Below are 238,502 nucleotides of genomic sequence, written 5' to 3'. Positions count from 1 at the left end.
GTGTGTGTGTGTGTGTTGGGGGGGCAATCAGGACACTAGAAAGAAGTCAGCCCAGTCACCATCTGGTTCATGTGCTTGTGGCTGAAGAGGCTCTTCAGAGAGGCCAGAGATACTATGAAGTCATGGTCACGGTCCTCCTGTTGTTCATCGATTTGCTCGAGCGGGCCCAGTAACGTCTCCATCATGAGACTTGTTGTTACTGTGTTTGGCATATCGAGTACGTCATGGGTAGCTTGCCAGGCTCTAAATTGTTTTATTTAGGAAATAGAATCGAGGACAGCCTCATCAGGCAAAAGAAAGGAATTACTCACCCCAAGTTGAGATATGAATATACCAGAGTGGGACTTGCTTTTTTTTTGGGGGGGGGGCTTTTGTGTCACACCTGGTATTGCACAGGGGTTACTCCTGGCTCATGCACTAAGGAATTACTCCTGGTGGTGCTCAGGGGACCATATAGGATGCTGGGAATCAAACCCAGGTCTGCCGTGTGCAAGGCAAATGCCCTTCCCACTGTGCTATCGCTCCAGCCCCAGGACTTGCTTTTTTGCAAAACTGAATTTATGGCCTTTTTTAGGCTGCCTCAGCCTGCACAGGTCTTTCTGAAGAATGTCACTAGACCATTGTTACAGGAAGAGACTGTCAGGTCTAGAGGACTCCAAGATGTTCATGATTAGCAGGGCCTTGGCCTCCAGAAAATTCCCCTGAGGAGTGTAGCCTTTGGGTGTGTGCTGGCTTCTTCGATTAGGGACTGGGGGCTCATGACAACAAACAAGATGTTTAGATGCTTCTTGGTTTGTGTCTTTCTGAGAGCCATTGCCAAAGGGCCTGTTACCTGCTGGACAGCTAGGCTATGTTGTTTTGTTGCTCAAATTGTTTCAGGATTGGTGACTAGGGATCCTTTGCACTTGGCTTCTGTGCCTCTATGGCATGCACCCGTTGTTGTATTTCTTGGGTATTACCTTGTTTTTGTGTATAGAATGTTTCAGGCACATCTTATCTAGTTTCTGCTTCTACCTTTTCTTCAAGGAGAATGATAATTAGAAACAGAGGGGGACACCGTGTGGCTTGTTCTGTTGGACGGCACAGCTCCTAACCAGATGAGCTTACTGTCCACCAAAAACCGGTCTTTGGATGGAAAAGGAATATTCCTTGGGCAGAGTACCTCGTCTGGGAAACTCGTGATTTTCCTCTTATACAAAGAACATAACCACTCAAACAAACCCACAAGTTGACATCAGGATTGAATAAGAGAACGTGCACCAATTCAGTATATCATCATCAGAAGCACTGTAGCACTGTCCTTCCATTGTTCGTTCATTTGCTCAAGTGGGCACCAGTAACATCTCCATTGTGAGACTTGTTGTTACTGTTTTTGGCATCTAGAATACTCCACGGAGAGCTTGCCAGGCTGTTAACTATTGTTTTTATTGTTACGTTTCCTCGACAACATGATCTTATTTCTCTTAGGAGTCTCATTTTGATTTTCATTATACCTCTTTCAAAATACATGTGACTCTCTGTCTGCAATCTGGTAGTTTGTAGTTGGTTGTGTGACTGTCTTATTTGCTTTTATGACCCTACGTTATCTAGGAACTAGGATCAAATCTGTTTTATCTTTGCTCGCTAAGCAATTCCTAACATTTCACAGTATCTTATCATGTTCTCCTTGGTGGTACTACTGAGATGAGAATGTTAAGTAGATAGGAATATTCAGGCAGTGAAAATTTGAATGGAGACAGAAATATTTATTACTTAATTTAGAAATAGTCAAACTAAGAGTTGGAGAGATCGCTTCATGGGGTGAACTCATGCTTTACTGGAATCCCAGGACTGATGCTGACTACATGGTCTGCTGGCACCATATGACAGAGCAGAGCCAGAATTAGCCCCTGAGATCTGACAGGGATGGCCCCCAAACAAAAACAATGAGTAAAACTGGTAAAAAAAAATGTTTAGAGGAGCCATCTGATCCTAAAAAGAAAAAAAATCAACTTTTCCAAGCCAGGGATGTATCTATTGGTAGAGCACTTGCCCTGTGTGTGTGAGGCTCTCAGTTTGAGCACCAACACTGAGAAAAAAAAAAGAAAAGAAAAAAATCAACTAAAACCCACCAAGTAAACAAACAAAATCCTTGTACCAGAACTTTTCTCTAAAATTATTGTAATTATAATTATTAGTAAATATAGTGGTTATTAAAATACATTATTTAGTGTTTTTGTCAATCTCAATAATTACAGTGTTGATTCCTATTTTTATTTTTTTATTTTTTTTGCTTTTTTTGGTCACACCCAGCAATGCTCAGGAGTTACTCCTGGCTCATGCACTCAGGAATTACTCCTGGCAGTGCTTGGGGGACCATATGGGATGCCGGGGATTGAACCTGGGTCGACCCTGTGCAAGGCAAACGCCCTACCTGCTGTACTACCACTCCAGTCCCTGATTTCTATTTTTAAAATGAATTTTTGATTTTTTTTGGGGGTCCATACCAGGTGGTGCTTGGGGGACCATGCAGTGCTGAGGATCAAACCCTGTGCTCCTGCATATGAAGAATGTACTCAGCCTACTTTTTTTCTTTTTTTCTTTTTGGGTCACACCCAGCGATGCACAGAGGTTACTCCTGGCTCTGCACTCAGGAATTACTCCCGGCAGTGCTCTGGGGACCATATGGGATGCTGGGGATCGAACCCAGGTCGGCCGTGTGCAAGGCAAACGTCCTACCTGCTGTGCTATTGCTCCAGCCCCTCGGCCTATTGAGATCTCTCCAGACCTCCTATTTTTTTTTAACCGTAGAAATTTAATTCTTGGACCCGAGCTATAGTACAGCGGGTAGGGCATTTGCCTTGCCTGTGGCCGACTTGGGTTCAATCCTCAGTCTCCCTTATGGTCTCTGGAGCACCACCAGGAGTAATTTCTCAGTGCAGATCCAGGAGTAATCTCTGAGCATTGCTGAGTGTGACCCAAAAATGCACCTTACCCCCCCCCCCCCAAATTTAGTTCTTTATGGTTTTGGAAACTAGATGCCAAAATAAAAATGTTGACAGGACATGCTCTTACTGAAAGCTATAGGGAGATTCTTTATTTTCTGCTTCTAGTTCTTGATGTTTGCTGGAAATCCTTAACATTCCTACATGATAAGATATATGTGATATATATATATATATATATATATATATATATATATATATATATATAGCACAGCGGGTAGGGCGTTCGCCTTACACGCGGCCAACATGGCCGACCCGAGTTCGATTCCTCTGCCCCTCTCAGAGAGCCCGGCAAGCTACCGAGAGTATTCGATATGCCAGACACAGTAACAACAAAGTCTCCAATGGAGACGTTACTGGGCCCGCTCGAGCAAATCGACGATCAACGGGAGGGCCTTTATATATATATATATATAAACTTATATATATATATATACTTATATATATAAGTAAAGTATATATATGCTGTATCTGGTGGTGCTCATGGGACCAAGAGGTACCGGGGCTCAAGCATGGGACTCCTACATGCAAAACCTGTGTTTCAGCCTCTGTACCTGAAATGTCTCATCTCCTGGTTCTCATCCCCTTTTTAGAATCACTTGCCACCTGCCCCCATTCTCTCAGGGAGAGTCTGTGGAAGCACTTCTAGCATTGACAACTTTTCCCCCTCATACTGGGCACCATGTCGGAGTTGAGTTCTTTGAATTCATTTCCAAACTCTTTGTCATGGCTTTGAATCTGTGGATTTTAGTAGCTACCTTCTTTGTATAGTATCACATCATTATGTTTGAAGAGGATGCTGCTGTTTGGAGATCTTCCCCTCAGAGTTCTCTGGGTTAAATGCCACTGATCATTTTATCCCTCCTAATGTCTTTGTAAATTATGCATGAGTCTATTATTCAAAAACAAAAAAAAAGTACCATACTGATCAGCCTACAAAAACAATAACCTCATGTCATTTTTAAAGGGATAGTGTTATTTTTTAAAATATATTCTAAATAAAATAAAATATTTTAAAATACATGATTAGTAGGGAAATTTCTCCTGAGTTTTCTGTCTACTCTAAGGTATTCTCTTTGCAGTTCTTCCCTTTATCATGCATGTCAATTTCTGATTTTAACTTTATTACAAAACCATAGTAATCAAAATGGCATGAATATTCCTTAAAAATGCACATAGAGGGGCACAGCAGGTAGGGCATTTGCCTTGCACGCGGCAGACCCAGGTCTGATCCCCAGCATCTCATATGGTCCCCCAGCACTACCAAGAGTAATTCCTGAGTGCAGAGCCAGGAGTAACCCCTGAGCATCGCTCGGTGTGACCCCAAACAAATGCACATAGATCATCATAATCGGCAAAAACTCCAAAGAAGCCCAAATATACATGGTCAACTAGTACTCTCTAGGGACCCAATACTATTCTGGGGAAAGGCAAGCCTCTTCAACAAATGGAAATGCTTGATTGCTACATGTGAAAGGATGATATTGGACCCCGATTTTATACAACAACAAGCTGGATTAAAGACTTAAATAGAAGGCCTGAAAATCTAAAATTGCATGAAGAAGACATGGGGAGTAAGCTTTTTGAGACATTGATCTTGGCAATGTTTTCTTGTGTCTGATACCAAAACCAAACAACAAACAAACAAACACTGTCCTCCTGTTGTTCATTGGAGCGGGCCAGTAACATCTCCATTTTGAGACTTGTTGTTACTGTGTTTGACAAATTGATACTCTTGGTAGCTTGCCGGGCTCTCTGTGGAGGAATCGAACCCCGGCTTGAGCTGGGCTGGCTGTGCACAAGGCAAACACCCTACCGCTATGCTATCACGAAAACCAGACAAATGGAACTGCATCAAACTTTAAAAGCTTCTTCACAGCAAAGTAAACAGAAAAATAAAAGGAAACATATGAAACGGGAGAAAACACTTGCCACCCATCAATCATATAAGAAATAAATACAGAAAAATATAAGGAATTCATGCAATTTAATTACTAAAAAAAAGGCAAAAGACCATAATAGAATCTTTTCAAAGAATATATACAAATGGCCAATATGCACATGAAAAGATGTTCAGCAACTCTCATCATGAGGGAAACCATAATGAGATATGACCAAGTGCCTGTTATAATGATGGTAATAATAAAAGATAAACTAAACAAGTACTGGTAAGACTGCGAAGGAAAGGGAGCATTGTACATAGGTGATGGGAATATAAACTGATACATCTGCTATAGAATTATTCTCTGACCTAATAATTCAACTTTTTTGGTTTATACACAGAGTAAGAGAAGATAATATCTTCACGCCAGGGATGTAGAATTGTGAGCACTTGTTTGCAAGTGTGAGGACCCAACTCCCTTACTACCTAGGTCTTGTACATTTTTTCCAGCTGGGGGTCTTGGTTGTTTTTTTGGACCATACCCAGCAGTGCCCAGGAGCTATTTTTTCTTTTTTTTTCTTTTTGGGTCACACCCGGCGATGCTCAGGGGTTACTCCTGGCTCTGTACTCAGGAATTACCCCTGGCAGTGCTCAGGGGACCATATGGGATGCTGGGAATCGAACCCGAGTCAGCTGTGTGCAAGGCAGACGTCCTACCCACTATGCTATTGCTCCAGCCCCAGATGTTCTGATTTTTTTCCTGAATCATTTTGCATATGTTCTTAGGTAACTGCACCTTACTTTATTTTTGGCATACACAGTAACAACAAAGTCTCCAATGGAGACATTACTGGGCCCGCTCGAGCAAATCGACGATCAACGGGAGGGCCTTTACCTTTACCTTTTACTTTATTTTTATTTTTAAAAATTTTTATTAGTGAAACACCATGAGGTACAGTTGTAGACTTACAAATTTTTGTGCTTGGCGTTATAAAGTTACACAATGATCGAGTACCCATCCCTCCACCAGTGCCCATTCTCTACCACCACTGATCCCAGTACCCCTCCCACCCCCCATTCCCCCCATCCCACCCCACCTCTGTGGCAGGGCATTCCCCTCTGTTCTCTCTCTCCTTTTGGGTGTTGTGGTTTGCAAAAGAGGCAAAGGGTGGCAATCATGTTTGGTCTATAGTCTACTTTCAGCATGCATCTCCCATCCTGGGAGGATCCTCCCAGCACCCTTAATTTGGTGCTCCCTTCTCTATCTGAGCTGCCTTTTCCCCTAGCTCCAAGTCATGGAGCAATTGTTACTTTATATTCCCCAGATGAACGCAGTCTTTCTATGTCTGTCCCTCTCATTTTTTAAAAAAACTTTTAATTTTTTATTTTTTTATTAGTGAAACACCATGAGGTACAGTTATAGACTTACAAATTTTTGTGCTTGGGTTTCAGTTATACAATGATCAACTACCCATCCCTCCACCAGTGCCCATCCTCCACCATCACGGGTCCCAGCATCCCTCCCACCCCCCATCCCCCCATGCCACCTTGCCTCTGTGGCAGGGTATTCCCTTTTGTTCTCTTTCTCTCTTTTGGGTCCTATGGTTTGCAAAAGAGGCATTGAATGGCAATCATGTTTGGTCTATAGTCTACTTTCAGCATGCTTCTCCCACCCTGGGAGGATCTTCCCAACACCCTTTTTTTGGTGCTCTCTTCTCTTCATTGATATTTTTAAATTTTTATTTTTTATCATCCTTTAAATCTATTGTGCTAGAGCTGGAGAGACAGTACTGGAGTTTAGGGACTTGCCTCTCTCATGGCCCACCCCATAAGACCACCCCACCACCACCACCACCACCAGCATATTGTGGCACTGCACGTGGTTGCCCTGGGGTCCCTCTCTTTCTGACTCATTTCACTTGGCATGATACTTTCCACGCAGTACCACTTATATGTAAATTTCATGACTTCATCTTTTCTAACAGCATAGTACTCCATTGTGTAGATGTACCAAAGTTTCTTTAACCAGTCATCTGTTCTCGGGCACTCAGGTTTCTTCCAGATTCTGGCTATTGTAAACAGTGCTGCAATGAACAAACAAGACTGCACCTTACTTTAGAACCCACTATTCCTAGGTTAGATGTTACTTCCTGATTTCTGAAAATAAATAAGGAAAATTTTTTTAATTCTGTTTAGGTAACATGGTTATAGTAGTGTTAATTTACATATTTTTGTTTTTGTTTTTGGGCCACACCACTCAGTGGTACTCATGGCTCTGTGCTCAGGGGATCGATCATATGTGGTGCCGGGATTGAATCTCAGTCATGTGCGTGTGTGCCCCAAAATAGAGAGTCAGGATACCTCCACCATTATCCTAAGGTTCCTTCCCTCAGCCCCCAGCACCTTCAAATCACAGTTCTATTGACCATGTTTCAGGGTTGATTCCATTGGGGAATCTCCAATTCTTTGTTTCTTTATGCTCTTCAAATGATTGGTTTAGTATGTTTGTATTTTTCTTTCTAATTTACTTCACTTAACAAAATTTCCTCCAAATCCCACCCAAGCAGCAATAAACTGCAAGATTTCACCTTTTCTCATCACTGTCTTCCGTCTTTATCCACTTTGACACTTGAGTTGTTTCATGGAGCCTAGCTTCTTAAATTGTGAATTGCGTAACTGAATCTGAAGTCTGGGAAAACTTTGGCACTGTGAAAGATTTTTGAACGCACTGTCTCCAAAAACGAAGTCAAAATCAAACTCGCCATGAAGCCAAGGTGTTTTTTTTTTTTGGAAACACTTGCCTGTGTTGCATTTCTGGGGTGGAAAGGAGTTATGAATAGAAAATGCTTAATAAGCCCTGATCTACAAGATATGAACATAAATCATGTGTCAGAGCCATAGTATAGCAGGGAAGGTGCTCGCCTTGCACACAGACAACAAGGTTGGGGTTGGAGCCCAGCACCCCATATGGGGAGCTTCATCAAAAGTCATACCTGAGTGCGGAGTGAGCTGGGAGGGGTCCCAAACACACACACACACACACACACACACACACACACACACACACACACACACCACAATTACAAATCCCAGGTTAGGGATGTGATTCTAGGTAAGGACTGTTGAGCACTTGTGTGTGTAAGACCCAGGGTTTGATCCCCTGTATGACACACCCCAAACCCCAAACTCCCACACTCAGGTTACCCCTTAGCACTGCCAGGTGTGCAGATCTCCCGGATCCCCCAGATCTCAGGTTATAGTTATGTTCTATTAGATACAGAACATAAGAAGACCCTTTCAAGGCAATGAGAGGTGCCCAGTCTCATAGTCTAGCACTTTCTGGGTCCTACTCTCTCTATGTTGGTAGACTCCCTGAGCCATATCGTAGGTTTCTCCTGGATAGGGAGAACACGGCTTTGTTCTTTGAGACCAACCAGTTACCAGAATGAAATATGTCTTGACCATCACTCCCTTGCTCCAGGCTCTTGTCTATTGTGCACATCTTATTACAGCAGAGTCTCCCCCCCCCCCCCCACCCCGTGCCTGGCTGTCCTCGCCAGGGCCCCTTGGAGGGGGGTGGGTTGAGTTTCCCTCCCCGCCCTGAGCACAGCCCCGGCAGCCGAAGACCTCCGGAAACAGACACAATCATGCTGAGACCACTCTCCACATATATGAAGGTACCCAACTCCCGGAAGCTTCAGGATTTTAGTATCTCATTCTTGCTTCAGTCAACCTGGCAGGCTACCGAATGTAACCTGCCCACCCTGCAGAGTCTGGCAAACTCCCCATGGTGTACCCAAGATGCCAAATACCAGTAACAATGAAGGGTCTCATTCTCCTAACCCTGAAAGAGCCTTGAATGTGGCACTTTTTAAAATCTCAGGGCTAGGATGAAGGGGACGTTACTGGGGCCTGCTCGAGGCAATCGACGAACAACAGGATGATCGTGATCGTGATCGTATTACCGCACGCAGTGGTTCAGCTTGATCCCATGTGTGAGTCATTTCTTGAGAGCAGAAACCCTGACTTACTTATTTTTCACTCCTTGCTCTCAGGAGAGACAGCAGCTCAAGAAATAGTTATGGAGTCTCATATTCTGTGCTTGCTACATCAATAGGTAGAATGCAGAGAACAGAGGAGAGGTGATTCTTACTTTTCTTCAGTGTCTTCCTGTGTCTGCCTCATTGCCCCTGCTCACATTAAATGATTCTCTCTCTCTTTTTTTTTTAAATCTTTTGTTAGGCTGTCCTGTCCAGGGCATAGGGGACCCCGCAGCAGGTCCCCCGAAATGTTTTAGTCACGACATGCATTTTGGCCTCTCAGACAGCACCTCCAGTATGGATTGCAATCAGAAAGTGCCCTACACCAGTGCTCCTTCAACAATCTTAGCTGTCATTTCCTTCCTCGGCCTGGTGGTTTCACATCACCAGCCACTTTGCTGATTCAGGACTTGAATGAAAAGAATAATGCTGTGTGCATATTATTTTGTCCTCTAGTGATGGGGATGGGCTGGAGCGATAGCATAGCGGGTAGGGCTTTTGCCTTGCACACGGTCAACCCGGCCAACCCGGGTTTGATTCCTCTGGGAGAGCCCGGCAAGCTACCGAGAGTATTTCACCCTCACGGCAAAGCCTGGCAAGCTACCTGTGACGTATTCGATATGCCAAACACAGTAACAATAAGTGTCACAATGGAGACGTTACGGGCCCGTTTGAGCAAATCGATGAACAACGGGAGGACCGTGATACAGTGCAGTGCTGCATGTTATGTTTAAGGCCTCTCTTGGTTGCCATTGGGGTGTACACATTATGGATAAACAAAGCGTTTGTACTCAGGCAGTGTGTAAGTGAAATGCTCCTCAGAGGAAGTACTTTATTCCCATCCAAGAGATAAATATTTCCCTAGCAATTATGAGAATTAGGGGTCATATTTTTTTTGTTTATATTTTCCAAAGCTGCTCGTATAAGATGAATATATTTCCGAGGAAGAGCAGTAACATTTTTAAAAAGGAATTTCAAAAATGAACAGTCCGGATACTTCTCCATATCCTGTTTCCTTTAAGCAGCTGTATGGTCAGGAGTTCTCAGACAGTAATCAAAGTGTAAACAAAACAGAATAGGTAAATGCACACAGCTTTCTGTTATGTTTAAATGATAGCGTGCACCCGATCATTTTCATAGCAGAATTCAAGTTTCCTTAGTGCTTTCCAAAAGAGTAATTCTCAAAACAAATCCATAGAGATTGAGTATTATTAGAACCATTTTAAAGAGGAAACTAATAAATACCAACTAAGTGCAATGAAGGGTCCAAGATCAGAGAGACCCACTGTTACAACTCAAATGTATTACTTTCCTGCTCTTTGAGTCAGAGGGCAATTTTTCCTCCACAATTCCCCGAACTTACTGCTTTTTATATATTACCCGTGTTTCTTAAAATTTTTTTTTATAATTTATTTCTTTATTGAATCACTGTGGGAAAAGTTACAGGGCTTTCGGGTTTAGGTTTCAGTCATGCAAATATCAAACACATTTCCCTTTACCAATACTTATTTTTAGCCGGGAACCCCAATAGAACCCCACCTCCCACCCCTCCCAATTCCTGTGAGGCAGATGAGTTCTAGTTAACACTCTATCTACTTTGACTAGATACATTGTTTCGATAGAAGATGCACCATTATTGTTTAGAGTTTACTACCCCCCCCCCCCCCATCAGACATGCTGAAAAAGCGTTGTGAAATGATTTGCTTTCTACAGCTGGGTTCAAGAATTAAATGTTGGTTTTGGATTTCTGCTATTTTACTTATTAACCCTGGAAGTATCTCTATTAAAAGTTAGATAGTTAAGAGATTGGTTTCTGTGCTCTGGAGTCGTGGCCGTGTCGGAGAACCGCTCGTGGGGGGCAGCTGGTGACCTCGGTAGGGCGTGAAGGACGGCCCAGAACGACCCCCTTCCCATGAGGTCCCTGCCGCCCCCACCCCCGGCTCAAACCTGCTGTCCACAAGGCTCCCGTGCGGCCGCCATCTTTCTTTCCAGAGAGGATTGGGATTTCTTAAAATTTTTAAGTACAATTTCACTTAGTCTTGAAAGTTGTTTCATTATTTCAATGACAAGGGTACCATAAATGAAGTCATCATTTGGTGATCACAAGTTAGATGGCATTTTCTTTGTCAAATTTCTTTTATTTACTTGCTGTAGGGGAACTGAAAACACAAATTAAAAAAAAAGTTATATATGCACTATTGCATCTGTGAAAAAACATGAGTTTCTTAAAAATAGACATAAGTAAAACTTAAGTACACTGAAAAAAATTAGAAAGCATGTAATAGTTGTAACTTGTCATCTCTCTGGAATTTAAAAATAAATAATATGTTTTGCAGATCTTGTGAAATACCGCAGAGCAGATAACAAATCAGCTGAGAAGAGCCACAAGAAACAGAAGGACCTTCAGAACTGAGCTAAAAGTGTCTGCAAAGCAACTGACTCAGGCAGATTCAAAGATTAAGGTTAAAAAAAATGTTCTAAGTAATATGGAAGGCCATACTGCTATTGTGCCAGTTCTTCCTGATAATTCTGTTTGGACAGATTTTTCTCTGTATGTATATTTATTATTTCAGACTAATGAAGAATATGCTGGCTAAAATAGTAACTTTTATTTTTTAAAAAGATGAGCAATAGAAAGTAAATTGTTTTCTGCCTGCTAAGGGGGTAAGTTTGGGGGTGAGTGGGAAACTGGGAAAATGGTGGAGGGAAGGTCACACCGGTGGAGTGACTGGCACTGAGACATTCAATGCCCGAAGCAATCGTATAAAGAAAGCATTGTAAACCGTAGTGTTTGAATAAAGTTAGAAAACAAAAGAACCCAAAAGACCACCTGAAATCAATGGAATTAACACCTTGTTTTTCCAGTGTACATATATGCATCTAAAATAAAAAATAAATTTAGTCATACATAGATAAAAATAATGGTGCTATATATAGATTTACCTTTTTTTGGTGGGTCACACCTGGAAGTACTTAAGAATTATTCGCAACAAGGTGGTTGGGGGCTGTTCCTGGTGGGACTTCAGGGGACCATACCAAGTGGGGATCGAGCTGAGTCCTCCTGCACATGCTTCAGTGGGGTATGGTGCCGCCAGCAGGTCAATCTGTATCTGTGAGGCGAGTGCATCAGCAGCCTCATGGCGCCTTCAGACTTCCAGATACCCCCAAATTGCTGCTGTGTCTTTGGCCAGACCCCAGAAACTTGGGGAAAAGTTTACCAAGAAAGTAAACGGCAAAAGTTGGGTGTGTGGGAGACACACCCACAAATCACCTCCAGCTCAGCTATATAATTGGAGGCATGGCCTCTCTGGTTCCTGATCATACTGCCTAACGGCCGTGATCCTAGAGACTCAGAAACAAATCTCGAAACCCTGTGGCTTTTGGCAGAAATACGTCCGGTCCCTGCAGTAGGTTACCAGTGCTGGGCCACCCCAGGTGGGAATAGGTTTTGTGCCTTGGCCTGTTCTCCCTGGTAGCCCCGTGGCTGTCATCCTCTAGAGGCCACTGGGCAATCAGGTTTGGGTCCGCAGTGACGAGACACTTGGAGCCTCATGGGATGGGGGTGGAAGTGGCCCTTTCCTCCCCATCCCAACAAGATCCTGAGTCGCCGGCCATGAATGGCCTCTCTGGCTCCTGATCAAGCTGCTTAATGACCATGATCCCAGAGACTCAGAAACAAATCTCGAAACCCAGCAGTTTTTGGCAGAAATGCGTCTGGACCACGCAGTAGGTTACACTCGCCGGGCCACCCCAGGGGGGCAAGGGTGTTGTCCCTCCGCCTGCTTCCCCCTGGCGGCTCAGTGGCTATCATCCTCCAGAGATCATTGGACAATCAGGTTTGGGCCCTCAGTGACAAGACACGCAGGGCTTCACAGGATGGGGGTGGAGCTGGCCCTTTCCTCCCTGTCCCAACAAGACCCCGAGTTGAGGCCCATGAAAGGCCTCTCTGGCTCCTGATCAAGCTGCTTAACAGCCATGATTCCAGAGACTCAGGAACAAATCTCGGAACCCAGCAGGTTTTGGCAGAAATCCCTCCAGATTCAATTGTTAAAATTTCGGAATTTCAAAATTGCGCAGCCACTACTGCAGCTGTGTGACATCATATGTTATTCATAACCAGAAATAGAAAACAAATTGCCTACTGTTGCCTTTTCGGCAGATCTGAGTGTTGGGGTAAAATCCCTAATAATAATAGTGGGTCTGGTGTCAAAATATTGAATGTGATTAAAGTAGAAAGAGAGTAATGTGAAATCATCTGCCCTACAGGTAGGGGGAGGGTGTGGATTGGGGGTATACTGGGGGTTTTGGTGGTGGAGAATGGGCACTGGTGAAGGTACGGGTGTTTCATTGTATGACCGAGACTTAAATCCGAAAGCTTTGTAACTGCTCTCATGGTGATCCAATAAACAAAATTATAAAAAATGAAATAAAAATAGTAAGGTGGAGTTCATGCCCAATTCAATCAGCCTAATCAGTGGCTGAATAAATAGCAGTACTCCTACATAAAAAAAAAAAAGCACATGCTTCAGTTCTTTGAACTACCTCTCTGGCATCAGCGGCAAATAATTAAAATAATGCTTTCATGGCCAGTGAGATAACTCCACGGCTAAGCATCTACTTTGCATGGGAGCAGCCCAGGTTCAAACTTTGGCACCATTTACGGTCTGAGTATGGCCAGGAGTGACTCTCACGCATAAAGTCAGCTAGGTATGGCCCAAGACAAAAAATAAATCATTTAATTTAGTGAAAAATAAAACATATAATATGTACAGTTAAAAATTACTGAAGTGGTTTTTGAATAGAAAACTTTTTAGAAGGATGTCTGTGAAATTATATTTCATTGCAGGTAAATCTGCTTGTGCTGTTTAGACATGTTCCTCCACATAAAACTTCTTGCAAATTCTTCATTCCATTGAAAACTATGAAAATATAGTATAAATTGAGGTTATTTGTGGTCTATGTCACTGACGTCTAAGCATGTGACATTAAGATAATATCTTGGGGCTGGAGTGATAGCACAGCGGGTAGGGCGTTTGCCTTGCATGAGGCCAACCCGGGTTCGATTCCCAGCATCCCATATGGTCCTCCGAACACCGCCAGGAGTCATTCCTGAGTGCAGAGCCAGGAGTAACCCCTGAGCATTGCCGGGTGTTACCCAAAAAGCAAAAAAAAAAAAAAAGATAATTATCTTATAAAAGACCAAACATGATGGTGTCTCATTTTCTGTATTGCAAACCATAATGCCCATAAGTAGAGAGAGAGAGAGTAAAAGGGAAATTTTCTGCCATAGGGGAAGGGGGAGTGATATGAGGCTAGGGGAGGGATACTGGGGACATTGGTGGTGGAAAATGTACATTGGTGGAGAAATGGGTGTTTGATCATTGTATGACTGAAACTCAAACATGAAAGTTTTTAACTGTAGCTTATGGTGATTCAATCCAAAAAAGTTATCTTCGTTAGATTCCTAATTGAGTAAGAATTATATTCACAGGGCTGGAGAGATGGGACAGTGGGTAAAGTGATTGCTTTGCATACAACTGACCCAGGATTAGAGTCCTAATGCCACATAGGGTCCCAGAGTTTTGCTAGGAATATTCACTGAGTAAAGAGCCAGGAGGAAGCCCTGAGAACTGCTGGTTGTGGCCCCCAAAACAGAACAAATAATCTTATTTAAATTTAAAAAGATCGGCTGGAGCGATAGCACAGCGGTAGGGCGTTTGCCTTACAAGCGGCCAAGATGGCCGACCCGAGTTCGATTCCTCCGCTCCTCTCGGAGAGCCCGGCAAGCTTCCGAGAGTATTCGATATGCCAGACACAGTAACAACAAAGTCTCCAATGGAGACGTTACTGGGCCCGCTCGAGCAAATTAAAAAAAATACATTTATTTATACTTGGAAACATATTTTCACAAAAATTTGTTTTTGTGGTGGTGGTGGTGGTGGTTTTGTTTTTGGGTCACACCTTGTGATGCTCAGGACTTATTCTTGGTCCTGTACTCAGAAATAATTCCTGGTAGTGCTTGGGGAATCATATGTGATGCTGGGAATTGGACCTGAGGCAAATGCCGTTCCCTTTGTACTACTGCTCCAGCCCCTTTCATAAGAATTTTTACCAATAACTATATTACCATGATCACAATGTAACAGAAATATCTCTTTTCTCCATTGGTTTTACCTACTATATCTTTGCACTGAAGTATAGAAGAGAGTAAGTCTTTCTCTGTGTTCACCTCTCTCTATATAACCACTTTTTCCCCTCCATCTATCTGTGTCTCGATCAATTATCTGTGATGTGATCAGTCCAGCAACATGTTGCATTAACTTCTACAACCAGTAGGTGGCAGGCCTATACAGAACAGCAGCACCTAAAAAAGGTGTGTGTATTTGGGCCCCTGGCATGATGCTAACAGTGTCAGACTTTTGCTGGATTTAAAATACAAACAACTGTTAACTGCATAGTCAGTCCAATTGCCCCCAAAAACCATTCTGTCTCATTTTTGCTTTTTAGACCATCAAAGACAAAGCAATTAAGAGTCCTGTTCTGCATAAAGTAACAAAATAGGAGACTAACACCCAAGAGTGGCCGAGAGTAGTACCAGGAATTTTGCTCCATGGCTTGGAGGCCAGCCACATGTGCTAGGGGAAAAGGAAGCTCAGGTAGAGAAGGGAGCACCAAATAAAGGGTGTTGGGAGGATCCTCCCAGGATGGGAGAAGCATGCCGAAAGTAGACTATAGACCAAACATGATTGCCACTCAATGCCTCTTTTGCAAACCACAGCACCCAAAAGGAGAGAGAGAACAAAAAGGAATGCCCTGCCACAGAGTCAGGGTGGCATGGGAGGATGGGGGAGGGGGGAGGGATACTTGGACCCGTGGTGGTGGAAAATGGGCACTGGTGGAGGAATGGATACTTAATCATTGTATAACTGAAACCCAAGCACAAAAATTTGTAAGTCTACAACTGTACCCCATGGTGTTTCACTAATAAAAATTAAAAAAATAAAAATAAAAACCAAGAGTCCTGTTCCTAATAAGAGAGTTATTTCCTCAAATTTATGAATTTGCATGGTTCCAGGATGCCCCTACGTCTAGAATTCAGAGGGCTGCTGTACAGAACACTGGGTTCTTTCTAAAAACTCTGTATGTTCTGCAACAGAGTGAAAACTTCTGAAATTGGTAAAGGAAATTGTAGGAGAAGTTTTTGGACCAGTCCCTAGAGAGACACGACTGGTCACTCAGGTGATTTCTTCCCAATCTTCAAAGGGAAGCAAGAGGTTTCATTGCAGACAACTCCCAGTGGTCCACCCTAGGCTGCAAACATACTTCTTTATTTTTTAGCATTTTATTTATTTATTTACTTGACCACTGTTAGCTACAGAGTTACAAAACTGTTTATGGTCGGGTTTTAATCACACAGTGTTCCAATACCAATCTCTCCACTGGTGTAAATTTCCTCCTATCAAAGTCCCCAGTTTCCCTGCTTCAGCCTGTCTCTATGGTGGATACTTTCCTTCTCTCTCTCTCTCTCTCTCTCGCTTAGCTCGCTCTCTCCTTTTTTTTTTTTTTTGCTTTTTGGGTCGATATGCCAGACACAGTAACAACAAAGTCTCCAATGGAGACGTTACTGGGCCCGCTCGAGCAAATCGATGATCAACGGAGGGCCTTTACTTTTACTTTACTTACTTTTTGGGTCTCACCTGGCAATGCTCAGGGGTTACTCCTGGCTTTGCACTCAGGAATCACTCCTAGCGGTGCTTGGGGGACCATATGGGATTCTGGGAATCGAACCCAGGTCGGCCGCGTGTAAGGCAAACGCCCTACCCGCTGTGCTATTGCTCCAGCCCTCGCTCTCTTCTTTTGGGCATTATCGAACACACTTTTTCCCCCAGTTTTATTTATTTATATGTTTTTAATTTTAGCACGGTAGCACTGTCCTCCCATTGTTCATCAATTTGCTTGAGCGGGCACCAGTAACGTCTCCATTGTAAGACTTGTTGTTACTGATTTTGGCATATCAAACTACGCTACGCCATGGGGAGCTTGCCAGGCTCTACCGTGGAGGCGGGATACTCTCGGTAGCTTGCTGGGTTCTCCAAGAGGGACAGAGGAATCGAATCCAGGTCAGTCGTGTGCCAGGCAAACGCCCTACCCGCTGTACTATCTCTCCAGCCCACCTAATTAATATCCATTTTTAATTTTAATTTTTAAAATTGAATCACTGTGAGATACATAGTTACAAAGCTGTTCATAATCAGGTTTCAGTCATACAATGATCCAACACCCACTCCTTCACCAGTGTCCATTTTCCACCACCAATGACCCCAGTTTCCCTCCGGCCACCCCCTGCCACTCTGCCTCAATGACTCTATTGTAGGCATGTTTCTTCTCTCCCTTTCTCTCTCTCCTTTTCTCTCTCTCTCTCCTTCCCCCCCCCCCCCCCCCAGCTCTTTCTCTCTCTTTCTGGGCACTGTGGTCTGCAACACAAATACTGAGAAGTTACTGTGTCAAACATACTTCCTTTTTCTTTTGCCAGACCCTTTCTGCTTTTCAGGGGTATCAGCTCCTATGGTAACATTCCATGTCTCAGCTAAAATAAAGCGATCTTTGCTTTCACCTTTCTTAATTTTTTTATTTTTATGTCTTTGTGTGTGTGTGTTTTTTTAATGTGGGCACATTTCAACACATTTTATTGCTCTCTCTGACTCCAGGGCTGGCATATCCCCTCATAGGTGCTAGGTGGCGTCTAATTGTGTGTGTGTGGGGGGGGTGGGGGATATTTTTCGGCAATTCTGAGAGCTGGGCAGATCTGGGCTCCCGGGACACTCCCTAAACTCAGCCTGGCAGTGTGGAACGATGGTTCAGTATTTGGGTCTTGGTGCTCAGGCCCAGAGGTGTTCATAGACCATCAGGGTGACGGCTGGTGGTGCCTGGGGATTCTTCAGTGCCAGGGATCAAACCTGGGGCCTGTGTGTTCCAGGCGCTAACCCTTTGAGTTATCTCCCCAGTCCTAGTTTATGTCCCTTTTCAAAATTTCTTTTTGTTTTTTTTGGTTTTTTTTTGGGGTCACACCGGCAATGCACAGGGGTTACTCCTGGCTCTGCACTCAGGAAATTACTCCTGGCGGTGCTTAGGGGATCATATGGGATGCTAGGAATTGAACCTGGGTCGGCCGCGTGCCAGGCAAATGCCCTACCTGCTGTGCTATTGCTCCAGCCCCACTTTTCAAAATTTCAACTTGCCCTATCAGTCCTCTTGCATGTTACCTACCCACTAGGCTCCTCTCTGAGCACCCACACTTATTTGTTTTGGGACACACCTTGCTCTGCTCAGGGCTTACACCCGGCTTGGCATTCAGGAAGTACTCCTGGCAGTGCTAGGGGACCATATGAGATGCTGGGGATCAACCCTCGGTCAGCCGTTGACAAGGTAAGTAGTGCACTACCCGCTGTCCTGTTGTTCTGCGCCTGCGCCTGTCTCCCCTTTCTGCCCCGTTCTGATTCTTTGGCTGGAAGCAAGCATTCTTCTGTTTGCATTTCTTGTTGCATTCACGATCACAATCACGACCATCCTGTTATTTGTCGATTATGAAAGTAGGAATGAGATAATAAGATGTCGCTCGGCCGCAAATGCGGCTGCGCACTTCTGGGAGCTGGGTTTTATAGTCTCTGAGTCTTGGCCGTTGATGGAATTACACAGCACCAGGGGTCCAGTTGGCGGGTGTGACCCCCGCCTATTGTTGCATTCATTCTGTTTCAAAGCTCCCAATGTTGCCCTCATCAAGACAGTTTTACTCTGCTTTCATCCTTTTCCCTCTGAGTGCTTGATGGAAAAGAATTAATAGAAAATTCAAGTGGCAAACTCCAAGAAGTATTAAGGAGTCAGCAAGTTTACAAATATAAGTTGTATATTGGATACAAAAATTAAGTGGTGGGGGTCAGAGAGATAGTACAATGGGGAAGGCACTTGCCTTGCAGTGGCTAACCCTGATTTTGATCTCTCACACTGTATATAGTGGTCTCCTATAGCACCACCAGATGTAATCCCCCACAAGAAGTAATCCCTTCACACAAATCACAAATCATCCTGTTAATCGTCGATTGCCTCGAGCAGGCCCCAGTAATGTCTCCTTCATCCTAGCCCTGAGATTATATTCAAGGCTCTTTAGGAGAATGAGACCCATCATTGTTACTGGTATTTGGCATATTTGGTACGCCACGGGGAGTTTGCCAGACTCTGCCCTGTGGGCAGGCTACATTCAATAGCCTGCAAGTTTGTCCAAAGTAGGAATGAGATAATAAGATGTCATAATAGGATGTCCGGGAGCTGGTTTTTATAGTCTCTGAGACTTGGCCGCTGATGGGATTACACGGAGCCAGGGGACCAGTTGGTGGGTGTGACCCCCGCCTACTGGAATTTGGAGGATCTGGGTGGAGGATGCTCGGCCCAAATCCGAGTAGGCTTGGAGATCTCGGCCCCGGAACCCGCGTGACTTTGTCCCTCTGCCAGTACCTTCATGTGTGCGGAGAGTGGTCTCAGCATGGTGGTGGCTGGTCCTGGAGGTCTTTGGCTGCTAAAGCCCTGGTCAGGGGGAGGGGAGGGAAGCTCAACCAGCTCCCCTCCAAGGGGCCCCAGCGGCGAGGACAGTCAGGCACGGGGGCAGGAGACTGCACGGTTCTTCTTCCGGGAGCTGGTTTTTATAGTCTCTGAGTCTTGGCCGTTGATGGGATTACACGGCGCCAGGGGGCCAGTTGGTGGGTGTGACCCCCCACCTACTGGAATTTGGAGGATCTGGGTGGAGGATGCTCAGCCCAAATCCGAGTAGGCTTGGAGATCCCCTCAGGGAGCACCAAATAAAGGGTGTTTGGAGGATCCTCCCAGGATGGGAGATGTATGTTGAAAGTAGACTATGGACCGAACATGATTGTCACTCAATGCCTCTTTTGCAGACCACAACACCCAAAAGGAGAGAGAAAACAAAAGGGAATGCTCTGCCACAGAGACAGGGTGGGATGGGGGGGATGGGGGGGTGGGAGGGATACTGGGACCCTTGGTGGTGGAGAATGGGCACTAGTGGAGGGATGGGTATTTGATCATTGTATAATCGAAACCCAAGCACAAAAATTTGTAAGTTTATAACTGTACCTCATGGTGTTTCACTATAAAAATAAAAAAAAAGTAATCTCCTCAGGAGTTAGCCCTGAGCCCAGATGTATTTCAACCTCCCAAACCAAGCTCAGATAAGACCCAATGCTACCTTTACGTCATCAGTAACCTATGAGGCACAATTAAAATTATGACTTACAATATCAACGATCACGATCATGATCATCCTGTTGTTCGTTGATTGCCTCGAGCAGGCCCCAGTAACGGCTCCTTCATCCTAGCCCAGAGAATTTTTCAAAAAGTGCCATATTCAAGGCTCTTTCAGGGTTAGGAGAATGAGCCCCATCATTGTTACTGGTATTTGGCATATTGGGTACGCCACGGGGAGTTTGCCAGACTCTGTCGTGTGGGCAGGCTACATTTGGTAGTCTGCCAGGTTGGACTATAAATCTGACAAAGAATAAACAGATCTTTATGGAGAAAAAAAGTGCAAAATGTTTTTGTAGAACCTAAAAAATATAAATGTCTGTAGCATGCTCATGTATGGAAGCATCCAAAATCATAAAGATGTTGGGGCTGGAGTGATAGTACAGAGGGCGGGTTGCTCACCGTACACTGATCCCTACGCTCACCAGGAGTGATCGCTGAGTACAGAGACAGGAATAAGCCCTGAGCACTGCAAGATGCAGCTCAATCTCTCCCTCCCCCCAACTCATAAAGATGCTTCCTAGGTTATACAGAGTAAGTTATAAATTCAAACAAACAAAAAAAAAAAAACCATCCGTTTGCCTTGCACATGGCCGACCCAGATTCGATTCTCAGCATCCCTTATGGTCCCCTGAGCACCGCCGGGAGTAATTCCTGAGTATAAAGCCAGGAGTAACCCCTGTGTATTGCCAGGTGTGACCCAAAAAGAAAAAAAATAAACTGTCATGGTGTAAAATCTTATCATGCCGAAGGTTGTGTGTTCACGGGCTCACTGGATGGCACTGTCTCACAAGGGTGTGTTCTTCCCTCAGTTAGTAATCTACTTAAATAGTTGTAATAAATCTACTTCTAATATTTCTAGCAATGTCATTCTGTATGAGCACAGTAAGAGATATAAACTTAGTTTGGTTCTTCTTGAGAACATCTCACTATACATTCCACAGTCCTCAGGCCAGGTTAATCTTCCTATCTCCAGCAGGGTCCTAGTCTCGTCGTTACTTACTTTGGATCATGACAGCATTTGTCCATGATCATGCCCTCAACTTATAGTTGAGTATCATGGCACTTTGGCCTGGCCCATTTCGATGCCAGGGTAGCTCACAGCTTGCCCTGGGTCCATTCAGTCCCTCGTCGGGACCCTGCTTTTGGGGTGCTAGGAACTAAGGGCAACTGAGTCAAGAAATCAGATGCCCAGGAGTAAATATTATTCGGAGTCAATCAACTCCCAAGTTACAAAGCATAATATTAACTGTCTTCCTGTGTCCACATAGAAAGGACATTGCTTACAATACAAATGCAGTGTCCTTAGATGGGTGTGACCTGACAAACCTAAGCTACCTGAGGAAGGACAAAAGAGTGTTATCCTACATCATGGGACCTGAGAAATAGCTCAGAGGGGTGGAGTTGCATGCGTAGTATTCCTGATGCCTTGAGTTGGATATGGAGGACTAAATGTTCTCCCCACCCAGCATTGCTGGATATGGCCTGGGTACTCCAGCCTTCATAGGACTTTAGCACTGCCTCATGGCCAGACTCCGGCATTCAAAACTTAGGCGTGCACTGTTAGTCTAAATCTAACTTGGAGCACCTCTAGGGAGGCCCCCAATTTTTTTTAAGCCATCATGCTGTTTTACTTATTTGTTGTTGTCAGGAATTGTACCCAGGACTGCACACACCCGGGCATGTGGTCTACCCGTGAGTCACCTCCCCCGGTCCATCATGCTTTGTCCTCTGGAACTGGATGGACTCTAACATCTCCAGGGAGGACTGTGGTGGGGTGGAGCTCCCTGGCAGAGTGCCTGCCTTGCAGACAGTGGCCCAGAGTTCATCCCAAAGCTCCATCCAGTCCCCATGCCCTGGCAGTCCCGTTACTTGTCATTCCTGTTGAACTCTCCAGCACACTGAAACCAGCGGTGTTTGAGCCCCCAAATTAAAGTGGGCCACCCCCAGAGAGCACTGCATGTGTGAGAATGGCATGTCAGTATGTGCTAACCGCAGGCACCATCATAGACAGGGTGTGTGTGACCAAGTGGTCAGAAGAGCAACCAAAAGAAAGGAAGAGGGAAAATAAACGAGAACAATCTTAAAGATGATCTACAGCAGTGATTAGCCCAGCAAATAACAAAGCTTGGTATAAAACTCTACCCATGAAACCAAGAGGCATCTGATCCAGAGACAGATCCAGAAGCCGATCTCAGAAATGAACTGAAGCTTTGATGACAGATCGACGTAAATGTGACCGATGACTGGAGTTTCCGTGAGCTCCTGACAATCCAAAATGTCAGTGACTTTCCCAAGGTAGGTGCTCTAGCCCACCGTATTCTTTCGTCGGGAGGAAGGTGGGGGCCGAGAGCTCTTGTATTTTCATTTTTGGGGGATAATGTTATTTTTATTTTAAGCACTGTGATTTATAAAATGTTGTGTCCCTGAGTTTCAGACCCACAATTGCGGAGAGATCAGGTTCACACACAACAATGCAAAAACAAAGAAACTTTAGTACTAGTCTGAGCCAACACTAGCCCGAACTAGGGTCCAAGTCTCATCCAGTGCAGTGGAGTCTTGACAAGGACCCCGACTTCAACTCACAGGCAGTTTATGTAGGGGTCAGTTAAGAAGAGATTTATATACTGGTCATTTTTAGCATTGCCCTCTTACAACAGTGGTCAGCAATTAGACAGCAGGTACTGGGAACAGTTTGGGGTTCTTTCCAAGAAGGGTGCGGTGACTCCTCATGACTGGCCAGATCTAACTCTCCCATTTCTTATCTAGGTGAATTACTCAATTGGGATTTTACCAGAAACTACATGTCCTGCTCTGGGGAAACAGAAACTGCCTAGCTGAGACTCAATGTTAGCTGCAGCTTGTCATGGTATTAATTTCGGCCTTCCACTGTATCTTGTAGGGTTTCATCACTTGATCACTTGACTTCCCGTTAAATGTCGATTTGCTCGAGCGGGCGCCAGTAACGTTCCCATATGTCTCTGTCTCGTGCTAGTGCAGCCCAATGGCGTCTGTTCACTCTAGAAACATGAAGAACCTCAAACCGATTGTTCATGATCTTGATGAAGAAGTCTGACCATTGGGTAGGTGGGCGGCCATGCGGTCTTTTGACATCCCGTGGAATCCAGTCGGTAACAGCTCTAGTCCAGCGGTCGTCTTTAAATCTCATTACGTGACCAGCCCATCTGATTTTTGACACCTTGGCAAACGAGACAGCGTCCCTGATTCTTGATCGTTGATGGAGGTCAGAACTCCGGATTCTTTCTTTCATTTGAGTGAAATGTGATACTCCAAGCATAGTTCTTTTAATTCCTCTTTCAATTCCTGTAGGGTTTCATACATACACCAAACACTCCAGCAACACACCCTTCACCCAAGTGTCCTCCTCCCTCCACCATTGTCCCAACGTCCCTCCCCAGCCTCTCCCGGTGGTAAGCTTCTTACTAAAGAAGAGCTGGACAGAAACCTGCTCAAAGAAGACAGGCAGGTCCTTGAAAAGTCTCTGAAACAATGCACTGCATCACTCACCCTTAGGGACCACTGTCCATGGACTGCTTTTCTGAAGTCACCCAGTATATGGCGCAGGAGGGCAGAATGGCAATGACGAAGAGAAAACACGCCTGATGTCGTTGAGGGGCTGTGTGGAAGGAACGTGTGCACGTGGCATTGATGTTGCTTCTGCGTTGACAGTACCAAACATCCAGTGAGACACTGGACTGGAGGTCACAGTGAATTGCAGCTTAGCTTACTGTATATAAGCCCAGCCTTTAAGTTGGCAGTTAGCAAAGTCAAATAAAAATAGCACTGTAGCACTGTCCTCCCGCTGTTCATCGATTTGCTTGAGCGGGCCCAGTAACATCTCCATTGTGAGACTTGTTGGTACTGTGTTTGGCATATGGAATACGCCACGGTAGTTTGCCAGGCTCTGCCGCGCTGGCAGGATACTCTCGGTAGCTTGCCGGGCTCTCTGAGAGGGACGAAGGAATTGAACCCAGGTCAAATAAAATAAATAAGGAAAAAATAAACAAACCAACCACAAAATCCTATTTTGGTGGGGTGGGGATTAGTGGCAGGAACCACATCTGCACAGTTTTCTGAGGGATGGAGAACAGGGTTGGAGAACAGGTTGTAGGGTTCAGTTAAGAAAAGATTTATATCTTTGGCTTGTGTACTTGGGGCCACCAGGGCTGTACCTCACTACCTAGGTCGTGCTGTGCCAAGGGTCAAAGCATGACCTTGTCACGAAGAGTAGGTGCTGTATCATATAAGACCCCCCCAAGTTCTCTCTCTGGCTTTAGTTTCAGGATATACCTGGTGGTGCTCAGGGCTACTCCAGGCTCAGTGCTGGGGCTCCTTGCATAAAGCATACTCTGTATGCTCTAGAACTAGAACTAGCTTCCTGCCCCCAGAACACACTTGCTTTAAGTTTCATCACCTTTATTGACATTCTCTTGGATGGGGTGTGCCTTATCTTCCAAAGAGAGAGGGGAGAGACAGACAGCTGTAGGGCTACCGCACTCTACCTCCTGGGTGGCTGCATTTGTTCTTGTTCTATTTTGAAGGGGAGTCCTATTGGCTGTGCTCAGGGCTTATTCCTGGCTCTGTGCTTCAGGACAGGAGCCTCCGGGACTGTGAACTATGTGTGGCATTGAGGATTGAGCCCTGGTTGGCTGCAGGCAAGGCAAGTGCCCTGCCCACAGTGCTGTCAGTCTAGCTCCTGTCCTTGTTCTTTTTCAGGCCATGCCTGATGAGGGCCAACCAACATTGGTGCAGATATCTATGGCCCTAGTTATCTTCCTGCCACCTCTTCACGATCACGATCATCCTGTTGTTCGTCGACTGCCTCGAGCAGGCCCCAGTAACGTCTCCTTCGTCCTAGCCCTGAGATTTTAAAAAGTGCCATATTCAAGGCTCTTTCAGGGTTAGGAGAATGAGACCCATCATTGTTACTGGTATTTGGCATATTGGATATGCCATGAGGAGTTTGCCAGACTCTGCCGTGTGGGCAGGTTACAATTTGGTAGCCTGCCAGGTTGTCCAAAGCAAGAATGAGATAATAAGATGTCCGCAGCTACGTGCTTCCAGGAGCTGGGTTTTATAGTCTCTGGGTCTTGGCCGTTGATGGAATTACATGGTGCCAGGGGGCAGTTGGTAGGTGTGACCCCTGCCTACTGGAAGATGGAGGATCTGGGTGGAGGATGCTCTTAATGAAGGGAAATTCAGGGCAATTCCTCCTTGATGTCTGTTTTTTACGTTTTGGCCACAACCAGTGGTGCTCAGGGGTTGTATTCCTCATTGTGTGCTCAAGAGTGACCATCAGAGATGTTTGGGAGATCATATGTGGTGCTGGGGATGGAACCCCTGTCAGCTGCGTGCAAGGCCTGCGCCCTATCAGCTGTACTATCACCCCGACCTGCATCCTTGACGTCTGAGAAAGGGCTCCCTCTCTCCCACTCATTTCTTATCTTTTTCCCTTCTGACTCAGTTTTTATGACAGCATCATACTTGACAGTAGTGTGGATATTATTGTTCTGTATTTGCAGTGTTGCCACACCATGTTCATCATGAATACTGTCACAACTCCTCCCAAGGACTTGTGCCTTAAGGACACCCTCCCCCCTCCACTCCCTTTCCCACCCACCTCGGTTCATAGATCTGTTCCATTCCTAATCTTCCCAAAACTGTGCAGACCTGGTTCCTCTGACACTTTTTTAAAAAATTTTTTATTAGTGAAACACCATGGGGTACAGTTATTGACTTGCAAATTTTTGTGCCTGGGTTTCAGTTATACAATGATCAAGTACCCACCCCTCCACCAGTGGCCATTTCCCACCACCACGGGTCACAGTATCCCTCCCACTCCCCAACCCCCCATCTCACCCTGCCTCTGTAGCAGGACATTCCCTTTTGTTCTCTCTCTCTCTCTCTCCTTTTGGGTGCTGTGGCTTGCAAAAGAGGCATTGAGTGGCAATCATGTTCGGTCTAGAGTCTACTTTCAGCATGCTTCTCCCGTCCTGGAAGGATCCGCCCAAGGCACCTCTGACACTTCCAATAAGTGTCTCTGCCCTTTGGCTCCTGGAGTCATACAGGTTACCCTAGTCCATTGGTTTTCTCTCAACTCTCTCAACTGACTGTCCTGGCTATAGCATGGTAATTCTTATTTTAAAAAAATAATTATTTTTTTCTTAAACACTGTGGCTTACAAAATTATTCATAATATAGGGTTTTTCTTTCCCCCCCTCTCCCGCCCCCCCCCCAAGGGTGCATTCAATGTTCCAACATCAGTGTGACCTCTACCATTTTCTCTAGTTTCCCACCTACCCCTGAAGTCTTTTCTGGCAGATTTTCTTTAGCCAGTCCTGATAATCCTTTTTCTTTCTTTTTTCTTTTTTTTCTTTTTGCGGGGGCGGTGGTCACACCCGGCAATGCTCAGGGGTTACTTTTGGCTTTGCTCTCAAGAATTAGTGATGACTGTGCTCGGGGGACCATATGGGATGCCGGGGATTGAACCCAGATGAGCCGCATGCAAGGCAAATGGCCTACCTGCTATACTATTGCTCTGGCCCCAATCCTGGTCACTCTTAATAAAGTAACTGATGGTTCCTTGAAACACCGGTTGTACCTGGAGAACTTAAACAAATAAAAGAGGTCTGATCCCAGCACTGCCTACTGTCGCCTGGTGGGCACCTACCACCCAGCGCCTAAGTAACATTGCATTGGTGGGACAATGTTGAACATCCAAAATTACACAGCCAGACTGAGCATTGCTGGGAGTAGTGCCCTAGGGCCCAGAGTACCATCTGGGAGTACTCCACTAATACTCTGGGAAAACCTTGGTAGAATGGAATTGTGAATTTTATTATTACTTTGTGATTGGTTTTTTTATTTTGGACCACACCTGACTGTGCTCAGGGTATCCTTCTGGCTTTGCACTCAATGGTCAGTCCTGGTGGGCTCCTGGGACCATATGTGGTGCTGAGCATCAAACTGGGGCTGGCTACATGCAAGGCAAGCACCTTACCTTATGTGTTCTCTCTCAGGCATAATAAATTACAGGTATTTACAAAAAAGTAATTAAAAAAGTAATAATGAAAAAGCATAAATATGATCATATAAATTGTTTCTAATATATATTTAGAATGTAAAGTATTAGTCACTGCACAATAATAAAAATCACTGAAGGCGGAGATCAGGATGAATTGCTCAACTGGTAGTGGACAAACTGACCTCTACTGGTGTGGCCCTGTGGCAGGGCTGAGCATTGAACCCTCTGTGTCGCCCCGCTGGGTGAAGAATCTTTGGGAGTAACTCCAAAGAGCCCAGCATTGCTGGAAAGGGCCCTATTGCAAATAATAACAATAACTGGAAGTGAAAATAGAGAAGAGGAAAGAATCATAAGCCCCCACATCCCTGAGAGTGTCCCCTTATTCGTTCCTTGAGTCCCAGCTTCCAGATCCGAGACCCAGTTCTGTAGCTCCACCAGAATCTGCGTTGTCACGCAAAAGCAATTGACCTTAAAACTCTCTCAACCAATGTCCATTCCCAAATGTTCCCTTCCTTCGGGCTTCTTTTCCCCTTTCAGACTCAGATCAGCCCAGAGTCACAGAGCTTCTGCTCTCAGCATCTCACTTTCTCTGGGACCACCTCTATACACAACTGCAGGGAGCTTGCGCCAGCCGCCCAGCTGCCTCTCACGGAAGATGCTGTTCACTGCCCTAATGATGAGGACTTTTTCAGAGGCTTCTCTCAACCCCTGGAGCCGTGGGCTGTCAGTTGCCTTTTCCTTTTCATAATTTACTTCTCTTTATTTTTTAAATACCCTACATTCCGTTTTCCTTTTGGAGCTGCTGTTGGCTTCAAAAAAGGGTGTCCTCTCTCTCTCTCTCTCTCTCTCTCTCTCTCTCTCTCTCTCTCTCTCTCACACACACACACACACACACACCACCACCACACATGTTTGGCTGGGGTGCTCTCCCAATCACCACTCAGCCACAGTGCTCTCCAGGTCCCAAACGTGAGGTTATTCATGGTGCTTGCATTCATTCTGATGTGATACTCACTGAGATTACTGGGATATTGTGATTTGATAGAAACACAAACCTTGATTGCATGATACTTAGGAGTGAACTATGACTGTGGATATTTCTGCCATATTCAACAGAAAGTATTTCAGGTTGAGTGGGAAATCTGCTCTCTCTGGCAAGAGAGTTAAACTATTGAGCTAAACCATTGTCTTCTTCTTTTTTTTTTAAATAATTTATTTATTTATTGAATCACTGTGGGAAAAGTTACAAAGCTTTCAGGTTTAGGTCTCGGTCATGCAAATATCAAACACATTTCCCTTTACCAATACTTATTTTTCACCACGAAGAACCCCAATAAACCCCCACCCCCCACCCCTCCCAATGCCCGCGAGGCAGATGAATTCTAGTTGACACTCTATCTGCTTTGATTAGATTCATTGTTGCAATAAAAGATGCACCACTATTATTTAGAGTTTACCCCCTCCCCCCAAATCAGACATGCTGAGAAAGCATTGTGAAGTGATTCGCTTTCTACAGCTGGGTTCAAGAATTAAATGTTGGTTTTGGATTTCCGCTATTTTGCTAATTAACCCTGGAAGTATTTCTACTGAGAGTCAGATAATTAAGAGACTGGTTTCTGTGCTCTGGAGTCGTGGCCGTGCTGGAGAGCCGCTCGTGGGGGGCAACTGGCGGCCTCGGAAGGGCATGAAGGACGGACCGGAACGCCCCCCTTCCCATGAGGTTTTAGTCGCCCCCACACCTCCGGCTCACACCTGCTCTCCACAAGGCGCCCATGTGGCCACCATCTTTCTTTCCAGAGAGGAGAGGGTGAATGGGGCAACACCCTTTCCCCTCCGGGCAGACATGATGGCCTGGATTAACACATAGTCCGTTCACTTTTCTGCTCCAAGCTGCTGGGTTCTGCATTAAGTCCTTGTGCTTCTGGGGCCGTGGCCATGCTGTAAACCATTGTCTTCTAAGGTCTCATGTTGGTGGAAGTCATTAACCTCAAAGATGTCTTTGGTTTGTTCAAGAACCACCTGCAATGTTCAGGGTTTTCATTGGCTCTGAGCTCAGGGATCACTCCTGATGCTGCTCAGAGGGGCTTATATGGGGTGCCAAGGATGAAACCCGGGTTGGACATATGCAAGTAGTAATACCTGCTGTACTGTTGCTCTGGCCTAAAGATTTATTTTAATGGGAACACAAACATACAACATGAAAAATTATCTTTCCTGTTCTAGACAGGCAGTGAGAGGGAAAAGAGTTTGGAGAGGCAATAATGCTTGCCTACAAGTTTGCCAAGATGGTCCAAACAGGAAAGGCCTGAATGTCTGTCACCTGTTGAAAGTCCCCCTTACAAAGGATAGGATGGGGGAAAGAGGCATTTGAAGACCCCAGGGTTCTATAGGCGCTTACTGCGCATTCGGGCCCTGGCCGCCTTCTGTCTCTTCCAGTTCTTTCTATTTGGCTGCCCTGAATAGTAGAGTTGCAAGGTCTGATGCCTGGGGTCAGGCAAGAGGGCAGAGGGAAATACTAGCATTTTTATTCAGGGAAAAAGTGCTTCCTTTGTCTTGTCTTCTTTTGGCATCTCATTGTTTGGAAGGCAGCTATGCTTACCACTATATCACCAATGCCACTAGGTTCCTCATTGTTTGGAATTGTGTGATGTGGCTGTGTCTAGCTGGGTTGCACCTGAAAAGACACATTTTTAGCTTCTCCCACCTCTGACATAGGAACACAGGGGCCACGGAGGCTGTGAGTTTTTCTGTGACCAATTCTCAGTGTGTACTGCTAAGGAGAAGTTAAAAAATCAGGTGAACAAAGAAAATGACAAGCAAGTGTGTTCAACAGATTAAATGTGTGAGGAAAGAGTGAAATAAAAGCATCAGATCAGTGTGACAATTAGTTTTTGGGGTGTATATAGTGGGTAACCAGTTCTCAAAATTTTCCACAGAAGCTCTGTCTCTTAAAAAACGTGCACACTTAAAAAATTCATATTCAGGGTCAAAAACTTATATATGTATATAGTTAAAGATTCAAAGAATTCTATAAGATTTAGTAGAAAAGCAGCGGAAAAACAGTCACTCACTCCTTTCACCTAACATTTTCTATTTCCAGAGAATTCCATTTTATTGATTTGTTATTATTATTATTATTATTATTATTATTTTGGTTTGGGTGCTACACACAGCAGTGTTCAGGGCTTACTCCTGACTCTGTACTTAGGGCCTGCTCCTGGCAGTGCTTGGGGGACCATTTGATCCTAGGGATTGAACCCAGTCGGCCATATGCAAGCATCTTACTACTGTGCTGTTTCCCTGACCCTGAGCATTTCATTTTAAGTATAAAAATTTATTGTGGGAATTTATAGTTATTTTCTATATTGGATCTTGATATCTTTCTCTAATTATGGTAATTTGGGATGCATTTCTGGTCATAAATTGGTCTTTCCTGTAATAATATTTTTGGTGAGTATTTTTATGCATTTTCTTTCTTTTAATGTAGGAGTACTGCTATTTGGGCTGGAGCGATAGCACAGCATTGGGTGTTTGCCTTGCACGCAGCCGGCCCAGCCGAGCCAGGTTCGATTCCTCCGCCCCTCTCGAAGAGCCCGACAAGCTACCGAGAGTATCTCGCCCGCATGGCAAAGCCTGGCAAGCTCCCTGTGACGTATTCAATATGCCAAACACAGTAACAAGTCTCACGATGGAGACGTTACTGGGTCCGCTCAAGCAAATCCATGAACAACGGGAGGACAGTGCAGTGCAGTGCTACTGCTTTTTATTCAGCTATTGATTAAGCTGATTGAATTTATTTTATGCATTTTCTCTTTTAGTTTTTTTTAAAGCTGATTTTTCTTATGTGTGTGAAAATATTATTTTGGAACAGTTTATATATTTTTTATTGTTGTGGGGGCCACACACTCTAGTACTGGAGGGATGATCATATGGGGCTGGGACTGAACAAGCAAGGCCTAGACTCTATCACTTCTTGGTCCCCAAACTTTTTTAAGGGGCTTTGGGCCTCAGCCAGCAGTGTTCAGGGACTATGCTCAGCTCTGTTTAGGAGTCACTTCTGATGGTGCTTTTGGTACCATATGTGGTGTTGGGGATTCAAACAGATGCAAGGCAACTGCCCTAACTCTGGTACTATCTCTCCAACCCTAACCCACCCGTCACTCTCTTTTACTGATTTCAGAAAATATTTTATTTCAGGGAAGGGGGTGGAAGGGAACAGAAAACAGGAAACTGCCACATAATGGGAAGGGTCTCTTGAAGGACTCCCTCTCTCTCTATCTTTTTTGCAGTGAATATGAATGTCACACATGCCAGGCAAGTTCTCTACTTCTGAGTCACATCTCAAGGCCCCGTCCCTTTTTTAATTATGGAAAACTAGAAATATACATAGAAGTAGAGAGACGAGGAAGATGAACACCCAAACATCCATCATCCAGATTTTTTTTTGTGTTTTTTTTTTTGCTTTTTGGGTCACACCCAGCAATGCCCAGGGGTTACTCCTGGCTCTGCACTCAGGAATCATCCCTGGCGGTGCTCAGGGGACCATATGGAACACTGGGAATTGAACCCGGGTTGGCTGCGTGCAAGGCAAACCTTCTACCCGCTGTGCTACTGCTCCAGTCCCCATCATCCAGTTTTAACAATCATCAGTTCACAGTCATAATTACACTCTATCCCACCTGCTTGTAAAAAAAAATATTATTTGAGGGACTGGAGAGATAGTACATCCTGTAGGACACTTGCCTTACAAGAAGCAGACTAGATTTCATCCCTGACTTCCTCATTGTCCACTGAGCCCCCCAGAAGTGATCCCTGACTTCAGAGGTAGGAGTAAACCCTGAGCCCCACTTGGTGTGCCGCTTTCAATGCTCAGTTCTCGTCCAGAGTGATCATTTCTAGCTATTAGTGTCATACTGTCCCTTCTCTATCCTAACTGCCATTTGTCCCCTCTCCCCCCCCACCCCCCCCCACTCACACTTGTGGCAAGCTTCCAACCATTAACCAGTCTTCCTGGGCCCCATTTTTCCTGTCCTTGGTTATTAGTCTCATACTGCTTTTTTTTTTGTTTGTTTTTTGGGTTACACCTGGTGATGCACAGGGGTTACTCCTGGCTCTGCGCTCAGGAACTACTCCTGGCGATGCTCAGGGGACCATATGGGATGCTGGGAATGGAATCCAGGTCGGCCGCATGCAAGGCAAACGCCCTACCCGCTGTGCTATCACTCCAGCCCCTGCTTTCTTTTTTTTTAATCCCACAAATGAGTGCAGTTATTCTATATCTGTCCCTCTCCTTCTGACTCATTTCACTCAGCATGATACTTTCCATCAGACTAAACTTTTTAGAAACTCTGCCCACACCCCTTTTCCTCTGCTGACGTTGCAGTGACTATGGCTGTGGTGCTCACAGCTTAGGTGGCGCTTGCTGGGGGCCTGCACTATTTTGTGGGGCACACAGGTGATGGTTGTGGTGCTCGGCCCGTATATGGGTGCTGCTCACACGCCCCTAGATTTAGTGTGGTCAGACATCTCTGGGGAAGATGGTGCTGCAGGAGCAGAGCTTCTAGGCTCATGCTTAGCGTGTGTGATGGGGGATTGGAATTTATGACACAGGCTTGCAAGCAGATGCTCTGAGTCCTGGTGCTTGCTCTCCAGGCCCCTGTTCGAACCATTTCAGAGCAGCTCTGTACATGATATCGCTGTGCCCCGTCAGGTCCAGCCATTTCTAGAATGCTTATTTATTTATTTATTTATTTATTTATTTATTTATTATTAGTGAAACACCATGAGGTACAGTTGTAGATTTACAAATTTTTGTGCTTGGGTTTCAGTTATACAATGATCAGGTACCCATCCCTCCACCAGCGCCCATCCTCCACCACCACGGGTCCCAGCATCCCTCCCACCCCCCATCCCCCCATCCCACTCTGTCTCTGTGGCAGAGCATTCCCCCTTGTTCTCTCTCTCTTCTTTTGGGTCCTGTGTTTTGCAAGAGAGGCATTGAGTGGCAGTCATGTTTGGTCTATAGTCTACTTTCAGCATGCTTCTCCCACCCTGGGAGGATCCTCCCAACACCCTTTATTTGGTGCTCCCTTCTCTATCTGAGCTGCCTTTTCCCCTAGCACGTGTAGGAATTTTGCTCCATGACTCGGAGGCCAGCCACACGTGCTAGGGGAAAAGGAAGCTCTAGAATGCTTTTTTATCTTTTCCAATGGGAACATCTCACTCTCTAGATGACAGTTCTGCTTTCCTCGTTTCTAGATAACAGCCCTGGAGTATTCTGAGTTGCCTGTCTCTATTAATTTGACTCCTCTGGTGACTTCCTGGAAAAAAAACTGTTCAATGATCCTCCGTGACTTCCTTATTTCATGTAGCATAATGTCTTCCAAGTTCAAATAAATTGTAGATGAAGAAAAGAATTCTCCCTCATTTTTAATTTTAATTTAATTTTATTTTATTTTGCTTTTTGGATCTCACCTGGCGATGTTCAGGGATTACTCCTGGCTCATGCACTCAGGAATTACTCCTGGCGGTGCTCAGGGGACCATATGGGATGTTGGGAATCGAACCTGGGTCAGCCATGTTGGCTGCATGCAAGGCAAACACCCTACCTGCTGTGCTATTGCTCCAGGCCCTTTTCCATTTTTTTAAAAGGCAGAATAATATCCCATGATTTGGTTTGTACCCCATTTTGCTTATTCTTTCATCTGTGAACAGAAACTTGGATTTCATCTTCTGCTATTGTCAACAGTGTCTTTAACCACAGATATATATAAAGAACTCCTCGAATCCCAATTCAGAAGTGGCCTTGTCCACTATGTAGTAATTTATGTTGAAAAATGTGAGGAACTGCCATTTTGGTAACATAGCTGCAAGGCCAGTTAGCATTCCTACCAGCAGTGTAAAGGATGTTAATTCCTCCAAATACTCAATAATATTATTTCTTATTTGTTGGATGGGGGATACTGGGATGCTCCTGGTTATGCTGGGGGGGAGGGTGGTGGTGGTGAAGGTGGTAGTGTTATGGGGACCATCCCTTGATACAAAAAAAAAAAAAACCTGGGGCTTTTCTCTGCAAAGCATATACTCCATTCCTTTGAGTCATCTCCTTAGTCAGGATTGCTAGTTTTTTATTGTATAAAATTATATATGATTTTCCCCTCCAATCCTCAGGTCAGTACTTTATTTTTAAAACTGAGGTAATGTTGGTTTATGATACTCTGTGTTTTGGGAGTATAATTTCATACCTCTTTAAAAGGTCTGTTACCTTGCCTGAGTCCACATGGCACAGTGGTGAGGACATGCTTTGCCTATGCAAGGTCCTGGGTTCCAGCACTGCAAAATGCCCGCTATCACCCTGCACCAACCACCAAAGTACCCCTCTTCCTCCACCCCTGCATGGTGCACCCACTCCCCCTGGCAGCTGCCCTCCCCCTTCGATAACTTCAACTCTGCTGTCAGGGTTCAAGAGTTTGTTTTCTTTGGGCTTGATCTATTCTCTGGCTTTGTTTATTTATATCCCATGTAGGAGTGAGGTCACCCAGGATGTCTTTCTCCTGAATTATTTTGCTTTGGGGCAGCTCTTAGATCCTGAACTCCCTGTGATTAAAATCAGTAGAAAAGAATAATTCAATACAAAGAGAATTGATTGCAATGGTCCAGATCCTTCTAGAATAGAGATTTGAATCACAGATCATACAATGAATGAAGCATGATCCAACTAGGTGCTCACTGAAGGGAGAGGAAGAGGGAATGGGAAAAGCTATAATAACTATAACTGAGTGAGAAGTAACAGAAATAAGTGTAGTTATTTTTGCCTTCCTTTATGTTTAGATATCAAGACATTTATGCATAAAAATCAATGTTTTATTTTCTTCCTTTCACTCTTCTGTCATATAACATGTTAGTAGCAGTTAGTCATAGATTGTAGTACAAAAATTACGAGATGTGATTCAGCCAGTAGAGGCATTGCTCACTGTGCCCCAAGAAGATTAGAGGGAATTGATACCATCTGTTGGGAATAAGGGTCAGGTTGGTGTGGGTTGTATAAGGGGTAGTTGCAGCATGTTAGGTAAAAGTATGATTTTTCTATTGTCTTAATGTTTTTGAAGTCAAGTAAGGTCAAGCTAGGTATATACAGATATCCAGTAGATGGGGCGAGGACGTGGGCAGTCTTATGTGGTGCCAACAACCTTTATCCCCCTGTGTGATTCTGGGTTGATGCTGGTCACAAGAGACACTTTGCTCATATTTGAAAGCCTGTGACTAAGTAGAATCCTCCAGTTTTATTCTGGGAAGTTGAGCTGCTGGCCAATAGTAGTACTGTGATCAGCTAACTTGCTTTGTGGGACTGCGGCGTCAGCGATGGGGCCTGCAGCTCCTGTTCTCAGAGGATTTGCTCCTGGAGCTTTTCTGAATTCTGTGTCAAGTGCATTTATGGCTCTGAATGAAAAAGAGAATTTTTGCCGCCCCTGCCCCCCACCCAGGGGGCCAGGGCATTGGAGAGAGAGAGAGAGAGGAGAGAGAGAGAAGAGAGAGAGAGAGAGAGAGAGAGAGAGAGAGAGAGAGAGAGAAAGAGAGATAGTAAGAGAGACTGAGATTCTCCTTCTCCATTTTATTTTCTTTTCCTAGTCCATAGGCAGCTTCTACCCCTGCTGACACCGAACAACTGTTTTTCTTTCAGTTTTAGAGCCAACGGGCATGCCTATCTATCTACCGGCTCCTGCCATGCAGACTGTGTCCGTCTGTCTGATTGCTGTTCTGTTTTTTTCCTGTGAACCACATCCTGAAGGAAGATCAGCAGAGATCCCAGGAAGGGTTTTTCTTATGCCAAATACTGTTTCATTTTCACACAGGAGAATCAGATAAAATGATTTATCAAAATTTATGAATTTTATTCTAGAGTTTCTATGCTGATACCTTAAAGGGGACATTTTGAAAACAATCTAATTTACCTTTTCTTAAAAAATTGTATGTGTTGATGGGGCTGGAACTATAGTACAGTGGATAGGGCGTTTGCCTTGTACGCAGCCAACCTGGGTTTGATTCCCAGCATCCCATATGGTCTCCCGAGCACCGCCAGGAGTAAGTCCTGAGTGCAGAGCCAGGAGGAACCCCTGTGCATCACTGGGTGTGACCCAAAAAGAAAAAAAAATATATGTGTTGAAAACTTGGCAGATACAGAATCTGCCAGAATATTGATAACTTGTCAGTGAATATTCTTAATATTTCTTCAATGCATATATTTACAATGGTATGTACACTTGGGCACATTTTTCTTTTTATAACATGGGTCACATTTGACCTTTTGCTTTAGAAAACAGACTTCTCACACTAATAACAAGGCGTGAATATTTATCTCTAGATAATTAGTCTTCAATTCAAGAACGTAATGTTAAAATTACTTCATCCCATTATCTTGCGTGGGGTTGGTATATCATAATTAACACAATCACTTGCACAAGTGCTCAGGTTAGTTTGGTTTTTCTTAATTTCTCTTAATTAGTTAAAAAACAAAACTAATGGTGGGTGGAGGGGGTGGGGGTGAGAGATGACCCAATTGGCTGGAGCACATGGTTTGAAAGCAGGAGCCCTCGGCTTGCTCCCTGATGCCACAGGGTCTGTTCAGCACTGAGCTGGGTGTGGTCCCAAAACCAAAACATCAAACAAAAACAGCTCTGTGATGAACATTTTCCATTATTATTATTATTATTATTTTATTTATTTTTATTTTTTTGCCCCACACGGTCATGCTCCTGGCAGTGTTAGGGGTCTGTGCAAAACCTCCATTGACCCTAAGCCTCCTGCATAGAGGCCCACACTGCAGCCTTTGAGCTAGCTCCCTAGTCCTCTTTAATCTTTTCTCCCCCTGTGGTTCTGAGTTCAAACTCAGGTTCATGCATGCAAGGCAAGCACTTAGACCCTTAACACTTTTTGTTTGTAAATTTTGGGCCACACCCCGCTGTGCTGCAGAAATCACTCTTGGTGGGACCTTGCACCTTGCTGAGTTCTTCTTCTTCTTCTTCTTCTTCTTCTTCTTCTTCTTCTTCTTCTTCCTCTTCCTCTTCCTCTTCCTCTTCCTCTTCCTCTTCCTCTTCTTCTTCTTCTTCTTCTTCTTCTTCTTCTTCTTCTTCTTCTTCTTCTTCTCACACACAATGATGCTCAGGTGTTACTACTGGCTCTACACTCAAGAATCACTCCTGAGAGAGAGAACAAAAGGGAATACCCTGCCACAGAGACAGGGTGGGATGGGGGGATTGGGAGTGGGAGGGATACTGGGACCCGTGGTGGTGGAAAATCGGAACTGGTGGAGGGATGGGTGTTTAATCATTGTATAAATGAAACTCAAGCACAAAAATTTGTAAATCTACAACTGTACCTCATGGTGTTTCACTAACAAAAATTAAAAAAAAAAGTAAATGATAGAGAATAGGCACTGGTGGAGGGATGGATACTCGATCATTGTATAACTGAAACCCAAGCACAAAAATTTGTAAGTCTACAACTGTACCTCATGGTGTTTCACTAATACAAATTAAAAAAATATATAATGTACTATTCCTCCCCAAAAAAGAATCACTCCTGGAAGTGTTCGGGGACCATATGGGATGCTGGGGATTGGACCCTGTTGGGCAAGGCAAACACCTACCCATTGTATTATCGTTCCAGCCACTTGCCGAGGATCAAACCAAACCGCGTCAGCCGTGTGCCTTGCTTTCTACACTCCCTGTGTACTATCTGGCCCTCTCAACACATTGCAACTTGTGCGAGGCCTGAACTAGATTCATCTCTATGCAAACTCACAGGATCAACTTTCTGCATAGTTAAGCTGTTCAACAAATGTGAATTGTGAGAAGGAGGGCGTACAAAGTAACGTTGCATCGATTTAAAACCTGTAATTTAAATTTTTTTTTTTTTTGCTTTTTGGGTCACACCTGGCGATGCACAGGGCTTACTCCTGGCTCATGCACTCAGGAATTACTCCTGGCATTGCTCAGGGGACCAAATGGGATGCTGGGAATCGAGCCCGGGTCGACCGCGTGCAAGGCAAACGCCCTACCTGCTGTGCTATTGCTCCAGCCCCTGTAATTTAATTTTAAAAGCAACTAGGTGACTCTAAGCCTTTGAAGACATCTTGGAACGGGACACAATCAAGTAATCTCTTGGAGTCCCTTGGGCATGTGCTTGCTTCTATAATAAACTTGAATTTATTGATCCATTTTTGAAGTCTGGAGTTTTTTTTTTCTTTTTTCATGTTTCCCACTTCTTTTTCTCCGCATATCCCCAGACTGCCTTTATCTATAGACTCTGTGTGGTCCACTGTGTATGAAACAAAGCGGCATCTCAGCCTACATCCCAGACCTGCTAAATCAGTGCCTGGTTGTTTTTTTTTTTTTTTTTAGTTAATTTATTTTTTTTATTAGTGAGACACCATGAGGTACAGTTGTGGACTTACACATTTTTGCACTTGGGTTTCAGTTATACAATGATCAAATACCCATCCCTCCACCAGTGCCCATTTCCCACCACCACGGATCCCAGTATCCCTCCCACCCCCCATCCCCCCCATCCCACCCTGCCTCTGTGGCAGGGCATTCCCTTTTGTTCTCTCTCTCTCTTCTTGGTTTTCATGTGCTCCTCATTCACTTACATGAGAGCTGGAGAAGCCACATTTCCATCTCACGCTTGGCTCCTCTCTGACCTGGGTGGTCCTCCTTAGAACCACCAAGTGAAGGCGAGCAAATGACAGTCCCCTTTGTGGCGACGGTCACCTCCTGTCCTCCGTCACTTTTCTCCGGACCCACGTCCCACCTGTCCAGGAAGGCAGCTGCTAAAGATAGGCTGCCGGTCGCGGGAAGAAGACTTGGGGACCCCGCTCGCTCGCTGGCGGCTCAGCAGGATAAAGCAGGGTGGAACAGGAAAGGGAGGAAGGCGAGTTCCTGGACTCCAGCAACCACAGTTTATCCAGGGGCCTCTTTTTAGCACGTGGCTTGGCCCTGAGACGTGCCTTTGCTGACCTCTTTTCCGTTTGCATGCTGCCCCCGGATGAAATGTCACCGCCTCCGACTTTGGGTCGTGAATTAGAAATTAGACTTGGGTCGCCAGCACAGAAAATGTGCTGTTTTCCAACGGTGTCTGTTTTTATGGTGTTGTCATGGCGAAACCTGAGTCATCTCAAGTTGGTGGCCGGTGCCAAAAAACGTTGGGAAAGGAACCGCAGACCTGCCAGGAAAGCGGGGGCATTAAGGTGGCTCTGAAGTCTGGACTCCACTGGCCACTGGCCTTGGAGGGGACAGCAGTGTTGTGTCTGCACCCATTTCCCAGGCGCTGGAGCTCAAAGGAAAGTGCTCAGAGCCCACCCGGAGCAAGAAACATCTCCCTAGACAAGCCTTTCTCTTGGTGCCAAGGCGTAAGAGCTAACTTTGGCATCTGCCAGAATCTTTTCCTTTTCTTTTCAAAGCCGATTTCAAAAAAAAAAAAAAAAAACAACAAGAAAACAACACCCATATTTTTCCTCAATTCGTGTTTGAAGGGAAAGAAAACGGTCTTGCCACTGGTGCGCGTTCAGATACTTAAAGCAGTTTCCGAGAAAATACACAGGGGTGCGTGCCTGCGTGGGTGAGCACGTGCGTGCGTGTGTGTGTGCGTGCTTGTGTGTGTGTGTGTGTGTGTGTGTGTGTGTGTGTGTGTGTAATTGTGACTCAGGGTCTGCAAGGCAATGATTTATTGACTCCCCCCCCCCCCCCCCACGTCACATTGCTGCTATGAAATTCTCCTACAAGGATCGGCCTGTTTGTTCACTCTTGGGCATCCGCCGGGAGCGAGCGAGTGTAAACAGTCCCCAGGAATCCGGTGGGCTGGGGTGGGCGCCCCGGGTCTCCTCCGGGAAGCCAAGCAGGGTTGCACGGACCGCGATGGGTGGGGTGGGCGGGGGAGGGTGGGTTGTTGGCTTTGGGATCCCGCCCCCCCCCCCCACAATCTTTGGATTTCCCTCCTCCCCCCCCCCCCGCCCCCCCCACCCGTTTGCAGGAGGAGCAAGAAGCGCCCTGGTGATGCGAGTCGGGAGGGTGGAGCCAGCCCGTCCCGTCTCAATTTCGATCTCCCACTGGGCGGCGAGGCGCGCCCATTTCGGATTGCTAAACTCGAGGAGGCAGGGAGGAGGGGACAAAAAAAAAAAAAAAAAAAGTTTGGGAGGCGGTGGAGAGCCCCACCCCGCCGTGCCCGCGTTTCTCCTGCACCGGACGGGCTCGCCAGGCAGACGCCGCCGAGATGCAGAGCCCACTGCAGCAGCCGCTGCTGCCCCTGCTGCTGCCCGCCGCCCACCTCCTCTGCCTGTGCAGTGCAGCGCTGGCCGCGGCCCCGGGGTAGGAGTGCGGGCGCGCGCGTGGCGGGCGCGCGCGTGGTGAGGGCGCGCGTGGCGGGCGCGCGCGCGGGGTTGGAGCGCGCGCGTCGGGCCACCTGGTCGCGCCGGGCCCGGGCGGGGATTGTGGGGAGGGGATGTGGCGCCCAGGGCTGGAGGGTCCCTACGAGGCCGGGAGCCTCGGCCAGAGGTGTCCTCGAGTTGGTTTTTTCTGCGTGGCCACTTACTGTCACGGCCCAGCGCAATCTTCAGGGCGCGCCTCCGACCGTGTCTTTTTTTTTTTTTCCAGATTAGCTGTGGTTTTCAACTTTCTTTTCTTTTTCTTTTTTTTTTATTTGCTTTTTGGGTCACACCCGGCGATGCACAGGGGTTATTCCTGGCTCATGCGTTCATGAATCACTCCTGGCGGTGCTCGGGGGACCCTATGGGATGCTGGGAATCGAACCCGGGTCAGCTGCGTGCAAGGCAAACGCTCTACCCGCTGTGCTATCACTCCAGCCCCAGGTTTTCAACTTTCAGTCCACGTTGCCTGCGCTCTTTTCTCAACTGTTTTGCTCCCGCCTAACGTGCTCCTTCCTTCTCATAGACGTGTGATTAAAAAAAAAAAAGTGTTCACCTCGACTTTGGCCTTGGAGCGTGAATCCCAGCCTGCCCTCTAAGTGGTTCAGGTGCAGGCAGCCTAGGGAGGAGGAGAAATCGGGCACAGCCAAGGCAGACAAAAGTGCCGCCCTCGCTCCTAGAGGATTCTGCAGCTGAACCCCGAGCTCTCCTGGGGGGGGGGGGGGCAGAGGACACGCACTATTAGGGCTCTGCCTGACTGGGACCCGTTACCACTAGGAGATGAATTGCAGAGGTTGTGTTTCCAACAGTGATGCTGATTTGATAACGCTTTGTTGGACGAATGCTCAGATGGGAACGTTTGAATAAGAAACAGGAAGCATGCGGGCTTTTGTGTGTGTGTGTGTATTTTAAGAAGATCACCACGTTATGATAAAGACCTCTGAGTAGAGAGGCTCGTGCCTTATATTTTGCTGATAACTTCTGCTTGCTCCACTATAAACCACTTACACCCTTTCTGGACCCCGTGGTTTATAAAATGGACATAATGACACGGCCCTTCACTAGGGGTACAGGAAGGATATTCAACTCGGTTCATGTGCATTGTTGTTCCAATGGCATTTCCATGCCACTGCTTTAGGGGGTGAGATTAATGAGAACAATTGCCGTTGTCACAGTATGTTGACTGTCCATGAAATCTGCGCATCGCAAGAGAATGGAGATGGGAGGAGAAGAAATCTGTTTTAAGGAAAAGAAAAAAATGAGAAATCTGCTTTTTCTCTTGTTGGAAACTCCACAGGCCCCAGTTTCTGGTGACAGCACCTGGGATCATCCGGCCTGGAGGAAATGTGACAGTCGGGGTAGAGCTTCTGGAACACAGCCCCCCACAGGTCACTGTGAAGGCGGAGGTGCTCAGGAAAGCCAACAACCTCTCAGTCTCCGTGCTGGAAGCAGAAGGGGTCTTTGAAAAAGGTATGAGAAACAGCATGATGTCGTGCCCTGTACTTGGAGCATGCAAATTAAACCAGGGGACAGGTAGAATGAGAGAGAAACTTTAGTTTTGCAGTAGTTTATTTAGTACACTTTTATTCTTTATTAATCTTTCGGTTCACTTTTGGGCCACACCCAGCTGCGTTCAGGGCTTACCCCTGGCCGAGCTCAGGCATCATCATTCCATCATCGTGCTGGGGATTGAACCTGAGCCAATTGTCTGCAAGGCAAGTGCCTTAATGCAGTGTACTATCTCTCGGGCCCAAGTACACTTTATTTTGTTATGTATTTTTTGGGTTACACCAGGCAATGCTCTGGTGCTTGGGTGACCTATGGGATGCCCAGGTCAGCCTCGTGCAAGGCAAGCCGTCCAGTTCGGCCCCCCACCCCGGGCCCCCCTCTCACCCCCCCCATGCCAATATATTTTTTATTTTTTATTTTTTTTTTGCTTTTTTGGGTATTCGTTATGCCAGACACAGTAACAACAAAGTCTCCAATGGAGACGTTACTGGGCCCGCTCGAGCAAATTGACGATCAACGGGAGGGCCTTTACCTTTACCTTTACCTTTACCTTTACCTTTACCTTTACCTTTGGGTAGACCCGGGTTTGATTCCTTTGCCTCTCTCAGAGAGCCTGGCAAGCTACTGAGAGTATCTTGCCCGCATGGCAAAGCCTATCAAGCTACCCTTGATGTATTCGGTATGCCAAAAGCAGTAACAACACATCTCACAATGGAGACGTTACTGGGCCCACTCGAGCAAATTGATAAACAACGGGAGGACTGTGCTGCAGAGCTACAGTGCTTTTTGGGTCACACCCAGTGATGCACAGGGGTTACTCCTGGCTCATGCACTCAGGAATTACTCCTGGCAGTGCTCGGGGGACCATATGAGATGCTGGGAATAGAACCCTGGTCGGCCACGTGCAAGGCAAACGCCCTACCCGCTGTGCTATCACTCCAGCCCCTACATTTTAAATTCTTGTATGTGAAGTTCAAAACAGTCTTTCTGGGTGCTTTTTCGTGTGCAGATTTAGAGATCTGGACACTTTCTAATTTGTGACAATATGGTCAAGTGTTTTCTAAGTCTGCAGGGAAGAGCCTGGAATTTCTCACATAGGCTAAGTCTACAAGTGGCTCATCATTTCTGCTCATTCTTCTGGGGCCTCAGTTGACTGCGAAAAAGGCTGAGAAGTGGAGGCTAGTGTGTGCCCCAAGAGAGAAATGGGAAGAGATAGAAGTCTGACACCAGTTGTATTTATTAGTTGTGATGATTTTACTAAATAAACTCAGGGGAAAGAAAAAGAAAAGCTACATAATTGTCAAGACCCGGTTTTGTGAAATATTTCATGATTTTTGGAGACCACACCTGGAAGTGCTTGGGGCTTACTCTTGGGTCTACCATACTCAGACATCACTCCTGCAGTTCTCAGAACCATTTCTGGTGTTGGGGATCGAACCTGGGTCTGTTGCATGCAAGGCAAGTGCCCTAATTCCTATACTAAGTATCTCTCCAGTCTCTATTTCTTAATTTTTAAATTAACAGATAGCAAGAGAAAAAGAAAGAAAGAAAAAGAAAGAAGAAAAAAAATTAGTGTAAAAACAAGAGCCATTTGTAAAAGAATCCAGGTATCTGGTTTCAAGTTTGGGACCTGTCCTGCTCCAGAATTAAACAGGCCAATGAATGCCTTTGTTTTTGATGCTAAGGAAAAAAATAATTTGGGGGATAGATGTTGATTTATTTTTGGGGGATATATGTTATTTATTTTGCCGAAACCGAGGGCCGCACACATGCAAGTAGAGGACTCTGCTGCTTTTCTATGTGCTTGGCCTTGGGCAAGAGGTAAATATAAGTACTTCAATGCTTTTGATTATAATAAAAAATTTATTATTTTATTTACTAATTAATTTCTTTACTTAGCAGAGAACTTGCTTACTTAGCGGAGAGATAGCACAGCGGGTAGGGCGTTTGCCTTGCATGTGGCCGACCCGGGTTCGATTCCTCCGTCCGTCTGGGAGAGCCAGGCAAGCTACTGAGAATATCCTGACCTCATGGCAAAGCCTGGCAAGCTTCCCGTGGCATATTCGATATGCCAAAAACATTAACAACAATTCTCACAGTGAAGACTTACTGGTGCCCGCTCGAGCAAATCGATGAACAACGGGAGGACAGTGAAATTTGCTTACTTATTTAGGGATTTTTGGTCATCTTGGCAGTGCTCAGGGGCTAGTCCCAGCTCTCTGCTTAGAAGTTGCTCCTGGGATGCTCGGGGCCATTCACCTGGTGCTGGCATCTGGGCCTCCCAAGGAAACAGCTTCCCTAGGTCCTGGGAGCTCTCTCCCTGGCCTCTTATTTTGGGTGTGTGTGTGTTGGGGGTGTAGGGTGAGGGGGTGGGGTGGGGTTCACTCAGCAGTGCCCAGGGGCTACTCCTGACTCATTGCTTAAGATCCCACATAGACTTTGTTATAAAAGATAAAAATGTGGGAAATACGTCTCTAACTCCTATTAGGCAATCAGTAAACAACAGTAATAGTGAGAAAGAGTATCTGAGTTTCAGTATGTGTATTGCTAACCACAGTGCCCCCAAAATAGGCATTGTGCTTTTTGATGCAGATGGGGGGAGGGGGGAGATGGAGAGGGAGAGAGGAGGGAGAGAGAGAGAAAGTGCCATAAAGGTAGGTTGGGGGAGGTGGGGTGGGAGGGAAACTGAGGCTATTGGTGCTAGGAAATGTCCACTGGTGGAGGGATGGGTGTTGGAACACCGTATGACTGAAACCTAATCATGGACATCTTTGTAAGGGTCTAGCTCAGTGATCTGATTTAAAAAAGTTAAAAAAAAGAAGGAGGTAGGAGGGAAAAAAAAGAAAAAATAGATTGTAGGTCTTCCTTCCTTCCTCCCTTCCTCCCTCACTTCCTTCCTTCCTCTGTGCTGGGAGTTGAATCCTGTTCTCTTGCATGCACTTTTTTGGTGGTGGTGGTGGTGGGGTGACCACCCTTGGCTGCCTGGGTCTTACTCCTGGCTCTGAGCTCTAATGGGGTCCTGGGGACCATTATGGGGTGCCGAGATTCAACCCAATTTGCATATATATAAACAAGCTCCCTACCCATCATGCTATTGCTTTGACCTCAAGGTATGAGCTTTTGACTCTGTGCCACACCCCTGCCCAGATTTCTACTTTCATTATTGAACTACTATTTGTGAAAAGGAAAGCAATTTGGTTTTCTGACAGTGGCTAAAGGGAATATTGAAATAGTAAATCACAGCAGGTAATACTGAGGCAGGTTATTTGCTAGTGTTACCGTTTTGGTTCCGCTACTCTGGTAGTTTTATTGTAGCACAGAGCTGCAAATAACATGGGTGGTATTGATAAATATTTGGGTTTTGCTTAGAGGTTTACGTACTCTTACTCAAGAATATCTTCTGTGTTGTCTTTTCTGCAGCCTTCTTTTTCTTTCCTGTACATAATACTAACACTGCAGGTGTGTGTGTGTGTGCATAGTGTGTTACTGTGGCCTCTCTCTTTCTCTTAAATTTCATTCTTAGATTTTCTTCTGGAGGAGAATGTCTTAATCCCCTGGGAAGGCTAAAAAGTTTGAGCCTGGTTTGGACACTGATCTGGGAATAGAATGGGTCTTTGAAAAAGAAAAAAACAGCCTACTTTTTCAGGGATTGTTTTGGACTGTTCAGTACAGTTAGTTTCGTTGAAGTGGACTTTGTTGAGAGCACTCTCCCTTCTTCAAACGAGAATGTTCCTCTCTTTCAGAGCCCGAGAGTTATTGTTCTCAGAGCAGATGCTTCCTGTAATGTTAGGACTGAAGCAATCAAGACATTTTCCCTCCTTGTCTTCACATCCTTTGCTTTATCGGACTCCTCCAGTTGTAAGCATCTGTAGATAAAGAAGGACTTGTAGATAAATCAGGGAGGTCTGGATCTTCCTGGGATTCACCTCTTTCCTTGTACAGTGACACAAATCACACGATTTTAGGTTAGATTAATTCACGACTTTTATATGAGAGGCTGCAAGAAATTGTGGGTTTTTTTTTCTTTTGGGTCACACCTAGTAGGAGGACTCAGAAATCACTCCTGGTGCTGCTCAGGGGATCATTGGGGTGCCCAGGTTGATTGTATGCAAGGCAAATCACTCTGGTGCTGAAAATGTTGGTTTTATTTATATTTTTATTTTTTTGGGTCACACCTGGCGATGCACAGAAGTTACTCCTGGTTCATACACTCAGGAATCACTCCTGGCGGTGCTTGGGGGACCATGTGGGATGCTGGGAATCGAATCTGGGTCAGCCGCGTGCAAGGCAAACGCCCTACCCGCTGTGCTATCGCTCCAGGCCCTGAAAATGTTGGTTTTAATGGAAGTTTATGCTCTAGCACAGTTGGGAAGGAGAGGACTTTTACTGAACCCTGATAGTAACCCCCTGATCATAGAAATCCTAGGGAGAGGGCAAAGTTCACCATCACTAGAATGCATGCCCAGATTCACATGTCTTAGCAATGCTAACAGCTAAGGATATGAGTTCCAGATTATATTTTTTTGTGGGGGGCGGGTAGCGTGGAATTTAGGCTACACCTGGTGATTCTCAGAGGGTTCCACCTGGCTTGTGCTCAGGGATCACTCTCGGTGGGGGATAATGTGTGGTTCCAAAGATCAAACAGGGTCATCTGCGGGGCCAGAGCGATGGTATGATGGGTAGGTCATTTGTCTTGCACACAGCCTACCCAGGTTTGATCCCTGGAACCCCAAATGGTCCCCTGAGCACTTCCAGGAGTGATCCCAGAGAGCAGAGCCAGGAGTAAGTTCTTAGCACTGCTGAGTGTGCCTTTTTTCTCCCACCCCCCAACAAAACAAAACAAAACAAAACAAAACAAAACAAACAGGGATCAACTACATACAAAGCAAGTACCTCACCCTTAATATTTTCTCCCTGGTCCCTGAAGAATACACAGGAATGAATACAGGAAAAATTAAGGTTTGTCTTTATGGAAATGATATTTGACAGAAAAGGAAAAAAAATTCTTCGTATTTCTACCTTTTAGAATAGCAGCATTGCCTGTATTAGTTAGTTGAATTAACGATTCATTTTTTACCACTAGAAAACTCATTTTTTATTGACTTTAATCTTGTGTGTGAACTGAATAACATAGGCAGAGACAAGTTTTTTTTTTTCTTCTTCTTTTTTTTCCCTGTTCCTCTCCCCCCAGCATTATTTTCCTCCCCTTCTCCTCAGGTAACCTTAGTTCTAATACCCATGTTCACTGGTTTGTGTCTTGTATGTTCCTGATTTTATAACTTCGGATTTCACACAAGGGTGAAATTATCTGATATCTATCTTTTCCCGTCTTTTTTCACTTTGTGTAATTCCACAAAGCTTCTATTTATTTATTTATTGCTTTTTGGGTCACACCCAGCGATGCACAGGGGTTACTCCTGGCTCTGCACTCAGGAGTTACTCCTGGCGGTGCTTGGGGGACCATCTGGGATGCTGGGATTTGAACCCGGGTCAGCCATGTGAAAGGCAAATGCCCCACCTGCTGTGCTATTGCTCCAGCCCTCCACAGAGCTTTTATTTTGTTGCAAATTTGCAAATGGAAATTTTCTTTTCTCTCTCTCTCTCTCTCTCTCTCTCTCTTTCTCTCTCTCTCTCTCTCTCTCTCTCTCTCTCTCTCTCTCTCTCTCTCTCTCTCTCTCTCCCTTTCTATTCTTCCCTGTGGTCTGGGGATTAAAAGCAGACCTGTGCATGTTAACAGGCCAGTGCTCTACTGCTGACGTACTCCTAGTCCTTACTATCATTCCTATAAACAGTGGGTTTACGTAGAACACCCTTGCCTCGACCTACTGAAAGGGCAGTAGATAGTAATTGGATGGGAGAAGACTGAACAACCGTGGGCATTTGTAATCAAGTCAGATTATACCGTTGAGTGAAGTCTGTCTCCCTATCTCTTCTCTGCTCTTATCTTTCTTAACTGTGATAATGCCTTTGAGTTTGATGTTAAATCAAGGGAAAACACTGAAGAACGATTGAATTCAGGCCAGGATGTAGCTCAGTGGCGGAGTATGTGCCTTGTGTGTGTGCAGCTCTGTGTTCTGTCCCTGGTACTGTATGAAGCGAACAGTAAGCAAACAAAATAAAATTCCAACTCACCGATCATAAATGACAACTGTGTTTTTCATCTGTTAATCCCACAGAATAGGTGAATTCTTTTGGATATCTTAAATTTGTCCTTGATTGTTTTCCTCCCTCCCTCCCTCCCTCCCTCCCTCCTTCCCTCCCTCCTTCCCTCCCTCCCTCCCTCTTTCTCCCTCCCTCCCTCCCTCCCTCCCTCCCTCCCTTCCTTCCTTCCTTCCTGCTGGGTATCCAACTCAGGGTGTCATACAGGAAAAGTATACCCTCTACCACTGAGCTACCTTTGTAACTGTGTACATCTTGAACCAGTAAGTATGGGCAGTCAATAATTAAGTTTCTTCAATAGCTGGGGGAAGAAAGGATCCAATTCAGTTTGGATAGGTTTTCAGAGGAAACACAACTCCTGAACATATATTTCATGACCTAGAGATCAAAATCAGTCCTGTAGCTTTTTTTGAAGGCAGATTAATTAGTTAGTGTGTGGGCAGATCTCCTGGGCAGGTTTTCACAGGCAGCTCTGCCAGTGGAACTTAGTCTGAACTTGTAGGTCCGTGAGAATGGTCTTTAAAGGGCGTGGGCTCTAAACTCATGTGTCTTTGCAGTTGTGTGTCGTATAGCTGAATAGGCAGGTGGTCTCAACTGTAAAGAACTAGAATGTAATGACAAAGTGTGTGTGTGTGCTTAGAGGTCAGATATTCGTTGTCCTTCTCTTCCATGGTTCTGTGACTGTGAACAGTCACCATCTCCACAGGCTTCAGTGTTATTATCTGATGAATAGTGGTTCCTGCCTTATATGATTATATGTTATTGTTATTAAGTGAGGTAATCTGCTTACCGCACTTACCACGTATGAATTATTCACGAACATGATGTCTCATTATTAAAAGAGAATAGCAGCAATCATGTCAGTGGTCATTGCCAACCATCCCTTTGGGATTCAGTGAAAGGTTCTGTGAACTCACGACTAGGCAGGAATGGGAAGGGATTTACTATGCGAAATATTGTTTCCTCATGGACTAGATGCACAGTATTTAACGGCGATGACCCTGCGAGGAAGCTGTGATTATCTTCATGTTAGAGACGAGGAAAACTGAAGCCGAGAGAGAACCATGACTTTTCCTGAGTTAGCATAGTAAATGTTAAAACTGTTTGCACTTGGGTTGGTTGGCTCTAAACTGGAAGGTTTTCCTACTGCTCAGGAAAAGCGTGAACTATTTTATTACGTTGAGAGATTACTACAGTGTGAACTCAAAAGTCACGACCCTCTAAAATCTTTTTCACGTGTGCTTGTGGACGTTTAGTAGATTTTATTTTGTCCTAACTGAATTCACCCAGGCCATGGATTAGACAGTTCCCTGGGGAAACAACCCTGAGACATGGTCACTAGAACGTTTGTCTGAGATTGTGGGGGACCTTGGGATAATGCTGGAAGGATCCTGGCACTCTGGTGGTGGGCATGGGGGTTCTTTCTTTATACTTGCAAGTATAAAAAAGACTGCAAGTATAAAAAAAAGAACAGTGGTCAAGGGTTTTCGGCCCTTGGCTGAGGCTGAGGGGCAGTAACTGTGTACGTCAAAACTCAAATCTTAACCATGTTACCTGCACTACAAAAAGGATAGAAAACTTAAATTTTTTTCCAAGATCCTAAACAACAACAATAAAAAAAAAAAGAAATCTAGTCAGATGCAAAGCATGGCAAAAGCAATGCAAGCTCTCTTCTTCATTTACTCTGAGTTTCATGGAATTTTGAGCTGAAAGAGACTTTAGGGACAAGCCAGTTTTGTCCCCCCTCAGGGCACTGAGGGGTGGTGTGTGTTGATTTATCCCAGGTGAATCACTTGCTTGGTTGCACAGCAGGAAACATATTACAGTTCCCTAAATTTTCTTTTCTTTTTTTGATCCACATCTGGCGGTGGGTGCTCAGAGCTTTACACTCAATGATCACAGCTGGTGAGACCTGGGGGACCATATGTGGTACCAGGAATAGGAATTGACTTAGCTGTTACACTATCCCTCCAGTCTCACGGTCCCTGCATTTTCTCCCCAGGACTATTGCCATTTTACTCTGTTAAACTTTCCTGCTATGGAGAACTGTGTAAGACTTAGGCTATATTAGCACTTTAAAAAAATTTTATTCTGGGACTGGAGTGATAGCACAGTGGGTAGGGCATTTGCCTTGCATGCAGCCGACCCAGCTTTGATTTCCAGCATCCGTATGGTCCCCGAGCACCACCAGGAGTAATTTCTGAGTGCATGAGCCAGGAATAATCCCTGAGCATTGCCGGATGTAACCCAAAAAGAAAAAAAACAAAACAAAACCATATTCTGCTGTAAACAAAACACGACTTTCCTAAGGGCCTTTTTAAAAATTTTATTATTAGTGAAACACCATGAGGTACAGTTATAGACTTACAGATTTTTGTGCTTGGGTTTCAGTTATACAATGATCAAGTACCCATCCCTCTACCAGTGCCCATTTTCCACCACCACGGGTCCCAGTATCCCTCCCACCAACCATCCCCCCATCCCATCCTGCCTCTGTGGCAGGGCATTCCCTTTTGTTCTCTCTCTCCTATTGGATGTTGTGGTTTGCAAAAGAGGCAATGGGTGGCAATCATGTTTGGTCTATAGTCTACTTTCAGCATGCTTCTCCCATCCTGGGAGGATCCTCCTAACACCCTTTATTTGGTGCTCCCTTCTCTATCTGAGCTCTCTAAGGGCCTTTTAAAACCTGCATATGCATATTTGTGCAAGGTTTCCCCCCCCCACCCCCCAGGTTGAGGTAGGGTAGAGTTGCTTTTTATACACTTAGGGTTCTCCATCAGGGGCGGTGTGAGGACCATCACAGATTTTTGTCAAGCCAAATTATGTTGCTGTGTTTTTAAAATGGAAGTCAAACTGATTAGAAGTGCAAATTCATCCATACCCTCAAGACATACGTTAAGTATAGAAATTGCCATTTTATTTTTAGCCACTACCACCCATGATTCTTAGATTCATTAGAATGAAGAGCTCATTAGTATCTCACAGATGGATGGCCACGGAGTCCTGGAAAATCGGAGAGGGAGCGGCATGCCTTGGCAAGTCCAGCATGAGTCACGGCTGCTTCCAGAGAACTCCCCTCCCCGATGTCTCATTGGTCGCCCCAGCAACCCTTCAAACCCTTCAGCCCTGGGGATTGGTTTTCATTTTCAGCAGGGGAGAAACTTGTCTTGGGGTTTGATTATGAATCAGGGACGGAGTGAAGCTGAGCAGGAACGTACAGACTTTTCCAAGTGAGACATGTGCTTCTAACCCCTCTTCTAACTCTGAGTCACTGTCCCCGTGACTCACGGGAGGGCTGTGGTGGAAACAGAAATCAGATCCTGGAGGAATTTGGGCCGGCTCACTGTTTGAGCCCATGTGTTCTTAAGAGGGCCTTGCCATCAAAGTCCTCTGCAGGAGTTGTTTCCCTAACTACCATGGTGGGGAGGGGGAGTCCCCTCCCCCCATCACTATGTTACTTACTGGTTGTTATTTGCTGTGTATATGATCTGTCATTGAATGTGTGGGTACGGAATAAAGAAGAAAGGCCCTGGGGGGTGGGGGGTTGGGAGGGATGCTGGGATCATTGGTGGTGGAGAATGGGCACTGGGGAGAAGGATGGGTACTCGATCTTTGTATGACTGAAACATCAGCGCGAAAGTTTGTAAGTCTGTGACTGTACTTCACGGTGATTCATTTAAAGAACTTATTTAAAATTTATTTAGAATTTATTTAAAATGGATTCATTTTATTTTATTTTATTTTATTTTTTGCTTTATGGATTTATTTTAGAACAAAAATTTGCTTAAACATAAAATAGAATTTATTTAAAAAAAAAAGGCCCTGAAGAGGTTCAGAAATCTCACAAGAATAGTTGGTCATAGTCGAAATAAAGACAGACTGTAGGGGGTTCGTTACTTGTTTGTATATTCAAACGAACAGATACACAAATGTGGCTTCAAAGTTGTGCTGCTGGGTGTGACTGCCTGGTCATAATGTCTTTTGCTTCCAGAGTGAGACAACTGTCCATTTATAAAGGTTGCTCCTTTGCTGCCGTATTTGGCATTTAGAGGGAGCAGTTACTTCTTCAGGGACTGGAGGAGAGAAGGGTGTGAGCGGGCATGGCTGGGAGTGACTCCTGGGAGGAGAGAGGCTGTTTTCCTTCTGAGTGTGCTTGTAGAGGAGCTGTTACTTTCTGCCCTAGGTGTCAGTTTGGGGAGGCATTTAAGAAGAGAGGGCTCACACTGAGTTTTGAAATTGTGGCTAGGGAGAACATTTGAAGCATCATTTCCATTGAGTTATTTGGAGTCTCCGTGAAAAGATTGTAGATGCACAAGCTTGTGGAAGTTACAAGCTCCAGTACAGAAGCTTCGGGGTAGGAAATAAATTTGTGGGAGGAAGCATTAGCTAGCAGGGGCGGGGAAACTAGAAGATGGTGAGATAGTTCTGGGGACAAGGGAGAAAAGGGTTCTAGGAAGGAAGCTCTGGATAATACCGAGTGTCCCCGATGGCCAGAGTATGAAAGATGAGAGCAGATGGAAGAGTCTTGGTAACCCTCATGCTGATGGTTTTCAAGTTGGGAATTTGGGGCCAAAGTCAAGTGTTAAGTAATGAATGGATATTGAGGAAGGGAAAGGAGAAAGTGTAAAGCACTCTCTGTAGGCGTTTGTTGGTTAGAGGGAGAGAGGTGGCTGTTAAGGTTCTGTCGAGTGGCAGGCATGCTGGCTGCAGAAAGGCTGGAAGAGGGCTTTTTGGTGGGAGGAAAGGGTAGGGTCAGATGCAGTGCATCTCAGGTGGTTGTGTTGTGTTAGCTCTAAGAACCCATCTACACTTTTCTGTCACGATCATCCTGTTGTTCGTCATTGCCTCGAGCGGGCACCAGTAGTAACCTCAGGGCTCCTTCGCCCTAGCCCTGAGATTTTAAAAAGTGCCACATTCAAGGCTCTTTCAGGGTTAGGAGAATGAGACCCATCATTGTTACTGGTATTTGGCATATTGGGTATGCCACGGGGAGTTTGCCAGACTCTGCTGTGTGGGCAGGTTACATTCGGTAGCCTGCCAGGTTGTCCAAAGCAAGAATGAGATAATAAGATGTCCTGCGGCCGCAAATGCGGCCATATGCTTCTGGGAGCTGGGTTTTGTAGTCTCTGGGTCTTGGCCGTTGATGGGATTACACAGCGCTGAGGAGAGGGGGGACGGGGAGGGGGGCAGTTTGTGGGTGTGACCCCTGCCTACTGGAAGATGGAGGATCTGGGTGGAGGATGCTGAGCCCCAATCCAAGCAGGGTTGGAGATCTCAGCCCCGGGACCCGCATGCCTTTGTTCCTCTGCCAGTACCTTCATGTGTGTGGAGAGTGGTCTCAGCATGGTTGTGGCTGGTTCTGGAGGTCTTCGGCTGGCTGCTGGGGCTCTGCTCGGGGTGGAAAGGGAAACTCAACCCTCCCCCTCCAAGGGGCCCCGGTGAGGACAGTCAGGCATGGGGGCAGGAGACTCTTTTCCCTTCACTGTAAATAAAAAATAAAAATAAGGAATGAAAATGGAAAGAGATATTTTTGAGGTATAAAATTTAGGATGAAGAGTAACAACTAAATTTGGCATCAGGAAAGCTTAGGCATAGTTGTCTGCCTACTTGCTTCTGAAGTTTAGGGGTTGGTGAGATGGTTCAGAGAGCTGGAGTAGGCAATTTGGGTTCAATACTCAGCACCTGCTGTCTCCCACACCCTCCTCCCAGCATTGCTCAGTGTTCACCCCTATCCCCCAAATCTCTAAATTGTACAGATCTGGTGATCTCTTTAAAGGGAGGTAGTACATTATAAGGGAAAATGAAGATCTGGAGGAATTTTCCCTAGTCTGAGTCCCTTTTTGTGGGATCAAAAAGACTGATAATTGTGATAGAGTGTGGGAGAGGGAATACAGGAGAGCAGAGAGGAGAAAGGGGCTATTGATGGTGATTACAGGCTTCATACTTGAAGCGAGAGGGAATGAATAGATGAATAGGGTAGGTTCTGTGTTTTAGTCATGGTTGCCAAGACTCAGAAATGGAATTGGAATGCATCATCTCTTGATCTGAGCTAACAGGATCATCACTGCACCAGAAATGTCGTTGCAAAATTTGAAAAGGGAATGGTCATGATTCCTGGTCTTGTCGGATCTTTTTTAATAGTTGGATCTTACTTTTTTTTCCTTTTTCCTTTTTGGGTCATACCTGGAGATTCACAGGGGTTACTCCTGGCTCTGCACTCAGGAGTTACTCCTGGCGGTGCTCAGGGGACCATATGGGATGCAGGGAATCGATTCCGGGTTGGCCACATGCAAGGCAAACGCCCTACCCGCTGTGCTATCACTCCAGCCCCAGTAGGATCTTATTTTATAATAGGAAAATTCCATGGCTTGACTTCCCTCTTTTACAGTGGTTAGGGTGAAGTTAGTTAAAGATTTGGTGGAGGGAGTCAAGTAAGGAGGCAGTGTGCAGATCTGTGGTTCTTAGTTCTGAAAAAATGAATCATGAATCTAAGTCTGAAAAACGGACTAGAAGAGAACATGGATACAAACCAGGAGGCAAGTTTTGTAAGAGTTTTTGGTAGTTTCTTTTTGGGCAATGTTAAGGAAGTTACATTTATGAGAATGTAGGAGGCAGAAAATCCTTAAAATTATAAATTAAAAACTTACTGCAATATGTGTTATATCATCTCAGGTATCACGGTATCACGGTCCTTCCATTATTCATCGATTTGCTCGAGCGGGCCCAGTAACGTCTCTATCGTGAGACTTGTTACTGTGTTTGGCATATCGAATACGTCATGGGTAGCTTGCCAGGTTTTGCCGTGCGGGTGAGATACTCTTGGTAGTTTGCCGGGCTCTCTGAGAGGGAAGAGGAATGGAACCCGGCTCGGCTGGGCCGGCTGCACGCAAGGCAAACGCCCTACAGCTGTGCTATGGGCATTTGCTATTTTGAGAACTCCAGATATTTCCGGATTATATATGCCAGAATATTGGTACATGTCAGTTGCCACCGAAGTTCTTGTTCCTATGATCCTTGTATAGTTTCATTTTATGTGCCCACTTGAGTTGATGGCCGGGGCTGCTTTGAGTGCTCTATTGATGTTTTCGGGTCTAGTCAGTGTTTGCTGGAATACAGCAGACCAGTTATTTGGGCTTGAGTCATGGGAAGTGAGGTATGAATACTGCCAGTGAGCCTACTGGGTTGCAGAGGTATCTATGATTGCCACAACTCTACCGAACGGCTTGAGTTAATAACAACATGGATAAAAGGTAAAGGTAAAGGCCCTCCCGTTGATCGTCGATTTGCTCGAGCGGGCCCAGTAACGTTTCCATCGGAGACTTTGTTGTTACTGTGTCTGGCATATCGAATACTCTCGGTAGCTTGCCGGGCTCTCCGAGAGGGGCGGAGGAATCGAACTCGGGTCGGCCATGTTGGCCGCTTGTAAGGCGAACGCCCTACCGCTGTGCTATCGCTTCAGAAAGTGAAGTGTCTGAAAATAAATGGAAGAGTCGCTATGTCCAAATACACACATGAGGATAGACAGATTTTTTTGTGACTGATGCCAATTACGTTGGTACCTTCGACCTCTGTCCAGTAGTTGTCGGCAGGTGGAGAGGGAGAGGGAGGTCATCACAGGGGACATGACAGACAAACATATGAGGAGACAAAGACACAAGGACTGTCCAAATTTTAGGGTGAGCTGGGTAGCCATCAGTGAGCTGACAGGCAGGCCATTTATTCAGCACGATATCACTCTCCCATTCTTTCCTGGGTGCATTTTTGCCCGACCTGTAATCTATTCTATTCTTTCTTGGCAGCATTTTTGCTTGCTGCTTGCCCAGATTATATTCTAAAAGACCTAAACTGTTTTGTCCAGGGACTACCCCAACCTTGGCATTACAGTAAGGGGGATGATTTCTCACCTGTTTGGACAAATTACTTGGAAGAAGTAACTAGATTGCTCCTGTATATTTTTGGGAAACATAGAGGTTCTCAAAGAAAGCGCTGGGGCCAGAGAGCTAGTACAGAGGGTAAGGTCATTGCCTGAACACTTTTGAGGCCCCTAGGAACCCCCACTAGGTGTGATCCAGGAATAAGCACAGCAGGATGTGTCCCCAAAACAAAATATTTTTTTTTCTTCTTGCCCCATCCTCCCACCCAAATGTTTTCTAAGGCATTTAGAACATAGTTCACACTTGGAAATGGCTGCTCTGTTATAACAGCATCAGATATTAGTCCTGAGGCATCTTTCTCAGGCACGAGCTATGGCGTGAGGCCAGGTCTCCGTTCACAGCTGTTCCATTGGGATTTGAATGGGTCTTCAGCCAGGTCTCTATCCCTGCAGGAAGGAGGGAGTCTCCCTAAAAAGAGCCCCATACTGTTGGGGTCAGTAAGCTTTCTGTGAGGGTCAGATGGCCAACACTGGCTTTGTGACCTTCAGTCTCATTGCAGATGCTCAGCTTTGCCTCTGTGGAGGAAAGCATCCCTAGAATAAGCAAACAAGTAAGTGTGGTTGTGTCCTCACACAGTTGACCCTTGGGCTCTGAATTCGGAGCTCATGTAATTGTCGTGGGTAATGAAATATTCCTTTATTTTTTTCCCCAGCTATTTAAAATTGTAAGCCCATCTTTGTTTTTTATTGTGTTCTAACTTCAGGCACTGAGATTTACAATACTGTTAATGATCTAATGAAGCAGGGTTTCATGCATACAGCGTTCTAACATACCAACGTTCTTCCAACTCAGTGTTCCCTTTTCTCATCCTCTTCCTCCACCATGGTATGACCAGGTCTCAGGTTTTGTGCAAAACTGATTTTTGGTTCATGAACTGTACAAAAGCAGATGTGGGCGCAATTTGCTTGCTGACCTGCCATAGTAAGTACTGTGTGCATGGAGTGAGCAAGGGCCTTCCGTGACTCTTGGTTTTCCATTTATATTTCTTTTTTTGGAGGATCTGGGATGCTAGGGATTGAGCCCAATGCTTTACCATGCAACACATCTGCTAGACTACTGATCTACATTCCCAGTCTTCTATTCCATAAAACCTAATATTTAGTTTATACTATGCCATTTTATTTGTTTTATTTTTTGTTTTTTGGATCACACCCGGCAATACTCCTGGCTTTGCATCAGGAATTATTCCTGGCGGCACTCAGGGGACCATATGGGATGCTGGAAATTGAGCCCAGGTCAGCCGCGTGCAAGGCAAATGCCCTACCCGCTGTACTGTTGCTCCAGCCCCTATTTGTTTTAAATATTAAACTTTTGATTTAAAACTTTTCTTTTGGGTCACACCTGGTGGTGCTTGGTGGTCAGTGGTCAGGAGTTATTCCCAGTGGATCTAGGAGACCAGCCAATGTCATGACCAAACCTGAGGCTCCTCCAGCTTGTGAAGCCCATGCTCCAGACCATTTTAAAAAATTAAAAAAAATTTTAAATTTTATTTTTATAAAGCTGTTCACAATAATTTGTTACATTTAATATTCCAACACCAATTGTACAACCATTACATCTACCCACCACCATATATCAAATGTTTCTACCCTTACTCCAAAACCCTATCCCCAAAGCAGGACCTAAATAATTTATTTTGTATTGCTTGTTATGAATAATCCACTAAAAATAAAGTAAAGTAAAGTAAAGGCCCTCCCGTTGATCGTCGATTTGCTCAAGCGGGCCCAGTAACGTCTCCATTGGAGACTTTGTTGTTACTGTGTCTGGCATATTGAATACTCTTGGTAGCTTGCCGGGCTCTCCGAGAATAATCCACTAAAAACGATCCCAAAATTTTTCCTTTAGAGGAAAGTGTGTGAAGATTGTTGTGTTTCACCCTGGAGCCATTAAGCTCTTGTGTAAGAGATTACTAGCATGCTGTTAAAGCTTGAGCCTTGTGTGCTTACCTTTTTCTTCCTGAGATGGGTTACTTTCTACTTTATAACCTATCAAATGTGGTGTGTTACTCTTGGTACATTAGTGGTGTAGAGGAATGAGATGTCACTCCAGGAATTCTGTAGCACTGTAGCACTGTCCTCCCGTTGTTCATTGATTTGCTCGAGCGGGCCCTAGTAACGTCTAACAACAAGTTGTGAGACTTACTGTTACTGTTTTTGGCATATCGAATCCATTCTCGGGTAGCTTGCCAGGCTTTATCGTGCGGGCAAGATACTTTCACAGCTGAGGTTAATTTTATTAATTAATTAATTTTATTAATTAATTAATTTTATTAATTTATTTTTTTTTAAACTGGGTGGTGACTTTGGGGTCCGGGGCATCTTTATGGCGTGTTGTTCTGTGTTGCTCTGTTCCAAGCGAGTCTTTGGATCATGGCCGTTAATGAGCTTATGTGAGCTCCAGCCTTTGAACTCTCTCTCATCCCTGCCATTTTACTTATTTTGCTTTTAGTGGTTTTTTCTTGGACATATTTTGTGCTTAGTGGCAAAATAGAGACAAAAATTATTTAGGAATCTCATATGTATTGTGATGTCTGTATTGAGGGGAGACAGGAAAGGAAAAAATAAATGAGACAAAATTAAGAAGCCAAAGAAGATTTTGTTTTGTTTGAAATACTGCTTCTTCTATTTTTTAAAATAAATTCTATTTTTTATTATTATTTTTTAATTCTATTATTTTTTTCTTTTTGGGTCACACCGGGCAATGCACAGGGGTTACTCCTGGCTCTGCGCTCAGGAATTACTCCTGGCGGTGCTCAGGGGACCATATGGGATGCTGGGAATCGAACCTGGATGGACCGCGTGCAAGGCAAATGCCCTACCTGCTGTGCTATCGCTCCAGCCCCTTAAATTCTATTTTTTAAAAGAACAATTAATTATGAAGTTCTTCATTGTGGGGCTTTTGACGTAATAATGTTCCATTACTGATCCCACCACCAGTGTCAATTTCTCCCCTCCAATGTTGCGAGGTTTTCTCTCTACCTCTTACCCCAGCCCCAGCCTGTCCTCTTGACAGGCATCTTTTAAGTTTGGTTATTAAAGTTTGGGCCTTGTTATTTCAGCATTGTTGATGCCGTGGTTTGGATATTTAGCTCTGTTTTTCCTCCACACCACCAATGTACCTAATCCCCTTTACCCCCGTCCCTGTTTCCTCTCATCTATTTCTCCTTCTGCTTCATTTGTTTCTCTTTCTTTCCTCCTCCTTCCTATACTCTGGGACCAAAGGTGAGCAAGGCCCCCTCCCACTCCCCAGCCCCTTTAAACCATTGCGTTTCCTCATTCAGTTACTCTAAATACCACTTATTTTTTTTTTTGTGCTTTTTTTTTGGGGGTCATACCCGGCGATGCTCAGGGGTTACTCCTGGCTCTGCACTCAGGAATCACCCCTGGCGGTGCTCAGGGGACCATATGGGATGCTGGGAATCGAACCTGGGTTGGCTGAGTGTAAGGCAAACGCTCTACCTGCTGTGCTATTGCTCCGGCCCCGAAATACCACTTAATTTTTGATAAACGGAATTCACCAGAGTTTCTCACACTAGACGTGACATTTAACAGTAAGGTAGAAATATTCTTATAGTGTTTGTCTTCATAGATTTGTGGTGGAAAACTTCTCTTATTTCTTTGTTCATCGTTGATGAAAGGAGATGTTGAATAAGGAGAGTATTTAATACCTAGGTAACAAGGCAAATGTTTTAAGCTAAAGAAGTGATCTATTTAATTAATTTTTCTTACCGAACAGCAGAGAACTGACAATAAAGCAATAAATACTGAAGTGAGGCATATATAGTCGAGTCACTTTTTTTTCTCAGAGAATATTTCTGGATCCAATCGGTTCTCCTTGACACACTCTTCCTGCCTTCAGTGATTCTTTGCAGAGTGTTTGGTGAACAAATTTGTCAGGAGAGACAGCACATACCATTATAGAGTGAGTCAAAAAAGTTAAGGAAAGGTTAGTTTCTGTGTGTGCTTATTACACAATTTAAAAATAGCTTTGACTCTATTTGTAAATCAAACTGCAGACTTTAAGGCCGGTGCCAAACATGAAGGCTCAAAACAAGGTGTCTTTTGAGTTGCTTCTTTGGCCTTGGGAAAGAGAAAGAGAAAGCTTTTGAATGAGTCTTAAGAAGGATTTCCCCCCCCCCCCCCCCTCCTGATTATACACAACAACAATTTGAGTTTTACAAAGCTCTCTGCAATAAAGTTGAGAAGAACTTGACATAACAGAGGGCATTTTTTATAAAAGTGTGCTGGGCAGTCTTCCAGAGCTGGTGACTGTTTCCCATTTTTGGAGTTCACCAAAAGAGAGAAGCAGTGCTTACACTTATTAGTCAATACTATCTAGTTCTCTACAGCACCAGCCCTGAAAGAGATTCCTGCTCCTTATCTACATTCTCTTTCCCCTGCCCCTGGGTTTATGGTTTTTTTTTAATGTTGCTAGAATGCAGAGATTTTCAAATAAGACTTCATGAGTGCCTGGGAAATTCCAAGTTGCTTTGGTAAGTTTAGAGGGAAGACCAGTGCAAACCACAACACCCAATAGGAGAGAGAGAACAGAGGGGAATGCCCTGCCACAGAGGCAGGGTGGGATGGGGGGGTTGGGGGGTGGGAGGGATACTGGGATCCGTGGTGGTGGGAAATGGGCACTGGTGGAGGGATGGGTATTTGATCACTGTATAACTGAAACCCAAGCACAAAAATTTGTAAGTCTACTACTGTACCTCATGGTGTCTCACTAATAAAAATTAAAAAAAAAAAAGAAAATGTTGAGTGGTTAAGTCGACCTTCTGATAAGGACATGAGGGAGCACTGAGTGAGCTGGATCCTTCTGCAGATTCTGGAGTCCCTCCCAAATCCAGCAAACACGAGGGCAGGGTGGGACATCTCTGTCCCTCCTCTTCAGCTTTTGGGTGGGGTGTCTGTTCCTGGCTCTGATTCCGTTCTAGGTCTCTGAGTGATCCTGGAGCCATATCCCAGCAGGGGTTCGGGCACGCCTTAAACTTCCTCTTCCAGTTTCTCTCAAATGACAGAACCTCTCAAATATTTGACTCTTGCAAGATCTATGTATTTTTTAAGAGTTCGACTATGAAACAGGTTTTCCTGCACTTCAGTTTCTGGGCAGCTTGCTTTTATGCTTGCCATAAGTGAATCAACCTCTAAGATTTATTTGGAGTCTAGACCTTCTTCACTTTATGTCCCCTGGATAAAAATAGTCCCATTGCGGATACACTTGTGGTCTTTGTATACACAAGTGAGCGCGTGCGCGCACACACACACACACACACACACACACACACCCTTTGTAAACGCAGCCCTGATGGGAGGTAGACACATGTCAGGAAGCACATTGTTTCCCTCAGTCACTAGGCTGACAGAATAGTTAACCCCGATGATTGATTTATCACAGAGTGATGAAAAATCACGCTAAAACAATTCCAATAATTAAAGTAACTCAGCAATTGAGCGAACTCTTTGTTGGAGTTCGGTTTAGTGCCACATACTTTTTTGTATTTCGTCCAGCCTAGGATCTCCTGGTGGGTGCTGTGCAGTCTGGCCGGGATGTGGTCCTTCCCCCCAGCCTTCTGCACCTCCTTCTCCCTCTCCACTGCTGGGCTCAAGCCCAACTCCCTTACAGATCCTCTGGCCCTTGAATCCCGATCTCAGTGTCGGCTTCCCCCCAATAGATGTGGTTCTTGTTTGACTGTCAGTGAGGAGGAATTTTATCTATTTATTTATTTTTATTTTTTTCACATTAGGCAACACTTATTTTATTTTATTATTTATTTTTTTGTGCTGGGATGATTTATTTTTATTTTTATTTATTTTTTTATTAGTGAAACACCATGAGGTACAGTTACAGACTTATAAATTTTTGTGTTTGGGTTTCAGTTATACAATGATCAAGTACCCATTCCTCCACCAGTGCCCATCCTCCATCACCATGGGTCCCAGCGTCTCTCCTACCCTCCATCCCCCCATCCCACCCTGTCTCTGTGGCAGGGCATTCCCCTCTGTTATCTCTCTCTCTCTCCTTTTGGGTGCTGTGGTTTGCAAAAGAGGCATTGAGTGGCAATCATGTTCGGTCTATAGTCTATTTTCAGCATGCATCTCCCATCCTGGGAGGATCCTCCCAACACCCTTTATTTGGTGCTCCCTTCTCTACCTGAGCTGCCTTTTCTCCTAGCATGTGCGGCTGGCCTCCAAGCCATGGAGTAAACCTCCTGGTACTAATCTCCGCCATTCTTGGGTGTTAGTCTCCTATTTTGTTACTTTATGTTCCCCAGATGAATGCAATCTTTCTGTGTCTATCCCGCTCTTTTTGACTCATTTCCCTTAACATGATACTTTTCATGTAGTACCACTTGTATGTAAATTTCATGACTTCATCTTTTCTAACAGCTACATAGTACTCCATTGTGTAAATGTACCAAAGTTTCTTTAACCAGTCATCTGTTCTTGGGCACTCAGGTTTTTTCCAGATTCTAGCTATTGTAAAGAGTGCTGCAATTAACAAACAGGTGCAGATGTCACTTCGGCTATACTTTTTTGCCTCTCTGGGATATATTCCCAGGAGTGGTATTGCTGGGTCGAATGGGAGCTCAATTTCTAATTTTTGGAGAATTATCCATACTGTTTTCCAAAACGGTTGAACTAGTCGGCATTCCCACCAGCAGTGAAGGAGGGTCCCTTTCAGTGAGGAGGAATTTTAAAGACCTTAAAAATGAAATTCAAATGTATCATAGCTTTTATCAAGTGAAGAATTGATTGAAGAGCTGGGAATTTTTCTAGCTCTTGTATCCTTTTTGGAAGTTCTTGTATAGCATAACTTATTTAAAAGTTTTCTCTGAGGGGGCTGGGTGATAGTACAGCGGGTAGGGAGTTTGCCTTGCACGCGGCTGACCCAGGTTCGATTCCCAGCATACCATATGGTCCCCTGAGCACCGCCAGGAGTAACTCCTGAGTGCAGTCAGGAGTAACCCCTGTGCATTGCCAGGTGTGACCCAAAAAGAAAAAAAACGTTTTCTTTGAGATTGGAGAGAGGGTTCAATCCGACCTGGCTCATTGCTTGGAGCACCACTGGGAGCAATTACTGAGTACATAGAGCTGGGAGTAACTCCCTCACTCCCACCACCAGTTGTGGTCCCCCAAACAAAAAACAACCCCCCTCAACAAAACCCAGAGAACTGTGTTACTGTGTTCGTTCAGCGTGCTTGTAGTCTAATGCCAAGGATAAGGGAACAGTCTGGAAGAAGGATGCCTATATTCTGGTGGAGAGCAGCAGAATTGAAGAGATGCGGGATTTCACTGTGAGCTTCTATGCCTGAGTAGTGATACAACATATGAAAAAGAGGATCCTTGCCTGTGGAATTTTTTCTATAAATCCAAGGCAGGAAGAGCACTACTTTATTTATTTTTTTATTAAAAAAATTTTTTTTAATAGTGAAACACCATGAGGTACAATTGTAGACTTACACAAACTTTCATGCTTGGGTTTTAGTTATACAATGATCGAGTACCCATCCCTCCACCAATGCCCATTCTCCACCACCAATGATCCCTCCCACCCCCTCCCTCCACCCCCTCACCCGACCTTTGTGGCAGGACATTCCCTTTTGCTTTCTCTTTCCTTTAGGGTGTTGTGGTTTGCAATAGAGGTATTGAGTGCTCATCGTGTTCGGTCTATAGTCTACTTTCAGTGTGTATCTTGCATCCCAAGCGAATCCTCCAAACATCCTTTACTTGACGAACACTACTTTAAAGGAACAGTTGCCTTTCTAAGATGCACTACAAAGTAATGGTTTATACAAAATAATGGTTTAGAGCTGGACCCCGAGAGCTAAGAGCCTAGGTTAGCATACTGGCTCTTACTTCTTCTTCTTCTTCTTCTTCTTCTTCTTCTTCTTCTTCTTCTTCTTCTTCTTCTTCTTCTTCTTCTTCTTCCTCTTCTTTTATTTATTTATTTATTTTGCTTTTTGGGTCACACCTGGCAATGCACAGGGGTTATTCCTGGCTCACGCACTCAGGAATTACTCCTGGTGGTGCTCGGGGTACCACATGGGATGCTGGGAATCGAACTCCGGTCGGCCATGTGCAAGGCAAATGCCTTACCTGCTGTGCTATTGCTCCAGCCCCACAGACTCTTATTTCTTTGCTGTGTAACCCTGGGCTGCTTACTTAATGTCTGTGTTCTCACTTAGAAAGATAATAAGGGTTGGGGATATAGCTTAGTGGTAGCATGTTTGTCTTGCCTGTTCAAGCCCCTGAGACTGATACCAGGCACTGTCAAAAGTCTCTTCAAAATTATGCCAGTGTAATGCTCTTAGATAACTGAAAATAGTATTTATTATTTCTATCACTTTTGTCACAAAAATTAAAATAGCGTGCGCTGTTACATCTGTTGATGGTTTTAGTTCTGCTACGCAAGAAGCTAACCTCCCTACTTCAGACATGCGCTGTTCAATGGGTGTATATTCTTACCACATAGTACTTTAGTATTTGTTAGCAACCTCACACAAAAGGTAAAAATCAACCGATTAAATTAATTTTAATAATGTACTTATTCCAATTATATATACATATTACCAAACCATTGTATAAAAGCTATGAAATTATTGTTGAAGCATTATATGCTCAGTGCTTGGTCCCAGGACTTGGAACTAGGGGTTTGTTTCATACTTGTGGTATGTTTGGCTCCAGGGCTGCGGGTGGCCAGAGGCAGCTGTATGCTAGGAGCAGTTTTAGTGATCTGCTCATCCTTTTTTATTTCAAGCATACCAGTTTTCTATAGTGAAATAAACCACCCAAACAGAGTAGCTTAAAAATACAATGACTTTATTATTATTATTTTCAGGAGTCTCCAGCTCCATTTTTCATGATAGCACAGCGGGTAGGGCGTTTGCTTTGCACGCGGCCGACCCAGGTTCAGTTCCTCGGTCCCTTTCAGAGAGCCTGGCGGGCGACCGAGAGAATCCCCCCCACACGGCAGAGCCTGGCAAGCTCCCCGTGGTGTATTCGATATGCCAAAAAAATAGTAAGAAGTCTCACAATAGAGATGTTACTGGTGCCCGCTCGAGCAACTCGATGAACAATGGGAGGACAGTGCTACAGTGCTTCATGAGTCTCATTTATCTTGCTAGTATGGTTATTTTCCAAGTCAGTTGTTACCATGATCATAGTTACAAACTTTTTGGATTCCAGGAAGTCCTCTATAATTTTTATTTGCAGTTTTGTGGTAAAAAGAGCTTTTCCTTCCCTGTCATTTCATTATCTTTTTAGTTACTGGCAGTGCAAACTCACAAACTTGTTTTACTTAGCAGGTTATACAAAACAGTATTTATGAGAAAGTCCAAGATGTCCGATCATAACATATATGCTAATATATTTTGTTTTTATTATTTATTTATCCTTATTTTCTCCACTTTCCTCCATCAATGTTTCAGTGCTAGGGGTTGCAGACACACCTGACTGTGGTGTTCATCTCTTTCAGCTGTGGCACTGGTTGCGGGGAGGGGGGGTAGAATTTCTGTCTCTCTTTTTTTTAATGCAACAACTTTATTCAAGGAAAGTGCAGTGAAATTTGTTGAAAACTTAACGAAAAGGGGGTATTTAAAACCCCTGAGACGCAGGACCAAATTCAGAGTGGGTTCCTTCTGGATGTTCTTCCTTCCTTCCTTCCTTCCTTCCTTCCTTCCTTCCTTCCTTCCTTCCTTCCTTCCTTCCTCCCTTCCCTCCCTCCCTCCTTCCTTCCCCTCCTCCTTCTTTCTTTCACTCTTTCTTTCTCTTTCTCTTCCTCTCTCTTCTTTCTTTCTTTCCTTCTTTCTTGCTCTCTCTCTTTTTTCTTCCTTTCTTTTCTGTTCTTTTTATCATTTCTCAATGTACTCAGAGATCACTCCTGCAGGGATAAGGGGAACATACGGATTGCCAGGGAATCAAGTGTGGGTCACCTACATGCAAAGCAAGCTACTTCCTTCCTATACTTATCTTGGGCACCAGTATTTCAGTTTTTATATTTAAAATGCATATTTGAAATATATTTAGATATTATATGTTTATATGTGCCAAGTTTACTGTTTTGCATGCATTGCCCTTTTTGTTCCTAGACCCCTGCGTGCGTGGCTGTGCCTGCCGACACTGAAACCGCGTACCTCTTTTTCTTTTTCTTTTCTGATCAAGGGTCACTCTCTAGTGACACATCATTGTCACTCTGTTTCATTGTAAGGCTTACTCTTGGGTTTGTGTAAATAACTAATAACATTTATCCATCATTACATCATACAGAATTTTTTTTTCTTTTTGGGTCACACCCGCCGGTGCTCGGGGGCTCCTCCTGGCTTTGCACTCAGGAATCACTCCTGGCGGTGCTTGGAGAACCATATGGGATGCTGGGAATCGAACCCGGGTCAGACGCGTGCAAGGCAAACGCCCTACCCGCTGTGCTATCACTCCAGCCCCTAGAATATTTTCACTAGCTTAAAAACCATCCTTTCTCCACCTGTTTGTCTGGCCCCGCTGTCCTCTGAAACCATATTTTTATTTTCTCTGCAGTTTTAATTATTTCAGAATGTCAAATGGTGTTTTGCCGAATGCAACGTTCTTCAGCCTGCCCTTTCTACCTTAGTGTGGCACTCTTTTAAGATTCTTCCAGGTCTGAGATTTCATTTCTTTTTAATGTGAGCAAAACTGTCTTAGGGTCTGAGTTAAGAGTGAGCCACAGAGGAATTGGGGAAGTGCCACATTATTTTTATAAATTTAATACTGCTTCCAGTTCCATTAGTTTACCTATCCATTTACCAACTGAAGAACATCTTGGTTGTTTATAAATTTTGGCGACTACAATAAAACTGCTGTAAACACACTAATAAAAATATTTAATAAAAAAACCGAGACTATAAAAATCCAGATCCCGGAACCGCGCGACATCTTATCAGAACTTTTTTTTTATGACATCTTATTATCTCATTCCTACTTTGGACAAACTTGCAGGCTATCGAATGTAGCCTGCCCACAGGGCAGAGTCTAGCAAACTCCCCGTGGCGTACCAAATATGCCAAATACCAGTAACCATGATGGGTCTCATTCTCCTAAAGAGCCGTGAATATAATCTCAGGACTAGGATGAAAGAGACGTTACTGGGGCCTGCTCGAGGCAATTGACAAATAACAGGATGATGAAATGAAATGAAATGAAAATAAAAAAACCGCTGTAAACATCCGTGTGTGGAGCTTTTGTGGATATAAGTTTAAAACTCCTTTGATAAATGCCAAGGACTGTGATTGTTAGATAAGAGGAGGTGCAATTGGGGGGGCCCAGAGCCTTGCATATATTTGACCTTGAGGGCAAGGCCTCATGTCACGCATGCACACTAACCATGGTCCCAGTGGTCTGACATCTAAGACCCCTGACTCCGCAACAGAGCGTGTGATCTCTGGCACACGGCCAGTTGTGTGTATGCACCACAGCTAAAGTGTGCAACAGTTAGGGGCTGGAGCAATAGCACAGCGGGTAGGGTGTTAGCCTTGCACGCGGCCAACCCGGGTTCGATTCCCAGCATCCCATATGGTCCCTCGAGCACCGCCAGGAGTAATTCCTGAGTGCATAAACCAGGAGTAACTCCTGTGCATCGCTGGGTGTGACCCAAAAAGAAAAAGAAAAGTGTGCAACAGGTGCACCATGATTAAAGGTGTGTGAGCACTGTGGCCAAGAGTGTGGCCCCCCTGCGAGCATGTTTGTGAGCACCACAGGGACCAGAACTTGCAGAGCAATGGTTTCTTGTATGGACCACATCTTTGGGATTTTATCTTAAGAGACATGACCATGCTCAAGATCAGTAGTTTTCTTTAATTCACAGTAGAAAGTGTCAGTAAGAAGTTCATAAATGGAATTTTTTCTCTCCATGTTGAGATGCCCAAAGAATGATCATGGATTTTCTTCACTAAATCATGTGCAAATTAAACTCATCTCTTTGTAATATTTTGCTGAATGAAAAAATACGAGGTCAACAGTTAAAGCAGGGTGCTGGGCTAACAGCGGCATCTGGAAAACCCGGGTTCCTGCTGGCATGAAAGGTCTTTGGAAACGTGGTTCTCGTTCTTTTAGCTCTCACTCACGCAGCGCTTTGCTTTGGCAGAGTCATGTTTTCCTCCACAGCTTTGTATTTGTTGTTACTCTGCCTGGAAACTCTTTTCCTTCCTCCTCTGACTAATTCCTCCTTATCCGATAACCGCAGAATTTGGCATCATTTTATTTCGGTGCTTTCCCCTTTCTATGTATTCTCTGTTCTCCTTTGGACTTTTGCTCAGTCGCTTCTTCTTGACCGTTTCAAATCACGTTTTGTCCATTATTCCATTATTTAAGAGTCCGGCCTTTTCTTCCCTCTTGTGGCAGTTATTGGATAATGGGACATGCGCCAGGTGATAAGTGCTGTTGATGAATGCTTCTGAGAACATATTTGTGTTTTCCTGTGGCCCAGTGGTTGAGTCCTGGTTTTCAGAGACTGTGTGTGCAGGACTTTTATTAGTATTTTTATTATTATTATTATTTTTTCCTTCTTTTTTTGTAGGAGTACTGCTATTTATTCAGCCACTGATTAGCTGATTGAATTGTGCATGAACTCCACCTTACTTTTTTTTTTTCTTTTTCCATTTTTTGTAATTTTATTTATTGAATCACCGTGACAGCAGTTACAAAGCTTTTGGGTCTAAGTCTCAGTCATACAATGAAACACCCGTACCTTCACCAGTGCCCATTCTCCACTACCAAAAATCCCAGTATACCCCCATCCCACACCCTCCCCCTGCCTGTGGGGCAGGCGATTTCTACATTACTCTCTCTCTACTTTGATCACATTCACTATTTCGACACCAGACCCACCATTATTTAAGATTTTACCCCAACACTCAGATCTGCTGAAAAGGCAACAGTGTACAATTTGTGTTCTATTGCTGGTTATGAATAACATATGATGTCGTGTGGCTGCAGTAGGGCCATGCGGTTTTGAAGTTCTGAAATTTTAACACTTAAATCTGGAGGGATTTCTGGCAAAAGCCACTGGGTTTAGAGATCTGCTCCTGAGTCTCTGGGATCATGACCGTTGAGCAGCTTGATGAGGAGCCAAAGAGGCCATTCGCGGGCGATGACTTGGGGTCTCATTGGGGTGAGGAAGACAGGCCCGGCTCCACCTCCCCCCCATCCCGTGAGACACAACAAGTTTCGTCACTGCGGGCCCCAGCCTGACTGTCCAATGGCCTCTGGAGGATGACAGCCACCAAGTCGCCAAGAGGGAGCAGGCGGAGGGACAGCACCCATTCCCCCCTGGGGTGGCCCGGTGACAGTAACCTACTGCGGGGTCCGGACACATTTCTGACAAAAGCCGCTGGGTTTCGAGATCTGTTTCTGAGTCTCTGGGATCAAGGCCATTGAGCAGCTTGATGAGGAGCCAGAGAGGCCATTTGTGGGCGATGACTTGGGGTCTCGTTAGGGTGGGGAGGACAGGCCCGGCTCCACCTCCCCCCCATCCCGTGAGACACAACAAGTTTTGTCACTGCGGGCCCAAGCCTGACTGTCCAATGGCCTCTGGAGGATGACAGCCACCAAGTCGCCAAGAGGGAGCAGGCGGAGGGACAACACCCTTTCCTCCCTGGGGTGGCCCGGCGACAGTAACGTACTGTGGAGTCCGGATATATTGCTGCCAAAAGCCACTGGGTTTTGAGATTTGTTTCTGAGTCTCTGGGATCATGGCCGTTAAGCAGCTTGATCAGGAGCCAGAGAGGCCATTCGTGGGCGATGACTTGGGGTCTCGTTGGGGTGGAGAGGATAGGCCCGGCTCCACCCTCATCCCGTGAGGCCCTGTGTGTCTCGTCACTGGGGGCCCAAATGTGACAATCCAGTGGCCTCAGACGGATGGCGGCCACTGGGCCGCCAGGGGGAGTAGGCCAAGGCACGAAACCTATTCCCACCTGGGTTGGCCCAGCACCGGTAGCCTACTGCAGAGACCAGACGCATTTCTACCTAAAGCCACTGGGTCTGAGATTCGTTTCTGAGTCTCTGGGATCATGTCCATTAAGCAGTTCAATCAGGAACCAAAGAGGCCTTGCCTCCAATTATATAGCTGAGCCGGGGGTGGTTTGTGGGTGTGTTTCCCACATACCTAACTTTTGGCCGTTTACTTTCTTGGTAAACTTTGTCCCAAGTTTTTGGGGTCTGGCCAAAGGCACAGCAGCAATTTGGGGGTATCTGGAAGTCTGAAGGTGCCATGAGGCTGCTGATGCACTCGCCTCACAGATACAGATTGACCTGCTGGCGGCACCATACCCCCTTATTATTATTTTTTTGAACAGCCTTTGTGACATTCAGAGTTTACTCCTGGCTCTCTGCTCAGGGGTCACTCCTGATGGGTTTCAGGGGTCCCTAATGTGGTGTCAGGGACCGATCCAGGGTCTGGTACATGCAAGTCAAGTGCCTTACTTGCTGTACCATCTCCCTTGCCTCTGCAGGACTATTTTTAAAGGTGTAGACATAAAATACATTAACTTCTGTTTGTAATATTTTTAGACACACAAGAAGAAATTGTGATTTTTTTAGCATTTGATGTTTTGGTTGAGAAAGTACGTGTGTCTTAACATTATGAATCTAGGGGCTGGAGCAATAGCACAGCAGGTAGGGCATTTATTTGCCTTGCACATGGCCAACCGGGGTTCAATTCCCAACATCTCATATGGTGCTCGGGGGACCAGGAGTAACCCCTGTGCTTCGCCGGGTGTGAACCAAAAAGCCAAAAAAAATTTATAAATCTAAGTTGACATTCATAAAGTGCATGAAATATATGGGTTCATTGAATGCTCCATCATGGAAGTTTGAAGACTGTTGTCTAGGGCGTCACTAACAGCCTCTGGGAGCCTCTCTGCAGGCTTTCTGGCAATAGAATAACTGACTTTCATACAGGATTTCCTCTGTGCCAGACACTGTTCTATAGACCTCATAGGCATTCACACATTCAGTTATCACAGGTAACCTATGGCATGGTTTGATTATTAATAGGCTCTTATTCTGGGTGAGGAAAGTGAGCTGGGAGAACCAAGTCACTTGTTCAAGGATGGGGCTCGTATGTGACTGATTTGGGGTAGGGCTGTTTTGGTCTGATTTCTGAGGTCACTCATTGTACCTTGCTGTGTGTTGTGCCCTTATGCCTGTCTTCCCCTGGGAGACCCACATGATCTTCAGGAAGAAGGATGATGTTTGTCTGGTTTCTTGTGCCCTTAATAAATATTTCCTAAATGAATGGTAGAACTGATACCCTATCACCAGCTCTGAATTTATGTCTCTTAAATGGGAACTTTGGATAAGCTCTTTTTTTTACATTTAACTTGAGCCATTCTGTTTTTCTTGAAGTAACTGGTCTGCTAAGAAATGGGCATGAATTAAAGGCAGCCTATGTTTAGAAACTGCATGAAAAAAATCCTGCCACATTCTAATATTAATGAGTCATCTCTGAGTCGCTGCTCACTCCTGTCATGAGTAATGTCTTCCTTATCTTCCTTCATCATGAGGGTATGAGAACATAAGGAATAAATCTTAGATTCTTTCTGTAAACTATGTAAAGCGCCCTTCAAACGTGGATAACCTAGAAACAGCAGCAATAGCAGCAGCAACAATGACAGAAAATTTAACAGGAAACAGAAGCAGAATTCACTAAGTTTGGGGAGAATCACCCATTGATAGTTTTTTGAGTCTGGCTCAACTTTCATTAAATTTTTGGTCCAATGCTGTCCAATAGGCTCCCAGGTGTTTTGGTCATGAAAGCTGTTGTTTTGTTGAGGTTTGTTGTCAATTGGTATAAACCTCAGATACTAGAAAATAGACCTGAGAGTATCAGGTCGGTGGGGGGGGGGGGGAGGGATGAGGATGAAGTTGCTGGGAATTGACCCTAGAACATAGGTAGGGGGTCTCCAGTACGTGCTAAGGGAGGAAACCAACTGCATGAAAATAATTGTCAGTCAACAAGTAGTGAGGTGGGGTGGGGGGACATTGGACTGAAGGTGACGGGTGGGGGAGGGTCCTGGGCACTTTGGTGGCAGGGATGGGTAGTGTGGGTACATCAGTATCAGAAACTTGAATGCTTTTGTAACCCAGTTACCTAAACCATAATAATTAAAATGATTCACTTAGTTTGACAGTCATAAGTTTAATAGAAATTTAATCTAACAATCCTAGATTTATGATTCCTCTTCATGTAAGAGTATTAGGAAAGTCTTTATGAGTTCTGTATTGTATCATGAAATTCAAATTAAGACTGATTTCTTTTTTTCTTTTAGGGTCTTTCAAGACGCTTACTCTTCCATCTGTAAGTATCTAGTTAAAAAAAATCGGTTTCAGAAATAGACATTTTATCAGTAAATTAAATTAACTATTTTTGTTGTTGTTGTTGTTGTTTTGGGACCATACGTGGCAATGCTCAGGGGTCACTCCTGTTATGCACTTAGTAATCGCTCCTGGCAGTGCTCCAGGGAGCATATGGGATGCCCAGAATCAAACTCAGATTGACCTCATGCAAGGCAACGGTACAACCTTCTGTACTCTGTCTCTGACACCCAAATTAACTCTTTTCTAATTGACTTTTGTAGTTATTTCCTTGTGACTGTCTTGAAGTTAGTTCCTCCAGTCATATTTCTTCAAGGATTGATTATTAAACTCTTCAAGAGTATTGTGTAGAGACTTTCCTCTTGTTAGATAACTGACCAGGACTATGATTAGCCCAGAAGCCTGGGATGGTTCGGGCCTGCATCAGCCATAATGTGCCCTGCAGGCTCGGGTGTCAGAGCTGGCAACTGGTCCTCAGCTTTTTTGTCCTGGAAGTGGCAGTGCCACACTGGGCTCCTGTGGACCTGAGGCTAAAGGAGGTATCACTGATGCTGATCCTGTCTCTGTTTCACTTTTTTTTTATTGTTTTTGCCCGTTATTTGCTTTTTTGCATTGTTTTTGATATTTAAAAATATCACATATCCTTATTTCTTCTGAAAATGAAAATATTAAAAATATTTATTCGGATTTCTGAGTTTTGTGGTACCCTTCCCATTTTTTTGGCCACACTCAGCAGTGCTCTGGGCTTACTCCTGGTTATGCGTTCAGGGGTTCAGTGAGGGGTGCTGGGGATTGAACTTGGGTTGGCTACATGCAAGACAAGCACCTTAGTCTCTATACTATATCTCCAGCCAATCTCCTTAAATTCTGTACCACAGACTATTGCCTCACTTACCTCACTGTAGTACCCACTTTGGAAAACAGAATAAAGATGCTATTTCTTTATCCTTTTTTAAAAAAATTGAATCACTGTGAGAAACAGTTACAAAGCTTTCATGATTGAGTTTCAGTTATACAATGATATAACACCTATCTCTTCACCAGTGTAATTTTCCACCACCAATATCCCCAGTGTTGGTGGGGATCCACAACTCCTCACTTCACCCCCTGCCTCTATGGGTGAAGTGGGATTTGTGGAAGAGATACACACTAAGATACACAAACTTTCTCTCTCTCTCTCTCTCTCTCTCTCTCTCTCTCTCTCTCTCTCTGTCTCTCTCTCTTACTCTTACTCTCTTTCTACTTTTGGGCGTTAGGGTTTGTGATATAGATACTGAGAGGCTATCATGTTTGGTACTTTGTCGACTTTCAGCACACATCTCCCATCCCAAGCAATCCCTCCAACCATCATTGACTTAGTGGTCCCTTCTCTATCCCAACTGCCTTTCCCCCCAGCACAAGAGGCATCCTTCCAACTGTGGAGTGATCCTCCTCTCCCTTGTCTCTACTGCCCTTGGGTGTTAGCCTCATACTATGTTATTTTATATTCCACAAATGAGTGCAGTCCTTCTATGTCGGTTCCTCTCTTTCTGACTCATTTCACTTAGCATGATACTCTCCATGTCCATCCACTAAGATGTTGTTTTTATTTCATGGGAGATGCCCTGGAGGTGAGATGAGAGGTGAAAATTCTGTCCAGTTGCTGTCAGAGTGGAAAGGGGTCATTATTTTATTGAAAGAGACATCAAACCCGAGCACAAAATATTATTTATAAGCTCATCCCACTCACCATAGCTTCGATTGGGCAGTTTGTACGTTTACTTTAGTTCCCTCTTTGTTATTTATTTATTTTTAACAGAATCACCATGAGATGTACAGTTACAAAGTTGTTCATTGATTGGGTTTCAGTTATACAATGTTCCAAGATCCATCCTTTCACCAGTGAAGTTTGTACTTTTCTTAGGATACCCTATTCGGTATGCCGAAAACAGTAACAAGTCTCACAATGGAGACATTACTGGTGCCCTGTTAGAGCAAATCGATGAGCAATCTACAGTGCTACTTTGTTTTAAAGCGTTTGCATGTTGAGTGTGCAGTAGAGTAGACATAGCATCCAACTAGAGATACAATCTGTTCAACTTTGTGGTGAGAAGATGAGGAAAGACTGACCTGATGAGGCATGTATTTGTGTAAGATCAGATTTATCTGCTGAGCCAGGTCCTGGGTGACCTTTGAAGGTTATTTGTCACATTCAGACACCACATTCATTTGGGCAATGCCTAGAGAATACAGTGCTTCTAAACATTTGTGAGACTTGTTACTGTTTTTTGGGTATTGAATACGTCACAGGGAGCTTGCCAGGCTTTGTCATGAGGGCAATATACTCTCAGTAGCTTGCTGGGCTCTCTGAGAGGGGCAGAGGAATTAAACCGGCTGCGTGCAAATGCCTTATCCACTGTGCTATCGCTCCAGCCTATATACATATATATATATATATATATGCTGCTCGCCCGCACGGCAGAACCTGGCAAGCTCCCCATGACGTATTCGATATGCCAGACACAGTAACAACAAAGTCTCCAATGGAGACGTTACTGGGCCCGCTTGAGCAAATCGATGATCAACGGGAGGGCTGCTCTTCTGTTAATAGTGGGGAACAGAAGAATAGTAGGCTGAAGTTCGTGTATGTGTGTGTGTGTGCATGTGTATGAGAGAGAGAGAGAGAGAGAGAGAGAGAGAGAGAGAGAGAGAGAGAGAGAATGTGTATCTTAGTGAGCCAATCTCAGCAACTGTCACTGTCACTGTCACTATCCTCCCTTTGTTCATTGATTTGCTCGAGAGGGCCCAGTAACATCTCCATTGGAGATTTTGTTGTTACTGTGTTTAGCATATCGAATACATCACGGATAGCTTGCCAGGCTCTGCCATGCGGGCGAGATACTCTCGGTAGCTTGCCGGGCTCTCCGAGAGGGGCGGAGGAATTGGGTCGGCCATGTTGGCTGCGTGCAAGGCAAACGCCCTACCGCTGTGCTATCGCTCCAGCCCCTCAGCAACTGTAAAATATTTAATTACATTATTGTAACCTAAGAAGTTAGAAAACATTCAGTATGCACTCAGGCATATGCACCATTGCCTGGATGTGTAACTATCAATTGACTGCTCCAGTGAGCATATTAGGTCCTGTGCAATGTCATTACTCTATAAAAAAAGGATGTAGGATTTCAGTTCAAGCACGTACCTCAAAGCCCAGTAACGGTTTCCTTAAAGAACTCTGCAGTTGCAAGGAGGAAGTGTATACAGAAAGACTTAAAGTCTTAACTTGTGTTAATTCTGATAATGCAAGTGTAATATTAACATGTGCTCATTAAAAGTAACATTAGCTGAAAATTTGACAACTATTATTTCAAGTCTTAACTGTATGAAATCCAATCCCACCACATCTCTCTATCTACCTAATATTTCGCCTTTTCTACTGTGTACAGCAGTAGCAATGATTTGGTGAAAACTTTGCTAGAGACTGTACTTACAAATATATCCCTTTTTTAGTAAAACAAGATTTAAAGATAGCCATAACATATCTGGGGAATTTTGATAATGCTTAGCAAAAACAAAAGGTACTGCGCTGGAAAGATAATGCAGGGTTATGGCACTTGCTCTGCATATGCACTTGAACTTGGTTCTATCCCTGGCACCGCATAAGGACTCAAGCACCACAAGGAATGACACCCCTCTCCGTGCCCAATACAGACCTGGAGGTAGCTCCAGAGCACTGCCAAGTGTAGCCCAAAGACAAAGAAAGAGAGTAAATGACTCAGTGGCCGTTAAAAACAATATGAAAGAAAGTCTCGCATTTGCAAGCTACCAAGAGTATCCCGCCCGCACGGCAAAGCCTGGCAAGCTCCCTGTGATGTATTCGATATGCCAGACACAGTAACAGCAAGTCTCACAATGGAGACGTTATTGGGCCTGCTCGAGCAAATTGATGAACAATGGGAGGACAGTGCTATTGTCATGTTGGTCCTTTCTCTATCCTAACAGAAGGCGATTAAAAAAAATTGTTTTTTTTTTTTTTGTTCTTTGGGCCACACCTGGCTCTCCTCAGGCCTTACTCCTGGCTCTGTGCTCAGGGATCTCCTGGCCAGACTCACGGGACCATATGGGGTGCTAGGGATTGAACCCTAGAAAGCCGCATGCACGGCAAATGCTTTACCCACTGTACAATCCTAGAAGTTAAAAGCATAATTCATGTTTACTGGAAAGTTTTTTTTTTTTTGTATAAAATGTGTCATAACAATCTTAGTTTTCTGTAAATAAATGTAACTTATGTGAGGGAGTGTCTTTTTTTTAAGTTAGAAATTATTTTTTTTTCTTTGCTTTTGGCGCATACCTGGTACTCATGGTAGCTTCCAAGGAGACACTCACTCACCCCATTGAGATATTTTAATTAATTGATTAATTAATTAATTTCTGTGTCTCCCAAGGAGCTCTGAAGGCATAGGCACCGCTTCCTGAGACTCTCAGCGAACCGGCCTCCTTTCTGTGTGGGAGACTGAGGGGCAGTGCTGCCCAGACCCTGCTACTTAGTCACCTGGGAGGTGCTTAAAGCTTGCAGGGCTGTACCCAACAGTACTCAGGGACCATATGGTGCCAGGAATTGAATCGGGTCAGTTCCTTTCAAGACGTGCCCCTGAACCCTGTACTGTCTCTGGCTCCTAAATGTTTTTTTTTTTTTTTTAAATTTTTGGGCCACCCCTGGTGATGCTCAGGTGTTTCTCCCGGCTATGCACTCAGGAATTACTCCTGGCGGTGCTAGGGAACCAAAAATGGGTGCCAGGGATGGAATTGGAGTTGGCACTGTGCAAGGCAAATGACCTACCTGCAGTATTATATTGCTTTGGCCTCACCTAAATGGTTTTTAAGGATTAAGTATCATGGATTTTTTTTTTTTTTTTTATAGACTGTTTTTCAGGTGTTCCACTGAAAAACACAATTTTTTTTTTAATTTTTTTTTTTTATTTTTTTTTTTATAATTTATTTATTTATTGAATCACTGTGGGAAAAGTTACAGAACTTTCGGGTTTAGGTCTCAGTCATGTAGATACCAAACACATTTCCCTTTACCAATACTCATTTTTAACCCCGAACCCCAATAGACCCCCACCTCCCACCCCTCCCAATTCTTTTTGTGAGGCAGATGAGTTCTAGTTAATACTCTATCTACATTGACTAGATAGATTATTTCGATAGAAGATGCACAATTATTGTTTAGAGTTTACGACCCCCCCCCCCCGAATCAGACATGCTGAAACAGCGTTGTGAAATGATTTGCTTTCTACAACTTGGTTTAAGAATAAAATGATGTCTATCGCGGCCGCGCAGTTTTGAATTTCTGCTATTTTACTTATTGACCCTGGAAGAATTTCTATCAAAAGTTAGCTAGTTAAGAGATTGGTTTCTGTGCCCTGGAGTCGTGGCCGTGCCGGAGAGCCGCTCGTGGGGGGCAGCTGGCGACCTCGGTGGGGCGTGGGGGACGGCCCACAATGCCCCCCTTCCCATGAGGTCCCCGCCGCTCCCCCGAGCCCTGCTCAAACCCGCTTTCCACAAGGCTCCCGTGCGGCCGCCATCTTTCTTTCCAGAGAGGAGCGGGCGGGCCGGTCAACGCCCTTCCCCCTCCGGGCAGGCTTGGTGGCGTGGATCAACACAAGTCCATTTGCTTTTCTGCTCCAAGCGGCTGGTTCTCTGTGCTAAGTCCTTGTGCCTCCGGGGCCGTGGCCGTGCCGGAGAGCCGCTCGTGGGGGGCAGCTGGCGACCTCGGTGGGGCGTGGGGGACGGCCCACAAAGCCCCCCTTCCCATGAGGTCCCCGCCGCTCCCCTGAGCCCGGCTCAAACCCGCTTTCCACAAGGCTCCCGTGCGGCCGCCATCTTTCTTTCCAGAGAGGAGCGGGCGGGCGGATTTGTTTTTAATAGAAAATTTTATCTTACATTTGTTATTTTTTTTTGGGGGGGAAATTATTTGAGACCCCTATTACCATTAGTAACTGCAGTTGTTAAAGAGTGAACTGGTACCATGCTGCCTCAGTTTCTTTGATCAGTTGTGTTTTTCAGAGAAAGAGAAATGGCTCCAGAAAGCCCAGACTAGAATGAGAAATTCATTTGTCATTCAATAGACAGGAAGGACCGACGTGTCTGCGCGTGTCTTCCTTATGTACGTTGTACAGAGAGCCGTCATGTACACAGGCAGCCTGCATTTACGCATACCCAATGCAGAATTAGCGTAATTGAAAATCAACCCAACTCAGAGGCAATTTCATGTTTTGTTGGTCAAAGCCCCAGGAAATTGTACATTCCTAGGCTCTTGCCTGTTGCCTATTATCCAGCGGTGGGAATGCTTTGTGTTCTGTACTGTTGCCTCAGCTCAACTTGTAGGAGTGTGTGTGTGTGTGTGTGTGTGTGTGTGTGTGTGTGTGTGTATGAATCAGTTATTAAGTCTTCATATCAGGGAACCAATTCGGAGCACTCAGAAACAATACAGAATAACCGTGGCCTCGAGAGGGCTGAAGGCGATCACTGAGCATGTACTCAGGAGCCTTTATTATTGTCCGGTCTCCTCTTTACTGTGAGAAACCCATTTCTTGCAACTTATTTCAGTCCTGACTAAGAGAGGAAACTTTGAGAATGATTGCTTTGTTTGCTTTTGTTGTTTGGCTTTTTGATCACACCCGCTGGTTCTCAGGCTTACTATTGACTCTGAGCTCAGGAATCACTCCTGACTGGCTTTGGGAACCATGTGTGGTACTTGGGATCAAACCCAGGTCAGCGACCTGGAAGTGCCCTCTCTACTTTGGCCCCTCAGAGTGATTATTTCACATCCTCAATGTTTTCTCCAGACAGCTCAGACTGGTGTCACCCGTAGTGAATGGTGACAAGCTGAGGTGCGTAGGGGTGACCCTGGTCATAGATGGACCCTGGTCAACTCAGATACTAAGTGTATATTGTCAGCTCCGCCCTGAGATTAGCACTGAGACTGTGAGGATCCCAAATCATTTTTGGATCCTAAGTTTTCTTTTTGAGGGGCAGGGTTTCTCTCAGGGGAGAGTTGAAGTGTGCATATAAGGAATCTGCAGAGTCAGAGAGTTAGTGCCATCGCCCCCCTGGTAGTGTCTGCTACTTTCAAGAGGCAAAGTAAAAGGTAGAGTAAATGTTTGCACAAGTCGATCTTCATTCTAATTCTCTAACATGTAGACTTTCTTCTGGTTAATAAGCCTCTTTAGTTCAGGCCTCTGCATTTATTTGATGTGTTTGCAATCTACGATGTATTCTAGATTGTACATTGCATATATCTAGATAAATATAGACAGATATGATGTATTCTAGATATATATTGCATATATCTAGATAAATCTAGTTATATCTAGATTTTTGATCTAAAATGATCAAATTATACCCCATAATTGAGAGTAACACATCCAATATTGTGCTTATTAATCTTACTCAGATATACGCAGATGACTGGTTCCTAACAGTGCGTGTTTTCCTATTTATAGTACTAAGGAGAGAATAAAGTAGAACATAAATTCTTTCTCTAGACTCTTGGCCCCATGAAGGTACACATATTTTGTTTGTGTTGCACATAGAGACCGTGAGCTGGAAGGTACACTCTAACACTGATTTTTTATGTATTAATTTATTTTGCTTTTTGGGTCACACCCAGCGATGCCCAGGGGTTACTCCAGGCTCTGCACTCAGGGATCACCCCTGGCGGTGCTCAGGGGACCATATGGGACACTGGGAATCGAACCCAGGTCAGCCGCGTGCAAGGCAAATGCACTACCCGCTGTGCTATTGCTCCAGCCCCAACACTGATTTATTTGAGAAAAGCAAAAATGGGTACTAGAGGCCATTGTGGGTTTGGTTATTGATCTTTCCCCCTAACATTTTGGATTATGAAAATTTCAAATATACAATACACTTGACATTTCTAACATAAACTCCCATAGGTACACTCAGAATCGCCACCCATAACATTCTAGATCACTTCCTCTATCAATCTCCGTTCATGTCCCCATCTCTCTAGTCATTCTTGAATTCATCTCATTTTTGCATTTTCAAGTAAATTGCAGACATCAGTGTTTTTTTCTCCCTCTATACTTCCTACCGATCATTTTGTGTGGGTTTGCTTCACTTCCTTTTCATCCTTATTCATATTGAGCCTCATTTTTATTCATATATTGCTGGCATTATGTTGCCTGCTGTTACAGACATTTCCCCCCCCCCCCCCTTTCCGTTCCCCCCAGGATTCTGTAGATAAAACTGATTTATTGAAAGTCAGGATGTAATTTCAGAACCTCAAGCTCATTAGTATGGAAATCAACCCCAAGGCAGTCGTGCTAGTTATCTTGTGTAACTTATCTCAAGACTTTAGTGTAAAACAACAGATATCTGCTGCCTCCCACCGTTTCTCTGGGGCAGGGGTTTGGGAACCACAGAGTTGAGCAGTGCTGATTTTGGGTTCTCAGGAGGCTGCATCAAGGTGTCCATCAGCTGACACTGCAGTCATCTGAGACCTTTCCAGCTGGCTGGCTAGGGATTTGCTGAGAGGTGGTTTCTTCTCAGAGACCTCTGGAGCAGGACTTGCAGGTTGATCTGAGACTCCAGTCTCCCTCAAGGCCTCTCCACAGTTCTCTCAGGGTACCTCATTCTTTTTTTTTTTTTCTTTTTGCATCCAGCAGTTTCAATGTCATCCACAAAAGGCCAGGAAGGAGGTAAGGCAGTGTGGTATTGTGATTTTTTTTAAAAAAAAATTCTACCACTGAACCACCCATGCGAATGTAACCTGCCCACACGGCAGAGTCTGGCAAACTCCCTGTGGCGTACCCAATATGCCAAATACCAGTAACAATGAAGGGTCTCACTCTCCTAACTGACTATGGCACTTTTTTTTTAAAAGTCTCAGGGTTAGGACGAAGGAGACATTACTGGGGCCTGCTCGAGGCAATCGATGAATAACAGGATGGTTGTGATTGTGATTTAAAAAAATATTTATTTTTAATTTATTTTTATTTATTTCTTTGCTTTTTGGGTCACACCCGGCGATGCACAGGGATTACTCCTGGCTCTGCACTCAGCATTTGCTCCTGGCAGTGCTCAGGGGACCATATGGGATGCTGGGAATCGAATCCGGGTTGACTGCATACAAGGCAAACGCTCTACCCATTGTACTATTACTCCAGCTCCTAATTTTAATTTTTTAAATTTTTTTTATCAAATCACCGTGAGGTACAGTTACAGACTTAGAAACTTTCATGCTTATGTTTCAGTCATACAATGATCGAGTACCCATCCCTCTACCAGTGCCCATTCTCCACCACCAATGTTCCCAGTATCCCTCCCACTACCCCCTCCATCCCCCCCCCGCCCCCCCCCCAACATCTGTGGCAGGTGTATTCTCTTTTACTCTCTCTCCTTTTGGGTGTTGTGGTTTCCAATATAGGCATTAAGTGGCCATCATGTTTGGTCTATAGTCTACTTTCAGCACACATCTCCCATCCCGAGCGAGCCTTCAAGCATCCTTTACTTGGTGATCCCTTCTCTCTTTGAACTGCCTTTTCCTCCAGCACTTGAGGTGACCTTCCAAGCCGTGGAACAATCCTCCTGGTCCTTATCTCTACCATCCTTGGGTGTTGGTCTCCCATGCTGTCACTTTGTATTACAAGGAACCTCATTCCAAGGCGACTGTTTCCTAGAACCAGGGACCCAAGCACAGGAGACTCAGGCAGAAGCTCTGCTTTGGGACCCAGCCTCCCTCTTCCCTTGAGAAGCAAGTTACTTTGTGGGATTAAGCGCTACCTTGCAAAAGAACGACGCGAGAGAACTTGGGGCCGAATGTTATGTTCCAGCCACCCAGGAAGCTCGTCTTGGTTTTGCATCTCAGCTGGTGACCTGGAACAACTGCCCAGACACTGGGTTTCTTTGTTGATAAAAGGATGTCAGAGGCGCCCCCATCTGAAGGATTGTTGTGGGTGGAAGGCCACAGTGCGTGGAAAGTGCTGAGCGCGGCTTTGCTGAGTTAAGTAAGGCATGAGAGGCGGGATTTTCGTGACTAACAGGGTTGTGAGGTTGTGTTTGCTTAATCAGTCACACTGGAAACATCTTTAGGTGAGAAAGCCAGGGGAGGTCATTATTTAACATCAATGTGGATCGCAGCTAGGCAACTGCCTGAAATTTTGGCCCCATATAGGGGGTACAGAGCCCCCTTCATGGGAGTTTTTCTGACAGCAGTGGCGGAACAAAGTGAGGAAGGCCACAGGAAGGAATTGGTTCCTTCACCGCAATACACTGAGGTACATTGAGGCAGGAGGGCCACAACGTTGTACTTGGGGTGAGGGCCAGTGTTCCTGAGAATCTTCGGAGTGGGTTCATTTTGTTTTAGGTCCCATGGCACTGTCGCGCTGTCCTCCCGTTACCCATCGATTTGCTTGAGCGGGCACCAGTAACGTCTCCATTGTGAGACTTGTTGTTACTGTGTTTGGCATATTGAATACTCCACGGGGAACTTGCCAGGCTCTGCCGTGTGGGCGGGATACTCTTGGTAGCTTGCCGGAGCTCTCCAAGAGGGATGGACGGAGGAATCGAACCTGGGTCGGCCGCGTGCCAGGCAAATGCCCTACCCACTGTGCTGTCCTACCCGCTGGCCTCTATTAGGCCCCATAGAGACATTTATTAATATACTAATTGTTTTGGTGGCCTCACACCCCTTCCTGCCTACCATACAAGAAGGTTTGGGTCTTTCTGTTCTGTTCTGGTCAGCTTTAAGATTTATGACCGATTCATCCCTGCCCGGCTCTCAGAACAAGCCAGAGCACCGGCCACTGACTGCCTCCCTGGTTACCTGTGCTTAGTTACTTGTGTTTCTAACTTTCCCGTCACTCTAACAATACATCGAGATAAGGCGTTTTTTACTTCAAAGGAGGACAGGGGAAGTAGAGCAACACTGCAATTTAACCGTTACCCATCACAGAAGAAGCAGTGCCATTGTTCTTTTTTTTTTTTTTTAAATTTATTTATTGAGCTGGAGCGATAGCACAGCGGGTAGGGCGTTCGCCTTACAAGCGGCCAACATGGCCGACCCGAGTTCGATTCCTCCGCCCCTCTCGGAGAGCCCGGCAAGCTACCGAGAGTATTCGATATGCCAGACACAGTAACAACAAAGTCTCCAATGGAGACGTTACTGGGCCCGCTCGAGCAAATCGACGATCAACGGGAGGGCCTTTATTGAATCACTGTGGGAAAAGTTACTAAGCTTTCAGGTTCAAGTCTCGGTCATGCAATGATCAAACACATTTCCCTTCACCAGAACTTATTTTTCACCACCAAGAACCCCAACATAGCCCCCCTCCTACCCCTCCCAACGCCTGTGAGGCAGATGAATTCTAGTTAACACTCTATCTACTTTGATTAGATTCATTGTTTCGACAAAAGATGCACCATTAGTATTTAGAGTTTACACCCCAAAATCAAACCTGCCGAAAAGACATTGTGAAATAATTTGTTTTCTACAGCTGGTTACAAGAACCAAATGATTTTGGTTCTTATATTTTACTTATTAAGCCTGGAAGTATTTCTGTTGAGAGTCAGATAATTATGAGATTGGTTTCTGTGGCTCTGGAGCCATGGCCGTGCTGGAGAGCCGCTCGTGGGGGGCAACTCGTGACCTCGGTAGGGCTTGAAGGACACGCCCCCCCCCCTTCCCATGAGGTTTCAGTTGCCCTGTCAGGACCGGCTCATACCTGGCTTTCCCAAAAGCTCTGAGGCAGCCGCCACCTTGCTGTTCCAGTGCCATCGTTCTTACCGGGACTGTGACAGGAAATGAACAAAAGGCAGGAAGAGATACTGCACACAACAGAGATGGAGAGAAATGAATGAGAAAATGAGTGTGTGCACAGGTCGGTCACCCGTTGGCCATTGCAGTCCTGGCCAGGCACGAAAAAGCATCTGGAAGAATATCAGATGCTCAGACCACCAGAATAGAGAGTGAGCAAGGATTTTGGCTGGGAATTGGCAAGGACCAGGGCACTGAGCTGAGAGCGTGGTGGGATGTGGGTCTGCATTCCAGGGACACTGCACTGTAATTGGAGGGCAAACAGCAGGATATGAATGAGGGAAAACAAATTGTTTAACCTTGCTGCCTAGGAAGTGCACATTTTTTGAGCATTGCAATTACTTTTGATTCTACTATTTATTTAAACTTTCTATGCTAACATATAATTAGTGTTTTTTTTGGGGGGGGGAGGTAAAATAATGTGACCTTGATGTGTCTGATTTTTGCTTTCTTTTCTTTTTCTTTTTTTTTCCTTTTACCCCCAGATACCTCTAAATAGTAAAAATGAGATCTATGAGCTTCACGTCACTGGATATGTCCAGGATGAGATTTTGTTCTCGAATTTCACACGCTTAACATTCGAGACCAAGAGAATCTCTGTCTTCATTCAAACGGACAAGCCCCTGTACAAGCCAAAGCAAGAAGTGAAGTTTCGTGTTCTCACCCTCTTCCCAGATTTTAAGCCTTACAAAACTCCTTTAAACATTCTGATCAAGGTAAGTGCCATATAGGTGTGAAGCAAGAAATTCATGGTATCTTACTGAAACTCTCTGGGAAGTTCTGCTCATGTTACTGATAATGGAATATCTTGGATTTCACCACAGACAAGCTTTTCTTTTCTTCTTCTTTTTTAACTTTACTTGTATGAAGTTGTTCACAGTCGTTCATTACAGATAATATTCATACATTAATCCCACGACCGTGCACCTTCCCACTACCTTAAGAGGAAAGTGTGTGAAGCTTGTTGTATTTCATCCTGGAGCCATTGAAGCGCTTGTGTCAGAGATTATTACAAGTATGTATGTTAAACCCAAACAAATGTGTGCTATTTTGGTACATGAGCAGGCTAGAGTCTAAGAGGTGGGTTGGCCATGTGCTCCAGGATGTTCTGTGTCGCTCTCCTCTGGGAGCATTATTTCATAGTCCAGGAACTTGGCCATTGGTGAGATTATGTGGCACTGGGGAGGCAGTTTGTGGGTGTGACTGCCAAGCTACTGGAAACTGGGGAGCTGGGGGGAGGAGACCCAGCCCTGCGCCTGAGCAAGCTTGGAGATCTCAGACATGGGTCCCACATACATGGGTTTTTCTGCAAGTTCTCTCATAGTTGAGGCTCGTCTGAGTGTGTGGAGAACAACCTTGAGCATGACTGTGGCTGGGTTCTGGAGGTTTTCAGCTGCCAGGGTTCTGCTGAGGTGGGGAGGAAAGCTCAACCCACCCCCCCTCCGAATTGCCCTGGTGAAGACAGCCTGGCATGGGGTCAGGACGTTCTGTGATAGCTTTTTCTCCCACTATGGAATTCTCTCTCTCTCTCTCTCTCTCTCTCTCTCTCTCTCTCTTTTTTTTGATTTTTAGTTCATACCCAGCGATGCACAGGGGTTACTCCTGGTTCTACACTCAGGAATTACCCCTGGCGGTGCTCAGGGCATGGGGTCAGGATGTTCTGTTAGAGATAATAGATAAGCTTTTCCTCCCACTATGGAATTCTCTCTCTCTCTCTCTCTCTCTCTCTCTCTCTCTCTCTCTCTCTTTTTTTTTCTTTTTGGGTTATACCTGGCTATGCACAGGGCTTACTCCTGGTTCTGCACTCAGGAATTACCCCTGGTGGTGCTCAGGAGACCATCTAGGATGCTGGGAATCGAACCTGGGTTGGCCATGTGCATGGCAAATGCCCTACCCGCTGTGCTATTGCTCTAGCCCCCCTACTATGGAATTCTCTCTGAAGAAAAGGAGCTGATAGATTAGTAGGTAAAGTGTGAGTTCATAAAGTAATGGGGGGGGGGGACTGCTGCTGCAAAACGCCTGTTCCTGTGCGTTTGTGGCCTTGAGCCCCCTCCCCACCTCCCCATTTCCCCAGGGCTCCCCAGCAGAGACACAGACGGGGAGACGGGGAGGCTGGGGACCACAGTCTGATGGTGAAAATGGCCCCTTTAATGCAGAGTTGCTAGCAAACTTATAGAACATCTGAAGGGGGTTGAGGAAAGGCCAGGTGTGACTGGTCATTTACATAAATAAACATTTGGCAGAGGAAATTCTCTTGGGGAGATCAACACAAGAAGATACTCTATCTCCAGGGGACATCTACATTGCGTTTTATCTTTCCCTCTAGTGGTATAAGTTATCAATACTTGCAGTTGTTTGGCTAAACACAGTAAAGAGACAGATCCCAACACTTAGTTCTCTGGGCTCTGAGAGCCAGCAAGGCTCTTACTGTAAATCCCAGAGTCAGCCCGCAGGCCAGTTCAGCTTGTCCTTCCCCATGGGGGTCCTGTCTCTTAAGTTGTAACAGTTTGCATTAAGACCATGCATTTATGCTTTCTAGAATGTCCCATTTCGGTGCTGGGTAGCTTTGCCACTCGCCCCGGGTCCATCCTAGTCTCACGGCTGGACTCCCTTTTGGGGTGTTAGGAACTACAGCAACTGGAGACTGAGTCAAGTAATTATGACCAGGTAATTATGCCCAGGAGTAGATATATTTCAGAGTCAATCAACTTCCAAATATAGGATCTTCTCAGGATGGGAGAAGCATGCTGAAAGTAGACTATAGACCAAACATGATTGCCACTCAATGCCTCTTTTGCAAATCACAACACCCAATAGGAGAGAGAGAACAGAGGGGAATGCCCTGCCACAGAGGCAGGGTGGGATGGTGGGATGGGGGGATGAGGGGTGGAGGGATGCTGGGATCTGTGGTGGTGGGAAATGGGCACTGGTGGAGGGATGGGTATTTGATCATTGTATAATTGAAACCCAAGCACAAAAATGTGTAAGTCTACAACTGTACCTCATGGTGTCTCACTAATAAAAAATTAAAAAAAAATCTACTCCCAAATATAGGAGCATAGCATAGATGATATTTCTGTGTTTAACCAGAGAACATTGCTCTATGGTAAAATATAAAAAGGTTATAGGGGAGATAGAAAAGCAGGTACCAAGATACAGCTCTTCAAATACAAAGCAGTACAACTACAGGTTCAGAATTCCCAGAAAGTTTTGGCTTACAAGCAATCAAGACTGACTTGGGGAACTGTGATAATGAGAGGTAAAAATACAAGGGAAAGGTTAAAGATAAACTTTAACTAAGTTATGAAAATGAGCAAGGGCATGTTAAACTTCTCTGGGAGGAAGAAAGGGGGTGATTCACTGAAGCCTGAAGCACGTAGGGTTGATATCCAACAGTAAAGATTTCACTCCATGCTGGGTTCCAGTCCTGACTTTATTGATGAATTCATTTATCAAACGTTTATTGAATTTTTGGGTTCCCGGCCCTACACTAAGACAGTGAGCAGAACAGCGTAATAAACACTAAACACTCGGGGATAGGTAAAGGGAATGGTGTGGTATTTGTGTAAGGGAAAAAGATGGTGGAGTACGGAAAGAGAGGAAAAAGAGAAAGGACAGGGGAAGAGGGAGGAAGAGGGAAAGGAGTTAGTTTGTGTGGTCAGTTTTCTTTGAAAGAGCCCATATAGAGGTAATAGCATGTGCAGACATCCTGAGGTGGGAGCTTATTAAGTGCATTGTGGGAGCAACAATCTTGCAGTGCCCAGAGTCAAGGAAATGACAGGAAAAATATTAGAAGATGAGGTCAGATACGAATATTAGGAGTTATTTATTGGCCTACTATGGGACTATGGGCCTACCATAGGACTTTGAATTTCACCCTGAGTGAAGGGAGAGTTCCGTGGCGAATTCCGAGGGGAACTGTAATGTGATTTGGTAGTGAGCTTGAGAAAAATCAGTTACCTTCTCTGAACTTCAGTTTCCTTATTGATTAAGTGAAATAATCCAAGCAAAGCTTTTCAAACTGCTTTTGTCACCTGGTACTTGCTCGCTGAACATTAGCAGTTATGATTATGGAACATTCCATAGACCTAGGAGAACAAAGATACCTGACCAAGTGCTTCCCTGGGAGAACCCTGTTGGAGATAGTGCAAGGGGTCGAGCACGTGGTTTGAACATGCTGAGTTCAAATGCAGTACCACATAGGCCCCTCAGCACAGTCAGCTGCGGTCCTAGTGGCTCTCTAGTGATCCCTAAGCCACGGCAGGGTTCCAAGCATGTCTGGCTATGACCCTCATTACAAATAAAAATACTTGAGGTTGGAGCGATAGCACAGTGGGTAAGGTGTTTGCCTTGCATGCAGTCGACCTGGCCGACCCAGGTTCGATTTCTCCGCCCCTCTCGGAGAGCCTGGCAAGCTAACCGAGAGTATCTCGCCAGCACGGCAAAAGCTTGGCAAGCTACCCGTGATGTACTCGATATGCCAAACACAGTAACAAGGGTCACAATGGAGACGTTCCTGGGCTCACTCAAGCAAATCGATGAACACCGGGAGGACAGTGACAGTGACAGTGACAGCTGAACCTGATTTTCTGTTTAAACTAAGGAGAATTCTAAACATTTGACCTTTACCTGGAAATGGGTGACCAACTCTTCCCAATTTGAATAGGACTCTCTTCATTTGAGAATGGATGTTGGGGACCCTTTTCAATCTCAGGATATTTCATTCTTTGAAATGTTCTGATAAATAATATAGCAAATGTTCTGATGAATAATATAGTAAATCTGGGCTTTTTCATTCCATACTTTTCTATTTCTGCTTCTTTGTTGTTATACATTTAAATTAATTAATAATTTGAATTTTGGGCCACACTTGGCAATGCTCAGGAGTTACTTCTGGCTCTGTGCTCAGAAATTTCTCCTGGCTGTGATCATGTACCATATGGGATGCTGGGTATTGAACCTGGGTCGGCCGTGTGTACGGCAAAAGCCCTACCCAATGCTTTATAACTCCGGATCCTAGTTGTTACACATTTTAAAAAATCAAGCAAGCATGTAATACACACACACACACACACACATATACACGTGCATGTATATGTATCTGTATGTGTGTGTGTATATATACATAAATACACACACAATGTAAAGTCATGATGTGTTTGTAGAAAGTGTCATACTGACTGGCACATGCGCAATGCACATTTCTTGAGTTGAACTAGAATCATTTCAGAGTTTGCGGCTCTCTGATGATCTGACTCTGCCCTTTGAGGCAGGTTGACATAGTTAATAGCATTTCTAAATTCAAGTAACTCTGTGAGTAGGGTTTTATGGTCTCCATTTATGCCGTCTAACCAGTATTCTGAGGACTTTGCTGTCTGCCAGAAATGGAATGGAATGGAGGCTTTTGAAACAAGTGTCTGCCGGCATGTGGCTGTGTACATCAGGTCTGTCCTCTTAAATCCAGCACAGAGAGTCAGCACTGGGTTTCACCGCCTGTTCTAATAATCTAGACTCTCTTTCTGCTTTAGAATCTGCCTTAGAAACTTCATATTTATAGTTTTTTTTTTTACCTCTTCTCCCAAATTATGGGCTTAACTAGACACATTTGACTTTCTCTGAGGTACTTAGATACCCAGAGCATCCTCCACCCAGATCCTCCAAATTCCAGTAGGCGGGGGTCACACCCACCAACTGGCCCCCTGGCACCGTGTAATCCCATCAACGGTCAAGACCCAGAGACTATAAAACCCTGCTCCCGGAAGTGTGCGGCTGCATTTGCAGCCGCGCGACATCTTATCATCTCATTCTTACTTTGGACAAACTGGCAGGCTTCCGAAAGTACCCTGCCCACACAGCAGAGTCTGGCAAACTCCCCGTGGCATATCCAATATGCCAAATACCAGTAACAATGATGGGTCTCATTCCCCTAACCCTGAAAGAGCCTTGAATATGGCACTTTAAAAAAAAATTCGATTCCTCCGCCCCTCTCGGAGAGCCCGGCAAGCTACCGAGAGTATTCGATATGCCAGACACAGTAACAACAAAAGTCTCCAATGGAGACGTTACTGGGCCCGCTCGAGCAAATCGACGATCAACGGGAGGGCCTTTACCTTAGGGCTCGGACGAAGGAGACTGGTGCCTGCTTGAGGCAATCGCCGAACAACAGGATGGTCGTGATCGTGATCATGACTTAGACACCCTTGCTGCCTCTGGTCCTCAGGGAGACTGCTCTCCTGGTCAACTCAGGGTCCTTTTGAGCAGGAGAGGAATTTGCATGAAATTTCCTGCAGCCTCCAGTGACTGCAGTGGTGAGTGAGGGGTGGTCACAACCCAGAGTCTGCCTCTGGGCAGCGTTGTAAGGAATGTGTCGCTGCAGGAGGCTGGGCTGAGCAGTGATGTGACTACCCACTCTGCCATACGTCTCCAGTGACGTCAGGAGTCACAGACTGTGATCTCTTTTCTTCTACGTCTTTCACAGTAGTATAGGTTTCTTGGCAAAAATTCCCAGAAAAAAAAAAAGAAATTGGTGTTCACAAGAACCTCAGGTTTGGACAAAGTTGTAGTGGCGGGAGCAGCGCCACCTGCAGGCGAATATGCAGAATTGCACCGGAACGTGTCCAGGCGCCTCTTCTCAGCCCTCATCCTACCCAGCCCAAAGTGGCTGAAGATTGTGGCTAAAATATCGGACATTATAACATATTCAGTGGTTTTTTTTAATTTCGGTGGATCATTGGATAGTGTTCATTTTTTTCTCTCCCAGTAACTGGCATTATTGGGGAGGGAAGGGGCTTCACTGGCCTTTCAACCATAAAAAAAGAAAAACTTACCCTCTTTGTGGACCAGTGAGTTTTGGTTCCTCTGGTGGGTCTGACCCAACATAGTGGATGTAAGTAAGTGCCTCCAACATCGAGTGGATCAAATACTTCATGCATACCGCCTTTATTTATGGAACCAATTGTCATTTTTATTTCTTTAGTTTTTTTTTCGGAGGGGTGTGGGGTAACACCTGTCGTTGTTTTGGACTCTGGATCAATCCTGGCAGTGCTCAGGGTTGCTGGGGATTGAATGTAGGTTGGTTTCATGCAAGGGAACACCTTACCCACTGCACTGTCTCACCGGCCCCTCAATAGTTATCTTTAATTTTTGATAATCTAACCGAAAAAAATGCATTTGATTGTTTTTATTTGCATTCTCTTAGTCAATAGACAGCATGTATTTGGTAATGATTGTCCTTTATTCCTTCATTTTTTTTTTTTCTCTTTGGGTCACACCAGGCGATGCTCAGGGATTACTGAGCATTCAGGAATTACTTCTGGTGGTGCTCGGGGGACCATATGGGATGCTGGGGATTGAACCTGGGTCAGTTGTGTGCAAGGCAAACGCCCTACCTGCTGTGCTGTCACTCTGGCCTGGATCCTCGGATTTTGAAAGCACCATACTCTGTCAGGCCTATGAACACCAACTCCCAGTTATAATGCCTGCCCCAGGGATTACCAAGGACAGTTGACCAGCTTCTTCACATCTTGCTTAGGTCTTTGGTTTTCTCAGTTACTTTCTGGCTCATGAGATCATTCCCCACTCAGTTTTTGGCATTGTACTTTCGCCAGGTGTTTACATTGTCTCCTGCTTAGGGAAAGAGGTTTCTTCTAAATTCGGTGGCTGGGACAACCTGCTGCCTCTAGTCCAAGCGTGGAGAATCTGTCAGGAATGTACTTGCTCCCTGTTCTCAGGAGTTCACAGGTTACTTGGTAACAAACAAAACTCAGCCAAACCTCTCAGATGAGTGCTTCCAATTGTAATATGTTACCATGAAAAATAAACTCCAGGACCTATTCAGGACTCTCAAGGAAGTGACCATTTCCACGTGTTGGGTGAAGAAACAGAAAAGCAAGAAACTGAGCTTATTTTACTAGTCAGACATAGAAGGACCTCGTTCTGGATGCATGGGCTTTTGATGCAAATACATCCTTAGGTTTGGAAGAAGATAATCACAGCAGTGTAGACAGGGTCAGATTATTAAGCCTTGCAAACTATGCACAGCAATGTAAAATTTATTCTGTAGGTCAGCAAAAACTATTGTTGACTTGAGATCTACCAAAAGTAATTGCAGCTTATGTGTATTCACTGTTTGTTACTTTCCAGGAACTGCATTAAGCATGTATGTAGCCTTTGTCTTAAGTCTGTGTTTTAAATGGATAATATTGTTGGCCATGAGAAGAGATCTTGGAGAGTCAAGACTGGAGGAAGGAGAATATTGCAATAGTTATACAATAGCACATGGTGACTGGATTTAAGGACAGAAAGGAGACAAGAGATTAAAGAGACAGAACCAAAAAGATAGATATTGAATCACTGTATCACTGTATCACTGTCATCCCATTGTTCATCGATTTACTCGAGCGGGTACCAGTAACATTTCCATTCATCCCAGCCCTGAGATTTTAGCAGCCTTTCCTTACTCATCTTTCCCAATGCTGCCGTATTGGGGGCTCTTTCAGGGTCAGGGAATGAGACCCATTATTGTTAATGTTTTTGGCATATTGAATATGCCATGAGTAGCTTGCCAGGCTCTGCCATGCGGGAGATACTGAATAAGGGATTTTTTTCTGGGAGTCTACAGGAAGATGGATATGTTTTTTTCAGTTACCTGCTTGGCTAGACATCTCTCTCTACACCTTTGCAGAATTAAAAGACACAATTTGGAATCCTCAGTTCTCTCATGTGTTAGTGCTGTGTCATATTGGCCACGCCAACTGCTTAGTGTGAAGTGCTTACTTCTCTAGGAATCCCGTTTCTCAGTAAAATGTGAGGCAATTCTACACTGGAGGAGAAACAGTCATGATAGCATGTATAAGTTGTAATGGTAAGTTAGGTTCTTGACAACTGCTGTACCCTTGATGCATAGAACCTGTTTTCTTCACAGTGGGATTTTACTGACCAAAATAAGATCAAATTATCAAAGACACAACTTATTTTTGGTGCTGCTCATGTTTTAGCATCTTCATGTAGAAGGAAAATATGATACCAAGACATAAAAAGGTGAAGCAGAATGAAAGTGCCCTCAAGGGAATATTTGACTACTTTTGAAGTATAAAGTTAATATTTTCCCACAAGCGTCTTTGTGTCATATTTTTGATGTTGCCTGTATATAGGGCAAATAGGATACATCTACAAATGGGTGACATATTTAGTTAATGTGCCTGGTTTTCATTATAGGATCCAAAGTCAAACTTGATTCAACAGTGGTTGTCAGTACGAAATGATCTTGGAGTCGTTTCCAAAACTCTTCAATTATCTTCCCATCCAATACTTGGTGACTGGTCCATTCAAGTTCAAGTGAACGTAAGTATAATTATATATGTTTGAGAATATTACAGCGATTTAAATAAGTCATGTGGGAAAATATCTCCAAGGTTTATTCAGCAAATAGAAACATTAATCTGAACATCTTTGTGGTTTATTTTTAATTGACCTTGCTTATTGGACTAACCTTTAAAACATTAGAATTTATTTATTTTTTGCCTTTTTCTGTGATATAATGCTAAAAGTTAAAACATTTTTGGCTTTTAGTATAAAATGATTAAAATGTTTTTATTTATTGTAAATAATAAATATTTTAAAGTTAAATAAGGAATATTTAACTACATTGCAATTTTATGTATCAGAATAGCTACCGTAGTTATTGATAAGAAAGTGAATTATCCTACTTTATTTAAAAAATTTTTTTATTTTATAAAATAGTTCACAATATTTGATTACGTTTAATATTCAAACACCAATCCCATCACCATTCCACCTTCCCACCACCATATTTCAGATGTTTCCATTCCGAACCCCAAAGCAGAACCGAAATAAATATATTTGTGTATTGTTTGGTATGAAAAACTGCTGAAAATGCAATGAAAAAGTTTCCTTATAGGAAAGAATGTGAATATTGTTGTATTTCACTCAGGGATCATTGAACCCTTCTATAGAGATCACTAACATGTTGTTAAAGGTTGGGTCTTGAATGCTTTTATATATATATTTGTAAAAAAAATATTTCCCTCTAAGGTTGGTTGCTTCCTACTTTGAACCCCATCAAATGTGGTGCAGTACTCTTGGAGTATGGGTGATGTGTGGTATAAGGTGTTGCATGGCCGCAAATTTGTCTGCATGGTCCAGGAATGGGTTCACTTGTGGGTGTGGCATGGCTTGAGAGTGTGGAGAGCCACCGTGAGCATGTCTGCAATTGAGTTCTGTAGGTTTTCGGCTGCTGGAACTGGGTCTCGGGGTGTGGAGGACTCTCACCTGCCCCCCTCTGGGGAACCCAGAATGAAATAGCCTGGCATGGGGTCTGGCGGCATGGTTATGGCGAGTATCATGTTATGCTCCCTTCTGGGAGAGAAGGACATGTGACTCCCCTATTTTATTTTTGTTTTAAAAAGACCAGTGTCTTTTTATTTGGGAGGGGGAGTGCTAGGTCTCAATCAACTGTGCTCAGGGCTGACTCCTGGTTCTACACTGAGGAATCACTCCTGGGCTCAGGGAACCACATGGGATGCTGGGGATTGAACCCGGGTTGGCCTTGTTGAAGGCAAAGATCCTACCTGCTATGCCCCAAGACCAGTTCTTTAAATAGTCACATTAATCTGTTGACTCCTAATATTTTTTTCTCCCTATCTCTTTACTCATTTATTTGATATCAACTCATAGTTTTGAGCTCTTAGAGGGTGAGGGAAAGGCCCTTTATCTCTCCGCCTTAGTTTCTCCTCTGTTTCTCAGTGTGTTATACGGAAGATTTAGTATTTACTCGGTTTTCTTTGGAAAGCATAAAATGTAAGTCAATTCACAAATAAGAGTTTTTAAAACAACTTTATGAAAACAGGGGTCCTCACTGCTGACATTTTGGACAAAATTCTTTGTGGGGACCCCTGTACTTTCACAGAGGTTAAGGTGCTTGCCTAGAATGTGGATAACCCATAGGGGTTTTGATCCCCAGCACTGCATGTGGTCCCCTGAGCACAGAGCCAGGAGTAGTTCCAGAGCAATACCGGTGCAGCCCAACAGTTCAAAATACACACCTTGCTTTGGTCATTGAGGAATAAACAGGTCAAATGCCCGAGAAGAGAGAACGAGGGAATCCTGAAGGCAGAAAGGAAGGTGGGAAGACGTAGAGGATTTCTCCTGTGGTGGTTTGTGAACTTTATTTGTAATCGTGCTCTCCAAAGAAATAAACAACAACAACAACAAAAAGACAGCTCTAAGAAAAGTCAAGTGCTTAAAAAAATTGAAACATGAGCTAGATTTGGTCCTTCTCACCTCTTCAGCCCTGCAGGTGCCCTTTTTAAAGAAACTTTAAAGGTTTCTTCAATTCAACAGCCTGACTTAGCCTAGATGCCCCAGTGTTCCTTCTTCCTGGAATGTGTTTACATTTTTTTCTGAGGTAGGGGATGCAGGAGTTTTGTCACACCCAGAAAGTTCATGGTTGTGTTCCTAGCTAGCTCCTTGCTCAGGAGTGCTCAGGGGACCATATGTAATAGCAGAGGCTGAATTGGGGTCGGCTAAAACTTCTGTACTGTCTCTTGGCCTGGATATTTGTGTACTGTTAATTCTTGATGCTTGTTTTTATCCTCCAGACATCTTCTAAAGTGACCTAACCCCTGTAGATATTCCCATAATGCTCTTCTGTTCCTAATTTTTTCACTCTCCCGTGGTGGTGCCTAGCAAATTAGTTTTTGAAAGGTCTTTTGCTACTCTTTTGTCTTGCTTATCACAGTACTTGTATTTATACATATATAGAAATGATTATTATTTGTTTATTTTGGGGCCACATTGGCAATATTCAGGGATTGCTACTGACTCTTTGCTCAAGAATCACTCCTGAGGGGCTGGAGTGATAGCACAGCAGGTAGGGCGTTTGCCTTGCACGCGGCCGACCCAGGTTCAATTCCCAGCATCCCATATGGTCAGAGTGTGCTCAGAGGAATTGAACTGGGGTTGGCTGTCTGCAAGGATCAGAAAGGATTATTATTAAATTAAAACTTTAATGTTGTGTAATATTTATTTTTCTTGAACTTAATAAAACTCCTCCTTTCCACATTCTATATGGCATCTTTCACCTTTTAAATCAAAGTTTTAAATCAAGACCTTTTATTTTTTTTTAAAGAATGTTTTTTATTTTTATTTTATTTTTGCGTCACACCTGGCTCTACACTCAGGAGTTAATCCTGGCAGTGCTCAGGGGACCATATGGGATGCTGGGAATCGAACCCAGGTCAGCCGCATGCAAGGCAAACGCCCTACCCGCTGTGCTATCTCTCCAGCCCCAATCAAGACCTTTTAAATCAAGGCCTGTTCATCAAATACTTCATGATAGTATAAGTTCCCCACTCCCAAGAGTTATTGAGGTATAAATGATAAACAAAATTTCAAGATATTTGAAATGTACAACATAATAATTATTTCATAATGTGTACACTGTTAAAGGACTCACCCAAAATGATGTAACATTAGGCACAAAACTAAGAAAAATAAGTTCTGTTATATTAGACTAAAGAAAACAATGTTGATCAAGAGCCACCAGGGGTCAGCAAAATCAAAGAAAAGCTCCAACCTGCGTCTTTTACTTAATGAACTACATTCAAGAACTCCACGACTTTTTGTTGTTGAACTCATTTTTTTCTTTGGTAGTAAATAATGACTAGGGAGAGCATATTCGTTATTTAATAGTCTGTCAATAGTGAATATATTTTTCTTTTACTTTTATGTTTAAATGTTATGGAGGGGAAATATTTTCTTCCAGGAGATTGAATTTTTTTTTTTTTTAATTTTAGGCACCCCGGTTTAATGTAGGGTTTCAGGTAGCTAGTTATCTCTGAAAAATTAGGAATGCTCATATTATGACTACTGAAGAACAAGCTATTAAGGGAGCTTACATATGATTCTATGTTATATATAATTCTATATTCTATATTAAAATATAGAACTTGAAATTGGAGTGATAGTAAAGCAGGTAGGATATTTTTGCCTTGCATGTGGCTGACCTGGGTTCGATCCCCGGCATCCCATTTGGTCCCCTGAGCACTGCCAGAAGTATTTCCTGATTGAAGATCCAGGAGTAACCCCTGAGCATCATTGGGTGTGACCCAAAATGCTAAATAAATAAATAAAATATAGAACTTATTAGAGTTTAGGTACCCCTCTCGGAGAGCCTGGCAAGCTACCGAGAGTATCTCCCCCGCTCGGCAGAGCCTGGCAAGCTCCCCGTGACCTATTCGATATGCCAAACACAGTAACAACAAAGTCTCCAATGGAGACGTTACTAGGCCCGCTCGAGCAAATCGATGAACAATGGGAGGATAGTGACAGTGACAGAGTTTAGGTTTATAGTGAGGACATGGGTAACAGGCTAGCATTTTGGAGGGGACTCCCAAGTGTTTCTTGGAAGTTCAGCAGCATCGAGGTAGGCCCTGAGGATGCGGTGCTGTTCAGGCCCTGTGGTGTGGGGGGATTACTCAGGCCACCCAAGTGGTATGGTGGAGGGATTTGGAATGACTCCCAAGTCTGTATTCAGTGATGCTTGGGACTGAACTGGGGTACATGTCAGGCATGTGCCCGTATTACTCAGCAGCAGACTAAGTTTTTTTTTGTGTGTGTGGTGTGTGTGTGTGTGTGTGTGTGTGTGTGTGTGTGTGTGTGTGTGTATGTGGTAGTGGTTGGGAGTTGGGGTGGGGACTTGGAACATCTGGTGATGCTCAGGGATTACTCCTGCCTCTGTGCTCAGGAGTGAGCTTTGGAGGTGCTCAGGGGATATGTGGTGCCTGGGATCAAGTTGGGTTTGTGAGCACCTGCTCTCCTGTTATCTGGTCTCAGATTAGCATTTTGAAATTAATTCTTTGTGCTACGTCAGATAAAGACCTTATAAGTGCAGCACATATGTTGGGGTACTTGGCATTTTTGGTTATTTATAGAATTTTTAATAAAATTATGCTGCTAACCTTTCTGGAGTACTTAAATTGCTTTGGAGAGCTTTAAATGATGAAAAATTATTTTTTAATAGTTAAATTTCTAGGTATTTTTTTTCTTTTTGGGTCACACCCGGTGATGCTCAGGGGTTACTCCTGGCTGATGCACTCAGGAATCACTCCTGGCGGTGCTCGGGGGACCATATGGGATGCTGGGAATCGAACCTGTGTTGGCCATGTTGGCTGCGTGCAAGGCAAACGCCCTACCCACTGTGCTACTGCTCCAGCTCCAAATTTCTAGATTTTTATTCCTATTTCTTATCCTTGATTGTGTTGTATGTGGTGGGAGGATATAGTTAAGTATGTAGTTAGAGATTTTCTGTTTTTCTCTTTTGACCTTATGTATATTTTACAATGCTAATTAAATTATGAAGCATCTCTTGGTGATTATTATTTTTTATTTTTATTTTTTGTATTCTGTGTCACACCCGGTGATGCTCAGGGGTTACTCCTGGCTCTGCATTCAGGAATCACTCCTGGCAGTGGTTAGGGACCATATGGGATGCCGGGGATCAAACCTGGTCAGCCACGTGCAAGGCAAATGCCCTACATGCTGTACTATTGCTCTGGCCCGGGTGATTATTTTTTTAAGTTCTCTTAAAATCAATAAAATTCACTAAGAACTGAACTTAAGTAAGGCCTGCATTGAAAATGTACAGATATTCATTGCTTTGGGGATTAGTTATATTTCTTCTCTTGAGAAAAATCACACTCCCTCTCCCCTCTCTGGGCCCCTTTCCATTAATTCTCCCTTAAGTTTCCAGAAAACCAAGATGAAGATGATTATTTTAGTTGGAGCATCTCTGTCCGGAATGGTGTTTTACAGGGTGGTTATGTGCAGGTAAATTATAGGTTATAGGTGAAAAAGAGATGCACTCTGCAGTAAAAATAAACTTTCAAATGTCCCCTGAGAAATGACTTGTTTTAAAAGTTATACATTGTGGTGCCCAAGCACAGTGGTTAGAGCGCTTGCCTTGCATGCAGATGACCTGTGTTCAATTCCCGGCATCCCATACAGTCCCTGGAGCACCACCGGGAGTGATTCCTCAGTGCAGAGCTAGGAGAACCCCTGAGCACTGCTGGGTGTGGTCCCAAAACAAAAACAAAAGAGAACTGAAAATCACACATTGGTTGTGCTTCAATTTTTGAGTGGTACCTTTTTTTTTTCTTTTTGGGTCACACCCGGTGATGCACAGGGGTCACTCCCAGCTCAGCACTCAGGAGTCACTCCTGGCGGTGCTCAGGGGACCATATGGGATGCTGGAAATCGAATCCAGGTTGGCCGCGTGCAAGGCAAACGCCCTACCTGCTGTACTATCACTCCAGCCCCTGGTACCTTACCTCTTAGTACTATTTTTATTTGATTCTGAACCAACAGTTGCTCAGGTGAATGCAAGGGCTGGAGGACACAGTGCGGTTGGGCCCTGGGGTCCCGGGATTAGCTGGACCTCTGGAGCAGTGCTTTGGGGTCTGTAGGGCTACACCTGATGATGCTTGGGGAATCTTCTGGCTTTGGGCAATCTTACAGCCCCTTCTCCCTGTGCAAGGCACGGGTCCCTAACCCTTGAGCCATCTATCTCCTAAATGCACCAAATAGCTATTTTTTAAATAAGGGTCATCCCCAGGGATCCTTGGGAGCTGGCAGAACCACTCCTGGGAGTGCTGGGCTGCACATATATATGTATATATATATGTGTGTGTGTGTGTGTGTGTGTGTGTGTGTGTATTTTCTTTTTGGGTCACACCCAGCAATGCTCAGGGGTTACTCCTGGCTTTGCACTCAGGAATCACTCCTGGTGTTGCTCAGGGGACCATATGGGATGCTGGGATCGGATCGGCCGTGTGCAAAGCAAACGCCTTACCTGCTGTGCTATCGCTCCAGACCGTTTTTAACTGATATCCTTGGCTCTCCCAAATAGTTGAAGATATTTCTGCCTCACCCCCACCCCAGGCTTTAAGAAAATTGTGGTAAAATCTGCACAATGTGAAATGGGCTAGCATCACTCCCTTGAGCACTCACTGCAATAGATTTAGACCCATCCGCATTGCTGGGCTACCATCCATCACCTCCCACCATCGCTCTAAGTCTTCATTTTTCAAAACTAAAGTGGTGCACCCATTCAATAAGAAGTCCCCCCTCCCTCACGAACCCCTCCGACCTTGGCAACCACAGTTTGCTTTCTGTCTCCGTGGACTGGCTCTAAATACCTCTTGTAAGTGGGATCAGGAAGTATTTGTCTTTCATGACTGGCTTATTTCATTTCCTTGTGTCCCTGCGTCCGTCCCTGCTGTAGCATGGGTCAGACATTCCTGCCCTTTTAAGGACAAATAGTTTGTTACATGCATATACCAGATTTAGTTGCGAACATTTTTGTTTGCATTTATTATTTAAAACCTGCACTGCAGTTTTTTTTATGAGGCTGTTTACAGGTTCACTAAAAATAACATAAAAGTCTAATGTTTAGAGTCTTAGAAACCCAGGCTCCTCGGAGCTAGGAGGGGTCTGGCTATGCCAATCCTTTCCCCACAAGCCTCCCAAGACCCAGAGTCCTGGCATCTGGCATCTTGGTGACTCGAGCATAAATGCTCCTATTCCTCTGACTTCAGAAAGAACAAAGTCACCAAGAGTCCAGATTCCATGATAGATAATCTAAACCCTGTCGCCTCGTCCCCAGGGCAGGGGGACATGTGTCTTCCCTTTCTGAGTGACTTATCTGGCCAAGTTGCCCACCTCACTGTATTTGATCTTCATGGATTTGCATGAGCGGGCACCAGTAATGTCTTCATTGTGAGACTTATTGTTACTGTTTTTGGCATATTGAATATGCCCCGGGGAGCTTGCCAGGCTCGGCCGTGTGGGCGGGATACTCTCAGTAGCTTGCTGGGCTCCCCGAGAGGGACCGAGAAATTGAACCTGGGTCAGCTGCGTGCAAGACAAACGCCCTACCCACTGTGCTATTGCTCCAGACTGTTGGTAAGAAGCACTCTAGAAAATTCTCACTCTAGAAAATTCTCTGTGTTTTCTGGAGCACATTTGAAGAAGCACTGATGTAAACCGACAGCAAGGAGTAGTTTTATTTATCCCACTGAGAAGGCAGTGTTGTCTGGTGAAGGCAGGAACTGAGGCAGCAACAGGGCCTCCGACTTATTCTGGCAATTCCTTGATGGTGAGAGTTGATATTGTGCATTTGCCCTCTCGAGGTGACTTGCATAACTTGGCATCCTAGATTTACAATGTCAGGGAGTTAATCTGTGTTTTCACAAGAGCTGCTCTGGGAATTTAGATTCAAGTGGGAACCAGTCAACGAGATAGTATTGCGGGCTCGATAGCTCTGATCAACTCCAGATAACACAAAATATACCACTGGATTCAATTGTCAGCATCAAATTCAGTGCCATCAGCACATTCACAGTGTTGTTCTACTATTGCCACAGTTCATTTTGTCTCAGTGTCAAGCCCATGTTGGGGTATAGACAAGAAATAGCCCCAAGATCTGTTATTGTTGTGCCTGAGTTTTCGGGTCACAGTGTGAACGACACAGTCAGAGACACTAATGCAACTGCAAAGGAGTTTTATGCCAGTTAACTGGGATCAACTATCTCACCAACAAAGTGGTCTCTTGATAGCGACCCCGAGCTCCAAGAGAAAGCAGTTTATATAGGTTCCAAGGTTGAGCAAGCGCTATGATAACAGTGACCAAGTAACAGTTGTCAGTGACTGATTAGTCAACATTTAATAGTAGTTTCTGATTGTTCCAAAAAATGGACATAATGGGGCTGGAGCAATAGTACAGTGGATAGGGCGTTTGCTTTGCACTGGCTGACCTGAGTTCAATTCCCGGCATCCCATAGGTCTCCTAGCACTGCCAGGAGTAATTCCTGAGTGCAGAGCCAGGAGTAACCCCAGAGCATCGATGTGTGTGACTCAAAAAGCAATATATATACATATATATATATATATATATATATATATATTTGGACATAGCGACAGCCAGTCAGTTTGTGGTTGTTCCAAAAAAAAAATGGACATAGTAACCTAGTAACCCTTCATGACCAGTCAGATAATCTAGCAGTTCCTTACCAGAAATTCCAAGTTCGGTTCCTGGGAAACAGAAACTTAGGCCTAGTCAAAACTTAACATTAGCTGCGGTGAGGCCAACTGGGCATTCTAGGGGAAAGAGCAGCTCAGATAGAGAAGGGAGCACCAAATAAAGGGTGTTTGGAGGATCCTCCCAGGATGGAAGATGCATGTTGAAAGTAGACTATGGACCGAACATGATTGCCACTCAATGCCTCTTTTGCAGACCACAACACCCAAAAGGAGAGAGAGAACAAAATGGAATGCCCTGCCACAGAGGCAGGGTGGGATGAGGGGATGGGGGTGGGAGGGATACTGGGATTCATGGTGGTGGGAAATGGGCACTGGTGGAGGGATGGGAACTTGATCATTGTATAACTGAAACCCAAGCACAAACATTTGTAAGTCTACAACTGTACCTCATGGTGTTTCACTAATTAAAAAAACAAAAAACAAACAAAAAAAACCATTAGCTGTGGCCTGTCATGGCTGCAGTCTGACAGTAGGTCTGGCTTTTGGGTACCTAACACTATCCCTCTCTTGGAGCCCTGTTTTGTAGACATTGTGGGTGTCAAATTACTACGTAAATCAGAAGCTGTCCAAATTGAGTTGCTCCTTTTGTTAGATGGACATTCTTTGGAGTTAGTGGCTGTGGAAGGTTCCGGAAAAGTTGCCAGCATCACACTGCTGTTTACAGCCTTTCTGAAAGTCCTTATCTTTCTGGCCTTGCTGCACCGCAGCTGCCTGGGTCCGTTTGCTTCTGCTGTCAGGTTTGTCTGGAACCGCCTGTCCTTCTCAAGAGCCCACATCTTTGTTTGGACAGTTCTGTCCTTGAAGCACTCCACAAGTTGCATCTGGTAAGCGCCTGCTGGCGGGTGGTGGCAACTGAGCAGAAAGCGTGGAGCGAACAGTGACAGGTCAGAAAACAGTGGCATCCTGTCTGGAGGGTAGCTGTGGCTTCCAGAGTACATTGGCTCATGCTGGCCTTGAAGAAGACGGCTTATACCGGAACAGACTGACAGCCTTCCTTCCCTGTGCTGGAAAGACGAGGCAGGCAATGGGGGAGGCTGTTCTGATTTCTTGGGCGGCATCCAGCTCCTCCTTTACGGGTCTTCCACGCTCCCCTCTTCCATAACACCTGCTGCTCAGTGCAGGTCTTTCCTTTTATTGAAAGATGAAAGCTTTATAAATGAAAGGTACAATTTAATTTTTTCCCTCTCTTAGGGCTGGGGCGATAGCACAGCGGGTAAGGCATTTGCCTTGCATGCAGCCAACCCGGGTTCGATTCCCAGCATCCCCTATGGTACCCCGAGCTCCACCAGGAGTTATTCATGAGTGCATGAACCAGGAGTAACTGTGCATTGCCGGGCGTGACCCAAAAAGAAAAAAAATTGTTTCCCTTTCTTTTCCCCTCTTTTCATTAAATTCTTTTCCTATGGACCTAAGAGGGCAGTACAGCAGGCAGGGTGCTTGCCTTACTTGTGGCTGACCGGGGTTTGATCTCAGATACTAAATATAGTCTCGTGAGCCCCACCAAGAGTGACCCCTGAGCACAGTTGAAGAGTAAGTCATGAAGCCTGCTGAATGTGACCTCTAATCAGAAACTTCTTTTACCAATTAGTTATTTAGGGAGGAGGACCACTCCTAGCAATGCCTGACTTAGTGGATGCCCTGATGGTGTTAGGGGTCTCCAGAGCTACATTTGGTGATGCTGGGGCGGGGGGCAGGTTATATGTACTGAGGATTGATCTCAGAGCCTGGCTCTTTTTTTTTTTTTGGCTTTTTGGTTCACACCCGATGATACACAGGAGTTACTCCTGGCTCTGCACTCAGGAATTACTCGTGGCGGTGCTCAGGGGACCATTTGGGATGCTGGGAATCAAACCTGGGTCAGTCGAGTGCGAGGCAAATGCCCTACCCTCTGTGTTATCGCTCTAGTACACCTCCCCCTTTTTTGAGCTTGACTCTTGTACATGAGTCATCTCCCCTTTGTTGCTGTGTTTACAAGGACTAGGGTTGGCCCACAGTCAGGTGTATTTGCTGGGCACTGGCCCCTGGGTCCCAAATGCCAGTGCCACAGTTGAGATGGTGCCGGGGATCAGACCTGTGGCCTCATGCTTGCAAGGTGGGCTTGCTTTCAATGAATGGAGGTCTTCTCCAGCTCTTCCTTTTCTTTTTCAGAAGTCATGCTCAGACACAGGGAGCGTGAAGTCAGTCATTTGAACCAGGTTTTTCAGCTTATAGTTCAGTGTCTCAAGTACGTGGACATGGTGCAGTGTTGGCTATGGTCTGTCTCTAGGACTAGTTCTGTCTTTCCAAACTACCCTTTGTGAAGTTTAAAAAATATGACTCAAAAAAGAAAATGACCAGAGCGATAATAGGTAGATAGTAGGTAGCGATAGTAGGTAGGATGTTTACTTTGCATGTGGCTGACCTGGGTTTGATTCTTGGCATCCCATATGTTCCCCCCAGCTCCGCCAGGAGTAATACCTGACTGCAGACCCAGGAGTAACCCCTGTGCATCACCGGGTGTGACCCAAAAAAGCAAAAAAAAAAAAAGTAATATGACTCAAAGGAGTACAATGCCCATATGAGTCTCTAACTTTGATCCCTGGCAGTACTTCCCTCTCTCCCCACATGGGGCACCACTGCTGTGTGTGACTCTGGTGATCCCACAAATCCTGGATGAGTGTTGTGGAAGTCCCCGAAAATGACAGCTTTATTAAAGGTGAGATAGTGAGTCCTGTGAAATAGCAACTCTACTTTTCTTTTTATTAATTTTCATGTTGATTCTTTCTAATAGAGTCTTTGACCTGGTGTAGGAATTCACAGATGCTTGTGGATGAAAGATAGAGGGAATTAAGTGAGCAAATTACACTTTGTGATAGTCTTTGACTATTAGTCCCACTCTTTTTTTGGGGGGGTCACACCCAGCGATGCAGAGGGGTTATTCCTGGCTCTGCACTCAGGAATTACTCATGGCAGTGCTTGGGGAACCATATGGGATGCCGGGGATCGAACCCAGGTCAGCCATGTGCAAGGCAAATGCCCTACCCGCTGTGCTATCGCTCCAGCCCCAAGACCTACTCTTTTAATGCTATGTTATAGAAATGCGTCCTCTTGTTTTAGAGAATACATATATTGTTTTGCTCTATCCAGTTGAATCCAGGCCTTTTAGATGAATGTCCTGGACTCTCTGATAATGAAATTTAAAAGCTAAGATATTCCAGTTAAGGATGAACCATGGTCTATCCTGGGGTTACTGGATGCTGTGGTTTGTATACAGTGAATTGAAGGGGCCAGACCAGTTCTGTGATTGATGCATGGTGGCTGTTTTTCTTTAGCAGCCTCTGTATCCCAGCCACTGATACATGGAAAATAAAAAGAATTAACCACTGTAGTTATATCAAGTTCTCCCAAAGTTTTTGTGTTTGGGAAGGCTGAGGGGGCATGCCTGGCAGAGGTGGGAGCTGATCCCAGTGGTGATGTGTGGATATACGTGGATGGAATTGGACCATCTGGACCAGAGTTGCCATATGCACCTGCAAGGTGAGCACTGTAACCCCTGTGACGTCTCTCCAGCTCTCCTCCCCTCCCCGCCACCTACACAGGAAGGCTGAACAGTGTGGTGACTTTGTGAAAGAGATCTGACTCAGTTCTTGGATCTTTTGTCTCTGGAAAGTTTTCTGATTTTGGCAAGTTGCTTTTTTTGGGGTACCTGTTCTCTTACTTTAAGAATAGGGAAAAATAGGGCTGGAGAGATAGCACAGAGGATAGGGCGTTTGCCTTGCACGCGGCCGACCCGGGTTCAGTTTCCAGAATCCCATATGGTCCCCTGAGCACCACCAGGAGTAACTCCTGAGTGCAGAGCCAGGAGTAACCCCTGTGCATCGCCGGGTGTGACCCAAAAAGCAAAACAAAAAAAAATTGGGAAAAATAGCTGTAGTAGATTGATTATTTTCAAAAGAAGGACTTTTAATATAGTCGCAATTTCATTTAGGTAATACTGTACTCTATGAGCTTTTGTGTTTGCGGAATTAGGGGTAAATCTGTTTGGATTGAAAGTTATCATGGTAATCCTGTTCCTGTTCTGGTAGGAAATAAGTTATTGGGGGAAGTGTTGAGGGTTTTCTAGGTAAGAACTTTTTTTCCTCTTTAAAGAGATAGAAGGGAGGGTGATGATATGGCTCAGTGCTAAATTGAGGATTTGAGCCCAGGATTCTCAGGTCAGAACACATATGATGTTTTAGTAGATATGCTAATTACCATTAATATATTATTAAAGGTGAACTTTCTATCCCTAGTAGACTATAATTGTGATAGAAAACAGAAAATCATTTTTAAACTGTCACTGTCACTGTCCTCCCATTGTTCATCGATTTGCTCGAGCGGGCCCAGTAACGTCTCCATCATGAGACTTGTTACTGTGTTTGGCATATCGAATACGTCACGGGGAGCTTGCCAGGCTCTGTCGTGCGGGCGAGATACTCTCGGTAGCTTGCCGGGTTCTCCCAGAGGGGCGGAGGAATCGAACTCGGGTCGGCCATGTTGGCTGCGTGCAAGGCAAACGCCCTACCGCTGTGCTATCACTCCAGCGATAATTATAATATAATTTAATTTAATTATAATTTAAAAGGAAATTATAATTTAATTTAAATTATTGAGGTGTTTTATATTTTTAGGCCTCACCTGGTGGTGCTTGGGGTCTTTGTCCCTTGTGTGCCTTGTATGGCAAAATACACTAATTCTACAAAGAGTGAAAGCAGTAGAAGATAAATATCTGATGCCCTGCTCGTCAGACTGCAGCCTTGTTTGGGCTGCATCTTGGTTTTTGGCTGGATTCATTTTTCCCACATCTGATCACTGTGAGGAACTGTTGGGCCTAGAACAATGTCAGCTCTGCAGATGGTTAGTTCCGGTCTGGTTGAATACCAGACAACTTGTGTTTTTTTTTTTTTTTTTTTGGATGAGAGAAGGGGTTCAGGAAAATACCCATTCCTGGGGGAGATTATAATCCCCCCCTTCATTATCAGTAGAGTGTCTCTTTCCACCCTTTTCCCACAAATGAAAGTGTGAGTTAGGAAAACATTGTAAGTTTCTTTTTTCCCCCCCTTTTTTAGCTTTTTGGGTCACACCCGGTGATGCACAGGGGCTACTCCTGGCTCTGCACTCAGGAATTACTCCTGGCGGAGCTCAGGGGACCATATGGGATGCTGGGAATCGAACCTGGGTTGGCCGTGTGCAAGGCAAACACCCTACTCGCTGTGCTATCACTCCAGGCCCGCATTTTAAATTTCTTATGCCAGATTTTTTCACAGTATCTGCCTCTGCACCCAGTTTTTGCTTATTTTCTTCTTAAAAAAAAAAAAAGGCTGCAGTGTGTGTGTGTGTGTGTGTGTGTGTGTGTGTGTGTAAGGCCATGATGGGTTCTGCCTTTTCACTTCTTTTGACACTCTAGAAATCTTAACAATATTGACCATCTCTTTTTCCTGAATCTTCAGCTGGGTTCTTGTTTCTGGATCTTTTCATAGAGAGTTTACCTCACATTAAAAAAAAAAAAACAGATGGAGAAACACTATTTTTAGTTTATTAACTTAACTTTCTTTATCTTTCCCATTCTAAGTCTTTCCCATTTTTATTTTTATTTTATTTTATTTTATTTCTTTTGCTTTTTGGGTCACACCCAGCGATGTTCAGGGGTTATTCCTGGCTCTGCACTCAGGAATTACTCCTGGCGGTGCTTGGGGGACCATATGGGATCGAACCCAGGGATCGAACCCAGGTCGGCTGCGTGCAAAGCAAACGCCCTACCTGCTGTGCTCCAGTCCCCTTTCCCGTTTTTAATCTAAAAATAAAAGTTGTCTAATCTCTTTTTCTCTCCCACTTCTCTAGCTGTCTATTTATCTGCATTCTCTTCTTCAGCCTCTTTTGTCATTTATTCTCTTATGCGTTAACATATTGTAAGGTTTGGATTTAAGTACTTCCTTTTCTCCCTGTAGACAAGTTCATTCGTAGACATGGTTTTATAGACACGCTAATGAATCTAATGGTTTTATATACACACTAATGAATCTAAAATTTCTCTCTCTGAGAGAACCAAATTTCTCAGTTGCAGGCTTATATGTAACTATCCTTTCTTTATTTCTCTTCACTTCCTTTGTCTGAGGTACTATCACTCACACACACACACACACACACACACACACACACACACAAACACATTTTTTTTTTTAAAAAAAGATTTTTGCAGCATCTCTTTATGGCTGCCTGAGTTTATTTTCCTCCCCCACTTGCAATAGTTTCATACTCCCAGCAAAAGCAGTGTAAATTCTATTCTAGCATTCCTTAACTTATAAGTCTCCCAAAGCTTCCTATTACCTTCAGAATAAAATTCAGATGTTTTGCAGGGCTTACATAAAACTCTGCCTGATCAGCCTAATCTTTACTTCACATTGAATTCATAGCCTTTATCATCCTTTGCCATATGTTTGTGTGATTATTAGGTAAACATAATTTCACGAACTTGATTGACGTTTCTCTGGGTCTTGGCCTTTGATGGGATTACACGGGCGCTGGGGGTCAGATGGTGGGTGTGACCTAAGAGAGCCTTGAATATGGCATTTTTTAAAAATCTCAGGGCTAGGACGAATAGACGTTACTGGGGCCTCTTCGAGGCAATCGACGAACAACAGGATGATCGTGATCGTGATCATGATTGACGTTTCAGGCAGGGAAAGTACATCTCCACCTCCTAGCACAGTGCCAAGCTCTGAGGTGTCATAATTCTCTGTTGCAGGAACAGATGACTTGGTGCATTTGTTATGTTTGGGTTCAGCCCTATTCATTCTGACTCAGTGACTCTTGGCTGGGAACCGCTCTCTCTCTCACTCTCTCTCTCTTTTTCTTTGAAAGCCCTGCCCCCTTCCCGGTTTCTCTTTTTGGCCCACAGTTGATCCTAATGTTCTGGGTTACAAACTCTTAGAGAAATATGTTGTGATGGTCATTTGGATCACAAGTGTTTAGACTAAACAGGAAGGGAAAGACATGGAAATGTTAGTAAACATATTCAGTCATTTGGAAAATCTGTAGTTCTTATAAGTAGGTTTGTATATGTCAGTTAACACTTTCATAGCACAATTTATGTAGAGATTTCTTGTTTATTTTTATTTTATTTTATTTTTTTTTTTGCTATTTGGGTCACACCTGCAATGCACAGGGGTTCCTCCTGGCTCATGCACTCAGGGATCACTTCTGGTGGTGCTCAGGGGACCATATGGGATGCTGGGAATCGAACCCGGGTTGGCCGCGTGCAAGGCAAACGCCCTACCCACTGTGCTATCGCTCCAACCCCCTTCTTGTTTATTTTTAAGCTGTTCATTAATTTTAGGGTAAAAATCAGAAAGGGAAAAAAGATAAGGCATTATATGATTATTATTCTGTAGAATTAGGGTTAAGCAGAAAGACCTCTGTAGGGATCTGAATAAAGTTGAAAACATGGAGTTTTCCAATTGTAGGCAGGGAAGGTACAAAGAAACACCAGTAAGTAGCATGTGAAGATGACAAGACCATTGACAGAACAGTCTTCCTAGAGTCAAGGAGAAGAACATTAGGTTGGGAGTGACAAGATGTGGTTTTGCATGTTCTAACTGAAGTACTGGGGCTAAGTCATTCCAGGTCTGGACCTCAGTTTCCTCAGCTGTAAGATGCAGACTTGGATCTGATGGGATGCAGAGGCTAATCTCTTAGCCTCCATGTTCTTCCCTGGCTGCGTGAGTACTTGAACAGCATCAGTCGAGTTACCATAGGAAAAATCAGTCCAGTATTGGACACAGACAAACTTAAGTGATCAGGCAGGTTCCAATTTTGGTCAGTGAGGAAAATAATATAAGTGATGCGTTTGGGGGACTTGGGTGCCAAGGAGAAAGGAAAGAAAAACTCCACATGAAAAGATGTGGTGAGGGGCTGGAGCGATAGCACAGCAGGTAGGGCATTTGCCTTGCACGTGACCGACCTGGATTCAATCCCCAGCATCCCATATGGTCCCCTGAGCAACGCCAGGAGTAATTTCTGAGTGCAGAGTCAGGAGTAGGAGTAACCCCTGTGCATCACCGGTGTGACCCAAAATGCCAAAAAAAAAAAAAAGAAATGGTGATTTGATGTGAGAAAACCTTGCCTCTGAATATACTCTTCCTTAAGAGTGTTTCTATGATAAAAAGTTATTTCTAGCAATATGCTATAAACTAGGTAGTCTATATGATTTTTTTTACTTTATTAAAAAATTGGAATGCATCATGAATTTGTATGTCATGCTTGTGTAGGGGGAGCCATGCTAATCTCTGTTTTGTTCCAATTTTAGTTTGTGTTGCCAAAATGAGCACTAGATGACCTATATTCTTGATCTAACAGTTTCTCTCTGTAGCTCGCCAGTGACATGTGTTCTCCACACCAAGGAGACACTTATCAGAAAAATGCCTACAATGAACATGCTAGGAAAAGTCAATCTGGTCTTTTGTGGAGGCTCATCCCATAGATCAGATCGTTTGTGTTTTCGCTTGTTTTGGGTCACACTCGGCAGTGCTTAAGGCTTATTCCTGGCTCTGCGCTCAGGGATCCCTGTTGTCACTGCTTGGGGGAGATAAGCCAGCTGGGGATCAGTGATAGCCACATACAAGTCAAGTGTCTTAACACCTATGTACTATCTTTCTGGCCCCTCAAGAGACACTTGAAGGAAGGAATCCTTAGGTTTGGCGCCGGGGAGAAAATCTCAGAGTGCTGGAGTGCATGTCTGGCATGCACTGGGTACCAGGTTCAACTCCCAGGTTCAATCCCTGCTCCCCCAAGGGTCTGCCATCACCAAGGAACTGCTGGCCCTAGCTTCGTTAGGGAGCCTCCAAGCAAGTGGAATCATTTAGGCTTAGTGACTGGATTGTAACTGGGTCAAAGAGGAAGAATCAAAACAAGAGTTAATTAAAGTAGTGCTGATGTGGTTCTAATCCTGATGTAGTTCTAGTATATAAGACAACACAGATCAAAGCTTATCAGTGTCTAAAGATTATAAAATCAAAACACCAAGGATAACTAATTAGAAACAGTCCGCTATGCTTTAGGCGACAGCCAAACAGTAATTTCTTATTTTGCCTTTGCGGCTGTCTTTTTTTTTTTTTAAATGCAAATCTTTTCCGAGTTCCTATTCTTTTCATACTCTAATCACTGTCTGTTTGGTGGTGGATGATTTAAAGATTCTAGCCCCCCCCACCTCCCCACTTCCTAAACTCTTCAGAGTTGTTAATGGCAGGGGGAGGGAGTGACCAGGGCTTTCAAATTTTTGTTTGTTTTGATATTGTGGCCACAGGGGGTTGTGTTTAGGGCTTCCTCCCGGCTCTGTGCTCAGGGCTCATTCCTGATGGGGCTCAGGGGACCCGAAGGGGTGCTGGGAACAGACCCAGATCAGCTGTGTGCAAAGCAAATGCCTCAAACCCTGTACTATCTCTCTAGCCCTGGTCAAACATTTAATGTGCTACAGTTTGTTTGTTTGTTTATTTATTTATTGATTGATTTATTTGCTTTCTGGGTCACACCTGGAGATGCACAGGGGTTACTCCTGGCTCTTCACTCAGGAGTTACTCCTGGCGGTGCTCAGGGGACCGTATGGGATATTGGGAATTGAACCTGGGTCGGCAGCGTGCAAGGCAAACGCCCTACTCGCTGTGCTATTTCTCCAGCCCCTAACAGTTAATCTTTTAAAAAAAGTGACCCTGGGGGCTGGAGTGATAGTGCAGCCGGTAGGGCGTTTGCCTTCTAAGTGACTGACCCAGGTTCGATCCCTGGCATCCCCCACATGGTTCCCCAAGCACCACCAGGAGTAATTCCTGAGTGCAGAGCCGGAAGTAACCCTTGAGCATCACTGGGTGTGACACAAAAACCAAAAAACAAACCCCCCAAAACAAAAGTGATCCTGGGATTTCATGTGTGGTCTCTGGCACCGTCGCCCATTACAGACGCAAGAGAAGTCAGGGCTGGCCGGTCTGGTTTGGAGAGAGCCGAGTCGCACTTCAGCTTCTCCTAGAAATCGCTCTATCCAGCAGCTAAGAAATGGGGACACCCAAAGCAAGAAAGAGCAACTCGTTTTGGGAGGAGAGGAGCACGAGGAGCCACAGAGCAGAGGGAAGGGGATTTGGAGGGGGACCCCAGTGCCGGGGCTGTGATGGGGAGGCGGTAGGTAGCAGACTCTAGCTGCCATCTCTGCTGTCTTCTGAGCCAGTCTAATGGCAGAGGGGAAATGCAGATGGCCGGGGCAATAAAGGCTATAGAAACTTAAGAAACTTTGATTCCTAACGTACCACAAGCAAATTAAAAAATGGCCCTGTCAAGGAGGCAGGCTGGGAGGTGGGAGGGGCCTTGGGGACATTGGTGCAAGGAAGGTCACTCTGGTGGGGGGATTGGTGTGGGGATATTGTCTACCTAAAACTTAACTAGGAATAACTTTGTATAAGTCATCGTGCCTTAATAAAAAATTTAAAAGTATTGGGGCCAGAGCTGTGTAGTACAGTGGTTTGGGCATTTGCCTTTTACGCAGCTGACCTGGGTTTGGTCCCACGAGGTCCCCCAGGCTTCTCCAGGACTGATCCCTGAACATAGAGCCAGGAGAAGGCCCTGAGTACCACTGGATGTGGCCCCCCAAGTTAAAAAATAGAAAAATTAATGAAAAAAATTTAAAAGTAAAACAACAACAACAACAAAAACCCAGTTGGCTCCCCCAAAAGGAGGTAATCAGTGCAATATCTGGTGTGGATAGCAAAAAAACACCATTTGTTTTCATTTATAATATTATGCTTATGAGTCAGCTTTTGTGGATAGGTCTAGAACTCTAACCATACCAAGTTCAGTGGGAAATGTTTTTTGACTTAGAAGTGTGGATCACCACTTTAGTCTTTCTGAACATGACCGCTTGGTCAGCGTTGGAGTGCTCAGTTATTTATGTGTAACTTTGAGGTTTCAAACGCATAACTCAGCACTATGCAATACTCCTCCCCAGGCCCCTCCCCCACACCTGCCACCTCCACAATATTTTTATTTGATCATTCAGACTTGGGGTACCAATTCTTCGATTCCTTCTATGAAATGGAGGCAAATCCCACCATTTATTTACTGGCTATTCTTTGGTAAGAAAAGGCCACTTGGGGTCACATTCCACAATAATAGCTAATATATCTCCGTTCCAAACACTAACATGCCTTCTCTCTGATTTGTCTGGCTGTCTTGTCCCCATTGTACTACACTGTGTTAAATTCATCCAGGATTGAATCAGATGGAGAGAAGAAAAGACAGAGAGAGAGAGAGAGAGAGAGAGAGAGAGAGAGAGAGAGAGAGAGAGATTTGCTTGATGTACAAGGATCAGTCTTATGAATCTGTCACACGTTGTCCTACAAAGCAGCTCTTTAGTGTGGCTCAAGGTCGACCTGTTGTTATCTGGCACTAGAGCCTTCTCGGTGTGGCAGGCATTTCAGTTGAACACCTTTCCTGCTTACAAATTCTTTGAGCCCCTCTACCATTGCAAGGATGTCCCTCATCTGGAGTATCTTGGATGCTTTGGAGTATGTCTTCTGCCATTGGTGGGTCGGGGGGTCATGATCAGTTCTTGGGCCACCTGTTGGTACCCAAGCTTCCCTCTCCTAAGGTTTCCTTACTCGTCCTGGGGCTGATATTGCTCAATACAGAAGACAGTGCCATGCCGATACTCTTTGTTTCCAGACCTCAATGAAGAAAGTGCTCATGCTTCCTTTATTCTTTGGAACCTAGAAGGTGGAGAACATTCACAACACAGTGCACTCTCCTAGCTTGGCATCAGCACAGTTGGTTAGTAGTAGCGATATTTTGCTTTTTGGTTTGTTCTGATGTGTCAGACAACTTGAGATCATTCCTGGGGACACACTTTTGGATCATCATGTGGAAACTCCCTTAATAAATAATAATAATCCACTGTCCACGGTCCTCCCATTGTTCATCGATTTGCTTGAGCGGGCCCAGTAACATCTCCATTATGAGACTTATTGTTACTGTGTTTGGCATATTGAATATATCACAGGTAGTTTGCCAGGCTTTGCCGTGCGGGTGAGATACTCTCAGTAGCTTGCTGGACTCTCCAAAAGGGGCAGAGGAATCAAATCTGGGTCGCCTGGGTTGGCTGTGTGCAAGTCAGATGCCCTGCCATGTGCAAGTCAAACGCCATACCCGCTGTGCTATTGAATTACCATGAGATACAGATACAAAGCTTTTGTGATTGAGTTTCGGTCATACAGTGATTGAACACCCATTCCTCCACCAGTGTGCATTTCCAACAATGTCTCCAGTATCCCTCCTGCCACCCATTGCCTCTGTGGCATGCACCTTCTTTCTTACTCTCTCTCTACTTTTGGGCATCATGGTTTGCAATACAGATACTGAGAAGCCATCACGTTTGGTCCTTCATCTACTTTCAGCACACATCTCCCATCGTGGGTGATCCCTCCAACCATGTTTGACTGAGTGGTCCCTTCTCCATCCTAACTGGCTTCTCTTCCAGCACATAAGCCAGGCTTATGGAACCCCCCCTTTGAGGCTTGAAGTGAGTAGGAAGCAGTTCCTCTCTGATTCTTATGGAAAGGGTGTGTATTTGCTAGCCCATCAAAGTTTTTTCCTAATATTTCCTTTGAGTTTATTTTTTTATCTTGACCTTTTTTTTGGGAGTTGCAGGACCAGATTTTTAAACACTTTTTGTTGTTGTTGTTGTTGTTTTTGGCAAGACCTGCATTTTAGTTGTGTACCTGGTTTTGGAATGTGGAACCAGCTAGTATCTGTAGCTTTCATGTCATAGCTAGAACAGAATCGGAAATGATTCTATTTACATAGACTTTTATGTGTAGATTTAAAGAATTTAGTGTCCTTATTAATCTTGAAATTAAAATTAAGTTCAGACATTGGGGATCACCTTAGTGAACTTTTGGGAACTTGATCATAAATGAACTTAAATGTGCGAACATAATACCTCATCCAGCACTCTGATTATGTTCCTGCTCGTTCATTTTTACTCCAGAAACAACTGTACAGATGTTGACCTACATTTATAAGAGAAAAAAATTTTATTTTACCATGTAGCACTTTAGGTCTTTTTCAAGTTTTCTAAAAATAGAACTCCCCAGAGCTGAATGTTAGAGAAGGGAAATTTGTAGCTGAAATAGATGGTTTTACTAATTCACATTCTCCAATTTGCACTCGAGTCATGGCTTATTTCTTACACATGTAGTAAAAATTTATGTTTTTATGTTACACATGTAGTAAAAATTTATGTTTTTATTATGTCCTATTTTACTTAGTCTATTCCCATCATCACAATGAACAAAGAAATATAGCTCATGAAATTTCCTGTAGATGCTTCTTTTCAAACATTTCTGATTTAGAAGATTTTTAGAAAATTGAATTGAGACAGGTTTACAGCAAATAAAAAGAAATGAATGTATGTACTGAAGAGCTGGCTTTCTAAAAGAGAGCTTTTGCCATAGAGTGGTGACCATATGTGGAAAGAAGAGTGCAGAAGACGTAGGTACATTATGTCTTCTCTAGCCTGGGAAGGTGTTCGCTTGAAAGATACTCAGTCCAAGTATTAAAACCTGCAGGACAGTCTTCTCTTTCCTGTTGCTGGCAGAGTGAACGAGCACAAGTAGTATTTCTTTATAAAAATGTGGAGTAGCTGAGGGGATGGAGCGATAGCACAGCGGGTAGGGCGTTTGCCTAGCACGCAGCCAACATGGCTGACCCGGGTTCGATTCCCAGCATCCTGTATGGTCCCCCGAGCACCGCCAGGAGTAATTCCTGAGTGCATGAGCCAGGAGTAACCCCTGAGCATTGCTGGGTGTGACCCAAAAAGCAAAAAAAATATGTGGAGTAGCTGGGTCTTATGGTAACCCTCTTCTTAATTTTCTGAGAAATCTCCATACTGTTTTCCACACGTGTTGAACCCGGCAACATTCCCACCAGCAGTGGAAGAGAGTTCCTTTTCCTCCACATGCCTTCCAGCACAGCTTGTTCTCAGTGTTTTTGATATGAGCCATTCTCACCAGAGTAAGATGATATCTTGTTGTAGTCTTGATTGGTTCTCTGAAAATAGGTTGATGATGAGTGCTTTTTCATGCACCTGCTGATTAACTATTCATCTGTCTGTTTTGGAAAAGTGTTCAGTTTCCTCTCCCTGTTCATCGGGATTTTTTTGGGGGGGAACCACGTTAAGAGGTGCTGAGAACATAGTCCTGGCTCTGTGCTCAGGGATCACTCCTGGAGGATTTGAGAAACCATATGGGGTACCAGTGATTAATCCAGGTTGGCCTCATGCAAGGAAAGTGCTGTTCCTGTTGCACTGTTTCTCTGGCCCCTGGGAATTTTTTGGTTCATCTTTGTGAGTTCTTTATATATCTTGGATGTTAAACTTTTCACATGGCAGAGTCTGGCAAGATACCTGTGACGTATTCGATATGCCAAAAACAGTAACAACAAGTCTCTCAATTTGTTGTGAGACATTACTGGTGCCCACTCGAGCAAATCGATGAACAGTGGGAGGACAGTGCTACAGTGCTACAGTTAAACCTTTATCTGATGTGTTGAGGAGAAATATTTTCTTCCATTTAGCTGGCTATCCTTTAGTCTTAGTCAGTGTTTCTTTTGCCATGCAAAAACTCTTTAATTTGATGTAGTTCCATTTGTTTATTTTTATTTCTTCTGCCAATGGAATCACATTGTTGAAAATTCCTTTGAGGTCCAACTCTTGGAGAGGTCTGTTGATATTTTCCTCAGTGTGCTTTTTGGATTCTAGTCTGATCTCAAGGTGTTTGATCCAGTTTGAATTGCCTTTCAAGTATGGTGTGAGATACTGATCCAGCTTCATTTTTTTCCCCCACTTGTGGTTATCCAGTTTTTCCAACACTATTTTTTGAAGAGAATATCTTTACTCTGTTGCATGTACCCAAGCTCCTTGTCAAAATTTAGTTAACCATAGATCTGGGTCTTTGTCTTTAGGTACTTAATTCTAACATCTATTGGTCATAGAGTCTCCAGTAAAGTAAAGTAAAAGTAAAGGCCCTCCCGTTGATCATCGATTTGCTCGAGCGGGCCCAGTAACGTCTCCATTGGAGACTTTGTTGTTACTGTGTTTGGCATATCGAATACATCACGGGTAGCTTGCCAGGCTCTCCGAGAGGGGCGGAGGAATCGAACTAGGGTCGGCCATGTTGGCTGCGTGCAAGGCAGACGCCCTACCCGCTGTGCTATCGCTCCAGAGTCTCCAGTACTATGCTTTAAAAATTTTTTTATAGCTTTATTGTATCTCTATAGCTTTATAGTATAGTTTCAAATTAGGTAATAAGATACCTCCCAATCTCTTGTTTCTCAGTGAGTTTGTTGTAGAGACCATTACTATTTTGGAAAAAGTTACTGTAACCCCTATTTTGTTGAAGGTTTTTTTCATGCATGGTGTTATCTTGTTGAAAGTTCTCTCTCCATCAATTTACATGTAGCACTGTCCTCCCTTTGTTCATCGATTTGCTCGAGTGGGCACCATAACGTCTCATAATAAATTGTGAGACTTATAGTTACCTTTTTTGGCATAATGAAGATGTCACAGGTAGCTTGCCAGGCTTTGCCGTGGGAACGAGATACTCTGGGTAGTTTGCAGGGCACTCCAAGAGGGGCGGAGGAATTGAACTCGGGTTGGCCACATGCAAGGCAAATGCCCTACCCGAGGTGCTATCACTCCAGCCCAATTTATATGATCATATGATTTTTATATTTCCTTTTATTAGTGTGGTATATTACACTAATTGATTTGCATGTGTTAAATCACCCTTGCATGCATGGGATGAGTCTAACTTGATTGTAGTGTATGATCTTTCTAATATATTGTTGAATTTGATTCATAAGATTTTGTTGAGGATTTTTGCATTGATGTTCATCAGGGAAATTGATTTGAAAATCTCTTTTCTAGTAACGTCTCTTTCTGTTTTGTGTATTAGTGTAATGTGGGCTTCATAGGAACTATTCGGGAGAGTTTCTGTTTGATAAATTGGAAGAGCTTAGGGTAAAAGTAATAAATCTTCTTAGAAGTTTTAATAGAATTCACGAATGAATTTGTCTAGACCAGGACTTTTGCTCTTGGGGAGATTCTTAATTCCTGTTTAATTTCCTTGCTTGTGATTTGACTGTTAAGGTTCTCTCTCTTGCTTCTTCATTAAGTTTTGGAGATTATATAATTCTAAGAATCTGTCCAGCTTAACAGAGTAAAGTCGTTTATAGTAGTCTCTCTTGCTATCTTGAACTTCTGAGGGTTCTCTTGTAATTTCTCCTCTTTCATTTCTGATATGATTTATTCTCTCTCTCTCTCTTTCTCTCTTTTCTTGTGAATCTAGCCAAAGGTTTTTTTATATTTTGTTTATTCTTTCAAACAACCAGCTCCTGGTTTTGTTAACTCTTTATATTTTCTTAATTTCTATATCACTGATTTCTACTTTGGTTTTTATTATATTATTCCCTCTGCTGGTTTTGGTTTACATTTGTTGTTCCTTCTCCAGGTATTTTAGATGTGCATTTAAATTGTTGATTCAAGCTTTTCTTTCTCTCCTAGTGTGTGCCTATACTGCTGTGAATTTCTTCCTTAGTGCAGCTTTTTCTATGTCCCATAGATTTTGATAGTTTGAGAAGCAAACTTTATTTATTTTAAGATTTTTATCTACATCCAGCTGTGCTCAGGGCTTACTCCTGGCTCTGTGCTCAGGGCTTACTCCTGGCTCTGTGCTCAGGGGTCACTCCTGACAGTGGTTGGGGGATGATTATATGGTGCCAGGGATCAAATCTTGTTAGCCTTGTGTAAGACAGGCACCTTAACTCTTGTACTATCTCTCAACCTTCCAAATTTTATTTTTAAGACCAGGGCTAAGTGTATCCTAGCCCAAAGGCTCATTCCAGCCTAGTCCTACTTTTGAAAATAGACTCTATGAATTGATTTTAAAAAACAAGACTTATTCTTTTAAGCCCATGTTCTCCCTGAACTTTTTCTACTCTGGAAAAGTCCATGTTCTCTCTAAATTTCCCCAATATCTTTTTTTTGCTCTTTGGATCACACCTGGTGATGCACAGGGGTTACTCCTGGGTCATGCACTCAGGAATTACTCCTGGCGGTGCTTGGGGGACCATATGGGATGCTGGGAATTGAACCCGGGTTGGCCGTGTGCAAGGCAAATGCCCTACCTGCTGTGCTATCACTCCAGCCCTCATCCTCAACATATTTCTAAGTAAATTTTGTTCAATAAAAACTATTTTGCTTCAAAAAACAATTTGGGGCCACGCCCTGCAGTGTTAATGGTGGGAGTTGAACTGACTGTACCCGGTGTTGTTGGTTGGGAGGGCAAGAGTGGGCATGAAGTGCGAGGAACACACTCAGAACTCTACATGCTAGGCATGTGCACTGCCTCTCAAGCTTTCTTTCCCACCCAATAAATAAAGTTCTATTGAAACATAACCAGGTTTATATGTTTGTGTATTGCCGCTGGCTCTCTTTGCCCTGCAGTGGTGCATACTTGAATAGTGGCTTTCAGAGTTTAAAATACTTACTGTCCTACTCTTCACTGAAAAAGTGTGCAGAGTCCTGTTGTCAACTAAAGAAAGGACTCAGGGTCAGTGCTCGTGTGGTTCGATGAGGCATACGTTGCTGCTCTTTCTCTCAGTCAATTTTAAATACTCCAGTTTAGTCCACTGTTCTTTTTTTTTTCTTTTTGGGTCACACCCGGTGATGCTCAGGGGTTACTCCTGGCTTTGCACTCAGGAGTTACTCCTGGAGGTGCTCAGGGGACCATATGGGATGCTGGGAATCGAACCCGGGTTGGCCGCGTGCATGGCAAATGCCCTACCCACTGTGCTATTGCTCCAACCCCTAGTCCACTGTTCTTGATGCTCTGTTTTGTAGAAAATATTTTGACAAATCAAGTAACTTATGGGAAATTGGTGTGGTACAATTTCTGACTAGACAATATGCTGGAAATGACAGAACTCATTTCTGCTTTTCAAATTACTTGAGCAGGAAATAAGTTATTTCTTGATTTGCATTTCATTACTTATACACACCCTGGGAAGCTCTCATCTAGTTCAAAGCACACTGTCAACACTGTTACAAGATGATTTCTTGCTTTATTGGAACCAATTTTAAGCAACAGTGAGAAGTAGCATTTCCTTCTGTTTTTACTTCAGTTTTCGATGATGGTTGGATTCTTCTACTGTTTGTCATTTATATTCTTTCCAAATGTAGGGCAGAGAGTTACAGTTACTCTGTGGGTCGTTTGGCAGATGGTTGTGCTTCTTCAGGTTAGTTTGGTTGTGCTCATGAAAAGGTTATTTTAGTGCCTTGTAGGATACACTGTGATAACTAAGATTAACCTGATGTATGTATACGACAAGAATTGATTTGTTCATTCATTAGTACATACATTTGCTCAAGAAACTTTAAGATCCTGCTGAATTAGGTTCTGTTCCCAAGGATTTTATAGATTCTTGTAGGAGGTGGACACAAAGTGATAATTATAGTATACTGTGTTATGTTATATGTAGAAAATTATGGGAGACATAGGGCTCTAATACAACCTGGGAAAAGATGATCAAGAAATGGCTCCTGGAGGAGTGTAAAGCCAGACAGTTGAGACTAGGATGTTCTATAAGACATTAAAGTGGAAGGCTGGATTTGAGTCTGAATGGCCAGGTTTAGGTATGGGCTAAAGTGAGAAGGATTTAGGAGTCTGAATGTGGAGATGATTCAAGAATTGATCAGCTCACTTAAGAGTGGAGAATGGGTCCCAGGGGATGGCTCCAGTGGCAGAACACTTGTGTGGCATGTGTGAGGCACTGAGTTTGATCTTTGGCACTGCATAGCTCCCTGTGTACTAATGTGGTAGCTACTATAAAAGCAAGCAAGCAAACACCCCCAACCCCCCCACCCAAAGTCTGGAGAGTGGGAAGAGCTCTGGACTTAGGATGGTAAGAATCAACACTTCAGGATCAGAAAGAGATCCGGGAGGGGACAAGAACAGAGTTATAAAGAAAACGAAGAACAGATGACTTGAAAATGTTTACAGATTAAATGAAGAGGAAGAAGACAGTAAAAGGAGAGGTGGGAAATCCAGGGATCACTTGGCATGATCGGCAAATGTAGTAGGCAGGAAGAGAGAATTCATTTCAAATGTAATTGAATGTTGCCACTTATCATTTTTCTTTTTCTTTTTGGGTCACACTCAGCAATGCTCAGGTGTTACTCCTGGCTCTGCACTCAGGAATCACTCCTGGCGGTGCTTGGGGGACCATATGGGATACGGGGGGTATTGAACGCGGGTTGGCCACGTGGAAGGCAAACACCCTACCCACTGTATTATTGCGCTGACCCTTGAGTGTTGCTACTTACCTTTTAAACCCATCTGAGATTTGGTCTCAAGGGCATTATTTAGAGCAGTGTTTTTTGACTGTGGCTTCCTTCTGACCATGGTTCCTTTCTGTTGTTCCTTTGTCCTACTGGTTGGTCCCCTAGTTTTATGATGTGACTCACAGTATTTTCATATCCTGGTGGTCTTGAATATCCTGGGGGCATATAGGGAGACATTTGGCTCCCACTTGAGAAGTGCTGATTTAGAGTAGTAAAGCAAATTCGATTTTCTACATCTGCACTGAAGGGAAAAAAAATACATTATGAACCTCTCTTTCTAAAAAGTTGTCATGAGATAATGCATATGCCTAAATATTTTTGATTGGAAATTAGAAAAAATTTAAGTCATGAAATTTGCTGATAAATGAATGGACATGGAGAATATTATGCTTAGTGAAATGAGAAGGACATAATGACTGCATTCATTTGTGGGATAGAAGAAAATAATATATATTATGAGACTAATACCCAATGACCGTAGAAACAAGGGCCAGAACGAATGGTCCATTATTGGAAGCTTGCCTCAAGGGCTGGGTGAGAGGGCAGAGAGGGCAGTTGGAATAGAGAAGGGACCTTTTTGACAATGATTGTTGGAAGGGATCGTTCTGGATGGGAGATGTGTGCTGAAAGTGGGAAAATGACCATACATGGTGGCCTCAGTATCTGTATTGCAAATCATAATATCCAAAAGGAGAGAGAGCAAGTGAGAGAGCATGAAGGGGGGAGAGAGAGAGAAAAAAAGAGAATGAAAGTGAGAGAGAGAGACAGAGAGACAGAGAGAGAAAGGGAGAGAGATTCTTGACAATTTTAACTGACACAATACACAATTACTTTGGGATCAATTATTTTTATTAAAATAAAAAATTTGGGGGCTGAAGTGATAGCACAGCAGCTAGGGTGTTTGCCTTGCATGTGGCCAACCCGGGTTCCATTCCCAGCATCCCACATGGTCCCCTGAGCACCACTAGGAACGATTCCTGAGTGCATGAGCCAGGAGTAACCTCTGTGCATTGCTGGGTGTGACCCAAAAAGAAAAAAAAATAATAAAATAAAAAATTTTGTTGTAGTTTAGGTAACATGTTTATAATAGTGCTAAAGTTTGTGATAATGATGTAAAAAGCTTGTTATCTAATTGAAATGACAATATTGAAGTAAATTTTTGCACAATTGTTTTGTTTGCTTATAAATATTTACATTTGTTTTACACTTTGAAATCAACTATATACTTTCTTTAGGATTGAAAAAATCGGTACTAGAGTGAAAGTACAGGGTTAAGATGTTTGCCTTGCATGTGGCAATCCCTGGTTTGATACCTAGCACTATGGGTATGGCCCCAAAGTAAAAGTAAAACAAAATACCCCCTTCCCAATGTGTTGGACTGCTGTTTTAGATTAGGCTTTCGTAAAAGCTTATATTTAATAGCAGCTTCTGTGTATTTGCTTTTGAAACACATAGAGAATAGAGAATCAGATTTAGAATATACATTGTATTTATAGAATTTCGGCTATTTTGAGAAGGTTGCATTTAATATGTTACCAAATGTGTTAATAGGTCAGATTTTTGTTGATCTTTTTCAAGATCAAATTTCAAGAAATAATTATTTCAAGAAATAATTAAGATTCTGTTGAAAGCATTGAGACTTAGGAAAGTGAAGTGTCTTAAAATAAATTTAAGGTAATTTCTTATTTATATGTATTATCTTTGCATGATAAATTCTTAAGTAAGTTTATAGTTCTTTTCACAAATGATGGAAAACAGATCAAAAGGTTTTATTGAGGGTCTCTTAAGTAGTTCTCAGAGAGCCTGAGGACTTCTAGGCTATAACCGCCAGTATTGGATTTGGGTGGTGGTACTTGGGTATTTGCTACTGACTTTTTGTTTTGTTTTGGGGCAGTGCTCAGGACTTATTCCTGGCTCTGTGCTCTGGAATTACTTTTGGTAGGCTCAGGGTCCCATATGGGGTGTCAGGGGGTTGGACCTGGGTCAGCCAAAGGCGAATGCCCTACCCGCTGTACTGTCTCTTTGGCCTTTGTGGTGCAGACCACCAAACTGTCTCCCTGACTTCCTAGAAGTTTGTGTAAATTGTGTAAGTGGCAGTGAATTTATTGAGACAAGGGAAATGATTTGGTCATTATTGTAATTGTGATGAAGCCTGTTTTAAATCTTTTAAGAATATAGACATATAAGGAAGCAATATAATTTAATAAGAACTCATATATTTAATTATTTTTTTTTCTTCTCTCAATAGGACCAGACATATTATCAGGCATTTCAGGTTTCAGAATATGGTAAGAGATCTTCAATTTATCTGAAAAAAAAAATAGTTTTCTTACTTTATACAAAGACAGATTTTCGAGCGCTGCATTAAAGTAAAAATCCCAATGGAGATAAAGTGTTGACGTTTCTAAGAAGCTGAAACATTTATTCCTCTATAAAAGTGAAAGTCGTGAAAGCCTATCCTAAGGAATAAAGTAGGAATAAGACTCTATATAGTTCTATTTTGTTTCCACTCTGCTTATAGTGTTTTGGTTTTTAGCTTCATTGTGATCAAAAGATTTTTGTCTATTTTGGGAGAAAACTTAAGTTATTCCCCACAATTTTTTGGCTAGTACTGATAATGGCAGCTTATTTGATTCAGATAAATCCTCTTCTTGTAGGTGCTACCTACATAATATCATAGAAACACTGGCTAAACACTGCGACCCAATTATTCTTTTGGTGGATGGGGAGGAAGGAAAGATGAGAGTGAAAGATAAATCACTTAGAATTTGAATAGCTATTAAGAGGTTATAAGTGATTCAGTTTTTTCTGTTTAATTTTATTTTTATAAAGTTGTTTACAATAATTTATTGCATTTAATATTCAAATACCGATCCCACCACGCTGCACCTTCCCACCACCCTAAGAGGAAAGTGTATGAAAATTAAAGGTAAAAGGTAAAGGCCCTCCCGTTGTTCGTCGATTTGCTCGAGCGGGCCCAGTAACGTCTCCATTGGAGACTTTGTTGTTACTGTGTCTGGCATATCGAATACTCTCGGTAGCTTGCCGGGCTCTCCGAGAGGGGCGGAGGAATCGAACTCGGGTCGGCTATGTTGGCTGCGTGCAAGGCAAACGCCCTACCGCTGTGCTATTGCTCTCTTTTTTTTGAAAGGCAGATTTCTTTTTAATATTACATCTTTTCTGTTATTTTTTTCCACAATATTTGATTACATTTAGTATTCAAACACCAATCTCACCCCCATTACAACTTCCCACCACCATATTTCAGATGTTTCCATCCCGAACCCTAACCCCTGCCCCAAAGCAGAATCAAAATACTATATTTTGTATTCTTTGTTATGAAAAACCGCTGAAAATGCTACAAAAAAGTATCATTAGAGAAAAGAGTGTGCAGATTGTTGTATTTCACCCACGGGCCATTAAGCCCTTCTGTAAGAGATCACTAACATGTTGTTAAATGTTGAACCTTGTGTGCTTTTATATATATATATATATATATATATATTTGTAAAAATATTTTTCTCTAAGATTGGTTATCCCCTATTTTGAACCCCATCAAAGATGGTGCGGTACTCTTGGAGTATGGGTAGGGTGTGTGGTATGAAGTGTTGCAGAAGCACAGTCTAGGTATAAGAATAGGTTCACTCATGGGTGAGGCTCAGCCCCAGTTTGTGGAGAGTGGCTGTGAGTGTGGTGGTGGTTGAGTTCTGGAGGTTTTTGGCTGCCAGGGTTGGGTCCCTTGGGGCGGGGAGGGGTCTCACCCACCCCCTCCAGAGTACCCCAAGTGAAACAGACTAGATTATTGCATTTCATCCTGGGGCCATGACGCCCCTGTGTAAGAGTTTACAAGCATGTATGTTAAACCCAAACAAATGTGTGCTACTTTTGGTATATCAGTGGACTAGAGTATTCACATCCATGTGTTCCAGGAATTCTGAAATTTAGGATATGATTATAGAGCAGACTCACTCATGGGTAAGGCTTATGTTGCCTTCTTCTTGGCCGTTGATGAGATTATATGGCACTGGGGGAAGTTTGTGGGTGTGACTGCCAAGCTACTGAAAAACTTGGGAACTGGGGGGGAGGAGGCCCAGTCCCGCTCTGAGTGAGCATGGAGTTTTCAATCACAGGTCCAGCATACCTGTTTTTTTTTTTTCTGCAGCTTCTTTCATGGGTGAGGCTTGTCCATGCCTGTGGAGAGAGGCCTTGAGCATGGGTTGAGTCAGGGGTTAAACCTAGGGCAAAGCATATGCTCTGGCCCTTTGAGCTATTTCCCTGCCCCAGCAATAGAAATGCTGGAAGAGAATTTGCTTACAGATTTCTGTCTCAGACTCCACACTTCTTGTGCAGCTGGTCCATTAGAACAGGGATCGGCCAAATTTTTCCAATTAAAGGCCAGATATTCATATTTCAGACTCTGTGGGCCATATGTCTCTGTCAGAGCTATTGACAGAGGAACTTTGCCATTGTAGCAGGATGCAGTTACAGACAGATGTAACTGAATGTGGCTGTGATCTGCCAAAATGTTATTTTTGGACATGGGAATTTAAATTTCATTTTTTCCCCCTAACCAACAAAAAAATGTCCAAACCATGCTTAGCTCCTGCTGGCCCTCATTTACTCGATCTGGAACGCAATGTCTAGTATGAGGGTCACTTACCATATGTGACCAGTGAGTGCCTGAAATGTGGTTAGTTCAAGTGGAGATATCTTCTAGGTGTTAAACACCTGCAAGATGTAGTATGAAACAGGAAGGAGAGCTCTGGAGCAAAACTCAGCACTCACTTGGGCATGAGCTTTGCCAACACTGGTATTCCATGACCCATCCCCACAGCAGGTGTGGTCCTGGCATTCTGTGAGGACCACTAGGGTGGTCATTGTCATCGAAGTGCCTGAGCAGCTTCTGGGCCTTGGATTGAGCATGTGGTTGGTTGAGTATTGCCAGAAGACCAAAAAGAAATGGCTTATTATTAATTTTTATACTGATTACAGGGTAAAATGATATTTTGGATGTATGGGGTTAAACATTTCAAAAGTTAATTTTATTAGCTTCTTTTTACTTAAAACATTTGAAATTATTTACATAGTTGACATTTCGTTTCTTTTGGAGAACCCCAGTGTTGAAGAATTTGAAGAATAGATGAGATGGGACTAAGGTTTCTGTAGGTTCTTTGGTTGCATGCAGGGGTGGTGTTGGATGATTGTGTACTGTTGAGTGGGATACAGCGAAGGTGGAATGGAATGCCCATTTGGATGTTTGAAGAGGAAACATTTGGGTTTCCTCTAGAGAAACACAACCCCCAAGGGCCCTCACTGAGCTCATGGACATCTTGGAGAAGGGTGAGAGTTGACCCGTGGGCATTTTGTTCTCACCTTCCAGACTGGATTAGAGTCCAGTAGTGTTTTGACCTACCAAGAACCTTTACCCTGATTTGGAGCAAGAGCTTTAACTTATATAGGTGCCCTGCTTGATTCTTCTCTTATTAATTGAATGGTGAGATGCCGTATTAGGAGGCTAAACTTTATCTTTGATTAGTGAGGTTGTAGAAAACAACTACTTCTACAGAGTGGAAGGAAACAACATTTACATTTCGGTGGAGAGTTTTATATCAATGGTACTCATATATATTCATTTTAGATATTATATGTTAATATCTAAAACTGGCCAAAAAGGGCTTTCTAACTTTGAAATTGCCTTTACGATCCAGTACCTGCCACAAGAGGAAAAGCATCATTACTCTGTCACCATATTTTAGTTAACTAGAAATCTTACCACACAAGTTTTTCTTCTGAGCAGATTGTAACAATAGACTGTTTGCAGATTTGCCTTTGATTATCTCAAAGGACATTGTGTATGGAGTCACACATGAGTGGAGAGGCCCCCAGGATGTGAATTTTATAATGAATTTGAGAAAACTTCTAGGGGAGGGCCTGTTCTAGAAACAGCCACACACCTGGAAATAGCACTGTCTGTCCTCCCATTGTTCATCGATTTGTTTGAGTGGGCACCAGTAACGTCTCCCTTGTGAGACTTGTTGTTACTGTTTTTGGTATATCGAATATGCCACGGGGAGCTTGCCAGGCTCTGCTGTGCCGGTGGGATACTCTCAGTAGCTTGCTGGGCTCTCCGAGAGGAGCGGAGGAATCGAACCTGGGTCATCCGTGTGCAAGGCAAACGTTCTACCTGCTGTGCTATAGCTCCAGTCCTTTTCATGATAAATGGGAATAAACTTTTGAATACTAAGAAACTGGTGGGGGCCAGGAATATAACTCCGTGGTAGAGCACAATGCCAAGTATGTGCAAGGATGAGTTGCATGGCCCTGGTGACCTGAGCTCCACATCAAACTGACTGAACTGTCAGGATTGCACCACAGGGCCAGGTATGGCTGGGTGCTGCCTCTATGAAAATAGCTTGCAACATTGCAACTCAGTGTGTGTGAACACTACCACCAATACCACTCTAGACACCCAAGTAAAGGAAAGGGAATGGGAGAAGTACAAAAGAAAAAACAAGATTTAAGGAACTTGAAGTCAACTTGTTTGCTCTGAACAAAAGAGCATCTGGTGCTTTAAGGTATATGGAAGCACTTTCTTCTTGGACTGGGGGAGAATTTAGGAATACATGTCTTGTGTGTATCAAAGCCCCATAATCCCAGGCATCATATGGCCTCTAAATAGTACCACATCCGCAGATTCCAATACTCACTGTACAGCTCAGTTGGCACAAGAAAGGCTCCCAGACTACCCCCAACCCACCCCCATCAAAAAAAAGTTGCTTTCAACCACAACACCCAATAAGAGAGAGAGAACAAAAGGGAATGCCCTGCCACAGAGGCAGGGTGGGATGGGGGGGATGGGGAGTGGGAGGGATACTGGGATCCGTGGTGGTGGGAAATGGGCACTGGTGGAGGGATGGGTATTTGATCATTGTATAATTGAAACCCAAGCACAAAAATTTGTAAGTCTACAACTGTACCTCATGATGTCTCACTAATAAAAACAAACAAACAAACAAAACTAATCAGAATGAGAAAAAAAGTTGCTTTCTTCTTAAAGTTTATGAATCTGAATGTGTTGTGAAAGCATTTCAAGGGCCAGAGAGTTGATAACTGAGGTTAAGGCACTTGTCTTGCATGTGGCTGACTGGGTTTGATCCCCCAGCACCACATATGGACCCCTGAGCACCACCAGGAAGGATCCCTGAGCACCACCAGGATTAAGCCCACACAACACTGGGCGTTATTCTCCAAACCAAAACCAAAAAGGCATTCCAAACTCAAAGCAGAGTATACTCTTGTGTCTTTCCTAATTGGTGAACCCAACAATTCTGAGAGTAAGGTCACAATTTAAAGAAAGCAGCAATTCCTAGCACCAGGGCCAAGAATAAAGAGGCTCAGTCTAGGCCTGTCTATTCTAAACCAAAACCTCAAATCTAAACTCTATACTTCATTTGGTAAAGAAACAAGTTTTGGGATGGGGAATCTCATACATTTAAGTCAAAACACTAATTTTTTAATAGAGACGGCAGTTATCCAGTCCATAAAGAAATGTAGTAATGCTATAACTGTAGACTTAGTGAAAAGCTGTAATATTTTCCTAATATCAGACTCCCAATAAGATAACTAATTTTTAATGCTGATTTATAGTTATCCTTTGTATTATCAGCAAGTCTGTAAAAGCAGATTTCTACAGAGAACCTTAACCAGTCAGCCTCTCTTATCATCTCCACATGGGGTGATTGTAGGATAACAATGGGTTTGTCCTTTCAGCCTTACCGCAGGGAAATTAGTTTACTTAAAGCAATGTCCTTTCTGTATGGGCACAGGAAGACAGTTAATATTATGCTTTGTAACTTGGGAGTTGATGGACTCCAATAATATTTACTCCTGGGCATCTGCTCTTGACTCAGTTGCCCTTAGTTCTTAGTACCCCAAAAGCAGGGTCCCGGCAAGGGACTGAATGGACCCAGGGCAAACTGTGAGCTACCCTGGCATCAAAATGGGCCAGGCCAAAGCGCCACAATACTCAATTATAAGTTGAGGACATGATCATGGACAAATGCTGTCATGATCCAAAAGTAACGACACCTGGTAATATGGAAATCTTTCAGCATGCACCAAATCCACACTGATGGAGGACAGTGGAATACAAATCTGGTCTTCTAGCACTAAGTTTCCTTGCATGAGTAATTTGGATCCCGCTTCTGCGAGACAAGTGTCCCTTAAAATGATCCCAGTGTGGCTGTCCCAGTGTTCCAGCCTCATAGTGGTTTTCAGTTTGGGAGAAAGGAAGTGCTTTTCATATGTGTGTTAATGTATATTTGAATCCTAATCAATGTAAGTTTGTAACATCAAATATAAACTCCTTTAGTCTCTTCTTCAAATTGCTAAACTGAATATGATAGCAAAATAGATTCTTTAAAATATTTACCTTTCTCCCCCAGTATTGCCAACATTTGAAGTGACTTTGAAGACTCCATTATACTTTTCTATGAATTCTAAGGATTTACATGGTACTGTCACAGCAAAGTAAGTATCATTTTTCTCTTCCTTCCTTCCTTCCTTCCTTCCTTCCTTCCTTCCTTCCTTCTTTCTTTCTTTTTTTTCTTTTGAGGCCGGGAGGAGCACCCAACAGTGCTCAGGGGCTGCTCTCACCCCTGTGTTTGGGGTCACTCCTGGAGACCACGTGTGCTGGGATTTGAACCTGGGCAGCCTGCCTGTGAATTATGCAATCCAGCCCTTTGAGTCAGCTCTCAGACCCTCATTTTTCTTTAAATGACTATGAACTGCTATGAACCGGTATTACAGGCAGCTCATTATATGCTCTAAGATATTAGTTCAATATTATGCTCGTTAAACTACCACAGTGAAGGAAATCAAGTATCTGTCACAAATAAGTGTGGAGCATGTTTGCATAGGGCTTTACTTCTCAAAGGAATCATTCCGACATTATTTCTAATAGGCCAGTGTTTTTCCAGAATGAATCAAGGGGCTTATATTACAGACTGTGTCAGATTAACAAAATAGTTACAGCTTTGCTTATTCCCCATGCAACTGACCTGATTCAAGACAGTTTACTTTTTCTTAAATCTTACTCTCCACTCCCCCCCCCCCCCCACCTTCCTGATCCCCCTCCTCAATAATGGGGATTGAACCATAGGGAAGGATTCAGTTGCTTTATTGCAATTTTGAATGCTCATAAGTCACATCCATCCATTTCAGTCTATGTGCAGGGAGACTTCCATCCGGCCTTATTGACCTAAAAGTCATAATTACTAGGTTTTTGAGATTTTGACCCATTGCCTTGAGCAGCACAGTATTTTCTTAAAAAAATTGGATCACTGTGAGATACAGATATAAAGCTTTCATGATTGAGTTTCAGTCATAAAATGATCGAACACCCATTCGCTACCAGTGTACATTTTCCACCACCAATGTTCCCAGAATCCCTTGTACCCCCTGCCTCTATGGCAAGCACTTTCCTTTTATCTCTCTCTCTACTTTTGGGAATTATGGTGGAATAGCACAGTATTTTGATTTGTTGATGCAGAGACCAGCAGCTCTCAAAAGTAGAAGGGAATTCCCTGCCACAGAGGCAGGGTGGGGTGGGGGGTGGGGGGTGGGAGGGATACTGGGATCCGTGGTGGTGGAAAATGGGCACTGGAGGAGGGATGGGTGTTTGATCCTTGTATAACTGAAACCCAAGCACAAAAATTTGTAAATCTACAACTGTACCTCATGGTGTTTCACTAGTAAAAATTAAAAAAAAAAAAAGAAAAAGAAAAAATAAAAGTAGAGGCCAAGGTTGCTTCCAAGAAATTTAAGAGCCAGGGGACAGAGTGCAGCAGGCACTGTATCTAAAATTAAAAATTCAACTTTGTAAATCAATTTAATTGATAATTAAAATTAATCAAACAATTAGTTTAATAGCATGAAAGGAAGTATTTTAAATTTAACACTTCCCTATTATTATTATTCATTGGATAATTAAAATAAAGTGACTTTAAATTTTCACCTGCTTTAAATATGGTCCACCTCAGCTTTATTCCCGAGCCCTGCCAGGAGTGACTTTTGAGCACAGAGTCAGGGGTAAGTCCTGAGCAGTATGGGGTATGGTCACAAAACAAAACAAATTCAAGGCAAGACTTTTTGTAGGTTGTCTCACAATGGAGACGTTACTGGGCCCGCTCGAGCAAATTGATGAACAACGGGAGGACAGTGCTACAGTACTACAGTAGTTTAGATGTGTCCGTGTTCACTCTTTGGCTTCTGAAATCAAATTGTTTTATAATTCTATTTGTAATAAGTGATAAAAGCTGGACCTCACTTCCCGGCTTTGTCATCATGAGATTCCTCCGCCAGTGAGGCCTGTGGCAATGGCAGAAGCCAGGCAGTGAGTGTCCTGGCAGAAGCTGTCCCCAGACCAAGCTGGCCTGGGGCCTCCTAGATTTTCTGTAATTACTATCCTGCCCTTCTTCCAAGCCAGAGACACACTCTGTCTGGGATTTATTTATTTATTTATTTTTGGTTTTTTTTTTTGGTCACACCCGGTGATGCAAAGGGGTTACTCCTGGCTCTGCACTCAGGAGTTACTCCTGGCGGTGCTCAGGGGACCATATGGGATGCTGGGAATCGAACCCGGGTCGACCGCGTGCAAGCCCTACCCGCTGTGATATCTCTCCAGCCCCTCTGTCTGGGATTTAAAAAGAAAAATTAAGGTTTCCTTCCCTTTGCACTATTGCAGTGACTCAGAGCAGTATCCTTGTTATTTGGCTTGCTGGGTTCACTCATCTCATTATGATTTTTCTCTCGGGTTGCTGGTGGACTTGGACCAGTGATGTAAGGCTGCTCACGCCCAGCAAGGCTGGGAAAAGGCCACCAGAGCCACAGTAGTGATGCTCGTGGGAGGACAGTCATGCAGGGTTGAGGATTGAACTTGGGGCCTTGTGTGTGCAAGACATTTGCTCCAGCTCTGTGCGCTGTCCTGCTGGCTCTGGTATGTCTGTTTTGGATAGTCTCTCTGTGATTTAAAGTCCTCGGATCTGGCAGTTCAGGTAGCGGTCCAGTCTGAGTTCTTCCCATCAAATCTCTTTCTTTTCCGGATGATGCTTGAGATGGTCCAAGGGGAGGTCCTCCCCAGGGTGTGAAAATCTTCATGACTCACCGGGCCACGGCTTAGGCCCCTTCCTCCAGAGGCTACGAATGTTCTCCCTTTAGCCTGGCTGTCCTGTGCTCTGCGGCTGCCAGCATGTTCCAGTCCCCTCTGCTTTTACTCTGACTGAGAATACACTGTACAGCTTTGCAACTAAGTGAGGCATTCTTTGGACCAGCAAGATCTTTTTTTTTTTTTTTGATATTTTAAAACTTTAAAAAATTTTATAAAGTAGTTCACAATATTTGATTACTACGTAATATTGAAACACCAATCCCACCACCTTTACACCTTCCCACCACCATATTTCGAATGTTTCCATCCCGAACCCCACCCCTGCCCCAAAAGCAGAACCAAAATAATATATTTTGTATTGTCCAGCAAGATCTTTAACCAGTTCTTAAAAATTGTCATGACACTGCTCTGTAAATACCCAGAAAAGATGGACGCGATGCTCTGCTGATAATGGTGATTCTGTGTCTGTTATGATGAACGTTAGGTCTCTTTTCAGAGATTAATCTCTCTCCTGTCAGGAGAATCCCTACGCCATTTCCTCTCTCACCTGTATCTCAGCTTCCTCCCTTTGCTATCTTTGACCTTAGGTTCTTTAGTGACATCTTTCAGTGTTTGAACATTCCTGTCACTAAAGAGCAAAACCTCCTGACTTCTCAACTCCTTCCAAGTGCTTCTCTATCTATTTCCAGCTACTTCGATTGCTCTATCTCTTCTAACCTCTTCCTGGTCAAGCTAGGATTGCAGTTTCCACATTCCATTCATTCTTCATCCCCTTGGAATTTCATCTTCGTGCTATCCTCAGCAGGTCATTGAAACAGCTTCCTCCGGGGAAGACCCTTCTTCCCTGTTAATCTTGAGAATATTTCTTTTAGATTTTTTCCTGCATCTGTATATATGTATAAAGTTTTATTATGGCCTTTTGATCTTCTCTGTAAAAATCATTTGTGATGCTTATTTGATACAAACAGTTTAATTATAAGAAAGATCAGCGCTCAGACACATTTTTTTTAGTTACTATTTTACATGTCACTGAACTGGAATGACCCATGGTGCAACCTTTCAGCCCTTCTCCACTTAAAGCCATCATTGATGTATGTTTTCAGCACTCCGTCATTGACCAATTCTGCTGCACTCAGCCTCTTGTCAATATAAAAAGTCCCCCTTGGGTCTGTGCCCCCTTGGGTCTCTTTCTGAATATTTCTTGTTCAGTTTTGCTCACAGTTCACCAGTGGTCTCATCTACTATTTGTTGAGTTATTTACTTGGAACAATACAATTCAATTACTATTCTCTCCCTCTCTTTCATTGAATCTGTAGCTTAGGACAAGTTTAAACCTAGACCCACAGCCTAAGAGTCAGCTTTCCAGAGTCTAAGTTTCTGTTTAATTTTTTGGGGGGGCCACATCTGGTTGTGCTCAGGGTGCATTCTTGGCTCTGTGCTCAGGGATCACTTCTGGTGCTTCTCATGTGTGGTACTGGAGATGAAATCCAGGGCAAACATCCTACCTACTTTACTATTTCTCTGGCCCTTCTACAATTAATTTTTTTGTTCTTTGCTGCATTGAACATTTGTTTGTTCTTTCCCATTTCTTTTCTGATTTTCCTCAGTTCCTTTTACTTAGTCCTTTGAGGCTCTTTGAAGTCAATTTTCTCCTGTCCATCCTTTAAGAGTTTATGTTTCATGATGGAGGGTCATGGATATTTTGATGGTGATAAATATAGTGTATGGTAACTACAACAGTGTGATAAACATTAACCCAATTGAAACCATATTACCTAAACTATAAAATTTAGAACAAAAGTTTATATTTGACCTTAGGAACAGTTAAGGGGCCTAGAGCACCTGCCTTGCAAGCATCTGGTCACGAGTTCAAATCCCTGGTGTCCAGCTGTTCAATGTGAAGTCCTTCAATGGTTCTGTTTGATCCTAGAAGCCATGCTGTCTGTAATTGGTGGTACCGTGAGCCATTTTTGCTGTACCACAGCCGGGCATGTGTAAGCAGCCCATGAGGGAGGGATGCCACCCCTGGTGAGCACCACCTCTAGAAAGCTGTGCCATGATTGGGAAGTACAACACTTGGTAAGGATACATGTAAGAACTGTAGTAATCCTGGTGAGCACCACACCATACACATGACTCATGTACTCCAAACTAGAGGGTGATTGGCAGTGAGCCCTGTTCTAGCATCACAACTAAAGGAATATAAATGTTGTGGGTACCATGGCCACGTGTGCAAGCACTGCAACCTGGTGGAATCCCTGATGAGCACCTCAGCCAGATGTATGTGCAGTTCCTGCTTCATCACGATGACATTAACACCAGCGAAGGGAAGGTGGGAAGGAGTAAAGAAAGTGAGAAGTGAATGCTCTGTAGAACTTCGTCTTTGGTTTGGTTCTCTCTTTTCCTTTGTGGATTTCCCTTTATCCAGGAATTTCCTCTCTATGCTCAGGATTCCTTGCTACTCCTCCAACAACTCTATGGTTTGAGACACTTGCCTGCTCACACATCTGTCTCAAGATCCAGACCCTCCTGTCTCATGTCCCACTGAGTCCCTCCTACTGGGTATTCCACAGTCCTTCAAACCCATCCCCTTCCCCAGACCTGTTTCTTCTCTGCATCCTTGTTTTGCCGAATTGAACTTCTGTTTCACTGCCCAAGTCTTCTCATCTCCTCAGTTCCATGTTAAATGAACATTCGATGCTCTTCTTCCTCCAGATCTAAATTTTCTCCCCAATCCAGCCACTTTCCTCATTGTCATTTTCATTTTTCCTCTCACATTTTATGTAATCACCGTGGTTTACAAAGTTTTTGATAATGATGAGTTACAGTCATTAATATTCCAACGAATATTCTGATCCAAGAATATTCGAATCTTACCACCTCTGTCACCTTCCCTCCACCATATTGTCTCCATCTTTCCATCTCCCCCTGTCTCAGGCCTGCAATAATTTTATGGTGCTTGTTTACCATTAAATGGCTAATGAAATGATCAAAAAATATTTCCTTAGAGAAAAATTGGTGAAAACTGTACCTCATCATGGGACTCACTGTCATTTTCTTGATTAAACCAACATTTTCTTTTTTTCCGTCTGCTGTTTTAAATATCTCTCTTAACTCCAGTTTTAATATATTGGAATTGTTTCTTTGCTCAGAATCCAGAATGTTTTCTTTTCTTTGACCAAAACGAGATTGGTCATTTTATCATTTTATGATTCGTTTGCCTGAAAGTTTTCAGACCATTGTTCCGTAGGCCAAGTTCAAATTTCTTAGTATGTTGTAGAATTCTTTTCTACTTTCATGTCTTTTGCAATATCCCATTAAACCCCTTCTGAATACTCGCTAACTCTGTTTTCTCAGAAGCACAGAATTTTTCTTGTTTTCTGAGAGTGTGTATCTTTTCTGACCGTTAGACGTTAGTCTAGGCAATTTCCAGACTTTATTTTTCGTCTTGAGTTCTTTATGCTTTATACATAGCTCTCATCACACAATTCTTCCATTTTAGATCAGTTTTTTTCTTTTAATTTTTATTAAGACACTGTGATTTACAAAGTTGTTCATAATAAAGTTTTTTCAGGCATACAAGGTTTCAACACCAATCCCACCATCAATGTTCCTTTACCTCCACCAATATCACCAGGGTCCCTCCGACCCTCCAGCCTGTCTCCTTGGTAGGCATTGTTAGAACAAATTTATTTCATATTATTTTCTCCAACAAAACTTAAAGGAATGGCAAGTGGTATTATCAGAAAACAAATCAGTGAGTCATTTGTGATGATTTGTTGCAATATGATTTTAACCTATATAAATATAGCACTGTAGCACTGTGGTCCCATTGTTCATCGATTTGCTCGAGCGGGCACCAGTTATGTCTCCATTGTGAGACTTGTTGTACTGTTTTTGGCATATTGAATATGCCATGGGGAGCTTGTCAGGCTCTGCCGTGTGGGAACCTATATAAATATAGGCATCACGAATCACGACGAATCACGACCATCCTGTTATTCGTCGATTGCCTCGAGCAGGCCCCAGTAACGTCTCCTTCATCTTAGCCCTGAGATTTTTAAGAAAGTGCTATATTCAAGGCTCTTTAGGAGAATGAGACCCATCATTGTTACTGGTATTTGGCATATTGGGTACGCCAGGGGGAGTTTGCCAGACTCTGCTGTGTGGGCAGGTTACATGCGGTAGCCTGCCAGTTTGTCCAAAGTAGGAATGAGATAATAAGATGTCATAATAAGATGTCAGTTGTGCACCTGGCTTTGGAATGTGGACCCAGCTAGTACTGGAATTCGGAGGATCTGGGTGGAGGATGCTCAGCCCCGATCAGAGTAGGCTTGGAGATCTCAGCCCCGGGACCCGCTTGCCTTTGTTCCTCTGTGAACACATTTAGTATATGTGTTCGCTTCGGCAGCACATATACTAAAATTGGAACGATACAGAGAAGATTAGCATGGCCCCTGCGCAAGGATGACACGCAAATATAGACATTAATATCATTAATACAACATAATATATGTATAATATACGGCTATTTTCATTTACATTGCTAAGCTTTCAACTCTGGCATCTAAACTATTTTGCCAAAGTGATAGTGTGTTACATAGCGTGCTTGCCTTGCATGTAACTGACCTGAGTTTGATACATGTCATCTCATATGGTCCCAAGAGCCTGCCAGAGTGATTCCTAAGTTAGAGCCAGGAGTCAGTCCTGAGCACTACTGGATATGGTCCCAAAACAAAACAAAAGATCACATTAAAATTTATTTTGAACTTGGATCTTATTGTGGCAATTATCATGTCTTCCCTATCATAAATAAAGGTTTATGTTTTTTTAATAAAAACTCTGGCTAATACAGTTTAGGCTTTCCATAAAATAGGAAAAACCTACATATGTAAAATTTAGTAAGAGTGATCCAGCCCAAATCTTTGCATTGTGTATCTTGTCTTGTTTAATGTTGTACTTTGGTGCCTAGTACACTACTAGCCATGGGGTAGCATGTAACATTTACTGAAGAACAAAATAAGCCATGTGACTTCTAGATTTCAGTTCTGACTGGTAAGTACACAGCAAAAGTCTTTCTACCCAATCAAAAGTCTCTGATTTTGGAGTTGTGTGGGTAATGGGTTTGGTCTGGACACTGAATTAAGGGATATAGTGTAGGACTGGAAATTCATTAGTTTCATGCTGTACTTGAAAGATGAATTCTGTTGTATTACCACTTAGATGGATGTTAATAAATTATAGGGATGATTTAAAATATATATTTCATCATTGTTATTTTAATCCTATGTTTGACTAGAGGATAAAGAATGCAGGTTACTCTTTTTGCTATTAGCCATGTATCTTATTAAGGCATAGTTAATATTCTAAGTATTGCTGGAGATTTCCCAGAGAAGTTTGTATCTTTTTAGTTAAAATTGTTTTTAACTGAGATTAATAAATACCTGCAATTATTAGCATCCATGTGATTATCTTCTCACTATTCTCACATCATTAGACTAAATAATAGACTCTTCCACGAACACAGTGGGTTCCAGAGGTTGTAAAGAAACTAGCATAACATATATCTTATTACTTCCATAATTTCTGAGAAAGCCAGATTTAAAACTATTATTTAATTGGATAAATTTATTGTTTGATAAGCTGAGACATTTGTATCTTGGAAATGATATAAAAGTAAGGTAACGACAACATGGAGCTTACCCTGATTTGATTCGACATACGATTCCCTGAGTATTGCCAGGAGTGATTTCTGAGCACAGAGCAAGAGTAAGCTCTGAGCACTTCTGGGTGTGCCCCCACACCCCCAAATAAAAAATTTAAGAGGTAGCAATAAACTGAATTACAGTGAAGTACAATGAAGGTTCAAAAGATAATTGTTGGGTACAGCTAGAGCAATAGCACAGCGGGTAGGGCGTTTGCCTTGCACGTGGTCTACCCAGGCTCGATTCCCAGCATCCTATATGGTCCCCTGAGCACTGCCAGGAGTGATTCCTGAGTGCAGAGCCAGAAGTAACCCCTGAGCATCGCCAGGTGTGACCCCAAAAACAAAAAAAAATAAAGATAATTGTTGGGTCCAGAACAATAGAATAGTGGGTAGGGAATTTGCCCTGCACACGGCCGAGCATCCCATATGGTCCCTGGAGCACTACCAGGAATGATTCTTGAATACAGAGTCAGGAGTAACTCCTGAACATCACTGGGTGTGACTCCCTACCACCCCTCCAAAAAAAGAGAATTGTTTTTCTAATGATATTCCCCCAGAATATTTTGATTTGTTTTTCATTTTTATTTTTTGTATCTTGAGATGCCATTTAAAAAAATTTGTTTTTTTGGGGTCAAATTATTTAAAACATAGTTTATCCCAAGGGCTTTCCAAATTCTACCTTAAATCTTAGTATCTTTATTCTACAATTTTGATCAACTGGGTAGTTGGAAAGCTAAATCTACTTCTCATTGAAGTCAAAATGAAAAATATTTGTGTCCGAGAATATTTTAAATTGTGTCTGAGTATTTAAGATCTCTGTGCTATCATGTGGTATAACTTGAATTATCGTGTTTTGATATTTATGTTATGCATTTTTTAATGTATAGACATTAGCAAGACATTACTGTATTAGGTTTTGAGGATTGTTTTGAATGGATGAATTGGATGCTAAGCTTGCTAGCCAGGCTTTCCAGTAATTTTACTGTTTTCATTTAGAAGGGTGGTGGATATGGAGTTGGACTTGTTTTAGTCTTTTAAACTAGGAAAAACATTTAAAACAGGCTCTGACAGAGGATAGGGAGGAAAATGACAGAGAGGAAAAGAAATCGAGGGGGGAGAAAGAAGATGAGAAAGGGAAGTAGCAGGCGAACAGGAATCTGGGGCTTCAGGCATGCTGATGGTGTGGGAGAGTGATGTGGCTTTGTAACCAAAGCAGAGACTCATTAATACTGAAAATATAAGATCTAAACTGCAACCATCAAACTTTGAAGTGTGCCGGTTAAGGCTGTAGGTGGGAGGGGGCAGGAGGGAATGTGGGTACAGTGGTGGTGGAAAGTTGACACTGGTGGTGGGATTTGTATTGGAATATTGTATGCCTAAGACTCAATTATCAATAACTTCGGAAAACACGGTTCTTTAATTAAATAAAAAAATTTTAAGAAGGCCCTTGCAGTAAAACAGTTCGTGAAACGATCTTTCTCCTTCACCTGGAGACTTTTCTATCATGAGATGGACTAAAATTAAAGCATAGAATGGGAAGTTGACACTGGTGGTGGGATTTGTGTTGGAATATTTTATGCCTAAGACTCAATTATCAATAACTTTGTAAAACATGGTTCTTTAATTAAATAAAAAATTTTTAAGAAGGCCCTTGCAGTAAAACAGTTTATGAAACGATCTTTCTCCTTCACCCGGAGACTTTTCTATCATGAGATGGAATAAAATTAAAGCATAGAATGCAAAGCAGATGATGAGCTTGGGCTTAAGTAGAGAACGACATAAAAATGTACATAAAATTTAATTTATAAAAGTTTACTCTTTTAATAGCTGAGATCAGCACCAGGAGGATTACTCCATAGCTTAGTGGCCAGTCGGGCATTCTAGAGGAAAGGGGAGCTCAGATAGAGAAGGGAACACCAAATAAAGGGTGTTTGGAGGACCCTCCCAGGAGGGAGCGGAGATGCATGTCGAAAGTGGACTATGGACTGAACATGTTTGCCACTCAATGCCTCTTTTGCAGACCACAACACCCAAAAGGAGAGAGAGAACACAGGGGATTGCCCTGCCACAGAGGCAGGGGGGGGGGATGGGGGAATGGGGGTGGGGGGGATATTATCCATGGTGGTGGAAAATGGGCACTGGTGGAGGGATGGGTATCTGATCATTGTATAATTGAAACCCAAGCACAAAAAATTGTAAATCTACAACTGTACCTCATGGTGTTTCACTAATAAAAAAAAAGTTTACTCTTTTAAGTTGTCCTATTGAAAATAGTATTGAACAGTCATAAGCACTTGTGGTTTCCTAGAAGATGTGTTCTAGTAAGTTCCGTGATGAATACTGAAGCATCTCCTAATAGCACTGTAGCACTGTCCTCTCGTTGTTCATCAATTTGCTTGAGCGGGCCCAGTAACATCTCCATTGTGAGACTTATTGTTATTGTGTTTTGGCATATTGGATATCTCCTAATAAGCCCATAATAATAGCCCTATCATCAGCCCTAATAATCAGTTTTAGCAACATTTAAAATATTTCAAAGGTAAAAATTTTCCTGGGCATGTTCAAGTTCCTTAGGGAGAAATTATTTAATAATCTTCAAAACTTTTGTATAGAAAGCTGTCACTTTAATTCAGACCAGATTTTCTCTGGAATCTTCTAGGTTGTTTATAGTCAGGATAAACTGTGCGTTATGACTCTTTGGCAGTCTAGTGGTCAAAACTCTCCATTTTGGAAAGTTAATTTCAAAGATCACTATTCAGTGAGGAGAATCCTTGCTGTGTTCAATTAAAAAAAGTTTTAAGTAAGAGTATTTAAAAATTTTAAAAAACAATAAGTTAGGTAGCCAGTGCACGCCATTAGATGTGATATTTTTCTTATGCTATTTTGACAATATCATTGAAAATGTAAAAAAATATTATTTTTTAGGTATACATATGGGAAACCAGTGAAAGGAGATGTGACACTTAGGTTTTCACCTTTATCCTTCTGGGGTGAGAAGAAAAATATTCACAAAATTTTAAAGGTAACATACAGATTTTATAATTTTTTGTGGGTAAAATTTTTGTTTACATTTTTGAAAAAATGAAATTTTTGTACTGATTAACAAAAATTGAGTGTAAGGTTAATCAAGGGCTTTAGAGTCTTGGACCATTGAGAATTTACTCGTTTATAGTGATTAAAATGGGACAGAGAGAGTCATTGTATTATTTTGTCTTAATAATGAGTTTTATTTGTATTTTATTTATACTACTTGAGTTATTAAAATAAAAAAATGAAATCTTTCTTTCTCTTTTAAACAAAACAGATAGATGGGTCTGCAAACTTCTCTTTTAGTGATAAAGAAATCAAAGAAGTAATGGATTTCTTGGATGAACGTTTAGAGTACACGCATGCATCTCCTTTTGGTCCAGTAGAAATTTTAGCGATAGTGACAGAATCACTCACAGGTTTGTATGTGTGGAAGTGGAGATAAAGTGATTTATGTGGTGCTTCACTGGTCTTTCCATTCATTTTGGTAGTGTTATTCTCCTCCAAAAGGTGCTATTTAGTGCTGAGATTATTATGTCTACTAAATAACCTTCTGGAACATTTTCATAATGAAGAGGAGAAATACATTTTGTATGAAATTTCAAAATGTGATAGGTTTTTTTTTTTTAAAACCCGTTTATACCATTTACGTTTGGCCTGAAAATTACATGGAAAACTAATCTTTTCAGATGATGATTGTTTTGGGGAATCACTTAAATATTCAATAATCTGTCCCCCACCCCCAGGTTTTTTTTTTTTTTTTTTTTTTTTGCGATAACTGGCTGTACTCAGGGTTTCCTCCTAGCTCTTTTCTCAGGGATCACTTGTGGTGGGACTGGGGACCATATGGGGTGTTGGGGATTGAACCCCGGTCACACAAGACAAGGGTCCTACTTGCCTTACTATCTTTCCATCCCTGAATACTCAGAAATCTTCTTTCTCTTTGACAGTTTTCTCTTTAACAATGAAACTAAAGGTTAGTTATTTGTATCTTAGTATTAGTGTCTCAAGAGTGTTGTTTTTTTCAATTAATTTTTAACTAATTCCCAAAGGAGCAAAAGATTATTCTGTTAGTGACTTTAATCTGCTGGAGCAAATGTGACTGAGGGAGTAACAGTGCTTTAAAGGCATCTGTAGAAGATGTGATAGAACAGTGTGTTTCTGTCAGTGGCCAAGTCAATGTTGAATGAGGTTGTATCCTGATGGGGTATATAACCAGGTAGAGAGATTTGTTGGATAGAAGCTATTGTTGAAATAATACCTTTGCTTTCTAAATGGTGCAATGTCCACAACAGGTATCTCAAGAAATGCAAGCTCCAATGTCTTTATTAAGCAACATGATTACATCATTGAATTTTTTGACTATCATACTGCCTTGAAGCCATCTCTTAACTTCACTGCCAATGTAAGTTGGCACATTTATAACAGTCTAAAGCAATAAATTCAGTACAATGGGAATCATGTTTTTAGTGTTTTTAAAAAATTTGAGCTAAAGGTAGGTTAATTTTCCTCTTCACATATATGAGACATACAGAATTGTTTCCAAATAACATCTAAAAATTAGTTTCTAACAAAAATATTTTCAACATTCTTGGCTGTACAATTTTAGTTTGACTTGTATTATCAAATTGGGGCTTTATTATTAATTAAAGAAATTAGATACTTGTCAGCAATTTTAATTTGATTTTATAATATGTAATACACAATACATAAACAAAGTTATGTTTTATAATATAAACAATATATTAAAAATCTATAAGCAAAGAGAGGAATATAGTGCTTGGACATAGTGGGTTTAGAAAGTGAAAAGGAAGAACTATTCAGAGATATTTAGTCTAGTAGAATTATGGTAGGAGGTATGAGTAGTTTACTAAGGTGGAGAGATACACTGAATCTGTGGTTGTTGAGGATATAGCCGTTTCCTGCAGAGGGGGAGGTGATGATAGCAACATGAGGAGACTGGCAGGAGGGCTGAGACCTTTGAGGATGAGAGAATAGGTAATTGGCCTGGACAAATCCCCACAGTTAGGGAGAGGAAGAGGAACCCAACCCAAACCAAACCAGACCCCCAAAACAAAACAAAACAAAACAAAAAACCAAGATGAGAATGCAGAAGGTGGGATGAGAAAGGAGTCTAGTGTAGAGACATGAAGAGAAAAGAGGCAAACCAAGAGTGTGGTCAGTGATATGGGAGTCTTCTAGAGAGGGACTACACAATCTGGAAGTTTGGGCACAACCCGTAAGTCTTGAGAACTCCGTTTCATGGGAGTAGTGCAAATGGAAATTTGACTTCATGCAGTTCCTTTGTTTCTTTTGTTACCTGTTTTAAAATGTTGTGTTTTGAAATGTAGGTGAAAGTATTCCGCTCTGATGACAATCCACTGACTCTTGAAGAGAGAAAAAATGATGTAGTCATAACGGTGACACAGTCGAATCATTCCAGCTACTCGAGCAGAGAGCACAGTACTGATGAAAAGACAGTGGTCCAGACCATAAATTACACTGTGCCCCAGAGTGGAATCTTTAAGATTGAAATCCCAGTCCTGCCTGATAGCAATGAGCTACAGTTGAAGGTGCTGCCTGTTTGTCTTCATGCTACTGCACTGACCATGTTGAAATTTTGATCTGTGATAGGTGTTCTGTCCATAGGAAGTCAGTGCACAGAAAGTGGTTTGCAACATGGGGAAAACTGTAAAATGGGAGAAATTGTTAAAAGAAATTTTGTGACATTGATTGAGGACTAGACTGTCCTTGAAATTTTTTAAAGAGTACCTCCATATAGCATGCCCCAAATAGGTTGGAGAGACTCCCCAAAACTCTTCCCATTGTTGATTTTGTCATTGGACATTCTACATTGATTGAAACGGAAATGAAAGGAAATAAATGATTATGCTTATATTTCTTTTCTGGGCTTTTCCCTAGAGTGATTTCCCAGATTCCTCAAATACTCTTGCTTCCTTTCTAAATTATTCCAAATCTACCCTATTGGTGGGTTGATAGTGATGATAGAATTTATTGTTTGGAAATGACCTTTGCATTGTGGAAAGAAGGAAATGATTCCTTTTTCCATTTTGTTTTCTCTGGTTACAGTGTTTTCTGATAATGTACCTTTTGTTTCTGAAAAAAACATTTGAAATGAAGCCTTTTTTTCCACTTAGATTATGAGGATGTTTTCTTCGTGTTGAAAATACTAATTTCTTTATATTATAAACTATAAAGTGATAAGGAATATTTTTTCTGGGTGATAAAAAGTGAAAGTAATTTTGCCTTTTAGTAATTATTCTTCAGTCTGCTCGAGCAGTCACCAGTAACGTCTCAAAACAAATTGTGAGACTTGTTACTGTTTTTGGCATATCAAATACTTCATGGGTAGCATGCCAGGCTTTGCCGTGTGGGCGAGATACTCTTGGTAGCTTGCCAGGCTCTCTGAGAAGGGCGGAGGAATCGAACTCGGGTCGGCCACATGCCAGGCAAATGCCCTACCCTCTGTGCTATCTCTCGGAAAGCCCGGCAAGCTACCAAGAGTATCTCACACACATAGCCTGGCAAGCTACCCGTGACGTATTCGTTATGCCAAACACAGTAACAACAAGTCTCACAATGGAGATGTTACTGGGCCCGCTCAAGCAAATTGATGAACAATGGGAGGACAGTGCTATAGTGTTAGTAATATTCAGCAAGTACAATATTATCTGTTACTAAAATGAAAATTTATAGTTTCCTTTCCTTTTATTACAGGCCTCATTTCTTGATAGTGTAAACAAAATGAAAGTTAATGGCATGTTTAATTCTCCTAGTAAAACATACATCCAATTACAAACAAGAGAAGAAGACATAAAGGTAATGCTTACAATTTTTTTTTTGATAATCATAATACAATGGGTTATTTTGACCTTAAATATATATATTAATGATGTTTTATTTTTTCTAGGTGGGATCACCTTTTGAACTGGTGGTTATTGGTAACAAGCCATTGAAGGATTTAAGCTATATGGTAATTATAAAAATCCAATTTATGATTTACTATGGAATCTTCCTAAGCAGTGTCTATCTCTCTCTTTCTTCCAATTTCTACAACTTTCTTTAAATAAAACTATTTTGCTTCATTTAAAAAATATTCAACTCATAGCTTTTTTAGCCTGCCCTTCTAGGAATATAATTAAAGTAACCATCTTCCCCTCATATTCTAGTCTCCAATTTAAGATACATAATTTAATCTTGCATTATGTTTAAATGTTAAATTTCTGTGTACATTCATCGTAGAAAATTATGAAATGTAAGAGATGCTGAAAGAGAGGTAACAGTTACTCCCCATAGCTCTTATTTTGCTAACATGCTTTCCCCAGTGATGCCCCATGTACCTTCCACTTAAAAATATATTCCTGCATGTATGTTAGTGACTGTTGTCTCACCTTTATCGTATCCTTTCCTGTTTCTTAGCATGTTCTCTCTTTGGTGACCAGGAAAGTGTTTTTACATTCAAAAAGACTTCCAAGTTGGATTAAGATTTTCTATGTGTCTGTGGTCCAGTGTGTGATAAAACTGGCTGCTATTTAAGTCTTCACTGACTTTAGTCTATCATGAAAATTGCTTGTTCTTCTTTTTCAGGTAGTATCCAGGGGACAGTTGGTTGCTGCAGGCAAGCAAAATTCAACAACCTTCTCTTTAATTCCAGAAAACTCCTGGGCTCCTAAAGCCTGTGTGATTGTGTATTATGTTGAAAAGGATGGGGAGATTATAAGTGATGTTCTAAAAATTCCCGTTGAGCTTGTTTTTAAAAGTAAGGTAAGATATAAGGAAATGACATTAAAAAAAACCCGTGTTATTAAGCAAAGGGAGAGAAATATCATATTTCTTCACAGTAGTATCATTAAACCATTAACGTCACATCAAGTTGGTTAGAAATTTAACTGCGATAAAACCTCTTCAAATTTTGTGACTGGTTATGTAGTTTTGCGTGTGGATTGACTGGGCAGTGTGGCTTCTAGTTTGTAAGCTGTGACTTCACTTGAAGATGCAACTCAAATCCTTGAAGTTATTTCAGGAGTTCTCAGTATTTAAGTCATCATTATTCCAGTCTGGAATTCCAGTGGTAATTCTGGCTTTGTGTTGTGTTCATACTGGCATCAAGTGAATTGGAAGGAGGAAGAAAGAGGTAGAGTGCACTTCTGGGCGATCTGTGGAAACTGAACTGAGCTTTGGTTTATCCATTTTATCAGCCTGGAAACTAACCCAAGACAAGAAAGTGGCTACGTTGCTTATGGAGATGTGTGTGGATTCTCCAGATACACTAGTGACTTGTAAAGGTTCTCTTGGTCCATCTTATCTGAGTTTTCCAATTTTTATTGCGGTACCATGGTTTACAGTACCATTAGTGGCAGTTTCATGCCTCTATCTTTCCAACACCACACCTTGCACTTGTGTGTCAGTCTCCCTCCACTGGTGACCTGGGGGTTCCTTCCCCCCACAACCCTCTTGGTAAACTCAGGTCTTATCAGTTCGTTTATTCCCCACCTCTCCTATTCCCCCCCACCGCCCTTGGTTTTTGGACCACGCCCTTGGTGCTCTGGGATTACTTCTGGCGATTATGTTCAAGGGTGTTTTGTGCTGCTAGGGATAGAATCATGGTTGGCCTTGGCTTCAAGTACAGCAAGCACTTTAACCTTTGACCTATCTCTCCTGCCTGTATCAGTGATTTTTTAAAATTTTTTTAAAAATTTATTTATTTATTGAATCACTGTGGGAAAGGTTACAAAGCTTTCAGGTTTAGGTCTCAGTCATGCAAATATCAAACACATTTCCCTTTACCAATACTTATTTTTACCATGAAGAACCCCAATAAAACCCCACCCCCCACCTCTCCCAGTCCCTGTGAGGCAGATGAATTCTAGTTAACACTCTATCTGCTTTGATTGGATTCATTGTTTCAATAAAAGATTCACCACTATTATTTAGAGTTTACCCCCCCCCCCCCAACCACCAAATTAGACATGCTGAAAAAGCATTGTGAAGTGATTTGCTTTCTACAGCTGGGTTCAAGAATTAAATGTTGGTTTTGGATTTCTGCTATTTTACTTATTGACCCTGGAAGTATTTCTACTGAAAGTCAGATAGTTAAGAAATTGGTTTCTGTGCTCTGGAGTCGTGGCCGTGCTGGAGAGCCGCTAGTGGGGGGCAACTGGTGGCCTCGGTAGGGCGTGAAGGACGGACCGGAACGCCCCCCTTCCCATGAGGTTTTAGTCGCCCCCACACCCCCGGCTCATACCTGCTGTCCACAAGGCTCCCATGCAGCCACCATCTTTCCTTCCAGAGAGGAGAGGGCGACTGGGGCAATACCCTTTCCCCTCCGGACAGACATGATGGCCTGGATTAACGCATAGTTCGTTCACTTTTCTGCTCCAAGCTGCCGGGTTCTGCATTAAGTCCTTGTGCTTCTGGGGCCGTGGCCGTGCTGGAGAGCCGCTCGCAGGGGGCAACTGGTGACCTCGGTAGGGCGTGAAGGACGGACCGGAACGCCCCCCTTCCCATGAGGTTTTAGTCGCCCCCACACCCCCAGCTCATACCTGCTGTCCACAAGGCTCCCATGCGGCCGCCATCCTTCTTTCCAGAGAAGAGAGGGCAAATGGGGCAACACCCTTTCCCCTCCAGACAGACATGATGGCCTGGATTAACGCATAGTCCGTTCACTTTTCTGCTCCAAGCTGCTGGGTTCTGCATTAAGTCCTTGTGTTTCTGGGGCTGTGGCCGTGCTCCAAACTTAACTCTGATTTTCAGGGAGAAACGTTGGGTGGTTTACTTCCCATGGATCACTTTGTATATAGAGAGATGTCGCGCGGCCGCGTGGTTTTGAGGAAAAGTCCTAGTTCCCGCATACTCAAGCTGTGCTTGTAGAGGCTTCTGGTCACCGGGGTTCCATCTGGGAGAGTCGGGATGCGGTACCTACCCCATCTGGGACTTCCCGATGATCTCAGCTCTTTTTGGAACCTGTTTTTTTTTTTTTTCTTCGGGAGCTGTGGGTCCCGCCCTGCATGTGGCCCTTCTCTTCGGCTGAATGCTTTAAAGATGGCGCTGGGGGGCGGGCTGTGGGCGTGACTTCCGGAATCTGAGGTTACCTGGGAGTTGTAGTCCCGGCAGATTTGAGGAAAAGTCCTAGTTCCCGCATACTCGAGCTGTGCTTGTAGAGGTTTCTGGTCACCGGGGTTCCATCTGGGGGAGGCGGGATGTGGTACCTACCCCATCTGGGACTTCCCGATGATCTCGGCTCTTTTTGGAACCTGTTTTTTTTTTTTTCTTCGGGAGCTGTGGGTCCCGCCCTGCATGTATAGTGATTTTTAAAAAAATTTTTATCAGTGAGACATCATGAGGTACAGTTGTAGACTTACAAATTTTTGTGCTTGGGTTTCAATTTTACAATGATCAAATACCCATCCCTCTACCAGTGCCCATTTCCCACCACCACGGATCCCAGTATCCCTCCCACCCCCCAAACCCCCCATCCCACCATGCCTTTGTGGCAGGGCATTCCCTTTTGTTCTCTCTCTCCTATTGGGTGTTGTGGTTTGCAAAAGAGGCAATGGGTGACAGTCATGTTTGGTCTATAGTCTACTTTCAGCATGCTTCTCCCATCCTGGGAAGATCCTCCCAACACCATTTATTTGATGCTCCCTTCTCTATCTGAGCTGCCTTTTCCCCTAGCATGTGTGGTTGGCCTCCAACCCATGGAGTAAAATTCCTGGTACTAATCTCGGCCATTCTTGGGTGTTAGTCTCCTATTTTGTTACTTTATGTTCCCCAGATGAATGCAATCTTTCTATGTCTATCCCTTTCTTTCTGAGTCATTTCGCTTAACATGATACTTTCCATATAGTACCACTTGTATGTAAATTTCATGACTTCATCTTTTCTAACAGCTACATAGTACTCCATTGCATCAGTGATTTTTTTTTCTCTTTATATATTGGTCAGCTTGGTGGAACCCCTCTTGGAAACCAACTCTGAGAAAGACCCAGTCACAAAAGTGGCACATAGTCAAGAATTATGAATATTAAAATAAGTCATTGTTCTCACTAATATCTATTACCTTCTATGGCCCACTTAAGCAAAAACAATAATTTTTGAAAGTGATTCACAGAATGCAATTCGATTAGTAGAATTTCTTTTTCCCTAATTTGTTAAAATGATGAGTAGTAATAGGAACCATCCATGATGCTTTTTATTGAGAACTGTTACTTCTAACTTTGTCAAATATAATTGCAAACTTTTTTTTCATATGATGGGGGATTTTTAAAGACAAAACTATATCCATTAGTTTCAGAGCAAAATTTTTTATTTCTAGAAGTTCAAGTAATTCCCTGGAAGCTGTGAATTTTAAAAAATATCACTTTTTACTGAGGTGTCATGGTGTCCAAGAGTATTAATATTATTAATTTTTGATCATGATGCTACCACCATTGGAGTGCCTGTATCTCTCCATCACACTCCTAGGTGCTCACTCTCCATTCCCCAGCAGCTTAAGTTCTGGTGGAAGTATCTCAGAGAGACAAAGGTGAATTTGAAGATAGAAGTCAAGAAGACCTAAAAAAATATGGGGGGCATGGTGGCAGGTACGACATAGCAACAGTATATTATTGATTGAGTTTTAGTTTTTGGGTCACATCTTGTGGCTCAGAACTTACTCTTGGCTCTGCTTTTAGGGATAACTTCCTGGGGGATTTCAGATACCATACAGGGTGCTGGTGTTTGAGCCCAGGTGGGCTGTGTGCAAGGCAAGTCCCTACTCACTTGTACTATCGCTCCATCCCCAACATTATATTCTTTAAACATTTATAATAACAAGTAATGTCAGTTATGGTGCCTAAGTGAGGAAAAAAATGACAAAAATTTAAGAGGCAGGCTTAATAAAAGAGGTGTACATCAATAACAGTGAGACCAAGTTCTAAAAACTTAACAGCACAAAAGGGGAAGCAGAGTGTATAAGTAGCATATTTGCAAAAATGTCTTCAGTATGAGAGATAAGAAATCTGTTTCAATAGCTAGAATCTGGAAAAAACCTGAGTTCCTGAGAACAGATGACTGGTTAAAGAAACTTTGGTACATCTACACAATGGAGTACTATTGCAGCTGTTAGAAAAGATGAAGTCATGAAATTCATATACAAGTGGTACTACATGGAAAGTACCATGTTAAGCAAAATGAGTCAGAAAGAAAGGGACAGACATAGAAAGATTGCATTCATCTGGGGAACATAAAGTAACAAAATAAGAGACTAACACCCAAGAATAGCCGAGATAAGTACCAGGAGGTTCACTACATGGCTTTGAGGCCAGCCACACATGCTAGGGGAAAAGGCAGCTCAGATAGAGAAGGAAGCACCAAATAAAGGGTGTTGGGAGGTTCCTTTCAGGATGGGAAATGCATGATGAGAGTAGACTATAGACCGAACAAGATTGCCACTCAGTGTCTCTTTTGCAAACCACAGCATTCAAAAGGAGAGAGATAACAACAGGGAATGCCTTGCCACAGAGTTAGGATGGTATGGGGGGGTGGGGGATGGGAGGGATACTGCAACTGGTGATGGTGGAGAATGGGCATTGGTGGAGGGATGGGTTCTCGATTATTGTATAACTGAAACCCAAGCACAAAACTTTGTGTCTACAACTTTACCTCATGGTGTTTCACTAATAAAAATTTAAGAAAAAAAAAGAAATTTGTTTCAGTTACACTTACAAAGATATCTTTAGGGACCAGGTATGTGGCTCAATGGTAGAGCCACTTGTTTTGCATATGTGAGGTCCTGGGTTCAATCCTTATAGGATAATGTTTATCACAGCCACACAGAAGTGCAAGTTTCAATAACGGAGTCCCTGAGGCTCAGGGTAAAGAGTGGAGAGAAATAACGTAGATGTGGTGGCTTAAGAGGTTTATCAAGCAAATATGGCATTAGAAAAGCTAACCAGGTCAGGATGGCATTAGAAAAGCTAACCAGGCCAACCAGAGATGGAATGCACCAGCTATGAAATAGAAGGCAGGAAAGTTTCAAGCGATGGGGTGAGTTGGAGGGAAATTATTGGAGAACATGGGGAGGGATTGGTCAATGGGATCAGACCATCTGTGTTTGCCTAACTGAAAAACTGTCAAGCTCCCCATTCCCCCAGGAACTGCAGGATCAAATAGACCTCTTTCTTCCTCTCACATCCCCAAGAAAGACATTTCTGGGCTGTAAAACTGGGATATATATATATATATATATATATATATATATATATATATGTAAGTAAGTAAGTAAAGGCCCTCCCGTTGATCGTCGATTTGCTCGAGCGGGCCCAGTAACGTCTCCATTGGAGACTTTGTTGTTACTGTGTCTGGCATATCGAATACTCTCGGTAGCTTGCCGGGCTCTCCGAGAGGGGCGGAGGAATCGAACTCGGGTCGGCCATGTTGGCCGCGTGTAAGGCGAACGCCCTACCCGCTGTGCTATATATATATATATATATATATATATATATTCAAAGTGCAGAAAATGATTTACAATGGCAAATAGATTTTCAAGAAAATAGAGATGTGGGGCTTTTAGTCAGGAAGAGGCTGTGTAAAGTTTAGTTTGCATGGAGTAGATCAGTTAGGATGTTGGTGTGGTGGTACGATCACTGGGACAGTGGGATATGGAGACAGAACAAGATCTTAGCAGGAAAGGCCCCAAGGGCAAAGCCATTCGGTACAACTATGATGAGAGGGTTGACTGTCTTTAAGAAGTACTGGCATAGGGGGCTGGAGCTATAGCACAGCGGGCAGGACGTTTCCCTTGCATGCGGCTGATCCGGGTTTGATTCCCAGCATCCCATCTGGTCCTCTGAGCACCACTGGGAGTAATTCCTGAGTGCAGAGCCAGGAGTAACCCCTGTGCATTGCCGGGTGTGACCCAGATAAAAAAAGTATTGGTATAGCCATGTTTTGGTGAGTGTAAGGTTGGGGATGTCAGGTAGTCATGGGGACAAAGTCTGGGGCCTCATTAGTTCTTGGTTTAATTTCCTCCTCCCCGCTCTGCCTTCAGCTCTTTGCATCCTTGGCAAACTCTCACTTTGTTGCCAGGTTTAAGTCCAGGTCACCAAAATGAGCATCTGAAGCGCTTTCCCCTTTTTTTGTGTGTGTCCCCTCTTGCTACCAGCTATCCTCAGCAGTGCTAGATATTGCTGTCTTCTCCTCAGTGCTGGCAGGTGGTGGAGGAGTAGGACATGGAGAGAGAGAAGAGGAGAGGTTGCAAAGTGAAGGGAATTCCAATGGATGACTCTGTGAGAGGGTTCCTGACTTGCAAACATGTTGGCAGTAGCTTTTTATGACTCAGTTCTTCAGAGGAGACTTGTATATAGTTTTCGACTTCTTTCTGAGACGAGGCAAATGTAGAGTGTTGAATTTTGTATCATTGATCGACTGTTGGTCAGACAGGTAAGGGATGCTGTAAAAACATAAGTTAAGTACATTCTGCTTTCTCCTTTTCTTAGGTAAATCTGTTTTGGAGCAAAGGTAATGCGGAGCCATCTGAGAAGGTCTCTCTTCGCATCTCTGTGACACAGCCTCACTCTGTAGTTGGGATCGTCGCGGTTGACAAAAGTGTGAATCTGATGAGTACGTCCAATGATATTACGATGGAAAATGTAAGTTTAGCGAAGGGATTTTTTGTTTTTGTTTTCTAAATAATGCTCAGGGAGCCTGGGTTACACTCCTGGCAAAACTTGGCCATCTGGGCCCTGCTGGGCCCTGAGAATGTGGTGCTGCTTGGGCCCTACAAGTGCTTGTGACCGTCAGGGACACATTGTTGACTCTGGGGTTTGACCACATGCTCTGGTCCTACATGTTTTATCTTTTTTTTTTTTTTTGCCACACCAAGTGATGTTTTGAGCTTACTCCTGGTTCTGTGCTCAGGAACCACTCCTGGAAGTGCTTTGGGGACTATATGTAGAGTTCAGAATCCAGCTGGGTTGGCCACATACAAGCAAGTGTGCTAACCCCTGAACACTCTCTTCAATCCCTGATATTTTTATTATAACAATACATAATAATAATAAATACATAAAAATAATAATAATACAAAATAATAAGAGAAAGGTAACGGCAGTACTTTCAAATATCTAAAGGAAGGTTTTAATAGTTCTTCACTTACGAGTAAAAAATTAACAAAATTTCCAAATAAAAAAGAATCTGTAGGGGCTGGAGTGATAGCACAGTGGGTAGGGCATTTGCCTCTCACATGGCTGACCCAGGTTAGATTCCTGGCATCCCATATAGTCCCCCGAGCACTGCAGGAGTAATTCCTGAGTGCAGAGCCAGGAGTAAACCCTGAACATTGCTGGATATGACCCAAAAAGAAAAAAAAAAGAATCTGAGTTACGTTAGAGAGAAGTTTATGTGGTTAAGTGTCTTTGCTGTTTCAGATGAGAACTATTACGTAAAATTCTCTCTAATTTTCCTATTGTATTTTAGTTTGAAGTCTCAAGAAAGTTTTATGAAATTGCATTGTCTAAATCTGGATGCCACTGAATAAGGGGCTTATTTAAAGCCCCTTATTTATTTTTTTAAATGCATGATTTTTTTAATTATTATTTTTAGTGAAACACCATGAGGCACAGTTGTAGATTTACAATTTTTTGTGCTTGGGTTTCGATTATACAATGATCAAATACCCATCCCTCCACCAGTGCCCATTTTCCACCACCATGGATAATATCCCTCCCACCCCCATCCCTTCCATCTCACCCTGCCTCTGTGGCAGGGCAATCCCCTGTGTTCTCTCTCTCCTTTTGGGTGTTGTGGTCTGCAAAAGAGGCTTTGAGTGGCAAACATGTTCAGTCCATAGTCTACTTTCAACATGCATCTCCCCTCCTGGGAGGATCCTCCAAACACCCTTTATTTGGTGCTCCCTTCTCTATCTGAGCTGCCCTTTCCCCTAGAATGCCCGGCTGGCCTCTAAGCTATGGAGTAATCCTCCTGGTGCTGATCTCAGCTATTCTTGGGTATTGATCTCATATTTTGTTTCTTTATATTCCCCAAATGAATGCAATCTTTCTATGTCTATCCCTCTCTTTCTGACTCATTTTGCTTAGCATGATACTTTCCATGTTGTACCACTTGTATGTAAATTTCATGACTTCATCTTTTCTAACAGCTACATAGTACTCCATTGTGTAGATGTACCAAAGTTTCTTTAACCAGTCATCTGTTCTTGGGCATTCAGGTTACTTCCAGTTTCTGGCTATTGTAAAGAGTGCTGCAATGAACAAACAAGTGCAGATGTCACTTCGACTACACATTTTTGCCTCTCTGGGGTATATTCCCAGGAGTGGTATCGCTGGGTCAAATGGGAGCTCAATTTCTAATTTTTTGAGATTCGTCCATACTGTTTTCCAGAAAGGCTGAACCAGTGGACATTCCCACCAACAGTGAAAAAGTGTCCCTTTCTCGCCACATCCGCGCTAGCATTGGTTGCTTTTGTTCTTTTGAATGTGGGCCAGTCTCTGAGGTGTGAGATGGTATCTCATTGTGGTTTTGATCTGCATCTCCCTGATGATTAATGATGTAGAGCATTTTCTCATGTGCTTTTTTGCCATTCGGATTTCTTCTTTGAGAAAGTTTCTGTTCATTTCATTGCCCCATTTTTGGATGGGGTTGGATGTTTTCTTCTTGTGGAGTTCAACCAGTATTTTGTATATCCTTGATATCAACCCCTTGTCAGATGTGTGTTCGGCGAATATCCTTTCCTATTCTGTAGACTGTTAAAGCCCCTTATTTAAAGTGCTTTCCATTTGTGTTATATAACGGTCACAAATGCTTATAGTCATCACTGAATCAGGAGTTTATATTGTACTGGAGGATTGAAATCATGTTAATCTGCATTTAAAAAAATGTTAAATTTTGAAGTTCAGACCAATCTTCTTTCCATGGACTTCTTTCCAATGATTTAAAATTCATTAGGAAGAAAGATATATTTGGGCTAATTCTGTCATTTGAAAAAATTGCCCCACTCATGAAAAATGATGCATTTTCTTCAGTTTATGTATTTAATTGTCCTGCTTTTTTGTTTTTGAATCATACCTGTTGGTGCTTGGGAACTACTCCTGACTTCTGGCTCAGGAGCAGATCCTGGGAGTGCTTGAAGAGGGCCCTGCAGTGTCGGGGATCACCTGTCTCCTGCATGCAAAGTGTGTGCATTGGCCCTCTGACCAGCTAGTTCCCTGACTCCGCTGGTTCAGTCTTTAGCCCCTTCACCTTCCACTGTTGTTCCATTGACTTGGGGTTGCATTCATGCCTGGTTGTGGTGTCTGCGTGCTCAGCCTGGTGATCTCAGGAAGCCTTGTACTCTAGTTGCAGTGCTTCCTGGCATACATGTTTGCTGGGGGTTACACTCCTTGAGTGGTGATCCCACACATTCTTTTATGGTGTTGGCTGGCATCACTGCGGTGCTCACACACACTGCTGGGGGTCATGCTCTTGGCTGCAGCACTTATGTGCTTGTGTACATCGGCCAAAGGGCCAGGAGGGTCCGAGCTCAGCTTGTGGCGATGTCCCTGGGGATGGGACTTGCTGTTGCATTTGCAGGGTAAGTGTGTGACTTTTGGCCACTGCCACTCCCCAGTCTTCTCAGTCTGTTTTTTTTTCTTTTTTAGAAAAGATTAAAATTAATTGGTTATTTTATTCTCCTTTTTTTCTAAATTCACAAAGATATTTAAAGTCTGTAGGATCTTGCACTTAATTTAAACTGAATATTGTACTCACTCATCATGCAGCTTTCTAAATATCATTTAAAATATATTATCTTTTTTCACTCTACATGTGTATTCTTTCTTTTGTGTCTCTGTCTCTGTCTCTCTCTCTCTCTCTTTCTCTCTCTCTCTCTTACTCTCTCCCCTCCTTTCTCAGTCCTGCTTCCCTATCTGGTGCTAATGTTATTTCTGTGTCTGTCTTTGTATATGTAATTCACATTAAATGATTAAGTGTTGTGAAATATTAAGATTGCTCTTCCTCTTTATGTTTGTACTGGCCTGGTGTATTTCCCCATCTTTTTCTTTTTAGTCTTTTGCAATGTTTTGTTTTCTGTCCATATTGTAGGTGATATATTTTATTTTTCTTTTATTTCAAAGTTAATCTGTTTAGGTAAGCTTATTTAACCTATGTCTAAGTCTGGCCATTTTTATTCTAATTAGAATTTCTTATTTTAAAAATTCTTTACCTTAAAACTAAGACTATTCTTTCTATGGACTAGATTCAATTTTATTCTTCATGTTTGAATTTGTATGCTTTATTTTATGGTAGATATCATTGCTCGAGACTTTGTTGTTACTGTATTTGGCATATCAAATACTCTCGGTAGCTTGCCGGGCTCTCCGAGAGGGGCGGAGGAATCGAACTCAGGTCGGCCATGTTGGCCGCTTGTAAAGCGAACGCCCTACCCGCTGTGCTATCGCTCCTCATGAGCTCTTCTTTCTGAGTGGATAGCTAATCAGTATTTGTATCTCTATCAGACGAGGCAGGTATTTTAGTGTGCTCTCAGATTCTTGCTTATCCTTTAAAAATATTTTAGTCACCATGCTTTATAATTGTACAATACCGTCAAAGGTAGAGCTTCATGTAAGCAGCATCCCAACTACCCACCTCCCTCCACAGTGTCTGGTCCCTCCACCATTGACTGTCTCAGGGTCCTCCCAGCCATCCAGCCCCTTTTCCTCAAGAACTTACTCTTTTATTTTATTATTATTATTATTATTTCCTTTTTTGGTCACATCTGGCGATGCACAGGCTACTCCTGGCTTTGCACTCAGGGATTACTCCTGGTGGTGCTGGGAAGAACCATATGGGATGCTGGGGATCGAACCCAGGTCGGCTGCATGCAAGGCAAATGCCCTACCCATTGTGCTATTGCTCCAGCCCCAAGAACTTATTCTTTTAAATCTCACTCTCTGTACCCTTCTTTTTCTTTAATCCTGGCATTTTGCTCTTGTGTAGAATTTTTGTTTATTTTACTGTAGATTGCCTGTTCTGTCCTTGTTCTCCCTTCAATTTTCAGTTCTTGAACTTCAGGTCTATTATTTCTTAATCTGTTTTCTTCTTTCTGACCCCCTGTGATTCAGAGATTGGCATCTGCATCTGTTCTCCATGTCGTGTGACTTTCTTTTTGTTTTTTTTTTTTGTTTTCTAGTCCATTGTCTTTCCTGTATTTCTTGGGGGAGAGTCCCCCAGTTGACTCCTTCAGTTCACGCATCGTTTGCCAGCTCTCTCTAACCTGTAAGCTGTTGAACTTTAATGATCTATTACTTTCACGTGGTTCCTATCTCTTGTTCTTGTTTTGTATTACTAAGATTCCCTTCCCTCCCCTCTCCTTTTGTGTATTTCTTACAATTGAAAAATTCCTGAGCATCAAAAGTTGTATGATATCTCACTGAATCTCCTTTATGGATGTCACATGCTTTGGTGTCAGTTGACTTGGCAGTTCCTCTTCTCTTGGGAAGTCTCAACACCAGGTTGTTTTCTTTACTCCTTTGAAAGTCCTAAGAGTTTAAAGATAGAAAAGGAATGAAGTTTCAGGGAGTCAAAGAACTAGCCATAATAAAGCTGCTGACCTGGGTTCGATCCCTCGCATCCCATATGGTCCCTGTGACTGTCAGGAGTGATTCCTGCGTGCAGAGTCAGGACTAACCCCTGAGCATTGTCATATCTGACACCCCCCATCCGAGTCCCCCCAAAAGGAACTATCCTTTTTTTTCTGTCACACCCGGAAATGCACAGGGTTTACTCCTGGCTCTGCACTCAGGTGCTCAAGGGACCATATGGGATGCTGGGAATTGAACCTGGGTTGGCCGTGTGCAAGGCAAATGCCCTACCTGCTGTGCTATTGCTCCAGCCCCCAAAAGGAACTATTCTTTTTTTTTATTAGTGAAATACCATGAGGTACAGTTGTAGATTTACAAATTTTTGTGCTTGGGTTTCAGTTATACAATGATCATGTACCCATCCCTCCACCAGCGCCCATCCTCCACCACCACGGGTCCCAGCATCCCTCCCACCCCCCATCCCCCCCATCCCACCCTGCTTGTGTGGCAGGGCATTCCCTTTTGTTCTCTCTCTCTCCTTTTGGGTGTTATGGTCTGCAAAAGAGGCATTGAGTGGCAATCATGTTTGGTCTATAGTCTACTTTCAGCATGCTTCTCCCACCCTGGGAGGATCCTCCCAACACCCTTTATTTGGTGCTCTCTTCTCTATCTGAGCTAAAAGGAACTATTCTTTTTTTTTAAATCAGTGCAAATTTTATTTATTTATGTTTATATTTTTAATTGAATCACGTGAGATACAGACTTACAAACTTTCGTGATTACATTTTAGTCATACAGTGATCGAGTACCCATCCTTCCACCAGTGCCCATTCTCCACCACCAATGTTCCCAGGATCCCTCCCACCACCCCCCTATCCCACCTCCCCCTACCCTTGCCCCGCCACCTCTGTGGTAGACACATTCCCTCTTACTCTCTCTCTCTACTGTGGGGTGTTAGGGTTTGCAATACAGGCAGTATGTGGCCATCATATTTGGTCTATAGTCTACTCAAAGGAACTATTCTTGATCTGCTCTGTGCACTGTTGCTTTTCTTCGAAAAAGCAGTGCCAGGAAGGGCAGTCCTCGAAGGTTATACTCCACCTTTCCCGAGGGATTGGAAGCACAGGAAGCAGCTGACTGCTCCAGGCTCACAGGGCTGTCTGTGTGTTTCTATCATTTCCTCCCACTGGAGGACTGAGGTGCTGACCTGGCGGCCCCTCACCACCCAGAGGCACAGTCTGGGCTGCTGCTGCCACTGCTGATTTTGGCAATGAAATGGCAAGGAATGATGATGCTGAGGTTGGCCTCTGAGGAGAAGTAAGAGCAGGGCTGAGAAACATTTCCTTCTCCAGCCTGTCCTTTTCGGCTTCTTCTAGCAGTGCTGTGCTACTCACTTCTTTGCAATACACCAGTTGAAATGATCCAGACTTCACTCTTCAAGGCTTGCTTTTTTTTTTTTTTTTTTGGTCCCACTTCTCTATGTTTCTTCCTTGCTTTATTGTGTCTCCAGAATTGGCTCTGGAAGAGGGAGTTGGGCGTCTGAGGAAACAGACCATTTGGTTTCTTCCATTCTTGTGAAATTCGAATGTGCTGCCGAGTGACTTTTGAACACCTTGAAATAATTTAAGGAGGCGAGGTCTTCCAGAAATAGCTTTCAGACCCCAGTCTTGCCTTCATTAGCCTGTACTGTGTTTCTGGCAGGTTTTGTTGAGCCAGTGAGGATGGGAGGATTTTCTTATTTATGAGAGACGTGTGTCCCTAGATATCCATCAGACTATGCCTGAGTGTCCGCTGAAGGCAGTCTTTCATGTTTTCTGTTCTTCTCTCATCGTGTCCGCCTCTGCCTTTGTATTTTGTAGCTGGGCTAATATTTTTTAGCTCTTTGAGACATGATGGAGTTTTCCAGGTTCTTATCCTGTTTGCCTCTTTATTCCCATTCTAGCACCAGGTTTGCTTCCTATGAATACAGTAGTGGTTATTGTTAGCACAGTAGATATATTGATTGTGCTGTTTGATTTATTTTTTTTTAATCACCATGGGCTACACTTACAAACCTTTCATGTTTGAGCTTCAGTCATGCAATGATAGAACACCCATCACTCTACCAGTGCACATTTTCCACCACCAATGTTCCCAGTATCCCTACCCCCCCCCCCCCCCATCCCACCTCTCCCCCTGCCTCTATGGCAGACAGTTTCCCTGTTACTCTCTCTACTTATAGGTATTATGGTTTGCAATACAAATAATGAGAGGCCATCATGTTTGGTCCTTTATCTACTTTCAGCACACATCTCCCATCCTGAGCAATCCCTGCAACCATCATTGACTTAGTGATCCTTTCTCTATCCCATCTGGCTTCTCCCCCAACTCATAAGGCAGGTTTCCAGTCGTGGAGCACGCTGTGTTTTTTTTTCTTTTTAGGTCACATCCCGCAATGCTCAGGGGTTACTCCTGGCTCTGCCCTCAGGAATTACTCCTGGCAGTGTGCAGGGGACCCTATGGGATGCTGGGAATAGAACCCGGGTTGGCCATGTGCAAGACAAATGCCCTACCTGCTATGCTATTGCTCCAGCCCCGTTTGGGTCATTTTTAAAGCTGACCTGTGTGTGTTGATCTTACCAACCAGTGACACTTTAGTTTCTTCTGGGAAAACTTATACCAGCCCTTTGGAACTTTGGATGATTGAACAACATAAAAATAAGTTTCAATTAGAATTGTAATTTTGACTAATTGATTCACACCGTTGCCATTTTAGAAGATATGTGTGTAGGTATGTCTTCTCTAAATTAGATTTAAGAAGTGTTGCAGAGAAGAGAGCAGACCAATATGGACACATTAATTTTGCACATTTTATCTAACTCTTTAGGTGATCCAGGAGTTGGAACTTTACAACACAGGATATTACTTAGGCATGTTCATGAATTCTTTTGCAGTCTTCCAGGTAAGTTTACTTTGCTTTCTACTTTGAAGAGTTATTAATATCTTTTATTAAAGTAACCACATTATGGCAAATGAAAGCATTGTGTAACAGTAAACTTTCATTTAATGGGATATTGAAGCGTAGTGTGTTTTATATGTAATTTAAAATGGAAAGATGATTTTTCCAATCGTATAAGCACGTGGAAAAATTTAACATTAGCAAAATTAATGGGCCAGTGGATTTGTCATAACCAAATAATTTCTTTCCTTCATATTCTAATGACTGTGCATATCTCTTTACTCAGTATGTGTGTGCCATTTGTGTGTGGGTAAAGAGACAGTGTGTGTACACGTGAGAAAAGATATTTTACATGTATTTTCAAAATGAGAAAGAGTTAAAATAAATAATTTCACATTATGTATAATGAGAGCTAGAGTCAGTTAGGAGTATGGAGAACTGTTGTAATAAGTTCAAGAGCATTTAAACTTTTACTTTAAGAGCAAATTGATGGTGAATTGGTTTTGGGACATTGTACGCCTGAAACAACTCTATTAGGAACAACTTTGTTAATTATAATGTTTTATTAAAAAATTAAAGCAAACTAAAATGATTCATTTCAGGAATGTGGCCTCTGGGTATTTACAGATGCAAACCTGACGAAGGATTCATCCGATGGTATTTGTAAGTAAAATATAGCAATATGTCTGCCAAATTCTAAAGTCATTTATTGCTGATATTAAAAATTAGCTATTTCATTGAAAATATTTCTATAGGTATGGATACTTAGCTATTGAACCTGAATATTGTGCTTCTTAAATTTATTTTTATTTTTTTAATTTATTAAATCACCATGAGAACAGTTACAAAGCTTTCAAGTTTAAGTCTCCATCATACAATGATCAAACACCCATCCTTTCACCAGTGCACATTTTCCACCACCAAGAACCCCAGTATATGCCCTATCCCACTCCCTCCCTCTACTTATGTGGCAGATGATTTCCACTTTACTCTCTATTTTGATTACATTCAATATTTTGACAGAAGACCCACAATTATTATTTGGAATTTCCCCCCAACAATCAGGCCTGCCGGAAAGGCATCATTAGATAATTTGTTTTCTATTGCTGATTATGAAGAGCATATGATATCACATGGCTGAGATAGCCCTGTGTGATTTTGGATTTCTGATATTTTAGTAATTAAGTCTGGAGGGATTTTTTTAAAATTTTTTAATTTTTATTAGTGAGGTACCATGAGGTACAGTTGTAGACTTACAAATTTTTGTACTTGGGTTTCAATTATACAATGATCAAATACCCATCCCTCCACCAGTGCCCATTTCCCACCACCATGGATCCCAGTATTCCTCCCACCCCTTATACCCCCATCCCACCCTGCCTCTGTGGCAGGGCATTCCCTTTTGTTCTCTCTCTCCTTTTGGGTGTTGTGGTTTGCAAAAGAGGCATTGAGTGGCAATCATGTTTGACCTATAGTCTACTTTCAGCATGCTTCTCCCATCCTGGGAGGATCCTCCCAACAGCTTTAATTTGGTGCTCCCTTCTCTATCTGAGCTCCCTTTTCCCCCTAGCATTTGTGACTGGCCTCTAAGCCATGGAGCAAAATTCCTGGTACTAATCTCGGCCATTCTTGGGTGTTAGTCTCCTATTTTGTTACTTTATGTTCCCCATAGTCTGGAGGGATTTCTGCCAAAAGCCACTGGGTCCCAAGATTGATTTGTGTGCCTTGGGATCATGGCCATTCATGGGCCTGAACATGAATATTGTGCTTTTAATTTCGTTTCTTCTTGAATATTTTGTGGGCACAGCTCCAGAATTGTGCTCAAGGGACCTATGGGCCACTTCTGGCAATATACAGCCAAGTAGGCCAGTAGTTTAGTGCTTGGGCCAAGGATGCAGTGTTGTTTTAATGCTTCAGTGCTGGGGATCCTCACCTGAAGATTGCTCTTCTCCCAACATTTGAAGTGTCTCTCTTTCTCTCTCCCTTGTGTATTCCCTTTCTCCCTCACCTCAAATTCATCTAGTATTTTCCTTGGTTAACATCTTCAGTTTCATTACTTCTCCTAGGTACTCTGGGTAATTGGCTCCTTCTGCCTTTTTCTTTTTTTTCTTTTTGGAGGGTGAATTTTAGGCCACATAAACAGTGTCCAAGGATTACTTCCAGAAATGCATTGGGGGCCATATGTTGCCAGGATCAAACTCAGGCCTCCCAGGTGCAAAACTTGCTTGGTTTGCAGAGCCTAAACTATTTCTCTGATCCACCTGCCTTTTTGTCCCTCTAAGTTTTGGCCTGGACTAAATGTGTAACCAGTTTGCTGGGATTTTCTTCTCCAGTTCCTTGTCCATTCAGGATGTCTTCCTAATTCAGTCCAACTTGGGGACATCTCATTTGTTTATTTAAGTCCTTAGTTCCTTCACTGTGCAACCCCCACACACACTCCAGATTTTGTAAGTCACAAGCAAAGTTTATGATTTTTATCTTTTTACTATCTTTATCTTCTTTAATATAATTTTATTTTGGTGTGTGATTCTATGAATCAGTTTCACTTGACTTAGTGTTTCTGATTTCATATTACAATGAAATCAGAATTGCCAAGATGCTTAAATCAGAATCCTGGAACTCATCCTTAATTCTTATCTCTATTTTTGTCAGCGATGGAATAGCACAGTGACAAAGAAAGGAATTTACTGTCATGTATTTCTGACTTTGAGTTCTGACTTTATAATTTTGTGGCAAATCAGTTAAACTTTCTATATCTTATATTTCCCCCTAAAGACACCTACTAATATTTGATGTATTAAAGGGTTGTTATAAGGTTACATAAATTCAAACTCATGTACTGTACTTAGTACATATTTGTCACTTTCAAGGCTGAAATTACTGTGACCTCCCAGTTTTCGTTTATTTACTGTTCAATCAGTAAATGATAAGAATCATGTGTCTAGCATTTATGTAACAATGAAAAGTCCAATTTAATTTAGTTTAGCAAAGAAATACATAATTAGATGAGTGTGCTAAGGACTATCTTGGGGGAAATAGAAGATGCTACTGGCACATCCAAGGGAATCCAACCAAGAGGCAGAGCAAATTATTTCTTCTCTGCTCAGCTTCTTTCACCTGAAGGCCACTAACTAACTGTCCACTTTCTCCAGTTCTAAAACCACTAACCACATGGTCTAAAGACACTAAAAATGTGATCTTATGATGTGCCAGAGTTATCATTATTAAAGAGATACCTCAGTGGCTTAGTGCGTGCCTGGTATTCAGGAGGCCTGGGTTCCATCCCTGGTACCACATGGTCTCCTGAGCACCCCTGAGCACAGAGTTGGGAATAACCCCTGAGTACCACTGAGTGTGACCCTCCAAATAAGCATGGGTTAGATCATGTTTCTAATTTATTTTATTTACTTATAAAATTTTGTTTTTTGTGCCACACCCAGCTTTGCTTAGGGGCTACTCCTGGCTCTGTGCTTGGGGAGACCTTATAGTGCTGGAGATAAAATCTGTGTCTTCAGGGTGCAAAGCATGTGCTCCAGCCCACTGCGCTGTCTCTCCCACTTCACCTAATTTATTTTAAATGTTTAATAGGCAGGAGCGATAGCGCAGGAGTAGGGCGTTTGCCTTGCATACTGCCGACCTGGCCAAGCTGGGTTTGATTACTCTGCCCCTCTCAGAGAGCCCCACAAGCTACTGAGAGTATTTTGCCCGCACGGCAAAGCCTGGCAAGCTCCCCATGATGTATTCGATATGCCAAACACAGTAACAACAAGTCTCACAATGGAGACATTAGTGGGCCCTCTAGAGCAAATCGATGAACAACGGAAGGACAGTGGTACAGTACTACAGTTTAATAGGTGACCATTGCTTAAGGATTCTTTCTAATTTCCGTAGGTTGTGATACTTGATCTAATCATTCTAGAAAAATCATTCTTTGTATTCTTGTTACTTAATACTCATGATCATAACTGGGCACACTTTGTAGCTCACTATTTTATCTCCTTGTATAGAATACTCTTTGGAAGCTAAAGGAAAATCAAACACAAAAATCTTACTAGAAATTGGGATTCTCCTCCCCAGCTAAAATGTTTTCATTATTCATATTCTGTATTTACGCTTGAACATTCTTGATGTAATAGTAAATTTGTCTATGTCTGTTATCATTTTATCCTATATGTTACATTTTCTTTTTGTTCAGTTTACTGCATAGAATAAAAGAGTAACTTATTGGATTCATCTGGATATCCTTGGTATCTACTACAGCATAACTTTTTTTTTTAACACTTCATTTTGGAATGATTTTAGACTTTTAGAAAAGTTGAGAAAATAGTGATAAAGGACATGACTATTTTGAGACTTTTTTGGGTTTGTTTTTGGGTCACACCCTCCTGTGCTCAGGGCTAAGTCCCAGCATGCTTAGAAGAACCACTGTGGGTACAGGATTCAAACCTGAGTCAGTCGCGTTCAAGGCAAGTGCCTTACCTTCTATTTTATATAACTTACTCCCTGCCTCCTGGAAACTGAGAAGATGTCAAGACTTATATAGCCAATAGTAATCAGCAATAGAGGGCAAAAAAGAGAGCTGGAGGATATCTTGTTAAACAAAAAAATTCAGAGAGGGAAGAACCAGTAGTGGATGATTTCACTCATCTGTGGAATATAGAGTAACAAAACAAGGGAATAGACACAATCAAACAGTGACAAATCTTTGGCCTCAAATTATAAAACTGATTAGCAAATAGTCAGAGGAAGGTTGGAGAAATGAAGGTAAGACCATAGGGAGATATGGGAACAGGGTCAAGAACACTTTGGTGGTGATGGGGTGCAGAATTTTTTTGCATCAAGACCATAAAGTTAAACACTCTCATTACCATATTACCTAAGCTTTAAAAAATTGCAGCAAAAAATCGAAGGACTGTTAAAAATGACTTATTAGTGACTGAACTACAAAGTGTGATTTTTTTCTCTACAGTGACTTTTCCCCTAACAGTTCTTAATATTTTCTTTTTAGATGACACACACGATTATTATCCTTGGAGATTTATGGACAATGAATATGAGTTGGAATTGCAAGAGTCTAATGAAGCTTCTGCGTTTGACAAGCCACGGGTCAGGAAGCACTTTCCAGAGACTTGGATTTGGCTCGACGCGGACATGGGGTAAAATTTGTAAAGTTTTTTGCCTACATATATATCACGATCACGACCACCCTGTTGTTCGTCGATTGCCTCGAGCAGGTGCCAGTAACGTCTTCTTCGTCCTAGCCCTGAGTTTTTTTTTTTTTTAAAGTGCCATATTCAAGGCTTTTTCAGGGTTAGGAGAATAAGACCCATCATTGTTACTGGTATTTGGCATATTGGGTATAACACGGGGAGTTTGCCAGACTCTGCCGTGTGGGCATGTTATATTTGGTAGCCTGCCAGTTTGACCAAATTAGGAATGAGATGATAAGATGTCCCATGGCCGCGCGCTTCCGGGAGCTGAGTGTGATAATCTCTGGATCCTGGCCGTTGTTGGAGTTACACGGCAGTTGGTGGGTGTAACTGTCTAGTTACTGGCAGGTCCAGTCCCAAACTGTGCAGGCTTGGAGATCTCAGCCCCGGGTCCCACACACCTGGGTTCCTCTGTCAGTTCTTTTATGCGTGAGGCTCATCCAAGTGTGTGGAGAGTGCTCCCAGCATGACCTTGGCTGGGCCTCGATGGTCTTCAGCTGTTGGGCCCTGGTGGAGACAGTCAGGCATAGGGTAGGAGACTCTGTCTTGTTCTCTCCCAGGAGCTGAGTGTGATGATCTCTGGATCCTGGCCGTTGTTGGAGTTACACGGCAGTTGGTGGGTGTAACTGCCAGTAACTCTGGCAGGTCCAGTCCCAAACTGTGCAGGCTTGGAGATCTCAGCCCCGGGTCCCACACACCTGGGTTCCTCTGTCAGTTCTTTTATGCGTGAGGCTCATCCAAGTGTGTGGAGAGTGGTCCCAGCATGGCCTTGGCTGGGCCTCGGTGGTCTTCAGCTGTTGGGCCCTGGTGGAGACAGTCAGGCATATATATATATTTTCAGTGTTAGTTTTAAATAATGTTTGCTTACTTTCTGATGATATATAAGTACAAATGCAGTGTGATTAAGAACTAGATAGATTCCTGGGATTTTTTATTGTGTAATATTTATAATCTCTAAACATAATATAGCCACACGCAGTTTTTGGGAGAGAATATCATCAGGAAGAAGACAGACCTTTTTCTCATGATTTAACCTTTTTGAAGTCTCAGGGTTTCCACTGGAGAAAACTTGTTCAAAATACATTTGTACCTCAAATAGGACACACCTCTGATTACTTCCTCTTACTTATGACTCATCATAAAAGATGTCCAGTAGCTACAGGGAGAAGGGACCCGGGTGGTGGGAGGAATTCAGTACTGCCAACAAACTCTGTGCTACCCGTGTCATGACTGAGCAGGTAAATAATATAGTCTACATGTATTTTCCAGCTAGTCATTTATAGAAACTTGAAATAAGACACAAGAGAAACCTAAGAGAAAAATGCAAATAATAACTTTGAATTACAGAGGAAACATGAAAGCTAAGAGAAATAAATTTTAAATGTTTAAAAGCATATATTTATCACCCAGACATATATATTTTTAATTTTTATTAGTGAAACACCATGACTTTCTAGTCTCCAGAATGAACATTGCCTTCAAAAATATGTAGTACTATGTACTATGGGAGTACTATGTAGCTGTCACCCAGACATATTTTTGAGGGCAATGTTCATTCTGGAGACTAGAAAGTCTTTAGAACACTTTAGAAAACAATTTAGAAAAATCGTATTTAAATATAGTTTCATGTGGAGTGTTATTAACCATATTATGATGACCTGTTCCTTGAGAATTGGGGATCTACTATTTTATGTTTAAATTTTAAAAAATTTAGATTTGCAAAAAAAATTTAGATTTGCAAATGACTTATTTTTCCCACAAATGGTTTGTTATGTTGACATATTTTGACTTACGTGTCAATTCTCAGTCTTGTGATCATCATGTTTATCTTGACTTTAGTTCTAGAACTTTACAAGAATTTGAAGTGACTGTACCTGATTCCATCACTTCTTGGGTGGCAACTGCTTTTGTGATCAATGATGATTTCGGACTTGGACTAACAACGACCCCAGTGGAGGTAGAGTAATAAAGTGCTACTTCTAAACCCAGACCATCAAGAGTGTAGATTAAGAAAAACGGTTTCTTAGGAGTACAGTTTAGCGATTCCTTGATTAATCTCTCTCTCTTTTTTTTATGTTTTATGTTTTAGCACATGAACTTACTAAATTGCTAAATATTCAAGACTCTTAATAAGATTTGGGAAATTTACTATTAACCAAATCTGACCACTTCCAAAGGCCAGTAGTGACTTCTGTCTTTCCTTCTTTAAGGAGGAGCAAAACTTCTTAAGATGTCTCCTGATATTTATTTCTTCCATATTTTTGGTTACAAATTATATCTTATATCACTCCTTAAACAAGTCACTGGCAAGAGGAATAGAATGACCAAAATTAAGTTAGTAGCTCTCACCTCTGTCCTACCAGAAGCCCCTTTTCTAGAACAGATACTTTTTTGTGTGTCTAGACCATCCAAAATGAAGTGAGTATTTAAAAAGATCAACATGATGCTCAAAATGAAAGCCCCTAGTAATTAAAGAGATCAACGTGATGCCCAAAATGAGCGGCCCCCAAACTTATTTGGCCTACCGCCCCACTTTCAGAAAAAAATTAACCAGTCCTTTTCCTGGAAACTTCCTTCTTTAATTTAGCAAACAGAAAGTGGTGCCAATTGTACACAGTACTACTAAAGCCTCATGGATTGGTTCAGCACCTCTCCCTCCACCAGGGGCAGTACTGCCCCCTTTGGGAAACAATAAGTGAAATAAATACCAAAGAGAAAAAAAAAACGAACGCAATAGGTCTTAATATAATATGTAGGGACTGGAGTGATAGTACAGCACGTAGGGCATTTACCTTGCACGCGGGTTCGATTCTCAGCATCCCATATGGTCCCTTGAACACTGCCAGGAGTAATTCCTAAGTGCAAAGCCAGGAGTAACCCCTGTGCATCGCTGGGTGTGACCAAAAAATAAATATTGGAGTATGTGAGAGATCAGGCATAGCTGCACCAGGAGGCATAGTAACATAAGCATTGTGTAACAGCTGCAGATGTAGCTGGTTATGTGTGTGTTGTTCTGGTCACAGAAAAATCTTGAGTGACACTACTGCCTGTGCAGATGTAAGTTCCAGAAACTTTGAATAACTCTTACAAACCAACAAGCTGAAGTATTCTCTTGATTTACAGAAAAGCCCGATTAATGAAAAATTCAATGTGTTTTGGAATTTTTTTTAATCAGAATTATGTTGCAAGCTCAGTTCATTACAAACAGGTATAATCTTCATGAATGTCCCATAAAGGGACATTCAAGACTCAGGAGGGACATGGGACAGTTCTTCCCTCTCCAAGACTGTCTTGAGTACTGCAGACCTTCACCTTGTTAAGTGCCAATTGCATCTTCTAATCCTCGTGGTGCTTCCACAGAGGTCTAGCTGGACCTTAGGAGAGAACTGTGGCTCTTTTGGAGCGTCTATCACCTAAACTAATTGAGGTTTATTCCCAGAGGCAGCATAGAGGTTTAGGTCTTACAATGAGCAAGTGCACATGTATGTGTCTTTGTAGAAGGCTGCAAGCAGAACCTCATTTAGACTTTCCATGGGAGTCCAAAATTGGGTGTTTCCTGGAGAGAGAGTTCAGGATTAAGGCATTTGTTTTCCATCTTGCCAAGGACTGTGGTTAAAATCCCTGGTGCCACATATGGTCTCTGGAACACTGCCAGGAGTTACTCCTGAGCACAGAGCCAGGAATAACCCCTGAGGAATCCTCAGTGTGGCCCGACCCTCCCCCCAAACCCTCATGATTAAAATAAAATAGGGACCCTGGATTCCCCCCCCCCCCCCAAATCCTTACAGTGATCAGGAGATCAGTGTTGCCAGAGATCGAACCCAGGGCCTTACATATGCAGGGATCATAATGAACCATGAGAGTGACATACCTCACTTTGGCCAGTGGGTTTTATTTTGGTTTTGGGGCCACAGCTGGCAATGCTCAGGGGTTACTCCTGGCTCAGTGTTCAGGAATTACTGCTGGCAGTCCTTGGGGAACCATATGGGATACTGGGATCAAACCCGAATTAACCACATGCAAGGTAAATGCCCTACTCTACCTGCTGTATTACTGCTCCAGCCCCTGACCAGTGGTTTTTAATACAAATGGAGGCAGCGTAGTTAGAGGAAAATGACTCGCTTTTGTCCCAGACCTTTTGAGTCTCAGAAATTCTGGCTTCTCCCCTTGCAGGCAATGTGCTCTTGTTCCAGATAGATTGATTTCTGAACTTCAGATGTATTTTCTGTAAAATATGAGCATGTCACCTGCCAGGTGGGGTTGTTATGCTTAAATAAAATAATTTGTGTAAAGTGCTTGGTTTCTAGTAGACAACCTAATGACGTGATTATATTAAATAACACAAATAAAATAAATTTGCCATCATTCATTTGGGGTAAGATGCTATTTACTTTCATTTGGTAAGAATTATTTTTTGGGTGAAATTATCCACTTCAAAGGTTTTGTGAGTTATTTTTTTCCAACTGCATACAAAATATGAAGGATGTTGACTTGAATGAAATACGGATTTATTCTGTTCTTTCCAGCTACAAGCCTTCCAACCATTTTTTATCTTTCTGAATCTTCCCTACTCTGTGATCAGAGGTGAAGAATTTGCTTTGGAAGTAACCATATTCAACTATTTGAAAGAAGCAACGGAGGTAATATATTCAAAGCTTTGTTCATTTTTGCTTCAGAAATAAAGGGAGAAACAGCCAAGGGTTGGTTTTGTGTCCTATGGGTACTGGGGTATCGAATCACTTGATACTATGGTGATAGGAAGTCTGGAGAATGCTGCATTATTTATTTTTTTGAATTTTTAAATTATTTTATTGATTTTTATTTATTTTATTTTATTTTTTAAAAAATTTTTTAATAGTGAGACATCATCAGGTACAGTTGCAGACTTATACATTTTTGTGCTTGGATTTCAATTATACAATGATCAAATACCCATCCCTCCACCAGTGCCCATTTCCCACCACCACGGATCCCAGTATCCCTCCCACCCCCCATGCCCCCCATCCCACCCTACCTCTGTGGCAGGGCATTCTCTTTTGTTCTCTCTCTCCTATTGGGTGTTGTGGTTTGCAAAAGAGGCAATGGGCGACAATCATATTTGGTCTACAGTCTACTTTCAGCATCGGAGAATGCTGCTTTAGACATTCTTCAGCCAGTAGGAATGAACAAAAATATATATTGTCCAGTGATTTCTTTTGCTTATTAATGTCTCATAATCTTTTCAACCCATCTAACCATTCTTTCCTCAACTTTGAACTGGCTTCTCTACTTTATCATGAAGTTCCCTGGTATCTCTGATTCACATCTTTCTTTTTTCTCCTGGTCTCCTCACAGCTGGAATGCATTGCTACTTCTCACGGCTGTTTGGTGCCCTTGGCAGTTGACACGAGAGTGTACTTCTTTCGAGGCCTCTCTCAAAAACCAAGAAACTTTTCCTTAAGGCATCTCACACATGCTATTTGTTGTCTTCTTGTTTGTACAGTTTGTTTTGTTTTTAAGACTTTACATTTTGGATTATGTGTCTTGTGCCTCTTGGCTTGGTACTTTCCAGGGAACAGAGATTAGGACCCTGTTCACGCGGTGCCCATAGATGTGTTGATCCCATGGTTTATTCCTCCTTCCTAGGGAATACAGGGAAGTTTATTGCATAAATGCTTTGTTATCCTTAAGCATTTTCTCGTTGTTCTTACCTTTGAGTCAAAGAGCAGAAGTTGTAATCAGAATAAAGAGCAAAAGATCCAGAATCCAAAGACCTGTGTTCTGCGCCCAGTTCTACTGTCTAGCAGCAATTTACTCATAGCTTTCTCATATGTAACATGAAAATATTTAATATTACCTTACCAAAAATATCTTGAGAAACAGATGATAAAAAAATGGGAAAACAGTTTACAAAATTCAAGGTCCAAAGAAATGCATTTTTTCCTTTTTTTTGGGTAAAAACATTTTATTTTGAGCCATTTTTATTGAGGTACTGGGATTTACAAAACTGTTAATTAAAGTTTTCATAGATACATACTCCAACACACACCCATCACCAGAGAGCTGGTTACCCTCACCAGGGTCCCATAAGACACCTCCCAATTTCCACTCCCATGTAAGCTCAGCTTCATAGGTAGAAGAAAAATACTCTCTTTGATGAAACTGATAAATTATACATTCTTTTCTGTTTTTGGACCATAATCCATGGCGCTCGGGGGCTATACCCTGCTTTGTGCTTGAGGAGCACTTCTGAAGGTGCTGAGGGGACCATGTGGTGCTGGGGATCAAACTCGGGGTTCCAGCATGCAAACAGTGCACTCCATATAGCATTGTAGCACTGTCCTCCTATTGTTCGTTCATTTGCTCAAGCGGGCACCAGTAACCTCACCAGTAACCTCACCAGTAACCTGTCCAACCTCACCAGTAACCTATCCATTGTGAGACTTGTTACTGTTTTTGGCATATGAATACGCCACGGGGAGGTTGCCAGGCTCTGCCGTGTGGGTGGGATTCTCGGTAGCTTGCTGGGCTCTCTCAGAGGGACAGAGGAATCGAACCTGGGTTGGCCGCATGCAAGGCAAATGCCCTGCCCGCTGTGCTATCGCTCCGTGTCCTGTACTATCGCTCCATGTGATAGCACTCTATATTACAGTTCCAATTTTGATTTCTGTTTTTTAAAAATATATAAGTTTTTTTTTATCACCAAGTTTTCAGATCAATGAGTCATACTTTCCCTAGGATAATTTTGACAGAGCCTCTCAATTTAATAGCATTTTATGCTATCTCGGATTTTTCTAATAAAGTCAGTGTTCTTGGATGACATAGTTAAGTCAACTGGTGGCAATACTGTGCTGAAAACTCTTTTTTTTTTGGCATGTTCAGCAACTCCGATTTGGGATCATAAAGGATTTAGTGGTAGTGAGGGCTTATTAAATTACTGTTACTAGAATTTAACATAGAAAATGACACTGAAGAATGACCTTTAGGCAGTGGTGAAAAGCATGGAAAAGGATACAACCTGCGAATGCTTTCCTTGCCTCAGATTCCCAGTTTCATCTTTCTCTAATCTGGTTTGATACTTAAAATGATAGTAAGAGTGGACTTGAACCACTTTCACAGAACCGCTTTGATAATTTTTTTTTTCTTTCAGGTTAAGGTAACCATTGAGAAAAGTGACCAATTTGAAATTCTAATGACGTCCAATGAAGTCAACGCCACAAAGCATGAGCAGACCATTCTGGTTCCCAGTGAGGATGGGAAAACTGCTTTTTTCCCTGTCAAGCCAACACAACTGGGGGAAATTCCTATCACAGTCACAGCTATCTCGCCTGTTGCTTCTGATGCTATCACACGGAAGATTCTTGTGAAGGTAAAATCTGAAGTCTTAATGAAAGGGAATGGAAATGCCCAATGACAACAGAAGGTGTTTTTTTTTTTTTGTGGTTAAATGTGTTGGCAATGTTTCACAGATAACTTTCTCTACATTCCCTTTATTTATTTGCGGAGTCTCCCAAGAAGAGATCCCAAGATCAGGGATCACTCCTAGCAGTGCTGGGGTGTGGCTATGCTGTGTTGGGGATTGAACTTGGGGCCCAACCCCATTAGAAAGTAAGAAGGGTGAGGAGACAACTCACGAGCCAGGGTTGCATACAAGTCCTTAATTGTTTACTCAGTTGTATGTAAGGCCATATAACATAAATGTTTTAGCAGTAATTGCCAGTTTCATACTTATAAGTTTAGAGTATGACTACCAAGTCAGTCCTTTACTGCCAGTTACATTTAAAAACTGTGTTGTAATTCAATCCACCTTGCATATTAAGTTATATCAGATTGTGCATTTGGAATTTTGGAATTTCTCAGTACAAACAGAAGAGTTGTAGGATTTTTTTTTCTTTTTGGGTCACACCTGATGATGCACAGGGGTTCCTCCTGGCTCTGCACTCAGGAGTTACTCCTGGCGGTGCTTAGGAGACCATATGGGATGCTGGGAATCGAACCCGGGCTGACAGCATGCAAGGCAAACACCCTACCTGCTGTGCTATATCTCCTGCCCCGAGATGTAGGTTTTTTTTTTTTCCCTTTATTTTATTTTTTTTTTTTAAAGTTGTAGATTTACAATTTTTTGTGCTTTGGTTTCAATTATACAATGATCAGATACCCATCCCTCCACCAGTGCCCATTTTCCACCACCATGGATAATATCCCTCCCACCCCCATCCCCCCATCCCCCCTGTCTCTGTGGCAGGGCAATCCCCTGTGTTCTCTCTCTCCTTTTGGGTGTTGTGGTCTGCAAAAGAGGCATTGAGTGGCAAACATGTTCAGTCCATAGTCTACTTTCGACATGCGAGATGTAGGTTTTTATTGAGAGAAGACATTCACTTTTATCACATTTATTGCGTGTTGCCTGTTCATCTATTTGCTCGAGCAGGCACCAGTAACGTCTCCATTTGTCCCTGTTGTGTGCTAGTGTTGCCCAGTGGTGTATTGGGGGCTCTTTCAGGGTCAGGGGAATGAGACCTGTTATTGTTACTGTTTTTGGCATATCGAATACGTCACGGGTAGTTTGCCAGGCTCTGCCGTGTGGGCAGGATACTCTCGGTAGCTTGCTGGGCTGTCCGAGAGAGAGAAGACATTGTGCACAAGAAAACTACTTAGCATAGTGGGGAAGCTTGTAGGTTCTGGGGTGAGAGCCCTGCATTCAAATCTCAGCTCTGCCAGGTATGACTTTGGGTCAGGTATTTAGTTTCTCTCTGGCTAATAACAGTATCACTTTAGAGAAATTTTTCCATGCCATTTTTCTCATCTTTGTCATTGTTGTTCTACAAAATGTTTAGCTTACTTTAATTGGCAGCGAACCACTTAGGAGCAGATTTGATGCAAGAATGGAGGAAGGGTAGGTACTTCTCTAACTCTGAGCAAATGGCCAGAAACAGCTTATTATCCGCATACAGTTCTCTGTCCAAAGATGAGTGAGACTATACTCACTGTGTTCCCTATTTTTCCACAGGCTGAAGGAATAGAAAAGTCATATTCACAGGCTGTTTTATTGGACTTGACTGACAGCAGTCTACAAACCACCACAAAAACTTTGGGTTTCTCATTTCCTCCTAATACAGTGAATGGCAGTGAACGAATTCAGATCACAGCAGTTGGTAAGAAGAGAATGTATCACGATCAACATCATTACTGGGTCTTTGTGTGTGCCAGTCTGTGTTTAAAATTTATTTATAGATATAGTTGCTTACCTTAAAAATTGTGTTGAGACCAAGCCCTTTGAGGCTGAGGTGAGGCGAGGTGAGGCGTGAAGTGCAGGGGCTCAAACCCAGGGCCTGGAGTATGCAAACCATGTGCTCTCTCACTTGAGCTACATCCCTGACCATGGAGATGTGTGTGTGTGTGTGTGTGTGTGTGTGTGTGTGTGTGTGTGTGTGTTTTATTCCTAAATGAGAAGAGATTGTGCAGCAAGATCTTTGCTGGTAACAACTACTGCTCGTTTTAGGCAGGATATAGTAAGATGTGTTTCCTAGACCCGCTCTTTTCCATGCTTAATGTGAATTACCCAAAATCTTGGGCAAAGAAAAAGAAGCGGAAACAGATTACGGTTTAGTAGGTACAAACCTGAGGCACTGGCGGTCCCACGAGCTTCAAGGTGGCACTCATGCTCTGGGGAGCAGCAAACTCTTTTTTTAAATTTTTTAAAAATTTTTATTAGTGAAACACGATGAGGTACAGTTGTAGACTTACAAATTTTTGTGCTTGGGTTTCAATTGTACAATGATCAAACACCCATCCCTCCACCAGTGCCCATTTTCCACCACCACCAGTCCCAGTATCCCCATCCCCCCATCCCACTCTGCCTCCATGGCGGGGCATTCCCTTTTGTTCTCTCTCTCTCCTTTTGGGTGTTGTGGTTTGCAAAAGAGGCATTGAGTGGCAATCATGTTTGGTCTATAGTCTACTTTCAGCATGCTTCTCCCATCCTGGGAGCATCCCCCCAACACCCTTTATTTGGTGCTCCCTTCTCTATCTGAGCTCCCTTTTCCCCTAGCATGTGTGGCTGGCCTCAAAGCCATGGAGCAAAACTCCTGGTACTAATCTCAGCCACTCTTGGGTGTTAGTCTCCTATTTTGTTACTTTATGTTCCCCAGATGAATGCAATCTTTTTATGTCTGTCCCTCTGAGCAGCAAACTCTTTAAGCAACAAGATTTGACTACAGGGAGAGAACAGGAGCCTTCTGTGGCCTTTCTAGTGGCGAATCTCTGGTAACCTTGTGCTTTTGAATCCTGTATCAAACAGCTGTTGCACATCATGGCTCACATGTGGTTGCAGTTAACAAGTAACTGAAGGAAGTATTTAAGTTCATGACATCTAGTTTTGTTTTTGTTTTTGGGCCACACCCAGCTGTGCTCAGGGGTTACTCCTGGCTCTGCACTCAGGAATCATTCCTGGAAGTGCTTGAGGATATAGGGTGCTGGGGATCGAACTCGGGTCATCTATGTGCAAGGCAAACACCCTCCTCACTCTACTGTCTCTCTGGCCCTTTGTTAATTCTACAAGGTGTCAAAACTGAAGGTGTGTTTCAGAGGTTGTTTTGAAATCTCATTTGCAGGAAAATTACTTGTTACTGTGGTTTCAAACATGATATCCTTTACATAGGATTTCATTCGGAGCCTTAGATATGGCTCTGAAAAAGAACCAAGGAGGATTTTGATCTCTCTTTTTTTGGTGGTGACAGTGGCATGGGTCGGGGTCATGGGCACACATGGTGATGGTCAGGGCTTTGTGCTTAGAGGTAACTTCTGGAAGGCTTGGAGAACTACATGGGGTCTTAGAAATTAAACCATGTTTAGCTACGTGCAAGGCAAGTGCCTTGCCCACGGTACTATCTCTCTCCAGCCCTGGAAACTCAGTTTAAGACATCAGATGCAAGTACAAATGCTACCTACTCATTTGAAGAAGTCTTTCTTTCTTTTTGGATGTTGTAAGTGGATTTTTTTTTCTCATTCTTGCTTTGGATAACCTGGCAGGCTACCGAATGTAACCTGCCCACACGGCAGAGTCTGGCGAACTCCTCATGGCGTATCCAATATGCCAAATACCAGTAACAATGATGGGTCTCATTCTCCTAACCCTGAAAGAGCCTTGAATATGGTACTTTTTAAAATCCCAGGGCTATGGCGAAGGAGACGTTACTGGTTACTGCTTGAGGCAATGGACGAACAATAGAATGATCTTGATCGTGATTTTTTTTTTTTGGATGGGGGGTGTTTGGCCATACCTGGCAGTCCTCAGGGCTTATTCCTACTCCCGGATCTGCTCTTATGGATCACTGCTGCAGTTTCCTGTGACCAGATGGGGTTCAGGGGATCGACCTTGAGGTGAGAAGCATGCAAGGTAAATGCTGTACCTGCTGTAATATTACTTCAACATCAGATCATAAGATTTGTATGTTGGATGGTTCTAGTCTATACTATAAAGAAGGATACCATTCTTCATAAAGTTCAGTCATAGTGGGGTCAGAAATAAAAATAGAACTCCATCCCTAAATTTCTGATTTTTCATACATTCTCTGAATTGTGGTATTAAAATGTGGGCAAGGAAGTCTTTTTTTTTTTTAATTTAACATGTTTTATTTATTGATTTAGTTTTGGGGCCACATCTGGTGTGCTCAGGGCTTACTCCTGACTCTGCACTCAGAAATCACTCCTGGTGGGCTTGGGGACCCTATTGGGTACCAGGGATCAAATCTGTGTTGGCCACGTGCAAGGCAAAAAAGTGCTTACATTGCTATAATGTTTTTCTGCCCCCCTCAATGCATTTTAATTTTGTGTAGTTAAAATCCTTACCCAAACAATTTTATGTTGTGGTATTTACATTTTAAATGCATTTCTAATATTATAGATTTTTTTTAGATTTTTATTAGTGAAACACCGTGAGGTACAGTTGTAGATTTACAAACTTTTGTGCTTGGATTTCAGTTATACAATGATCGAGTACCCATCCCTCCAAGGCAAGGAAGTCTTTTAAGCATTACTTTACTTTTAAAAAAATTTTATTTTATAAAGTAGCTCACAATATTTAATTTCATTTAATATTCAAACACCAATCCCACCACCATGACACCTTCCCACCACCATATTTAGGATATTTCCATCCTGAACCCCAACCCCAAAGCAAAACCAAAATAATATATTATGTATTGTTTGTTATGAAAAACTGCTGAAAATGCTACAAAAAGTTTCCTTAGAGAAAAGAGTGTGAAGATTGTTGTATTTCAACAAGGGACCATTAAGCCCTTCTATAAGAGATCACTAACATGTTGTTAAAGGTTGAAACTTGTGTGCATATATATATATATATATACACACACATATCTATGTATATGTATATGTATATATATCTGTAATAAAAAATATTTCCCTCTTAGATTGGTTACCTTCTACTTTGAATCCCATCAAATGTGGTGCGGTACTCTTGGAGTATGGGTAGGATGTATGATATGAAGTGTCCAGGAATAGGTTCACTCATGGGTGAGGCTTGTCCTGAGCTTGTGGAGAGTGGCTATGATCATGGTGACAGTTGACTTCTGGAGATTTTTGGCTGCCAGGGCTGGGTCCTTTGGGATGGGGACGGGCCTCACCTGCCCCCCTCCAGGATGCCCCAAAAGAGACAACCTGGCACAGAGACCGGCAGCATGGTTATGGCGTGCGTCATGTTATGCTCCCTTCTGGGAGAGAAGGACATGTGATCTGGATGGTGGCTGATGAGGAGATGATCTGGTGCAAGCCAGAGGTGGCTTATGGGCATGACTGCTGAGTCACTGGAGACAGGGGGATATGGGCAGAGGATCTCAGTTCTTGGTACCATTGAACCCAGAGTTCTGAGTCACAAAGTCCTGCATACGTGGGTTTTCTGGGGATTCACTTGTGGGTGAGGCTCAGCCCGAGTATATGTATTTTACTTAATTTTGATTACTAGCTTTGAAGAATATTCACATTTCTTTTTGATTCTGAAATTCATTGAAATACTTATACTTGTTATTTCTGCTTTGCTATTGCGAACTGTAACACATTGAACAGTACTGCCCTTAAAAATTCAGATCTTGGGCCAGAGAGATGGTACAGGGTTAACCCAGGTACTTGTTTGGCCCATGATTAGCCCCAGTTCTAGTCCCAACATGACTTGTGGTCCCCTGAGCCCTGCCAGGAGTAATCCTTGTGCTCAGAGTCAGGAGTAAACCCTGAGCACCACTGGGTATGGTTCAAAACAAAACATACAAAAAATTACTTCTGAGTGTAGTCTGTTATTTATGTGGAAAACTCTACTGGTAAGATAAATGATAGTTACTTTCTTACATTGTATTTTATGTTTTTAAATTTTTATTTATTTTAATTTTAAATACAAGATAACCTTGTATTTTTTTAAAGAGTGAGTCTTTAAATTACTTTTCAGGTTTAGTTTATGTGATATCTTTAAGCTAAAAGTCTACTTCATTTTTTAATCTACAAGTTTGATACCATTGTTTTCTTACTTATTTGATTTTTCAAAAGCTTAATGTAAAGTTTCTGCTGTGTTCCAAGCAGTGGAATAATCAGTTACTTCATTGTCAGATGCCTCTGTGCTCTGGAAGTTTCTTTGCCACCACTGAGATCAGTTTGTGAATATTCACTGAGTGTTCTGTATGTCTTTCGCTTTCAGGAGATATTCTTGGTTCTTCTATCAATGGTTTAGACTCACTAATTCGTATGCCCTATGGCTGTGGTGAACAGAACATGATAAATTTTGCTCCAAATATATATGTCTTGGATTATATGACTAAAAGGAGACAACTGTCAGAAAATTTAAAAGAAAAAGCCCTTTCATATATGAGACAAGGTAAGCATTTCATATACTTTCAGATTTTAAATATTTTTTTTCTTTTTGTCTTTGCTATATATATATATATATTTTTTTTTTGGGGCCAGGATGTTGTTAAATGTATGCAGATTAAAGCAGTGGGAAAATGTCACCATGTACCCCTCCGCGAATTGTTTATTAATGACTGTTAAGGTGTTTGGGAGTTAGTAGCAATATAAGGGGTTAGTTTCTGGAAGGGCTTGCATTTTATTAAGGAACCTGAAATTGCAAAAACTCTTTGAAAAACTAAAGGAAGAAATATTCCTTTCTTTATTGCACACTTACAGCATTGCTTCTGGTTGCCAAGTTTGGCTTGATGCTGAGGAAACAGTCTGTTAGGCCTGTCTCCTCATGGAGCATCTGCTCGGAGATGAGACTCTCTGTGGTGGAAACCATCTCAGCACCTGTGAAACATCAAACGGATAGGGCTAGGAGAGACTTGTGGGTAGGAGGGGTCTCGCTGGCCTTTCAGGGGACATGTGAGGGTGATGCTTCTACCCAGACTGCTCAAGTGGCAGATAATGTTTACAGATACCAGATGTATTGCATCTGCCATTTGCCAAAAATAACGGTTGATATTCCTGGGTGCTGGTGTGTTGCACTGATGTTCTAAGTACCTTACACCTGATATATCATTTAACACGGGAGATTCGTTATTGGTGTTACTTTCCTACTTCTGCTTTTGTTTTTGAGACATGCCTCGTGGTGTCTGCACCACTGAGATGGGCTTTGATGGCCCCTGAGAACCAGTGTCTGAGCACCTGCAGGCCTGCAGCCTGTGCCAGTGGGTTTCCAGAAGCTTAGTGGGTTGCGACCCATATTAAAGAAAATGATGCACTGAAGTACTGTTAACACTGTCATCCCATTGTTCATCAATTTGCTCGAGCGGGCACCAGTAATGTCTCCATCGCGAGACTTGTTGTTACTGTTTTTGACATAATGAATATGTCACGAGGAGCTTGCCAGGCTCTGCCGTGCGGGTGGGATACTCTCGGTAGCTTGCCAGGCTCTCCAAGAGGGACAGAGGCATCGAACCTGGGTCGGCTGTGTACAAGGCAGATGCCCTACCTGCTGTGCTATCAATCCAGCCCAAAGAACATAATAATAAAAAAGTAGTGCATTTGTGTCCTAGATACTTTGCTCTGGGTCTAAACAAACGTCCATTCCAAATTCAGTGTCTCTTTCATTTTATTCTAAATGGGCCAATGCTAGCCTATTGCTTGGCAAACAGCAGGTATTCAAGGCAGCTCTCTGGGCCACTCTGTCGCCTCATCCTGGAGCCTTTTTCATGCGTGCAAACTGCTGGGTGCACTGAGGGCCAGAGGAAAGTAAAAGCATTCAAGTACTGTATCATTTCCAAGACCGCATCATGAGAGTTGCCCAGCCACTGGGAGAAGGCCGAGGCCCCCTCGGGAGAGACTGAGCCGTGGTCTCCAGCCATGGAGGCCTCTAAATTCTGCCCCTGCTTTGACTGGTGCCCCCAAGACGGGCTGAATACCTACTTCAGTTGGACTTATTGAAGATTAAGCAGGATATCTTGTCACAACTTTTTTTTTTGGTTGTTGGACCGCCCCGGCAGTACTCAGGGCTTACTTTTTGGGCTCTGCTCTCAGGATCACTTCTGGAGGTGTTCAGGGACTATATGGGGTGCCAGGGATCAAACCCAGATTAGCTCTGTGCAAGGTAGTTGCCTTATTGGCTATACCATTAGCCAATTTTTATCCCTTGAAAGACCTTGTAGTAGTTGCCCAATAAAAATCAGCTCTAGTATGGTTGGTTGCGTCGAAGTATGGTTGGTTGCACCTAAGTAGAGAGTGGGGGTCTGAAGTCAGCAAGTCAGTCATGCTCATTCTCCCTCCCTCCCTCCAACCCTCCTTCCTTCCTTCCTTCCTTCCTTCCTTCCTTCCTTCCTTCCTTCCATATGGGAATGGGTATCCAGGGCTTCACACATGAAGGATATGTTCTATCACTGAACCACATTCCTTACTATACTATTTAATTTTCCATCACACTTTAGATTATTTAAAATAATCTGCAATTTATCCATATATTTATCCATTTAACTATTGCACTAGATGATAAGCTCCTGACAGTTGGTCATATTTGAGCTCTTCTTTATATCCTTATGTAGGCATATAAATAGATGCATAATGGACCAATGAATGACACTATGAAATTCTATTATTTTTAGGCCCATCTTCTAAATGTTGTTTCTGAATCTAGACTATCTTTCAAGTCCTTCTACAATGCAGTGGCAATTTGTGAAAGTTCTAGATGCCTATGGCATATCCTTATAGCTGAGAAATGTGACCAGTGGTTTAACTGTGTTAACTTTGGAACTGGTGAAGAGGCTGATAGAAGTCAGCACAATAGAACTTCTCAACACATGTCATTTACACGCACACATTTATAAACACACTGAAATAAGTTGTATTTCAAAGTAGCAGACAAAACCTTCTCGGTGTACTGCTTTTTATTATGAATTAGTGTCTCATTTTAGAGACTCTAGTTGCCATCACATTTGTCAAAGTCCTTTAAATATACCATCATTGTTCTTATTTTTTACAAAATTAAAGTGGCTTTCTCATGAGTCATGATTATATTATGTAAATGTCACTTAGGAACAGTGCATTGTTTTACTTAAATCATGCTTAACCCAGGAATCCTAACCCATTGCTAAAAGCAATTTATTTATTTATTTATTTTTCTCAAAACAACAGCCACATTGAATGAAGTGTCTTTTACTGTCAGAAAGAAAATAGAACCATAAAATGAAAACTGTTCTTGGTAAGAACTGGAAATCTTGAATCTGTTAATTGGTACTTAAAATTCTTGTTTCCCTTAAATATTTAAGCCATCATGCCCGCAACACTGATTTTCTGTAAGGCTCATACCAAGCCTGCTTGGAAACATATTCTATTTTCTTTATTGAAACAAAAACAGGGTCGCTTGCTTTTCAAACCTGTGTTCCTCCTTGGACATGTATCTCACTTGCTTGCCTCTAGATTTCTTTGCTTGCCTATTTCCACTCCAGAGAAAACTGTGTTGTCTCTTGTACATAATCTTCTCTCTTTCCCTCCCCTCACATCTAAGTTTCAATAAAAACTCTTGCTACACTCACACACACACACACGCACACGCAAATAAAAATAGAAAAATATTAGGTTTTAGAATTCTGCATTTGGTCATCACAAAATGACTTGAGGCATTAGTGAAGCTGTTAAAAGAAAATGAATCAGGTAAAATTCTCACTTTCTATATCATGCTATAGAGAATAATGAAAGTGATAATGCTTACTTTTCTTTCAGTACAGAGAATATATATATATATTATATATTTTAATCAAAGAATAAACAAAAAGCCAAAGGAGCTGATTTTATCTCTTTTGCGCAGCTCTGACACAAGGTAAACCAAGTCAAATCATGCTTAGGACATTACTTTTAAGAGTCACATGCCCTGCTCACTGAGCTAGCTGTGCACTTAGAACATTGCTTTTAAATGTGTGTTAGAATTTTTTACAAAGATGGCACCGAAAGCCAAGAAGGAAGTCCTAGCCCCTCCCAAAGTTGAAGACAACGACAAAGCTTTGAAGGCTTAGAAGGGAATGCCAAAAAGCATCCATTGTCACAAAAAGATGACTGGTTAAAGAAACTTTGGTACATCTACACAATGGACTACTATGCAGCTGTCAGGAGAGATGAAGTCATGAACTTTGCTTATAAATGGATAGACATGGAGAGTATCATGCTAAGTGAAATGAGTCAGAAAGAGAGGGAAGGACTGCACTCATCTGTGGAGTATAAAACAACATAACATGAGGCTGACATGTAAGGATAGTAGATACATGGACTGGAAGATTGCTCCATAGCTGGAAGCCTGCCTCATGAGCAAAGGGGAGAAGGCAGCTGGACTAGAGAAGGGATCACTAAGAAAATGATGGCTTGAGAAACTGGTTGGGATGGGAGATATGTGCAGAAAGTAAATAAAGGACCAAACATAATAACCTCTCAGTGTCTGTATTGCAAACCATAATGCCCCCAAATAGAGAATATGAGGAATATTGGAAGAGAACAGTGCAGTCTCCTGCCCCCGTGCCTGGCTGTCCTCGCTGAGGCCCCTTGAAGGGGAGCGGGTTGAACTTTCCTCCCTGCCCCGACCAGGGCTCCAGCAGCCGAAGACCTCCAGGACCAACCACCACCATGCTGAGACCACTGTCCGCACACATGAAGGTACTGGCAGAGGGACAAAGCCACGCGGGTTCCGGGGCCGAGATCTCCAAGCCTACTCGGATTGGGGCCGAGCATCCTCCACCCAGATCCTCCAAATTCCAGCATTCGCGGCCGCGCGACATCTTATTATGACATCTTATTATCTCACTCCTACTTTGGACAAACTGGCAGGCTACCGAATGTAGCCTGCCCACACGGCAGAATCTGGCAAACTCCCCGTGGCGTACCCAATATGCCAAATACCAGTAACAATGATGGGTCTCATTCTCCTAAAGAGCCTTGAATATAATCTCAGGGCTTGGATGAAAGAGACATTACTGGGGCCTGCTTGAGGCAATCAACGAATAACAGGATGATTTGTGATTTGTGAGGAATATTGTCTGCCATGGAGGCAGGGGGATGGTGGGAAAGGGGGGGTATGCCGGGGATATTGGTGGTGGGGAATGTGCACTGGTGGAGGGATGGGTGTTTGTTCATTGTGTGATTGTAACCCAAACATGAAAGCTTGTAACTATCTCATGGTGATTCAATAAAATTAAAAAAAAAAAAGATGATCCACACATCACCCACCTTTGGAAGACCCAAAGCACTGTGACTGAGAAGGCAGCCCAAATATCTTTGGCAGAGCACCAAGGAGAAACAAGCTTGACCCTTATCTCATCATCAAGTCCCCTCTGACTACTGAGTCAGTCTTGAAGAAGGTAGAAAATAACAACACACTTGTGTTCATGGAAGATATCAAAGCCAACAAGCACCAGATTAAGCAAGCAGTGAAGAAGCTCTGTGACATTGACGTGACCAAGGCCAACACCCTGATCAGCCTGACAGAGAGAAAAAGGCGTATGTTTGGCTGGCCCCTGACTCTGCTGCCTTGGATGTTGCCAACAAAATTGGGATCATCTAAACAGTCCAGCTCGCTAATCCTAAATATATATTTTTTCACCATGTTAATGAAAAGTATGTTAGGGAGAGTCCTTTCATCTTGGTTAGGATAAAATGAAATACTTTCAGTGTATGACTCTTCTAAAGAAATGCACAGCCCAGTAAGTGTAGATCTTATCTAACCCTTGGAAAAACATGGTGCTGTGTAGACAAATGGATAGAACTGAAGTGATTATGCTCAGGGAAATAAATAAGGAAGTTAAAGACAATTTCATGTCCACTTGCCGACATACCAAATTCCACAGGATGGGTATGTCGTTCCCAACGTTCTCCCTTCCGAAATCCGACACGCCATTTCGTCAGTAAAGAAGCAAACAGCACCCGGCCCAGACAAGGTCAGACCTGAACACCTGAAGAACCTGCCGTCAGTACTCATCAATACACTGGCTCGGCTCTTCACTCGCTACCTGTCTGAATGCAAGGTTCCATCTCAATGGAAAACCAGCAGGACCGTACTACTGTTCAAGAAGGGAGACATCCATGACATTGGCAACTATCGCCCGATCTGCCTATTGTCTGTCATCTACAAGTTGTTCACTCGAGTCATCCTGAATAGGATTGGCAGAACACTAGATGAAGGACAACCATGTGAGCAAGCAGGGTTCCGCAAAGGATTCAGCACCATCGACCATATCCACACGATAACCAAACTCATTGAGGTTTCTCGGGAGTTCAAGATGCCGCTCTGCTTAACGTTCATTGATTTAAAGAAGGCCTTTGATTCTGTTGAGACGGAAGCGGTCATTGAAGCCCTAGCCAATCAGGGCATTCAAGCCCAATACATCAGGATCCTCCGTGAGCTGTATTGCGGATTCACTACCAGGATCTCACCATTCTACAAAGAAGTGATCGTTGATGTCAAGAGAGGGGTGCGGCAGGGTGATACCATTTCACCAAAACTCTTCAGTGCCACCCTCGAGAACATCATGCGACGACTGGAATGGGAAGGAATGGGAGTGAAGATAGATGGTCGGCAACTACACCACCTCCGCTTTGCTGATGACATTGTTTTAATAACACCAAACATCAGCCAAGCGGCACAAATGCTGGCCGACTTTGACCGTGAGTGTGGAAAGGTAGGACTACAGCTGAATCTTACGAAGACAATGTTTATGAGAAACAGCCTTGTTCCTGACGCCCCATTCGCTCTCAATGGAACGACCATCTCCGAATGCAACAGCTATGTGTACCTAGGTCGAGAGGTCAACATGACAAATGACCTGGCACCCGAGCTGCGCAGGAGGAAGAGAGCGGCTTGGAACGCCTTCAAGAACGTCGAAGAAATAGCTAAGAGGACGAAGAACCTCCGGCTCCGGGCACATCTCTTTGATTCCACTGTTCTTCCTGCATTAACATATGCCTCAGAGACCTGGGCCCTACGCAAACAAGATGAGAACGCCATTCAGGTCTCCCAAAGAAGAATAGAAAGAGCTCTGCTTGGAATATCACGTTTCACTCAAATGAGAGAACGAATCCGGAGTTCTGACATCCGTCGACGATCAAGGATCAGGGACGCTGTCTCATTTGCCAAGGTGTCGAAAATCATATGGGCTGGTCACGTAATGAGATTTAAAGACGACCGTTGGACTAGAGCTGTTACTGATTGGATTCCACGGGATGTCAAGAGACCGCGTGGCCGCCCACCTACCAGATGGTCAGACTTCTTTGTCAAGGTCATGAACGATCGGTTTGAGGCCCTCCATGTTCCCGGAGCGAAGAGATGCCATTGGGCTACACTAGCACGCGACAGGGACAAATGGAGACGTTACTGGCGCCCGCTCGAGCAAATCGACGACTAACGGGAAGTTAAGTGATTAAGTGATTAAAGACAATTTCTGATGGTTTCACTCAGATATGGAACATAAGTAACCAGAGCAAATAAACTGCTATTTACTCAGATTGAATACTTATAATATTGAACTTCTGAGCTAGATGAAAACTAGGGTGGCTACCAGAGGTGACGTGGGCTAGAACGGAGGACATGGGCAAAGTGTTCGTGGAGGGAAGGACCTTCACAGGTGTGGGGAGTCATACATGTAGAGGTATAATCATCTGAAATTCTAGAGTACTCTAAAAATCATGCGGTAGGGTGTGTGCTTTGAACATGGCCTGCCCCAGTCCAATCCCTGGCACCACATATGGTCCCTTGAGCTGCACCAAGAATGACCCCTGAGTCCAGAACCAGGAGTAAGCCATGAGGCACCGCTGGGTGTGGTGCAGGAAAAATAAAGTTTGTTGTAAACTCATGATAAATCAATAAGAGGAGAAAGCACAAGTTAATATCTTAGGGTCAGGTCTTAGCCTTTTGAAAACTCTATTTTAAAAATATGACTTAATTCTGATTTTCAGTACTTCATCCTAAGTCACTTGCTATTCTTCAGGCTATTAACTTACAGGCATTCTAATTTCCTCATAAACTTCTGGAGAAAACTTGATTTTTTTTTTTTTGCTTTTCTCACTTATCTTGATGAAAAGACTCCAATTCAGGTGATGACATTGGAACCGAAATTGTTGTATTAATCATAAATGTCACAGCCAAATTGCCAATGTCCTTTTCCACTGATGGAATGATGGGTCTACCAGTAGCTGAGGGTTCTTGGATGGGACATGGGTAGTTTTAGATAAGAAAGGAAATATTACTGGAGACCCTCCACCAGGGAAGTCATAGAAGCTCCTCACTCTAGATTCTGCGTCTCTGTCTTGTTATGGGAGCAGAATTGGACGTTTGGATTTTCAGCTGTATTCCCAGCTCAAGAAATGTCCTCCACAGCTGGAGACTGCTGAATCCTCCCCCTCCACTGGGTTGGCTGCCTTGGTGGAGGAGTGGTGTAGATTGTTGTTATTAGTGGGAACCGCTGGAGGTCAGCCACCTGAGGGGTCATTTCCACTACACTGATTTCATCTTTGTGATCTCATCTCCATGACCTGTTTTACAATAACTCATACTTGGAACTACAGTTGTTGATCTGATTCCAGGCCTGGAGGCACATGATTTTCTCCTTTTTTAAAAAACATTAAAATTTTTTTTTTTGCTTTTCGGGTCACACTCGGCAATGCACAGGGGTTACTCCTGGATCATGCATTCAGGAATTACTCCTGGTGATGCTCAGGGGACCACATGGGATGCTGGGAATCGAACCTGGGATGGCCGCGTGAAAGGCAAACGCTCTACCCTCTGCGCTACTGCTCCAGCCCCTCTCCTTTTTTTTTTTTTAAAATTTTTGATTTTTGAGTCACACCCGGCGATGCACAGGGGTTACTGCACTCAGGAATTACTCCTGGTGGTGCTTGGGGGACCATATGGGATGCTGGGAGTCGAACCTGGATCGGCCGTGTGCAAGGCAAATGCCCTACCCGCTGTGCTATAGCTTCAGCCTCTGATTTTCTCCTTTAGGTGGGTCCTCTTCCTTCAGAAGTTTCTTTCAAAATGATGGAGGGAACTTCCCTTGCCTTTTCTTGCCTTCTCATTTTTTTTTCCTTTCTTGCTTTGCTTTGCTTTTGCTTTTCTTCCCTTTCCTCCATTCCCTGCCTTCCCTGCCCTCCCTCCTCACCCTTCCTCCCTTCCCCTCCCCCTCCCTTCTTCCTCCTCCCTGCTCTTCACTGCCCTTTCCTTACTAGGCTTTCTTCTATCTCCATTCCTCTCCCCTCCCCTCCTTCTTGCCCGTTTTCCTATTTTCTTTTTCTTTTACTATTCTTTCTCGGCTCTCTCTTTTTCAGTTAGATTGAGTCGACAGTTCAACTTGTTGCTGGTAGACTTGGGAACGGAGGGATCATGGCTTGGATTCTTTTGTAAATTTTACTTTGAGAACATTGGAAGATCAGTCTGTTTTCCTGTGATCCTTGGCCAGCTCCAGAAAAGGAAAAGATTATATGTTGCATTTCCCAAGGTTTTATTACAAAGTGAACTAAGGTTATGTTAATATTGTCTATTTTTAAAATTTTTTTTGAGTATATAGCATGTTAGCATGCATCCTAAACTCAAATGTCCTCTAAAATTTATATCCCTTTTATCTATCCCTGTGAATATATTCACTTGTTCATTGGTTTCTACAACAATCTCTCTGCAGAAATTAGCAGATGTTTTCTCATTTTCTTCTTATACAAAAGGTAATATACTGTATACTATGTTGCATAATGTATTTGCTTTTAGCTTCTTCTTTTTTTGCATACTATATTATATAGCATATATGCTAATTTCCCATCAATTCAGGGAGAGATTCTTCACTTTTTTTTCAACTGCATGTATTCCATTGTCTATATATGCCACATTTAATTCATCAATCTCCAAATTGTGAAGATTGATGAATTAAATCTCTGGATGTGGATATATATACATATCTAATATATATGTGTATACACACACACACACACACCCACACACATACTGTGCTTAGGATTTACTCCTTGCACTGTGTTTAGGGCTTACTCCTGGCATGTGTTCAAGGGTCACTCCCAGCAGTGCTGGGAGTACCAGTACATGTGGTATTGGGGATTGAATTGAACCCCAGTTAGCCACAAGCAAGACAAGTGCCTTGTACTCTGTCTCTCTGATCCCAAATTTTTAATACTTTTAAAAATTTCAAATAATACTAAAATGGTTAATCTTCTGCATATGTAAAATTGTACTATTGATGAAGTTGCTTCAGCCTAACAACTGTGTAACTTTTGCATGTACCAAATTCTGAGTTCAGCCTCATTATTTCTAGATCCCCAAAGAGGTTAATAACTGCATCTCATTACAAGATTGTTGTGAAATTTCATGGGCTAGTACCTGAAAAGGACAGCTGTTGTCATTCAGTCCTTGTTGGATAAAGGTTGACAGTTCAAATGGACTGTTCAAGTTTTACATGTAAAGATTGTAATGAAGCATCTCATTCTTCAAAGGAAGCAAAGTCCTATTATAACTCTGAATGTTTATATTTCTTTTTCTGCATATTTTAGAGATATCTACAAAATAGTTTTAATTTTAGTTGCTAGACCTGTGTGGAAAGGCTTAGACAACATTTGAAAATTGGCAAGAATAGAACAACTAATTTAAAATCATTAATGCTCATGTTTTATATGTCAAAGGTAATTATAGTTCTTGATGCTTATAAAATGACATTCATTACATAGAATTTAAAATAAAAATAATTAAGAGTTCTTTATACACACAACATGGTTTACAAAGTTGTTTAGAATAGCGTTTCAGGCAGATAGTGTTACCACCTCCAATCCCTCCACCCCATGACTCGATCCCTCCACCACTGACTCCAGGTTCCCTCTCACCCCTTCACCTGATCCCTTGACAGGTACATTTTAAGGTTTAATTATCCTAGTTTGGGGGTATATGAATACCTCACCCCTATACCACAGAAGAGTCCAAGGTCCCTGCCCCTTGCCCCTATGTTATTTCCAGGCCTCCTCTTATTGTGTCCCCTGCCCCCTTCCATTTCTCTCTGTCCTTGGCATTTTTACAAACTTCTATTGTTTCTAGAGTTTATTGATTTAAACTCAACTTATAATAGTGTAATGGTTGACAGTAACTCTTGGCCAAGCAGAGGCTTCAGACTGGCCCATGCTTGTGCTGTGGGGATATCTGGTACAGATTCTTGGTTATCAGAGGATCAATGATAATGCCTTGAGTAAGCTGCAATTTATTCCTGATCATGTGTTCTAAAATATGCTTTATAAAAACATAATTACTTTGGGGTGTCTCCCAAGCATTGCTTAAGGATGCCGGGGACTATTCCTGGTGACACTTAGGCAACAGAACCAGCATTGTGGGGGCCACCAGGGCCAGACTTGGTGGTGCTTGGGGAACCATACAGTGTCAGAATTCGAACTGACTTCTCGTGCTTGCAGGACCATGTGCCCTTGGCTGCTGAACTCTCTTCCTATTCTGAGCCTGAGTGATAAATTATTGCTATTTTAAATTCACCTTTACCAAGTTAGTTTGTTGCTTGGTACATCTTTTAGCATTTAGCCTATGATTTCTCAGTCACTGGACTGCATGCATTACTCTGTAAATATGAAACAGCTGTTCTTGTTTGTAACTATTTATTTGTAACCACTCGTTTGCAAATATGAAACATCTGCTTTATTCTAGTAGATAGCAGATTCATGAGCCTTAACTCCCATCCTCCATAATTTTTTAAAAAATTTTTATTAGTGAAACACCATGAGGTACAGTTTTATGCTTACAGATTTTTGTGTTTGGGATTCAGTTATACAATGATCCAGTACCCATCCCTCCACCAGTGCCCATTCTCCATCATTTACATTTTTTAAAAAACATTTTTGTTAGTGAAACACCATGAGGTACATTTGTAGATTTACAAATTTTTGTGCTTGGGTTTCAATTATACAATGATCAAATACCCATCCCTCCACCAGTGCCCATTTCCCACCACCAAGGGTCCCAGTATCCCTCCCACCCCCCATCCCCCCCATCCCACCCTGCCTCTGTGGCAGGGCATTCCCTTTTGTTCTCTCTCTCCTTTTGGGTGTTGTGGTTTGCAAAAGAGGCTTTGAGTGGCAAACTTTATTACCAGCACCAGTTCTTTTTGTAGTGAGAACTTGGAATCAATGGGGTGGGCAGAAGGACTGATCTTGTGCTTTTCGGGGCCAGAACATTTTCACCTTGACTTCCATGATTTAGCAATACCTCGTATGTAGCTGGGATTGTTTAGTCCTTGTTGCCGCTCCTTCATCTGCCCTGTTGCTGACCTAAAAATAAGAAGTAACTTTCTTTACTTTTTGTTAGTCTTTTTGTAGTCTTAAAATATAATCATAATATTGTAGATGGTATTTTTCAGTATTTTTCTTTGGTAGGAAATAGTTTTAGGCCTTGAAAGCTTTGTGGAAAACTACAGGGTTTAATAAAATGCTTCCTTAACTTGCTTTTATTGGAATGGTTGGGAATGTTAAAGCTTTCCTATCTATGGGCTTGATTTTTTTTCCAGACTTACAAACTTTCATGTTTAACATTTCAGTCATAGGGTCTTGATTTTTTTTTTTTTTTTTTTGCTTTTTGGGTCACACCCGGAGATGCACAGGAGTTATTCCTGGTTCATGCACTCAGCAGTTACTCCTGGCGGTGCTCGGGGGACCATATGGGATGCTGGGAATCGAACCTAGGTCGGCTGCGTGCAAGACAAACGTCCTACCCGTTGTGCTATTGCTCCAGCCCCAGGTCTTGATTTTTTAAATTTGGGAATATCACAGTTTTTTCCCCTACTTTTTACTTTTTAATCCATTTATTTATAGTCATAGTGAAATTGCAAAGTTATTCATGATTAGCTTCAGGCATACAATTTTTTTATGAGGTTAAATACTCTTCATGATTTTGAGAAAGAATAAATGAGATATATACAAAATGGGGCTGTGGGATGGCACAGTGGGTAGGGTGTTTTCCTTGCCCGTGGCTGACCCGGGTTGGATTCCTCCATCACTGCCAGAGAGCTCGGCATGCTACTGAGAGTATCCCGCCTGCATGGCATAGGCTGGCAAGCTCCCCGTGGCGTATTGGATATGCCCAAAACAGTAACAACAAGTCTCACAATGAAGATGTTACTGGTGCCAGCCAGGCATATAATTTTAACACCACTGTTCCCTTCACCATACCCCAACCATCTCATTTGACTCCCTCCCACCAGTCTGCTTCTATGAGAGGGATTTTCAAGCAGAAAATGTACACTGAGAGCTGTGATATTCATGAAAAAAAAAAAAAGAAAAAAGCACGAGAACTGGTCGTCAGTAGGAAACATGCCATGTGAGGAGACTGGTGGACAGGACAGGGATAAATAATTCCTTCTATTTATTTACATAAATAAATAAATAAATACACACATATATTACATATATGTATCTATCTATCTATCTATCTATCTATCTATCTATCGATATGGTTTTGCATTGTGGTTTATAAGTGTTGCTGTTAGGGTTTCCTACATAACACTTTATCACCTAGCAGCAGCACCTCCTCGTCTGGGTTGAACACTTCCCTGCACCATAGATGTTGTCCCCTCCCTGTCCTGTCCACCAGTCTCCTCACATGGCATGTTTCCTACTGACAACCAGTTCTTGTGCCTTTTTTTTTTTTTAATGAATATCACAGTCTCAGTGTACATTTTCTGCTTGAAAATCCCTGGTGTTTTGTCTCTCCTACAATACCAAATGTATAAAGTATTCAAGTGAGTTGCTGATTTTGTGACTTTGCTCCTATTTTCTTCCATGCTTTCCTCCATATGCAGTTAGGATTAGAAACTTTCATTCATTATCACCGTCACTGTCACTGTCCTGCCGTTGTTCATCGATTTGCTCGAGTGGGTCCAGTAACGTCTCCATTGTAACATTTATTACTGTGTTTGGCATATTGAATATGTCATGGGGAGCTTGCCAGGCTTTGCTGTGTGGGCGAGATACTCTTGGTAGCTTGCTGGGCTCTCTGAGAGGGGCAGAGGAATCGAATTCAGATTGGCGGGGTCGGCCGAGTGCAAGGCAAATGCCCTACCCACTGTGCTATCACTCCAGCCCTTCATTCATTATAAATAGATTATATCGACTATCCATTTTGCTGTCTACAGGTTACCAGAGAGAGCTTCTTTACCAGAGGGATGATGGCTCTTTTAGTGCTTTTGGAAATGAAGATAAATCTGGAAGCACTTGGTAAGTATTTTTGTGACTAGATCTAGTCTCCAGAATGGGTTCTCTAATGCAGCTTTGCCCTGATATTGACACTTTATATAATCTTGTAACGTCTCCATTGGAGACTTTGTTGTTACTGTGTCTGGCATATCGAATACTCTCGGTAGCTTGCCGGGCTCTCCGAGAGGGGCGGAGGAATCGAACTCGGGTCGGCCATGTTGGCCGCTTGTAAGGCGAACGCCCTACCCGCTGATGCTTTTTCTCTTTAATCTGATTTCAAAAGCTCAAACAAATCAAATGTTTTTGTGCAGAAATTATTTCAGAACCCTTTTGTTGTTGTTGTTGTTTTTGGATGGGTAAAGCCGTAATATTTATAATGATGGTACAGTGGGCAAGAAAAATTTTTGTTAGAAATATTGGGTGATTGTGTCGTAGTTCTTAATTTAATATGACACGGCCAACACTAATTTATTATTAATACAGTCAATACAGTTTCTTTAAGGTTTGTGTGTGTGTGTATGAGAGAGAGAGAGAGAGAGAGAGAGAGAGAGAGAGAGAGAGAGAGATACAGTGATAGACTTGAGTAATGGGTATCTAGTTCTCTCCAGCCTGTGGAATCTCTGTGGTTGTGTTTTGGGTTATTACTGTCACTTGCATTATCTTTTTTTTAAAATTTTTATTAGTGAAACAGCATGAGGTACAGTTGTAGACTTATAAATTTTTGTGTTTGGGTTTCAGTTTTACATTGATCGAGTACCCATCCCTCCACCAGTGCCCATTCTCCACCACCACTGATCCCAGTATCCCTCCCACACCCCTATCTCCCTCATCCCACCCTGCCTCTGTGGCAGGGCATTTCCTTTTATTTTCTCTCCTTTTGGGTGCTGTGGTTTGTAAAAGAGGCATTGAATGGCAATCATGTTTGGTCTATAGTCTACTTTCAGCATTGCATTATCTTTAATGGTGAAATTCACTGAGAAAAAGATTGATTTACTCATCACATGAGTTGAACAAGGCTTGCTGTGGTGGTAGCTGCCTAAATCTCAGTGATCAGAGGTTTTTTTCCTTTTTTCTTTTTCTTTTTTGGTCACACCTGGTGATGCACAGGGGTTATTCCTGCCCTTGCACTCAGGAATTACTGGGAGACCATATGGGATGCTGGGAATCGAACCCAGGTTGACTGTGTGCAAGCCAAATGCCCTACCCGCTGTACTATTGCTCCAGCCCCTCAAAGGGTTTTTCTTTCTCTGCATTTTCATTACTCAGCACAGCCTCTACAGTTCATGCGTCATCCACCACCACTTCATCAGTTCACAGGAGGTCCAGGCTTTCCAGAGAGGGCTGGCACAGGCAGCACCGGCAATCAGATGCTTCAGCCTGGTGTGGATTTCTTCTAGCTTTATCATTATCAGAGCTGGTTAGGTGGCCTAATTTTAAGCAAGTAAAGAAGTGAATTACTCAGTCTATGCAACATGAAGAAGAATTAGAGATTATTAAATATTAGTAATGTTTACCATATTAATATTTTATAGGATAAAATAGATCTGCTTTAAATTTTCTTTTGGCACAAATCAGCATATCTATTCATAAATAGAAAAGTTTCAGGGTTTTATTGCTTGGTGTTCTCTTCACCTCAGTATTTAATGTTCTGTAACAAAGATCAATAAACTTTTTTTTTTTACAAAGAATCCAAGAATAAATATTTTAGACATTGAGAACCACTTAGTATCTCCATTGTATGTTATTCCTTCCTCCTTTTTCCTCTCTCCTACTTCGATCCTTTATCCTCCCAGTCAAAACTATTCTATTGGAGACCAGAGAAGAGCTCATATGTGGGTTGCATTTTTACTCAGGATTGATGCAGGTGGATTTGACCTATAAGTTGTAGTTGCTGACTCCTACCCTAGATGGGAGAACATATACTTATTTTTTGTTTTTCTGGGGAGGGCTACACCTGGCATTTTTCAGGGCTTACTAAAGGCTCTGCACTCAGACATCACTCCTGGAGGGACTCAGGAGACCATATTTGGTGCCAGGGACCAATCCTAGGGGGGTTCCATGCAAGACATGTACCTTACCCACTGTACTACTGTTCTGGCCCCTACTTTCATACTTTTCACTGGAAAGTACTGAGGATTGATTGTGAAACATATATTACTTTAGGGTTGGTGAAGCATGTAATGAGATCTTCTGTTGTAAATACCAAGAACAGTTGAGAGACAAATAATCTTGGACAATTTATTCCGTTCTCTCAGTGTGTGGAACTTCCAAACTATAAAATAATGAGGTTGAATTAGATGATTTCTAAATTTCTTTCCAAATATGATGTGTTATGAGGTGACCTGGAATTTCTTGGCCACATTCAAGTGGAAACCAGGGCTAAGAGGTGGGCAGAGTTATTTATGTTCTCGTCACATTCTCTTTGATTTTCTTCTTTTTTTGTTCCTTCCTTAGCAAGTCCTCTTTTGGTAGCTATTCTAACAGGAGAGAAAAAGTTTTTTGTTTATATTTTTCTTCTCTGGGTCATTTGGAGGACCTTAAAGTGTATTATGTATGTATTCATATGTATATTATTTTTTTTCCCTTTCTCGCAAGGTTGTCAGCTTTTGTTTTAAGATGTTTCATTGAAGCGGATCCTTACATAGATATTGATGAGAATGTACTACACAGAACATATACTTGGCTTAAAAGACATCAGAAATCCAATGGTGAATTTTGGGAGCCTGGAAGAGTGATCCACAGTAACCTTCAAGGTGGCACTAAAAGTCCAGTAACTCTTACAGCCTATATTGTTACTTCTCTCCTGAGATATAAAAAGTATCAGGTATTTCATCTTTAATTTAACAAGTGGTGGGTGGGAAAACACAAAGAAGAAGACTAGGATGGGTCAAGTTGCCTTGCAGTTTTATAGCACATTCAAAATCTGAATTTGAACACTATTTTGCTTTGCATTTGTGGGCAACTCCCAAATCCAAGACTAGAACAGAAGACTGGAATTTGTGACTTGGTGGTGAAATGCATTGCGTGCCTTGCTTTTATGAGAGGCCCTGAGTTCAGTTGCTGGTCCTGAAGACACTCATACAAAAAGTTAAACACTGAGAAAAGAGTATGACTCTGAGTAACTGAAAGAAGTCTAAGTTGACGTCCTAATATAAATGTTCTTTTTAAAAATATTTTTATTAGTGAGACACCATGAGGTACAGTTGTAGACTTACAAATTTTTGTGCTTGGGTTTCTATCATACAATGATCAAATACCCATCCCTCCACCAGTGCCCATTTCCCACCACCATGGATCCCAGTATCCCTCCCACCCCCATCCCCTCCATCCCACCCTGCCTCTGTGGCAGGGCATTCCCTTTTGTTTTCTCTCTCCTTTTGGGTGTTGTGGTCTGCAAAAAAGGCATTGAGTGGCAATCATGCTCGGTCCATACTCTACTTTAAACATGCATCTCCCATCCTGGGAGTATCCTCCAAACATCCTTTATTTGGTGCTCCCAAATGTTCTATTTTTTATTGGTGAAAAAACTGCCTATTTTAGCACTAGAAAGAGTAATTTCAGTTTTGAAACCTATATTTTATTGGTTTGGTGGTGCAGCACTTAATTAAGGCATGGATTTATAATGTGGCTTGTGAACATACTTGTGCTAGAGAAGGTGCTTTATCAATAATAGCTAATTTAACGGAGGAATGGAAATTGTATCAATTAATGTGACAAAGTTGGATGGACTGTAGGTGGATTTTATGAGTTTGTACCATAATAAATTATTCAGGTCTCGCACCAGTTATCTGATTCTTTTTCTCTTCCCTTCTCTCCCTTTCTCACCCTTCCTCTATCTTTCCTATCCTTTCCTTTCTTTCTCTTTCCCCTCTCTTCTCCTTTCCTTTCCCTCTCCTTTCTCTCCATTCCTTCCTTCTTTGGTTTCTCATTGATTTATAATATTTTGAAAAGAAAAGTTATTTCTTAGGAACAGAAAGTCTTTCAGAATTGTTGGAATATCTGGGAAGTGTAGGTTGTGGAGGATGTTTGAATTTCTAAAATACCATGGAGCAATTATAATGTTTTTTAATGTAGTTCAGGGTGCACTCACCTGTTAAAGCTGTAATTACAGGGCACAGATGTCCAGCTGAGAATGTGCGCGTGGAACTCTGTGCTTTAATGAGCTTAATTTTTCTCCAGAACTGTCTCAGTGATTGATGTCTTCACTGTTTAATGCTGATTGCATTTTGCATGACCAAAAAGAGCCTTTTTGTGTTTTAAGTTCCTAATATGTCTCATTCCAGTATTGGAGTTGGAGATATTGCATGTTGGAGATAGATTTTCTTCCTAAAGTTATAGCTTCAATACCTGAGATCAAGTTTGAGAAACATATTTCTGAACCTATATTTCCTGCTACCATCTGAGTTCATTGTTGCTAGCGGGAAAAATGTTTGCAAATCATTTCTTCTTCTCTCTAAAGAACTTTGTCTGTTTACTTCTGAAAGCAAAAGAGCATTATTATTTTCAAAATACATGGTAATTTTTAAGCATCAAGGATCACTGCTGATTTCCATTAACTTGGACAAAATCAAATGTTTGAATGAAACTAAAATTATTTTTTCACTGGATGTTTGAACATATTTTTAAAGATGTGGTAATCTTCTTAGTAATGTGTTGATATTTTTTTCTTTCAAGCCTAATATTGACGTGCAAGATTCTATTAACTTTCTGGAATCTGAATTCAATAGAGGAATTTCAGACAATTACACTTTAGCTCTTGTTACTCATACTCTGTCATTGGTGGAGAGTTTTAAAGCAAAGGAAGCTTTGGATACGCTCAACTGGAAAGCAACTCGAGAAGGTAATTCCTGTGCCCATCCGGGGGTCTGTTTTATAGTATGAGACAAATTATGTAAGAAAATTTTGAGTCAGATATGAGATTGATAACATTTAAATTTTATGAATCGCAGATGAGGTCAGGATGGTTCTGACATAGCCATACTGTTTCTAGTTTTCCAAGAACTTTCTAGAAAATTTTAGGGCCCTCTGTCTCTTTCTGTTTGATCAGTTCTGCCTTATGTTGGCTATCTTTCACGTTTCAAGGCACTATTTCTGATTTGGTGACTTTGGGTAGTTGTGAGGACCTGGGGTTGTAGAGAGACTAGGGTTCCAAATCTGGTTCTGCTACTTACCTTTGTGGGCTTTAGTTTCTCCAAATGGGAATCAGATGAAGATAAAATCTATTTTTCTAATTGCTGTGAGGATTACATGAGAGAATGTGCAGTGCCTGCCATCTAGCAAGTATTCAGAAATGTAAATGACAATGCTAATAACAGAAATGCAGATGCCAAGCAGATGCAGTTATGCCTTCATATTTTTCTCCCCTGTATGGGAGATTGCATATGGACTACAATAAGGCAAATATTGTTACTTCCAGAGACTCTGTGTGTGTGTCTGTGTGTGGTGTTAGAAAAAAAAAATAATGTCCATTTACTTAAGATGGAATAACTTATAAAGTTACAGTTTTACATTATAACTTTGAACTTGTAAAATAGAAAGTGCTTAGAAACTTCTAGGACCGTTAAACATATATGTTAGATTTTTAAAATTTTGTGCCGCACATGATGGTACTCAGGACTTATTCCTGGCTCCTGGCAGAGCTTGAGGGAACACCTTGACTGGCCGTATGCAAGATCAGTGCCCTTCCCATTGGACTATTGCTTCAGCTCTATAAAACTATATATTCTTATTTGCAGCTAGTTTAGATTGAATTCTTACCTATTGCAGTGTGGGAGACTAGAAGATTATTGCATAGAGGATGAAGTGTCTATGACATTTCTTTGTGTAGCTAAGTGATAATAATCTCATATTCAACTTTAAGTATAATTATCTAAATAATAATCTATAAGTAAAGGATGGGGCACAAGGGAGAATGTTTCTCCAAGTGCTAACAGGAATATCTCTGGAAAAAGTGTGGAGTTAGCTGAAGTTTCTCATGGAGGAGGAAGATTGGGGCTTGATTTTTGAACTTCTATCTACAGCTTTCAGATAAATAAGAGAAGGAAAATATTCCCAGAATGTTAGAGCTGGTTAATGACAGAATTCCAGAACAGAATTCATTTCAGTGCTTCCCCCAAATATTTTTTTGGGTTGGCCTGATTAGATCATTTATATGCATTGTCCTCTGCAATGCCACCGGACTCTGCACCAGGCTGTTTTCACTCGGGGTGCCCCAGAGTATGGCGGGCGAGAGCCCTCCTCGCTCCCAAGGGACCCAGCCCTGACAGCTGACCTCCACTACCCAATGGCCACCACGCTCCAGGCCACTTTCTGGACCGCACGGCCGCTTTGCAGCTGCATGACACATTATAGGATACTTTCTACCCATCTTCCATAATTGCCACACCATATTTGATAAGGTTCAGACTGTAGGCAACAAATCCACTGTCCACTGCCCTCCCGTTGTTCATCGATTTGCTCGAGTGGGCCCAGTAACATCTCCATTTTCTTGAGACTTGTTACTATTTTTGGCATATTGAATACATCACAGGTAGCTTGCCAGGGTTTACCGTGCAGGTGAGATACTCTAGGTAGCTTGCTGGGCCCTTCGAGAGGGGCGAAGGAATCGAACCTGGCTCTACCAGCTGACTGCGCACAAGGCAAATGCCCTTCCGTTGTGCTATCGCTCCAGCCCTGGCAACAAATCATAGAGAGAAATATATAAATATATGCCTCTCGGAGAGCCCGGCAAGCTACTGAGAGTATCCTGCCCTCATGGGCAGAACCTGGCAAGCTCCCCATAGCATATTCGATATGCCAGAACCAGGAATGACAACAGGTCTCATTCCCCGGCCCTGAAAGAGCTTCCAGTCATTGGGAAAAGATGAGTAAGAAGAGGCTGCTAAAATCTCAGGGCTGGGAGGAATAGAGACGTTACTGGTGCCCGCTCGAGTAAATCGACGAACAGTGGGATGAAGTGATCCAGTCCTCTGCAATCTACTATTTTTTATTATTTATGGGTTAATGGTTTGCAATTAAGCATAATAAATTTTTCTTAGAAAGAATATTTTTATCAAAACTTCCTCAATTAAAAGTGATATATAAGTGTGCGTGTGTGTGTGTGTGTGTGTGTGTGTGTGTGTAAGACTGTACATATACTTGCAAGGCACAAATATATGCATAAAGACAAAATTTGTGCCATTCAAGTAGTGCTTCAGCCAGTGTGGGAGTATCTCATGGTAGGCAATTTAGAAGTTTGTTATTGGCCAGTTTGTCACTACAGAATCTCTCTGGCAGGAGACGTGCAGTTCTGGGCCGCATCAGTGTCCGAACATCCTGACTCCTGGCAGCCGAGCTCCCAGGATATTGAAGTTTCAGCCTATGCTCTGCTCTCGCACTTCCTGCAGCATCAGGTCTCAGAAGGAATTCCAATTATGAGGTGGCTGAGCAGGCAGAGAAATAGCTTGGGAGGCTTTGTATCTACCCAGGTGAGATGATGGTTTTGAATATTTTAACTTCCTCTACATATTTTAAGAAATACACGAAAGTTATGTAAAAAAATTATGAAATGGGGCTGGAGTGATAGCACAGTGGGTAGGACTTTTGCGTTGCATGCAGCCGACCCAGGTTCAATTCCCAGCATCCCATATGGTCCCCTGAGCACATCAGGAGTGACTCCTGAGTGCAGGGCCAGGAGTAAAAAACCCTGTGCATCTCCGGGTGTGACCCAAAAAGCAAAAAAAAAATTTTCTGAAATTACCTGGCAGTTCATTTCAGTTAAACTTATTTTTCTAATTTTATTTTTTCATTACTGATATGAATCATGTCTGTTATTTATATGGAATTGGTTAGCTCCCCAACTGTCTGGGGCCTTCTCCATTCTGTAGGAACTGATGGAGATGTTCAGTTCTCTTCAGCACTTATTTTCTGAGTCTCTCCTGACCCAGAAGTCTCTAGACTCAGAAATCTCAAACATCTCTAATGAAGATTCCACTTTCATGGGAAGTGAACACATGTATAGCTGGTATCCTAACTATTTCTAAATTTCTATTTTTTTATATTATTTTTTTTTAATTTTTTTTTATTAGTGAAACACCATGAGGTACAGTTGTAGATTTACAATTTTTTATGCTTGGGTTTGATTATACAATGATCAGATACCCATCCCTCCACCAGTGCCCATTTTCCACCACTAAATTTCTTTTTGAAGAGTTTGAGGGACACTTATACACACAAATGTTTTTCTTTCCTTCATAGGACACCGTTGTGGCCTTGAAGGCCCTATCTGAATTCGCAGCCCAAATGAACACAGAAAGAACAAATATCCAGGTGAATGTGTCGGGGCCAAGTTCACCAAATCCTGTCAAGTTTGAGATTGGAACACAGAATCGCTTTGTTCTGCAGACAGCCGAGGTGTGAACCGTGGGGCGGTGGCTTGCAATCCTGTGTGGCGGTCCCTTGTACTGAAATACTGCTTTATTTTTATCTTCTTGACTTCAATAAAGATTTTGTTCTGAAAGGCTAGAGACGGGAAATAAGAGGTGCCTTCCTTTGAGCTAAGGGAAGGAGTGGAGGGAAACCCTAGATAGATTTGGAAAAAGCGAAAACATGGCAATGTTAATTTGGCATCTTGTTTGTTTCCTTATTTATTTTCTGTCCTGGGGATTGACTCCAGGGGCTCATGTAAGCAAGGCAAATGCTTAATCCCTGAACTGTCTCCTGCCTGGTACTGTTACATTGGGAAAGGAGTTGTGTCCTCCATAAACACTGTGCTAAATTTCTTTCATGTGCAATTACTGTGTTTACTTATGAAGCTAATTCTAAGATGTGAATGCTTTTATCTCCAATGTGTTCATGGCAGAATTGAGGCTGAGAACAGTCACTTAGTCATGAGTATTTAACTAAGAGCTGAAATTGAATCCATGGTTTCAGAGACAATTATTTTTTTAAACAGTAGGACATGTCTTCTGAGGAGAATTGACAAGCCAGTATTAGAATTTAACTTTTGACATGATAAAAGAAATGTGTTAGCCCCTAACTTGATTTCCTTTGTTGGCGTTGGGGGAAGTTGAGTATGATGGATGAAAGTGATAACTTCTAGGCACATTGCAAGAACTTGAATGTGGGAAATGAGCTTAATCACTCTTTTTCTTCTTTTATTTAGCTTGAATTGGCACAGCCAACTGAAGTTGATATTTCTGCAAACGGCTTTGGAATTGCCATTTGTCAGGTATGTAATAAACCTTACCTTTGCTTACTTAAGTATACTTGCTTAAGTAGAGCTCCATGATTTGCAAAGTTATTCAGTTGAGTTTTTGACTTACTACATGTTCTAGCACCAATCTCACTCCAGTGTCTTATTCCCTTCATTGGGGTTCTCAGGTTTTATTCTCCTAGTCCCCATCCTCATCCTCAGCCTGCCACCCTGACAGGCACCTTTTAAAGTTGGGTGTTGAAATATTTCCAGTGTCATTGACTCTGTAGTTTGGACATCTAGCTGTACCATTCCTTTACACCGGGCTACAGCGATAGCACAGCAGGTAGGGCATTTGCCTTGCACGTGGCCGACCCAGGTTCAATTCCTCTTCCCCTCTCGGAGAGCCCGCTAGCTACCGAGAGTAACCCGCCCTTACAGCAAAGCCTGTCCAGCTCCCTGTGATGTGTTTGAGATGCCAAACACAGTAACAACAACTCTCCCGGTGGAGACGTTACTGGTGCCCGCCTGAGCAAATCCGTGAGCAACGAGAAGACAGTGCTACAGTGCTACTTCTTTACACGACTACTGTACTTGAAAGTTTCTTGACCCAGTGAGTTTCTAAAATTGTCCATAACCTCCTGTGTGCATTCAATTGCCCAATAAAGCTGAGACAGACAGTTTTACTGCCCTTACTTCTGTCAAGTCAGTGAATTCATTACACATAATGAATAATGTGTAAATATTATAAAGAAAAGGAAGACACTTTAAAAAACAGCCCCTCTCGGAGAGCCCGGCAAGCTACCGAGAGTATTCGATATGCCAGACACAGTAACAACAAAGTCTCCAATGGAGACGTTACTGGGCCCGCTCAAGCAAATCGACGATCAACGGGAGGGCCTTTACCTTACCTTTACCTTAAAAAACAGCCAGTTACAACAGGTACACTTTCCAAGAAGGGCATGTGGTCAGGTAATATGTGGAAATTTCAAAGAATTTTTTTTGAATGTTTCTTTTCTTTTTTGACTTGGGGTCACTCCTGGCAGAGCTTTAGGGCTCCATAGAGCCATAGAGGCAGGCTGGGGGAGGGGAGGATGGTGGAGGAAAACTGGGCATTGGTTGTGGGCAATAGATACTGGTGGAGGGATGGGTGTTGGATCATTGTATGACTGAAATCCAACCATGAACAGCTTTGTAACTGTGTATCTCACGGTGACTCAATTAAAAAATATATATATATTAAAAAAATATACTCAATAGAGTTGACAATAAATTCACTTTTCCCTTCAATGGAATGCTTTACATTCTTTGAAAAAAGATTCCCAGGAATGTATGATTGAATGTAAATGTGAAATTCCCATTAATCTATAATGCTTTTTTTGGAATTATATATAGCTTCTTAATTAAAAATACTTGTTTCTAAACTTCAATAACAGTATTTATTAATAATTGTATTTAGTTACTAAAGTGAATTATTTTCTAAGTTGAGGATTACAGATCTAGTTAGGGTTATCCCAAGAAGAATTAGTCATTGACTAATATTTAGATTATAAGACTATGGGAATTTATTGATAATAATGATAGTGATAATTTGTGATTTATTGTAGCTCAATATTATTTATAATGTGAAAGAACCAGACTCCTCTAGAAGAAAAAGGTCCATCCAAACTCAAGAAGCCTTTGATTTAGATGTTGCTGTTCATGAGAATAAAGGTGATACCAATCACTTGAATCTGAATGTGTGCACAAGGTTGGTACTTTCTTCAAAATACACATTTAAAGATTTAATTTTATATATAGTTATGAAATTATTACACTAGAGATTTAACAAAGTTTTCTCTTTCCAGTTGGCACTACACTTCAGATTGTCAGTTACTAAAACTGTTTATGAAATTTCCCTGTACTTATAATACATTTGAATATAACAATTAATAATCTCAGTTTTAATTTATAAAAATCTTAATCATAGCATTGCAAAATTGGTTATTTTATCTTATATAATTGTTTTAGGTTTATAAAATGTTTTAACCTTTAGCTTTCTGCTTTAATTCAAAAAACTTTAAGTACATATAAATTCAGTGGGAAAAAATAGATCTTCATAGCTATGGCAAAGAAAATTTCAGCTTAAAGATCCTCACCTTGGATAAGTAGGTGCTTATTATTTCTGGGGGTACTCTGTAACCGGAGTCTTAAATTTAGCTTGTATCCAGAAGCTTTCAAAGATTTTGTTGAATCACGTGGACAAGGAGTTCCACTTCAAATCTAGTGACTTGACAGAATGAAAGGCAGTAAAGCTGTGTGCCTCAGCTTTATTGGTAACTGAATATACAAAAGAGTTTGAGGGCAATTTTAGAAACTCATTGAGTCAAGAAACTTTCAAGTTTCTTTATTTTTGTCTGCATGTCCACTTACCTATGCATTACTTGGGGCAAAGCTGGAATTTATTATAAATATTTTTGATACCGGTGCTGGAGCGATAGCATAGCAGGTAGGGCATTTGCCTTGCACATGGCCGACCTGGGTTCGATTCCCAGCATCCCATATGGTCTTCTGAGCATCACCAGGAGTAATTCCTGAGTACAGGAATAACCCCTGTACATCGCCGGGTGTGACGCAAAAAATAAAAAATATTATTGATACAGACGAATTTCTGTTTACTGTTTTTGAATATTCTTTAATACTTTGCTTGATTTCGTCTTGCTATTGGGCTGGTAGTTTCTGCTATGGCCCTGAGACATATCAGAAGTTCATCAAGGTAACCTCCGAATGTTCCTCCACATGGTCAACCTTATTAGCCAAAGCCTGAACCTATTCTCCTGCATAATTGCTACCATCTATACTACCTTTTTGTTATTTTGTTAATGATTTTGTTGTAAAATGTCACATGTGTGCCAGAGCTATAGTATAGCACATAGGGAGCTTGTCTTGCATATGGGACAACTTGGGTTCAGTCATTGGCACTATATATGATCTCTAAAGTCCCACCAGGAGTGATCCTGAAGCACAGTCAGGAGTAAGCATTGAGCACTATTGGGTGTGGCTCACTCTCAAATCCATGTAATACCCCCCTCAACAAAAGAGAAACGTCAAACGTATTTTCCTTTTTTTCTCACCTTGCTGGGAATTTGGGGGCAGCAGGAGGATAGCAGAATTTCTCCAGTGATTGTTTTCGGCTGAGAAGAAAGTAAGATTGTGTTTCTTGACTAAGGTCATACTTGGGCACTGTTCCAAAATAACCACAGGAAATTGTTATTGTAAGCAATCACAACTTATATTTACCATAAACATACATGCAAACATTGTACCAGGCACTTTCACTTGCACTTACAATGACTCTAGAAAGTAAGTACTGTTTCTATCCCTGCTTTTCTCTTTATTTTTTATTTTATTTATTTTTTAAAATTTTATTAGTGAAACATCATGAGGTACAGTTGTAGACTTACAAATTTTTGTGCTTGGCTTGCAATTATACAATGTTCAAGTACCCATCCCTCCTCCAATGCCCATTTCCCACCACCACGGATCCCAGTATCCCTCCCACCCCCCCACCCCCTATCCCACACTGCCTCTGTGGCAGGGCACTCCCTTTTGTTCTCTCTCTCCTTTTGGGTGCTGTGGTCTGCAAATGAGGCATTGGGTGGCAATCATGTTCAGTCTATAGTCTACTTTTAGCATGCATCTCCCATCCTGGGCAGATCTTCCTAGAACCCTTTATTTGGTGCTCCCTTCTCTATCTGAGCTGCCTTTGCCCTTAGAATGTGCGGCTGTCCTCCAAGCCATGGAGTAAACCTACTTTTCTCTTGAATTAATTCAGTGATTCATTCACTTACCCTGTAAATGCATTGTCTCTTAACATGCCAGGTAGAGTATCAGATATGCGACTCTAACAGTGACTCTGCCTTCCCCACCCACCCCTTAAAAAGGGCACAGACCTTGGCTTCATGTAACTATTTAAAGGGGGGATGGAGACACAAGTTAATAAAATAAAATCCCTTAAAGTGGCCGAGATTAGTACCAGGAATTTTGCTTCATGGCTTGGAGGCCAGCCACACGTGCTAGGGAAAAAGGCAGCTCAGATAGAGAAGGGAGCACCAAATAAAGGGTGTTGGGAGGATCCTCCCAGGATGGGAGAAGCATTCTGAAAGTACACTATAGACCAAACATGATTGCCACTCAATGCCTCTCTTGAAAACCACAGGACCCAAAAGGAGAGAGAGAGAGAGAGAGAGAGAGAGAGAGAGAGAGAGAGAGAGAGAGAGAGAGAGAGAGAGAGAGAGAGAGAAAGGGAATGCCTTGCCACAGAGAGCAGGGTGAGATAGGGGGACGGGGGATGGGAGGGATGCTGGGACCCGTGGTAGTGGAGGATGGGCGCTGGTGGAGGGATGGGTACTTGATCATTGTATAACTGAAACCCAAGCACAAAAATTTGTAAGTCTACAACTGTACCTCATGGTGTTTCACTAATGAAAAAAAATGTCTGAAACTTTAGTTTTAAAAAATAGCTAAGAAAAGATCATAGAGTCGGGAACCAAGAGAGGGGCTTCTCTCTCTAGGGAGATCAGGTGGATAAGAAGAGGAGGGACTTGAGGTGTCACCAGGAGTCAAACCTTAAAGGAATCTCATTCTTTTATTTATTTATTTATTTATTTATTTAGGAATCACCATGGGGTACAGTTACAAACTTACGAACTTTCCTGTTTGCATTACAGTCATACAACGATCCCTCCACCAGTGCCCATTCTCCTTCACCAATGTTCCCACCGCCCCCACCCCATCCCCCACCACCCCCACCCCATCCCCCACCACCCCCACCCTGCCTCTGCGGCAGAGCATTCCCTTTTATGCTCTCTCCTTTTGGGTGCTGTGGTTTGCAATAGAGGTATTGAGTGGCCATCGTGTTCGGTCTCTAGTCTACTTTCTGCACGCATCTTTCAACCCGAACAGGTCCTCCCAACATCCTTTACTTGGTGTTCCCTTCCCTATATGAATTGCCGTTTCCCCCAGCATGTGAGGCCGGTTTCCAAGTCATGGCGCAGACCTCCTGGTTCTTATCTCCACTACTCTTGGGTGTTAGTCTCCCATTCTGTTACTTTACAAGGACTCTCGTTCTTTTTTTTTTTTTTTTAATAGTGAGACATCATGAGGTAGAGTTACAGACTTACACACTTTTGTTCTTGGGTTTCAGTTATACAATGATCAAATACCCAACCCTCCACTAGCGCCCCTTTCCCACCACCGCGGATCCCAGTATCCCTCCCACCCCCCATCCCCCCATCCCCCCCATCCCACCCTGCCTCTGTGGCAGGGCATTCCCTTTTGTTCTCTCTATCCTATTGGGTGTTGTGGTTTGCAAAAGAGGCAATGGGTGACAATCATGTTTGGTCTATGGTCTACTTTCAGCATCTCCCATCCTGAGAGGATCCTCCCAACACCCTTTATTTGGTGCTCCCTTCTCTATCTGAGCTCCCTTTTCCCCTAGCATGTGTGGTTGGCCTCCAAGCCATGGAGTAAAAGGAATCTCATTCTTTAGGGAAACTAAAATACGGATGTAGAAAGAAAGAATGCAGGAGGGATGTGAGATTCAAAAACTTCCATTCAGTGTCAGGATCCAAATGAGCAACAGAGCCCAATAAGCTGAGGGAGCAGATGTGTGTAGATCTTGATATCCCTCCATCTTTCTACATAATTTCTCCTCAGGGGGATGGAAAAGGTTTTCATGTGAGGCGAATAATATTATAAAGGGGTTTTGGAGGAGCTCGAGATTATAGTACAGGAGTTAAGGCACCAGCTAAGCCAGATTTCATTACTCACACTGCATATAGTCCCATGAGCACTGCCAGAAGTGATCACTGAGCACTGCTGGTGTACTCCCTCCCCCCAAAAAGATGTGTTAGAAACATCTGATATGAAATACAAAGAATATTGTTTTTTGTTTTTTTGGGGGGGGCACACATTGCTGTGCTCAAGGTTTACTCCTTGTTCTTTGCTTAGGGATCACTCCTGCCAGAGCTTGGGGGGCCATAAGGGGTGCCAGGAATCAAACCCATGTCACCTGTGTGTGAGGCAAGTGTCTTACCCACTATAGTATCTCTTCAGTTCCAAAACATAAATAATATTTAAAGTGAAATTTATCAGTAACTATGGAAAAAATTAGCTGATATGTCAGGCACTTTATTCCCATTAATAGTGTTCAAAACTTAGCTCAGACAAGATTTCTGTGTGGCTTAGTAACTCAACACATTCTGGCTGGTATTTATTTTTATTAAGTTGTGTCTCCAATCGATCAGAATGTCTTGGATAAGGTAATGAAGATAATGCCATTCAGGCAGCGGGAAGCTTTCTTCATCGGTATTTTTGCTCAGCTAAAAACACCTCTAGTATTCATGCAGTTACTCATATTCACTTGCACCTATTTTGGCTGATTATTCCATTGGCAGATGGTTTCAGTTGCTTGGGGTTGCCGGTCCAGTCCCATCAACAGTTGAACTATATGGCTTTTCAGTCAGTCATGTTTGGCAGGCAGAACTTTGCTTCTCTAAAAGGCAAGAATTTCTAACAACCCTTCTTGTTTTTGTCATCTGGAAGGACAACAGACACTCACTTGAGAATGCTCTGATCTCTCAGGTTGGGGAGGAACTTCTTTCCATAACTATTCTGGGCTCTCTGGGCCCCGAACAGACCTCTTGCCACCTCTTCGTTTTAGAAAAATATTTATTTCAAAAGAGACAAGATGTTGTTAGTAGCCAGACTCTTTGATGCTCACATTGTGTACTACAGGGTGAGAGAATGATGCAGTATAATAAAACTTTCCAGGGCTTGGTAATTCTCTCAAGGTGGCCCAAGAAAATACAAAATGTGCTCCAAGTATGTGGGAGAACAAAGGGAAGGACTCTCCCTACTGCTCTTCTTTTCTAAAACCAGATGAAGCCAAGGTTGCTGAAGACTTGGCTGTGGTCTCCCCCTGAGTGGTCAAGATTTGCCTCTTTTCCAGTTCTGGGCTTTCAGCTGGAAATTTGAGTGCTGTCAACTTTGGAGAAAGTGGAAAATGCAAATCTGTTTGGAACAATCCTTAGAACTCAGAGTTGCCTGTTCAGGGGGCCTCTAGGTTGGGCTTGTGACCTTGTAGGCATGTTGTTGTATCAGATGAACCCTGATGAGGATTATTCCTCATCAGGTTGAAAGTTACTAGAATGTCATGCATGTTTGAAGAGGATTAGAGTTTTTCTGTATTGGCTATTATTTCAACTAGACCATAAATATTTGGAATAAATCTTGGCCGTTTCATTTTCCATCTGAAGGTAGTTTGGGAAGAGCTTTAGACTATTCTTAAAGGATCTTAATGTGTTTCTTCCTTTCTTTTCTCATTGATGTAGGTTTTTGGAACCAGAGAGGAGCGGCATGGCTCTCATGGAAGTTAACCTACTCAGTGGTTTTGCTGTGCCGTCAGATACAATTCCTCTCAGTGAAATAGTGAAGAAAGTGGAGTATGATCATGGAAAGCTCAACTTATATTTAGATTCTGTAAGTAGTAAAACCTCAATTTCCTATCGGTAACCTTCGATAAAGCCATCACTTTTCATGTTCAAAAACCAACCTTACCTGGTTCATGTCAGTTATTCTTGCTTTTTATATGTCTAAATGATTTGAAAATGAAAGCCAAATATTTAAAGTAGCTAAAAAGATCACTTAATCACTTAAATCCCCGTTAGTCGTCGAGTTGCTCGAGCGGGCGCCAGTAACGTCTCCATTTGTCCCAGCTAAAAAGATGTCATTACAAAATCAGTTAAAGAGAATTGCCACATTATAATTATAAAAGCTCATTTTTTCATTTAAAAAACCCAAAATGTATTGAATCCAAAGCCTCACTCATGCAAAACAAATATTGTTTTTTCTCCTTTTTATTGATTCATCGTGAGGTACAGTTACAAAGCTTTCATGTTTGAGCTTCGATCATGCAATCAGCAAACACCCATCTTTTCACCAGTGCACGTTTTTCACCACCAAAATCCCCATTATCCACCCCGCACCCCCACACCCCAATATTCCACACCTTCCTCTGCCTGTGTAGCAGAAAATTTGCACAATATTCTATCTCTCTCTCTCTCTCTCTCTCTCTCTGGTTACCTACTTTGGTTACCTTCAATATTTTGAGACCAGTTCCACCACCACTCATACTTGCCGAAAAGGCAATGCTAGACAATTTGTTTTGTATTGCCCGGCAAGCTACCGAGAGGATCTCGCCCGCACAGCAAAGCTGGCAAGCTCCCTGTGACGTATTCGATATGCCAGACACAGTAACAACAAGTCTCACGATGGAGATGTTACTGGGCCCGCTCGAGCAAATCGATGAACAATGGGAGAACAGTGCTATAGTGTGCTTGTTATGGATAAAATATAATGTTGCATGGATGCTCTAGGAATTCTAAAATTTTAGCCACACCCAGTAGTGTTCAGGGCTTAACTCCTGGCCCTGCACTCAGGGATCACTCTTGACAGTGCTGTACTATCTCTCCAGCCCCTGAAAAAGAATATTATTAAAAAAAAGCATTTTAATCAAAGTATTGAGATTTACAGTACTGTTCATCATACTTTTGCATGGATATGACATTCCAACACTGTACCCATCACTATAGTGCTCACATTCCTCTTCTAGTTCCCAAGGATCCCTCCCAGAGCACCCAGAGGTGAACTTAGTTTTATAGACAAATCTACAGTTCCAAGTACTGTGTTAATATGTACGTTTTTAATATTCTTTAACAATCATGGGCCTGATTGGAACTTGAAAAATAATTTTTTAAGATTAAAAAATTAATTGATCTTGCAGTTTCTCTTGGATCTGCGATGTTCTTGTTAGTGGTTATCTTAATTTGAATGACCAATACATTTTGATTCATTAATTAGACTTGACTCTTGGTGAGTAGTAACATTTCAAGAAATTGCTCAATTTAGATTCTGTAACCAATATTGTTTATGAAAATAAATATAAGTCTCCCCTCCGGAGGTAAAAAAGCTGGCCTTCATTTCACATGTAAGTCAGTTATTGGTGATGGGGTGGATTGTGGGTTGTTGGGTAACTCTTCCCTGTGGTGACCTCACTTACAGGTGAGGTGACTCCCCTGAATTGTGGACATTTCTCTGGAGAAATGGCTGCTGTAAGCTCTTAGTAGTGCAAAGAGTGGAGTGTGCTGTTTGAGATGGGGAGATGGGTGAGGCAGTAGGACCAGGGATCAGCACCCTGGACTTGGTGCTTCCTTCCACACTCAAGTTTTTGGTTTCCCTTTTAATACATTGAAAGTAATATTAACATTTTTTCATAAGGTTTTACAATGAGATTATTGATGCAACCATAGTACTGGGTTATGGAATCTTCTGCTATCCTAAGATTCCTTTTTTAAGAAAAAGAAAAATCACCATGACCTGTTTTCTTTTACCTCCAGTGCATTACATAGGGGCTGGAGTGAGTAATAGTACAGCGGGTGGGACATTTTCCTTGCACATGGCATCCCATATGGTCCCATGTACCACCAGGAATAATTCCTGAGTGAAGAAGAGCCAGGAGTAACCCTTGAGCACTGCCAGGTGTAGCCCCAAAACAAAACCAAAATTAAACAAACAAAAAAACAATCAAACCTCCCCAAACTATTTGTTGCATATTTTACACACACACACACACACACACACACACACACACACACACACACACACACACACCACTTTAATAGATGTCGTTAAGAAATTGGAGTCCTTTAACTAAAAACAAGTTTATAGGAGACATTGGGATTTTGTGTCAACATTAAATAAAAGTAGATTTAAATAAAAAAAGAAAAGAAAAAGAAATCTTTTGCTTTATCATGAATATATTCTCTGTCACCCCTTTAAGTTTCTTCGTGTGTCTGATTTTTTTTAAGGTAAATGAAACCCAGTTTTGTGTTGATATCCCTGCTGTGAGAAACTTTAAAGTTTCAAATATACAAGATGCTTCTGTGTCCATCATAGATTACTATGAGCCAAGTAAGTGTCTTCTGGAGTTCCTAATACTCTAAAATTTGTGTCAGACATTCCTTTCTTTCTTTATTTGTTCAGAGTGGTTACTTATTAGATTGTATTATTTTCAACCTATGAAGAGAGTCTTGTGGTTGGGATGCAGGGGATAATTTTCCACTTATGTATTATTATTCACTGTATCACTGTCTTCCTGTTGGTCATCGATTGCCTCGAGCAGGCCCCAGTAACATCTCCTTTGTCCTAGCCCTGAGATTTTAAAAAGTGCCACATTCGAGGTTCTTTCAGGGTCAGGAGAATGAGACCTATCATTGTTACTGGTTTTTGGCATATTGAATATGCCACGGGGAGTTTGCCAGACTCTGCCGTGTGGGCAGGATACTTTTGGTAGCCTTTGCCGTATTATTATTATTTAGAAATAATTTTATTTATAAATACCTTTATTTAGGTTCAGTAATTTATGATGTTGTTAATAATAAAATTTCAGGCAAACAGCATTCCAACTCCAAACTAGTTGTCAGCATCTCTTCATCAGTGTCCCAAGTTTCTTCCCACTCTCACCTGCCTCTTTGGTAGAATCATTAAAAAAAATTTAATATCGGGATCCAGGGAAATAGTATAGTGGGTCGGATCCCTTGCTTTGCATGCTGCTATCTTGGGTTCAATTGCTGGCACCCTGCCAGGAGTGAGCCCTGAGCACAGAGCCAGGAGTAAGCTGAACACCACCTGGTGTTGCCCCCAAACCAAAAAAAATAAGAAAATGTAATTATAGATTGGTTCACATGTTTTTATAATAGTATTGGCACTTATGGTTATTTATTTATTATTTATTTATTTATTTTGATGAGATTATATGGAGCCAGGGGCAGTTTTTGGGTGTGATTGCCAAGCTACTGGTAAACTAGGAAGATGGGAGGACGAGGCCCATTTTTGCTTCAAGTGAGCTTGGAGATTTCAGTCATGAGTCCCGCATACCTTGGGTCACACCCAGCGATTTTTAGGAGTTACTCTTGGCTCTGTACTCAGGAATCACTCCTGGTGGTGCTTGGGGGACCATATGAGATGCTTGGGATAGAACCGTGTGTCAGCCACGTGCAAGGAAAATGCCCTACCCGCTGTACTATCAGCCCTGACACTTATGGTTTTGATGTATGCAGTTACCTCATCTCTGTAGCACCAAAGTGTCTGAGGCCCTGTCATTTTCCATTTAAGTGAAGACAATTGCAAATTTATCAGGGTCGCTTGACAGCACTTAGCATGTAAGAGTGAAAAGTGATGTTTTTATTTATAGTATTTTTAGTGTTTAATTGTGTAAACACACGTATAACATTTATAATATTTGTAAAGGAAAAATGTCACAGGAGGTCTAGTTGTGTTGCCTGTCCAAGTTCTGCTTCTAGTTCCAGCACCCAGCCCATCACCTTCTTACTTTAAAATGGTAGTTTTCCAGGAGAGAATGTGAACAGTCCTCTGCTGGTTTTACACGGACTGTGTTAGTGGGTTTACTGTTTCTATATTGAGAGTCTGTCATGATAAAATCCATATAGTATAACTTATAGTTTATGTTTGGTATATTAAGAAAATATAGGGTGGAAAATAACAGCTTTTATTTTACTAGTAACCTCTTTATAAAAGCTAGAAATGAAGGATGTGAAAGTAGAGATCTGGTTTGGAGATCACCCAAGTTAACTAGGACTGGTTTTTATTCTGTCATAGTGTGTTTTTTGCAAGTGTTTACTCTCTAGGCTGAGGATCATATTTGAAGTGAGTTAGCCTGTATCCACAGGTCTGGGGAGAATAACCAGGTTGCCAGAGAATAATTTAAAAAAAATTGATTAATTAATTATTTTTTTAAAATCGAATCATTGTGAGATACAGAATTACAAAACTGTTCACGGTCGGGTTTTAGTCATAGTGTGTTCCAACACCCATCCCTATACGTGACTTTATACATCAATGTCATCAAAACTAACACTACTTTAAAAAAAGAACTTTACAATTAACTTTCCTACATTGTTGGCAGTGCTTGGTTGGGTACTCGTGTATGACTAAGGTATATAGATCTAGTTCTCTCTTGAATTAAGAAAACATTTCATCTCCTCTTTTGCTCCTGTTGGAATTGGGAACAGCGTCTGCCCAGATTCCTATGGGACGTTTCATGGGAAAACTTTTGTAGCATGTTATATTTTCTGAGTGAAGAATAGGATTCACTGTGGAGACTCAAAGATACTATCTAGTTATCTAACATTGTTGTTTATCTGAGTTATAAAAGTTTACAGCTGTTTGAGGTCTGTAGAGAACATTCTAGACATTTAGGAAACAAGATTCAGTGCATACATTTTTTTTTTGTGGAAAACAACTTAATTTTAAAGGGGGACCATTAAAAATAATAAGCTAGGGAACTGAAGTGATAGTACAGTAGGTTAGGCACTTGCATAGCACACAGTTGACCCTTGTTTAATCACCGAGCACCTCATATTGTCCCCCAATCATGACCAGTAATAATTCATGAATGTAGAGCCAGGAGGAACCCCTGAACATTTGTGGGAGTAGCCTACAAACAATCAAACAAGCAAAACCCCCCAAACCAAAGACTAGCCTAAGATAAAGTTGATTTGAATAATAAAAATGTTCCAATATGTTTTGAGTGCCCTCAAATTAAGAAATGTTTGTAATATTAAATATTTTAAAAAGTCGTGAAGAAATGGAAAAAATCTCAAAGTAGGTAAAAATAAAAATCATTTATGTTTCATAATTTTGGGTGATATATTAACTTATGCTATAAAACCTACTCTAATGGAAAGTTACATTTTGTTTTGTTTTTAATTTTGGTGACATCCCAGTTGGTAGCTTGCAAAGCAAGTGCCTTACTTGGCTTACTATCGCTCCAGGCTCCAAACTCAATGTTTCTTAATGACTATATGCTCAACATTTTAAAGCAGGAAAACAAGGTATTGCAAAGGCAGGCCTCTTCCATATTTTTATATAAAACCAAAGGTAAATATATTTTTTTTCAGTAGTTCTAGTAGATATTTTCTAAGGACCAAAGATAGTATAGAGGTTAAGGTGCTTGCCTCGCATGCAGCCAACTGGATTGATCCTGACACCACACAGGATTACTTTATTTTATTTTTATTTTTTTGCTTTTTGGGTCACACCTTGTGATGCACAGGGGTTACTCCTGGCTCTGCACTCAGGAGTCACTCCTGGCGGTGCTCAGTGGACCATATGGGATGCTGGGAATTGAACCCGGGTCGACCGCGTGCAAGGCAAACGCCCTACCCGCTGTGCTATCTCTCCAGCTCCACATAGAATTACTTTAATACAGAGCCCTGAGTAGGCTCTGAGCATAGCTGGGTGTGGCCTCGAAACGGACAAAACCCAATTTATCTGAGTGTCCCCCTACATGAACTCCTGGGAGGTTTGAGAATATTCCCTTTGCAGAATCTCCTGTTTCAGCACGAGGAGAGTTGTGTCTGTGATTGTGACTCAGCCCTTCTCTTTCATGCTGGCCTGCTGTTGTGGGAGATTGATTGGGATGAGAACATCATTTTTCTCTTGGATTTGGTTAGCAATCTTGACCCCCTTCGGGGAATTTCAGCTGTTTTATATAAAGGACAATAAAACTAGGTGAAGAATGGAAAACACAGAAAAGCGTATTTAAATGCCCTTAAGTACTGGCAAAGTGAATGTTTCTAAATAAAAATATGGAAACTGATGTCTACCTCTCTGAACAGGGAGACATGCAGTGAGAAGTTACAACTCCGAAGTGCAGCTGTCCTCCTGCGACCTCTGTGGAGACTCTCCCGGATGCCTTTCCTGTGAGAACAGAGCCTCGGCCACTATCTCTCATTCCTTGATCCTTTTGGTTTTGTCTTTCGTGTTTCTGATCTCTTCGCAGCATTGGCTGTGATGGACTTTTTAAGGACTGATTGTAACATTTAGAAGTCACATGTGATTGTTTCATTTTTGTAATCAAAGATTGCATCTATTTGGAGAGGTCACTTTTCCCCCCTTCCTGGGCTTATAGGGTAGCAGGGAGGCAGAGTGGGTCTTCCCTTTGTCCGAGCATGTCTGGACTCCGGATGGGACAAAACGACACGGAATGAATGACAGATCTCTGTTATCTCCCCCTCTTAACATGTTTTAGGACTGCGGTGGGGGATGGGGGAGTGTTTGTTTCCTCCAGAATAAATGTTTCTGTTTTGGGTTTTTAGATTAGTTATTCTCTTTGCTTTTTTTTTTTTTTAGAAGAAATGAACCTACTTTCTTAAACATTTTGCACTGGTGTTGGTTGTAGTATTCAAGATGAATTTCCTGGACTCTTTTCCAGAGAAAACAACTGGAAGAAAGATCTTGTTCCCTTCTCTTTGCATATCTGCACTTGTCCTACAGCTCACAGAGCCTCAATATTACCATTTTTCTTTTTTTTTTCAGAAAGTAAATATTAGATTTTTTTTCTATTTAGAATGCAGGCAGTGAAATAAAAAACAAAATGGTAGCTTAAAAAACAACAAAAAAGTTTTTTTTTTTTTTTAACTGTAGAGGCCACACCACCTGGTGCAGTGCTGTAATTGAACTCAGGGCTTCATACATGCAGAGCATGTGATCTCCTGCTTGAGAACCTCGTTCTGAACCAAAATGGGGCCTGAAAAAGAGTTTGGGGTTTGTTGGGATCAGAGTGTTAACAGTTCTGTTAATCTAAAATATTCCAGGGCTTTGCCCAGGATCTGATAGAAATTGCCGATGCTCCAGTTCTCTAGGGACTGGAGTTTGGGCCTCAGACGACCCTACCTGGTGACATGGAATGCTTGCTCTCAGTCATTCAGAAGATTCTTGAATTTTGAGCATCTGAGTCATTGAGCATCTGTATTCAGAAGACTGTTATTCATATTTCTGGTTGTCAATTTTATTTTATTTTATTATTGTTATTATTATATGATTTTTGGGTCACACCCGGCAATGCTCAGGGGTTACTCCTGGCTCTGCACTCAGAAATTAACTCCTGGTGGTGCCCAAGAAACCATACGGGATGCTGGGGATAGATCCTGGGTAGGGTACATGCAAGGCAAAAGCCCTACCCACTGTACTATCGCTCTGGTCCCTGGGTGTCAATTTTAAAGAAAAATTCATCTTCTCTCTCTTTATCTTTTTAAAAATTTCTCTCCTGTCTTCTTTTGTTTCTTCTTTTGAAATATATTAAAAAAATTTCAGATATATACCAAAAAAAAAAAAAACCCAAACAAAAACCTAAAGCTCTCTTAATAAATCTAAGAAGAAATAGTTTAATCTTGATTCTTAACTCCATGGTCTAGCTCTCAAGTGGACATCAGAAAAATAATTGCTGTGGGTTCCAAAAAGACTGCATTACAATATCTTTAACTGTATAAAAATGAATCTATCAAAATAAAGCACATAACATATTTAAAGCACATTAAAATATGTCTTGTCAATGAAATGCTTCCTTTTACTATATGATTCTATTTTATGCTTTTCCAGATATTCTAAGATTAGTGTCTTTGATTTAGTGTTTTTGTTACATTTTAATCTGTGAAACATTCTGCCAGTATAAAAATCCAGATCTCTTTTCTAACACTTTGTTACTTACTTATGTCATAATTGTCCTAAATTTTCAAAATTGTAAAAGTAAAGTAAGTAAAGGCCCTCCCGTTGATCATCGATTTGCTCGAGCGGGCCCAGTAACGTCTCCATTGGAGACTTTGTTGTTACTGTGTCTGGCATATCGAATACTCTCGGTAGCTTGCCGGGCTCTCCAAGAGGGGTGGAGGAATCGAACTTGGGTCGGCCATGTTGGCTGCGTGCAAGGCAGACGCCCTACCCGCTGTGCTATCGCTCCAAAATTGTAAATAATGTAATTTTCTTTGCTTGCATTCATTTTTGAAGGGGGCACACCTGGCTTTGTCCAAGCTTACTTTTGGCTCTGGGCTTAAGAATCATTCCTGGCAACCTTGGGGGACCATATGGGTTGCCTTGTGAAAGGCAAGGACCGTATCCACTGTACTATCTCTCTGACCGTATGTATATTCTGGCAATATACCAATTACCTTTATTTTGATAATATTCAATAGCTGCTTTCAACACTTCTGTACTAGGTATTTAAAAAGCTTGGAGCTATGGTTTTTCTTCATCATTTTCAACAAAGCTGACTTATTAACCTGCTGGTATATAAACTGGAATTCTTTGTAATAATCTTAAAATTTGTTTTGGGTATCTTATATTAATTTCTACAAAAATGTGTTATAAATACCTCTCTGGCTTTCTTAGCATGAAAAAAAGTACTTATTGTGCGTTTGCCAAGCAGTTACCACGGGCCTATTGTACTACCTGGTGTATATCCTGGGTACATCATTTTTTGTATGTTGCAGATTTGAGGCAGAGTAAGTGCACTAGCTTTTGGAGGAGTTTCAGAACCTTTTATACTCTCAGTAGAGGCTTCCATTAGAAGTCTATCTACTCATTTTTCTTTGTTTTCGATTCCAGTATAACACAATACCTCTAAAAACTTAGGGTTCTGTCATTGATTCAAGTGTTTTATATATATGTTCATTTGACATTTTAGGGCAAAGGTATTTTGACTTTCCTTGGGAGTAATTTGAAGTGCAATTATTTTGATCACTACTTTAAATAGAGAATTCTTTTTATGTTTTATTCAAGAGACTAAGTAGTAAACATACTTTTTCCAATTTAATAACTTTATTAAGTCATCAGTTTATAAACATACATTTAAAATGAAATATGTTATTAGAGCTGGAGGTTTGTTTCAAATCTGCTTCTAGACAGTTGTGTTTTCATGTGTGTTTTCAAAAGACAGTGTCATGTCTCACATTTCATAAAATGTCATTTTCATTTCAGTGGTTGTGACCAAGGATTCCTATTCCATAAATGATTTCTAATTTTCTGGCTTCAAATGACTCTTATACATTGGTGTGTCTATCTCTGTAATGGGGATGATGTCGATATATATGTTTCTGCTCTTTAAAGATTAATTTTATCTTCATGTTCTCATGAAGCCACGATTGTGTTGAATCAGTGGTAGAAGTCAGTTTTATATTTTGTTTTTAGATGCTTAGGATTTATCTTTGACGGTGTCAATGGAGTATGAGTCTCTTATGACCCTTCAAAAATTTATGTTTTGGAATTTTCCTAGAGTGCAGCTGATATAGCAGAATCAATTTTTATGTATATAGAAAAAATATATAATCATATTCAAAAATCTTCTATTTTGATAAAACTCTGTTGCATGTAAGAATACTGTTGAAATAAAATGATACCCCCCAAAACTAATGCATTATATATTAAGGTGATACTGCACTTAAAATTTGAAAATAAATGTTTGTTGTTAATTGTACTTTATTTCGTAGTCCAAAGGAAATCATAGTTTATCAATAAAACTTAGTAATAAAAAGTAAAATTCCACCTATTTATTATTAGTGTTATTGTTAGTGCTGTTTTACTTTAAAGTGTATGTATAACATATTTCCTTTACCCAAATCAACTTAATGATGAGCAATAAGGTGTCTGAGAATCGTTTTGGGTAGGCATTGTGTTAAAGGAGTTTTCGAAATGCATGAGGTGGAAGAAAGTTAATTCCAGCTCCCATCACCTTTCTCCACATTCTTTGCGTTAGCATCTACGGTGGAGTTCATGGAAAAGTAAGTGGTACATAAAAAAAGAAAATAGGAGGTGAAGACTCACTCAACTTCTGGAAGTTAGAGATTTAGAATGCATGGTGGGTATACCTGGGAGAAAGTTGAGAAATGCATTATTGCACACAGTGTAAATATTCTATCCTGTTTTGGTTCCAGTCCAGTGTTTTTAACATTATTTATTTGTGTATTATTTGGTTTTGGGGCCCAAACCAGTGGTGCTCAGGGCTTACTCTTGGCAGTGCTCGGGAACTAAATTCAGTGCCAGGTTGGCTGTACACCAGTACTACCTCTCTGGTCCATTTTTTTTTTAATAATTTATTTCTTTATTGAATCACTGTGGGAAAAGTTACAGAGCTTTCGGGTTTAGGTCTCAGTCATGTAAGTATCAAACACATTTCCCTTTACCAATACTTATTTTTAACCGTGAACCCCAATAGAACCCCACCTCCCACCCCTCCCAATTCCTGTGAGGCAGATGAGTTCTAGTTAATACTCTATCTACTTTGACTAGATACATTGTTTCGATAGAAGATGCACAATTATTGTTTAGAGTTTACGACCCCCTCCCCCCCCAATCAGATATGCTGAAGCAGCGTTGTGAAATGATTTGCTTTCTACAGCTGGGTTTAAGAATAAAATGATGTCTTGGATTTGGATTTGGATTTGGATTTGGATTTCTGCTGTTTTACTTATTAACCCTGGAAGTATTTCTATTAAAAGTTAGATAGTTAAGAGATTGGTTTCTGTGCTCTGGAGGTGTGGCCGTGCCGGAGAGCCGCTCGTGGGGGGCAGCTGGTGACCTCGGTCGGGCGTGAAGGACGGCCCAGAACGCCCCCCTTCCCATGAGGCCCCTGCCGCCCCCCCGCCCCCGGCTCAAACCTGCTGTCCACAAGGCTCCCGTGCGGCCGCCATCTTTCTTTCCAGAGAGGAGCTGGTCCATTTTTTTTTTTAACCTGCTTTTTTACTGCTTTTTTACCTCCTTTTTTACCACATTTTTTTTAACCTGCTTTTTTATCGCATTACCCTGCTGTGGATTTTTCACATGTTTATGAAATGCTAACAATTGTATGGTGGGTGTGAATTAGTCATGATTTTGAATCCAGTGACACATGGCAATGTCTGGAGACAGTTTCATGGTCTGTTCTGGAGAGGATGGTACTGCCAGATACTGGGGAAAGGCCAAGGGTACTGTAAAGTAGCCTACAATGTACAGGACAGTTCTCGACATCCAAAAATTATCTAGATCAAAATACCAGTAGAGTTAATGTTGAAAAACTCTAGCTAAGTCATTTCCAGATCACCTCGTCTTGTCGATGAACTTAATGTGATTGTCATCTTCACACAACGAAGGAGTCACTAGAATGATTGGACAGAGTAACAAGTCTCAACTTTCTCAACTCTCGAAAACCTAATTTGCAAAAGATACCTGCAGTTTGTTTTTTGAAAAAAAAAAAATATATATATATATAATGGCACTTTCCAAACTTGCTTGGGCATCCGATTCCCCTATAAAATTTGGTTTAACAAAAATGTCTTGATTTTTATTTATAGAAATCTTTAGTCTGTACAGGATTAGGTTATGAATCTTAATAGTTAAGTTTCCAGATCATTCTTATAATCATTTTTCTTGGGAAACCTCTGGAATATATTGTCGTTTTCATACCTTTGTGGATCATCTTCCCAAGAAAGGCTCAACCTAAGAGTTGCTTGGCAAATGTGACAATGTGCATAAACTGTGGAACCCCTTCTGCTGGACTCTTTCATACACTTCATGGCTTTGAAGATCTTTGCTGCCATGATCTGGGGTGCCCATATTGGGTGGCCCACAGGCCTCCAGCCAACAGCCAGCAAATGAAAGATACTCCTAGAGAAGATTTGCCCACAAAGTAGCCTCCTGCAACCTGCAGCCTCAGAAGATGATGTCAGTATCATCCTGTGAGAATCTGAACAGAGAACCCAGCTAAGTGCCCAGACTCCTGAACTACAGAAAACGAGAGATAATAAATACATTGTTTTGAAACAACTCAAGTTTGTGGTAATATGTTATATAGCAAATGACAACCAATAGACGACATGACTTCACTCTAAACAGCTTCACCTGGTGGTTCCATATATATATATTTTTCTAGTTAAGGTGCTGCACACGCTTTACATTATATGTGGTGTCCAAAATTCTCTACCACTATTGTCACCTCTGTCTTTGTGCCTGAGAGAAGCTGTGTTTTCTGGAGTCCTCATTGTTCCAAAGCGCCACTGATTTTCTTACTAGAGCAGGACATTTTCTCTCCTTGATTCCATACTATTTATCTTCTCTGGACTGATGGGAGGCCCACTGAGGCTGGTTCTCCAGCACAGCGACAAACAGGAACAAGGTAAGGATTTCAGCCCTTTCACCTGATCACATTAACTTAAAAGTCTGTTGAACACAGGGTTTCAGGCATACCATGTTCCAACATCATACCCTTTTGTTTTCATTTTAAGTTTTATTTTAAGGTTAATGAAGGGGAAAAAAATCCATTCCCAGTTGGTTCCACTGTGTGGAATTTGCATATTCTCACCATGTGATGGTTTTCTCCTCGCTCTGGTGTCCTCTCACACCCCATGGATGTGCACATGTAGTTCATTAGTGTGTCTGTCTGAATCGTCCCAGTGTGGGAGTGTGTGATGGGAAGATGTCCTGCCAGAGTTGGTTCCCACCTTGTTCTCTGAGCAGCTGCGATGGGTTTTGGCCGTCTGAGGCCCTGAACTAAAACATGGGCTGGAAAATCAATGATGGCAAATCAGTGTTGAGTACTAGAAGTGCTTTTGGTTTTTATTTAGGAGTCTGGTGATGTTTTTGAGATTAGTAAGTATGTTCTACATTAACTCTTGTTGAAATCAATTAGCCTACAGTGAAATTGATTTTGTTAGACATCATTTTGATTAAAGTTGCAGTTTTATAGGCCAGGGAGATAGCACAAAGAGCTGGAGCATGTGCCCAGCATTCATGAAGCCTTGAACTGAATCCTCAGCATGACATATCCCAGCCCTTTCTGTCTTCAGGATCACTAGGTATTGCCTGTGTGGGTCCCAAGCACTGCTGGTGTGACTGTGGAGGCCCTCACCGTTACTGTCCTTTGGTTTCCAACTCTTCTACCTGTACATCTAGGGTGAGAAACATGAGTGCCCCCTCTGGTCTGAGCAGGCCTCAGGAGGCTCTTCTCCCACCCACATGAGCTGCATTTTCTAAGAACCTATTGAGAAACATTGAGTGAACACTTACTGGACCTATTTTCTGTAATCAAGGGAAACCCAATGGGGATTATTAATTAGTGACAAAAAGTGGAAAGCAAAAGTACATTGAGCATCTTTAAACTTTTTAAAAATGTAATCAAGAAATTTTTCCTTCAAATTTTTTAAATGTAATTACATTTTTCTTGAGTTTGTAACTGTAATTAATGTTTTCCCCTTTTAAGCAGCATCAGAGAGGTGTTGCATGCATTGTGCTGGAAAAGTGCCCACCAAGCTTTCCCAGACCACTTCCAGCATCTGGGCATCAAGCTGTCTCTGAACTGCTATGCTTTCTCCTGATTTCATGCACTTGTTAATTAAGATCGAACTGAAGGACTGGAGCGATAGCACAGCGGTAGGGCGTTTGCCTAGCACGTGGCTGGTCCAGCCTACCTGGGTTCGATTCCTCCGCCCCTCTTGGAGAGCCCGGCAAGCTACCGAGAATATCCTGCTCGCACGGCAAAGCCTGGAAAGCTACCCGTGAGGTATTCGATATGCCAGACACAGTAACAACAAGTCTCACAATGGAGACCGTTACTGGGCCTACTTGAGCAAATCGATGAACAACGGTAGGACAGTGCTACAGAAGTGCCCAACTAAGGAATGAACATGTCAGAAGAACCCGAGAAAGACCTTAAGGGTGCTAGAGAAATAGCACAAAGGGCTGAGCTTATGCTTAGCATGTAGGAAGCCTGGGATTGACCCCCAGCACCACATGGTCCTTTGAGCATGGCAGGAGGAGCTCTGAGCATCACCCCCACACGAACCCGCAGTTCAGCGTATTCACGGACCGCCCCCAGTTTATTCAGGCTTAGCATAAAGTGTCCCAAACGGAATCCAGCTCCCTATAATAGCCGCAGCTGGCCGAAAAGTGAAGCTGTCCAGGAAGAGCCTGAAGATCACGAGGTTTTCCCGCTTGAACAGTGGCTGCAACGAGGCGGAAAAGTTGGCGTTTTATTTTGAAGGGACACCCAGATTTAGGGCAAGGTTGCAAGATGTTTTAAGTGACGGCAAAGCTGATAGGAAAATGTGTGAAGCTCTGTGTAGTCAAACCAGCAAGGTCCTAGCAAAGATTTCGCACCAGCCCCCTCACCCAGGGCGCAGAGCTTGGACAGGAGCAGAGAAGGTGGCGACACAGAAGGCGACGTGTTAGTGCTTGGCCTGCCCTGAGGGGCCGGGACCAGGACGGTAATCCAGGCTGTCTCTCCTTACCCAAGTCTAACCACTGGGCATCACTGTCCAGTGCATGGCATCGCAGGGAACTGTGCGTTCCTGTCTTTCTGGTTCTGGTAAGGGAAACTGCTTTCCTTTAGCTAGGCCATGCATGTATTCTATCATTCCTGCTTTGACTATGTGCTGGTGTTACGTGTTACTTGAGGACCGCGGCATAATTTGGCAGATTGTTTTTGATCTAGAAATGCACAATTCCTCACCTCTACCCCCAACCCCCGTGTGGGGGCGATACTCAAGAGACTACTCCTGGCTCTTTGCTCAGGGCGCCTCCAGCATGCTGGAAGGACCATGTGGTGCTGGGGCTTCAAACCCAGACTTCCTACATGCTAACTTAAAATTAAATATTTAGGTTTTACAGACAAGTGGTACTACATGGAAAGTATCATGTTAAGAGAAATGACTCAGAAAGAAAGGGATAGACATAGAAAGATTGCATTCATCTGGGGAACATAAAGTAACAAAATAGGAGACTAACACCCAAGAATGGCCGAGATAAGTACCAGGAATTTTACTCCATGGCTTGGAGGCCAACCACACATACTAGGGGAAAAGGGAGCTCAGATAAAGAGGGGAACATCAAATAAAGGTGTTGGGAGGATCCTCCCAGGATGGGAGAAGCATGCGGAAAGTAGACTATAGACCAAACATGATTGCCACTCAAAGTTTCTTTTGCAAACCACAACACCCAAAAGGAGAGAGAGAACAGAGGGGAATGCCCTGCCACAGAGATAGGGTGGGATAGGGGGGGATGGGGAGTGGGAGGGATACTGGGATCCGTGGTAGTGGGAAATGGGCACCGGTGGAGGGATGGGTATTTGATCATTGCATAATTGAAACCCAAGCACAAAAATGTGTAAGTCTGCAACTGTACCTCATAATGCCTCGCTATTAAAATTTTTTTCAATTAAAAAAATTAAATATTTAGGGGCCAGAGCGACAGTACAGCGGGTAGGGTGTTTGCCTTGCATGCGGCCAACCTGGGTTCGATACCCAGCATCCCATATAGTCCCTGAGCACTTCCAGGAGAAATTCCTGAGTGCAGAGCCAGAAGTAGCCCCTGAGCGCTGGTGGGTGTGAACCAAAAAAAGCAATAAATAAATAAATATTTAAATGATATTTAAGGGCTGGAGCGATAGCACAGCGGGTAGGCTGTTTACCTTGCACGTGGCCAATTCTGGTTCAATTCCCAGCATTCCACATGGTCCCTCAAACACCGCCCGCCAGGAGTGATTTCTGAGTGTAGAGTCAGGAGTAACCCTGAGCATCACTGGGTGTGACCCAAAAAGCAAAAAAAAAAAAATTAAATTATTACTTGACTACTCCTTAATCATCGATTTGCTCCAGTGGGCACCAGTAACATCTCTATTTGTCCCTGTCACGTGCTAGTGTAGCCCAATGGTGTCTAATCAAGTGATCAAGAGATCAAAATTATTAAAAATAAATTAATCATTTATTATAAATAAATGATAGCTCCTTCACTTGATACCATATCGGTTTAGGGAAGGTTTCATTGCATTGTCTAGTTTGTAGCAGGAGAAACCTGTATTATGTCTGTTTATATACCAGTGGGTGGAGTTTTGGCTTTAGTTGTACAGACTTTTCATTGGGTAGGACGGAAAAGAACTGCCTTGTTGTGCTGAGTTGCTACCTCTGGGAGGTCCCTTTCCTCTGACACTGACTCGAATGCTGGCCGTGGACAAGAAGTGTACTTAGTTAGCTTTGGGGGTTGACAATTCTCTGCATTCCTACTACTCCTTGGGTCATTGGCCTTACTAAGGTGATTCACAGATGGAACCTTGAAGAATATTCAAGGCCACCAGTGATAAATAGAAATCTTAGAGAGTCAGATTTTTATATATGTTGGAGCTAGTTATATTGCCCCATCAGGCTATACAAGAAAATGTCACCTCTCAAATTTCTGTGGTGTTCCTGCAGCTCCTTCACTCCTCCTCCTCCTCCTGCTCCTCCTCCTCCTCCTCCTGCTCTTCCTCCTCCTTCCTCCTCCTCCTCCTTCCTCCTCCTCCTCCTCCTCCTACTTCCTCCTCCTCCTTCCTCCTCCTCCTCCTCCTTCCTCCTCCTCCTCCTCCTCCTTCCTCCTCCTCCTCCTCCTCCTCCTTCCTCCTCCTCCTTCTCCTCCTTCCTCCTCCTCCTCCTCCTCCTCCTCCTTCCTCCTCCTCCTCCTCTTCCTCCTCCTTCCTCCTCCTCCTCTTTCCTCCTCCTCCTCCTCCTTCCTCCTCCTCCTCCTTCCTCCTCCTCCTCCTTCCTCCTCCTCCTCCTCCTCCTCCTCCTCCTCCTCTTCCTCCTCCTCCTCCTCCTTCTTCTTCTTCTTCTTCTTCTTCTTCTTCTTCTTCTTCTTCTCCTCCTCCTCCTCCTTCCCCTCCTCCTCCTTCCCCTCCTCCTCTTCCTCCTCCTCCTCCTCTTCTCCTCCTCCTCCTCCTCCTCCTCTTCCTCCTCCTCCTCCTCCTCCTCCTCCTCCTCCTCCTCCTCCTCCTCCTCCTCCTCCTTCTTCTTCTTCTTCTTCTTCTTCTTCTTCTTCTTCTTCTTCTTCTTCTTCTTCTTTTTGGATCACACCTGGCAATGTTCAGGGTTACTCCTGGCTCTGACTCCGGAATTACTGTTGGCAGTGCTAGGAGACCATATGAGATAAGGGGAATTGAACCCTGGTCAGGCCACATGCAAGGAAATCACCCTACCTGCTGTACTATCACTCCAGCCCCTCTACTCATTCTTTCATTTCTGTTCTTCGTTCTGAATTTTTTTTTTATCTTCTTCACTTTTTGTATCACTTCCTCACAAATCAGCAAGTGCTACGTTCCTTACCCCCGATCCCCCTCTCTCACACACACATGTACCCTTCCCAGTTTTCTCTTCATCTCACATGAGCTGTGAGTCAAACCTTTCTCTCTTCGGCCTGTTCTGCTGCTAGGTCATATCCCTGCGGGTGGGGGAGGGGTGGTGAAAGAACTTTGGCTGATCTTCCACTTTGATTGGTAGTTGGCTTTTCTCCTCTTTTATGTTATCCCAATTAGCTAAAAGATCAGACAACTGCACTCGTCCAGGATGAGGGAGGCATTTCATGGCAGAACACATGAAAAAGACTTGAAAGCTCAAGAATGAGTCAGTGACGAGAGCAAACGTTTCCAGTTTCTCAACAAAGGAAATATTAATTCTAGGGCAGTTTTAGGGTTTTGTGCCCTGTTGCTCGTGTCACAGTTTGGGAAGGTAGGCCAGTTGGAGTGTGTATGGGGCAGAGTGGACATCACGGAGTTAGGATGAAAGATCAAAGGAACTGAGCTGCTAAGCTGGTGAAAGAAATGTGGTGGAGTTGGAGGCTTTTCTCCAGAGTCTGAAAGGATGCCAGGTGCTGCTTCACGTTGCAGAATCCTTTTAAGTGTCAGATTTTGGCTAGACATTAAGAAGAATCAACTAGAATATCCCTATCAGAGGGTGATGGTTACATGGTTCCTAGAGCAATTTAGCAGATGCTGATGAACAGTAGTGGTTGACACTTTTTAAAATAAATGTTATCTTATCCATTGCTTATTTTTTGAATGGAGTATTAAGGTTATTATTATATTTTACCAGTGGTAGGGTTGAGGTTTTCTAGTTTAGGTTACAAATTCAATAGATATGTGAAAGTTCTAATTTCTTACTGCCCTAAGTATTAAGATCATTATGAAGTTTTTATCAAATGGTCAAATATGTTCTTTAAGTTAATTTTAAGGTTTATGACAGGCATATAGAGATGCTCTGGAATATTACAGATAAAAATTTCTAAATGGTAAAAATACCTCAAACTCATAGAACCAGAGGATAGAACTGTGGTTTTTAGAGGCCATGGGAGGGAAAGATGAGGCCATTTTGAAGGTTGAACCTTTCAGTTCTGAGTAAGTTCTCAGGACTAATGCAATATAAAGTTATATAACATGGTGAATTTATCTGATAATTATATATTGTGTACTTGAAATTTGCTGAAAGGAGATCTGGTTTTTGTTTTTTTGGGTCAAATCAGCGATGCACAGAGGTTACTCCTGGCTCTGCACTCAGGAATTATTCCTGGCAGTTCTCAGGGGACCTTATGGGATGCTGGGGATTGAACCCGGGTCAGCTGCATGCAAGGCAAACACCCTACCCGCTGTGCTATCACTCCAGCCCCCAATGAAAGGAGATCTTAAGTGTCCTTACTATACCCCTGCCATCTCTCACTCCCCTTGGTAGCAAGAGGTTATGGAGATCTTCTGAGACTGATAATTATTTAATAATGTGTACACATACCAAAGCAGTTTCACCACATATCTCTTAAGTCTTGGCAATTTCTATCTTTTATTTACTTACTTATTTTACATTGGTCACTGTATTACTGTTAATGATAGTACTGTCATGCATAGAGCATACCAATACCACACCCTGCACTACAGTTTTTGTTTTACTCCGCCATTAGCAGGATCCAGTCCCACCTGCCCACCCTTTCCTGCCCTCGGGAGGGAATTACCTCCCCATCCATGGTACTCCCCTTCCCTTCTGCAAGGAAATTTTTGTGACATATTTTGTTTTATCCATCTATTTTATCATATAGGAAACAGTACAGTCGTATTAACATTCTGATGGGGATGTACAGTAACTCCACCTTAGTAGCAACAAAATGCCCAGGACTCCTCACTGAATGTTTTCCTGCTCACAGTTATGTTGTAATGTTACTTCTAGTCCACTTCATCATTCCTCATCCCTGCCACTGTCACATGTTTTTAAGCTCAATTCTGTAGATCAGTTCTCAGGTTCAATTGTTTTTGGACATTTTTTTCCACACTTTGCTTCTTTATAGTCTACATAGAGAGAGATCGTTCAATGTCTGTGCCTTTCTTTCTGACTGTCTTCACTTAGCATGACCGATAACCTCCAGTTCCATCCACATGGTGGCAAATTAAATAGAAGCAATTTCAAGCTGTCACACTTCAGTAAGAGTGGAAAATGTTTCGATTGCCACAAGGGGGCAGAGGAGGATTAGAGCAAAGAAAATGTACCCTAATCATTTCCTAGTTTAAAATTCTAGCTCTGCGTTAAAAAAAGAGGGGGTGGGGAGGGGATTAGGGTGTTTCCTCCTTTATTATAGGTGCAGATAATAATTTTATAAACCATAATGTTATAAACCATTCTTCTTACTTTGATTACCATATATAATTTTTAAAGATGCATTCTTATAATTGGTCTTTGGCGGATAGCAGTTTACTTTTAGAGAAAAATATCCAGAGTAGGAGCTTTTTTTTTTTTAAATAAAAGTAATACTCATTTGAAAAATATAAGTGGTAATTAGCCTTTGGACAGTTTAGGAAGAGAGCTTATTGCCATTTAAAACTGCCATTCTCCCAGTCTATTCTGGATAGAGAATAAGTTATGGCAAGTAAAGTTTGACCTAGAATTTGTGGAATTTTAATCTCCTTGGAGTCAAATCGATTCCATTAATCCTCACACATTCATTGTTAATATCTTTCCCACCGACTTTTTCTTTATGCCTCAAATATTATTTTGCCTCCCTTGCTGCACCTTTTCTAATCATGCCCAGAGAAGGACAAATATAACCAAAATGATAAGCAGGGTAGACTTATTAGTGGAGATTTGGTTGCCTGGCAAGTTTCTTAAAACTTGTATCCACTGTACAGCTCCACACTCCCACATTATTTTTCATCATGAAGCTGCCTATCTGTATAAACATGTTTTATGAGAATCCAGGAAACTCTTTTCCCTTGGAAGCACTGTTTAAAAATTCCCTAACAGGAAAGCGTATTAATTGGATTTGATGTAGTGAATTATCTCCCCATCCATGGTACCTCCCTTTCCCTTCTGCAAGGAAATTTTTGTGACATATTTTGTTTTATCCATTTATTTTTATCATATAGGAAACAATACAGTAGTATTAACATTCTGATGGTTATGTACAGTAACTCCACCTTAGTAGCAACAAAATGCCCAGGACTCCTCACTGAATGTTTTCCTGCTCACAGTTATGTTGTAATGTTACTTCTAGTCCACTTCATCATTCCTCATCCCTGCCACTGTCACATGTTTTTAAAAGTTAAAATTTTTTTAAATTGTGACTTAGGTAGCATGGCTACACAGGTTAATGTTTATGGTTTTGATGTACAAAGTAACTGACGCATCACCATCACCAAAGTAACTGAAGCATCACCATCACCAAAGTGCCCAAGACCCTGCACCACTGTCCTAATGTCATACACACAGATTTTTTTTTTCTGGCAAGGAAGGTCAGGATGTGGTTGTATCTTCTTGAGTGGGCCTGATTTTACTGGGTCCCATAGTTTGGAGGAAAGTTGTATATTAGAATATTAGAAACAGGAGGTGGGAGAGGGAGTTATTGCCTTTCTCTGAGGATTGGACTTGTGGCTATTCAGACACATTTGAGGATGTTTCCAGAAGGAACTCTCTAGATGGCTTGTGTCACCTAGAGAAAAAAATCTGTGAGGTAGGAAGGTGGCCGAAGATGAATGGACTTGGCAAACCAGATAATCTATGTGCCATTTATTCTCTTTTACTTCTTGGAAACTAGTAATTACCAAATGTTTTCATCTTATGGCAGCTTCAATGAAAGAAATTTGAGGTGGAGTAAAAACTCAAAGTGAGGCAGAAGCTCCTGACCCTGCACTAGGCTGTCTTCATGGGGTCCCTGGACGGTGGCGATGGGGAGGGTTGAGTTTCCCTCCCTGCTCCAAGCAGAACCCTGACAGCCAAAAGCCTCCAGAACCCAGCAACAGCCACGCTCAAGGCCACTCTCCACATGCTTGGACGAGCGTCACCTATGAAGGAACCGGCAGAGGAACCCAGGTATGCGGGACCCGTGGCTGAGATCTCCAAGCCTGCTTGGATCAGGACTGGGCCTCCTCCACCCAGATCCCCAGTTTTCCGGTAGTTTGGCAGTCACACCCACAAACTACCCCCGGCACCATGGAATCTCATCAACAGTCAAAATCCAGAGACTATAAAATAAAACTCCCGGAAGAGATCAATGTAGTATTTCCTGGAATGCGCAGCTGTCTAGCTACCGATGCACCTACAGTAGCACATGTTTGTTTGTATTCTTTTATATACAGGCTTAAATGGCTCCAGAATGAAATACAACAACCTTCATACACTTCCCTCTTCTTGTGGTGGGAAGATACTCGCTGGCGGGGTGGGTGTTTGAATATTATCTGTAATGAACTATTGTGAACTACTTTATGAAAATAAAATGTATAAAAATCGCAAAAAAACAGAAATATGGTATGAAAACAATGTTTATGAGACGGCAATGTTTATGAGAAACAGCATCCTTCCTGATGCTCCATTCGTTCTCAATGGAATGACCATCTCCGAATGCAACAGCTCTGTGTACCTAGGTCAAGAAGTCAACATGACAAATGACCTGGCACCCGAGCTGCGCAGGAGGAAGAGAGCGGCCTGGAACGCCTTCAAGAGCATCGAAGAAATAGCTAAGAGGACGAAGAACCTCCGGCTCCGGGCACATCTCTTTGATTCCACTGTTCTTCCTGCATTAACATATGCCTCAGAGACCTGGGCCCTACGCAAACAAGATGAGAACGCCATTCAGGTCTCCCAAAGAAGAATAGAAAGAGCTATGCTTGGAATATCACGTTTCACTCAAATGAGAGAAAGAATCCGGAGTTCCGACATCCGTCAACAATCAAGAATCAGGGACGCTGTCTCATTTGCCAAGGTGTCAAAAATCAGATGGGCTGGTCACATAATGAGATTTAAAGACGACCGCTGGACTAGAGCTGTTACTGACTGGATTCCACGGGATGTTAAAAGACCGCGTGGCCGCCCACCTACCAGATGGTCAGACTTCTTCATCAAGATCATGAGCGATCGGTTTGAGGCTCTTCGTGTTCCCAGAATGAACAGATGCCATTGGGCTACACTAGCACGCGGCAGGGACAAATGGAGACATTACTGGCGCCCCCTTGAGCAAATCGACGATTAACGGGAAGTCAAGTGATCAAGTGATGATATGAAAAAGAAAAATACCTCTCAAAGTGAGAACCATGCATCCTTGTGTGACCAGAGTGAAAGGGTTAGATTTATTCCAGGAGGCTTTGAGGGCAGGGTCACAAGGCCCTTTTACCTCCGGGTAACAGGCTTTGTTCATGGTCACCTTAAAGGCGACCTCTCTGACATCTGGACAAAGAGACAATGAGGATTTCTGCCTGCACAAAATGCAGCAGAGAGCTGCCCTTTGACAAATCTATTACTAGGTGGAAAATATCAAATAGGAGATTTATTTAGGTTTATTAACTCCCAGAATGGACTCCCTCACACAAATGGTCTCAGATGAAGAAACCAAAAACTGGTTTTGAGAGATTGAATTTTGAATTTCCCATAATCAAAGGGCAACTTGTTCAAAGGTGCTGGGCACTAAAACTCAGGTTTCCTGAGTCCAAGTTTTTCTGGCACTGCCATAGATAGGATGTTTCCTTAGCCTTGGCCAGGTCTTACTCTGCAATGGGATAGAAGTTTCAGGGTCCTAGAAAGCAGGAGATGAGTCTAAAATTTTCTACTACTTCGTGATTTTCCACTCTAAAGGGTGCTAAGCAGTGTTAGATTATTTGCATGACTTTCAGTCCCTATTGAGGGTGGAATTTTTCCAAGGACAGACGCCCTTGTGAAACACTGGTTGAAAGTTAAGGCACTCTGTCCTCCCGTTGTTCATTGATTTGCTTGAGCGGGCCCAGTAACGTCTCCATTTTTGAGACTTGTTGTTACTATATTTGGCATATTGAATGTATTGAATACGTCATGGGTAGCTTGCCAGGCTTTGCCATGCAGGCAAGATAATCTCGGTAGCTTGCCGAGCTCTCCGAGAGGGGCAGAGGAATCGAACCTGGCTTGGCCATACTGGCTGTGTGCAAGGCAAACACCCTACTGCTGTGCTATTGCTCCAGCCCACTTCAAGGAAGGCACAGTAAGGTTTTTATGTGTTCTACAGTCAGTTCTGAGTGTGATAACTGAGAGGTTCAGAAGACTGACTCTCTCTCTCTCTCTCTCTCTCTCTGTGTGTGTGTGTTAGCGAGAGAGACAGACAGACAGAGAGACTCCATTTATTGTCTCTTTGGGAAAGAAAGATGGGCAACCCCCCCGCCCCCCCCCCCTCCCGTGAACCTAGATGATATCCCTTAGATTCTGGTATGAACACTTATTTGGGAGTTGCTTTTATTTAGGGAGAGAAATCCAAAGTGAAAACTGGAGATGATAAAATTCCATATAAGAATTATATTACTTTTGCTGTTATTCCATATTTGACTTATTAGAATTATCTAAAAATGATATAGCTAATAGTTATTGAAATACTGGAACTTAACTGCACTTAAAGAAAAAGTTTTACCTGTATTGTCCCTTAATTCACCCAGTAACAGAATGGGGTAAATATTTTTGCTCCCAGTTTACAGATGTGCTTAGGGCCAGTTAGTGATTTTCAATATTTCCTAAAAGACAGTGATATTTGCATTCAGCCTTATGACTTCCTTCCATTTTGTTTTTTTGGGGCTACACAAAAGCTATTCTCTGGACTTCCGCTTGACTCTGTGCTCAGGGATCAGTTTTGGTAGTGCGTGGCAGAATCATTTGTGGTTCTAGGGATGGAACCCGGGCCATCCCTTGAACTGGTGGTGTTTTTTTTTTTTTCTTCAACATTTGAGGTCATTGCTTTGTTTCACCATTGGTCAACAACAGTGTTCAGTTCTCTCAGGTAGTGCTTGACTAATTCCTCATTTTCTTTGCCCTCATTTTGAATAAAAATGGTAGTGAAGTAAAAAAGTAAAAGTACTAGATTTCTTAGCCTCCTGTTGTTCATCATTTGTTTGAGCTGACATCAGTAACGTCTCCATTGTGAGACTTGTTGTTACTGTTTTTGGCATATTGAATACATCACGGGGAGCTTGCCAGGCTCTGCTGTGCGGGCAGGATACTTTTGGTAGCTTGCCTGACTCTTGGAGAGGGATGGAGGAATCGAACCCAGGTCGGGAAGGCAAATGCCCTACCCGCTGTGCTATCGCTCCAACCCAGATTTCTTAGTACTTTAAGAAATCTAAAATTGTATTTTGGACTAAGAAGCTTTTGCCTGCAATCTTGGATTAGACTCTTTTGCTGCAAGGCAAGTTCCTAACTTGCTCTCCTATCTTTCTGGCTGTCTTCCTCCTCCTTCGTCATTTTTCATTCTCTTCCTCTCCACCTCCTCTCCTTCTTCTTCCTCCTTTTATCTTCTTTTTCCTTTTTCTGCAGTGTCAGGGATTGAATCAAAGCCTTCATACATGTAGAGCAAGTATCCTTCACTCTGCCAGCACTCGTATTCTTAAACACCGAGTTTGGAAACTTGGTTGTTCTGTGATTCAGACATTTAACTTTTCTAAAGAATATGGAGCAGTAAGGACTTGGTTTCAGTGATACTGACTTTCATTTTGCTGATTCTGTTCTGTTCTTGAGCCATCTGTGTACCATTTTTTCTTTCCTTAGTATGCAACCTTCATCATCTGGCATTGATTTGCTCAGACCCTTTGTGTGCTTTGTATTGTTTTAGTTTCTTTTTCTATGGAAACCCTTTTTGTAGTTAATTCAATAATACATATTTTACTTCTTTGAAGTTTTCTTATTTCACTAGAAGAATGGAATTTATGTAGCACTATGATGGGAATTTTCAATAAATTTGCATTGCTTATAATTTTGAACTGATAAATTTTGGCCCTATAATTATTCTTACAGTTTATCAAACACAGCGGATCTAAACTAACTTTCCAGTGTCACTTTTTCCACATGACGTGATTTGAGAAGTGTAGAAAAGATTCTGCTGTAAAACAGTAGCAGTGGTATAGAGAAATAAAAGATTATATCTATTAATTTTTTTTGAAAAATAAAAACAGGGTCATTATAGGAAGACGATGCATTAACTAAAGTGTATCGTATTGGCCAAATGAATTGCTTTGAGTTGAAGAGAGTTGACTGGAATCCTGGTGAAAGATAGCAGAGTGGGGAAATTCAACCCCAGTGCAGAGTATTTTATTTAAGCCATGTAAATAAAGTGTCAGTGAGCTTGAGGAGGAGTATGAGAAACTTGAAGATAATGGGTGACAAAATGAGAGATAGAGAGAGAAAAAGAACTTGGAGAAGACGGAGAAGCTAGCTGTGGAGGTTTGGAGTGGACACCCAGCAGTAGCCTTTCAAGCTCATAGGGATTTCTCATTGGGTGATAACCAGAACTTTCCTCCTCCTTTCTCCTCATCCCTCATTCCATTGATTTTAGTGGGTGACAGTAGCCAAGTTCATGAGAACATCTTTGCCTTTCTAGCTCAGCGGGCAAATATGGACTAGCAGAAAAGAGTTTCAGATCTCTGAGACCGAGAGATTTTATTCGATTGTTTCTTAAGCAGAGGAGGTGAACCGAAGAAATTCAGTGAGAGAGAAGAAAGAAATGCTAGCTGAAGGGCAGAGATGAGACATGAAAGTTCTTTATTCTCTCTAGTGTTTGAGTCAGTTCTTTCCTTCTGCCCATTCCTTTGCTGCTGTTGTTGTGTAAGGATTGGGAGCCACACTTAGTTGATTGTGTTGCTCATTGTGTTTTCCCAGTATGATTATGTGCTTGCACATGCAGTCACAGTGTTTGTGGAAAGTTGCTCCCGTGTGGCTGGGGTGATCTCACCCACCCTGGTTGTTGTGCTGACTGGGGTAGGGGGTGGGCGGACTGTGATGCTCACATATTTGCTCCCTGGGGTCACTGCTCTGTCTACAATGTTCATGCATCTGTTGTATCTGCAGTGCCTGATGGAGATTCACACCCTTCTTTTATTTTAATTTTTATTAGTGAAACACTATGAGGTACAGTTGTAGACTTACAAATTTTTGTGCTTGGGTTTCAGTTATACAATGATCAAGTACCAATCCCTCCACCAGTGCCCATTTTCCACCACCACGGATCCCAGTATCCCTCCCACCCTCCATCCCCCCCATCCCACCCTGCCTCTGTGGCAGGGCATTCCCTTTTGTTCTCTCTCTCCTTTTGGGTGTTGTGGTTTGCAAAAGAGGCATTGAGTGGCAATCATGTTTGGTCTATAGTCTACTTTCAGAATTCTTCTCCCATCCTGGGAGGATCCTCCCAACACTCTTTATTTGGTGCTCCCTTCTCTATCTGAACTCCCTTTTCCCCTAGCATGTGTTGCTGGCCTCCAAGCCATGGAGCAAACCTCTTGGTACTAATCTCGGCCACTCTTGGGGATTCACACCCTTCTTGAGGTGCTTATGTACAACTGATATGCACTGAAATTTGCACACTATGGCAGCCCCGACGGTCCCAGACAACAAAACTGCTAGGACTAAACTTGCTATACTTGAATGAGGCTGAGAATCAAACTCATGGTCTCATGTTGGCAAAGCAGATTATTTTCATCACAGAGCCTATGAGTCTTCAACATGATTTCATTTAAAAAAATTATTAAAGAACCCCTGCAAGCTTCCAAGAGTATCTCGCCCACATGGCAAAGCCTGGCAAGCTACCCAGGATGTATTCGATATGCCAAACACAGTAACAAGAAGTCTCACAATGAAGACGTTACTGGGCCCGCTCGAGTAAATCAATGAACAACAAGAGGACAGTGACAGTGACAGTGGTTAAAGAACCACGATTTACAAAATTATTGATAGTTGAGTCTTAGGCATACACTATTCCAATGCTAACCCCACTTCCAGTGTCAAATTCCCTCCACCGGTATTCCCATATTCCTTCCTGACATTCCCCATCCTCACCCCACACTCACCTCCACTTTGATGAGCACATTTTAAAGTCGT

At 42.7% G+C, this 238,502-nt stretch overlaps 1 protein-coding gene and 3 non-coding genes across 4 annotated transcripts; 3 read left to right on the top strand and 1 right to left on the bottom strand.

Moving 5' to 3' along the window:
* The first annotated feature begins 40,527 nt into the window (after positions 1-40,527).
* On the top strand, positions 40,528-217,885 carry CD109 (CD109 molecule). Its single transcript, XM_056109953.1, has 33 exons — positions 40,528-40,622; positions 41,976-42,148; positions 72,584-72,612; positions 84,933-85,163; positions 93,664-93,789; positions 124,263-124,302; positions 130,459-130,543; positions 141,814-141,910; positions 142,193-142,334; positions 143,211-143,320; positions 144,267-144,488; positions 145,654-145,755; positions 145,847-145,909; positions 146,524-146,700; positions 153,414-153,566; positions 161,359-161,433; positions 162,033-162,093; positions 166,439-166,586; positions 168,480-168,597; positions 171,167-171,280; positions 173,770-173,988; positions 175,627-175,771; positions 180,319-180,495; positions 194,255-194,336; positions 196,911-197,139; positions 198,990-199,155; positions 201,591-201,781; positions 202,551-202,706; positions 203,458-203,523; positions 205,095-205,237; positions 210,861-211,008; positions 213,396-213,498; positions 217,227-217,885. The coding sequence occupies exons 1-33, from the start codon at positions 40,528-40,530 to the stop codon at positions 217,400-217,402; spliced, it is 4,362 nt and encodes a 1,453-aa protein (XP_055965928.1). The 3' UTR covers positions 217,403-217,885.
* On the top strand, positions 105,782-105,906 carry LOC130019554 (small nucleolar RNA SNORA84). The gene has a single exon (XR_008791861.1). It is a non-coding gene; the product is annotated as a small nucleolar RNA SNORA84 (small nucleolar RNA).
* On the bottom strand, positions 110,805-110,909 carry LOC130019489 (U6 spliceosomal RNA). The gene has a single exon (XR_008791814.1). It is a non-coding gene; the product is annotated as a U6 spliceosomal RNA (small nuclear RNA).
* Positions 137,577-137,682, top strand: LOC130019458 (U6 spliceosomal RNA). The gene has a single exon (XR_008791787.1). It is a non-coding gene; the product is annotated as a U6 spliceosomal RNA (small nuclear RNA).
* Positions 217,886-238,502: the final 20,617 nt, after the last annotated feature.

This window comes from Sorex fumeus, unplaced genomic scaffold (assembly GCF_029834395.1).
Source record: "Sorex fumeus unplaced genomic scaffold, SorFum_2.1 ptg000008l, whole genome shotgun sequence".
Lineage (NCBI taxonomy): Eukaryota > Metazoa > Chordata > Mammalia > Eulipotyphla > Soricidae > Sorex > Sorex fumeus.
The sequence above is the reverse complement of the archived record's forward strand: the minus strand, read 5'-3'. Positions and strand labels throughout refer to the sequence as shown.

Excerpts from the sequence above, each read along its gene's own strand:
- CD109 (XM_056109953.1), top strand. The coding sequence starts at position 40,528 with ATGCAGAGCCCACTGCAGCAGCCGCTGCTGCCCCTGCTGCTGCCCGCC. Across the intron at positions 162,094-166,438 it reads GGATTCATCCGATGGTATTT|ATGACACACACGATTATTAT; the intron begins GTAAGTAAAATA and ends TTTTCTTTTTAG. Across the intron at positions 203,524-205,094 it reads TTGGAATTGCCATTTGTCAG|CTCAATATTATTTATAATGT; the intron begins GTATGTAATAAA and ends GATTTATTGTAG.